At 40.8% G+C, this 222368-nt stretch overlaps 9 protein-coding genes, 1 non-coding gene and 1 pseudogene across 39 annotated transcripts; 2 read left to right on the top strand and 9 right to left on the bottom strand.

The window, feature by feature from the left end:
- Window positions 1-445: 445 nt before the first annotated feature.
- Window positions 446-534, bottom strand: trnay-gua (transfer RNA tyrosine (anticodon GUA)). The gene is given in 2 exon segments: window positions 446-481; window positions 498-534. It is a non-coding gene; the product is annotated as a tRNA-Tyr (tRNA).
- Window positions 535-1130: 596 nt separating this feature from the next.
- tmem214 (transmembrane protein 214) lies at window positions 1131-14347 on the bottom strand. The gene is made up of 17 exons (XM_019266513.2): window positions 14038-14347; window positions 8523-8716; window positions 8028-8178; window positions 7779-7913; window positions 6946-7028; window positions 6739-6844; window positions 5929-6010; window positions 5718-5819; window positions 4913-5054; window positions 4330-4421; window positions 4163-4211; window positions 3961-4068; window positions 3736-3853; window positions 3511-3607; window positions 2972-3140; window positions 2716-2867; window positions 1131-2342 (listed from the first exon to the last, which is right to left on the bottom strand). The coding sequence occupies exons 1-17, from the start codon at window positions 14198-14200 to the stop codon at window positions 2216-2218; spliced, it is 2070 nt and encodes a 689-aa protein (XP_019122058.1). The 5' UTR covers window positions 14201-14347; the 3' UTR covers window positions 1131-2215.
- Window positions 14348-17197: 2850 nt separating this feature from the next.
- On the bottom strand, window positions 17198-24529 carry LOC104926132 (microtubule-associated protein RP/EB family member 3). 6 transcript variants are annotated; one of them, XM_019266519.2, is made up of 10 exons: window positions 24402-24529; window positions 21195-21262; window positions 20976-21103; window positions 20706-20851; window positions 19778-19937; window positions 19614-19655; window positions 18359-18492; window positions 17851-18003; window positions 17401-17470; window positions 17198-17286 (listed from the first exon to the last, which is right to left on the bottom strand). In XM_019266519.2, exons 3-9 carry the CDS (start codon window positions 21094-21096, stop codon window positions 17414-17416), a joined length of 813 nt encoding a protein of 270 aa, XP_019122064.1. In that variant the 5' UTR covers window positions 21097-21103; window positions 21195-21262; window positions 24402-24529; the 3' UTR covers window positions 17198-17286; window positions 17401-17413. The 6 variants fall into 6 exon arrangements, with proteins under 6 accessions (XP_019122064.1, XP_019122063.2, XP_019122062.2 ...); XM_019266518.2 differs by lacking the exon at window positions 17401-17470 and adding an exon at window positions 22449-22491 and having other exon boundaries at window positions 20976-21100; window positions 24402-24512; XM_019266517.2 differs by lacking the exon at window positions 17401-17470 and adding an exon at window positions 22449-22491 and having other exon boundaries at window positions 24402-24511.
- A 1815-nt stretch (window positions 24530-26344) lies between these two features.
- LOC104926134 (dihydropyrimidinase-related protein 5) lies at window positions 26345-55323 on the bottom strand. Of its 2 annotated transcripts, none has more exons than XR_003463171.1 (16): window positions 51182-55323; window positions 48492-48781; window positions 39655-39769; window positions 38197-38346; window positions 33438-33596; window positions 31895-32074; window positions 31658-31726; window positions 31401-31445; window positions 31233-31308; window positions 30973-31129; window positions 30731-30872; window positions 30280-30422; window positions 29966-30173; window positions 28793-28976; window positions 27511-28715; window positions 26345-26666 (listed from the first exon to the last, which is right to left on the bottom strand). XR_003463171.1 is itself a non-coding variant. In XM_027284031.1 (16 exons), exons 3-16 carry the CDS (start codon window positions 39763-39765, stop codon window positions 26663-26665), a joined length of 1710 nt encoding a protein of 569 aa, XP_027139832.1. In that variant the 5' UTR covers window positions 39766-39769; window positions 48492-48781; window positions 51182-55323; the 3' UTR covers window positions 26345-26662. The 2 variants fall into 2 exon arrangements, 1 of the variants encoding a protein (XP_027139832.1); XM_027284031.1 differs by having other exon boundaries at window positions 28634-28715.
- Window positions 55324-55900: 577 nt separating this feature from the next.
- Window positions 55901-110290, bottom strand: LOC104926135 (DNA (cytosine-5)-methyltransferase 3A). Of its 15 annotated transcripts, none has more exons than XM_027283966.1 (24): window positions 109971-110290; window positions 104242-104487; window positions 96419-96526; window positions 87443-87569; window positions 87130-87167; window positions 86863-86994; window positions 70562-70765; window positions 69816-69974; window positions 69692-69739; window positions 69113-69220; window positions 67685-67832; window positions 66205-66348; window positions 65448-65492; window positions 64556-64635; window positions 63349-63461; window positions 61977-62160; window positions 61386-61470; window positions 60989-61134; window positions 60778-60868; window positions 60489-60637; window positions 59455-59540; window positions 59288-59369; window positions 58787-58905; window positions 55901-58196 (listed from the first exon to the last, which is right to left on the bottom strand). In XM_027283966.1, exons 2-24 carry the CDS (start codon window positions 104308-104310, stop codon window positions 58055-58057), a joined length of 2607 nt encoding a protein of 868 aa, XP_027139767.1. In that variant the 5' UTR covers window positions 104311-104487; window positions 109971-110290; the 3' UTR covers window positions 55901-58054. The 15 variants fall into 15 exon arrangements, with proteins under 15 accessions (XP_027139767.1, XP_027139775.1, XP_027139776.1 ...); XM_027283974.1 differs by having other exon boundaries at window positions 58787-58857; XM_027283975.1 differs by having other exon boundaries at window positions 58787-58860; window positions 59300-59369.
- Window positions 110291-116507: 6217 nt separating this feature from the next.
- On the bottom strand, window positions 116508-148318 carry LOC104926136 (dystrobrevin beta). Of its 7 annotated transcripts, none has more exons than XM_027284000.1 (24): window positions 147866-148318; window positions 141732-141863; window positions 138968-139018; window positions 133977-134068; window positions 133778-133858; window positions 133492-133705; window positions 133258-133343; window positions 132571-132725; window positions 132324-132423; window positions 132037-132203; window positions 131010-131134; window positions 129871-129942; window positions 128926-129003; window positions 128490-128565; window positions 128252-128331; window positions 127677-127790; window positions 124836-124932; window positions 124566-124586; window positions 124142-124295; window positions 122890-122979; window positions 122256-122303; window positions 119908-119950; window positions 119666-119695; window positions 116508-118789 (listed from the first exon to the last, which is right to left on the bottom strand). In XM_027284000.1, exons 4-24 carry the CDS (start codon window positions 134065-134067, stop codon window positions 118711-118713), a joined length of 2001 nt encoding a protein of 666 aa, XP_027139801.1. In that variant the 5' UTR covers window position 134068; window positions 138968-139018; window positions 141732-141863; window positions 147866-148318; the 3' UTR covers window positions 116508-118710. The 7 variants fall into 7 exon arrangements, with proteins under 7 accessions (XP_027139801.1, XP_027139802.1, XP_027139805.1 ...); XM_027284001.1 differs by lacking the exon at window positions 147866-148318 and adding an exon at window positions 147578-147723; XM_027284004.1 differs by lacking the exon at window positions 141732-141863 and having other exon boundaries at window positions 119907-119950.
- A 2825-nt stretch (window positions 148319-151143) lies between these two features.
- LOC104926138 (toll-like receptor 5) lies at window positions 151144-154275 on the top strand. Its single transcript, XM_010739929.3, has 2 exons — window positions 151144-151298; window positions 152135-154275. The coding sequence occupies exons 1-2, from the start codon at window positions 151251-151253 to the stop codon at window positions 154010-154012; spliced, it is 1926 nt and encodes a 641-aa protein (XP_010738231.3). The 5' UTR covers window positions 151144-151250; the 3' UTR covers window positions 154013-154275.
- Window positions 154276-156194: 1919 nt separating this feature from the next.
- On the bottom strand, window positions 156195-179662 carry kif3ca (kinesin family member 3Ca). Of its 2 annotated transcripts, XM_019266523.2 has the most exons (9): window positions 177682-179662; window positions 165081-165182; window positions 164646-164768; window positions 164465-164473; window positions 162073-162191; window positions 160734-160850; window positions 160415-160523; window positions 159544-159677; window positions 156195-159202 (listed from the first exon to the last, which is right to left on the bottom strand). In XM_019266523.2, the coding sequence occupies exons 1-9, from the start codon at window positions 179095-179097 to the stop codon at window positions 159115-159117; spliced, it is 2217 nt and encodes a 738-aa protein (XP_019122068.1). In that variant the 5' UTR covers window positions 179098-179662; the 3' UTR covers window positions 156195-159114. The 2 variants fall into 2 exon arrangements, with proteins under 2 accessions (XP_019122068.1, XP_010738232.2); XM_010739930.3 differs by lacking the exon at window positions 164465-164473 and having other exon boundaries at window positions 159070-159202.
- Window positions 179663-185404: 5742 nt separating this feature from the next.
- rab10 (RAB10, member RAS oncogene family) lies at window positions 185405-203305 on the top strand. Its single transcript, XM_019266503.2, has 6 exons — window positions 185405-186230; window positions 192646-192706; window positions 194858-194996; window positions 198515-198604; window positions 201009-201110; window positions 202065-203305. Exons 1-6 carry the CDS (start codon window positions 186104-186106, stop codon window positions 202149-202151), a joined length of 606 nt encoding a protein of 201 aa, XP_019122048.1. The 5' UTR covers window positions 185405-186103; the 3' UTR covers window positions 202152-203305.
- A 3058-nt stretch (window positions 203306-206363) lies between these two features.
- On the bottom strand, window positions 206364-214760 carry lats1 (large tumor suppressor kinase 1). Of its 3 annotated transcripts, none has more exons than XM_019266514.2 (8): window positions 214545-214760; window positions 213565-214020; window positions 212603-212714; window positions 210408-211870; window positions 209336-209918; window positions 208642-208824; window positions 208437-208543; window positions 206364-208353 (listed from the first exon to the last, which is right to left on the bottom strand). In XM_019266514.2, the coding sequence occupies exons 2-8, from the start codon at window positions 213910-213912 to the stop codon at window positions 207841-207843; spliced, it is 3309 nt and encodes a 1102-aa protein (XP_019122059.1). In that variant the 5' UTR covers window positions 213913-214020; window positions 214545-214760; the 3' UTR covers window positions 206364-207840. The 3 variants fall into 3 exon arrangements, 2 of the variants coding, with proteins under 2 accessions (XP_019122059.1, XP_010738233.2); XM_010739931.3 differs by having other exon boundaries at window positions 213565-214017; XR_003463178.1 differs by lacking the exons at window positions 206364-208353; window positions 208437-208543; window positions 208642-208824 and adding an exon at window positions 210189-210255 and having other exon boundaries at window positions 209857-209918; window positions 213565-214017.
- A 576-nt stretch (window positions 214761-215336) lies between these two features.
- Window positions 215337-219918, bottom strand: LOC113746870 (serine/threonine-protein kinase LATS1-like; annotated as a pseudogene).
- Window positions 219919-222368: the final 2450 nt, after the last annotated feature.

Raw genomic sequence — 222368 nt, 5'->3', positions numbered from 1 at the left:
CATCGTGATTGGCTGACAGCAAAGATGAAATGGTGGGCTGCGATTGGTCCGTCCCAGCAATTTTGGAGAAGGAAACTACTTCACAGGACTGTAAATGTGTTTTCATGTTTGGAAAAAGAGAGAAGACAAAAGCACTGGACAGCGCCCGTGGTTCGATCCCGGGGAGGGATAGAGAGCAGTATCTAGACAGGATAGAATTTGTTCGAAGTAACCACTGAGCTAAACCAGTGCGACAGGAAAGTGGACAAACTACTTTATAAAGGTGAAACTGGGAGTGTCTGTCATGTACAGACAGAGAAATGACGCTGGCGCTGCTATGCTACGTTACGTCCACGCCGCCTTTGTGGCGTATTATCGCGTTAAAATCACACTAATACTGAGATCAAGCCTAAACATTTGGTAAAGTGCATGTTTATTTGTATTAGAGATGAAGAGAAAAGTTTCCTCCTTCGAGCCGGATTTGAACCAGCGACCTAAGGATGTCTCATGTTTGAACTCTACAGTCCTCCGCTCTACCAACTGAGCTATCGAAGGGGCTGAAAACTGACCGCTCGCCTGAGCGTCTGATAGTTACACTACAAACTAACACCTCAGGTTCATGTCAGGCGGTGCAGCTGTCTACACTGTACAGGTACATACACCCGCACTATACAATTACTGTTAATACTGTACGTCTTATACACCTATAATTACTGTTGCAAGCTGTATATATTTTAGTGTGTTCATTTCACTCTGCTCATACTGTTAGTACTGTGTATATCTCCACTGTTATTGTTATATACCTATACATATTTACAATTCTGGTTAGATGCCAATATGCATTTCATTGTCTTAGTTTTGTCCCAGTTTTAACACTGACATGATGAAATTTACATGCTGTATTTTTTTTAAGTTTCAACAACATCCTAAACGAAATCTGTAATTAATGCTTTGTTAATAAAATGTTAAGGAGAGGTAATAAAGGGAACATAAAAATAAAGATGCGTTTTAGGAAAAACACTAAGCACACAGTGCATTTAGGGGCTGTTCTGATCATACCACATGTTCTTCATCAGCAGTTAGAGTTTCGGGAGTTGTCATGGGCCTTCTGACATGAGAGAAACAAAATACAACCAGTTAAAAGCAGTGACTGGGGTTGAAGTCTTTATTATAAATCATTTACATTAAAAAGTAAGACATAGTTGTTGCCATATCCACCCAAACATCGTGTTTACATAGAGGGGTTCATAAATCAGCTGGTCAGAAGTGTTTGGCTTGCCCAGAGAGTTTATTCTTTGTCATGTTTCGGCCTACAGGAGGATGTTGGCACGGGGGGGAGGAGGGGGTTTAATCATGATCCCATTATTGAGAATAAGCTTGTTGATCCACATGCACGCACGCACACACCAAAAAAAAAAAAAAAAAAAAAAAATATATATATATAATCAGCCTTCAAGTATGAGCACACGACCACTCAGGTGTTGCGCTATGAACGAAAAACCACGAGGAACAGCGGTCAGACGATGAAGCATCCAAGACGAGACGAGGAGATGTGCAGGACAGACGAGACGGCAGGTGGGCTTCTTTTTTCTGGACTGTTCATTTTGTGACGATTTAGGCGTATGCAGTCCATTTTAAATCCTCTGAAGGAGTCAATCCACCGGCAGATGTGACCCCTTAACACGCTGAAGGCTCCCACTGGATGACACAAACATACTGCATCTGATTGGACCAGGTGTGGGACATGAAAGCGGCCCCTCTAAAGTGGCGTGGAGAAGTCTGGAATATCATTTTGCGTTTTTTCCCTGGCCTTTACCAAGTTTTCATATAACACTTTTTTTTTAATCTTTAAATAAAAATGGTTTATAAATCATCTACAAACCTACATTTTTTTTTATAAATTACACACTGTTCAACCCAACAGTTGAAATTTGCAGTAGAAAACTCAGGGATAGAGAGAGAGATGCGACCTCTGCATCTAGCAAGTGACAAAAAGTTTAAAGTTGGTAGAAAAAAAAAAACATCTATACAACAGCAAACTGATTTAAAAATTTAGCCAAAACAAGAGATCGAAGGGTCCATTTTTTTGTTGTTGTGAGTGAGAGTTTGTCTGACCCCACAGTGTCCAATCACAGCTCTGAAAGGCAGCCACAGATTGGGTCAGTGTGTGCGTGTGTTTATATAACTTCATGTGTGTATATACTGTGTGTAAATTAGTCAGCATCTGTGATGTTTATCACGCTCGTGTCAGCAGATCCTGAGCCCACGTCTTGATGGCCGAGGTCGTGTGTTGGAGCAGCTGCCACGTCGAGTTGGTGAAGGACAAAGCGTGGCCCTGCAGACACGATACTGACACCTCGCCGCTGCAGGAAAAACAGAGGAAAGCACATTTTTTTTTTAAGTGTTCGCTCATAAAAAACTGGTCCTATACACTTAGTAACCACTACCTAGTTTCAAACTTTTCTTTAATTAAATTAAAACTTGAAAAATGGATTTGTTAGTAATCAAAATGACTTCAGTAATCTGTAAACTGGGAAACAAGAAGTCACTGTAGCCTCACAAGCTGTGACAAAAACAGCTTTAGGGGACAAACATATATTACCTAAAAGAACCAGTATGTAGGATTTAGTTTCAGCTAATGGTGTAGTTGATTTAGTTTCAGCTAATGGTGTAGTTGCCAATTGCAACCCGGCTTCTGACAAAGGAAATATTAAAGCCAGGTGAAAAGGTACTGACTTGCAGGATTCCTGTAGGTTGGTCCATGCTCGTTGTAGCAGTTCGGATATGTACGCCAGCGCTGGCAGGATGTAGTTGTGATGGAGGGAGAGGAGGACCTCCTTTGAATATGCCAACACCTGGAACACACTGTCTGGAGTGTTGGTGTTCACCTGGGCAGAAGATACACAGAGGTGAGACACGAGTCAACAATATAACTCATGGTTGTTAGATCACTTTTATTCAAGAGAAAGCACCGATTCAGTCACAGCCTTACCCATTCTATGGCCTGTGGAGTCTTTTCTTTGACCCAGAGGATAAACTGCGTGGTGTTTTCAGAGATGAAGACGGCTGCTGTTTTTGCCTTTTCCAGACCTTGTTCCATCAGTGGCCCCACGACACGAACACACTCAGAGTAATAATGAGGAGTGTTTGTCTCCAGCCAACTACACACAACACAAAGACAAAAGTTAAATTTGAACAAACAGTAAAGAAACATCTGGTGAGTTTAAAGATTCGTCATGGTCCATGAAGTTAAAATTTATTTAGTGCTCCAACACAAGTTAGATTTTTTAGCTGTATTATACACACAAATGTACAAAGTCATGCAAATGAATATAACTTCATCAATCTTTAAGAAGCTCGTGACACTGTCTGGAGTGTGCTGACAGTATCTGACACACAGTGGATGATAATTTGCTTCATTTGTCCCGGTGGGAGATAGCAACATACTGTATGGTGTATTGGTCAAAGGCTTTCTTCACATACACATATGTTAGGAGTTAAGCATAGATGTTTGAGGGTGATGTTTTGTACCTGAAGCCCTGTTTGGTGTAGACTGTTATTTTTCCCCAGGCCTGCTGAGATGCGGCTGTGACCCCTGAGTTGCGCAGATGCCTGGCTGTGGTGGAATCTGAAACACACAACACACACACCGTAAACAACCCCTCCCAAAAAGAGTTAATGGGAACAGCCTTGTAAAGTCCTGTCATAAAGATGAAGATTAGTGATTGTGCTGAGTAAAACAGGACTCGGACTGACCTGCGAAGGAGCCGTGGGATCTGATGTCGTGAATGATGAAGCCTGCGGCAAACACGAGCACAACCATGAGCAGTTTGGACCAGGGGAACCCACGACCACGCATCTTTACCTGCAGGTTCTGGAGACAGGAGAGGAAATACGGAGCAAAAGTCCAAGCATTAAAAATACCATTAAAAAAATTGTTTTGTGGCTTAATTCAGGTTTTACAGCGACTGTCCGTCTCACCTGGCACAGGTTATTGCAATCCTGAAGCTCCTGAGATTCAACAGAGTCTCTCATCTCCTCATTGGTCACTTTAAAAGACTGGATTGTTTCTTCAAGGTTCTTTCGGAGCTGAAAATGGAAAATAAAGCAACACAAGGTAATTAAAGATATGGAAAAGGAGAGGTGGGTGAGTTTGGATTAAACCTCATATCAGGAGTTGTACCTTTGGTGGCAGGATATTCCAGGATTTCAGTAGGTGGTTCAACAGCAGACTGAAGAAGAAAAGAGACACAAGTCAGCTATATCTATCACTTTATAAACAGATGAAATCCAGAAACATTTTAAAAGACATATCACTTGATATATGTTTTTGTCACATGTATAACCCACCTGGACTGGGGTAAGTGTTTGGTGTAGAGCTGCCTCCACACTCCTAGACTCTGCACATCTACACACAAACACTCTGTCATGCTGCTGAGCAGCTGCAAAAAGAAACAGAGACACAAAGACGATCAACTCAAGACCACATCCTACTCAAAAATACTTGTCCTGTAGCTGTATTACATAAATACTGGGACTACTGCTGATGAAGACAATGGTGTGTGATTGGCTTGTAACTGTCAAACATCAGTGCAAAATGGCCTCGACAGAAGAATTTGTGGTTTAAATCCTGAGGGGCATTTTCTGTTGACATTTTTTACAATTAAATTCCACTGAAGCAGACGAGGAAATTGAATTAGGTTGCTGCCTGGTGGTTATAAACACTGTTAGTATCTGAGAGAGCACTTTCCCTTTAAGCTTAGCCATTTGCAGAGATGCTTTGTTGATTGTTTAAGACGCCAGTCAGCATAATGAGGCTATAATAATATACTGTATGATAGGTCACTTATCAATATGATTTCTGCTACACTCAGACTTCTGTTGCAGCAGTATTATGTAGAAAAGATCAGTTTTAAATGTGTGTGGGTCTTACCTCTCTCTTCATGTCATCTGGACAGTGTGGTGTGGCTCTGGACAGAAATGATGGCAGGTATGTGTGTAACGTGCTCTCAGGTTTGGCTCCAAATGCGAGGGTCTTCAGTCGAGGGTACAGACGCCTCAGCTGCTCCTGCAGACTGAACACAAACAGAAATGTCTTTAGTACTGTTAACAGAGGCGTTTGTAGTATTTTGTTCATTGTTTCTAAATGTATTTATTTAATTAAAATATATATTTCAGAGGTTCCTGCGCGTAACACTCAAGGAAGCTTGCATAGCACCAGTGGTGCGTGTACCATAGTAACATAGAACACAGAAACATTTATTGTTTGCTCTAAAATGTCAGAAAAATGCCCATCCCAGTTTCTCAGACTACAAAGTCTTTTGTCAGTCAAAACCCCAAAGTTCAGTTCAGTTTTATATGACAGGGAAAAGCAACAAATCCCCAGATTTGAGTGGAGAAGAGCCATTTTTGTATGAAAATGACAAAATCAGAGCTCTTGATGTAACAATAATATATCTTCTAACTGTGCAAGTGACCAGAGGATGAAAAACCAATTCCTTCACATTCAAAATGTTCCATACAACATAAGCCAAGGGCTTCTGTGCACACAGTGACTCTGCTCTTCTCTCCTCAAAGTCACATCTTGTGGTTGTTTGATTACATATAATTTAGGGTTAAGCATCTGGGCTAAATTCTCAATTCTCCATACTCACTTACTCCAACAACGTTTGGTCATGCTGTGCACATGGGATTACTCAACTGACTGTGTAGCAGTGTTAGTGTTAGGTTAAATGTACCTTGATGACAGGGCGTTCTTGGGCATGAAGGCGAAATCCAGTAAAGGAAAGAACTCTTTAGGACCCATGATGCCGAATCCCTTTGTCAAGTTTGCATGAACTCTGGAAACAGAAGAACATCAAGCACAAATTTCAGAGTCCAGGTATAGTTTGATTGTGAAAAAATATGTACATTAAAAAAACAAGTCACATATTTCTCAGAGGGACTTACAAGAGAAGTCTCTCCAGATAGGCAATGGCATAAGACGACAAGGACTTCACCCCCAGCACAGGAAGCATGATACCGAGCCACACTGAAACACAAATAAAAGAACTTCTTTAATCACATGGGGACTTTCAGTTCGGGCTTTAAATGTGTCAACAGTTGGCCCACAGCAGTTGGAGCAAAACATGGCTTTTGTTTCAAGCTTAATTATATAAATAGCACAGAAACAGAACGTTAAGTCAGCTAATGGCATAAAAACTAAATCAGCATAAAGGACGAATTAGCTCCTCTGTCACAGGTCAAGCCTTGTACATTTGCCACGTCATATCAAAGTCTGAGGCTCAGACAGAAAATCTTTTACATTTTGGAGGTTTTATTCTGATTTCAACATCAAGATGGAAATATTGCATGCATAGCTTCATAAACTGTAAACAGTATCCTCCCTCGCCTTGGGTGAGCCGGATGGTTGTTATGTAACTCCCCAAGAATATTCGTCCTCCCACGGCCACATACTGACACCCACTTTAAAGCCTCACCAAATACCAGGCAGAGACCTGGAGGAGCAGCTGAGTTTTTGAAGTTACCATGTGTTTAGCTCACAGTCGGCCATCAGTGGATGTGCTACTGCTCTTAATGTGCCCTGTTGCTTCATTAACCCCCCACCCAGAATGTCTGTCATCACATATTGTTGAGAAAGTGGGAGAAAGGGGAAGACTAACACTGAACAGAGGATGATAAAATACTGTGTCTACATATCTAAAAAGAGTGTAGTGGTTCGTAGTTATGTGAGAGTGTGTAAGTTTGATTGTGTGTTACCTCTGAGTCCCTGGCTGAGGTCATAAAATCCAGCTTGTCCAAGAGCCCACATGATGGTCAGACACTTCACTGGACGATTCTGGACTGATCGCAATAACTCCAAATACTAGAAAGGAAGAGAAATTATGCATTCAGAGCATAAAAAGGCAGTGAAGCAGTAATCCGCCTCCAGTTATCTAAAGGACACAAGGACACACACTCACTCACCTCAGGCAGGTTTTGGGTTGCTATTCTGGGTTTGTCCTGTAGGATTGCCTGAATGCAAACTCTGTAGCCATGCAGAGGTTCTCCTGGAAACAGAGAGAGTTTCAAAGTTTGTTTTTTGTCTGTGCTTTAGTCGGATGACCACAATAAATCAAGATCAAATATATATTTGATGTGGTGTTGGGGACCCAAACAATGTACCCTGGTTCAAGTCCAGCTGGACCTTTGTTGCATGTTATACCTTCTTTTTTTTACCCTCACTAGGGAGAGGAATTGATACCAATGCCACTTTCAATGCTGCTAATCAAAAAGGGCAGGCATGTTGACTCTAAATGATTATGACATTGGATATTTAACCTTGGAAACAGACGTGCTGCTCAGTTGGGAAGCAGTAGCACTCAAGTGTCAAATATATGACATTCCTGGAAATTCAATCCTTGTTGTGGACAAAGATGTTTCAGCAATAAATCAGACATTTTTTTAGCACTGTTTCCATTTCTCTTAGTAACTTCAAACTCATGTCTACGCGGCTGGAAACTTTCAACAAAAAAGGAGTCACGGAGGAGAGGAAGAAACGGCCAAAAGTGTGGCTTCATTTCAGTTTCACGATGCAGAAAGAATGCAGGCATTGATAAAAAGAAACTGATGAGCTCTGAGGCATACGATTGGAATAGATCAGACAATTTGGAACTAGTTTTCAACTGGAACCAGTTAAAATACTTATTCTTTTTCTTAGTGTTTATCTCAGGGTCACTTAAGGTCATTACTGCATCACCTGTGTCTTAGTCGACCAGCACAAACCACTTCCGACCCTCCATGTGAGCTCTAACACATACCTGACTGTCTGTCCAGCTCCCTGAGCATAGTATAAACACAGTGGTCGAAGAAATCTGGCAGAAAGTCACCGCAGCGTCCGATCAGGCCTTTGATCACACCCTTCAGCTCTTTTCCTGTAAGGCAGTACGGGTAATCTGGGGACAAGAGACAGGAAAATCAGACATCAAATAAAATACAGCATCAGTGTCCTGTACAGACTAATATCAGACAGTGTTTTAAAAACAAAATAAAGTCAGAGTTCGACTGACCGTGAGTATAGCTGCTGAGTGTGGGCTCAGATTCTGGCGCAGTCAGATTGAGGTTGAGGTATCCTGCCAGGTCTTTGACCCACACTGATGGGTTTTCTGGAAACAGGGTCTGACTGCGAGCCAGCTGCTGCTTCAGGTCGGCAACGTCCAACTAAAAAGAGAAAGAGGCATTAAGGCTGTATACTCAGAAACAACACGTCCATTATGCAAAGATGAGACTGCAGTTCAGCATGTGATGGTTTGCTTTGAATATGCCACAACGCAGCGTTTGTATGAAGATGTTAATGACTTTTAAAGTTTTACAAAGATTTTTACATTTATTTTAATTTCAGACAAATTCTTGCACCATTTACTGAGGGCGTTTCAAATTAACATTTTAGCAACAAACAAGGTCTTTTAAAGAAACAGACAGAAAGCACACACAGGATCTTCAAAATAATTCAATAATAAAACCTTAGACTGTAAAATAAATGGAGAGGTATGTGCATTACTCACAGCTTTGAAGGCCTCCTCGAGGGACTTATGAGTTGCAGGGGCGACTGTATTGGTGGAGTGTGATTTCTTGGATTGTTTACTCGATGAGGGTTTCTTGTTTTCAGGCTCTGCTGGTGGTGGGACCTGCTCCTTGTTCTGTTTCTTTCCCATTTTCTCAAAGCCATCGTACAGAGTCTCTGACATCTTCAGGGGCGCTGAAGAAAAGAAAGAAGGCAGCAGTGCTTAGACTCTCAGACACGCCTCTGTCCAACAGTTTCTTGCAAATCGCCCTGTGTCCTGAAAATTAAGTTAATCTACCAAACTGTGACATTCCCCTCCCCTCACACGGAGTGCTCCCACCCTGCCTCGATGGCTTGCGTAATGGGCTGTTGCGGCAGACAATATTCATGTAACCCTTATTACAACTCACAAAGGAACAGAGTTAAGCGGCAGCAGCATGCAGAGTATTCTCCTGTGTGGTACTCAGGACCCCATTTGTAAACAAACTTAAACCACTTATATGAGTTCATGAGAGCTTGACCAGTTTTAAGGTTCAAAGACCAACATCAAGATACCGATACCTTTATACTGTATACTCAAATTTAATATCTAAACAATCCTTTTTTTTGTTTTAAGTGTTCAGTATTCCCCATAACTTTTTTTTTTAATCCCAGGATGTAAAACCATCTGAAAAAGATAAGGCTGGCGTCATTCTACATTTTATTTATGCCAACAAATTCATTCGCTGTCTGCAGCTCTCAATCTTTCCTCAGAAGACATACATTTTTAAAAATGAAGAAAAAAACCCACCTACAATAAAACCTATTTTTTTTTTGTTTTTTTTTTAATGTAGTAATTTTCTTAACACAGCTCGGACTATGTCTGAAGCAAGCCATCAAACATTTGAAACACTATGATGCAAACTTCATGTTGGCGCTGGAGTCATCAGGTTTCATCCCTCTGGTGTATTTGTCCATAAGAGTTTTTAAAGATACTGTAGTCTGGACTAAAGCTAAAATCATGCTGGTGGCATGGCTTAAAGTACAAATAAAGTCATTTAAATAAGTGGATTATAAAACAAGAACATTGTTCGATGACTGGACTAGGGGTCGGCACAAACTAATATTTTGTATTAAAGATGAGACACACTGCAGAAGCGTTGATTCTTGTACGTAAACGTGAAGTATTCGTAGTCACTAGTCGAGTTGCCACTCTTGTTGTTGCTCTTACTGTATTTCAGTGCAGCAGATGTCTTGTCATGTCAGGCTGCTGGAAGTTACCGACTTCCTGATACTTACGGATGTTTGTTTTGTATTAATATACTGTATGTGAACACCTGGTCATGTTACCGCGTTCATCTTCAAAGTACTTTCCTCACTGTTCAGGTACAAAGCTGAGATATTCAGCAGGTGACAACTGGCTTCAGTAGGAGGAAGAAAGACTCAGTCGGCCTGGACTTATTTTAGTTTAAGGAAGTGAGGAATGAGCCTGACTCATCAACATTTGAATAGGGAAGTTACAGTGCGACGAAACAAATCCGTTCTTTGCATCATGGCCCTGTGTTGTGCCGACACACATGCACAGACCCGATATAGATTCAGGTTTGTCAGCTGAATGATCGCCGAACAACTGGTGACCCCTGTCAACGCATACTGAAACCTGTGGGTGGGTGTGAGCGAACTTGCATTCCCATGAAAGTATATCTAAGAGCCCTACATAAAATTAGGAACTGTACCAAATCCATCACTGTACGAGGTACAGTTTCATTTGTTTACTATGGTACGTGTTCGGTCATGAAGTACTACGCCTGTAGTAATTAAATAGGATATAGTGAGCGACTTCCTAGTATATCTGCCAAGGCAGAGTTTCCAAGAATCACGAGCCGACGTTGGTAAATTAAAGAGAAGAATCGTGTCACTCCCACAAAACACTTGGAGATTTGCCACCAGTCAGTTAATGTTAAACACCCCAAGACAAAAAGAAGAGAGTTTTCTCATGGGAGCATGTTGGAGTTTGTTCAAGAAGGTAAACAAGCAGGAGGAGGAGGAGGAGTATGCAAATGAAAAACATAACAATTAACTATGTGGAGGACCAACTCTCGCCTACAGAACGGTTCATAGAAGATAGATTGGCCTAATTATTTTGACTGGATTATGATGCAGCTTTCAAACTAAACATGTTTAAACTAAACATTTAACATGTTAACTTTGCTACTGTTTCGGTGACTGCTGACATCAAAATGTGTGAATGTTAAACTTAAGAATGTTAGTCTGCATACTGAGCGTGCAATTTCTTGGGAACCTACAAGTCGTGGCACTGCTGTCTAACACTGTAGAATGTTTTCCTGTCTTGTTATGTCTTGTTAGTGTTTTGATAAATCTCTATTGATGAACAGCTATTGATATTAACTTGTCATGATGACGTGTGGACCTAAACTTGCGAAACTCGTGGCCCTTCGGGACATTTTTAAGAAACCAAGTTTCGGTAGAGTGCAACCTGTGTTGGTATCACCATAAATGTTGGCATACACGCCACAGCTTAGTACTGCACACAGCCAGTTTTTAATCACACAAGTTGATCAAAGGTTTTAGTTGATTGTACTTACTCCCTAAATACCATGTGCACAATAATTACAGTCATAACAATGACTGAAAGGTTCCCACAATGGAACCAAAGTATGACAATGATCCATCGGTGTCTGAGATCTCATATAGGGAGTAGGGAATGAATGACTATGGGAGTAATTTTGGACACTGTCAGCAGAGGGTCTTGGTGTTGTGTTGGGGTGTAATCGGAGTGGACGTACCCAACATGGTCTTTACAGTGGGTGGACTTTTAGATTCTCACACTAGCAGAAGAAAAGCTGACAGGGATGCTTCACATATAGATACAGAGCAAACCACACAGTGCTCATACACTTCTCAATAACACAGAACAGACTGCAGCAGAGCACGTCTTGGTTACCTGATCACGTTTCTTTCTCTGTGTATAATACTCTCTTGGTTCAAATTTGCGATCATCGGGATGGAAACACAACTAATGTCAGTGGGATTTCCAACTTTGAGGTACCTTCAAATGTGGCATGTAAATCAACCAACTAACATGTTGGACCCGACATATTAACTTAATAAGATAACTTGATTAAAATAAAAATGGACGCAGTCTCTGTGCGGTCACAGATTTCATAAACACTGACATCATGAACTAGATTTAAGGCTCCTTTTTTATCCGATTAAGCGATTTGGGAAGATGTTGGCTCACTTATAAAGATAAAGTCTAGTCACCGCTTTTAAAAACTGTTCAAGCTAAAATCAGACATTACATAAGAAACATTTCTTCTTTCTGGTGTTGCCTTGTGAAGACACTCAACCCACAAAGCCTGCACAAACAGATACAAAAGCCTCAAGCTGAACTCAAAGCTGGAGGATTTGAATCTTTTGAATATGCCAAAACCACAAAGATCAACAGTAACGGTCTCATGATTTATAAAAGTATAAAAGCCAGAGGTTCTGTTGTCTAAATCACAGTGTAGGTGAAATACTTCACATATTTCAGTGGTTAGAGAGTTTATATACAAAAAAAGATAAAACCGATTCATCACTGACAGTCACTGTGACCAGTCAGACAGACTTTGGACGAGCTGGTTCGCTGATAAAACTGGAGCATAAACAAACAGCAGTGGCAGAGCAAGATCTAATCTTCTCTGTCACAGCCATACCTGTGGAGAGGGTGTGGTAGCTGCTGCTGTGGTTACTGAATGTAAAATATACTGAAAATAAAGCCACACAATACATCCCAGGTCTGTAATTTTGTTCTACTAGGTTGGGCATGTAAAGAGTCCTCACAGAGTAAACAGTCAGACTAGTTACTGTGATGTTTTGCATGTGCAGATTAACCTGCTGCAGTTTGATGAAGAAAATACACATTTAGTGTAGTGGAAACTTCATAAATAAGCGAGGGCCCTACTGGTTTGGTCCCTCGATCAACGAAATACATGTAGCACAGAGTTGCTAATCAAGCAATCGAGTGATAGAAACAACTCCCTCCCCCTTGCTGTTCATGCCGTGATCTTGTGACATGCCATGTGTCCTGACTTTTGTTTGTTAGACTTCAGGTCGTAATGCAAATTCCTCTTTGTTACCTACCTACAGTACCTTCCCCCACCTTTGTCACCTACCTGTTTACATATTGTTTGATTACGGCTGTTTTACTGTATAAAAGTACTTCAACTTACTCAGCTCGAATGATTTCTCTGACAGGTTCTTAGGGCACTGGTTCTCAAACTATGGTGCAATTACCATTAGTGGCACGCTAACTTTCTAAGGGTGGTACGTGGAGGAATCTCTGAATACATTTTTTTAAATTAAATAAATTAACGTAAAAACACATACTGCCAAAATACGACGCAGTTAACATGGGTTTTGCATGTCTTATAATATTTGGTTTCAATATCAGTGGTCATACATGTAGCAGGCATAGATTCATGATTAATTATGAGGTGAAGTGCGACAGCAAAAACAATGAAATTGTGGCTCTGATGGAGAAATATTAGAAGTGCGGATCAGGAGAATAAGTCACAAACATAGACTTTAATATTTAAAAAAAAAAACAGCTGGGGATTGGTGTTACTCAAATAAGAAAATAGTTTGAGGAGTACTAATCTTTTCTTTCTCTTTATGAGTCTAGTAAATGTCTCATGTTGTAGCATAATGAAGCAAAACATCATCCAGTGCCACAGTATGTTTTTTATTAGTGTTTGGATGACAGTGGAGGAATAAATTATATCAGGCTGTCTTTACACAGACAATAAGTTGTTTGTTAGTATGGATAATTAAATGTTCGGTCTGTTCTTTTCATTAGAAAATACTAAATATTGTCTTTGAATAAAAACACAGAACATGTATTTAAGTCAGAACAGTGACAGCTGTCTGTGTGTAGTGGAAATAATAAGCACATGGCTGATTAATTAGCCTTACATTTAACATTATAGGGTCCCGCTACAGTGTAATAATGATGCATTTAAAAAGAAATGTGACAGCGGAACAAAGACAAAGGTCATAAAAGCTGTTAGCACATGCTTCAGCTCCTCAGTGATGACGTTGACTGTGTTGACACACTGCTAAGCATGCTAACTGACTAGCAACTGCCCAGAAAAAAAAAAAAAGAAAGAAGCTAGTCATCAGTTAAAAGCTGTTGTTTTAAAAACAGCACGCATCGAGCAGATAAGGTGGAGTATAGGAGAGTATGTGAGAGTATAGCCGTGAACTGACAACAGCAAAATAACACAGCGTATGTAGTAGGAAGTAGCTCGGTGCTAACGTATGCTACAGTTGACAGTTAGGAGCCGTCGTCATTTCCAGTTCAGCCGTTAAAGACGCACAAAACGTGAAAATGTTAAATAAGATAAGTTTAGTTCGTAAAAAATAAATAAATAAAAAAGCAGCCGGCGGTAGCTCCATCCCTTTGCTTTCATTTGAACTTTAGCGCTGAGGTAAGTGGGTCACGGAGCAGTTTAAACAGGGCCATGTTCACTCACGTCTGGACGGTTGGTTGGATTCGCCCAGGGCTTTCCGCCCCCCGCCGCCGCCGCCGGGCTTCTTGTCCGCCGGGTTCTTCCCTCCTCCGGTGCCGTTGCTATTATTCTTCTTCCCCTTTTTCACTACCTCCCACTTGCCGACTGATCCGTTATTTGAAGCCATGTCTCTTTTTTAGTCCGGATGGGTATGTGTGTCTACGTCCTCCCAGCTGAATGAAACTGAACGACGGGACGCTCGCTCAACTGCTCTCGAGCATTTAACCGTCCGCGTGCCACGTCTCTTTGCCGGCATGACGTCACGAGTGACGCGTTCAGACCGTTAGTTAGTTTGACTAATGTGCGCGAGCTGCGACAAGTCCGTACAAGTTTTTAATTAAAAAAAAAAATCTAAAATGTTACTGTATATTTTGGTACCGATACCAAGTAAATACGGGCCAGTATCGCCGATACCGATATCGATACTTTTAAATAAATGAGGTGGATGCGTCATTGAATTGCTAAATCTCAATTAATTTTCATGACCTTAAGTGTTTTTTATGATGTTGATGCTTTTTTTATTATTAAATAGTTAAAAACCAGGACAGAATTAGGACAAAGTTTATAATTAAATAGAACATGCTTTATTATCATTTTCTTTAAAAAAAAAAGTACTTGCAAACCAGTAAAACAAACAAGTACTGTTTAGAAACTATATTTCCCCTTTTGATCCTCACTATACTATCATGTAACTATGCTGGTGCTATGTTACTATTGTACAATGTGAACTAGTATGACTGAATTCTTTATTTGTTTGTTTGTTCTTTCAATAAAGTTTGAAAATATATATATAGCTGACTTAAAGTAATTATAATGAATGTAAGTTTCATCTGTGTTAATATTTAACATGTATATGCTTATACAGAGCACAGTGACGTGAAATATGAATCAGTTTTGTCCAAAAGTACACTTAAAAATGGCGGTTGCTTTGCATTTTATTTGAACTGTGGTCAGTTTAACCAACATTTATCAGTAAAGTCAAAACGTAACATATCTTCACAGCCAAATCTATTAGGCTGAAAACTTTAGTTGATTAATTTATTATCCGATTGACCAAAAAAAGTCTGAATTATCATCATTGTTAAGTAATTTTTTTAAAAATCCCCAAATATATTACTGCTGACAGTCCAATTGGCGTAGTCGCCTCACCCACTACTTGCTAGTGTGAAAGGAGAAACTACAATGGCCACGAAATGACTAATCTGGAGATGGGTTTTAGCGGTAACCTCCTTGGCTGTGAAGTGAAGTTACTTTAAAACACTTGCACTACAAATCGTCTCATCCCTGTAAGCTCTCCCTGACAAGTGCCAGGTCCTGTTAAACCTCGGGCCTGCTGCAGTTTTATGTCTGGCTGCCGTCGGTGGAACAGACGGTGAGTTTTGGCTGCAGTGTCTCCCGAAAGAGACACTTAGTGTCGCTCAAATGAGTCACTTAGCTTTTGGCACAAACCTCCTGGATCTCTCTCAAGACCTTGTTCATTTGATCTAAGTGGAAGCTTAACCACAGCGGACGTCCTACTGGGTCCATTGTAATTGTGTGTCTTAAGTAACAGACCTCTCTCTTTGTCTCAAAATAGTTTTTCAAATGATTTCTTGCCAACACGATGGCAAGACTTAACATCAGACAGTTTGCCTGGGGAATAAGATACCACACAAAGACAAGGTTTGTTACTTTTCTTGAACCTCAGAGCTTTATTTCATTCCAGCAGTAACTCCAAATGATGTAAGTTTATCACACGGCCGTCGTGATAACAAATGGGGAGAGAGGGTTTAATGTTTCTGTTCTCTCGGACTGATCTAACTACTGTCAATCACACTCAGCCTGGCTGTCGATCACAATAAACCACACCCATAGTGCCTTGGCAGCCACTGTGGCGTTTTAACGCTTTGCAACAAAACTCAAGTTAAATAGCAACAGAAAAGTAACGATAGCAGCTACAATGTTTAACTCAATTAAAACAGTCAAACATTAGTATTTAGTAGTGCCTGTCTGTTTTTGTTTTTTAAACATTTGTTCATTCATAGAATTCTGACATCTGTCTGATAAATAACTTTTACACTGACACCCCTGACTTGGCCACTGAGGAAATTCAATGCAAAAAAAAAAAAAACCTCTATAAAATAAATCTACAAAATATAAAATAGCATCTTCCTGTATCTCTCTGGCTACAGCCAGTCACTGCATGTTGGCATTTTGGATCATTAAAGTCCGTTTTGTTTCGCTACATTTAGTGCAAAGACCTTCAATTTTCTCAAATCCAAAACACATTTAGTTTTTTTCAGAAACTGTATAGAGCAGATAAAAAAAAAAGGTCAATAAATAAAAACATAAATATAATGCTGTCTCATAAAGAAGCGGGTTAAACAGTTTCATGAGCAAACCCTCTCTGGTGGGACAACTTGACGAATAAGAGCGTACTCTTGGAATGATGACTTTTTTATGCATGTACAAGTCTGTGATATGTCTGCGGGCTAAATGTACGTTCACATGTGTCATCATATGTTCAAAATATATGTGCAGGCCTCTCTCCAAATGAGCTTAAAGCCATTTATAATCTCACTTTGTAAAATTTACAGCCAATATAAGCTAAAACTGGTCACATTGTGTGGAAAACATTGCATGTTTTTTTTTTTATATATAAAGTAGAAAGCGTGAACCCTGACGCATATGTGTGTGTTCACCAATCAAAGTGCACGGTGAGAGAAAAAAGACCTGCCTCTGAAGACAGATAGATTGATAGCAGTGTTGGCTCTGGACTGTCAGTGCTGGATTCCTATAATCTCAATGCTATTAACCTTAAACCTTCGACAGACTAGCTCTGCGGTGCAGCTGTCCTCTCTGGTAACAGGTTAGAATAAGTCGAGTAAGCCAAGTCAGGCTGCCGGGGCCTCGACCCAGACAGGTCTGGATTAAGTGTCCTTTACTAGTACGAGTTTGGGAAGCTAGCCTGTGCAACAAAGTCGTCATGAATATGAACAGACACAGACAGGTTGGGAGAAGTGAAGTGGGAAAATAAATTAAAAAGGGGGAAAAAGAGGGGGATTATGACGGGGGTGGGGGGTTCTGGGGAAAAAGAGGGGGATTATGACGATGATCAGGGAGGTTAAAGAGTGTGAGTTGGGGGTTAGGGGTTGAAGAAGGAGTTCAGAACTCGTCCTGGTCTCCCCGTGCCCCTTCGTCAATCTCGTCATCATCTGGTGGTGCAAATCCCTCCTGGAAAAAGAGGCTGAGGTCAGAAACGCTGCAAAATGTTGTGATAGATCAAGAATAAAAGTCATGCAAACAGGAAGCCAGGCTTCAATAGTCAGAGGCGTGTATTTGAGAAACCTGATTTCCCCGACTAGATTTCTCCTGAAGAAAGCAGATTTCTTTGCCATGTGACCCCCTCTACCGGTACCTGTAGGTTATATTGCCTTTTAAATGATGTCGAGCAGCACAAGCCTTCCAGGTGATTTCTTATTGTGGTTGGATTGGTGTATGAGTGTTGTATTATGATGATTAAAGAGGCTGCTTTCAGTCACTTTAAATGTTTCTGACTTTCTGAGCTGCTCTATATGGAAAGCATTATGAGAGAACCTCTGTTACGATTTGACTGGAGGGATTATTAGACGTAATATAAAATGTATTCTATTCAATTTTATTTATTATATAGGGCCAAATCATGACAAAAATGATCTTACGACACTAGGTGATGTCATTAATTAGACTAAGTGTGAAGTTTACAGACACACACTCATATATGTGTGCTGCTATTAAAGGCATGTTAACTGTATTTACCTCTGTGGCGTACAGTGTATCCATAATTTTGCTGAGGGCTGGGTTGTTATCATTTTCATTTTCCTGGCAGATGAGCTCGATGTCTCTCAGCTTTCCGAAGTAGAAGTCCCTCTCCTTCTCCAGTCCCTCTACAGTCAGCTTCAGATCCAGCAGCTACGAGCAAACACAGTACAAAAAGTGAATTAATATACCTACAATAGAAACTATGGAGAGTACAGTATGAATAAATGTAGGAACATCTGAAAAAAGAGTCAACTTGTCAGGCAAAGTGACCTTCTTGCATTATGAGAGAGCAGTGTTGGGCCGTCCAGGACTCATTTGATATTCTCACTACTTGTGCCAAAACACAGGCCCACAGTGCAATGTTGAGAATCTTCCAAACCACCAACACTTTCACGAACATTGAAGGGTGCCTTTAATGGTGCCATTTAATGTGAGACCTGCACAGGGACGGGGGTACCCTGGTGGGTTTGGGCTCTGAGAAACAACAGCGTCACTGCAGCAGTACCTGCTGGTTGAGCTCGATGAGCTCAGCGTCTCCTCCATTGCGGGTCATTTGAGCGCTCCTGCGGGTTGCTGTTGTGATCTGCCTCTGGGGAGTGGGAACAGTCTTCGGCACTGTGGGAGAAGTTCTCATGGGGCCTGGAAGACAGAAACACACGTTTATACATCTACACACGGTTTGGTGGACGCAGTGTTGTTTTCATCATTTGTTTTTTACCTGTGTGAGACCAAATCAGCTGTCTACACTGGGCTTGTAATAACTCGTGCTTTTCTCTCTTTTTATTCCTTTAGTGTGTAAATACATGTTTGAATATTTAGCTGTGAGTACTGTCAGAAGTATGGTGGCTGAACAGATACAATGTAGATACAGATGAAGGAGCTATTGCTGTATGCTTTATGTTTGGGCATAGAGCCGCTGTAGGTGGGGGATGGATGACCATGAGGAAAATATGAGTGATACTAAGTTAAACAAATATGACTTTTGTTTATGAAATAAACAAACTAGTTTGTTTTAAATCATATGTTCAAAAATTCTACTCCCTTTTAATAAATGGCTTCAACAAGCAGCAAGCAAACTTTTTTTTTTAGCTTTTATTGACAAGTTGGTCAAAAAAAAGAGAACCACGCTAAACTGACTTCTAGACCTAAAGTCTTAAAGTCCTAACCATCAATGAGCACCTTCAAGAGAAGACTGCCTCTCGTGTTTCCTCAGTCTGTTTTTTAAAGATGGAAGTACAAGAGAAAACACACACATGCACAAACACACACACAGATTCATCCTCAGTAGGATGTCTTTGCAGTGTGCTTTCATTTAATAAATAGAACAATTCTAGCGTTTTTGCAGGTTTTAGCTCATTTACTGCAAAACTTCCCATCACTGCTAGCAGCGTTTGTGTAGTGTACTGTTACAAACACCACAGTTTGAAACAAAAACCTCGACAGTGACACTGCACTTCTGCTTGAGAGAGCTGATGATAGTTTTTGTTGCCCATTTTCTTTTTTTGCCACACTTAGATACAGCAAATCCACATTTTTATCGACTGACTCTGACCAGCAACATATAACAAAAAGCAGGATATCTTATAAAGTGTGCCAGAACGCTTTTGGATAGTCGATGTCCAGAAGATAAAATGAGAGCCTGTGACGCCGCCCACAACCAGCCAGAAGAGACCAATCCATAAACCAAGCAGCTCACAGTTTAATGAAGGTGAGACACGCTGAAAGCATTGACAAGCACACACACATGCTGAGGATGTTACCTGGGCGAGTGGGTCTTTTAGGTTTGTGGAGAATGGGTTCACCTGAGTTAGAGGTGGGGATGTGGTTGCATGAAGAGGTGAGAGCAATGAAATGAAGCTTCCGAGTTCACACACAGCTGATTGTGTCAGAAACACAAACACACAAGTGGAAGTGAGTATTGTACCTGGGTTGGGTGGAGGCGGCGTTCCCTCCTGGCCCTGCCGTATCAGTACAGGGTCGTATTCTTTGCCGTCGTAGTTGGCGTCAAAAAACTTCTTAAACCACTGGAGGAACTCAAAGTTGTCCTGGAATTTCCCCTTCACCAGCCTCTCCACAGGGATGATCTGAGAGAGACAGAAGGAGACAGAGAGAGAAAGATAAAGAGGTGAAGGATTTTAACAGAACCGCTGTGGTCTGTATAACAGGAGAGACAACCCCTGTGTAGGGATCTAAAACAATTGCTAATCCCTGAAATGCCAGAAAAAACAGTTCAACATGGCGTGAGATCAAAGGATCTCTGTATGAAATTTAAGAATAACATGAGTATTACAAACTTTATTTTGGGGCATCCCAGTGGCCAACTTTTAGATGCTGACCATGTAATTACAACATATTTTTTTACTAAACACATAAAATGACAAAAATACATCAAGTCCTCTCTGAACACTGTCATAGGTAGGATAGGACTTTTCGTGAAACTTAAATCTGAGTAACATGCAGCATTGACACATTGAAATAATTACATTAACACAAAGAAAACAAGAGGTTATTAGAGTTCTGCTACTGTCTGTAAATGATGACCATCTGTCAGTAAACTGTTTTAATCTGTAATCTCCATGATAAAGATATTTTTACCCCGTCTCTCCATCCTGTTGTGCTTTGGGGCTGTGGCTTCAACCAGGAAGCTGTCATTGTTTTCTTTGCTATTAAAAGCAGATTCTCAGTAAAGAAATTAGATTCTCTCAACTGTACTTCTGTTAGCTCTGTTAGAGGTGTCTCTGAGCGGAGAGCATTTTTTGTCTTTGGATAGTAATTCTAATCTTCTAGTGAAGAGTTTTGTATTAAGTCTAGTCAGAATGTGTGTGTGTGTGTGTGTGAGTGAGTGCTCTCACCTTGTCCACATTCATCCTCTTGAATGCAGCCTGTAAGACCTTGAAATTGTGTATGTATTCGTGCTCCAGTTTAGCATTAAACTTCACTTTCTTCAACAATATGCAGCCTGGAAACAGCATGTCCATGAACTGACAGTAAGCAGCACCTAAGGAAACATTCACATATTTATATTGTCTTTTCCAGCTTCAGAAACATTTTGATTTTTTTTTTTAAATGCGTGTGTGTGTGTGTGTGTGTGTGTGTGTGTGTGTGTGTGTGTGTGTGTTTACCTGAGCCGAGCTGCTCGATCTTTGTGTAGGTGAGCTGTAGAGAGTCGTTTACCCATGCCAACATGTCATGACGACTCAGGTTCTCTATGGTCATAGAGGTGGAGTAGACATTCACCGCCATCCTCCTGCTTCACAAACACACACACAGATGCAACAGTTGAACATACATATCATATATACCTACAAGAAATAGTATAAAAACACAGACACTTAACTCACCTGTGCTGGGTGTGAGTTGGGTGTGAACTGTTCAAATGTGGTTGTGGTGGACCACCTTACAGAAAGACCTGGAGACAGAGACCAGAATCACACATCTGAGTAACTTTACTGGTCATTAATGACATCTGTATCAAACATAACTCCCTCCAAACCTGTGTTTCTATTGGATAGTTACAGAATGGTTCGATGTCCTGCTCAAGAGCGCCTCCACAAGGTTACAAAGAGAAACACCATAGATAAACTAGCAGCCAGTCACTAGTAAACCTGCTAGGCCATTAATCTCTCCTCCGGTTAATCCTTTTAGCCCAGGTCTGACATGCTGCGACCCACCACGGTCCACAAAGGCAGCTGAGATCACCAGCAGGTGTATATAACAGCTGTGATTCATCACAACGACCGATAAGGAAACATCCAACATGAACAAGAGGTAACACTGTCCACCAGGCAAATGCTGCTCATTTGGTTATGGCTGATAAAGGTACCGGTCCTGCCGGTCTTCTGGTGGTTGAATAACACACAGCGTCCTTTAAACCCACAAATCTACTCTGAGTAATCTGTACGTTAAAACTGAAAAATCAAAGTCAATGAAGGACTGTTGGACTGCCTACAGACAACACCTGCCTGGCTTGGCTTAAACACCTACAGCTGACTCGCAGTTTGTCTGTAACGACAGTTATTATTTCTACAGACCACGAGTTTGGTGTCAGTGATTTATAACAAAATGTATGATTAGACTTGAATGTAAGAGTGTAACTCTAAACCTGGACTTTCCCAACAGACAGACACTATTTCCAGAACATTCCCCAGCACATCTGTTTCCTTATTATAGTACAAGTTGTTATAATAAATGTTGTAATAATAAAATGTTGTAATAATAAATTGTAAAAGTAAAAAATAAAATGTCATGTTCATTTATTTTTTGATATCTTATGGACCAAACAATTAATCGTGGAAATAATAAGAATAATCGTTTGTTGTAACTCTAAATGTGTTGAACAGTTTTAATAACAGTTGCTATCACAAGAAAGTATGTGATAAAATATCAGCAACAGCAAAACACTTTCTTTTCTTTGCACCATAACCTTCATCTTACTCTGATAATGTTTTTATTCTGTACAATAAAGCTAAACCTTGAACCTTGTTAAGGCCACACTGCTTCTACACTACAGTACTAACAGATGGCAGAAACATCTGTGCACATGAAGAACAGCTCCACTTTATTGTGTTTTTCAACCATGTCCATGGTGTACCCACCTCTCAATCAGATGGGACTGGACTGGGACTGTCACCTGCAACCCTGATGAGGACAGTAAATGAACACAGTGGGCACAAGAACCAAACCTCTAACTACCTGTTACCAACCGGCCACTTCATTAGGTAGACTTGCACAAACAATGTGATCCAATACAACAACTCTGACATAAATTAAACTTTTATCAAGCTCATAATGTTTCAGATCTTGTTGACACTTTAATTTAACTATGATCTTGATTATTGAGGTTGTAGTCGGTGCTGTGCGTTATACTGAGATATAATGATAATAATATTATGACCCTCTCATGTATGTAAATGGGGTGGCCAGAATATTATCACCCACTATGACTTCCATAATGAACATAATAGTTAAATTAATACCTCTGATAGCTTCATAAAAGCTGGATTTATGTCAGAGTTGCCTAATGAAGTGGCTGGTCGGTGTATGATGACGTAAAGCACGATATACTCATAGATAAGTTGTGGGAGTCGGAATATTATTTTAAGCTACTTCATACTTCTACTCCTCTAGATTACAGAGGGAAATAAACATTTTATTGACAGTTTTGGTTACTACCTACTTTGCAGATTAGTATAAGTAATACAAAATGTAATAATATTATATTATTGATAAATAAAGCATGATATACTTATAGAGATAACTGAACACTCACATGGATAAGTTGTAAGAGTCCGAATGGGAATACATGGCATCTTTGTATATGTACATACATGTACATATACATTCACACACACAGTTGACAGTGATGCAACAACAAAAAGTTAAAAATATATATATATTAAGAGAATATTATCATTAAAAAAAATTTAATTAATACATTTCTCACCTTATAGCCCAAAAATGTCAGTGATTCATTATTGATTAATTGGAGGAGGGAAATTTAAAATGAGTTACTTAATTTATGATTGTGATTGTTCTCTAACAGAGTCAAAAATGACCAGCAGTGAAAAAACATGTTTAATACTGATCCTATTACAGATCTGAAGAAATATCTTACTGGTTATAAATGACGTCACCTTACACTGATTTTAACTTGTCTACTCTAAATCATATTTTTATAGACTTACATAAAAATGTGATGTTGTCTTGTACTGTATCTTTACCTTATTTATTCAGTGATGCTGCTTTATATTGTTATGTTTATTTTTAAAAGGGCTATTTCCATTACCATGTTCTTAAATCTTATTTTTTTATCTTGCTTTTGTTTGGTCGTCTATCATAACACTTTATAAACTGTTTTAAAATCTATTATAAATGAAGCTAATGTTATTATAATCATTGTAATAACTGATGAAAGCTGTGCAGTATTTTTTTAAGTGAGCCTCCTTTACTTTATTGGTCACAGAGACTGTTTTTACTGTGTTTCATCTGACCACCAGTTAACTGTTTTATGTTGACAGTTAGAGAAAACAACAGTCTGTGTCAGCAGATATAATAACATCAGAGGTGTGCTCGTTGTAAAGTATAAGTTATAAGACGCATAAAAACCTGCTGAGTGTTTTTATGCGTCTAAACTTCACAGGCTGGCGGTGCCAGACAATTTCACGGGTCATCCTCGGTGTTTTGACAGTTGACGTTACAGCCGCGGCCGTTAGCTCCAGGCTAACTACTTACACCGCAAAACGCTGGGTTACAAATGTCTCCTGTCGTTGGATTTAAACACTTTCCACCTGGTTTTATCTCACCTGAGCCCTATCAGCGAGCTCAGAAAACAGTGACTGGAAGCCAGACTTTCTTTATAGCCGCTGACGTTAACGTTACGTTACCCCCCTCTGAAGGCCTGCTCGATAATACACACGCACATTACCGCTGACTGAATAACTGCCACCAACGGCAGTTTATATGAGGCGTGAATTAAACTAGCGGTTAAATGAACTGATTTCACGCGCAGAGAAACACATTTCAAGTTAAGTTGAGTTGTTAATACTCACTGAAGTGCGCAGCGTCTCTCTCACAGCCGTCCCGTTGTGTCTTAATGACGGGCTTTCCCGTTGCTATAACCCCGACTGTTGCCTCAGCAAGCTGCGCGAGACTGCGCTTCGAACGCTAAGCTGTTGGAAGAGCGCATGCGCGACCCAGTTGCAGCGTTTTCAGATTAGTTTTAGTGAAACTGGTGTCCCAGGAGCAGCCATGACGGAGCAGCCATGACGGAGCACAGGGTGTGAATGCAGCCACTGTGTTGTGATTATAATGACCCGTGGTGCTTCTCCCTCCTTCTCGGTTTCACTCATTTTGATAAATACTATACTATACTATACTGTACTATACTATAGTATACTATACTATACTCTATGTAATTGCTTAATTTGTCTATAACTTATTTTATTTATTTACTTTTTCCTTCTACTGTATTTTATTTGGTTTTGATGTTGTGCAGCACTTTGGGCAATGTCTTGTTGTATTTAAATGTGCTATATACTATATATGATTTTAGCATATGTTTAATTTTATTTATTTTAGTACATTTTAATGTCTCGGGTATTTTTATTCTTATTTATTCTAGCTATTTTAACACTCACTAGTCACTTTAATGCTAGGATTTTATTGCACTGACTAGAAGCACTTTCAATCTCGTTGTACCTGTGACAATGACAATAAAGATCTATTCTATTCTATTCTATTCTATAGTATACTATAGTATACTATAGTACTATATATATATATATATATATATATACTACTATATACTGTCAATTAAATGTACATTTCCCTCTGTAGAGGGGAGTGGAAGTATGAAGTAGCTTAAAATAAAATATATATAAATATTTTTTAAACAGGTGGGTTTTGAGTGCAGACTTGAATTGTGAGAGTGAGTTGATGTCACAATTCAAGTCTGCACTCAAAACCCACCTGTTTAAAACTGCCTTTTCCATCTGACTGATTCAATTGCATTGTCCTATTCTAACCTGTTTTTAATGTTGTATTCTTGTAATTTGGTACACTTGTTTTTGTTATTTGCTGTCGATTCTATTTATTGTAAGGTATCCTTGGGTGACAGAAAGGCGCCTATGAAATAAAATGTATTATTATTACTCTTAATATGAATTTATAGCAATGTATCATGATTTAATAATTGATTTACATTTTTAATTAATAATCTTAAGACATTTTGTATTAATACTTTTAATGGACAGAGTAAGTAGTAATTGAAACTTTTAAGAAAATATAGTGGAGTAACAAATAAATGTGCATCTGAAAGTAGAAGTATAAAATAGCATAAAATAAAAAATACTCAAAGTAAAATTATAATACAGTATTTGTGTAAATGTACACAGCTGGTTGTCAGTGTACATTTAATCTTTGCTTGACATTAAGGACAAGAAATCACTTATTATTATTATCATTTATTTTATTGAATTTTGTATTTACTGAGTTAGAAATTTCAGCTCTCTTGGCCAAAAACTCTGACAATGAATAATATTGATACAGTGGCAGAGCAAAACAACTCATCATGTGCTTAAAAACTAAAAACAGGGCCTCAATCTGTGATTGGAGGAGCTTTTAACATTTACAACTCTGAAGTGAAGTTGTGGTGTTGGAGGCTGTGAAGGGTTTAAAAGATGATAAGGATGATGTGGAGGTGATCCAAACCTGCTTTAACTTTATTGGCAGGTCAACCAGGATAAATAGGTTACTTCACATAAAATAGAGATACCATGCAGCTAGCCTTGAGCCGCACACACATGGTAATAGAGATACCATGCAGCTAGCCTTGAGCCGCACACACATGGTTTTCCCCCTGGATTAAGAATTTTCTGATCTTGCTGTGTTTTTCTTTCTATCATATCTGTTAATTAATCAATTACTTCATTAATCCTTGGATAAATTGTTTAATGTTGCCATATTAGAAATATCACATGACACATAAAAAGAATTGAGATATTATTTTTCTCACTTTATTCTCTTGTGGTAAGAAACAAGCAGCCACTTACAGATTCAACAGGTTCACTGTCCAACACAACAAAGATCTACAAACACACACAGCCACTGAGCAGTCACAGTGCCTTCAAAACAACGAACCCAGCCAACAATAAAATAACGCCGTCGTAGGTAATTGTAAAAAAACAGCACCAGTTGTCGTTGCGAGCCTGCGGCGTTCAGGAGACGTTTCAATCCTCTGTCTCCATGTGGTGCTCTTCATGCATGGGTGTAGGTGTGGCACGGGGTGATTCACATTGGCACATTTATTCTTTCAACTAAAAAAACAAAACAAAAACATCCTAAATATATAGTTCACAGACAAGAAGACGTGGTCGTGTATAAATATATAATACTGCTAGGCAGGAATGAGATCGTCAGGAGGTGAGAGGGTCAGTGGTTTTCTTCAGCCTGTGCAGCTCAATCTTCCTGCTCTGTGGAGACAAACCTCTCTAACAACAATCCCACTTTATTTTCCTACAATCAGGAAGTCTGCTTTCAAAATGTGCTCCATGAGAGGCTACTGAAACTCAACAACTATTTATTTTGTTGGACAACCTGGGGCCTCATTTATCAACTGTGTGTATGAACAGTTTTGTAGTTTTTTGCGTGTGTTTAGATTTCTTCGCGGGTGTGCAAACTTTTAAAACCAGTAATTCTGAATCTTATTTACAAGTGTCTTAACCTCACTGTATCTGATTTTTGTCTACATTTTCCTATTAAATCATTTTGGCCATGTTTGGGGCAGAACTACAGCCTGTTTTAGTTCAATATTCTCTCCTCTCCCCTCTAACACTGTTCTGGTCTCCACCAACTCCGGTGTTAAAAGTATCTTTAGCTGGTAAATGCTCCATTTTCTTTACTGACTTAGCACCTAACACTGTGTTTATCAGAGCTTTATTGTCAGAAACAGGGCTGTTAAGAGCAGGGAAAACCAAAACAGTAAAGTTGTGGGTTGTGGAACCAGAACAATGAGCTTCATAGAGCTTTGATTTATAACACTAATACTAGTGTTTTCATTACATAAATGTAGCATGCTCATGGTAATTTTAACTGAATTAAATCTTTCTTTTCCCTTGGGCAGCTCTTTTCGCACACATTTCAAGCTTGTTTAACACATACTTAGATAAATGAGACCTTCTGGTGTTTTCAGCAGTCCAACAACAGCTCCTGTTTTTACTCAGAAGGCTCTCAGTGATCTCTCTGGTGAATGAGAAGGCACAGCATTCAACTTTATAGATGGAAATTACATCAAGCATTACGCTTTATGTTGTGTATTATCAGTAGCAAAGTCGCAGAAAGCTTCTCCTTCGATATCCACACTGCGATGTTTAAATCTGTTCATCTTTCCTTTATTTAGAAACTTTCACAAGGTCTATGGCTACTACGTTTCCATGGCAGACAAGCCTACATTTAGGTGTTGTGGGATCAGTACTCAGCCCACAGGTTCTATACTTCCATCTATAGACCCTGCTACATTGCAGGTGAGGCAGGAATGTTTCTGGGATATGTGAGTGTTGTTTAAGTCAGAGGCAGTGAAAATATGAGGATGGATAAGGTCGAGTCTGACTCCGTTTAGAGAGTTTAGCTGTAAGATCACACGGTGTTTAAAGCAGTTGGATGTCACCACTACACAGCACAGTTCATCCAGTGGAAACAAAAACAGTTAGAGGAACCCACAGTGCTGCAGGAAGCCGAGCACAGCGGGCGTTTAATCACAAACAGAATCCACACACATCTTCATATGAGTCTAAAGCTATGGTGTCTACAGTGTACCGTATGTTTGTGTATGTGTGTGTGAGTGGCGGGGGTATAATAGATAATTCACTGAATCCAGTTCTACTATTTTTAAATAATTCAGTCGACATCACTTTAGTTCAAACCATCAAAAACTGTACTGGTTTTGATCTTTCACAGTTTGTTTAGTTTAGCGGGACACAAGCAGGGTGGTGATGAGCAGACTTTGTCAATGTTGGTGTGATCAGCTTGAATTTGGCAAAACGTTTTAAATTCATAGATAGCCCTTCACTCTCGTCGCAATTAATCAGGTCAGTCACTCCAATTAAGACACAAATTAGAAGTTGTAAAAGTCACTTTGGCAGATCACCGATCACAGACACATGCTTGAATTTATATTTCCCTTCTTGACTGTGATTGAAAATCAGTGCAGTTTTCCTGGTTGCTCAGATTTATACAAAACAAGGAGGGTCGGACGGTTGAGGCTCCACTCTGCATCAGTGATTACCAAATACCACTGGAGCGACCGCCGGGAGGGGCCAGGATCCGAGCCGAGGACCTCTTGGGGATGTGGTCGTCGACCTGAGACCCTGAGAGAAAAAACAGGGTGTTTAGTTTGAGCACATAGAAATCACCAAAACTACAGTTACGTTTTGTTCCAGCCTACCTGAGAGGCTAAAGGACGACTCATGGAGGTCTCGGACTCCCTGGTGCACCCGAGCACCAGGGGGCCCTTTGTCGGCATTGTCACCATCAATGGGGCCCAAACCGAGTTCCTTCTTCATGGCATTTGCCACCTTGGCCACGTCACCGGAGTACGGATCCCTAGCAACCCCTTTATAAGCCTGACTCTGAAACAGGTGACAGGTAGAGAATAAATACAGAGCACACACAGAGCTCATAGAGGCATCAACTCTGCTCTTCTTTATTTGTCTCCTTCATGAAGAACATGCATTTTATGATCTGGTCTTCTTTGCTTGAGGGAGTATTAACAGATAAGATAATAATAGCTCTGTCGATAACACTCATCATAAATTGCAAATGAGGATGACAGCGATTTATTTGAGTTGACAGTTATAGTTCTTAACTTAAGGAACATCCTCAACAGTAGACTAAAGCTCAGTACAGATTCAGACTAAAATTAACCATATGACCCAGATATTCTGCCTGTGTACGCCCCAAATATTTTTACATTTCTGTGGTAAAATCTCAAGACTCTCTACTTTCTAAAAATTTGAATGCCACTATTATAAACAGCAATAAAGTCTTTATAAAGAATAAGGACAAACAACCCTTTCACATTTATACAGTGTATAGTACACTCTTGCAGGACTTTATGACTTTTTCTATATATTCATAGTGCGAGTGACAAGTGAATTTCGCTCTGGGATCATTAAAGTCTATCAATCTTATCTTATTCTATTTTGTTATTTTTAGCACTGCTAGTACTCTCAATGCTGAGCTGACCTGTTCTTCTCTCATCGAACATATTTTATTGTATTGTTGACCCTGTGTTAACCTAAATACAACAAATAAAAAATAGAAAAGTATTTCCCACAAGTTAGCAGTATAAACCATCCAGTGTGTCTAAAACAGAGCAGAACAAACTGTGCAGACGCTGCACGAAGGAGTTTTTTGCAGACAGCAGCAGCAGAAAAACAGTGTCAGCGCACAGAGAGAGAGTAGAGTATTAAATCCTTTATATAAACTGTCAAATCGGTGCAGTTAGACTCAGTATGATGGCTGTGTTTGCGGGAGGTTCACTGTCGGCTGACACTGCACAGCCCAGCATGAGCATCCACTGTTCTGACTCAACTTTAATGAATGATAGTGAACACACCTTTTCTCTCTGCACCATCTTCTTGTAGAGGTAGTCAGGGAAGGTGCGCTGTGGGTAGAACTTTCCAGAGCCCTCAGCGCACATGAACACACCGTTCTCACACACCAGACGTCCTCGGCTGATGGTGACCAGGGGAACGCCGTGGCAGCGCATCCCCTCGTACAGGTTGAAGTCTCCGCCCTGCACCTGAGTGCTCACAGAGATCGTCCTGCGCAGACACAACAGCCATTTAACGCCAGAGTTGTTTGTTCAGGCAATAATGGCGAGTGTGTGTTTGTGAGCCACGTCTTCATGTCGGAAATGTAACCGCGTACCTTGTTGCATCTGGATCCCAGACCACCACGTCAGCGTCAGCCCCGGGGATGATGCGACCCTTGCGTGGGTACAGGTTGTAGATCTTTGCAGCGTTGGAGCTCGTCACTGCCACAAAACGATTCTCATCCATCTTTCCTGTAACCTGCAAATATTAATGCATTTAATTTAATATTATTATAGAGCAGGGGGGTCAAACTAATTTTAGTTTTGACCTCAAGTGTGCCGGACCAGTTTTAGTCATAATAACAAATGTACTGTTTATTGTTAACTGTCAACTTGTCGAGATCCAGGCATTCTTAAAATTTTCTATACACTTCTATTCCTGTTTTGCACAATGTTTAATATCTTTAAATACATTTGCTATATGTTGTGTTCTACTACAAAAAACATGTTCAGAAAGGTGAAAGGTGTTTGTGTGTGTGTGTGTGTGTACTGGATGTGTGTACGTACCACTCCCCTCTCCCAGATGACGCTCATCCTGTCCTGGACTCCAGCCACACCGTGAGGGATCTTTGTGAAGTCCTCTTTCCCCAAAGCTCTCTGCTTGATTCCGAATGGACGGTGCTCCGATGCCACAACGCTCAGAGTGTCACTAGAAACAGGATATACATGCTTTACCGACCATACAGATCTAATTTATCACTAATTAATGAACTGTATGATAAAACATAATGTCAGGACTGTTTACATACTTTCCCAGCAGGCCCATGAGGAAGCTGGGGGTGTTAGGGTCGAGGCGGAGGGGAGGGACGATGACGTGGGCAGCAGCGTGTGCCCAGTCCTGGTGGTAATACTGCATCCCGTTCAGCACCGCGTGAGCTACTGTGGTCTCTGCGTGGACCACCTTACCTGCACAGACAGAACAGACATAAAACAGGAGAGGAAGGTGGCTGTTAGAAGAAGATCGTCTCCATCTACTTTATATCATCATCATCAGGGTCAAATCTCTCACCTTGCATCTTAGCAGCAGCAATCATGTCTCCAGCAGGCATACTGGATACATTCACCAGGTAGATTGGGCAGCGAGCCTGCAATCAAGAGCATTCATTCATTTATCAATAACATACAGACAGTTGCACACAGACAGGATGTTAACATCTGTATATTTGTGTCTGTTTACCCTGTTGGCGATGGTGACAGCTCTGTGAGTAGCCTCAGACTCCAGCTGTAGAAAATAAGATGAAGAAGTTTAATATGTACATTTATATATAAGGTCTTTATCATGAACTGTGTGGACGTGGTCAGCTTGTTTATGGAAATAGACCAGTTAGTGAGGAAAGTTGGATGTTTGTTGATGACATGTATCAACTCCATGTCCAAAATACAATCGATGCATGTGTAGGGCTTAATATAACTAAGTAATAAGAAATAACGTACCTCTTCTGGTCGACTGATCTCGATACCCTCTGGTCCACTGATGCCCAAATCCAGAGCCTCTTTGGCACTCTAACAACACACAAACACACACACATGTAAAAAAAAAAACCCTGCACACATATAGATGGTCAAAGCATCTTAAATGTTACTAGTTAAGTGAAAACTAATAATTGTGCTCAACATCTTTATTAAAAGGTAAAATGGCAGTAAGTGAAGTGTGTTTTGTTGGATGAGCACCTCTGCCACCAGCTCTCCGTTCTCAGCGTGGACACGTGCGATGGCCCCGATGTCTTTACAGGTCTGCAGCGTCTGGTAGAGCTCAGAGTCCCTCAGCATCATCATGTCTTTGTAGGCCATGAACATCTGGAACGAGTTCACTCCGTGCTCCCTCACCAGGGTCTCCATCTCATTACGCACCTGAGCGCAGGACACAAAGGTCAGAGGTCAGGGATCAGAAGTGATGCTTGTAGCCAATCAGCTCCGAGGACTGAGAAGGTTTTGGTTTGAGTTGGCAAAGGCTGACAGTGAAGAGCGTTAGACAGTGTAAATGTGGGCATAGAGTGTGTGTGTGTTATATGGGGCATGAAATGAGCTTGGAGAGCAGCCAGAATGAGATCATGTTACATTCACATTGGTGAATATCACAGTCCCACAAAAACATTCACCACTCAGAAAATCAATTTAATTCACTCAAAAACGCAGCAAACAGGAACCTTCTGATGTTTAATGAGGAAATATTCTAATAATACTGCAGTAAGAGGGTCATCAAACATCAAATGAAGGATAATACTTTGTCCATAAGAAAGAAGCAGTCTCTTCCTCTATTTAAAGGGCCATTGTACTTTGAAACTGACTTGACTAACTGAAGAAGCTTCAGGCGTAGATTTCAGGTTTCTGAGTATTGTAAATTTCTATAAATCATAAATTAGGGTATACGCAGGCAGAATCTGGTGTTGCAGTGTAATTCAAAACACACTACCCCCACTCTAATTCATGGAAAAACACACGTTTTTCCATGAATTACAGTGGGGGTAGTGTGTTTTGGCTGTGGCGGTGTGGGCAGCAGGGAGTGTCCAACTTGATAAAGCCGATAAATCAGTGAAAAAAAACGTTATTTCCTATTTACTAACCCCTCTGACCCTCCTCACACACACACACCACCACACAACAATACAGCGATTCACGGCAGCACCTGATCCTGTCTGAATGTATGCTAACTCAGGCTTAATATAATGTTAAACATTAAATTACAATTAAAAAATGAAGATAATGATTACTTCAAAGAGAATCATGGGAATCATGAAACTTTTGGACTGTTGGTTGGTACTTGGGCTCTGACATTTTAAAGTATTTTACATTTAATAGACTGAATGATTGATCAATTAATCAATAACAACTGCCAGATTAATTGATAATTCTTAGTTGCAGCCTCTTATATCATGATATTACAAGGATGTTAATAGCTACTATATAATAATACGATGTGGCAGATGCACAGAGTCAGCAGATGATGCAGCGCAGACATTAATGCCAAAGGCTGAATGAGGCATGTTGACTCATAAACTCTGCCTGATGTGCCCAGTGAGCATGTGTGTTAACCCAGTTCATATAAGGTTTAATGTAGGTCATGACACATTTCACCCACATATGAATATGTGCTGCTTCATTACTCAGTCAGGGAGGCTTGAAGAGCGAAACAACAAATAATAATGCAATGTAGTGATAATGTGTTTGTAAATGATTTCAGTGTAAGTGTGTCCATGTCCTCTCCGGCTCTCACCTTCGGTCCCCACCAAGTCACCCCGACGTGTAGAGCATAGTCGCAGCACGCCTTGGCGTCAGCCAGAGCTCGGCAGTTCTCGTAGGCGTCCAGCAGAGAGCAGTGTTGTTCAGGCAGGACCAGAGCCATCACCATGGTGGTGCCACCCATCAGAGCCGCCTGGGTGAGGAGAGGGGGGTGAGGAGAGGTGAATTAGGGAGGAAGTAAGGAAGGAAGGAGGGAGACAGAGGAAGAGAAAAGAGAGACTGATTAGAGACGAGAACAATGATTTCACTGTAAAGCACATAGACTCTGTTTGTCCTGGTGACAATGAGCAATAGTGTTTCTTTATGAACTGTTCCCTCATCATAGTATCGCTGACTTGTTACCAGTTGTACAAACACTAAATTTATCCATTTACATCCAGAACAAGTTCGCTCCCTATCAGTTTACAGCTATAAAGCTTGTAGCATTTCTTTTCTTCCTGCTGTTATTCTGTGTACAAGATATCAGTTTGTTTTGCATGTTACCAGGAGATGTCTAGTTATATCAGTGTTCATGATTGATGCATAACAGTTTGTTGTAATAGAGGAGGATGTGAGAGGAAATGACTGGCAAAGAAAGGGAGAATATGGACAAAGTTAGAGAGGAGAAAAAGAGGATGATGGGCTGAAAAATCGATGATGTGAAGGGAGTGGTTTGCTGTGACTTCGTCTCAGCTGGCTGAACGGTAAGTGCACTTTTGTGTAGCCATGACAACAGATACTGCTCAGCCATGCCTGTCGCATGTCCACACCCTCTTCCTCCAACTCATCCTCATTCTCCTCATCTCTTCATCAAAAACAGTCACAGATTCAATATCCTCTAACAGAGTCATACAGAGATATTGCACTGATGGGAAAACGGGCAATAATCATTTATAACAGGAAATCAACAGAGAGAAATTAAAACATGTAACATGACTCCTCTGCACATTCTTGATCATTTCTACATTCTAGCCTGAATAAAATGTGACAAAAACAGCTCTGATTTATGGGTCAGCGTGGAGTCCTTCCTCCAGACTCCAGATGCGTCGCAGACAGAGGCGGGGTCACCTGCTTTTAATTGACAACACCACCAGCCAACAAGCTACCAGTTTTTCCCATTACCATAGTAACCAGTGTGAATCATCTGCAGCGTCAGCAAGTAACGTCCCTGCATACGTGTGTGCATGAAGAGTGTCGTGTCATTGATCACTGTCAGAGGACGTGAACTCAGCCGGGGATTGTGGGATTTGCACTGTCTGTCGGCACAGTCTTAATTAAAATTTACTGCCAGTACACGTCTCCAGAAGAGCAGAGAAAGAAACTGAATGAAGGAGCTAAAGGGAGAGATGTGTCTGTTTACTGAACGTTATAATTTTCTTCAGTGTGAGGGATTCAGAGGCCGGTCCCTGACTTTTCTCTGCCAAAGATCTTTCATCCTGCCTTGTTTCCTCTTTTTAGGCTCCATGTGTAACTACAATCACCAAATAAGCATCTAATTTTAGATCAGTGACAGGCAGCTATTGTTCACAATACATCACCAGTCTGCTGTGCTGCAGTGATGAAACAGTTTGTAATTTGTGTTGCTGAGCAGAATAAAACCGTCATTCCAACACAGTGTAGAGATCAGACAGACCAGGCAGTTTTTAGACATTTCACTTTTAAAAACAGTTTTGCAGTCAAATCCATCATTACACATGCGAGCAGACAAGTTCATGCCCAGCTGAAAAAAACAAAACAACCATGAAGACATCCAGGGATTGGATTGTTATCAAAGCTAACATCCATCATGAACAACTCCTCTCACCTCCTGTGGAGGCCTTAAACAGCTCCTTCACCATGTAAGAAGGAGCTCTACCACAGGTCCTTCATTCCAACAGCCATCAAACTCTTTAACACCAGCATGACTTCATGACTTTATTCCATATATTTATTATTTATGAGTCATTTCTTATCAGCCTTGTGTATATGAGCTGCAGCAATAAGTGAATTTCCCCACTGTGGGATCATTACAGTTACCTTATTTATATGACATCTCTTAAAGGATCTTTACATGTTTTCTTGCAGCTGCAGTTATGGTTAAGTGAGCATGTGGTAGGGATGAACAATCCTGAGCTAAGGTGTCCACAATCTACTTTCCAGGTTTATTTAATGTGGTCTTACGGCTCTGCTGATTGGACGTATGTGGGTCTTCCTGGGTGACATACTGTAAACAATGCGAGTGATTTGACGCTTTGCTGTCGTTGTTGTTAGACAGTATTTCCCTTATGTTGTAACAGCTCTCTTGACAGGTCCCAGTACAGCCCACATACTGTCTCTCCCCTCGGGTTCTTTAAACATATTACTGCCCCTTGACAGCACGGCTAAAGTGGCTGGTGATTTGTAAACCCCAAACAGTGTTTGACATGAATACCCCGCACTGTTTAAGACCCCCAACCCCTGCTGTGACGATAATCCAATGATGAGAAAGTGAAACTGACAGAGAGGGGGAGAGGAAATGTGCATCTTTCAGTGTGTGGTGTTAGTCCATCGAAAGGAAATTAACATCTACTGCTGGCAGCTATGCTGATAATCGATTTAGCACTGATTCCAACCTTTTAAATGTGAGTATTTGCTGGTCTAAAATAAAAAAAAGACATTTTCTGTATGTGTGAGAGAGGAGGAGACTCTGAGAGTGAGTCTGACATGACTGATCTGAGAGGATCTCTGTAGGCTTGACTCTGGGAGAAGCTATCAGTGTCAGACAGATTACCACTGCAGCTCTGATCAGCCTCTATCAGAACCTCTCAATACATCACATTACAGCTCAACACCTCATCTTCTTTCATCCTCCTCCTCCTCCTCATCTCCCTCTCCTGCCTGCAGAGACATTAAAAAGATCTCTGCAGTGCCTGCTGGGAGAGATAAAGAGCTGGACTGCTAATATTCTAGCTGAGTATTTGGAAAACATCTGATGCGATCCAGTTCAGTCAATCTGAAATAAAAATTTTATGGATATGGTTGATCAATACAGCAGTAGATAGTGAGAGGGGTTCAAACTTAAGTACGGTGTTAGTACAGGATAGTGTATTTGGTTTGTAGTTAATAGTACAAATGTTGTAGAGTAGGTTTGGGTTTAGGTTTAGATGATTTCAACCCCTGTAAAGCAAGATAAGAGTTCCTCAAACGTACTCTTGGGGCTGGCTATAGAAGTGAGTCAGACTCCATAGGTCCCCATGTTGAAATGTCAATATCTGGACACACAAATGTATAAACACATCTACGCTGCGTGTTTCACATTTCTACAGTTGACCGTGTTATATAAATCTCTCGTCCGGCTGTCAGTCATGTTGAGTTTGTCCCAGAGGGCAGCAGTGGGTGAGACAGAAGAGGGTGAAGCAGAGGAAACAGTCGAGAGGAAGAAAGGAACGAAGGAAGAGAGAGAGAGGAAGCAGCAGACTGTTACAAAACGATGGGTGGGAGGGAAGAGGATGCATTGGGAGGGAAATAGTTTTGGGGGGTTTATCACAATTGCACATGAGTCGTTGCCGCGGCAACGCAGTCACCATGGAGACCACACAATACTACCACGGCCATGCGTGCGCACACGTTTGCTTCCTCTCGCTTCCACACCGAGAGCTGGGCTTGGTTGCCACGGCAGCGAGGTCAATGGGTAGGGGTTGGCAATTGGGGGGTTGCCGGGTAAAGCTGGCATATGGACGATTCAATCCTGCCTCAAATTCCTCTCACCGCTCTTCAGTTGGCATTCCTTCAGACTCACACCACTGAGATACAGCGCCTGCAGCATTTACCACAAAATCCTCCAAACACACACAGCAATGTTTAGAAGAAGTGCATATAGAGACATATACATACTGTATGTAACCCTGTTAGATAAACTAATTTCTAATGTTTATTAAGGAACACCCCAGAAATGTCCAATGATATTTCGCTTTTAATAGTTACCATGCGACTTAGCCAAAATAAAAATATAAAGATAAATATGCTGCTTTATGTCAAATACAGCACATGCATAATACTTTACACAGTATAAGCAAAATCTATTTTTATACATAAATCTTTTAATATTATTAGAGATACTTTCCTCACTATATTAGAAAAGGAAGTAAAGCAACTTCATATTTTATCTCATTATCTATGTAATTTATTTGATCTTTGTCCCAGTTTACATTATCGATAATCACTGCCACACACTTGTACACCCAGTTACTGACTTGAACCCCCCAGTGATAAAAATCAGGCAACAACAACAAAATCAACCAACAACATCCTCCAACACAAACCACTGCAGGCAACAATTACACTCCTTGTTTTGAATTTTTAAGTCTCCTAATTATTAATTCATCCTCTCTGCTCGGAGACTCAGGAGATCAACGGAAAACACGCAGAGCATCCGAAGGAATTTAACTAATAAACCCGAGTATGAAGGCAGAGCGAACAGCTGTGTGTAAAGAGAGAAGTCTTTGCTTTCGACCAGAAACTTTCTGACAGCTGTTTGGGTTTACTTCCTACACAACCAGTGTGATGAACACATGGTGGTCATTTTTTCCTGATGAACATATGAAGCTGAAAACAGGCTGAAGATTTGAGTATAGAAAAAGAGAGAGTGAGAGAGAGACAGACAAAGAGAGAGAGAGACAGAGAGAGAGAGAATGTGTATGACAGCTGTCTCTACTTTCTAAATGTGTTTAATCACAGGCATGCTGACGAGCCTAGTCATAACACAGTCCTGTGTGTGTGTGTGTGTGTGTGTGTACCTTGGTCCCGCTGTAGAAGTCATCCTGAATGCTGGCGTTCATGAAAGTCTCCTGCAGATGCACGCTGGTGTCTATTCCGCCCGGCAACACCAGCTTTCCAGAGGCGTCAATCACCTTGGCGCCGCCTGGTATCATCAGTTCCTTTCCAACCTGCCACGGAGAACACAAACACACAAATTACACAACTTCATTAATATGCGGTCTGTCCCGATAACATGCATCTTAACCAATGAATGTATAAAGACGATAAAGGGCTGTGAAGGACACTGGCGTTTGGGTCAATGGAGCTTTAATGTAGTCCATTAAATTGAGCTGGCATATTAAAAGAGAGTCCATCAAAGGTTCTTTGGATAAGAGAGACGTTTGGCACATTGTACCACAATGAACCTGATGCAGATTTTTATGTTTGGTCTGAAATAGCTCAACAATTATTGGATGAATTGATCAAATACCTGCAAAACTAAAGATTCCCATCAGGCTCAGCTGTACTTTGTGTCTGCTGCTAAATAACAAATGTTAGCAGTCTCATCTATGCTGCATGATTGTCGTCAATCAATTCAGACGCCACTCATCTTTCACTGACGGTGCCTTTGCACGATGGTCTAGTCTCAGTATTATGCCATAGTTGATCATTTATGAGCTTCCCAACAGAAGCACAGTTTGACACTTCCCACCAAAATGTATATTTCTGTATTTATTTGTTTACTTGTATTTATTGTATCTCTTTTATTTTTATAGCTAGTATACTACTATTATAACTACTATTGTGATTATCATCATACCTGCTAAACATCAGCATATTAGCGTTGTAACTGTGCATGTAAGCATGCTGACAGTAGCTTGCAGTACAGCTGTGTTTAAGTACAGCCTCACAGAGCAGCTAACATGACTGTTAATAAGATACGGCCATCCTTGAACGTTGACAAAGACAGTGCCAACACTTTGCAGCTGAGTGGGAGTATGATGGAGCCAGAAGAGAAATACCACTCTGCTTTGCGTTACAGTGTTCGTAGCCTTCACTTTTTAGCCATTATTTTTTTTTACATCTGCACACTTTGTTGTGCATTATCACCTACATAATGCACTGAAAGATTAAAAGAAACACTGTTAAAGACAAACTGTTTAAGCTCGCGTGCTGCCGTTGCTGTGGAGAGATTTAGCGGTCGTACAGCTTTCCAGGTTTCTGAGTCAAACGCATCCTCTTCACATAAACCGATGCTTATTTCCATGACGACGCTCTGCAAGCTAATTATAGTGTTCACTATCATCTTGAAAGGCTCACAGAGTTCACTGCATGGTTCATGCTCTCTTGTACTGTGTTATTGTGAAATGAGTCACGCTAACAGCTGGACAGTGTGTGTGTGGGGTGTGTGCATGACCGAGTAATAAGTCAGGATGCAGCATATGTTTTAATGTGTGTATGCATGTGTACAGTATGTGCGTCTAAATGCGGTCTACCTGCTGAATGATGCCGTTCTCAATGTAGACATCCGCTTCCTGGGTGAAGTCATCATTGACCACCTTCCCTCCCTTGATGAGGATACGCATCGACCCCATGTTGGCAGCCATAATCCTGCCAGAGGAACAAAAAAGACATTTAACATCAAGGTCACATTAACACAGAGCTCGAGTTCGATACAAGCAGCTTCTTGTGGGGAAAAAACTGGGAAATAACCAAGAAAATGCTGCTGCGTCACTCATTTGGCATGTTTGAGTGGAAGTCCAACAGGAAACACTTGTTCCACTCGACTGTGCTCAGATGCATTTCACCACAAAGTAAATGAAGTTTATTCATGAAGATTGTAAAAGAAAGGTGTTTGAATGGAGACAAAGAGGTGGACAGGATCAAGAAGAGTTAACAAAAATAGTCTAGACAGAGAGGAAGCACAGGGAAATGTTTACGTCTCTATGATGAGCTATGAGCCTCACAACCCTGGAGAAATAGTTTCAATTCAGTATTTAATGTGTTCAATATTTCAAAAACTACAATTAAACCTGGCCTTGCACCTGTCTAGTCAGTTGTAGGAAGCTGGACTATCTATAGATCCTTTGCTTAGTCCTCCCACAACTAATCTAAAACAACCGCCAACATGAATTTTGCCAAATAACAACATCCTGTAGTATCGTGTACTCACATGTGGCTTGTGGCAGTGAATGTGTTTCACAGTCTTTGTTACAGAAGTTATGTAGATATATTATCTCAGTAAAAAAACAGATTGGTACAATGCTGCATCCGTTTTCCAAAACATGAGGGGACAATCGTCTATAATTACACCAACTCTGCTCATATTCAGGCAGAAAACTTCCTCCAAGCTTTTAGCGTGTCAGCTCAGCCTATGAAATATTAAGAGGCGAGCTGAGGATCTATAATTTACAAATCTATTGTAGGTTCTGTGGGAATGTTACAGATTCTCAGAGTACAGCCAGGAGGAAGAAAGAATAAATGAGAAATATTCACTGATTTGAAATTTCCAGACTCAAGGACTGATGATGAGTAATCAAATTTTAAATCAAATATAACTTCTGTTTTTAGCTTAAATGAATGCAGCTGTGATTGATGAGCGAGACTTTCCAGGCCAAATTCTTACAAATTCAAGGACCCTAACACAGCATAGTTTGATACATACAGATTGTGTTTTGTGTTTTACCCTCAAATTCACAAACTTTCAAGGATTTCAATGACCCATGGTGAAAATAATTGTTGTTTACAGCTGTACTTATGAACATATAAAACATATAAAGCAATGCAATGATTTTATAGGAAACATGGATCTAATTAACCTAATTTCAGGCATTTCTGTTGCATGTTGCACACTGTGCACTTTTAAAAATGAACGCCCGGTGGTATTCGTGCCCCCTCCTTTAGAAAAGATAATTAGAACTTCTGGCGATGGTAATTTCAGGTTAGTTACAGTGCATGTCACAGTCTGTTTATGTGCTGGTGAATTTTTCATGAACTCAATGCAGGTTTAAAAGGTTTGCATTTTATAATTACAGACTTAAAAGGATTTTACAGTAGTGTCAGCTTGTTTAGAGCACCTGAACCTAATAAGAGAGAATTTTACTCGCAAAGGCTAAGAATGATACACAGTACAGGTATGTGGCTTCACCTTCAAATTCCAACACCAAATAAAATATATTCTGAATGAATGTGACGTATAGTAAATGTATGGATTAGTACAATTTTTGCTGTGAATGTCTAAATAAGTATCCTGTAAATGAAAATTGTATTTTGCCATGTGTTTTTTTTTTAATCCAATATGTGATACTTTCAGATCGAGCAAGCATCTAATGGGATCAACAAACTGAGAGCAAACATCCCTCTGTGTGTGTGATTGTGTGTGTGTGTGTGTGTGTGTATTCTGCATGGATGCCTGTATGCAATGTGTTTGATGGTGGGACACAATGGCCTCCCAGTCACACAGAATCAGCTCAAAAGAGAGGAAGAATAGAGCGAGGAAGGAGAGCAGAGAGGAGGGCAGCGACGGGAGAAGAAAGAGAATAGTGAACAGAATAATGAGGAGAGAAAAACATCCAGAGCCACAAATTTAAACCCAGAACTGATGACACTAAAATGGGTCCAGTGATGTGGAGAAAGAAAGGCAGAAAGTCTCACTCAGAGGAATGCATTAGGTTTATGTTTGCATGTTGGTCAAGTCACTTTTATGTGATAAAAACATACAAGAGATACCAAAATATTCCACATATGCCTGGTAGATCTACCAGGCTGATGATATTTACTGGTCTGAATATAAATGTGTAGGTCAGAGTGACCTGCTCTGAGGCATATCGTAAGACGATTGCTTCAGATCTAACCTGAAATCATTCAGCTCTGGGTCAGACCCAGAGAAAATTGACAGGGGAAAGGCACGATGGCGAACGAGGCAGAGGAATAAGAATCCAGTGATGAAGAGGAGAAGGGGATGATTGTGTCGAGATGAAAGATAAAGTGATGGTGGTAAACATCGTGGTGATGGGGGGTGGTGCAGTATGGAAAGCCCTAAAGGCCTGGCAGCTCGAATAAAAGACTCTGGTTTCCCAGGGGATGAGAACTGGAGTGCTTTCAGTGGAAAAGCCTCACACACACACACACACACACACACACACACACACACACACACACAATTGGCATGTCATGGTATGGTGATGCATACTAAAACATTGAGACTGATTTACCAATTCACTTGCTGTTGAATTAATATATGAATATGACAAAACTATTTTCCTTCTGTAGTCTGTCTGATCGAAGCTCAACCTGTTTGACCTTCGGGCCTTTAACTGTAGCGCCCCCATCAGGTCAGTCATTGTAATATAAATATTTTCTTTGTTGTTCTTTCGGCCAATTGTCATGGACTGATTGATTACATTTTGATTATATATTTAAAACACGGCAAGTTTTAGTTTTACATGATATCCAATGTTCAATCAACCCTCTAAATAAATGTTATTTTATTCCAATGTGCAATGTGTTTATAATCAGAGCTGCCACATAGATGACCACACAGACTAAACCCAAGGCGTCATGGGATTGCCAGTGGATGGCTGATAACCGTGCTAACAACAACAACAACAACAACAACAACAACTACAGTTTACAACACTGAAAATGATCTTTAATAATCTGACCCAACACTGTCTGTGGGTTATATAAAAGAATATATTATTATATTTAAATGCTGCATTCATGTTTAAAGTTCGCCATGTCCACAAAACAGCGTATTTCTTTAGACAAATATTTCAGGAGATACAAAACTGTGAAATATTTTTTTTTGGAAAAATAAAAAGTTGAAAAGCAGAATATAAAACAGAAGTAAGTTTGTTTTTCTACAAGCAGATCTGTGACGACTCATACACTGTATGTCACTCCTGTATGTAGGTGATACTGACTGAACTAGACCTCTACCACTTATACAGAGAGCGACCTGCCGCTGTCCAGTAAATCCAGTAGAAACTGATACCATACTGGGACGGTTGGCCTGATGCCAAATCAAATGACTGATTGAGTTCTGCTGGTTATATAGCTTCTGATATTAAATTGTGCTAACACATAACAAATACAGAGTGTTGTTGGCATTAAATCCTGATGTTATGGCCTGATAAAAACAGAAATGGGATGAAACAGATGAATCACTTATATTTATTGGACATGTAACATGCAGTGTTTGTTCTGTTTTTATTTGGTTTTGTCCTGGATGCCGTCACGTTCAAACGTGTCAGTGTTTCATCTTGTGCAGGATTAAAGAGACGAGGGCAGACGAGTGAAGTGAGTGTGTGTGAAACAGTGAGGTTGACAGAGTGATGTCTACATGACTCTATTACTGATGTTTAAAGGCTGAAGCTGCTGCTGTCACTATTTTCCAGTCAGCTCCATCCAAACCCACACAGCTGACTGACTGTGTGGGTGGGACTGTGAACGCTGACTAAACAGACCTCGATCAGACACTGGGAGCTTTGTGTGTCTGTCAAGACTGTAAGCCAGAGGAAATTAAAGTCAACTTAGATTTGACATTCTGGACAGTGACACCTTTAACACTCCTTTTTAATTACTGCCCTCTGTCTGCTCACAAGAAGGGAGCACAACAATCAGAGTGCTCACTGTATGACTCCTAAGCTATAGTGGCGTCTGTTGTTTTAGTAGTTTTCGTGCCATTATGTAACTTTTCTCTCATAAACTAACAGAGTTTAAAATATGTTGACGATACACTGACTTGTAATCAGGCGAATGGTGTCTCTGTCATTTGTACGTCTGTTCTCACACTACGTAACTTTGTGCTCCGAGTCATTAGAGAGAAGTACGTAACGCTTTACGGCACTATGTTTACAGAATTTCCTGATGGACACTAAACTGTAGCTGCTGATAGCTATTGTTAAGTCAGTTTGTTAGCCGGGCTGCCCGGACTGTGAGCTCAGAGCACCGGGGGAGTGTTAGTGTTTGTACCACAGCCGTTTTTTGGACCACCGGAAAGTGGAGGTTATAGGGGAATGCTGACAGGGAGCAGAGCCGGTGTCGTGCCAGACCCGGAGCTGGACAAGTGGATAATATAACCGGTGTCACTGCAAAGTTTAACGAGTGAACTGAGATTTACAATTAATAAATAAATAAAGTTTTCAATCTGGCTTCATTCATTATATCGCCCACCGTATTGATAATCTACCACTGATTTTTCTTCTACGAAAAGACATTTTGTTCGTCCTTACATAACATTTTTTGGATTAGAAACACAGACTGGGCTCAAGAAGTGGGCCAACTTGAAGTGATATGAGTCGACGTGAGGCGAGATGTGACTGAGGAGACGTTATAGGACATGAGGCAACGTGAGGTGTTGCGACGGGACGTTACGTGAGGCGACATGAAGTGCTGTGAGCAGTGGACTGCTGGTTGTCAGGGCTACTTCCTCGGGTCAGGTTGGTGTCTCAGAATGTGAGCCACTTCCAAAGACCAACATGCAGATCTATGTCAGACTTGTGCAGGTCTACAATGTGTGTGATCACTTTCTGCTGTGTCATAGCAGGTATTACAGACAGACTGACTGACTGACCGGGACACACCAGGCAGCGTTTCTCACTTGCCCTGTGACCAGCTGGTTCAGCATACACACACACACACACACACACACACACACACACACACACACACCACACACACACACACACACACACACACATATGTACTATAGATGTACACACAGTCCTGTCCTCTCTGTGCAGACAGATTGTTTTAATGGGGGTGTTAATTAATAATGAATGAGGAGCAGCAGGCAGATTTAGTCCAGACTCAGACACACATTTTTTCACATCAACATGGTCATACCAGACACACAGCCATCTCGCAGCTTCCTGTCAGTCTGTTTCTGCATCAGAGACAACACTGTACAAGAAAAGACCCTCTGATTCTTTCATTGAGGATTCAAACTATTTCTGTTGTGTAACTGTCATAACGCATGTGAGCTCCATCCATCCATTATCTGTAAGCACTTATCCTCATCTGAGTTGCGGGGTGCTGGAGCCTAATCCAGGCGTGGTACACCCTGAACAATTCACCAGCCTATTATCATTTGGTGCTGTTTACCATGAACTGGTCAAGTTTTCTAACCCTAACCTTTAATTTTATGGTTGTTTCAATACTGACACCAGTATCAGAAACGGCTCCAATAATAACACATCCATTCTTTTTACTGTCAGTGATCATGACCCACCCTACTGGCTTACCCTAACCCCTAACCCTAACCCTAAGGCAGAGTGGACGGGTCAGGTGTCCTGTGCTCCCATTGGGAACAGGCAACTAACTGTTTTAGAGCAGAGCTGTTTATGCTAGAGACTGACTGTCGAACTAGATAATAAAAGAAAGTGAGGTGACAATCATTCTCTGTATGTATTTGTTTATGTTTAATGTTGTTGCTTGGTATCATCTGATAAAGAAGAAATTTCTATTCAATTAAATGCTTAAACTAACGTAACCTAAAAGTCATTATTTTAGTAACATAGTAAAAACTAAGAGAGGTCAAAGCACCTTGGGAAGTATATAAACTAAAATAAACAAGCAAAACATGTTATTAATAAAGAAATGAATTGTCAGCACGTCTAAATCTATCATGCGATCAGAAACAAATAAAAAAGCAGCATAAAGATTACAGCCTCCAGTTTGTGATGCATCTATTTTCAGACAACAAAGCGTGCACGTTTAGAAACAGTTTGAATGTGACTTAAGAGCTGCTGACGTCCTCAGATGTCGGTGTCTGGGCAAGTGCAGGCTACATGTGTGGTATGGAAATATGTGTGTGTGACGCTGTAAGTGAGAAGAACGGAGTGGACAGCTGCTGCCCGACTCCTGCTTGATCTGGAGACTAATCGCCACAGGGAGGGACGGTGTACAGTGTGTGTGTGTGTGTGTGTGTGTGTGTGTGTGTGTGAACAGTAGGGCTATTTAAAAAGGCTGAACAAACGTGCATCAGGCAACTTTACAACCAATCGGAGATAAAAATAGAGCTTGCACACAGGATGAGGTCTGGAGAGCTGTGGGTGCTGCTGGAGGTTCATGGATGAATGAGCCATTAGTGAATCACACACAGATAAACAGACAATCACAGCCGTCACATAACTAACTAGGACATCACTCAGAGGATTACTCTGTCTGTCTCTGCATGCACGCTCATCGCGCTGTATATTTTATATTTTTGTGATAAACGTCCATCCATTGTTGTGTCTTATTACCCTTCGCTCCAGCTGTCTCGGGTTAGTCGAAAAATCTCATGCAGCACGTTTATGCTCCTCACAGGACGACCCTGCAATATCCAGCATCAAAAGAGTCAGCATGCTTCTGATCTCTACAAACAGATATCTGAATATAAATGCAGGATCTGCAGGCAATGGACCAAGATGTTGCCATGGGAAGTGTTCTGGCATTTCTCTTTTAGTCTGAGTAATATTGACAAATCAAGCTTGCAACAGTGGAGAGCAAGAGAGGTGTCGATTTAGTAGAGTTCTTTGCATTTATATGCAAATATCTGTCTCTCTTTCTAGTTATTCTTGCATGTCAAGTTGCTAATCTGACTGCAGGGGACGTCGTGTCTGTTTTCCAGGCTACACTGAAGCCCCAAAATATTGGCTGTTGGCCCCAGAGGTTAAATCGTTGACAACAGCTGATGAATTCCCAGATCGGGTGGTCAAGCGGCATCTGAAACACCTTCTCCTGCCTCTCCAGAATCAGGACATCTGACAGTTACTGTAATGTCAACAAACAATCTGACAATCATGCACATTCCACGCAGTGATTGACCACGTGTGTGTGTTTGCTTTATTGATGGAGAGTGAATGGCATGCAGCAAACGGCCTCTGGCTGGACTTGAACCCGTGCTGCTGCAGTAAGGACTCGACACGTGGTATGTGCTCTCCCGGCTGTGTTACCCGGCGTCCTAATCAATCACTTTTCACGAGTGCAGCACCACACGTGCCTTTTGAGGAGAGGCTGTGTGAAAGTGTGCACCCTTAATAACCATTTCCATGATTCATCGGGTCTCGCCCTCGTCTATGACGGCAGACTTTTTCCCACCGTCTTCGAGAGAGCTTGTCGTTCAGATCAGCTAATAACACTTCTGCCTGCTGACGTGGCCAATCGACACCCAGGCCTTAAAACTTAAGACACTTCCTTGAAAGGGTTCGTGAAATTGACCACGTAGAGCCACACACAAAACATGTGTGTGCTCACAGTAACATATATATACGACTGGAATATTGCTAAAACAATTACTTGACTCGATGATTAGACAGAAGGCATATATTATTATTCAAATATCCATTCATCTTTCATCTAAATCAGTCATCCTTTTCAGGGTCACAGGTACAAACTGCCCATTTATCTTCGTCTAATTACAACCTCTCCAACATGACATTTCATTGAAAATCTGTGAAGATAATGCAAAAAAAACAGTAATTATATATGATAATAACAGAATAGATGCAACCATGATGTAGCCTACCATGTGATGGCAAACAGGTTACATCATCTAATCAGGCTGCTTTCTAATTTATTCAATTCACTGTGCTGCACAGAGCCAAATGATGAAGGCCTCAACACCAACTGATCCAGGTCTGCATGAAAATCTCTCCATACAGAGTCCAACAAAGGTAAAACAGGAGATCACCTGTTCAGCACACACACACACACACACACACCTAACAGACATTAGCAGGCTCGTTTGTATGCATGACGACTCCGGACCTTCCTCTTCATCATCACTGTGACTCGATATATTTGTGGTAGAATAACCTATAAACGAGTAAGAGACTTACATAACACCAACACACACTCATGCACACACACACAGCCGTATTGCACTGATGGCACGCCAAACACACACACACACACACACACACACACACACACACACACACACACACACACACATTTCGTCGCCTAAAGGCAGACGATGCTTGGCTGCAACATACGGACCAATCTTCCGTTTTTTTTTTTTTTCTTTCAGGTTTATATGTGAAATTAACACAATTTCATTCAGCATATAATTCAGGATCACGTTAATTAACGTGTAAACGAAGAATCACATCATTTCGTGACTGGGAATTTAAAAAGAGACACAGAAATTAACCGTTGTTAACCGTTAACGTACCAAAGTGGAAAATTAACGTATATTAACGTTTGAACGCTGCGGTTATTAACGTCAGACGACATGTAACAACGGTTTTTAACGCTCTAAATAAGAATATTGACCATTAATTCTTGTCAAGCTGTAAAATTAACGTTAAATTCTTAATTTTTTTACACATTTTTAGCTTCTTACCCGTTAATTTTCTCCAGATTCACAGATCCTCCTTCTAGCACGCGCCTCTCTCTCTCTCTCTCGCTCTCCGTTGCCCAGCACCAGCAGAGTGCGCGAGGACAGCTGGCACAGCGCGAGCCGCAGATGCTTCAATGCCGACGGTCCGGCTGCAGCCAATCAGAAGGCGTTCGAACCTGAGCAACGGAAAAGCGGACCAATAGGAGACGAGATGTGTCCGGCGATGGGGTCTCCTCTTCTCAGTAGACAGGGGCGTGTCTCCTGACTCCAGAGACGTGTGCTGCCTTCAAGTGCTGTGGGAAATTTGGCGGTTAGTGGCTCAAGAACTGACAGGTAAACTATTCTGATTACATTTTTAATTATTAAATCAGTGAGGCACATATATGAACATAAAAATATGAATCTAAATAAATAAATAATAATAAATAGTAGCTCTATGTTAGTTAGAAATAATTGTTCTAACTCCAGAATATCTTTATATAATTGAGACAAATATATTGGGATTGAAAGTGTAGTCTTAATTTTGGCTGTTTTGGAGCATTTGATCCACTAAACAGACATGGGTGCTCAGTATAAAATTATTAATATACAATCATTCAGAACAGCCACTAATAAAGCTTGTGTTGACACTGTTTTAAGTGTAAATATATTGTTTTTTACGTTAGTAAGACAAAGTTGCTCTATTACCTCAATAATAATTACACTACTTTGACTTTCAGCACCTTCATTTATTTAGTTTAAGGTGTAGTCATGTATATAGCTTTTTAATTTGATGCCATGTTTCTTTCTTTCTTTTCATATCTTTTGGGCTCTTTTGGATTAAAAACACATTTATTCACGCTTGCGTTGGGGAGTTGATAAGTTTCAATTCTGTTATTGTCTACAGTATCTATGACTATTTATTGCTCTAAGTAATTGCTTAATTTGTCTTTAACTTGTTTTATTTATTTACTTTTTTTTCTTCCTTCCTTCTAATGTATTTTTGTTTTTGTCTTGACATTGTTCAGCACTTTGGGCAATGTCTTGTTGTATTTAAATGTGCTATATAAATAAATTGACTTATGACATATATTTTATTTTACTCACTTCCTTCAAATATTTAAATCTGTCATTAAAATGTAATTTAAATATGTTTTTCTTACTTCTTAGTTTGTGTCTTATAATTAAATGAATAGTATTTTGTAGTCCGACAATACGTGTCAGTACACATCAGTACTGCTACCACTGCCCAAACTCTCACCAAAGCAAATCTATATAATTTTGAGAGGATTGACAACAATTTATACCGTAAGGTACATAAAATAAATATGAACCTTTCTCACTCAGTGGTTAAAAATGATTTTATGCCAACCTAGATTAATGCACCCTTCACTAAGCTTGCATAAAACAGTAGAACATTGAATTTCCCGCTCATATTTCATTATCAAAGCTGTAAACTGATGAAAACATCATTCAGCCTCCAGCCCCGATAAGAAAAAAGCTACATTTTCCCATTTTCTTCTGCACTGACTGAACTCTAAGAAATCCTCTTAAGCCACCCTCTCCACTTTGGTATTAATTTCTGACCCGCAGTACTTGAATGCCACGCTTCCACTCCAAAGAGCTTACAAGGAGCACTTGAAGGCAGCAATATGGGGCTGAAGGGCCACAGTGTGGAGACCAGGGGCTCCTCTTTGGCAGCATGACTGACTGGTGCTGTGGTGGGAATTAAGGAGGTGGGAGCAGTGTAAACAGAGGACGGTTACAGGTGTGAACTAATGGTTTATTTACTACCTGTCTGTGTACAGATGTAGAGTCAAAGCATTTCTGGAGCGACATTAGAGCAAAGCATCATGACTTATTGAATATTATCTGAGTATGATGAATAATTTGTGGTGGAAGGGAACATTGGAGGGCATTCAATTCACAATTTATAACCAAAACAACACTCTTTAATGCCAGCATGACATCTTGTATTTCTTATTTATGAGTAATTTCTTTTCCACCTTGAATATACAAGCAGAGAACTGGAGTTTTTAAATATCATAATTTCCTGCTCCAAAAATGTCAATGAAAGGGCCCTGCACTTATTAACAACACCGTTCTGAATATTATCCATGTATAATAAATAATTTGTGTCCAGATTAGCAAACTAGCAGCTTGGAGGGAACATTGGAGGACATTTAATTCACATTTTAAGACCAATTTGAGGCGTAAATATCATGACTTCATCTATTTTAAAGCTGTTAGGGCTCTTTGATGCTTAGGAGCACAACATTTCAGTCGTCAGCACCCTGGTAGCTCAGTAAAATATGGTGTTTATGGTTGTTTTGTGACAGCTGGAGCTTTAAAACTTCATAATTTTCTGAAACAGACAAACATATTGTCAGTAAAAGAGCACCGCAGTAAGTAAATATTATCTGAGTAGATTAGTAAACAGCTTGGAGGGAACATTGCAGGGCATTTAATTCAAAATTTAAGGCCAATTCGGAGCATTTATACCATGATTTAATGTATCATAAAGCCTCACTGAGACCTACCAGCCTAGCTTAGTAAAATATGGTGTGTGTATAGTTGCATGGTGAGACTTGGAGCCTTTAAGCTTCATAATTTCCCGCTCAACAAAGCAAAAAAAAAAGAAGGGGTTAAACAATGTTGTGAATATTATCTGAAAACATCAGTTTAGAGAGAACACTGGAGGGCATTGAACTCACATTTTAAGGCCAATTTGGAGCGTTTATACCATGACTTCATCTATTATGAGGCTGGTAGAAGACACAACTTCTGTCTTCAGCACCCTGGTAGCTCAGCTCAACTTCATAATTTCCCGCACAACAAGGCCCCTGAAAAAGCTCCAAAAAGAAGTTAAACGGACAGACTTTCCGTCTATAAAGGCTGCTTAAATTTGCCTTGTCTTTTAGGATGTGGTGTAGATTATAACATTTCTAAGTCATGTAGATACATTTACCTTCTCTGAACATGCATCATAACCTTAAAACACATAGACACACACTGACATTAGGGGTGTAACAATTTTCACTTCTTAATCAATGTTTTATTTGGGTAATCAGGTTTTTAGCTGTCCTCCGAAAAACTCTCAGAAGTCGACAAACTGCCACTTGCAAGAGTTTTGCGAGTGTTACTGTGTCAGCAAACTTTCAACGCAGAGGGAACTGACGGTTAAATGAGCTGAAACTCAAATTGAATTTTTGAATTGGAGCTGAGTCGTTACACCCATAACTGACATAAAGGTAGATAACACCGAGCCTTCAGGCTAAATCACAAGAAACAGTCTTTTTTTTTATTCACGTTTCATTTCTTACATTGTTCAAGTACAAAGTTAAAATGCCTTTTTAATTAGTTCATATTCATACAAGAGTAAAATAATAATAGTGCCTTTTCATTACTACGACAAACTTAAATACAGTCATTGTAAAGACAAACTTGATTTATACTCCTAACAATATATTTTTCTTATTTTCAGATAAAATTTTAGCACCTTTTGAAACACCACTAGGTCCTCTTTTTTCCTAAAAGCTCATCTTTCATTAAGTCCATGAGATGAGTGTCTGAATGCGCCACAGCATTGTATTTGTAGGTGTTGTGCATGTATCTCTGCGTCTGAGCGTCGTTCGCTCTGTGTGTTAATAACAGTGTTTTGTGTGTATGTGTTAATAAGTGTATCAGTGTTGAAAAACAACGCGTCACTCAGCCTGAAAGCTGTCAATAGGCGAACAGAAACATCATCACCGTGTTACCCATCATTTATAGATATCAACGCCGTTCCTCTCGCTTTAGTCCGACTGCACTCTAAAACAGACACAGGTTGAAATAACACCAAATGAGATGAACATCTGCCCACGACATGTATATGTTAACAAACTATGATCCATTTACAACACACTCACAGCTGCTATGTGAGGAAACTCTTCATAAAATGCACGATAGTAATGTTTTCAGTCATCCTCCCAAACATCTTTTAAGTCTTAAATCTCTCTTAGCTTACGCCTTGATTTGTTTATTATCTCTCGACAGTGGTTCTTAAGCATTTGGCCTTGTGACATCTTAAAATGAAGCAATGCCTTCATGTAAATGCAGTTCAACCAGAGTGATTTTTAGCTGGTTGAGGCCATGATGAGGTCAGAGTATATCCCCAAACAAAACAAAGCAACTAAACTTTTTTTTAAATCATCTGGTGACACCCTCAGAGTTGTGTTAGGACCCCATGACGAGGTTTTGAGCCATTGTACTTAGTTTGATTTTAAAGGTCCAGTGTGTAGCATTTAGGGGGCTCTATTTACAAAATATAACATGAATAACAATGTTACGAGTCCACCATGTTGAACCACCATATTTCTACAGTATTACAGAACGGACAAACTAGGCACACACTAGCTCTAGATACAGTATTTTGCGCTTTTCGCACCTTTCGTCGTCACCGTAGTTTCTCCACCATACTAGGAAGAAGAGGATGAGGCTTGCAATCAGCAACTACACCACTAGATGCCACTAAATCCTACACACTGCTCCTTTAACGTGAACTCGAAGGTTCTCAATCGTCCAGGTTATCTTTCTTAGAAAATCTGGACCAACTGGACTTGGTTGTAGATCCATGAACTTGTCGCAGATATTCACAGATTTACAACCAAGATTTTCTCAATTTGTGTCATCTGTGTGGAGGGGCTTAATTGATCAGTTGATTAATTGGTTTGTTGATCTGACAGAAAATTTATCTGCAACAACAATTTAGAAAAACATCCTACACTGTATTCGGTGTTATTTCAACTGGCTCTGGTTTGGGGGCGTCCTTTACCTCTCCGGTTTAACAATTTTTTCTGGCATCCTTGGGTACAATAGAACAAGTCACTATACTAACTGTAATATATGCTTTCTCTAGCCTCTCTCTCTCTCCCCTCTAGGCTGAGAGTGAACTGAACTGAGCACCAACCTTGAACAGTACACACACACAATAACAGATTATTATTGTAATTATTATTACCATTATTATTATGATCATTACTCCCTAATCTAACATGGAATCAGATATTACACTGACTGACTGACATGCAGCACCTTGGGGTTGGGGGAGTGGGTGCGTTGGGTTGGGTGAGGAAGGGAGCACCAAGCCCTGCGGGGTGATGATGATGACACCCAACAGCACCGTGGGAAGCCTGATGTCAACAGGCGGCCGGCAAAAACACAGTGCGTATGCATGTGTGTGTGTGCGTGTGTGTGAGTGTGTGCGTTGATGCTAAAAGGAGGAGCACTGTGTTTCCAGCAAATGTATGTATGTGTCTGTGACCTGCTAGAGCACTGTAAAAAAGAGTTTAAAAAGCACCTGAAGGTTGGTTGGTTGTATATAAACGGAGAGTAAACGTGATGGAAAAAACTTTGAACCTGCTGGTTTATTGTTGGTTTTTGTTGCAGTTTGTGTGTGTGTGTGTGGGTGTGGGTGTGTGTGTGTGTGTGAGCATAGACTGCATGTGTCCAGTTGTAAGCTGGTTTCTGAGGAACGTCAGAGGATCGGAAGGCTTCCCGGAAAAAAGATGGTCACCTGAGGACCAAAAGCACCAGACTGAAGAGATGTTTTCCCAAAAAGACAGCCCTGTCTAAATAAAAACATCAGTTTGGATTTTACACATAACGTCTATGTGTGTAAGAGTCTTGGAAACATTTTATTTGATTACAAGTCATTTTTTGTTTTACTTGCTTATTCCTATTCAAGTTGCAGGTTTATCCCAGCATGCATTGGGCAAAAGGCAGAAGAAAACACCCAAGATAGGTGGCACAGGTGTGTCTATCTGATATAAGGGAGTACCTGTTATTTATACAGGGCTATCTGTTTCAGTCGCAGGAAGTAGAAAACCAGCATAGTGTCTATAGATTAAAGGTCTGGTTTCACTAGATATCGCTGTGATTATTGGAGGACATTTTGGATCCCTATGAAGCAAAGTAGGAGAATAAAACTGCAAGGACAGGCGGGCGGTGACTACCGATCCATTTATCTCCAGACAAAAGATGGCAACACTGAGACAGAGACACAAGAGAAGCTGTGTAGTAACTGGAAGCGTTCAGATTAAATCCCCTCTTGACTGTCCTGTCAGTGTCATTGTAAATCCATTTGGGTTTTAATTCACGTTTTTTACAGAGGCAGTGCTGCTCTGGAAGCAGAAATAATCTCATCAGATGAAGTAGTTACTGTAGTTACAGATGTGGATGTGCATGGGTGTTCCACAGGGCTCTGAGCTCAGCCCACTTCTTTTTTACTATTACTTACTATTATTTTTATAACTAATTTGAGTCAAAGAATGAAAAATGCTGATTTTCATTTGTATGCTGATCATACAGTTATTTGATGACCATTGTGGAGTGCTTATAAACCTTGTCTCACCTGAAACTTGTTCTAAATGCTGACAAAACCAAGTGCATGTTGTTTTCTAATTCTATTTCAGAAAGAAGTTATGAGACTTCTTGCTGCTACGTCTTTACCTATATTGGATTATGGGGATCTTTAGTACATGCATGTCCCTGTTCAGGAATTGCATATTATCTTTACAGCTTCCTTACCCAGAAACAGTGCTGTAGTCAAGACCGCCTAAACCAAGACCAAGGCATGACCAAGACCAGAATGTATCGACACAGAGACAAGACCAAGAATTTAAGGGGGTTAAGATGAAGTCAAGACAAGACAGTATATAGCCTACTTAGGTAGATCTGAGACCGAGATGAGACAGAGACTTTTCTATCCTTAGGTTACACCAGGTCACATGTGGGCCTTGAGGTCTTCAGCAGTATTAGTTGTTTGGCTTTGGTTGAGAACAGTAGGTGCCAGTCTATCTCAACACTGTGGTGGCCAGGGTCGAAGAGACCTATTGCTGCCTTCCTAGACATAAATAGATAGCTTGCCGTTGACGTTACAATCTGCGTAAACAGACATCTGTGTCTCCAGACTAGAATATGTTGACAATAACACCTCCATGGGTAAAAACATTCTCTTTAATTCTGGGCGTATAGACCGACTCAGGCACTTCTGACGTACTTTGAGAGTGTCTCTCATTCTCCTTGGCCAAGCATCAATAAATAATACAGCATGACATCAGAGGCTCCTGAACACTTTCTTCCTTCCTGACCGCACCATTGACTTCAGAAATTTCTCCAATTCTACCAATCTCGAATATTACAACACTGCCCAGATATCTATAGAGACTGTGCATAATGTGTCACACATGAAAAAAGCCACTCTCATGATGGGTAAAAACAAACTGGGCCACACTGAAGTTAACCAGGCTACATAGAAAGACTACTGTATATTGTAATTTCACAGTGTAACTGCTTTTTCTTTTTGGACTTCTTCTTTAAAGATTATTTGAACATAAAGCACATCAACATAACGACCACTGTAGGCTTAATATAGTGTCCTTTTCACTGCCAACATAATGAAATTATCCCATTAAAGATGGCCATGGTCGTTACAGTATTATGACATTTATCAGGCAAGTGGCTTAATTACTAAAGTGCAATTTTTTTTTTGCACCAATAATAATGAACATCACAGTCATTTGAGCAACAGCAATCAATGCAATACAAGAGCACTTTTTTACGAATGCTGCATGAGGAAATAAAGCCATTTCTAAAATGCTACGAGTGTACAGTATATCACAGCATATTCACCAAAGCATTAATGTACAATCACTGCCTGAAATATTGCAAAAAAAACACCAAAAATAATAAAACAGCATATATGTTTTTAAAGAGCACACAAGCGCTTGTTGTACGGAAACCTAATAGTGGACAGACATGCAGCTATATTCTATATTTTTATACATGAGGATGGCCAGTATGAAGTATTGAACCTCATTCTGTCTTTTCCTAATCCAGTGACTGCTAACACGAACTCAGTGGAACACAAAGGTTTGTTTTGACCTAGCATGAGTGTTTCCATGTTATGCTTCTCTCTTCATAAAGATCTGTCTGACCACCAGAGGCCGCTCTACACACAGGAGACAGTTAGGAGACTTTGCATAAGGATCTTGAAGGCACAAATCAGCTTTTTGTTCTTAGATTATGCACCAAATTAATCGTGTTTGACAGGCCCAGTGTGTCAGATTGAGGCAGCTCGATTTATAGAAAATGGCAGAAATGAAATATACTGTGAATAACTATATTTTGATTAGTGCATAGTCACAGGGGGAAACGGGTTATTTGTCTGTTTTTGTGACCCTAGAATGAACCTTTTATATCTACAGATGTTGGAGGACCTCTTGCAGTCCGCCATGACCCAACACACTGTAGTCCCTAGGAAGGAGAGGGTGAGGCGAGGGCTTACTATCAGAAACTGGACCGCTAGATACCACTAAATCTTACAAACCTTTTTTTAACCAATTATTTTATTTTCCTGTTGTTAATTTTTCTTATCTGTCAATGTCTAGATTTTGTCTATGACCCCAGGAACACTAGCTGTTTTATTAGTGGAAGTAAATTTGGATTTTTTTTTTAAGCAATTAAAGCAGATACACGGTTGCAAACATCAAGGAAAAGATCCCCAGAAAGTGTTTTTTATTTCAGTTTTTCATATAGCAGACATCACTGATGACAGCCCAACATGGTCAAGGGGAAGATAAAGACCTTTTTTTTTTTTTTTGGGTGTTAAAGTGTTTTTTGGCTCGGCCCACTGAACTGTTAAAATCATTTTTACCTCCAGAGCAGCTTTTACCACCTGATTTAGTCGTAGTCACGTTTAAAAAAAGGCTTCACATGAATCTATCTGAACACAGTTGCCTTGTTTTCTCTCCTTTTACACACTCTCAAATAAATAGATGTTAAAAGTCACCTCTCTTGCCTTATGTTGCCCCCACCTACGTTTGTTTTAACTCAATTAAGGGACACAGTAGCGAATGGAACAACCAGAGACAGATCAGTCTCCTCAAGAGCACCAAAAACTTTTTGTAATAAAGTGGCACCATTTGGACTCTATCGCTGCCTGACCAGCACCACGAGCGTTAACTGGTGTGTGTTTGTGTGCGTGTATGTATGCGTGTGTTTGTATGTTTGTGTTCATTGCACTGTAATACACCAGCAGCACTGTCACTACGCATGAATACAGTAAGATAAGTGTTAGAGGGATTCATTGGTGTTTTGATGTTGTTAGAAACAGAAAAATCGGGGCATCTTTGTCCCACCTTGAGTTTTTTAACTCCAACTCCGAGGACACAGTAAAGCCAGAAGACACCATTTTCAAGGTTGGACAGGAAGTTGCGTGTGAACAAATACAGTACAGAGATCCTGCACCAGTGTGTGTGTGTGTGTGTGTGTATCAGCAAGGTAGCACCAGGGGACTAAGGTCAGCCAGTGGTCTACATGGGATCTACGGAAGCAGTCCTTTACAATGTGTGTGTGTATATGTGTGTATGTCTGGTGATCTGTGTCATCCCGCGTCAGCCAACCTTCATGTACTAGCTCTATACTGTGTGTAGTTATCTGTCCGTGTCTGTCATTACATACTCTTTATGTATATATGTGTGTGTGTGTGTGTGTGTGTGTGTGTCTGTGTGTGTGTATGCGACAGAGAGAGAGTTGTTGGTGTGTGGCTAGTTGCAGGCGAAATACTCCTTGAGCGGGGCGAAGAGGTGCCTGATGACGGGGACGCTCCAGGAACGTCCCAGCAGCCTTTGCCTGGCCAGACGACTCATGTTGGACACGTCGGTGTAGTGGACGGGGAAACCGAACACCCTGAGAACACACACAACGTTTAGTTATTTATTTTTAGTTGGAACAGCTGAGACAATTAGTCAGTTAATCAACAGGTGATTGACAAGAGAGTTTTTCAAGAAACATTTTCACAAATCTGAGGAGTGAATCTTTGAGTGATTTTTCATATTGTTGTGAATTTTAATATTTTTGGGTTTTGACATCTGTCACTATTCAGTAAAACACCTGTAACCCTGGATTATGAATTATTTATAGCCTCTGACAGATGATTATTTTTCAGTGTTTTAACAGAAACTCTCCAAATGCTGCACAAAAAGACAAGACTACGGTTTGTATGACTGAATTTGGCCACCATGATGATTTGAAAACTGTATCAGTTGGTTGATAAAGGTTTATAGAGAGGTAACAGACACAGAGCTAAAACACACGGAACAAAAATGACATTTAATAAACTCGTCAATAACGTACTACAATGCCATGCAACCACAGTAGCTGTGGTAGATTAGAAATACAAACGTAATCCACATGAACGTCACAACATCATCCAGAAATACACTCAATAATTAAATTAGAGAGACACACACACACACGACAAACACACACCACTGTACCTTTCCATCTCGGTACACCAGAGGATGTCCTCCTTGTTGTCCATGAAGACGGGGAAATGCTCGTCTTTCCCCTGCTTCACAGAGTTGGAGCGTGTCGTTATCGTACGCAACTTCTCAAACTGGAATTAACATCCAGAACCAAACACACACAAACACACACAAACAGACAGACAGACACACACACGCAAATCCTTATTTAATCCTACAGCTATCCTCCTTTTGTACAGAAGTATGTATGTAAGACTAAAGTCATCTTCAACAAACCGTTATTTGATAAAGAACTAACTGTTGCTCAACAGTAGCAGCAGTAAAAATGAACATTTTTGTCTTATTTTTCAATTTCCATACATCCCAGACATTAACCTTTGGATGCTGCAAACTCATCAGTTCATTAAAAACTTTCCACATTCAAAACTTTTACCAAACCCTCAATCCTGCTCACTGCTAGTCAGAAAGTTCTACATACAATAAGCGCAGACACACACACATACATACACTCACAGGTGGGGATACCTTGGCTGTACGTCCGTGCTCGAGGCACTCCTGTAGGTCCAGCTTGTCATTCGTCATGGGTGTCAGAGGTCTGAGGGTGAAGAACAAAGTGTTAAAACATGTATCAGCTTTGATGGGAGTGATCTGATCATAACGGTGAAGAGTGTTTGTATCACCTGGACATGCCTGGCAGGTTTCCCCAGAAGTAGCGAGCGCGATGGGCAGCAGAGACCTCCTTGGCGTCGATCATCACTGGGTTACACTGCAGAGGAACAGAAAGGTTACTTCCCGTTTCACTTAAGACTCTCACTAAACTGTAGATCAGTATATTATCATACTGGTAAAAACAAAACACCACAAGTTTATCATAAATTAGCAGTTTTTAAATCATGTTGATGATACACTGACCAACTATTACGGATTTTGATGGAACTGGATCATATGTTATGGAGAAAATGTTTTCTGCTTTTAGTGTTTGTATGATACAAGTTTTGGACCACCGGTAAGAGGAGCTTTTCAGGCCAGCGGTGCCACGCCATGAAAAAAACAGAGCTAGGCAAGTGGACAATGTAACCTGGTTCAACATGTACATAATGGCAGAGGAGAAGAGAGCGAAGAGGACGATGACGGAGGAAGCTAAGAAGAGAAAGGGAGAGAGTGAACAAGCAACAAGTCACCAGACAAGAGTAAATCTGGGACTGATTTTTAGTCGTTGGCGAGAGCTTGGTGAAATAAAAGGCTGAAAGACAGACGCCGAGCTGGGCTGACTGCTGTTAGACGAGTAAGTAATATTAGCTGGCTGCTATGTCTTGTGTTGTTGACCTTGCTTGATGATTAGCTGTTAAACTGCTTAGATTTTGATCATAAGTAATGTAATCATAACAAATACACGAGTACAGCTGTCCATATTTACGTGATATCGTACTCTGAACTGGGGCTGCTAAATACCAATTACAGCTGGTGTGAAACAAACCTAAAAATCATGCTTAAGTTCTCTTGTGTTATCTGTGTATTTTGCTTGCTGCAGTTATTTTCTGGACTGCTATAAAAAGCATCTTGAAGTATCTAAAAATAACCTTGTATAGTCTTTCCTGACAGAGCAGTGTAAATCTTTACATTCTTCTCTCTCCTGCTTCAGTCACCGCTCACTGAAATCTGTATTTATATGCATGTATTTCATAACTGTGTTTAGCTGCCGTGTTCATGCTACCTCTAAAAAGCGGGAGATGTCCCGTTTGTCGCTAACTCCCATAGCGACCACGTTCTCAAAGAGCCAAAAGAAAGGCCGCTCATCGCCCGGCTTTGGTCGAGCCTCGTGCAGCAGACGGTAAAACTCGAAAAACAACCGTCCGGTTCCCTCTGCAGGTGGAGAGAGAAAGTTCAGCCTCCATATTATAACATAAGACAATCGTCAGCGCCTCTGAGCAGTTATACTTCAGGTAATTTATTTTATTTATTCATAGTTTTGAACGCAGCAGACTACATTAACAGCTTCTTACCGTAAAGGCCTTTTCTTGCAGGGTTGACTATAGAGAGGTCGTTGCAGGGGCTTCCTCCGATCACCAGGTCGAATGGTCCCCACTCTTCGATCTAATAAAAGGAGTTAACAACAGCATGTCAGAAGAGATGAGAGTTTCTCTATCAATTCAGGTATGAATCTCTGGTGTGTTACAGATAATAAATGATTCTGTGAGGAGGAATTTCACTTACATGTTTGTGTGTTACGTTGCGTACGTCACCCACGTACATGATGCGACCGTGATGTCGAACCATGCCGACAGTGATGGAGTCTTCACACACCTCAGACGCCACGTACTTGTCAACTTGGATGCCCAAATCCTTCAGCACCAACAGACCTGAGTTCACACACACACACACATTTTCATTTGTCATTTCAGTAATGACCTGAAGGTTAGAGAAGTCTTTCGATCAAAGCAAACAAACATGATTGGTCAAAGTTGTAGAATTTTACTCAGAACTACAAATTTGAACCTCATGGTGGCGCTAGAGGAAAAGTCAAGGCCCAAGTGATCACCAAAGTCAAGCTCTGTGCAGACCTTCACACCCATCTATTGTCTATTAATAATAAAAAATATACATTATGTACCTGTTGCAATGCCGTCAAACAGCGAGAGAACTCTGATCGGTTTCCTCTTCTCTGCTGCGACTGGAGGATACAACTTAGCTGGCTCCTAAAAAAAAAAAAACGATTGATGAGAACAAAGATGAGATAGACACTAAAGTTTACAGTCTGTGGAGAGAGCTGCACACAACAGTAGGTTTATTTATGACCATCATCTGCTGAAAAGCATCAATAATTGAACGTGAACACGATTTGTTTTGATGTGTATTAGACTTCATGGATAATTTAAATGAGACAAGCCCTGGGGCAGAAGCCTTGCTGATCTCTGGATATTAATGTTTATCGTTTAACGGTGATGAATGCTGCCTGATTTTTCTGGAAATTTATGTTTGGGGATGAGCGTTGTTGTAATAGTCGTAGAAGGAATAGGGGATCAGGAATCAGGAATCAGAAATATAATATATTGGTCCTTCTGAATCATGAGCACTTTTAATTTTAATACTCTACACCGTCAAATAAAAAATACAAATTTACTTCATAGTTACTCTACGGACACACTACATACTGCATATTTAATGTATGATGAAGGTCAGGAGTGGAAGCTGTCACACTTACGAATTCCTGTTCATGGTTGTTGGCAAAGAAGTGCTGTAGTCTGCAGGGCCAGTCGTCCCGTCGTCGCAGTAACCCGTAGGTGCTCCGGGCGCCGCACATGTAGCAGTTCCACGGGTCTTCTTTGATGGCCGCTGCCGCAGAGCCGGTTCCTACCAACAGATCCACACACTCCACACAGAAACACCTGCGCACACACACACACACACACACACACACACACACACACACACACACACACACACACACACAACATGTTTTGTGTGTTTAATATGGTCTAATTAATTTTGTGTGTAGCTTCTGTATATCAGGTGGACTTGGACTGTGTTTACACCTTCTGTAATTTAACCTTCTCTGTTGCAGTTTTGGGATTCCAGTGGTGGAAAGTAACTAAGTACATTCACTCAAGTACAAAATATAAACTACTACTTGAGTATTTCCATTTTATACTTCCCCACTACATTTATAAAGTGCTTTAAATCAGCCCCACATCTATCAGCTGCAACGTTAATGATGCTGTGTCACATTCAAATACAGTCATCCTGCAGAATAAGTACTTTTAGTTTTTTGGTACTTTTTAAATATATTCTGATGCTTTTGTACTTTTTGAATTCCTGTTAGAAACTTCTCCAGTCTCTTGTGTTGCTACTGTCCGAACAAATTCAAAATGGGCATATCATTTTCAGAATTCAAACTGAAACATTATGAGCTTCATAAAAGTTGAATTTATGTCAGAGTTGTTGCATTGGATTGTACACGTGTACCAAATAAAGTGGTTGCTCTGTGTTTCTATGTCAAATAAGTATATTTTGATGCTTTTGTACTTTTACTTGCATATGAGTTTGAACTGAATATATTTGGGTAAAGATCTGAAGATGTCACTTCAGGCTTGGTGAAGTTATGTTTCCCATTTCATAGACATAACAAATAATCCATTAATTACAAAAAATAACAATAATAAAATGGTCATTAGTTCCAGTAAGAAAATATTTCTAATATTGATGTATTATATATGTATTAAGTATATTTTGAAGCTTTTGTACTTGAACATAAGTAAGACTTTTAATGTTTTACTTGTAGCAGAGTATATTTACACTGTGGTATTGTGGTATTTCGTCCACCACTACAGTATCTGAGTAAGTTTGCAGTGATGAGGTCAGTTTTGAGATGCCAAAATAAACTGTATATACATAGAAATAAATCTGGTTGGCTGACTTAGTCACCAATAAAGGGAGTCATAAATCACTTATGACATTTCTGGGTAAATTGTTTCTGTTGATGTGAAATCTAAAACCTTATTCCCGGCCACAAAAAGAAGCGACGGCTGCTTGCCAGTCACCAAACCTCAACAGTGTATACACAGTATTGTACTGACCTACAGCAGTTGTTGTTGCCACACATAAGCACTTCCCTGCCTCCACAGCAGATGGTGCAGTAGGACTGGTAGCCGTCGTCGTCATACTGGTAGGCACACTCCAGGAACGAGTTCTGCCAGAATAAGGAGGGCAAAGAGGGTCTTTGTTGTGTTTTTCATGTGTCCCAGACATAACCAACATTCAACCAATGTTCAAGATCAATATTTTCAGAGTGAAATGGAGGATTTGGCCCACCGAGGAAATGTAACTTCCGTGGTTATTTGTTGGTGTAAAGTAATTCATCAAGCGAAACCGTCAAACATTTTTTTGTTTCCAGCTTCTAAAATGTGAAGATTTGAGGATTTTCTCTGTTTTATAACTTTGTGAAACAATCTGAAGTTACACATATTCATATTTTACAGACAAAACAAACAGAAAATAATGATGAAACGATCATTAGTTGTTGTATGCAGACATGTTTGGTACGTGTTCTTACATTCAGTCACATGCTGCCTGAGTCTATAAGTATATATATTCATTCAATATTCATGCATTATATACAGTATACACTGTACATTAGGTACAACATGAAAGCATGGATCTATACTGCCTTGTATGAACAGTTCAGGCTGGTGGTGGTGGTGTAAAGGTGTGGGGGATATTTTCTTGGCACACTTTGGGCCCTTTAGTACCAATTGACCATCGTTTAAACACCTCAGCCTACATGAGTATTGTTCTGGGCCATGTCTGTCCCTTTATGACAAGTGAACACATCTTCTGATGGCTACTTCCAGCAGGATAATGTGCCATGTCACATCACTCCGGTCATCTCAAACTGGACTCTTAAACATCACAATGAGTTCATGTGCAACCGACAAATCTGCAGCAACAAGTTTGATGCTATCACGTCAACGTGGACCAAAACTTCTGAGCAATGTCTCCAGGACCTTGTTGAAGGCAGAACAGGGTACAAGCTGGTACTAGTAAGGTGTACCTAACAAAGTGGCCGCTGAGTGTATATTTCACTATATCAAGGCTGATGTTTGATGCAATTAACTTCCGTTTTCCTTGTTATCCATTACACACCAGACTTCTCAAATGCATTGGAAAAATACTTCAGAATTTTGTCAAATGGCCTCACAATGTGATCACATCATCATTACACGATTACATAATAAAAACATTAAATTAGCGACCGAAAGTGACCTTCTCTGGAAGGTTTCTTACTTTGCAGCCCTGGCACATCGCTCCTCCGAAGAGAGGATGCTCCAGAGAGACGTTGAGGCTCCCACAGGAGATGCAGATATCTGAACAAACACACACGATGTTATATTTAACACTTTGTTCAACATTTTGATTAAACTAATGCGAGACTTTTACTCCCACAATAAAAAAACACAATGTGCTCACGATCAATAACAAAGACTGAATAATTACTTGGCAAGGTGATTTATAAGTTTAAATTAACTTCCCAGCTCATAAGCTCATGGTGAATTATTACTGTAGCGTAGGTCTTAAATAAAATAAATCAGCTAAAAGCCGAAAATTTAAACAGGGACAAGAACTGGATTTTCCCTCTGAGCTACAGAAACACTGTACACAGACTGAACCTTTAATTTAATTTAAGATTCAAGTAATTTAATTTAGGCGTATCATTCACCCTGATTGACCTTACTGACCTTGTTTCTGTATTAAACAGGAACGAAACCACTGATAATGTAATAACAGCCTATTAAACAGTGTAATGACACTTCAGGTTACACCCTGTGTTGGTTGAGAATGGAAAAAAAAAACGTCTGATAATATAATAATTTAATTTTGCGTCAGAGGGTTCATACTTTCTTAAATAATGATGCAGGTCTTATATTTAATAGCTTGTGACCTTTCCAACTAATTTAGAGCGATACGTTGGATAAATTGTGATTGTTAACGCTGTTCAGCAGTGACTGAAGTATGACTCACTACAAGGGTAGGCGATAAAAATGAGCTTTTATTCATCTCTATAACCGGGGTTGAGTAAACTGTATAAACCATCGTCTGTAAGCCAAAGGCTTAAAGACGATGTAAGTAATACATCACTTCTTTATTTCAAGTCTACATTTAAATGTGAAACTTTTACCATCAATGTTCCTGGTCTTCTTTTTGATCTCATGTATGAGTCTCTCTGAAACACAAAATACACACACCAACACATTTTTCACATAGATACACGCAGCTACAAAAATAAACATTCATAGAGCACATTTTCCACCCATATAGCTCTCAGCACATGACGGTGTTTTGTTAAGAGACGCTGTAGTAGAAGGGACAAAACTCCTGCCATAGCGCGCTCGCTTACAAGCCAGAGACCTGTATCTGTGACCAGATGGGAGCAGTGTGAAGGATGAGTTGAGGGGGTGGCTGGAGTCATGCGCTCTACTGTGTGCTCTGGGTGTAATGACTTTACGGTTACAGGTCTGAGAGGTTGGAGGTGGAGAGACCGGTGATTTTGGAGGCGAGGTGTGTGATGTGTGTGAGTTTGTTCATGTTAAATGCAGTTATTCATAAATTTATCTTATTTGTTTTTTTGTATTTTTTCTGACATAATATTCTGGGTCTTACTCTGTATGAAAACTGTACAAAAACATGTATAATTGACCTGAATAAAAGCAGTCAGTAAGATATTCAGGTGCTGGTCAAGCGCAGGCAATATAAGAAGAAACAATGAGCAAAAACCTCTTATTAAACTTAAAAGTCCTTGGTATTCTTTCAAACATTTTGTCTCTGAGCGAAACAGCTCAGTCACATTTTTCAGTAAACATCCCGAGAAGTCGTAGGTTTGTTTGTTTTTTAAAAAATGACTAGCTCCAGCTGAAAATGAATGTTTGCATGTTTACCTCTGGTCCCTTCGTCGATCACCTCTCTGATCTTTGCTTTCTCAGCTGCGTTCTTGCGCGGTTTCTTGGCAGGTGGAGGCGTGTACGCCGCCTCGGGCTCTGCCCACATCTCCGGGTACACTTCCTTATATGGATTCTGCTCGCCTGTGGGAATAATTAACATAGAGGTTTTTAATATCATGTCACATCCAGAGTGAGTTCATGTTTCAAAGACTTTGGAGGAATAATACACTGGAAGTGGTTTAAAGCTTTTGTAGACTTTCAAACAAAGCAGAACAAACATCTCTGATCACTTTTTATGCAAATGAAAACATCTCACGCTCTCTCTTTATCATGTTTGACCATTTAAAAAAGCTATAAACACTTCTGCCTTTGGATTATATGTATGAACTAATTAGTTTCAAGGATACACCAGTCTGTACTGTTGATACACCAGAGTGCTTAATATGTTTTACAGGAACAAAACAAAGGATCCAAACAGAAAATGTGTCATGTCATTCTAACATCTGAGCTGTCATCTCAAGATGATGAACGGGAAAACAAATGTAAAATTTTCTTGGTTTTATTCTTACGTTAGATCGTGTTAATTCGACAGGTGCTTCTGTCCAAAGTGACTTATGATAAATGCATTTATTTGAAATTATCACGACACCAGGGCTTCTTATAGTCCTCGAAATGTAGCATAAATGTAGCAACTTCAGTACAATACAACAAGTAGTTCCTACCCGAGCAATCTGATTGGTCTGCTAGACATTTACCTCGTTAATTCAGGTGTGTGTAATTTGTTTAAAACACATTGGAGTTTAAACAGTTTAGTGAGCGCAGAGGAAAATGTTTTTGAAGAACTAAAGGTCGACTAATCTGGACTGAAGCTGAATATTTCATTAGATAAAAACATGTTGTTCGTTTTGGAAATGAATACATCAACGTTTTTTCAATACATTTAGACTTTTGGACTGGAAAAAATGATTTTTTTCAGCAGATATCTTAGTCACTACAAGACTGAACTAGCAGTTTATATCTGTGCTATTTATTCAGTTTGGGAAACAACTTGCTAGGTCGTCACTAAGGCTCAGGCTACTTGCTGGAGTAGCAAACTGGGTATAAGAATCAACCGTCATGACTGATTGTTTTACAGGTATTAGTCAGACCCCGTGTATTTCAATGGATATTGGAATAGAAAAGAGCGAGCTAAAATATTTTTATTTTAAGGGGCAAATTTTGTTTATTTATCTTATTTAAGTTGGTAATTGTTGTTTAATCACAATATTACAGTCAAGGGCGAACTTATTACTGACACTTCACTGACAGACATCATCACTGTCGTGCCAATGACATTAAAGCACACCCTCTGATGTAATGTTGCTTAATTTACACAGCAACATCATCACGTATGTGACCAAAACATGGTGTGCAGTGTGTTTTAGATAATAACTCTTGTACAGTAAATGATATATATATTTAATATGCGTGTGTTTACCCTCTGGAGGGTCCAGTGATTGTGGGCCGCTGGGTAGGAAGCCGGTCATGGCCCACTCGATCATCTCTCTGGTTTGAATCTCTACCCCGTCTGCATCATCGCTCGGATCACAGGAAGGAACTGGCCTCCCCGCCCTTACACTGGCCACCTACACACAATAAACACACACACACACACACACAGTTAGTATAAAGTCGTGGTACACAAGCACTAAAAATATATCAAATAAGAAAGATATTTGCAGTGTTCAAATCTTTTGCTGCTTGTTTATAATTTTCTGGAAGTTTGAATGAGCGAGCGTGACGCCGCAGAAACATTACAGGACCATGTGTTCTGTATTACTTAAAAGAAAAAAACAAAGTATCGCTGGATTGGAAATAACCCACAAAAATTGAAACAAATGAACCCACATGTTGCCACTTATAAATTGTGGGCAGAGCTAGATGAGAACGACACCTCCACAAATGCAAAATAGCAGCCAGTGCAAATGCAAATGTGCAGATCTTGTTACATAAGAAAGGAATGAGTAACATATGACCTTTAGTCTTGTACATTTATATTTTAGATGTTGGATTTCATCCAGAGAGAAATACAACAGAAATACAAATCAGCCATCAAACATGACACGAGTTTAAAATAAGATTAGATAGACTTTATTCATCCCACACCGGGGAAATTAATCACTGGTTACATTACTTTTTTATATAAAGTTTAATAACTATGTTCAGGAACAAAGACCACACCTCACCACTCCCCTTTGACTCAGTTTTCACATCTCTAACTGCCCAAAGAGGCAGTTCTCCTAAGTGGCAACCTCTGTGCCTGTGAAGTGCCAAAAACTGCAGTTCCTCAAACGTCCTCTTGAGGCTGGCTCCAGAAATGAGACAGTCTTCATAAGTCCCCATGTTAAAATGTCCAACTTCACAGCAGAAATAAACATGTTTACAGCCTGGTACAAAAAACAGTTTTGGTCTCTATAGCTAATTTCCCTGTTCATGACAACTGTACTGAGGGTGAATTTATATACAACTAACCTGTTCGAATCATATTAAGGCTTAAAGTTATGCTTAATTAACAGGTAGGTGTTGTTACAGATGGCTGGTTTGAGCAACCACGTGTCATTCAGCCCGCTTCAGGTCAGCTAATGATTGAAACCTGTGGGTGACGTCATGCATACATCGCCCGTTCTTTATACTGTCAGTGGTTTCTTCCCGCCACCGACCGCCACCGGCCACCACCGGCCCATCTTCGAACACTGATTTCTCCTCTCATACCTTTAAATCTAAATTTCTATTGACTTATATAAGAATACATTTATTGTTTTTCATTTTTCTTTTTGCTCTTTGTCTGTATTGTTTCATTGTTGCCATGTGAAGCGCTTTGGGCGGCATGTTTGTCAGAAAGGTGCCATATAAATAAAGTTGTTACCTGCAGAGCCTCGAAGATGGCTTTCCGGTACATGGACTGTTTGTTGTAGGTGGGCTGGTGGAAGGCAGCTGAGAAAGAGCTCAGAGGCATCAGCTTCTCCACACAAACCTGCAAAACAAAGAATTTATAATTAATGTCATCAGGATTAATAGGGAAAATGGGTGAACATCAAAAAGGGCCTTGAAATCCTAAATTATAGTGATATTGTGTGCCAGTGTGAGTCAGTACATACTGATTATTTTTAGGAAAGATGGCTCAAAAGGCAATGGGGGCTTTGGTGCAGGATATCAAGGTCATCTTGCAACAAACCAAAGCAAAATCATCTTATCCACTTATTATAGTTTCTGCTGAGAACAAATTAACTGTTGAATTATAGTGACAAACCTGTGGAGCTGATATTTTATTTGAAAAGGTATGAATGTCATCACTGGTCTTCTGTATTCTTTTCTGTCTATAAAAGCATTAAATATGAATATTGGAACGTTAAATACTTATGGTGTTAAAGACATTGAACTACCGCCTTCAAGCCAAATCACTTCCCTAAAAACTGCAGCCAGACATTCTCTCTTTCTCTCTTACTCTTTGCAGAAGGACTTTGGGTCCCCTTTCTGAGCCTCTGATGTGACTCTGCAGGGCATTAAACACACATTATACCCTTATTTGATTCATTTATTTCAGAGGATTCCTTAATAGAACTACTCACCACGGAGAATTTGCCGTCTCCAAACCACATCACCCAGCGAGTCCCGTCTGCGGCTCGACTCCGGCCGCTCATCCACCAGGAAACAATCCGTCCGGGCCACCAAGAGAAACCTCTGAGCTTTCCAAACACCAGCGTGCCGATGCCAAAACCCCTGCCATCCTGTTGGTATACAGAAAGACAAGTCCACGCAAATGTAAAGACAAGTAATGTAAATACTAATTAAACACATCTTCAAACTAAAACATTTTACACTCAATATTAGTGTCTAAAACGTTTGGTTTAGTGAAGGAAAATCACATTCTCAAGGCCACAAATGGAAAAGTCACAATAGTACAAAGGCGTGACATTTCAGTCAGCGTTTCAGCCTTGCAACCTTCATGATGAAGGTCACCAGACTGAAAGTTCCTGCGTTTGTACTTTGAAAAATGAGAAAGTGTTGTACTTTTAATTTATTGCATCAGCCATTTGTCTTTGGACCTCTACCAAACGTCGCTTTAAGCACAAGATTTATTGGTTCAGCCTCTGAAAATTCATTAATATTTGAGTTTGCAGAAAGTAAAGCAATGAGTAGAAGACGATTTCTCCCATTATTCCCATTACATGTGCTACTTTTATTGTTTTATTAGTTACTTTAAACAATGCAGATGACTTTCAGAGACCCATTTTTCATCCTCACTGGAGGACACTTCTTCTACAGAAGTCACTAATTCATAAAAAGTCTTATAAAGACTCATTAGTAAATTTACCTGGTACTCTACCTCGCTGGGTGTGGCTTGTTCTCCCCTGGCGACCGGCTCCGGTGTCACGGCGACTGTCGGAGAGGCGGGGTCTGTGTGTTGTTGTGAAGGGGGAGGAGCTGGGCTGGCTGGTTCCTCATCTTTGTGAAAGTCGCCCTCTGATAGGTCGTCCATCATGTTTATCTCCGCCTCTCTGTACGCCCGTCGCTCTGCCTGTAAAGAGAAGTTTTCTGTGTCATGTACATGTCTAAAACAGCTGCTATGTCCTGTGGTGTGCCTCAGGGTTCTGTCTTGGGTCCTTTATAACTATAACAACATTTATGTACTTCCATTAGGTCATATCGTTAGCTAATTTAAAAGATTCTCCTATCACTGTATGCTGATGATATTCAACTGTATGTGTCTGATAAGTTGCCTGTCTGCCATTAAGGCCTGGTTGGAAAACAACTTTTTACAGTTAAACACAGACAACACTGAGGTCCTCATCAATGCATCCGATGGCTCCAAAGGTTGCTCAGTGCACTGGATCTCTTTCTCCAGCTGAAAAGTCTTCTCTTAGAAATCTCAGTGTTATTTCAGTCTATGCACTTCAGACAACATGTAAAACCACTCAACCGTTCCTATTTCTTCCACCTTAGAAACTTTGCCAAAGTTAGGACTGTTAAATCACAACCTGAACTTCAGATAATAATTCACACTTTTATATCTCCTCCCCGAGATTCTTGTAACTCCCTTGTCAGTTGCTCCTCAGTAAGGCGTGCCTGGCTCCAACACTGTGGAGGACTCTTCTTGTGTCTGTTGTAGCCTTTAAAAAGCAGCTCAAAACCCATTTATTCAAAGCCTGCAGTATGTCTTCATGTTCTGTCATTGCTCATGTTTCATTGTTGTCTAATCATTTTATTTTATTTGCATTGCTCCTGTGAAGCACTTGCTCTGTGAAATGTTCTATACTAAATAAACTTATCATGAAATATATTTAAGAACATTTTAAAACGCATCTGTTGTCTGTTTATTATGTAAGTGTGTTCTCTGAACTATTTGACTTTACGTGAAGTTCAAGTTAACTACAGCGTTAAACAATAAAAGGCTAGACAAGCAGGGCTACCATGGGACTAGAACTTAAATTTAACAGGCAATAATTCTTCATTAATTCATGATAAGCTAATTGAAAATTTACACACACACACACAAAGCCCTGAATAAATGAAGCACACTAAGTAGACTTTAAATACTGTTGTGCTGCAATTTGAAGTAATAAATATTTATTCCGCACTGTGGAAATTATTTCTTAAATAAACTCTTGATGTGAGAACAGTCCTTCTGCATTCTTGAAATTCTCTGTAGATAAATTAAATGCCAAATATATTTTACCAACAGCACTAGCACCAGGTCTACAGATTTCACCATTTATGGTTGACTTTTTGTCAGATTTTCCTTTGGGGCCTCCTCCACTACTTCTCATACGATTAGATAACAGATTACTCATTCAAGTCTTTCATCAAGTAAAAATACAACAGCTTCTCACGAGCATCACAAATACCATTTTAGTTAGAGAAAAAGGCAATTGGAATACGTTAAATTATACTTTTGACGAGCACATAACATTTAAGTCTGTTAACTTAAAAGGAACAATAGATTATTAACTGCAGGGATAAATCACCAGTGCTACATAAATAGATGTACACTTCCCTGAATTCAGTCAAGGTGCAATATAAAATAATTTGAATTAATATATCTAACCTTAAAAGGAACATTTGGTAAATTACTTTTTTAAAAAAGTAATTCAGTTAAGTTTTTTATTACTATGTATAATTAGAACAATATATAACAATATAATCACATTACTAATTGCTCTCGCTAAAAAGTCCTTGTAGAATATCAACCTCTACCATTAGAAATCACAGTCACCACAACAATAATTTCTATACAGATCTGCAAGTTAGTCAATAGGTTTGGCTTATAACAGTCATTAGTAAAAGCCATGTGCACTTCAGGTTCACAAAGAGGCTGTTCAAAGGTGTTCAAACTGTTTGTTTTTATCAAAACCAGGTCACATTGCTGCAACTTAAAGAACTTCAAAGAGCCTTTAAAAGGAAAAAAAAAAGATAATTGCACACAATTCTGTAAAACATCGTCATTAAAGAAAATGAATCATACTTCTGTGTTTCTATTGTGACTGAAAGAACTCTTAAACAACAAATAAAGGTTCTTGAGGATAAAAAGGTTCGCTGTAGCACTTGGGAAGAACCAGTTTTTCTCAGAGTTTACTTGAACTACTACTACATCATACATCGTTCATTTGTTCTACAAACTATATCGCCTTTTGTAGAGGATGGCGCAGTCAAAGTGCTTTACAGATGGTAATAAAACAATGCAAATGTTGACAGTGCTGGGACGAAAGCAATAAAGCAATAAAACCAATATGAGTGATAACAAATAAAAATATAGATAAGAGCGAGTAAAACATTTTAGAATAAATACAATAAAACATTGTAACCAAACACCAGGATAAAGAGATGGATCCTTCTATGGTTGAAATTCATTTAATAAAATGAACAACAACTTTGTTACTATCTGGTTATATTTAAATTGTTGGGTGTGACAATGAAGTTTAATCTAACTGAATCAAATTTATGTGAACAATAAAACTGCACCATAACCATCATTTTCTAAGCAGGAGGAGAAAGAGTTGCATGCAACACTGAGCGGTTCTTCTGTCAGCTACAGTCTGTCCTCACACTGCACATTATTGTCATTGATCACTGATCCTGTGCGTTTCATCAAAAGCTGCTCATCTACCATAACCATTATGTTTTTTTTGTTGGTCAACATGAAAACTCTGTCCTTCAAGGAGGTCCTATAATTGATGTTTTATATGTAGGTCTTTCTTCTTTTTCTTTTTTTTTTTTTTTTTTTTTTTGCTGATGTAGTGACTGCTCTAGATCAAGGCCTTAGTGCCCCAGGCCGTAGGAACAATCCTTTAATTGTTCCTCTAAACAGGAAGTGAGTGGGGAGAAAGGGTGCGGTGGGGAGGCAGTTCAACGGGTTCAGCACAGCAAGGAGAGAGAGAGAGGCAGAGAGAGAGAGAGAGAGAGAGAGCGTAAATAGGATTATATTATGAAACGGAGGAATATAATACAGACAGAGAGAAAGTGGAGCATGGTGAACAGAAGACAGAGAGATGATACAGTACAGACGGTTTTCAAGTTAAAGCTCTCTATTAAAGTTAAAGGTCCGGTGTGTGTAGCGATTAATGCAAGTACAAAAGTGTTCACAAGTGAATGAAGTTGAAGGAATAGTTCGAGAAACACACTGTCTCTTAAGAGGAGCTTAACATAAAGACCGCATCTGTCAAATGATACCAGCACGTCTACAGTTGGCTAATAGGTTATAATAATGTCTTGTTTGTTTGATGTAAAGGGGAAGTGTAAAGCGCTTGTCTGAGGTGTTTACCTGAGGGACTATTTCTTGGCTGGGAACAGTGATTTCAACTCAACAACCCAGCATGAAACCACAACCTGACTTTTTACACTCTTGTATGGATTAAACGAACAAGACATAACGTGTTAATGCGGTCATAGTTTTGACAGCTTTGAAGAAAAATGCACAGCCATGACGGGTAAGTTTTATGCTGGTCATAACAAACAACTTCTTTTGGCATAACGTGATGAAACTAGACCTGATGAGACACTTCACGATACGGTCAACGGAAAATATTTAAGCCTAGCTCACCCTCTTTGTCTGAATCTCACCACCAAGTAACAAATAAAGTAAGGTGAAACCATACAACCTGTGCCAATTACAGGAATTATAGCCAGAGAACGTGTGCGATCAAAACAAATAAACAACTCAAGCTATATACACGTTATATATGTACAGTATGTAGTACAGTACTTCAGTAAACTCTGATAGCCACCAGACCAAACAAAACCAACATTAAAGCTAAAAGTCAGAGCACTACTGACATTATTTGACTGACTTATCTTGGAAATAATCACGACCTCATTGGTTACTAAACTCTAAGACTCTCACTGGCCCAGATGTAAAATCCCACGACTCCTCCAGAGCATTTCCATGACCTAAAAACATTTTCCCTCTTTGGTTTTTCAACACTGGAGAGAGCAATTTGGTTTCCAGTGTAGTAAATGTGTGAAACAATTTGGTGGGAACACGTCTGGCTAAATTCCACATGGGGAGAAGGAGGAGGGACGATGGCATAAATTCAAGTGGAAGAGACAGTAAAAGTGAGAGTGTTAGGTCGTGACAGATCTCTCCTCCGTTTGCCCCCCGAGGTCACGCTTCCCCGCTCCTGTTGACCTTTAACCTCATAAAATCCTAATCAGCCTGTTACACGGATCATAGACCATAGACCACACATACAAACACAATGACCCAAAACACACACACACACACACACACACACATATACGTGCACTGTAAGGCACACACACACACACACACACACACATATACGTGCACTGTAAGGGAAACTCCATATGTTGTTACTCGTTTCTAAAACATCTGGATTTTTAAGTATTGGTAAATCCCTTTTGCAGTACACACAAACTGTAAGCAGGTTTTGATGTACTGCAAAAGAGACATTAAGTCTTCTCAAACTCAACACATCACATATTAAATATGAGCTGTCGATGGACGGACACAGAGCAATTCACAAAGGAAATGAGGGAGCTGCGTACAGCTGGGACAAATTTAGATTGGTGGTGAGAAACATCTTGAAAAACTCAAACTAAGTATTAAATCCTGAAGGAGTCATGTGTCATCAGTTTGTTTAGTTTAACTGGCAGCGACATCCGAAAGACTGATTGACATTTGATGTCACACTCTCACACAGCTCTGTGGCTGTGAAGGGAAGCCTATGTAGTGTCAAAAACTGCAGTTTCTCAAACGTCCACTCGAAGCTGGCTACATAACGAGTCAGTCTCCATAAGTCCCTATGTTAAAACGTTCAACTTCACAGCAGGAATAAACATGTTTACAGCCTGGTACAAACACAGTTTTGGTCTCTATAGTTAATTTCCCCGTTCATGACAACTGTACTGAGGGTGAATTTTTATAGAACTCACCTGTTCAAATTATATTAAGGCTTAAAGTTATGCATAATTAACAGAGTGGCTGCTTTGACTGACAGGTTAGTGTCGTTACAGGCGGCTTGTTTGAGCACCCAGGTGTTACTCAGCTCGACCAATTTGCCAATTTTTAGATTAGCGAGGAGGCGGAAGAGGAAGGACTGCCAAGATGCCGACAGTCAGAGCCAGAGATTTTGTTCAGAAAACCTACGGGTGACATCACGCATACGATGTCCACTCTTTATAAGTCAGTGTGTCATTGCCTGTTGGTATAAAAAAGTACACTGTGATAGATCAGTATACAATCAGTATGTTTGTGTACATTATGCTTTGAAATCTATACGCTGTTACAAACATATCACAGTGAAAACGAAACCACAATTAACCTGATGTGTATAAATAGGAATAAAAAGAGGAACATTAACAGTGTAGATACTTTATGATAATTTCTATGCATGTGTTGTTGGAGCTCTCTGAAGTTGCCAATGTTTGATTAATATTGAGTTTATAATTAATTTAAGCTCTATAGAAATCAGCATTTGTCATTTTATACTAATCGTGTTCATCATCTTTTAATCTTTACATTTCTTTCTTTCATAGTAACTGTTGAAAATGTTGCTTGTGTTCATTCAAGAGCTGCTTTTGTACAGGTTCTTTATGTTGCATGTTTTTCAGATATTCATATGTATTAATGTATTTATTACTACTTCTTTCATTTGTTATTTGCGTTTTTTGTTTGACCTTGGTGGTAATCTTTTGCTTAAAATGCATCTGAATGAATAAAGTTGTATTAAATTCAACAGGATTAATCAATCTCATACTTTAATGGATGTATTGGTAAATATCATTGTTCTCCACATCATGCACCTGCTTAAATGATTTCTACACTTTGCTGTTGTCACTGTGAAAAAAACTCGATAATTTCTCTCAGCATCTGGGTCGAATCATCTCATTAGAAGACTTGGACTCGACTCGTTTTTGCTACGAGGTTATCAGCCAAAATCCTGCTTACTGGATGAATCTGTGTTTGTTGCCTGGCAACATTAGCTGATTGAGCACCCCGTCAGGAAGCATCACTGCTTTCGAGGATGCAGATGACTCACTGATGACAGACGAATCTGTATTCATCTGCTCAGGTTTGAGAGCAGCGTTGCGTTGGGAATAAACTAAAGAATCCGCTTCATGAGACTGAAGAGGGGTCTCAAACAACAAAACAAAACAAAAGCACGGTGCTCTGCTTGATTATTTCTGTCTGAAGTGGCTTTAACTGAACTAAAATCCAGACAATAAAGAAGGTGGCTCTTCTTATTAAAAACGTTTGTTATGAGACTAAAACCTCAGAGTCTGTTTCCCTGAATATTCTGCACACTAAGCTGGAGAATGGAGCAAAAGTACTTCAACAAGTGAGATTTTAAAGCACCTACTAACCCATAAAAAGTACAGTAATTAGGCCAGTTGACAGCATAGTAACTGGGAGGCTTCCACTCTGCAGGGCCTCATTCAAAGCTTTAATGGTGCGCAACATTTTCTGGATTGGAACATTGCGCCTGCTCCCAAAGACAGACACACTACTGCAGGGCTAAATTCAAGTTAGTGTTCTTGATACTTGACATACTGTAACATGAAGATCAGAGGTATTAGCATCAACTTAACCTCAAGTGTTTTTTATTTTAAAAAAAAGACAAAGATAAATCATTGATTTGACTCAGGAGCCAGTCAGAGCGCTCGTTTTTTACACCCTGTGAATGTCTGTTTGATGAAGACTGACTGGTGCACAGTGCCAAAACTACGGGCAACAATTCTCATCCAATGTACATATATCTTAGTACTAAGCTAAAAACACATCCCCTACCTGCATTTGAGATATTACAACCACTTTGTGTATGTTTAATGGCGCTTTGGTCTCACATCAGTGTTCATTTTAGTAGCTATGTTAGATTTTTGTCTTAAAATTTGTTATTTTTATCTTTATAGTTTTTTTTTAAAGATATTTTTGGGGGGCATTTTATACTTTAATAGATTGTGACAGCTGGAGAGATAGACCGCAGCAAAGGACCTATTGTAAGCTTCTAGGACACCCTATCCTTTATACTTTTAGTCACTGAAAAGTCAGTATATTACATTTTAGTCAACTTTCTCTCAACAGAAAGAGAGATATGTCTTTCATGAAGGGTTACTTGTTTTGCTGCTATCAAATAATGAAGATAAAAAATAAATAGTGCAATTGGAACAATCTGTTAATTTAACTTAAATCTAGACAAGCTGCTCCCATCAGCAGGATCAGCCCCGTGGATCAACGCTCAGTCCTAATGATTGTCGTACTATACTGCTCCAAGGTGGAGATCTGTGGTTCAGGTCTGAATAAACCCTGACTCGTGCATCACTACACCTCAATATTCTCCACTAATATTTTAATCTCAAAACATTCAGTTGTCATAGTTTTTGTTACCAAACATCTATTTTTATCCGATCATCACCTCGTCTTTGTCAAATATCACCGATGAACATTTTTAGTCATAGTTTTTGTGGTGCACTTCAGAAGCTTCTGTATTTCAGAATTTCAACTCACATAATAAATACATCTTTAATTAAACATTATTAAGAAGACGGCAGACTTAATAGCAAGAAAACTTGAGGATTAGTTTCAAAGCCATGACTGATATTTGCTTTTTAACTTGCAAGATAACGTAAACAGTGAGTTAAAATTATAAAGATCCTTTATTTTTTCTTATTGGCTACATATGTTTAAGATTTGTCCCGATAGGAACAATGTAAAGTTTAAAGCACACTTTCACTGTACCTCAACATACTATAACGCATCCTTTTCATTGCTGTACGAGAATATTTCGTTTCTTGTTGGCCAACATATGTGAAAATATGCAATCATCTCAAATCAGTCATGCTTCAACTTGTACCATTCCACCAGTAAAATGCAAAAGTCTTGCACATGAAACATACATTGTGCAGCAGTTATGTAATGACTGTCGTTGCCATGCTGGACTAAAAATGACCTTCTTGGTATTGTAACAGAAAACTGAAGCGTGCACAAAAAAGCAGCATGCATGTGTGCTGCTCATGTGAGGGGGCATAAAGGCAGCGAGAGGTTGTAACTTTGTTGAGTTACGACTTTGAACTCTGACGAACCCCGTGGCCTGGTCAGTGTTTTCACTCTTAGCGCCGCCCCCTTCTTGACCTCCCGACCTGTCACCCCGTGACCTCGCCAATGAGCCATTTCTTAAACCACGCCCCCTTTATGAGCGTGACTGACCCTGACCTCGAGATGAACCCGACATTGCTCAACAAACACACAGAGCACAATTAAGAGAGCAGTTAAGACCCTCTCTCACATTGTCAATAGGCAGCACACCAAGCGACGGCTCTTTCATTAGCATCGATCGCAGCCGTGGGACATGTTAAAGGAAACAATCAGAGGTTTTCCATGAAGCTCTCCTCAGACGTCAACAACCAAACGACATCTGTACTGCAACGTGTGACCTGATTGTAGAGTGATAATTTGGTGGCTTTGTGTTTTTAACATCAATTTCCTCTGCCACTGCAGTGAAATGTTGTGACAAAATTGATCAAACTGCGTGTCTGAAACCTGACCGTTGGGGATTTCTTGACGTTTTCCAATCATTAACACGTTACACAACAACTTTTACAGTGAGTGGAAAAAGTTTTTAATTCAGGAAAAACAACAAAAATGACAAACAGATGAAACAATGAGCCAACTCTGATAAGCAGAAATCTGGTGTATATCTGGTGTATTGCTGATGTTTTATATTTTTAACATGTTGGATGACTGCTCCTCTGGTGAGTAATGAAATGAAAAATCCCACAAATTCCCTGTTTGCTCTGGCAGCACCACCAGTGTACCAAACCTAATGTTAACCAGGCAGCATAATACTTTAGTGTTTGGCATTGTTTCCACTGGACAGTACCAGTAGCACTAGAAGAGAGAAGTTTGGTATTCGGTTAATGGTTAACGCTTCCAAAAGGGGTCACTTTTCTAACTTCGGCTGAATCTTTGCATTTTCTTGCATAATTGACTGTTTTAACTTCTTTGTGACTCTGAACTATGGAGAAAAAAATAACTCTTTGATTATAGAGGTCACAATTGGCAGGCGGCCAATGATGACAGGTCACAAGTAGAGGTCGGAAAAGCCAAAAAGATTGGGAACCACTGTCCAGATGACGGTGACCATGCGACATCCAGAGAAAATTCAAATGAACCAGCTTCTTTTATTAGCTAAATATTATTGAGTGTCAGGTGTTAGACTGTTAACATATTAAGGATTCATTTGCATGTCTTTGTTACCAGTGGAAACATGGGAAATACTCTCAAACAAACAAACAAGCAAACTCTGTTCAGTCTAATCAAACCCACTTTCAGATGTTTACTACTCAGATCTTCCATACGTTCAAACACTTGGCATAAAGCCACCCTGAAAAAACTGAATTAAAACACTCAGCTAACAAAAAGGAAACCCTGCCAAGCAGACATAAAAACAAACCTACCATGAAATAACTTCTCGTAACAGCTTGTAACACTTTTTGTTTTAAAAGAAAACCCTAACAGACTTCACACACTTGCATACTCTGCAGCACGTGCACACGTGGAAAAGACAAGAAAAAAAAAATTAAATCACTTACAGACTGGACATGGCAGCTTTGTAACTGCAACCCTTCCTCCCTCGCTCTCTTTCGCTCTGTCATTTTCTGCATCTGTCCCTCTCACCTCCTCCTCTTTCTCCTACACTTTCCCCTCTGTGTGTCTCCTCAGACACCCTCAAGTTGTCTCTACCCTCGTCCCTCTCTGCTGATTGGCCAGCTGTGAAGTGTGTGATTTACTGGCTCCTTCACCTAACAGATGTTTAGGTGAACTTCAACAACACACACACACACACACGGTGAGCGGTGGTGTAGAGTTATGTCTGGTATCCCCAGGGCTTTAAAGGTGATGACGACACACAAAGCCAAGCTAGTGTTTACATATGTGTGTGTATACGAGATGTGTGCGTGTACTGAGGTCAAAGGTTAGGTAAGCCTCAGAGTTGACAAGGCAGTCGGATGTGTTAGGGTCGAGACCTCACATATATACACACAGGCACAAAAAAAAAGCACACATGACTGTGAAATGCAGTTACACAGCGAGTCACATGAGACAGTTTAGAGTTACAGAAAGGAAAACAGAGTGAAGTGATGTCTTTATACTGAATGTACGACATGGGAGGACACTTTTCAGTTAATACTTAAAAATAATTTACATTAAATAATTTATTTTGTCCACTAGAGGGCAGAAAACTAAGATGACAAACACAAAATGTTGACATTTAAAAGTCGTGCTAGCAAACAGTTCCCTATTTACAAATCCAGTGGTCACATGGCATCATTACCATTAATTAAAGAGTTGTATATCTGTCTATGTGAGGCCTGAAACAACTCCTGGGGAAAATATGTGTCTCTGTAGCTGCTAAATGTTCGACTTTCTTCAGCATCTAGTTGCTAACTTTGCCTGTTTTCTGTCTGGAGCTGGGCTGGTGACGTACACTGAGCTTATCAGAGTTTTATTGAGTTTGAAAAATGAAGTAAAACCAAAACTATCGATTTATCAATCAACACATGAAAATGAAAATAACAAAAGTGGCAACAAAAAAAACCTGCAGTTCTTCAAATGTCCACTTGAGACTGGCTCCAGAAGTGAGTCAGTCAACGTATTTGCCGATCTTTTGATTAGCCGGATGGCGGCGGGCGGAGCCACAGATTTTGAGCTTCAAAACAGCTCTTCAGAAACGGATATCCATTCTTTATACTATCAGTGATTGCAGCTCTATAAGCAAGCCTTAAAACACTTAATAGGTGGTGGGAGTAACAAGCACCCAGAGAAAGGTTGAAAAGAAGAGGACTGTTAAACAAATCAAGTTTTAAAATATTTAAAACAATCACATTTGTTAGGTGAGAAACACTGAACAACTGTTTTTGTCTTTTAATATGCCTGTTTGTAATTATTTCATTCATACATTTATTATGACATATGTCAATCCTCATCAGATCTTGTTTTTATGTGTCTGACTACAGAAATGAGGTTAAGGCAGTATTATATATAGTGCACCCTCTAACATATACTATATGTTATCCCCCCCTCACTCAATATTTATTTTCTTGGCTGTAACTTTAGACATGAAGTGAAAAGATGCCAGATTTATTTTTTTTTCTTCAGCTCAAAATGGAAAATACTTACAGGTTTTCCTTCGGACAGCAGTGTGGTGGGATACTGATAGGGGTGTTAACAGCTGGCTGCAGTTCAGCTGGCTGACAGAGCAAACACACACACACACACACACACACACACACACACACACAGAGGCAGAAACCTGGAACTGGTTAACCTCTGTCTCCGCCGCTGATTTCACCCTCTTCACCCCCTTCACCCTCTTCACACACACACACACACTCACGTACACACACACACTTTCTCTCGGGTTTTTCTTTCACTCCGTCACTTTGTCAATACTTTGTCTCTTTCATGGCTTTATATCTCAGTTAAGCCTCTTACCTACCTACCTATCTTTTTTCTCTATACACCTTTCCTCCTTCCATTCTTTGTTTCTTCCCTCTATGCTGCAGTATTTCTGCTCTCCTTTTCAGTCCTTCTTTATTTATATATCTTCCTTTATTTTGCTTGTCCAGTTTCCCTCCTCTGTTTATGGAAAATAGGTAAGCTCATTTTACAAGTATTACAGGGAATTTCTATTTTACGGTACTTCCACTCCACCTTATTCAGGAAATATTCTAATTTTGACCTCACTACATTTACTTGACAGCTGCTGATTATTTTGAGGATTAAGATTGAAGATTGAAGAAAACACACTGTTAAAGATCTTACAAAAAAAAAAGTGTCTTGTTCAAGCTCCTTTCTGATGTTTATGACTTGTTAGTATCTGTACCAAAGCAACTTCTCAGATGATTTGACCTAAATGTTGGTGGCCAATAGAGGTGAAAAAAGAAGCAAAGATTAGAGAATGGTCCAAAAAAAAAAAAAACACTTTTGGACTTTGCTGTCCCACTTATCATCTCATAACCCCTCAGACTTGTCTTTAGACCCTTTACAGGGGCCAGATCTTGGGTTAGGCGCTCCCAGCTGTCAGAAGTCCTGGACTACAGATACAGATGCAGCTAGAGTTAAGCTAAAGCAGCTGACCGCTAGCAACAAGTCAAACAAACAAAGCAACAAAGCCATCAGGAAACAGCAGAGCAGCCAGGGGACTTCACAGAGAAGACCAGTAAATCTTTTCTACTTAAAATAAAAGACAGTTCTATCAAACGCAAAAGGCAAATTCATCAAAATCACTGTTGCTATTGTCCAAGTTACCGAAGCTGCCGAGCCGTCAAGCATCAAGATGATAGCTGACGAATTGATGAGATTTTAAGGAGAGGACTTATTTCAGACCAAGAATGAACTGAAGAGGACGCATGAAGGGCCAGTATAAGATAAATCAGGATGTTTTTTTGAAGAGTGAATCGTGCAAAGATACTTCAGTGGAGTCTCAGACTGAGAGTTATGAGAAGAGCCTATTGATTAGTTCTCCTTTCTTTCATCACTCATGGCTTGAGATCAGTGAATGAGTCAGTAAGTGACATGACATTGCTTACAGGAAATAACACATGCTCTACCTCCTTCCGCAGTATGTCTTTCTCTTTGTTCAGCTGTCACATGCAACAGTCTGAAGACAATCTGGTATCAGTTTGACCAACGAAACTCTGGGTGTGTTTACATGTGGTTCCATTATGAATGAAAGACTTGTGTGTGTTTTTTAAAACCATCGTCTTCATTGTTGGCCTGTCAGCCTTGCTCCCTCTTCCTCTCACACACACACACTCGATGTCTGCTTCACACACTCGCACATCCTTGAATGTTTCTGTGAATAAACCTGAATGACTTTCTATCTGCTTCTCATTACCACATCCTGTCTGTCTTTGACTTTTTATGTTTTCATGCATAAACACACATCCACAGACATTAACTCACACACACACTCACTCTCTAAGTCACAGCATAGCAGCACATTTTCTTCTTGAGTGTCTTGTCTATACAGTCGTGCCAGATATTGATGATTTTACACTTCAGATCATACACCAATATAATTATTAATAGCTGATTATTTTCGCCACATTGGTGGCAAACTCTGCCACTGTGTGCTGTTTGTTGCTTGCAGATAGCACAGAGTGGGTTTTTAGACATTTTCACTGAAAACGATATTAATGAGAGTGGTGAGAGTGTTGTGGGTTAAAACAAAACAATGGGTTAATAAATATTATAAATATTTGTGGAGCTGAGTGGGACTGCAGAGTTGGCAGTTAACTCTCTGAGGGTTTTTGACTACAAGTCTTTCTCATAAAAGATGGCATGTTGAATTAAAAATATTGATTATAGTTCCTTTAAATACTAGTTAAAAACAGTGTTGTGGTGCTGTGGTTAACCTACTTTGGTTAATGTTTGAAACGACGTCTCGTTAAATAATTTTGAGTCCAAATTCCTTCAGAAGAGCCCCACGCATAAAAGACATTTTTGTCCATCCAGCAAACTGTAAATCATCGAAGTATTTAGAAATAAATCACAGTGGGGCGTCGATTAGCTCAGTCGGTAGAGCATCCGCCCCATTTCACTCTCCACATTCTTGTCACTCTTCAGCTGTCTCTGTCAAAAAAAAAAGCTTGAAAAAGGCCAAAAAAAATCTTTAAAAAAAGAAAAAAAGAAATATATCACAGTTGTTTTTGTCATTTAACTAAATGTTGTTTCAAATCTTTCTCTATGTAATTCACTAAATATTTAAAATCTACTGAATTTATGGCCTAATTCTCACAAACAACAGAAGTCTTTTAAAATGTGTAGTATATGAAGGTGAACTTCATTCTCAGAAATATTTATTAGGCCGTGATCTCGTTGGCCTCAATGCTAGCTATCGCCTTTGGTTAGCAAACAAGCAATAAAGTTAGAAATATTTAGATAAAAGTAATGAGGCAAATGGCCTCCAAGCCTGCACAGTGAAACCTTTTCAGATGATCCAGAACGTGGTGGCATGCCTGGTCTTCAACCACCTACTTGAATGTCCTCATACAGACATATGTTACCTCCTCCAATGGAGGCCTGGCTCTGCCAGCTGTACGCTCAGGGCAATCCAAACTTTTCTCATCTGTTGTTCCCTGTTGGTGGAACATCCTACCAGTATCAGATCAGGGACGTCCAACGCTACCTTCAAAAACCTCCTGAAGACCTCCAGCTCTTCAAAGACAACCTTCTCTCCAACAATACCAACAACTCGACATGATAAATCTATCCCCTCTACAACTGGACCTTGATTCTATGTGAGCACTGTCACACTGTACCTTGAGTGTTTTTTTCTTTTTGTAAGTCACTTTGGATAAAAGCGTCAGCTTAATGAATAAATGTAAATTAAATCTTCTGCCATGTGGGAGCAATACAAATGCAAAGTTGACCACCTAAATGAAAACAGAACAAAGAGACCAAGACTAAACATCAACAATTTCTGGATCACTATGAATCGATCTGACAGGCCTGTTTTATATCAACGTTAAAGTGATAAAGTGTACCACTTCTGCACTTCAGGGCACAACATGTCAAAAATAAACCAAAGTTCCTCAAAAACGACAAATGGTGCATGACAGCCAAGGACTATTTTCACTTTGAATGGTTCATCACTTTGTTAAGTGTTGAGTAAGTGAATGAAAATGGAAAACCACAGTTCCTCTTTCACTGGCTCACTGTGGGTCTGTCACAAGGGAAGTCTACTCCCTTCCAGTGTAAACAAATACACAGCACAGAGTCTTAATGAAGGGTGGGAAGACTGTAAGACAAGAGTGTGTGATTAAAGCTGGAAAAAATGTCTACGCAGAGTGTAAATTCAGAAAAGCTGATGATAAAAATATCTGTGAAAACGTGTGTGTGTGTTTTCAGTGGTTTGTTTTTGTTTCGTCAAAGTACCTACAGGTTGATTCAAACATTATATGTTTTAAATATGAAGAGAGTAAAGTGTCTCTGTTATGTTAGTAGTTACATGTAATGATCTAGTTATTGTTTAACTAAGAATATTTCATTATGCAAGGTTTCTTCAGGCATAAGTTAAGACCTTTTAAAGACCTTGTTGAAACCATATAATGCAATTTAATAATATAATTAACCAAGATAAATGGTGTAACATTGATGGGTGGAGTAAGAAAATAAAAATTTACTAAAACAGACACTCTTGTCTAATTATTAGTTGATTATTTGAGCAGCGGTGGTGGCAGCAGTAGCAGCAAATGAAAGCAGAGCTCTAAGGCTGCATTCAGACAGGATCAGGCGCTGTGTTGTACTGAATGTGACTGTGAAACAATCAGGAAATAACTTTTTATTTTGTTGATTAACCAACTTTATTGATGCCGGCGCTTGCTCACTCTCATTCACTGTCTGCGTCTCTCAACCAACCTTGCTCAAACCAAACTTCTTTTTGCCTCAACTAATGTAAACTAGGAGCCAGACTCAGATTTAGAAGCTGGTAGATGAAATAAACAAAGCCAGAACGCAACAGGTAGAGTATTTAGAGTTTAAATAGTCTCGGTTTCATTCAGACATTTCAGGCTGACTGTGGAGGTTTGACCACTTTGATCGTATTCGCGCCAAAACATACGACCCTCACTCAAATGAATGAACACCCTGCGTTTTCACCACAGTTTTTGCCGGATCCTGCCTGAATGCGGCCTGAGGTGAGCGGCGCAGCATGCAGCAAAAGAGTGAACATAAACACACGGCCATGTTGCATAAATGTGTGTATTGGATATATGCCACGTGAGCATAACTGAACTAACTTCTTTTAATAGTACAAATAATCTTCAATAGCTTTATGACTGCTCTCTTATTTTATTAGAGTTAAAAGAACATTTGACAAAAGAACAGCAGGTTAATATCCCTAACACATGAAACTGTTAATCATGTTAACATTTTAGCATTACTGCCACACTGAGCCAAGTGTTGTGTAGGTTGATTTCATTTCACAAGGGGACTTCCCTTTTAAATGACAACTCATTACTACACAGAGCAAACCAATTTGCACATACGTCAGCCACGTAAACTTTTACAGCAGCGTTTACGTGAAAAATGGCTCCAAACAATAACAAAAAAAAGCTTCCATGTTACTGTAGCTATAATTTCACACAGACAGAGACCTGTTTCTCTCCCACCTCCATCTTCCAGCGGCTGAGCCATTCTTCTCTCTGTCTCCTGCTGATGTAGTACGGATCTCCAGCCTGGAAAGTCACTCTGGGTACCGGCCTCCTCCGCAGCCTCCCAGTCTCACCCTGAATATACATTTTTAGAAAAAAGTTGTTACATGCTTGCTCTTAAATCTGCTTGTACTATGAGATTTTTTTTTTCTTGGATGTTAAAAAAAACACACAAAAAAACAGAAGCTGGGTAGCAACTGGGTTTCTCACCTCTCTGGGGGAGTCGCAGTTTCTGTCGTCTGGCTCGTCTGCAGGAGAAGAAAAGGTACAGGAAATGGCCCATTTGTACAGATTTAACAAGAGCTTTAATGAGGAGGTAAAGTCATGGTTTTCATCACTTTGCCCTGGCATCCATATTTGAAGCTGAAATGCCTTCTGCAATCTGGAAGTTATTTGACTTTAAATTAAAATTTCAGACTTATCAGACTTGAAGCATCTAAAATGCACAAAAAAGCTGTTGTTTACAGATCTTAATAACTTTATATATGAGCAAGAATTATACGGCTTTGTATTAAATCTATACCCTTATTCTTCTCTTCTCTTTGCTCTAGTTTCCGCCGCCCACGCTTCTTGCGAGGGGAGGGGGAGGGCTCAGGCTCCTCAGGCGGGGTTGGCGGGGCGTTTGCACAGGGGTCAGAGGTCGCCATCTCCTGGGAAACAGACGGAGAACAGTCTAGGTCTGAGAAAACTGCTGCTGGCCCTTGTCTAGACTCATCAAAGGACTCCACAGACATTATAACGATACACACACCCGTACAGGCCTTATACACAAACACACACACACACACAATCAAAGAGCTACTGCAATACACGCACATACCTATTAGTCTGCCCTTGTTAGTACAATGCAGAGCAGGTAGTGTGTCTGCGTAGGATCAGTATAATAAACACCCACAGCTCCCATTAACACACACACACACTTATGAGATGAGAAGGGGAGCTGATGTCGTTAACAGTGCTAATGATTAATGAGCATGTGTGTGTGTTAAATGTTGCTAAAATTACATATAATCTACCTAAAAAAAAATATTGTTGGTGACAGTACGTTGTTTGTTTACTCCTGTGTCTATAATCCAGTCTCTGATTCAATGGCTTATCCGTTAGCTCAGCAGAATTAATGCTAAACTCTGATCATGTGTCCCCTCTAAAACGCCAGCAGGGTTTTTATGTGTGTGTCGCTAACAGCTGAACAAGTTTTATAGATTGGTAGTTGGAAAGAGGAGAGCAGGGGTGAATGTCAAGCTCAAAGGCTAGCTACCGTTAGCTGGGGCTAACAAGCCCACAAAGGCTGTAATGAGCAGGTGAGAAGGTCTGTAAAAAAACCTGAGAACACAAAAGGTGACTAAAAAGGCCTCAGGGGCAAACTTAACTATACACCAGCACACACTTTTAACACTTGGTACTTAAACAGGAACAAGGTTTTTGAAACATAGGTGGTGTTGGGTGTCTCAAAGGCTTTTAGTGCCCAAAACTTTCCCACCTACACACAAACATTTAGATTTTGTGTTAATGTGCGCTTGGTGAGAGTGTGCATGTACAGTTTAAGGCCATTTATTTACCACTGCATCAACCTAGTTAAAGTCAAGCTCTAAAGGAAGTAGGATTTTTATGTCTCCAAGCTGCATTACGGTAAAACCCACCCAGGCACGTCTGTCATTGGACTTTTTTTGCCAACCGGACTTTGTTAACTTGCTCAAATTTGGTAATTTTTCTGGTTCATGTGCTTCTAAGAGTTAAATAGTTTCCCTTTTGGCTGTTTTTTTACGATCATAAGTTTGCACAGGGTGTTTTATTTTGAAATTACACTGGATTCTCGATGTGGTTTATGTGTCTGACTTCTCGCCAGCTCAAACTGCTCTGTGCAGATTGATGCGGAGACCACTGACAGTATAAAGAATGGACAGACACCAAGCTCGCCATGTTAGCTTCACTGCTTCTTCCACCTCTGGCCTAATCTAGAAATCAGCAAAGACGTGAATCATCAGTGGAGCTGAAGCGGGCTGAACGACGACTGGGTGCTCAAACAAGCCATCTGTTACAGCACCTACCTGTCAATCAAAGCGGCCATGCTGTTTATTCTGCATAACCTTAAGCCTTAATATAATTTGAACAGGTGAGTTCTATAAAAATTCAGCCTCAGTACAGTTGCTTTTTTTTTTGTACCAGGCTGTAAACATGTTTATTTCTGCTGTGAAGTTGGACATTTTAACATGAGGGCCTATGGAGACTGACTCGTTCTGTAGCCAGCTTCAAGTGGACGTTTGAGGTACTGCAGTTTTTTGGAACTTCTGTATAGGCTTCACTTCACAGACATGAAGGTTGGCGCTTGGTAGAGACTCACTTAAGGGACGCTTCTGAAACAGACCCCGGCATTACTGGTGGAGTTTGAAAAAGTGACTAGAATGGCCACGATTAGCTCCGGCAGAACACGTCACATCTGTGCTCGGAGGAATTTAAATGGCCTTCAGGTGACAGTACATCCCTTCAGCTCTAAATTTAATTTCTGTTGTTGTTTGTTTTTGTTTTTTTTACTTACATTACTGCACTATGATACAGCTGGCAGCAGATAACCAATTACATCTCATCAGCTTTCACTAAAAGTGTGTAAAAATGTAGAAATTATTAGCAGAGAAGCTGTGTGTGTGTGAAAAGCAACAGGACAAACACTGGGAAATGAACTGCTGAAACAAAAAGTGACTTGACTGTAAAAAAAACAACATATTTGTGTTTATAGCATTTCATAGACTCCATAAATTGCAGGAAGCGTAAAAAAAAAAAGCACAACACATTCAAACTAAATAACTCAAAGCAGTCAACTAAATTCAACCACTTAAGTCAAGTGGTTGAAATCAGTGTAAAACTTAAAGCTACATAAAAAATAAACCAGGGTTTGCTTTGTTATAAATTAGCTGTGCGCACAAAAACAATCAAAATCATGAAAAGCATGAATTAACCGAGATGAAAGTTTCTTTAAAATTAAAAATTAAAATGAGTGCACCAGCGTCTATCGTGTGCACATGCAATGCCATCACGTGCCCTCGATGTGAACACGTGGCCTTAGCTTTTCTTGTTTTTTAACCCCAAGCTGAACTTTCAAGCTGCATTAAGCAATTTTTTAACATTAGAAAAGACTACAGCTCCTACGGCTAACTTTTAAGCAAACAACTGACTACTTACACATTCAGCAGAAACAGAGGAATCTGGACTTGCAGTCATCTTTTTGGTCACATGTCGAATGTAAATCAGCCCTGGTTTGGTCCACCAACTCCTGAGAAAAATATCTGGATGTCTTTGGATTGCTATATGATTCGACGTTTCTTCAGCCACAACGCCTCTCCGCCATTTTGCGCTTAAAACAGGAAGTGTACAATCGGCTTGTGTGTGAGCTGACTGTACACTTCCTTTTATGAGAGCAGGTGCATTTGTTGGGTTTCATTTAGGCCGGTGAACCAAAACTATGACCTCAATGCGGCGGCTGCAGACTACAATGTTGATTCACAAGAGATTCACTGGATTCAGTATGACTGTCAAAGAATTACTTAATGCAGCTTTAAAGTTGTACTGAGAGAGTTTATCTTGTATTTTAAGACATTTTCAGGCTGCCTTTAACAGCAGTCATGATTAAGTTTAAACCCACACACATACACACACAGTACCTCCTGCATGTAAACTGGTGGTTTACGTTGTCTTACGTTGTCACCTTTTCAAACAACTCCTCGCTGACCTGCACTTCCTCTTCTAACCTCGATCTTGAATGACAGAGAGTGTGGAAAGTACCTGACTTCACTGGCTCTAACCTAAGCTGTGTAGCACAATATAGTGATCCAGCGATGGGCGGTTTTTAAGGTTTGGATGAAACTTTGATGATACCCAAGGGAAGGTTGAAGAGAGAACAGGATGTAGCAAACAATAAAACAATAGTGCACCAAAAATAATAAAAAATAAGCAATCACAACAAGCTAATGGAGCAAATACATATAGATCAGCCAATATGTATTGTAGGTGTTTCCAATATCAGACGGAGGTAAGACAAATGTGCACAGCAGGCACTTTTTATTTCACTTATTACTCGTGGTTCACATCGCTGTAGTCGTGAATCTCCTCCAGATTACGCCTTGAAGAGTATGTCTCAGCTTTGCATCATAGCCCGTCTGAAAAAAAATAAATAAATAACACCCTCTAGAGGAAGAGCTACTTTATTATCTTTCCTTTGTTTGCCTCAGGTTTGCGAGCTAACTACATATAGCTACTGTGGCCGTGTTGGTCAAAGTAGCTATCTGTAGTTGCTTTTCTAACAAAGTTTAATAAGACAAAGGTAATCTAACAGTGGTGGAAAATCACAAACAAGATGATTCCTGAAGCATTTACTCAAAGATTGTTGTCTCTAATGATTATTCTGCAGTCTACCGAGGTGTGATTATCCTCAAAGATAGCAACTCTACAACTACACTGCAGTTTATTAGGTTCATTGCAACAGTTCTGCATTAAATCACCACAAAGGTTATAATGTTGAAACTGTTTTATAAGAGGTGTTCATTGAACTGTGTAGTCATTTTGGAGGCTGAAGTTTGTGATGATGTTGAATTGTACAATATTCTATAAAGGCTGCGGCTAATTATTTTCACTATCGAATAACCTTGATTAATCATTTCAACGTTCAAGGGCCTTTTATAATGTCCTACAAGCCCAAGGTACAGTCTTCAAAAGCATTTTTTTGTCTCACCACCAGCCCAAAACATGATGATATTCAGTTTAATATCATGTATCACAAAGAAAAGGAAAGAAATCCCACATTTAATAAGATGGAACCATTAAATATTTGTCCTTTTTTGCCAAGGAAATGTCTGTTATGTCCAATGAAAACATGAAAAACTCCTCTTTGTATAACCTCAATAAAATCCAGTAACACTAAACTACACAAATGGATTATACATGAAAATCTATGCTGACACACTCACACACAGAAAAACAGTCGAGCAGATTTTCTTTAGCTTAAAAACCACTAAGATTAAATCTTATTTAACTACTTTAATAGTAGATTTCTCAGTTAAGTGACTCTGAATAGCCAGATTAAGGAAATTATTCAACTAATCTGACTTCCTCCACCACCTGAGGTTAGAAAGCTCTGTGTGGTTTGCAGAAGATGTTTAAGTTAATTAATACAGGACCTCAACACAACACAAGCTCGGTTACAGTTTCTTAAGGTTGATTCATTTTTGGCTCAAAAGAAGCTAGTTTTTTTTTTTATCTTTCAGCCGCAAGTCATGACACTTCTTGTCAAACACTGCAAACACAACCACAGTTGTTCCACAATGTTTCTGTGACCTTTTGCGGTTTGGGCACAAAAACACCAGAAGAAACCAAACGAAGCTGCATACATGCCGAGATCAAACGGTTATCAAGTCATGCTTAGTCCAAGTTAAGATCTTTTTCCAGTTCCAGTAAGTAGTTTAGTTATTAGTGTGCATGAAAAGTTTCATTATTTAGATCACATTTTACTGTGGTTGTGAGGGGACTTTCATGCAAAAGTATTGTATAAATGTCAGGGGGAAGGTGCCAATAATAAAAAACATTATTCCGACTGTACTACTTTAAAATCTTTAAGTAAAAAGTCACGAGTGCAACACACATGCATAAAAAAACCACCAGCTGCTCCGCACATGGGAGCGAAACGAGGGAGTGAGGAAAGAAAGAGGAAGAGACCGACACCTATCCGACAACGTGCAGCCTTGTGAACACACAAAAATAAATAAATAGCAGCTAGAATAAATAAGAAACCATGAGATGGAGGCTTGAAATAGTTAAGGACCGTTGAGCTTTCCGTGAAACTGTCACCATTACTGTTATAATGTGTCTGTGTGTGTGTATTTAGTGCAGTGTGTTTGTGTAAATTGTGTGTTGTCTGTAATGGAGTTGGTGTCTGCTCCACCCTGAGCTCCACACAATGCCTCTATTCCTGGATGCACTCTGCTGTGTGTGTGTGTGTGTGTGTGTGTGTGTGGTAATGGATAACATACGGTTGGCTGGGTAAAGATGCTTCTGGCTATACTAGTACTATCATTGATTACTAAGACAACTTCTCAGACAATTACTGCTGCTGCTACTAACTACTTTTACTGACACTCGTGCTGCTGTGTACTTCTTTAACCTCTGCTACTAGTACGATACTTTGACTATTATTCAACAGCCACTATCGATACTAATGCTTATATTTTCATGTTTAAAAAGCAGCAACCTCTGTGGCTATGAACTGCAGTTCCTCAAACATCCACTTGAGGCTGGCTACAGAATGAGTCAGTCTCCATAAGTCCCCATGTTCAAATGTCCAACTTCACAGCAGAAATAAACATGTTTACAGCCTGGTACAAAAACCAGTTTTGGTCTCTGTTGCTAATTTCCCCGTTCATGACAACTGTACTGAGTCTAAATTTTTATAGAACTCACCTGTTCAAATAATATTAAGGCTTAAAGTTATGCCACTTTGATTGACAGGGAGGTGCTGTTACAGATGGCTTATTTAAAAGGAACCATTCAACCTGCCTCAGGTTTGCAGATGATCACGATTTATAGATTAGTCGAGAAGCTGCCACACAGAGCCACCACACACTAGGCTTACTGCTCTTCAGAAACCTGTGGGCGACGTCACAGGTACGCTGCCCATTCTTTATACTCTCAGTGCTCAAGACCTATGTTTATTATTATAATTATTATTATTATTAATGCCATGATTCCAAATGCTGCTAATACTATTATTAAAACTATTACACCGTTACCATTACTTATGATTACAATTACTCCTACTATTACTACTAACTTCTAAAGACTTTACAGCATGATACACAAAATTAATTATAGTTATTTCTAATGGTTAGAAACAAAAAAGTATTGATATAAAAGGATTGTATTGAGTCTTAGGGAGAAATGAGCCTACTTCTCTGTTGATTCATGACCTCAGTAAACAGTTTCTTCATGAGTTTATGGTCTCAAGCTCTAGTTTCAAGTCTTCTCACATACAGCATGATGTTTAAATTTGTAAATTATGGATCTTGTGATTGACAGCTCAACAAAACTGAGATCAAACTGGGCACTGCTGATCAAATATGAACCAAGATCACTGCACTGCCTCATTATTTTAGTTGTTTGGCTGTAATATGAGAATGTTTATGACCACACAGGATGTCATTGTTTTCCTGCCCTGAAAAACAACCGCAACTCACCCACCAGTGACACACTCTCATCCAAATATTACCACTACAGGTAGCTACTGCAACTACAATAGCACCAATACTACTGCTACTCCAGCAACTACAGTAAATATTACTATCTTTACAACTACTGCTCTCATTTTATCTTTTAATAATAGCGTTACAAATACTACTAGTGCTACTATCTCTACTACTGCCATTACCAGTGCCTAAATAAGTCTAATACTACTGTTTCTCCTGCAGAACTGTTGTAACAGCCACTGACACGCAGACCTTTTGTTTCATGTCACACGTATGTTTTGACTCCAGACATGTGTTTGTTATACGTGCACATTTGTGTGTGTGTGTGTGTGTACTTGACAGGACTCACATTAATCCTGCCTCCCTTGTCAGAGCTCAGACATCAAAGCATGATCAGACCTGCTATACTGCACACACGAATGCACACACTCTCTCTCACAGTAGTTCACTCAGTCCTCCTCTCTGTCTGGGGTTGTTTGATCAGCTATATTGACTTGCTGATTTGACCACAGAGTTCAGTGAGCACAAAGACAGACACACACACACACACACACACAGAGGTGAGCGATAAGAGGATGAATGAAGGGAGAATTATGGAGGAGAGGAGCTGCCAAAGACCTCAAGAAGAAATATACAGTATGGTGTCCTTACAGTAATAATACAGCTCTGTAACAGCACTCACATCTTTCTACTGCTGGATTAAAGGTGATTGGAAGGTTGCCAGTTCAAACCTCCAGTCGAACTCACGCAGAGGGAGTAAAGTAACACGTTCACCTTGTGTAAAATTAACGGTTTCCAACTCACTCGGCACAAGTGGGCACTGACTACATTACAGAAACACCGCTGAAAGCTGCTAACATTTACTCATAAACATGCACAAAGTAAAAATCCAGCAACCTGTGCAGGTATCTTCAAGTTTTTATCCTCACTGACCAACTTAATCTACGTAATCAACCTTTCTTTCCGTCAGTCCTAGTTGAGTTTCTTTTGTGTTTTTATTCTTTTCGTGTCAATGTAAAGGTTCCAGTGATAAACAGCTATATAAATACAGAGCTGTGTGTCTGTAGTGATAGTGAAGGTGTAGTTTATATGTCATTTGTTCTGAAGCCGGGCTCACGTAACGGTTCTTGACACATGATGAAACTCAGCTAATTAAACTTGTGGCGACAAGATCAAAACAAACTCTAGACAGAATTTAAAAAATGTGCTTTTTTTTTTTCCATAGCTCCTGGCCATTATTTCCATCCGTTATGATAACATTACTCACCGGTACTCACCAGAGTAATTGCAGAGATCTAAGGACACGTCAACATCACTGAAAAATAAGTCTGAAGGTTGAAATCGAGCCAGTAGTTTTGTCAGATTAGCCACCACGTTGCTAATTATCCCTCATTGTACAGGAAAACCACAACGGTGAAAAACTATACGGTAGCATGTATGGTCGATCAAATGTAGGAGTGATTATTACTTTTTTAGATCGCACACGTTCTCTGGATCACTATAATTCCTGGTAACTAGCACAAGGGGTGTGGTTCTCTTTACTCGTTCACTTAGTGGTGGGATTGAGACAAAGAGAGTGAGTTAGACTTCTTCTGTCTTGTCTAGTTTCGTCTCTTTATGCCAAGTTAAGTTGTTTGTTATTCCTTTGTTAAGAACAAAACTGACGAGACTGTAAATCGAGTCAGTTAAAAGCCTGCCGGACTTTGATCCTTTCTAACTTTTAACGCGCTGACAACTTAGCCGTTACTTTGGTGAGTACAATGTTAGAGCAATTTACTATCTGGACTTTTATTAAATTTGCTCTAATAAATCACAACTTTTCTCTTCTAAGCAAGTTGGTAAAAATGTTGTGGATGGAGCCAAACTGCAATAAATTATGAAGAAATGAAGCTAGCATTTCAGAGCGGACTGTTGTGTCGGGGGAATCCCTGCTCTCAGACAAAAAAATAAGAAGTCTCAATGTAACACATGAAAAGCAGAAGAAAGGCAACCACCAAAGGAAGCTGCTGTGAGGAGCTTTGCCACATCTATCAAACACATTCAAATGTGACAATTAATTAATGCAATCAAGTGTGTGTCTGCTTTAGCAGCGGCGGCAGCTAGCGGGTGTGAATGCATAAATGTGAAGCAGCTCCTGGAAGCAGTGCACGCATGTTTAACATATCTTATCAGGCTCACAGGGGAATGTTGCATAGGTGGAAAAGATAATCAATCACCCCGCTTGCAGTTTCCAGTATAAAAGGCAGACGACAGCCTGTAATTACAGTACTCACAGGAAGCAGCTGTTTGCGTTTCCTGCCAGGACGACCCACTCTGCGCTTGTTGCGGGGACTCGCTGGCGTCCCCTCCTCTGGACTGTCCTGGTCTGCTCCATCTTCACTCTGTCCAATTATAGAGAGAGGCCACATTAAACACTGAGTCAATCGAATGACCGTATGAGGTTATAATTGATGACAGCAGTGAGGCCGCATTAAAGCATCAATGATTCCAGAAGATGCAGTTAAGAAACACTCAACGGGATAAAATGAATAAAGGGTGTCACACTCGGAAGAAGAAAAAAAGAAGCCAAATTTAAAATTTAAAACTTTAAAAGCAAATATCTCAAACTCAAGTTCTTATTGAACAAAGCCAAACTATAAATAGAGGAAATATGAAAGACAAAACCAGAAAATTATACGCTTGCAGACATAAAAACCAGCCGCCTTTAGTAAAGCAAACATGTTGTAGTACTTGTAGACCTGCTGTGGATTGATCAAAGCACAAAAAAAACGTTAAAGTCTTTTAGAGACCAGCGGCGACCTTGATGAGATTTGTATACGGATCCCCTCAGTGAAGATTTGAACCTAAATCAATTCACCTCAGCAGTTTGTTCCCCTGCTCAGCTCACAGCACAGACAAAGTGGTACAGCAGAGTTGTAGAATAGCAGCGGTGTAATTTTAGAGTGATATACTGTATAAAATAAAAATAGCACGCTGCACCTGTGCATCGGCCAGACAGAGAGCGTGTTGGGTCAAAAGCAAAGCTAAAGCTTTGAAACCAGACGGATGAGACCTCTCTTTCTATCTTCACTTTTAATTTGTTAGAAAATTAAATATGTAAAGCTACAGTTTTTAGACGCTTTATGATGTTCTTAATGTTTAGGTAGCTCACTGGTTTACAAGCCTTTTTGCAGGCGTGTGAAGTCTTACACTGATTTCAGTGAAGTATTTAGATATTCCATTACAAGTAGAAGTCCTGCATCTAAAGTCCTACTACACTAAAAGTACATGTTTTGTAAGATTTATAAGATCTATGTAAGATTTATATAATTAATTATGTAAAGTGTCATGAGATAACTTCTGTTATGATTTGGTGGTATATAAATAAAATCATAGAAGTAGAAATGTAAAGTTGTGTAACATGAAAGTTGTACACTACAGTAAATGTATTTAGTTACTTTCTACCACTGTATGACTTGGACTTTAGTCTGGGCCATGAACATGAGGACTCAATAACAACCTGTGACTTCAGAGTGACCTCATATCATCCCTAAACCCACAGATTAAATAAAAGCCCTCAGATTATATGAAAAGCCTGAAGCAGATTGACCCTTTAGATACACTCTGCAGCCAATCATGTTACCTGTGCTGGAGTGGGAATGTTCATATTGCAACCACCGAACAAAAGATTAAACTTCAGGTTAAGATCCACACATGCTCTGATCAGTCACGAAACAAACAAACATGGCAAACGTGTGTCATAGAAACATACTGACGCACATCTGACCGATTAGCATTTTAAAATGTTATAAACTGGATGTTTACTTTAAAGCGGGCGTGCACCTCTCTGACCTTTTCTCTCCACGTACTAACTGAGTTTAGCCACACAAAACTGAGTGGCTAAACTCTGAGTATCTGATCCCAAACACAGATCCAGTATCTGGAATATATTGATGAATAATTAAATACGAGGGACTGCTGTGGTGCTGTAACTCCATTTGGCTGCCTGTTATGACTGAATGCATGTAGTTGGTAGCACAAAGATGAATTTTATGATGACACTAATGAAGAAACTGTAATTAATGTGGAACAATTCATTTTAAAAGGGACTTACTTTGTCCCACATCTGCCTTTTTTATTTGCCCACTCCCCTATCATATTATAAAGTACCAAAATATACACTCATTCACAACCAGAGCAGTCTGTGGATCTGCCCTCTCCCACACAGCAGTGATCTTTATAAATGTACTGTACATGTATATATAGATACACGCAGCCCTCCCCACAGCAATAATTTCAGGGTCTAACCAAACGTGAGTCAGGTCCTCACTTTCTATTTTTACATCGGCTCTGGGCCAGATTTGAGTTGCAGAGAGTCTCAGGTCTATGCGATATATTTATTGGGCCCTAGAGGATATGTGAAAGAGAAATAAAATAAGCAACACCTGCTGCCTCTTTAGTTAATCAGTCCACACTTGAATGTGGCTTCATTGTGTGAGAAACGCCTCTCACTTTAAGAGTATCATGTTTTATCCAGAAGGCAGGAATTTGCCACCAGCAGCGATTTTTTATTCCAGGCATTTTATGTTCATATTTGAGATCTCTCTATGTGCATCGCTGCCTCGGGCGGAAATTAAATAAATGTCACTGTTACAAGGCAGAACCATTAGACACTTGTAGTGCTGAAGTGAACAAGGCGGCTCTGAATGTATCAGTTAGGAGGAATATTGTTTTTAATGAGAGGTTTGCCCGACTTCGAAGCCTGGTTAAGACTAAAAGATCTATGTAGCAGAGTGTCAGATGTATTTAACTACAGGGTTAAAGAGTTTTCTTTTTGTTCACCTCAGACTACAGCTATGACTGTAGCTGAAAACATTATTGCAATATAATTTAAGATATAACGGTGAAATATATATGAAAAATATTATAGCATCACTTTAGACAAGAGGTAGACCATATAGATAAAATCCTTTCTCCCTGAGATATGTGTAATTTCTCTATATCACCATATCGATATGGTTTATATGGTGATATATGATAAAAAATAAAAAGACAGGAATGTTTGTTTTTGGAAAGTCCAGCCAATTACAAAGAGAGAGATCTTTTCATCATGTAAAAATCCAATAAGTCCTTCATATTGATGGTCTGCTTTATTCAGAGATACTTAAAGGAGCAGTGTGGAGGATTTGCTGGTATTACAACCCCCACTCTTTTCACCCATTCTTTCCTTAGTGCAAAATACACGAAAGATGCAAAACGCTCGATTTACAGCCAGCATTTAGTTTGGCTGTTCTGGGCTACTGTAGAAACATGGCGCATCAACATAGTGGACTATGTGGAAGAGGACCTGTGGTGTCTGTATATATATAAAAGCCTCATTTAGGCAGTAACCTCCGTGACTGTGAAGTGAAGCCAGTGCCAAAAACTCTGCAGTTACTCAAACGTCCACTAAAAAAAAACTTCACAGCAGAAATAAACATGTTTACAGCCTGGTACAGAAAACAGTTTTGGTCTCTGTAGCTAATTTCCCCGTTCACGACAACTGTACTGAGGGTGAATTTATATACAACTCACCTGTTCAGATTATATTAAGGCTTAAAGATATGCAGGATTAACAGTGTGGACGCTTTGATTGACAGGTGGGTGACATTACAGATGGCTTATTTGAGCAACCAGGCCTCATTCATTCAGCCCGCCTTATGATCCACGTCTTTGCCGATTTTTAGATTAGGTGGGAGATGGAGGAGGCAGGACCGCCAACATCAGATTTTGAGCTTCAAATCGGCTCTTTAAAAAACTTACTGGTGACGTTACAAATACACTGTCCATCCTTTAAACTGTCAGCGATCGAGTATATAACGGATACAGCCGTATCTGACTGACTTTACATCGTCTCATAGTATATCTGTTGTCCTCTCGTCCAACTCTACTTCAGACTGTCAACATTAAAACTGAGAACTTACACTTCTACATCACACATTTGTGCTCTTGTGTGGTCTTTTGTTGTGTTCCTGTACAAGAGATGAAAATGTATGGGCTCACTTTTTTGTGTCACCCTGAAACTTTAGTTAAGTTAATAATATCTGCTCTGTCTCCAGACTCCTGCTATAATCAGTCCGACCTGACTCTGTACGCTGTCTGCTGTCAGCCTTGTGTTTCCATTAACGTCCCTCTCTCTCTCTCTCTCTCTCCCTGCTGGACCCTCTGTTGCGGTGACAGTGGAGTGGTTGCTAAGGTGCAGAAACTGCTTAGCAACTGTCTCCGACGGGGCTGCCGTGCTGACTAAACATTCTGATGTCACTTCCCTGACGATCAGCATAGCAACCAGCTAGAACGGGGTAATGGCCCTGCGCCTGTCTGCCTGGTGTGTCGTCCATATGCCTGCTTCACGACGCGCAATTGCAGACACACACACACACACACACACACACACACACACATTTTAAACAATACAAGTGTACTCAAAGTAACCAAAAAAAAAAAAAAAAGTAAACTAAGTCAAACATGAAGACACAGAGCTAGAAAACTCAACCTAATCCTTTTAAGAGTATGTCAACACACACACACACACACACACACACACAGGCCAATCTGTCCATTTATCTTTGGTCTATTTCTGTCTCCCGGTAGGTTATTTTAGGCCACCACAGTTGCTAAGCAACCAGACTGCAAACCAGGCGGGCAGAGGAGGATCCCATCAGCAGCAGACAGCTTGTCCTCTTTCTTTCTACCCCATCCCCACGTCCGCCTCTCTTTATAAGGTCCCCTGTATCTCCCCTCTCTTCTGCTTTCGTTCAGTATTTCGCTTTGAATCGACTCCTCGCCGAATCACGAGCCGGTGAAGCCGCCGACAGAACAAAATACTAGACTTTAATTTACCTAGATTGAACCTCTGTACGGATTTAGAATATTTATACACGTCAGACGTGAAGCAGATGTCACTTTTACGCAATCCTATTGTTAAAATAATTAATATTTATATTTACAAATGTGATGTTGTAATGTTACTGTGGCTGTATGTCAACAATATGGTGCCGTCTATGCCTGCTTGTGCTTTAGAGATGGAATAAACAACACAGAGTCTGAACACACAGTATTCCTTTTACAGATCCTGAAGCACGTCTTTATACTATCTTCAAAGTGTCTTTGTAGTTTGTTGTATATGCCGTGTACAAGGACACTTGGCAGCAAAACACATTAAGGCCCCACATGCTTAAAATAAAGTGTTTGAAACTACATTCAGGGAGCTGCTCCAAATTTTTTTTACAGTGATTGGTGAGGTATGGGTAGTGTGGTTTTAATTTTTCTCTCAGGTTTACTTCTCAGTTTAACTAATTCCAAGTGTAAAATCTAGTGAAACACTATATATTATCTTCAAAGAGAGAGAGACTCATTGCGTCAATATTACGACTCAAAGGGAGATCAGGACGGTGGCTTGATGAGGCTCGGGGGACGCTTTGATGTCGGGATTTTGTCCCGCCTTGAACAGTCAGAACAGGTAGAAAGATCTAGTTTGTTTTAGGTGTACTCTAGCATTAAAGGATCAGTGTGTAGGATTTAGGTGGCATCTAGCAGATTGCAATCCTGTCACTTCACCCTCTCCTTCCTAGTGTGAAAAAGAAACTACACCGGCTGTGAAACGTCCCCAAGAAATGCAAAAGTGTTTAGTTTGTCGGTTCTGGGCTACGTGGTGGTTCAAGATGGTGGACTTAAGCATCTATAGGTGAAAAAAGATTTATTCTAGGTGTTGTTTAGCTCAGTCTGTAGAGCATCCACCCCATGTCCTTGCTGCAGTGGCCCAGGGTTTGAATCCCACCTGTGGCTCGTTCCCCATTTCTCTCTCCCCACATTCCTGTCACTTTTCAAGCTGTCTCTGTCAAATAAAGCTCAAAAAGGCCAAAAAAAAAGATTTATTCTAATGTAACAAAAACATCATTCATAATTTCAGGTCATTATACACTTCTACACTACATTCCTGTCATGTTCTGTAAATAGAGTCTCCTAAATGTGACACACTGACACAAAAGACAGGATTAAACAACAGGAGGATGTGACATATCCTCGAGGCAAACTGTCTTTGTAGTTTGTAACATATACGGAAATGTGAGCGGTCAAAGAACGAGCGGAGAGAGTTCTCAGAGACTGCACTTAGCTGTGATTGGTGCATTAAAGTAAAAAAGGGCAATTCTTTGAGATCACTCAATTTGACAAGACATGAAAGGTGTTGAAAATGTATGGGCTCAAATAAGGGTCAGTAAAAGTTTGAGCCAAGCCGAGGGGCAAACACTGCAGTTCCTCAAACGTCCACCTGAGGACCAAGTAAGTCCCCATGTTCAAACGTCCAACTTCACAGCAGGAATAAACATGTTTACAGCCTGGTACAAAAAACAGTTTTGGTCTCTATAGCTAATTGCATAACTTTGCTGATTTTTAGATTAGTTGTGAGGCAGAAACATTCAGAAACCTCTGGGTGACGTCGTGCCTACACTGTCCATTCGTTATACTGTCAGCAGTTTGAGTTAGTGTAGTGTTAAAATAATTTATACACATGCATTAAGGTTTAAGAATCAATTTTGCACCTGATTTTACAGCTGAAAATTAGTCTTTGTGTAACCTCCCCACTGATATGATCTTTAAATCTTTCTGCACATTCACAAACTCAAATTTTAGTTTCTTTACAGCTTTACGAAGGGTGATATACAACCACAGGCGCTGACATTTCTCCTGAACGTCATTTTTAGTTAATTTAATTTTAAAGTTAAAAAACACGAGTGCACAGAAATGTCTTTCTATCTCCAACATTTGAACAGTAACTTCTGTCATGTGTGGATTCAAACTTCGCACAGCTCTTTTCTATCACGCACAGTGACTGGCCATGTCTTCCTCTCTACCCTCAGACTCCGTGACTCACTGGAGATTTCTCTCCTCTCTCCTAACTCTTTGACAGTCTCGGGAAGTTTAAGAAAACACAACAAACTCTATAAGGGAAACTATATAAATGTTGGCTCTATGCCACCGTGTGAATGTGGAAGTGAGTGAGTGAGACGGCTCTTTATGTAGCCGCGCTATAGAACGAACTTCAAACTTCTCACGGATTTACGAGGGCTGCCCCGGGCTCTGGGGGTGCAAATGAAAGGAGCCATTTTTCACCTTGTGTACGTCTGTCTGCGTGTTAATGTGTGTTAATGTGCGTGTGCATGCTCATTTGTGTAAAAAGAAAAAAGACTGTTTGTGCTAGTTTCACCTGCATGTGGTCGGGTGAGTGCGTGGAATGCATGAGAGGCCTGAAGTGAACGTAAATAAATAACTGCAAGTTTAATTATTACAGACACACACACAGTCTTACTTGCCAAATTTTCTGTGTGCATTGGCTAAAAAAAGCTCTCGACTGCGAGCTCAGAAGCCAAAGTAGTAGTGGTAATGATAGCTGTAGTAAAAGTGGTGGTGGTTGTAATAATATCTGTGGCTGCAAACATAACTGTAGTAGTAATTTAATATTTATAATAATAGGAGCAGCAATAGTAATAGGAGCAAAAATACACTAGAAGTAGTGATAGTCAAGAGTGCGTTTGATTTAAATACAATATTTTACTAGTAGTAGTATTTCTATTTGTTTACACATGCTGTACTTTGCTTATATTCTCATTTAATTTATCTTTTACTCTCTCTCTTTATCTTCATTTCCTCGTGTTGCCATAACACCTGAATTTCTCCTCTGGGGATCAATAAAAGCGTGTCTTATCTTTATCGTCATTTCCATTTACGACTCTATTTAAAGAGGGGACTATTGTATGTCTGCATATACATTTATCTGGTGGCTGATGGCTGTGGTAACCGCATGCAAAACAGCTAAAGCAGTGCCATGATTTTAATTACACAACAATATATTAATTAGTTTGTGCCACCTGCATTTCGTGTACACCACTGAAACCCTGCTGATACTTTAATGGCACACTCCTGACTCAATATGTTATGTGTTATTCTTCTACTTCATAAAAATTTTGATTTTTTTGGGGTACTCTCTCCATTGTGATAAAACTAATTTCGCTCACTCAAGCAAGATTTTGCACACACGTAAAAAACAAACTTCATATAAACGATAATCGATCTCTCTCACCACGTCATTGGCGGTGTCGTTCTCAAGTGTCTTGGGCGGTTCGGCGGCAGCAGGGCTGTTGGACGGCATGGCAGGAAGCGGCTCGGTTAAACCAAGTTTAGAAAGTTTAAAAAAAAAAAAGAATAATAAAGCAAATCAAAACATGGGAATGGCCCTCAGAAGCACCAGGTGCAGCGTCATTCAATCTGTCTGTGGGTCGCTCTGTCGGTTGGTTGTTCGGACGATAGCTCAGTCCTCCCCCCTCTCCTGGATGAAGAAAGAGAAAACACACACAGCGTGACATGAGTGGATTTACAGTAGGAGTGAGTTTTGAGTGAAAAATCATTCTCACGATGTGGCTGACATCTTGATTTGCTCTTTTCTTTCTCGTCCTCAGTCTATACACATCATGCTCACGCTTTCACCTCGAGGTCAAGGCTGTGCAACAGGTGTGTGTTTCTGTGAAGTGTAAGTGATGGATGGCACCTCAGACAATATTCTCTTTCAGAGCAGTAACAGGTTAACACGCACATACACAGGTGGCCTCAAAGGAATCCGCCAGAGTCACGGTAGCTTAACACCACGGCTGTCACAGTGTGTGATTGATGTGGCCGGATAAATCTGTCCCACTTAATTAGACAAAATGACTACAGGTAAAATAAATAAATAAATAAAATTTCCCCCCTCAAACGTGACACAGATCTGTTTTGTCATGACAGTATAAACACACGAGAAGTCGCTGGCTGCCTCCATGTTTGCAGTCCTGCCTCTTCTGTTTCCCGGCCTAATCTAAAAACCTGCAAAGACGTGGATCATCAGCAGACCCGAGGCCTGAGTACTCAAAGCCACCTGTAACTTCACCCACCTGCCAAAGCGTCCATGCTGTTAATTCTGCATAACTTCAAGCCTTAATATAATTTGAACAGGTAAGTTCTATAAAAATTCCCCCTCAGTACAGTTCGGGGATGATCGGGGAAATTAGCTATAGAGATCAAAACTGTTTTTTGTACCAGGCTGTAAACATGTTTATTTCTGCTGTGAAGTTGGACTTTTTAACATGGGGACTTATGGAGATTGACTCGTCCTGTAGCCAGCCTCAAGTGGACGTTTGAGGAACTGCAATTTTGGGAACTTTAGCATTGCACTAAACACTAAAAAAGTCCCACCGGTGCTGAATGGTTGGACGACTTTCATTTGTAATCACACTGCATCTGATCTACTTATCTACATTATTGATTATATATCCATCTTATATTTCTTCTTCTTGTTGGTTTTGCCTTTTTCTTTAGAGCATGTAGCAGAGTAGAAAGTGAACAGAGATGACATACAACAAAAGGTCCCTAGGTGTGTTTTAAGGCTGTCAACATCCATCCATCCATTTTCTGTAACCACTTATCCTCACCAGTGTCATGAGGGGCTGACTTTGGGTGAGGTACACCCTGGACAAGTTGCCAGTTTGCTACCAAGATCGACCGATCTTTAACTGTTTTTTAATGTATTCATCATTAAATGAAACCAGATGTCACCTCTGAACAGTCCAACACCCACTGAGATTAAATCTACAATGACATAAACCAGCAGAAATCTGAGACTTAAGAGAAGTCATAATGGGCAATGATTTTGTCTTTTTTTTTTTACGCTATAAATATCACCTCAATTCTGTAAACATTTTTCATGATTCCTAGCAACGGAGCATACATAACACATGTAGGAAGTGCAGAGGAAATGGAGGGCTCAGTGGAGATCCAGCCATGTGTGACCTCTTAAGTACTTCTTGGCTCTCTTTTGTCTCATCAGCCTCATTACCATTAATCTGTTACATGAAGTAACTGACAAACACATTGAGCGAGCACAAGAGAAATGCAGTCTGTAATTAATTGTTTTTTGAGCATCGGCGCAGGGACAGATTTGTAAATGCTTTGAGTGTAAAACCCTGATTTGCTGAACATTCAGTGAGATTTGCTTTCTCAGTTTTTTTTACAGCGGTTTTGGCAGATTGTAAGCTCTCGAGACTTTTAAGGGGCGTTTACCAACAACAGACCTCAACAAAATGTGCCCGTATCTGAGTGTGAGGCTCGAGTCTGTTCACAGTTTACGTCTTTCAGACAAGCGAAGGAGCTGAGCAGCACACACCGGGCACCGTCGAATGTTGCTTAGACGGTGGAGTCTAACAAGATGATGCTTCACTTCTTGGTCCAATTCAGCAAACTCTGTGTCTGACTCAGTAAAGAGAGGACTACAGCTCACTCAAATCCAGATACGAAACTCTTCTTGGCTTGCACTCATATTTCTGCTCTTGCTACACCATATTCTGTAACCCATCAGATTGCCTTATTGATTAACCTTTGACATCGATTTTGTACTCACTGCTTTTGTACTCATAAAAATAAGCTTACAGAAATCTACAGCTTGTGAGAAGCAAGGAAAAAGTACACAATGAGTTATTTTCTATATCAGGAGACCACAACATCATTTATAAAATGCAAACACGGTCACTGCTGTCCAAACGCTAACTCAGAGTTTCTTTGTAGTCTCTTTATTGAGCGTTGCTGTCTGGTAATGAAGCATCAAGCAGGAGTGCTACAGCTGTGTGGCTCTGTTGGCACCAAGCAACAACCTCTGTGGCTGTGAAGTGAAGTCAATACTGAAGCGCGTCCTAAGTTATGCAGAATTAACAGCGTGGCCGCTTTGATTAACAGGTAGGTGCCGTTACAGACTGGCTTGTTTGAGCAACCGGCCGTCATTCAGCCCGCCTCAGGTCTGCCTGTTGATCCACGTTTTTTGAAACCTGTGGACGACATCACAGATACGCCGTCCATTCTTTATACTGTCAGTGGCTGACACCAGTTCGTCTCATTCTCTTTGCATTGTGTCAGTATCGTGTTACCTCTAAGTATCCATTAGGTACAGAACACACCGCAGACTACACATGGCAGCTGCACTATAGACACCAAACAGTGTCCCTATTGTGAACCAGTAATTTAAGAATATGCACCATGTAAGCGTAGTAAAGCTAATATTGGCTCCGCTTTGAGGGACTCTATATTGTGCTTTGGTTTTGCATATTTCCAAACAAAATTGTAATCAAGTAATCAGATTACCACTAACTGCCATACAGTGATTCTCTTTAATACACCACATGCACTGATTCAGATCAGTGGTTAAACCGTAGACCACCAGATCTTTCTTTCTTTTGTATGCTGTGATTTAGCTTGACTTATTTTCCATGGTTGTAACTCACTGGAATATAAATTACACCATACATGAAGCCTCCCATTTCATTGACTTACTTCTGCATGAGCACGTCGGGTGTCGAGTTTTTGTGACTGTACTCTTTTTTTTGTTTTTTTTTCTGTGAGTCACTTCAGGATTTGTTCAGACTGGTGTCAGATACTGATCACAATCTGAACACAAAAGCAGCCTTAAAGAAATACTATGTTTGCATGTGCCTAAAAAGAATTCTGGATCTCAGGAGTTGGACTTGAGCACGAGTGCGAGTGAAGCCAATATGTCTGGCTTTCCTCAAGATGCATTGTACAGTATGTCACTCCTTACGCTGTGGACTTACATCACCTACTGTGAAGACAACAGGCAGCTGGCCAGGGTTACCAGTGGAAAGAAGGGTGGAAACTTTGCAGAAATGGGTGTACAGTATCCACCCCACACCCCCGGGGGCTCCCTGCACAAGAACCAGGCTTCGGGCCAATCAAGTGCTCCAAGTTCTGCACGTATTTAGGTCACCCACACACTTCACACTCCAAAAGCAAGTATATGTACACTTATTTAAATTGTTTAAGTGCTCATGCAGCAGTGGTTTAAATTAGATCATAGTCAAAGGCCCAAGTAGAAGCCTGTACTAGTGGGAGGAGAAATGGTTGCGCAGAGAAAAAGCTTTAGAGGTACGTCAAGATACTGAGACTTAGGCCTTGATGAAACAGGGAAGTAGATGACCTGTCTTCACAATAAAAGCAGAAAACATGTCATTTTGTCTTATTTACCCAAATTATCTGATTCCTTTCAGGTATGCAACCTCATCTTTCAACTGACATGTCAAACTTTTAACACCTTTCAATCTAGCCATCTGTAAAAAACACAAGCAGGGCAGGATTCATAAATAGTATAAGGTCATCCGAGGTCATGAGTCCACAATACATCACGTCCTAAACAATACCCTTAACTACACGCCTAGAATTAAGTCTCTAAAATGTTTTTTTATAATACATATTTATTTATTTAGTTATACATCTGGAGGTTTTATGTCCTAAAGACAATCAAAAATCTTCTCCACACTGTCCACGATGAAAGTCTTACAGGGGAAATGATGAATGCTTTACTCATTTTATCGTTGGTCTAAAAGTAGTGGGATTTAAGTCTAAAAATATTAAGATCAGGAAAAGAAAAATACCCGTCATGTGCCTGTTGTGCTGAATATAAGATAGAGATAAGATATAAGATATAAACTCCACTCAAGTTGCTAAACTCCCCAAATCACACAAACAACACAGCGTACATGACATCAGTGTCTTAAATGCTAGATCCAAGCAGTGGTATATTTAACACCCAAACTAGACCCTAACATTAGAGCTGAAACAATTAATAAAAAGAAACATTATTTGATGAACAGGATACAAAAAAGCAACTATTTGGACATCGATTCATTGTTCAAGCTGTAATTCATAATTCATTTCTAAGGTGATTAGTTTTCTGTAAAAGCAAGTTGAACACCTCAGGGTTTAGTATTTGTCATCAAATGAAATAAGAAAAAATAAGATTTTATAGACCAACAAGTTATTTGATTAATCAACAATACAATGACAATAAAGTATAATAGCTAAAATAAAAGGCTAAAATACATTTAAATCTAATACAATATTAATTAAAATTAAGGGCTTACATCCTGAAAATTATTTATTTAATATCTGTAGTCAGAGTGTTAAAATCTGACAGAACAGGCAAACACGTTTTATTTTGTTTTTTTTAAACGTTAGTCAACGATGCTTTTATTGTTTAAGTCTACACCGGAAGTGTCGTGCGCGCGCGTCCCCGCTAGCTTCACGCTCAGCTTTATGACAATTAATATTGGAGGCGACCTCACGTGGCCTTTACCGGACGGCCTCTCATAAACGGTGTATAATCCCGGTGGGGTGTGTGTGTGGGGCGGGTAGCCGGTGACAGACACGTGTCTGAGTGTATACCGACGATAAGCTTTACTGGGTCAGGTAAAAAACACACACGGGGGCGCGTTCGAGACCGAATGCACTCGGTAACCTCGGCAGGCGCGCGCTCCCCGCGGAGGCGACGGTCCCGCGCGCTGATGTGTCTGTCTGCATCTGGTGGGTGAAGAGGACAGTGCGCTCCGGTTTAACGTTACCTGCTGGTTGTCGGGGACGGGTGGGTGAGAGGGGGTGAGCCGGGGGAAGGGTGTACGACACACCGGACAACGTTTAACACACGTTCGTCACATAACGGTTGTCCGGTTGATTTTTCCTCCCACCGTTTACAAAAGAACTCACCAAGTTCACTGGCTCCCCCCGTGCACGTTAAAAAAAACGAACGGCTCCGTCTTCACGCGCACATCATCTGCCTGAAACGGAACCAACGGTTTTTTTTTTTTTTTTTTTTTTTTTTTGGCTTCCCGGAGAGAGCGCGCGAGCGATGACTTCAGGAGATGAACTGTAGCTAACTTAACGGCTGACTTAACGGCTGCCGGTGTCTGCGTTCACGAGCCAAAATGTAATGTTTATATTTACCGTGTCGTCCGTCCCTCAGGCACACGGACCCTGATGGTCGTCGCTCTCTCTCTCCTCTCGTTCACTCTCTCTCTCTCTCTCTCACTCTCTCACTCACTCTCTCTCCCTCCTCGCGCTCTACCGGGTCTTCTCTCTCCGTCGCTGGCTCGCGCTCCCCCGCCTGCCTCCTCTCTCTCTCTCTCTCTCTCACTCTCTCTCTCTCTCACTCTCTCTCACCAGCCGGCCTGCTCACTCTCTCACGAGCCGCAGAGGCTGCCGCAACCGGAGAGAAAGTTTCCGCGGGGTCCTAAAGTCCACGAAACAACACGCACACACACGCGCGCGCACAGACACACACGCACACATACATTACTGTACGTACATTCGCGCGCGCGCACACGACGCCGTTGGAGACAGGTGTAGAAGTGAACAAACTAACAGCGGCAGCCCTGTCCGTGAAGTAAACACCAGTTAATCCAACTTTAGACAGAGATCAGCTGACAGAGACGATTTAAACATGTCAGAGCGGCTCCACTCACTCTGTCAACTCATCCTGCTTAAAGGAACATCACGTAGAAATTCAGATTTTTGTGATTTAGTGTCCCCCCAGTTTTTAGAGTGTAAACCCAGTGTGAGCTAACAGGTGAGTAGGTGGGGACATCAACAAGGTCAACAGCACAAGACACAGCAGCCGGCTTTACTTACTCGTCCAACAGCAGTCAGTCCAGCTCGGCGTCCGTCTCCCTTTTTCTTCACCAAGCTCTCACCAACGACTTAAAGTCAGTCCTAGATTTACACTTGTCTTCTTACTCGCTCACCCTCTCCTTTTCTCTTCTCAGCTTCCTCTCTCAACGTCCTCTTTGGTCTTTTCACCTCTGTCGTTAAGCCCACAGAGTGACTGCTGAGCCCGGTTACATTGCCCCCTTGCCCAGCTCCAGTTCTGGCACGACACCAGCTCAGCATTCCCCTGTAAACCTCCTCTTCTTCTTCCCGGTGGTCCAAAACACCTGTGGTACGAACACTAACACTACCCCCAGTGCGCTGAGCTCACTCTCCTGGCTAACAAACTGAGCTCATATTAGCTAACAGCATCTACAGTTTACTGTCCATCAGCTCCACTCAACCAAATATCGTCCGAGATGTGTGACGTCAAGCCGGTGTTTAGTTTGTCCAATCTGGGCTACTGTATAAACATGACGGTGCAACCTGGGGGATGTAGTCTGTAGATATAAAAGTTTCATTCTAAGGTAACAAAAACAAAACAAATATTATTTTTAGGTGATTACACACTAATGAAAACATAGATGTGGATATTATATTCCATTTCTGTCATATTCTGTCAACAGAGCCCACTAAAGCTGACACCCTGGACCTTTTTGTAGCCTAGACTGTTTAAAGTGTGTCTTTTAGCGTTAGTCAGCCTTAAAAGTGTTGAGAAAGCATCACAGACAGTTCATGTAACGTGTTTCGCTGCCACAGGGGGAATAAATTAAACGTCTTTACTGCAGAAACAAACCTGAGACAGAGTCATCTGTCAAGCAGACAAGAACCGATGGTGTCACAGATGATGAGGAGCTCGAAAAGAAGAGTCTGAAAACGCTAACTGCCAGAGAAAATCATTTCCCTCCTCCTTTATGAGCCTGACAGGAGATTGTGTGAGCATATGACTGATAGATAAGTGGGATTTAATGCTTTAATGGAAGTATTTCATGTTTTGCTTTCACTAAAATTTCAAGTTAGATTTATTCTCCGTGCAGTTACTCACTCTATAAACACCAGCGAGTTAGAATCTAGTTTTAAAGACTTGTTTCTGTGTGTTGTGTACTTACATGACAGAGTAAATAAATCATGTGCTCAATCAAGTTACCACAAACTAATTAGTAACTAACATAAAGAATACACACAGAGCTGGAGACAGCTCATTTATTCCTCAGGGCAAGTCATAAGAATAGAGGAATAGTTTCATCTTCATGGTCTTAAAATCTAAAGTATTCATAAATGTTATAAATAATATCCATATGATAATAGAGAAGTGCCAAAATTGCAGTTCCTCAAACGTCCACTTGAGGTTGGCTACAGAATGAGTCAGTCTCCATAAGTCCCCATGTTCAAATGACTTCACAGCAGAAATAAACATGTTTACAGCCTGGTACAAAAAACTGTTTTGGTCTCTGTAGCTAATTTCCCCGTTCATGACAACTGTACTGAGGGTGAATTTATATGGAACTCACCTGTTCAAATTATATTAAGGCTTAAAGTTATGAGAATTAACAGTGTGGCTGCTTGACTAACAGGATGATCTTGCCTTCATAGAGCTGTGATTATTTATTCTGATGTTATTCATAGATGGCATACAGTATATTTATACGTTTTCAGGCTGTTATAGGTAAAGTTTTCTTGCTTTCTATGAGTTCATGGCAGCCTGAGTATAGTTGAAGTTAGGATGAGATTGTGGTTATAGTTATTATAAGCAGCGATGCTGGGCTGAGTTATAACAGTGAAACCTGGGGCTGTAATATTCCAGCATGTATTTTACAATGCAGACAGAGTGGGAGGAACGGGGAGCTCTGTAAGAGGCCCAGCTGCTCATTTGTGGCCCAGGTTAATGTCTGCCCTTGCTCATAATCATTGGAAAGGGGTAATACAGGCTTTCTTGAAACAATATGCAGTATGTTTGATGTCGGTGTGTTACAGCCTGAAGGCAAACTGTCATATCAGCTGCTTTTGTTTTACGGGTCAGGGTCCAGACCAGGCTTTAGATTTAATGCCAAGAGAGCAAATACTGCTTAAAACGCTGTTCACTTTAGCTACTATAGGACAAGAAGAGAGGCAAACCTTCAGATGTATCAGGTTGGGAACCACTATGTGTGTTTTCTCTAGGTTACCTGTCTCCACCTACACCCCACAAGTTAAGGCAACACATTTACCCGTTTTCTCGTCTGGCGGGTTAGTTTTGTCTAACCTAGCTTTTTTTCTCCTCAGGTCCCTCAACAGCTGGAGTCGAAACCTGCTGCGGCAAGTTGAAACCTGCTCTCCAACTGCTGTGGACACAGTATTCAGGGACAGAGAAGGGAAAGCAGTAAATGTTAGTGATGGGAAGTTTGGTTCTTTTTAGTGAGTCAGATCATTTGACTCAGCTCACCAAGAAGAGCTGGTTCTTTCGGCTCCCAAATGGCTCTTCATTTCACCACTTTATACCTTTAATAATTCAGCCAGATTTAGCACTGTTTTGACTTTTGATGTGTGTACATATATCACTTAAATTATTCAATACATCCTTTGTACTTAAAAAGTATTCAAAAGTAAAAATTACATTTTGGAATATCAATAAATTGCTGTAGCCAATAGGTCTATACATTATAGGTCTATAATGTAAATGCTTGGTGGTATGATCCGTCTCGTTCGCGACCGACGCATCACTAGTAAATGTAGTGTGAGGAGATTAAGAACTAACTCCGGGTTTGAACGTTGTAGTCTTCACAACTGGATAAGATGATGCATGAGTGGTATTTCCCTTTAGCTCGGACTAAAGTGTGGATTCAGTGTAAAATGTAGAAATATGTATGATCTTTATTTGTTCCCCAACATCTGGAGACAGAAAGATGGACGAAACTGTGAAGTCGTTCTTCAAACGGCTACAACTTATTTCTTTGATCCTCAAACCACAATCAAAGCAGCCTCGCTGTTACTTCACGCCTTGACATAATTGGAACAGGTGAAGGAATACAGTACAACTTTTTCTAATATTACAGTAAAAGGATAGCTCTGTTGATTTCATGGTTAAGGTTGGTGTTTTATTTCATATTTCACACTGTACACAACAGTTGTGTAAAAAAAAAAAAAAAACCTGGCACCTGTGGTTGCCAGAAATTTGCGGTAATAAATGTGGTCTGACTTTTTCTGCCATGATGGTAAAAGGATATTAGTACTGTTGATTTTAAGTTTAAGGTTGCTTATTCGTTTCATATTTTACTGTATCATCAAAACCATATAATTGAAATGAAAATACCATATGAATGCGGTATAAAAATAAAGGTTTTGCCATGTTGTTTTTACTTTTTTAATATTTGGAGAAATAACTTTAAGGTTTGGTTTAGGGTTATAACAATTAGTTTCAATCATCTAACCTATAAATTAATTCAGCATCAACTGTTACTTCAGCTGTCAATCAGATCAGATTGATTTCAATGCATTGTGATGAGATGATTTTAGCTCTTAGAACAGAAGGTTAAACTCAGTTCGACCTCTGAGGAGAAGAAAGTGTTTAGATCCACACTAAACAGGGTCATAACTGCACTGGGTGTTGTGAGTATAGGAGGTTTTGGCTGGGTGGGGGTTGTTATTTATAGCGGTCATGGAGGTCACCAACAACAGACAAACCTCAATGAGCTTTATTCAGTCTATAATTTACACCCCCACCTCTCACAAACGTATATATACAACACACACACACAGTCGTGACCTCTGAGGGAAGCTCATGGGAAAAGTGAGAACTGCTCATCCATACTAATGAGGACACTAAATCAGAGAGGAAGTTAAAAAAAAAACAAAAAAAAACATGCAGGCGAGAAAATTGGGAGTATTTTTGGAGAGTCCGTGCTGAGAGTGTTATATTTATAGAAACTGGATTATTACCAAAAACACTCTCTCATAGTAAGATGTGTGTGTGTGTGTGTGTCAGATCACTGTGATCAGTTTGGATGAAAATCAATGATTTCTGCTTCAGGCTACTTCTTTCACTACCTTCATGTAATACCTTTACTTAAGTACTGTGCTTAGATCCAACTTTTAGGCATCCTGTCATGTCAAGAATAAATATTGTGCTTAAGATCACAATTTTATTTGTATAATACATGTTCAGTTGTTAAAATATGATACAGTATAGATTAAACTATTAAATACTAAAGAAATACTAATACATAAATAGTATATAAAGTGTTTTAAGTTATAATAAAATAATAATAAAATGCTGTTTACACATGTAATATTCCACTACAGCACATACATTACAATACACTTTAATGAGGTACTTTTACTTGAAGCAACATTGTGTAACCATTCTACAATAAAACACCATAAACAGATTTTAGATCATGTTGATGTTCCACTGACTTTTAATCAGTCGAATAGTGTTTCTGTCATTCATACGTCTGCTCTCACACTATGTAACTTTGGGCTCCAGGTTTGATCACACATCATCAACTATTTCACTGATTTTTGTGAAACTGGATTATATTTTACAAATGAATGTTTTCTGGTTTTCCCTCTGATGTTGTCCGGCTGCTCTTAGCCTAGACTCTTGAACAGTAAACACAAATTATAGCTTGAGGCATTTTAGACCCCTGGGAAAAGGAGTTTTTCAGGAGCCAGTGTCGTGCCAGAACCGGAGCAAGAGGGCAATGTAACTGGACTCAGCAGCCTCTATGGACACAGGAAACATTAGGGGACACCGAGCTGGGCTTCTTGCTGTTGGACTAGTAAGTAATATTTAGCTGGCTGCTATGTCTTGTGTTGTTGACCTTGCTTAATGTTTGGCTGTTAGCAAAGTTGTGGACTCACTAGTTTTTGATCATAAGTAATATAATCATAACAAATGCACGTGTACAGCAGTCTATATTAATCACGGTGGGATTGTACTCTGAAACTGGCGTGCTAAATCATAAAAAATACTTTTAGAGATCCAATGTGCAAGATTAATACGTCTCTATTTACAGAATGTAATAGAATATCTATAACTCTGTTTTCATTAGTGTATAATCACCTGAAAATAAGAATCGTATGTTTTTGTTACCTTAAAATGAGTCTTTGAGATCGGCTGTCACTGCGGGTCCTCTTCCATAGAATCTGCCAGAATGCACCGTCATGTTTCTACAGTAGCCCAGAATGGACAAAACAAAAACTGGATCTAGACAAGTCCTTTCAGGAGTTTTGTGGCACCAGCTCGCTTTAAAAAAAAAGAGAGTGAGGCAAGCAGTAGTTAGTCAGTAATCTGTAACTTTACCACTAGATGCCACTAAATCGTACAAACCGGACCTTTAATCTAATAATGTAATATACACCAGTGTAACACTGATATACTTTTACTCACAGTTTCAGTGGAGTATTTTTACATTATAGTGTTGCTACTTTTACTTAAGTAAAGGCTATAAATCATTGAAACCACAGTCTTTATTAAGTCATGCTCTTATTTTGTTAGATTTCTCTTGCCTCTGAATAATCTTTCCACAGTGCTTACACTAGTTTTGAAGCTGCTGCAATATCTAAGCTGTATTCCAGCCGAGAGAAGCGAAGGAATTTTACAAATGGGTCACTTTCCAGGAATATAGCGGTGTGGTTTCCAGCTCGTTTCATAGATTTATTACATTACATATTGTTTTGCCAAACTGTAGTGCAAAGCAGACTTTTAAGGAACAGGAATATGAAAAAACCAAGAGGAAAAAAAACGTTGGAGCTCATGAGGTCATGGTGGAGTTGTGACATAGCCGTGGAAAAGTTACTTAGTTATACATTGCTGTATGTTTTTATGTTGCTGCGTAGACAGACAGACGAAGCTCAGAGTTTGACGTTACATATTATTTATTGAAGATGTAACACAGATCAACACTTTTCACTCACGCCGTCAGCTCCGGCAGGTTCAGAGCTGAAGGTTTGTTTTTTTTACAGTTTCATGCCAGAACACGTCTGTCCTGTCAGTCTTGATTTCTCTCTCGCTCTCTCTTTACCACACACACACTGAAACTCATTCATCTATTAAACCACTCGTACAGTCAATCACTCAGCGGGCTGAAAATGTGATCATCTCAGCCGCAGTCAGTCAGTCAATAAATGTGGAGGGCTGGTGAAGTCTGAGACAAAACAATGTACAACAGTAAAATGCAGCTTCCTATGAGCGAACACCCTGAAATGCTACAAAAAAAAAAAAAAAAAAAAACACATTCTTGATAAAATTCTCTGTTACATGAAAATAAATGACCAGACACAAGCTCAGTAAGTCGCTTTGGCTTATATCTTATTTGCATACATATATCAGTCTGAAGATTTTATGGGGTGCTAGGTGTAATTCGACATCTACAGAGATGTTTAAACACCCAGAATCCACTGCGTTTCGCAGGAAGCTTGAAAGGCAACAACAAGTAGCAAAGTGTGAGGAGTTGTTGTGGGCAGGCAGTGTTTAAAAAAATAAAAGTCATGTTCACTTTTTGCATAGATAATGTTCAGTAACAAGCAGTTGAATCCAAAGTTCAAAAGATACATGTTTAGGGAGGAACTACACCTCCCAAGGAGCCCTGCAGTAAGATAACCTCCAATCACAGAGCTTAAAATTCCTTAAAACTTCCTGTTGGATGAGTTCAGCAACAGCGCTTCTTTGTTTTGAAATCTTTATTTCACAATAAAATATTTTAGATTTTCTACAGCTGTGCTTCGTGGCACTGGCTGCCTTTTTATCCACAGCAGTAGCCGCAGAGGGTTCATGGGTATTGTAGTATTCAGAGAAAATATGAAAAACATCCCAACATGATGTTTGAATTAAATTATTCATGAGACAAAGCTTAAAAATTAAATGTAAAAATATATATATTCATATTCTGATGTGTCCATATCGAGGAGCATCATTAAAAAGGAGAAGTTCACCTAAACCGTAAAACATGAGCCGTGAAGAAAAGCTGCTCGGCATTGATAGAGTTGATTATAGTTAGTGCTGGCTCAGGTGACTCCTCAAACATGCCTTAGTCATGCTGCTATATGCCTGTTAAAGGAGGTGTTTGCTCATGGTGGGGAGTACAGTCTAGACCGGCTCTGTATTGTATTGTTTGTATTATTATCATCATCAGAATCATGCGTCTCCTCAGATTTATAATGTGGGTGAACTGAACTTCTAAAGAATCCTTTTATAACGGGGATACATACCACCACAGCCTACTCCTCCACCCACTTTGCCACTCTGTTACACTGACCCTGTTGAAGCGAATGGTTTTATATTCTCTCTCTCTCTTACACACACTCTCACACATACACACACAGTAATCAGATATCTCCTCTTTGATTCGAGTCCCTATGCAGTACCGAGATACACAGAGAGGCCTGGACAACCTGAGCTGCTATCATACCAGCACCTATGGTACTAATCTGGTCCAGTTTCAGGGACACCTGGACCAGGACCAGGACTTCAACTTTCTGCATCGCCACAGCCAAACGGATGGGGAGGGGTAGAGGGAGGAAAGGCTGGGTTTGATACAGCAGGAAACGTCCCGTTAAAGCTTATCGTCTCAGCAGGGCCTGACCACACTCATGTACGCATGAACGCTCAAACTGAATTGAATAAATGTCAAAAAATCAAATCAAAGCAATAAATACTGAGCACACAGTGCCGAAACTTTAAACGTTACAACTCACTTCTCATCTTTTTTTAAACTTTCTTTTGTTTCTCCTCCTGTTTTTACATCCTGAAACTTTTCCTGTCCTTCACAAATGTCCTTAACACACCTTTATCTGTCTCTTCGCGTGTCCTTCTCACTTACTCGTCCCTCTCGCGCCTCCAAAATGCAGAGCGCACACACACAAACGCACACAGGCTACAGTACAAATCAGTAGGTTTCAGATTCCTCGTTTTAGCTACGCATGATCAAATCAAAACAAAAAAAGTAAAACCACAGTGACAAGACACACAGAATCACAGCTATACATCAGTAGGGACCCAGCGGTCATTTGGTGTCCAGCATCGTGATTGGTTGATTGGCAGTGGAGCTCTAATCCCCAATAGCTAACGATGAATATGAGAAGATATATTTGAAATCCCAGCAGGGTCGGTCTTCTTTGGACGCGATGAAGCATCACTCTGCCTGAGGAGAGACAGACAGGGAACAGTCTCATCAGAAGTTACGTACATTTATTCACCTTCTTGTCGAGAGTTAGATAAGAAGATCAACCCTACTCTCGTGTCATTACAGTAAAAATCAAGCCAGTTTAGCATAAAGATTGAAAACAGACTCTGACAGCACCTCTGAACCTCATTTATTAACAAACTATATGTTGTTGTCTCAATCATGACGACAAGACTAAAGCAAGTTACCACCGACTGCAAAGAAACTGTCCGTGGCTGCTGACTGTGGTTTCATATTTACCTTACAGACACGAAAATAGTGTCAATCTTCTTATTGGAAACTCCTCGGAAGAAGGCGAATAAGCATCTTTCCTACTTCAGTTTTCACAAGATAAACACCATCGTATCATTTCAAAGTTCATAAATACTTTCATATCAAGACGTTTAAGATTTTTTTTCCCCGATTAGACAATTATGATACAAAGATATCTCTTATAATTAAGAAAATTAGGCTTTCGTTTCAACACAGTATGAAGCGTTGAAGTAGTAGAATTTAAAGCTTTGCACAGTTCGTCTGTGCTAACAAGTTCAAACCCATAAATGAGTCGCTGCTTTGAGTCATCAAACAGTTTTTGTCCCATAAAACATGAACGCACTCTTTTTGTTTCTGAAACAAAAATGTTTCCAAGATGTTTGCCTTTCTAATAAAAACCTCTTCTGACTGATTTAATGAAAAGGTGCGTGGTACTTTTATATTGTGTGTGCGTGTTTGATATCTTTGAGTTCAGAGCGAGTTTATACTATTTTTGTATCGTCATGATTGACTCAAACTAAACAAAGTTGTTCAGGGTTTTTTTATATCGTGATTAAAAGGCGGCAACATGGAATCACTTACTGTTTTAATTTGTCCTGCGGTCGTTTTAACCTGCTGAAGAGAGAAACAAAGTTTAGTTAGCAGTTAGCAGAGGACAGTCTGAAGCTTATGCTACAGGTTTCTGCCAGAAGCTGTAATAAGAACCAGACCAGGTCTTTGCATAGAAACATAAAACACTTGGCAGGTGCCACATAAATTGACTAACTCTTTACTACTGTAAACATTTTAACACAGTATTTTATCTTTAAACTTTAAGACTTAACTGTGTTGGGGCTGAACCGCGGCCTCCTGTCTCTGTCTGTCTGTCTGTTCAGGGGGTGGTGGGTTAGTACTGCAGGTTAGTATTCTGATAATGGTTTAGTCTGAAGCCAGACCAGGAAGCAGTTTGACCACTTCATCTCAGCAGGCAGTCCTCTTGTAAGGAGGAGGGGCTCCATAAAGCGTGGCTAATGAGACGGCACGTTAATGAAGCTTGTTGCAGCGCAGACGAGAGAGCACCTGGAGAATAATTGGAGCTGTACAGAGGCGGTGCACCGGACACAGGATGCAGGAAAAGACGCAAGCGGCACATGCATTTACAGATAATATATGATGATAATGATGATTATGTGTGCAAAAGAAAAATAAAACACTGTGATGGGACACATTTAGAATTAAAATCTGTGTTCACACAGTCATCGGTGAACTGTTTAATGGATTTATGTGGATTGTGAGCCTCAACTCCTGTTTATCTTTAAACTATCAATAGTAAAGGCTTCATGTCTGCTAATCAAAGTTATTTTACTATTTTAGATTGAAAAGAATCCAGGTTAATGACCACCTGAGTCTCACAGAGCTCGTCGTCTGTCCTTGAATCAAAATGTAATTTTCCTTCTCCCTATCCGACACAAATGATGTAACTAAAAATCTTTTCATTGGTCAATAAGTATCTAAATGCTGAACATAGACAGACGAGAATATATTTCATATATAGGAAAAAGTTTCAATCATCATGTGTTCATCCACCTATAATAGTGTGATACTTCTCCAATACTTGTATGAACTTGACACAACCTTGTTGTGTATAGAACACAGATTTTTAATATTCCATTTTATTTTATTTTATGATTTATCAGGTTTTTTAGATTTTTTTTAATCTAAAATGTTATTGTTTTGTATTTTCCTTCTTCTTTGAGTGGTTGCTAAAAGCTAAGATAATGTCATACAGCTTTGAAATGATTCCTCTGCGAATAGCGAAACAGATGAGTAACAGGGAGGTCATAGCGAGATGGCAAATTGGCAAAACTATCAAAGATAACATATAAATATCTGAATTGTAATACAATACCCTTGACATCCCACACTGAAAATGTCGAGTCCGAAAGTGATGGAGGAAATAAATAGTTGTTATATAAAAAGGAATGCAGCTACAAATTTAAAGTGCCGTCTAAATTGATACCAGATTTTGAGTGTGTTTTGATTATCAGTATATCGAGAGGGTTTTGTAGGTAAAGAGGAATAAAGTAGAGCGTTTACAGGATGATAGTTCCAATTTACACCGAGAGGATCCAGCAGATTTTAACCAGTAGCAAAGTTTATGGAAGTGAGCAGCCCAATGGTAAGTTAGAAAATTAGGTAATGCAAGTCCTCCACTAAGTCTGCACCTCTGCAGTAAAGTTTTACAACCCCAAATAAAAAGAACAAATGATCTTATCCAGAGAGTCAAACAAAATGTTTTTGCAGAAAAAGAGGAATTGACGTGAATAAAAATAGAGGTTACTCCATCTTTGAATATTGGATGTAATCTTTGAAATAAGGGGAGTGAAATTAGCAGATAAAGAACGAGTCACATTAATTTAATTATTTAAACCCAGATGGACTAAATCGAAAAGGTAAATCTGACTGTTGAATATGCCATGCTGCAGTATTAATGGGAAAACACTGACTTTTCCCCAAATTTAATTTATAACCTGAAAAGGTGCTCCAGAATACAGCTGTATTTTTCTTCTTATCTCATTTTTAGCCTTTATGTCTTGTGCTGTTACACGTCTAGTGATGCTGAGCTGACCGCTTCTTCTCGTCCAACACATTTCATTGCGCCGCTGACCGTGCGTAAACCTGAAAACTGACACTGAACTATAAAACATGATGCACTATCATAGATGCACACCCACACAGTTGTTTTCAGTTATGCGGTTGCTTTGATCTGCTCAGGTTGTGATAAATTTGCAACACAAGAAAAAAGAAATCTATTTGTTTTATGAGATAATAATCTGCGTGCACAAAATCTCTTTCAGGCCCTTATAGGCACATAAACACAATTTTAGTGAAGTAGAATTTTGATTCACGACCTTTACTTCTAACACAGTAGTTTTACATCGTGGCGTTACACAAGTAAAGGATCTAGGATCTTTTTTATTTCGTATTTATTCTATTCATTTATGTTATTTTATAGTTTGTTCTGCATGATTTAAGACACTGATTACTAACATCTCACTCTAAAATGTGTTCTTCTTTCAGAAACACTGAAATCAATCGAGCATCCCATGTCAGTGCAAAGGTTAAGCATCGTATTGACCATGTTAGTGTGAAGATTTGTGGGCAAGCAGAGAGGGTGAAGACATGAAGTTACCTCTGTCCTTCCCGTTCAGCAACCTCTCCTCTTCCTCCCGAACATCGTCTGGTCAGAAAAGAGAATTAAATTACATACATAAATACACAGAAAACATATTCCTGCTACACAAAATGAGGTCTATTTTTATTTTAAGACTTCACTCTGATCTTTCCTCATCTCTACAAACTAGGCATATGCACATGTGACGAGGAGAAGTACCTACACACTCGTGAACAAACACTCCTAACAATGAATTCTCTATCTGAAGCCTAACGATAAATCTTTAACATTTCTGACTGACACAAAGAGCAAACACAATGTTTGTCTTCTTTTCAAAGCTTAAATTTAAACTTTGCCTGGGAATCAATCACAGTTTCACTCTGTCTTGTATTGAACAAAGAGGATTTTATTTCAAGACCAATCAAAACCACAACTGTGAAGAAACCCTGTCTAAAAAAAGAAAACACACTAGTGTGTAAATGAGTGAGATGGCTGGGACCACGCCTCACCCAAAGAGATTTAGAAAAACATCGGCTACATGTTAACTTTGTCTGGTCTTAGACTCGACTTCATCTCCACCCCTCAAAGTCTTGGTCTCGTCTCGGTCTCAATACACTCTAGTCTATATAGATGTGTGTGTGTGTGTGTTTACCAGAGTGAAGCTCTTTGACCAGTGAGGACACGGTGTTGGTGATGGAGTCGGCTGCTACCAGGAGGTCGTTCCTCAGGTTCCTCCTCGGGCCTGAAGAAAACATCACAGTACAGTATTAGTAGATTTACCCTGATTGGACAGTTTTGTAGTAACTAATGACTCTAAAATGTTAATGTGATGTAGAATTATTCATTTTATCTCTGTCTTTCTAACTGGCCTCTTATCCTCTTTCTTACACATTTTTGTCAAGAGTACGTCTCGAGCAGAATTCACTGAACAAACATGCCGAGCAGCCGGAGCATCTTTTAGAGCCTCTGAGGCTGTTGTGATTTTGGGCTGTATGAATAGAACTGGACTTTATTTGACTTAATGTTCACAATAACCTGATGATGTGGAGATTGTGCTCTTGTTAAACAACATTTTATTGTGACATAGCATTCCCTTGACAAATGGGCTACTTCATGAACTATTTATTCCTGTCAAGTGATTTATATTACAGGCAGAAGGTTTTACAGTGCGCTGTGAACTGTTAATGAGGTGAGACTTATCTGAAACTCTCTGCTGGAAACTACTGCGTGACTGTGTTTGTAGCTGAGCAGAGATTCAATAAATACACGTGGTAAACACAGATTTTATCTGCAGACATGACACAGTTTGATTTGAATTCATTACTTGTAAGTCATTTTCCAAACTCATGTGATGTCCCACACAAAGCCTCAACAGGGAAACTGCTGAGCTGCTCAGAAAGGTAGTGGGACAACATGTAGAAATTATTAGATGCTATGAAACATCTATCCATCCACTTTAAGCGCGTTCCCAGGCTAGATGAGCTATACTGTTTAGTCCCTCCAGTGGATTCTGGGTCTGCACCGAGCTCTCCTCCAAGCTGGATGTGCCCAGAGCACAGGGGAACCAGCATCCAGGAAGCATCCTATGTAGATGCCCATCACAGCTGCTTTTGACATGAAGGAGCAGCGGCTCTTTAAGGAGGACGAACGACTCCAGAACGAGTCAGTGTCCATAAGCCCCCATGTTAAAACATCGGAGCAGAAACAGCTGTGAGCTTCTCAGAAGAGCAGCAACATGTAAATCTTGTTCGATCCCATTAGAAACATTTCTCCCGTGTGTCCGTGTGAGGTTAAATGCCAGAAACTGTCACTGTAAATTCATCACTCGCTGAACTTTTTCTCAGAGCGATAACTAAACCAAAGCTATGAGATCTGTATCTTTGTGTGCAACATGAGCTTCTCACCTTGGGCGAATGCTTCTTGTACGTCACCACCCACCCCGGCGAGTGAATCCTGAGGAGGATACATGTGAGCCTGGGGAGACGCGGCGCCGACAGAGCGGACTGTTGAAGGACTCGGCCGGGAAGGAGAGGCGTGAGAAGAGCCAGCCGCCTGGGCCTAAGATGGATTTATGAGGATACGGATGATGATCATAATTTACGACTCTCGGAAACATCTAACTTGTCATTTTTTTGTCACAGCTGACATCATCTGTGCAATGTAGTGAAAGTTCTGCTGGAAAAAGCCGAGCTGTTATTTAAAAATGGAAAAATTAAGCAGTTCCCACATTGCTTGTAAAGTTGACATTTAAAGTTTCTGCATGAATTTAGGGCCTGAAACTGAAACACTTACACCACCCTGAGTCCAACATAAAGGCGATAAACTTACTGCCTGTCGCTGTTCCTCATCCTACAGGGCCACAACACGGACAGTCGGAAAACAAACGGGGAGGAAAAAGGACGGAGAAGAAGAAGAAGAGGTCAGAAACAGGTCAGAGTTGGAAAAAGTTAAATTATTAAAGGAGGAAACAGCAAGAGGGAGAAGTGAGGCAAGGACAGACTTGAGGAGGTGTGAAGAAACAAGTGAAACTTTGCCCTCCCATGTGCGACAATACACCATGCTGGAAAACAATAGGCAGTCTGTGTGTGAGTGTGTCACCTTGAGCAGCTTCATCAGTCCCTCCAGCTGTACCATCAGCTCCCTCCTGCTCTCCTGCAGGGACGACATCCTCTGCTCCAGCTCATCTTTCCTTTGTCTGCAACACACAACAACAGCAGCCCTCCATTACTGCCACATAACAGACTGTCAGGAGGCAGCAACAAAAGACCCCGGAGGACTCGCAGGAGGCAGGAGACAGTGAGAGTTTGAGGTTACAGAATGTACGAGCATTCAGACAAAACTCTGAGAGCATGGAGTTTAATCTCCGCGTTTGATTTAGCACTTGTTCATTTGTGCTACGCCACATAAACTCGATCTCCATTAGCCAGATCAATAATCTGGTATTCATGTGCAGGGGCGTGAATATAAAGTTACCTTGTGCGAATGCTAACACGCTCCAGTCCAGCTGTGTGATGAGGTTTATGAGTGAATAAAACACAGCTGGGAAACTGCCAAAACTCCTCTCTCTCTCTCTCTCTTGCCTACACCTCAGCAGACAGTTGTCAGGTCCTCCTGGTGAGCGAAATAAGAGACTCGATGGTACTCAAGGAGGCTTTTGAGCACAAGATAATCAATGAACGACTCCCAGGAGATAGCTGGAAGAAGCCAGGTGAGGACATCGGCAGAGAAAACGCAAATCGTGGAAGAATCAGACGAAAAAGAACACAGGGTCAGAAATCCTTGACGTTTTCCTGTCAGAGGCTGGAAGATGAGATGTGAGAGAGCTCGCTGACGGGAACATGAGAGCATCACGAGCATCTGCGACGGGCCACGAAACCTTGAAATCAAACTTTTAAAAACCTCGAAAACACAAATCAGGACTGATGTGTGCTGGTTCATGCATCATGCAGACCACCACAAGGCCTTCGAAGTATTTGATGAAGCACAATTTTGATCTAAACTGCATTCAAATTCTTATTATTTACAGTGAGCTGGCAGCCCCAGGAGGCCAATTTTAAGTGACTAACATCATTACAGAGTAACAAACATATAGAGGTGTTTACAGTTGTTCTTTCCAAACAGTATGTGGTCTGGATGGGACATTAAACAGCTCCTCTCTTTCCTGCTTGGCTCCACTTCACATGGTAGGATAAATGAGTAAATAAACAAGTAAAACAAGAGTGTGAGTCATGCAGTAACTCCAGATTTAAGTCGTTATGATCCCAAAGTAAAGCTTCAACAGTGGGAGTGTCAGAAAGGTCCAAATAATAATTTCATTTGGAGTCATATTTAACGGATTTTCTTTGAGGTTTTCTTCAATAAAAATCCCTGAATTTAAGTTTGAATAGCTACAGTGTGTGCTGCTGAGATGTTAGGAAGGATGGCGCAGTTGGTTGCAGCGTTGTTACCTTGAAATATGGGTATTAGCTAACGTGTGTCATTAAGGTTGTTTTCAGTTTTTCACTCCACATGCATTTATTTTAAATTAGAAAATAGAAGAGCTGTCAGAAAAACTCTAAATGCACCACAGCATGTTTTGAATATTCTTGTCAGCATCATTTACAAAGAACTAAACAGGGCATATTGTGTTTTGCACCATCTGGAAATGTGGCTTGAAAGAGTCTAAATGCATATACAGGATGATAATCAAGGTCGAGAGTCCACAGAAATCTGAGTGGAAACAAACATCCATAACGATTACAGAAGAAGTTTGAAAACTTTTTCGTTTTCAGTGTTTTCGGATCGTTTCTCAGGACTCTGGTGGCGTGATCAGGTTTTGATTGACAGCTGCCTCAGGCACAGGAGATAAGAAATGTACAGCTGTGGACGGGAGGCAGCAGCGAAATGTACCGAAAAGACTCGAATAGCTTAACGCCATATTCGGAATATTTTCACTGACAGTCCTTCAGTCTTTTCCGACGGGGAACTGAAGCAGCACCCATTTGACGATTTTTAGATTAGCCAGGAGCTGAAAGAGGTGTGGGTGATGTCACCTGTCCATTCTTTGTACTGTCAGTGGCTCAGACTGAAAGAGACAGATTGACTGAGTGATTGGTTCGCAGAATTTCCTTTCCTTTATACTATGTGTAGAACATCCATCCATTTTCTGTAACCCCTACTCCAGCTGACTTTGGGTGTAAGGCTGCCAGTCACCAGTTCATCACAGGGCACATAGAGACAAATAACCATTCACATTAGAGTCACTAATTAACCTGCATGTCTTTGGACTGTGGGAAGAAGCCAGAGTACCCAGAGAAAGCTGACACAGACACGGGGAGAACATGCAAAGGCCCCAGCCGAGTTTCGAACCGGGAACCTTCTTGTATGTGTAGAAGATGAAAACTTGAATTTGGCGCCCTCGAGTGGCTTGAACCAAACGGACACTGACTGAGAAAAGTTCAAACAAACAAAAACTAGAAGCGTCAAAGTAAGGTCAAAGATACTATACTGATATTAAAATGTATCCACCAGTATCCTCACACTGTCGCTACAGCAACTCCCCCATGGGCAGAATATTCATATCGAGTCTCCCTTGGGAGTTTTTGTTTTTACCAAAAAAAGCATGAATATGTTAGAAGTTAGAAGATTTTTTATATTGGCTTTTCACAGAATCCACCATCTGTCCCCGCCATCTGCCATAAAGCACTCTCCCTCTGTGCTGCAAAGCAACACGGCACATTTCCCGCCAAATCTGACACTGTGGCGCACAACGCAGGACACGCGTGGTACGGGCTGACAAACTTTGTTTTTAAAAAATGATATTTGGGCATGGTTTCAGTAGGTATGACACACAGGAATGGCGTCCAAACAAGAACAAACGGTGGTCGTCGTATGTATACGTGAATCAGCAGAACAGACTACCCAGCTTAAGTCTTGCTCTATGGTGGATTCTTTGTTTACCTGAGCAGACGAAGCTCAGCCAGCAGAGTTGGGTTGGTGCTGCCCTTCTCCGGGCTGGCCTGGCACGCCGCGTCATGCTCCACACGGAGACGTTTGATCTCTGCCAAGATCTCTCTGGGAAATGAAAAACATATTCGTCAGCTGAGGCCGGGGGAGCGTTACATGACTGAACAGACTGTCAAAAGACAACAATGTTCACATGCTTCTGCAGGAGGAAAGTACAATGTACAATGTTTAATATATACTTTAATAAAGACATTAAACCTCTGCTGTCCTAGCAATTGTCCATGATTGCAAAAGCAATTGATAATGCATTGATGGGACCGCAGAGGGTTGAGCTCGTACAGTAGATACATTTCTCCATTTGTCTTTTCATAATAAAAGCAGTGTTCTCTGAGTTTAAGGGTAAAACTGTGCAGGGACACCAGTGTACCAACCAGAAAGAAACACCCCTGAAACCCTAATGTATATACAGATATAGACATATATTCACATTCTTGTGTACAAGAGCATGAGTCGAACTAAAAGGGAAATAATTTAAATGACTATCTCATCTATAATTCACACATTTCTACCTGTTTTTGCACTCCAGCTGAGCGATGAGCTCCCGCTTCTGTTTGTTCACATCAAAGTTGATGCTCCGGTTAGGTATCACCTGAAACACACACACACACATGTACTGAAGCTTGTTTGAGAGAGATTGACCACCCAATGAGTGTCACGCTCTGTGTACATGTTACACGAACGTACCTGAGTGTGTATTTATGTGTTTGCCGTTTACTGTGTGTGAGAAAAAAGGCGTTATTGACTCACTGATGTGCCGTCGGTCTCTGCCAGTCTGGAGGTGTAGCGGGCGATCAGTTTGTGCTCCTCATCTTGCCTGTTGGGACTGTACACACCATTGACACAAAGAAAAACAAACAAGGAACTTAATGACAGCAAAAGAAACTAATAATTTATATTTTCTGTCATTCCCACTCTGCCACCTGTACGTCTGTTCTCACACTATGTAACTTTGTACTCTGTAAGATCGGCCAGCCTTAAAGTTCATCAGGTATAAACATGATTTACAATTTTTTTTTTTTGTTGTTTTTGCTCTTCAGGCTAACGATAATTAGACAGGATCAAATTTGAAACCAGTCTGACTGAGTTATGGCCCAACTGTACTGCACCATGGCACCTTGCTCTCTTCTTCACACCCTCCCTGATTCCATTATGTAACTACCCCCTGCTGGGTCACCTCGCTCACCATGGACTGCTCTGGAGGCGATTCACATACGCAGCAATCAGAGCGTGTTCCTCGTTCATGCGCCGAGCGGCTGCCAAACTGAATGAGAGGAAAACAAGACAGGATATAAACCTATCTGCAAACAATAAACTGCTTATTTTTAATTATTTTCATTCAGTGTTTTGTCTCATACTGCTGTTACAAAGTAAAAGGTATCATATAAAACCACATAATGTAGATCTTTAATGTACACATTTTCAGATGCTATCTGTTTAATTCACTTCTGTGTTCACGTTTTTTTATTAATCATTAATGATTTGGTCCGGAAAATGTCTCGATGTGCTGCACTTGAAGAAAAGAAACTGACATATGTGTTTTGTTCTTTCAGACGCCTTAGTTAGGAGAAGGTTTTTCTTTGGGTGAATTTATAATATGCTGGAAACGTTCAAGTGAATTTCATGTTTGACTTTTTAATTAGTACTGGGTGACCTACTGGGTGAATACTTGTTATATTTGACATGGTATTGATACTTGAAAAGTTCATTCTGTGTGTCACTGGAAGAAAACCTAACACGATTCAAAAGCTAAAACTTGGAAATGTGAAAATTTAGTTTAGTAAAATTCAAACTGACTATAAAAACTGCTGTTGATTCGTTTTCTGATTGCCTGGTTGATCAATCAATCAATCGGCACAGCAGTGATTTAGCTCTATTTTCTTAAACTCATCTTGTAACTAATTCCTGCATAAGACAGCCAAATGTATTTTTCATCCAATCTAACCAGCGAAATTAAATTCTTAATTGGTGAAAAGTTTGTGTGGAGGAAATAGTCATTTACAAAGAATTAGGGAATGAAGGATGCTATTTAAAAAAAAAACTCATTTATGTTGAATCAAGCTGTTCATTACCAAAGTACGGCAACATGTTTTAAGTTTCTAATAAGTCGACAAACTGTGTCAGTCTTTACCTCTTGGAGGACTCGGGCGCTGATGAGGACAGCAACATGGCCTCACTGCTGTTCCTGATCGAGCGAGCGGGGCTATGCGCACACACACACACACACACACACACACACACACAGAATCAAATACAACACAAGGCATCAGACCTATAGTATCAACAGCATAAACAGAGTGATGATAACAACATTAAAACATTAAAACACAAAGCCCTGACTATCAGAAAACACACATTCTTTCACTCCTGCTCACACACTAACACACTCTCACGTGCCTTTGGGTGCAATCATGCAACAGTGAGCTGAACTAGTCTGAGCAAACACAGACAGGGCAAAGATCACCGGAGGGGGAGAAAACAGAAGGAGAGAGAGACGGAGAGTGAACGCAGATCGAAGAGAAAAAACAAAGACAGATATTCACAAACATTCGGGAGAGAAGTAAACCTGATGCGTCGTTGTTATGAGCGTACTCACGTCTATCTGTGCTAGGTGCAGCCTGTGTGCTTGCCTGAATATGTGCCCAGTGCCTTGAGGTCTGTAATGACCCAATCTGCTGCAGTTTGGGAAATCAAACCGTGTGGATGCACCACGAGGGGCGGAGCAGCCAAAGTGGTTGGTGATAGAGGAGGGACTTTTGAGGTCGAATGTTATCTGAACTTTTTGTGTACAGTCTGCTACTCAGTGTTAACATTCCCATTAGAGCTCCCACGAAGCTCAACTGTTGCCCGATTGAACATTAACTAGAGTTTCATGCTGCATTAACACTCCATATAATATATACAAACAGAGGGGGTGTGTATGATACTGACTGGAACAGGCGATGCAACCTCTTCCTTTTGTTTCACCATGTTTACTGTTCTACACAGAAGAACGCTCTGTACTCTTACTGGAACATGTCAGGATTTCATCGTAGAGGGTAAAAAAATTACAACATGCTACAGTCTTTTAGTTGAAACGTCAAGAGGTGTCCACAAGACAGAGATAAAACATGCTCGATGACCATTGTTGTTCCACACAGATCAGACTACATCTGCCAGACTGGGCTGACATTGTGCAGTCTGACCCCAACACTTCATAAGCATATTTCTAAGCCCTGCTTTCCAAACCGTGTGAGATTGTTTTTGACATTCCGTGTTGTGAGGTCTTACACGATGTTGGAGAGGTTGAGGGTCCTCTCAGGTTCTTCTGGGTAAATGGGATGAGGGGGCTCTCTGGACGACACACAGCCCAGAGTCCTGCTCAGGGCTCGACCAAGTTTCATCGCCGGCGACTTCTATAAACACACACACACACACACACACAGACATATACAGTATATATGAATATATACACACAGACATAAATGTGAGGCCAACATTCATAAACTGACAGACATTTGTAGAAGACATTTCTTGAAGAAATTCAAGAGTAATCTTTGCTGATAAAGCTGTAACTTTGTGAAGTTTGGGGTTATCGCTGATCTGGGTGAGGTTTGCCGTGTCCCGTCTTCTCTTCTGTGTCAGGTCTGCTACAGTTCTGCTTTTTTTTTTCTGACTGCTTTGACTCACTATGATCTACGTACAGTACGTTTTCTCTCACTAAGAAATCCTTTCAGATGTGTGGGTGACAAATTGCTGTGAAAACACAGGAAATACATCAAATATTTGAACTTGGAAGACATTTTCTGTCGTTGTAACACTGGAATGAAGCAGATAAACTGAGAATAAACAGACTAAAATTTGTTGAAATGAGATGTAAAGTCTGCTGAGGATTATTAGGATGAGTTGCCTGTGATGGGAAAAGGAGCTACACTTGTGATGGGATTTGTCCCTGAAACTGAAACATTAATAAGTCAAATTATGCCAAGCCTGGCTGATGAATAATTCAATAACTATGTTTCCATCTATTAATTCATAAATTCTTCAGTGAAAACATTTTCCTCCTCAGGCGAGTGCAACTTTTTAGGAATTTCTGGAAGATTTTTTTAAAATAAATACATCATAATTACCTAAAATGTAACAATATTTGAATGGAAATACACTTTTTCTCCCTGTCTGGATTTATCAAGGGATATTCACAGGTTTTGGATCAAACCTGCACACACACACACACACACACACACACACACACACACACACACAAACACACGGAGTGCCCCCTGGTGCGATGAATGAGTAATCACACGGTGTGACTCACCCAGGACGAGTGCTCCTTCATCTGATGCTGGTTGCTATGAGAGCCGCTGGCGTTGCCACGCCAGAAGCAGTTCTGGCAGAGCTGGTAACCGCGGCAACGGAGGCAGCGATAGCGGAAGCCTGTCATGCCATTGCCACGACAGTAGGAGCATGTGACGGGATGATAGACTGAGAGAGCGGGAGAGAAAGAAGATGGTTTCTCACAGGTGGAGAAAGAGAGAACACAACTGAACACACTATGTGCGTGTGTGTGTGTGTGTGTGTGTGTGTGTGTGTGTGTGTGTGTACCATGCTCCACGTTGGCTAGGCGGTGCATGAGAGGCAGCCAGACAAGACACTGAGGAGGGTCAGCTGTGATATCCAGGAACATGTTGAGCATCACCCTCTTCTACATCAACGACAAAAGAACACAGAAAAAGTCACAATTAAACAAAAATGAAGCACTCGAATCAGACTTATAATCCAGGAATAGCAGGTATATTACTATAAAATAAACATATAATAAAGGACAGATGGATGAGGTGTGTGAGCGTACCTGTTGTGGGAAGCATGAGCGTGCAATGTTGTTTGTGTAGCCAAAGGACGGTCCTTCGTGCACAGTGGTGGGCAGCTTGAGAGCCTCCCTCAGAAAAGCATCAAACTTGGACTGAAGCAACACACCGCTGGAGTCAGACACCTGAGAAAACACATCTACACACACACACACAAATTATGTTCACTTCCATCCGTAACTTTAGCCACACTACATGCCTAGGTTCAAGAACTGAACCTAAATCTTAAGTTTTTTGTCCCCAGGTGGGAGGTGAGTCTGTAATGCGTTGTGTCCTCACAACATCAATAATAATTAATAAAAGAGCGGGTAAATTAACAGGAGCGACAGCAGCAGTGACCTACATTTTCCACAAGGTGGCACACATACAAATGAAATTCACACTGAAAGATTGAATTATTAGATATAATAAAGTGGAAATATATTCAAATATTTTTATCGTCCTCTGAAATGATGCTAAAAAGCAACACACAACAACGATTTAGCAATATCGCACGTTAAAAAAAAAAAAAAAGTTAATTCAAGTGCACTGTCTATACTGCATTAACATACAAAAAACACACACGTTACGATTTGTGTTTACACCCAAAGCCTACATGTGGAATCAGTGAGTTCATGTCCGTGTGTGAGATCAGTGTAAGACCAGTCCTGATGGTTTCAGCTGGTACTCACAGCGGAGTTTATCTATCAGTTTCCCTCCACACAGCATGGCCAGCATCGCTTTCACGGAGAGCACCGTCAGACGGCTGTCTGGCTCACTGAAACAAAAAACGCACAAACAAACACATGTGACACTGTAGAGCAGTATAATGTCGCCGTCACACATGTAGATGTTTCATATTTGAATAACTGGATGTCAACATGCAAAAAATACACAGTTTCCTCCTCAGACTTCTCTGTATGTACCTGTCAACGGCGGCCAGTAAGAATTCGACTAACAGGGCGGTGCTCTCTCGAGGGTTGATGGTGTGTGTGGTGGGCAGGCGCTTGCTGAGCTGGTTGAACAGGGAGGACACCAAGTTCTCCAGTCTGGTCACGGAGATACCGGCATTTAACTCCACAGCGTTCAGACCAGCATCCCGCACCGCCTCAATCACATTGTAAATGTCGATCAGATGCACTGGAGTGAGAGAAGTTAAGTCAGCGACTTCACACGTACTGATTTCAAAAAGTATATTTTAGACTGACTTACAGTTGCATCTCTTCTGTATGAATCTGAGCTTGCACGCTGTTCGATATGTAGAGAGACAAATGGCATCAAAGTTCTGCTCCGCTGTGATGAAAAGAAGAAAACTTTCATCAGCTCTGCCAGGTCAAAGGAGGGAAGGTAATGTATGCATGTAAAGTATGAAACATGCCTGGAGTTACACTGGGGGTCAAAGGTCACTCACCAAGCTCCACAAAGATCTGTCTCCCCTCTGGTCCTGCTGTCGCTGGAGTCCCCCTCCCTCTGTCTCTCTGCCCCCCCTCCTCCATCACCATCCTGAAACACAGGTCTGAGATTGATCCCAAACTCTGAACACTGTCCTGCAATGATCGATCCGATGATGGTTCCTGAGTTTTTATTATTTGATTTGATTTATTTGTAAGAAATCATCTAAAATGTTTGTGTGTTGAACCAGTTAGTTTAAACCTCCAATTCAGTATCCGACTCGTTTCTCCCATGTACGTTGTGAATGTGAATGTGAATGAACATTGTTTGGTGTTAATTCAATGCATTTCCATATTTAGTCTTTGGCAGGAAATACAGTCGACAACAAGTTCAAAGACTGACAGCAATCAATTCTTAAAATGTTCTAGATGACATGATTTATTTGAAAAGTGAAATTCAGATTAACTTTACAACAATGACACTAACAAACCAGGCAGTAAGTACCAGAGTAACTGTAACTTTTATTTATAGACACCGTCTACTGTACGCATACCAACGCACACACACACGCACACGCACACGCACACACACACACACTAAAGAGAGTCAAATTCAGGGCCACCAGAGGATGAGCTGAGTGCTCAGTAAATAAACACATTAATGAGAACAGCTGATGAAATCTGACCTGAAGGCTGGCATTTAACAAGGGTACAAAGAGAGGGAGGGAGGGACTGTGAAAGAAAGAAAGAAAGAAAGAAAGAAAGAAAGAAAGAAAGAAAGAAAGAAAGAAAGAAAGAAAGAAAGAAAGAAAGGTGTAAAGGAAAAAAGAAAAGAAGAAGGAAGGGAGGAAGAGAGAAAAGAAGAAGGGAGGAAGAAAGAAAGAAAGAAAGAAGCTGTCAAACTGCTGTCAGGAGACACAGAAAACACCAGAGGATATTGGTCGCCATGGGAACAGTTACACTACACCCAAAACTGAAACTCTCACACACACACACGCACGCACACAAATATTTGCATTCCTTGTATAAATGCAGTGACAAGCCGAGACCCAACACACACACATTTTCTTAGTAACATACACACACACATTTTCTTAGTAACACACGCACACACGCACACACGCACACACACACACACACACACACACACACACACATTCCAGAGGGGATTTAAAAGCCTCCCAGGAGACTTCACGCTTCATGGAGACAAAAGAAGGATTCCTCCTTTCACTCACACTCACACACTCAGACACACACACACTCTCTCTCACACAGCTGATCCTCTGCCTCTGTCTCTACAGTAAGTCAAGTGTGACTGTCTTTCTTAAAAAGCTCACAGACTCATCATCACAGACTCTCTGACTGAGACGATGACACTTGACTCCACGTCAAATCTTCTCATGCTGCAAAAATGTGGATGAAAAACTGGAATGTGCAGATATTTCAGGAGCTTTAGACAGATATTTGGATAAGTATGTAGGTCATGTCTTCCTCCAACTGAATCTGTAGTTCTGAGCTGATATTTCACAGCTCCGATTGGACAGTTTCACATTGCACTACAGTAGTAGAGAGCAGGCTTCATTATATCCTCTAATGGTGCCTGACAAATAAGCTTATTTCCAACTTGCTTTTAAGTTTTGTAGATAGCATCTTTAGCGCGGCAGCTAATGTTTATTTTTCTGTTTGATTCCATCTTTAGGGTCATTTCTTGATTAATCACAGAGCCTGTGAAATGTCAGGAAAGAGTGAAAAATGTCTGTGGAGATGTCATTAAGTTTGTTTTGTATCCAACCAAAGATATTCAGTAGAAAGTCCTCATGTTTAAGAAGCTATCACCATGAAACGTTTGGTATATTTTGCTTCAATTCTTAAACCAGTTGCACCTTCTTAGAAATATATTTAGTTTCCATCATCTAATGTTACAGAGACAATACTGTTGCCAAAGATTGGTTGACTGACTGGCACTGCGGCTCAGGCTCTGCTCTGGAACTGGAGCTGGTCTTGGCTGGTCGCGGCACAGTTCAGTGTGAGAGCATCCAAACCAGCTAATTCCTGCTTATTTCAAATATGTTACTGATTCCCGTTCACATGAAACCAAGAACATTTGAATAAAAAAAAATCAACAATTCTGGGTCTCTGAACTTGCTGACACCGTCATGTGACCATATATTGACACAGACTGGCGTCCTGCCTCTTTAAGGTATGCATACAAACTGTGACACACTGATCCTCCCATAGCAGTGAGGACAACATTCACCGACCCTGACGCTGCTATGTTGCCGATCTTCAGAGTATTTGTCTTCCTGCCAACACTGTCAAGAGGTCCTTGAATATGAGCAGATAAACATTTAAGTGTTACAGCAATATTATTTTATTATTCTGGTTATTTGGTTTTTACAAAGAGCTCCTTTTCTTGCTGCGCTGTTTGTACTGATTAAATTAATGAACTTTATTGTGTTAATCACTGAGCTTTACAGCGAAACCCCACCAGGCATCCATCACGTTGCAGCCGCAACACTGTTTTGGTCCATTCAAACCAACTTCAAACCCCACTGGTAACATTTCAGAAATGTTTTTTCCCCCAGGTTTTGTTAACTTGCCCAGATTTGGTGGTCTTTCCTGGTTTATGCACTTCTAAATATGTATATATGCTAAGTAGTTGCAATTGTTTCTTTGTTTTCACAAGTTTGAACAGGGTGTTTTCTTTTGAAAACGCGTGCCTGTGTGACTGCCGGAGCTATTTGCGGTCATTCTAGTCAATGTTTCAAAGCTCCGCTGTTTCAGAATCGTCCCAGAAGCGGCTCTCCAAGTCAGCTCTACAAAGAATACAGCACACAAACAGACTTTCTAAATAAAAACACCATGTGCAAACTTCAGATCATGAAAACAACTAAAACAATTTAACTACGTAGCCTATTTACTCATGGAAGCGTAGAAGCAACACCAGAAAAAAAAAAGACCTAATCTAAGCAAGTTATCAATGTCCAGCGAGAAAAACGCTCCGCTTCTTAAACTCTCCTGGTGGGATATGAAGCCGCGTTGAGACCAAAATCGTGTAGCAGCCACAGCATCACAGAGGGTAAGCATGGTTTCCAAAATGCTGGACAGCTCCATTAAAGGAAAGCCAGCGATAAAGAAAGGCAGCTGAACAGGTGGGTGCGTGTGAAAGTCAATGAAAGTGTGCAACTGAAAGGTTTTATGGATGCTAATTATGACTTTACTGAAGAGCTGTCAAGTTATGACCGTGTCCAAAAGTCTCACCAGTTACCCCACTGGACTCCCATGGTGAGTAGATTGTTATTTCCAGCCTGGCCTCAGTGATAACTACACCCTGTCTGTCTGTCTGCCTGCCTGTCTGTCTGTGCATAGCTGACATGGAGGAACATTTGGTCTGTGAGGTTTGCTTCCTAATTTAACTCTGAAAGCTTCAAACCATCATAGATATAATTACCCTCCCCGCAATTACTCCCAACTATGTCAGAGGGCCGGGAACAGCTTGGCTGTCGTTTTCCCAATCGTCGGGTCGAGTACAAAGGCTGGTCACAGGAAATTTTTTCAGAGAGAGACGTCTGATTCAGACTTAGTTTAGACTCTTTTCAAGCAGGAATAGTCACAAGTGTTCCTGTATTACAACTAAACACGACATTTTAAAAACCTGTTTCTGAAAAAATTGAAATCAGTGCAGTAATCTTGACTCATATTTGATCAGCACTGCCTATTTTGACAGTTTGATCTAAGCGTCGTGAGCCTGGTGTGTTGAGCTGGACAGACTCACTGAGAAGGACTTGTCAATCACAAGGCAGCCACCCTGCTTTATCACTTATTTAACACTAAACAGGATCATCATTTATAAAATAAACATCATGCTATATGAGAGAAGACTTGAAACTAGTGACTGAGACCATGAACTCGTAAGGAAACTAGTACAGCTATTTTCTAATGAGACATGCGTCACATTGATGGCAGCTAGTTACAGGATCTCTAAACTCTTCTGTGTTTTTATGTTTTTTGTATGTTTTCATGTTTTTTTCTCGACAGTCTTTATGGAGACTGGCGATCCATGCTGAAGTGAGGAGAAGTGGGAAGTGCAAAAGACGGTACAGACCGCCCAAGCTGTCTGTTAGGATGGGGAAAATAAAATCTCTCCACAATAAGATGGAGAACCTAACAGCGCTAAAGCGTAGAATCACAGAGACGTGGCTGAATGAACTCACTTCGGACTTGATGGTAACTCTAGACAGATTTCACAGTATTTTTCTTCAACCTTGTATATTATGAGCCGTTGTAACAAGTGAATCTTCTCGGTGTGGTATCAATAAAGTCTATCTTATCTTATCTTATCTTATCTTATCTTATCTTATCTGCCCCCTAGTGGCCATTAGAAATATGACAGGTTTAAACACTTCCAGTACTGTTAGTTCTTAAAAGACAAATATAGTTTCTGCTAACACAAAGTCATTACACTACTTGGGGGGGCAGAAAAGTAATTTCATTAATAACGCACAGCTTACAAAATGATTGCTGTCTTGGGGGTAAAACTCAAAATGTAATATATGTTGTGGTTATATTGATTTAAAGAGCTTTGTTCACAAAGTATAACCCTGAAACATGAGCTGGGAACAGACATACACAATCAATAGAGATTCTTCAGTGACTGATGACTGCACAGATACTTCTCTTTAAGATCTCAGCTGTAGAAAGTGAAATACAGAAAGGGGAGAAAAGGGTACGGATGTGGAGAGGTATATACAGCTGACTGCATGTGTGTTGTTTTGCGTGGGTGGTGATGCACATTGCTATTGCACCATGGTGTTTTATTGTGGTTGACATTTGCTGAGGTTTACAGAAACAAACACACTTCCTGCTCTGAGTACGCACACTCTGAACCAGATGATACAGTCAGTCTTCTGGGTTTAAGATAAACATTATTGAATGCTTCAGTCTTAGTAAAAGCAAAGTGTCTCTGCATCCCTATACAGAGGGTGTGTCGTATGAGTGTGTGTGGTCATACCTCTCTGTGTCAGGGGGTCACACAGGACAGAGGAGCCTCAATAAAGGACGTCTAGCAGGGAGACACAGAGAGAAGAGAAAGGCAGTTTGAAAAGTCTTTTCAGTCCATGGACAATAATGTCAAAGGCTCTTTGGGGACACACACTAATAGAGACACACACTGAACACAACTAGCGGAGTACACACTCTCATACACTCTTTAGACATGTGCATGTTTGTTTGACATCAAAAGCAATTTTTATCATCTGATGAAATCATTCTGATCAGTGTAATCTGATGAAAGATGAACCGTAAACAGCTGAATATCCTTTAATATTTTATTTTTATCTGTTATGTTTTATTAATTCATCATTTTCACTTTCAGTTATGGCAGGTTTCTTTGATTTAAAGCAACATTGTTCAACTTTTCTACCATAAACTAACAGATTTTAAATCATGTGGATGCTACACTGACTTGTAATCAGGTGAATGGTGTCTCTGCCATTCGAACATCTATTCTCACACTTTAAGGCACTAAGTCTCACACCACCAACTATTTCACTGATTTTGATGAAACTGGATCATATTTCATGGAGAAAGTGTTTTCTGGTTTTCCCTCTGATGCTCCACATCAACTATAGCTGCGGTTAGCTAATATTAGCTCAGTCTGTCAACCAGGCTGCCCAGACTGTGAGGGAGTGTTAGTGTTTGTACCACTGGCATTTTAGACCACCGGGAAGAAGAGGAGGTTTACATGTCCGGGGCGCAGGCAAATCGGAGCCAGTGTTGTGCCAGAACCGGAGCTGGGCAAGCAGGCAATGTAACCAGGCTCAGACAGCCAATTTTTTGTCGTTGGTGAGAGCTTGGTGAAATAAAAGTCTGAAAGACAGACGCTGAGCTGGACTTCTTGCTGTTGGACTAATAAGTAATATTAGCTGGCTGCCATGTCCTGTGTTGTTGACCTTGCTGATGTTTGGCTGTTAGCAAAGTTGTCATTTTGCTTGTTACAATCATAACAGATACACATATAAAATTGTCCATATTTACCACAGTACCCCTGAAACAGGGAACACTAAAATTTCTACACAGTGTTGCTTAAAAACCTTTAACGGTTATTTTCTATGACTGAAAATTAGACCCTCAGATTGCAGACTACAGTCATGCTTGTCAATTGACATCGCTGCTTTACACATGTGGATCAAATTGTTAAGTCAATCAACACCATGTTCTTCTTGATATATGAACTAAATATATTCTTTCAAAGCTGGAAACAAGTTACGACCATTTGTAATTATTGCCATCCTTTCCTTTGTTTAACGCGTTTCTGTACCGTCATTCGCTGTTGCTGAAAAATATTAGTAGAGACAGCAAATGCCAAACAGCTGCCAAGTGTCAACAAAATCTTCCCCAAACAAAATCTAACAGATATAATGGTTTCACACACTGACATGTCATTAGGCTCTGTTTAACAAGCAGAGTCAGCAATCCTCCCACAACAAAGCATCAAAATGTTGTCCGACAAATACGCTCTGACTCGAGCGTCACAGAAACAATGAACACAAAACATCTGCTTGATTAAGAAAGTGGGCTTCACACAGACAGCTTTAACAAGTGGGCTGAAAACCTAAAGGGAGCTACCTAAAGCCTGAATATCAAACTGCAAGAGGCAGACAGTTACATCCTGTCAGCGGGTGTCACAAACAAGACAACTGATTCGTGCGTGCTGCAAATGTTTCATTATCTTATATGAATTGAAATGTCACAGTAGCAACAAGCATACGAAGCGGTGACACGATGCTACAACATGCCAAAATGTGAAATCAAAATGTACTTTTTGCTGGCACATTATCACCAGACGTGTTGACATATCAGTTGCAAGGATATGATCTTCCTGTTCCTGTCAAATGCCACAGATGATCTTAATCATCACACTGAAATCTGTCAACCTGCCCCTGAAAGACTTTCTGCACAGCACTGACCAAAATGTGTCCACCTTCATTTAAAGGATTAATTCAAACTTGATCAGTTTAACAGTTTATACAGGTATATTCTGCTGAATGAATTTAAAAAGTGAAGATATCAAACAATGTCAAATTAATGCTGGTATCCAAAAAACTGTATTGATGATGACAAAGCTGACTGTGTATGGAGCTCTCATGCAAACGCAGGGCTGAATCAATTAGTCAATTAGTTGACAGAAAATTAATCACTACTTGATCAATTAGTTTGTTTATGAAGCACAACTGCTTCCAATTATTGTAAATGTGAAATCAATGACAAAAGGTAACGCCTGCACACTTAGTTCATGCCACAAAAGTTTAATAAAGACAACGTTTGGATCTTCATCAGGTCAGAATGTTTGAAAGAACTGTGAACCACATCCATCCAATTTGGTGCCACTTGCACCTACTACTAGTACTTTGGCTCTAGGAAATGATAACATGGGATTTGTCACTATTATCTTCCATTTACTAATAGAAATAATGAATCGATTACTCCCAAAAATAGAATGAAAACACCTTGACAATTATTAGCTGCAGACCTGTACATAAGTACTGCACATTAGGGCCGGACAATCTAGCCAAAAAATATTATCTCGATCGATTTAATCACAATCACGATGAATATTGGTTTGTTCATGTCGTGCAGATTCATTTAATGAGGCTATGTGTTTAAGTAAGAGGACATTAAACATTGCAATCTCCCATCATAGGGATCTGACCCTCACTAAAAGGTAGCCAAAACTGGGGGTCATGAAGCCTTCTTGTGCACAGTTCAAACCCCACCTGGAAATCCCACGGTCTGGTTCAGAAGCGTCCCAGAGGCGGGTCTCTGCTCTGCTCTGCCCAGAATACACGAATGTTCTATTTTTGATGGACGCCACGAGCAGCCTTGAGCAGCACACCCTGTGCAAACGTCTAATTGTGAAAACAGACACAAGGGAAACAATTTAACGACAAAGCATATTTACATAATTTCAAGCACATAAACCAGAAAAAAAAGACAAAATCTGAGCAAGTAAAAAAAAAAAGGTCTGGCGGGAAAAACACTTCTGAAACGTTCCTGGTGAGGTTTAAAGTCGCATGAAGAGCAGACCAAAACAGACGTGCCTGTTGTGTTTTTGGCTTATGGGAAGCAAAATTTCATAAAACTCTCTACAAAATTTTTAATAAAAAATATCAAGAAGTAATCTGCTCTAAATGTATCCACTTCTTTCAGCCATTGTTTCACTGTTCTGGTAAATTGTAGTTTATCATCAGCTGTTCTGTTGTTGTCATGCATTAAATATCCATGAAGCATGTCACTGTGTCAGTTTACTCGATGATAGAAAAGATGTAATCATGCATGACTGCATGATGTAAATATGTTCAGTGAGTCTCATCAAGTGAGTTACATCTCTCTGCTCATTACAGCATGTGTGTGTGTGTGTGAGGGGGTGGAGGGCAGACCACCCAACCAGTGCACCTGTGCTTTAACACCCCACACACACACACACACACACACACACACACACACACACACACACACACACACACACACACACACACACACACAGTATCTAATCAGAACAGTGGTTGTGTTTATGCAGGTCCAAACACCTGAAATAGACAAATGGTCCAGAAAACAAACACACACACTATCCACAAACTGTACTCTCTCTCTTACACTCACACACACCTGTTCTTAGTAATCAGCTGCTCTCGGTCGAAACCATGCAAACACACAGTAATGCCCACGCTCAACTCACCGCTGTGAATCCACAAACTAGAGTTTTGTGGGACAGATGAAGCAAATCAGCGCTGACACTAATACAGCAACGGGCGTCAGGCAGGCGAGGTGGTACTAAAGAGGGGTAAGAGGGTGTTTACCACCCTCTGCACACCACACACACACACACCACACATGCCACATTACCATTTGCAGCTGCTTGCTATTCTCACTGTCTGCCCTGACAGGACCTGACCAGTGTGTGTGTGTGTTATACATGATATATATACAGTAAGCTGCAACTTTAGACACTGACGTTTCTGAAATACCTACGAGCTTCATTTATCCTTTACTGTAACACACAAAACAGATGAGGATTCGTGACCGGACCCCAAAATCCCCCCTGAAAGCTCTGCAGCAAACTTTCTAAATGAATGTTTAAAAAAAAAGTTAAAGTTTCAGGAAATGAAGTTTAGAAGTTTGCACATTTCACAGAGCTGGCTGGTGGTTTGCCTCGGTCTCGAATGTCCTGAAACGTTTTAAACATAATGGAGACCAAATAAACTGTCACTAGATATTAAATAAAAAGGACATTTTGGCTGAGGTCTCTACAGGGTTAGGAATGCAGTTAGAAACATGGATTTGGTCCAGTCACGTAATCCAGGATTGGTATGATAATTGTTTGACTGACTACAGAGTGACTGACACTTCAGTGGCTGACTATTGAACTGATTCCAACACGCTGCTGCAAGTATGCCTGATTAATTATTCATCATAAATTGTGTTTCAGCTGCTGGCAACCTCCGTGTCTGTGAAGTGAAGCCAGTGCAGAAGTGGCAAAAACTGCAGTTCCTCAAACGTCCACTTGAGGCTGGCTACAGAACGAGTCAACCTCCATAAGTCTCTATGTTAAGATGTCCAACTTCACAGCAGTAATAAACATAGGTCCACCAATGACCCACAGCTTTGCTGATTTTGCCAGCATCACAGACTCTGAGCTTCAAAACCAAGTGGCAATCTCCGTGCCTGGGAAATGAAGCCAATGCTGAAGTGGTTTTACCACAGAAATATCTGAAGGTCTGAATTAGAGAAACACCTCAACAAGAACATAGTTATGGTAAAACCTTAAATCATTGTAGATTAGAGGGAGTTAAATTGCTCAGCCCTGTAACGCACCATCACCAGCAGGTTGATATAAAAGCAAAAGTCTCTCCCTGCTTCTCCAATCTCTCACTCCTGACCTTTGACCCCTGTCCTGCCATAGAGACAACCTGACTGACCCGGCATGACTCCGGCAGGTAAAAACAGAAGCAACACGTCTCTGGTTACATGTTTAAGATAGACAACTGGTCCACAAGTTATAGCGTGTTCTGAGGAGACATGTCTGTTGTTGACGTGTTCACAGGTCCAAATAGTTGTACCAAAAACCCCAAAGCATATAATCCCAATTCATCCAAACCCCAGTTAGACTCTTTCGTGTTTAAAATAAAACATCATACCAAGAATATTAGCATAAAATGACTCAATTCTGATGAACATTGACTGGGATGAAACTCATTTTTCCACATTCAAGCCGCCCATGAAGACATCCATTTCAATGCGAAATTAACAAGCGTTGACACAGCGGGCATATGTGCCAAGTTACACACTGGGCTTTGGCAAAAAAGATGCATGGACATCCGGCAAAAATGCTGCCTGGCTCAAGTTTTGCCTTAACGCAATGCAGTGTGACTATACAAGACGTTGTATTGGCCATGGAACACTTACAAAAACACATTTCTACTGTTTAACTGTCGATTTTCACAAAAAACTGAAACAATTATTGCTGAAATCTTAGATTTGTAATATCCTGTCATGTATTAAAATACTTTGAATTAATTTGCCTTTTGAAAAGCTTTTAAACTTGAGGTTCTATTACTGAAACCAGCCGTCCTGGATTGTATTTCATTGTCTCACCAGTACCTGAAGCAACACGCCCCTGCCAGCACAGACCTTTGCATTGTTTTACAGAAAAACAGTGCTGTTCAGTATGAACTGCTGGTGCGGTGTAGTAAAACTGTAAGGGGGTCATTGCCAATTGGAGAGACGCAGACAGATATAAAGACGAACTAAGAAGTCGGAAGCAAGTAAAGAACGACAAACAGAGATGGAAAAAGAGACAGGAAGGGACTGCAAGAGACGCATCGAAAAAAAGATAGGAAGTGAAAGTTGTGTTTACCGTCCTGAAGAAAACAAGCACATGAGAGAGAAGAAATGTTTGATTGGTCGACATTAAACTCGCTAGACCCTAAATTCAGCTTAACTTTTCCCAAACAATTAGCCTTTATCTACGTCTTTTCCCTTGAACAAGTCATTTTAAAACAGTACTGTTCTTGCAAAGTAGCAGCAGTAGCAGCAATAATCCAAGGTTTTGTGCGTTCCCATGGACTTAGTCACCAAGCTCTGCAGCAGATCTATGAACAGATACTAGACTGAAGAGCATGTAGTATAGTATGAGCAACTGTTGCAGGAATTCAAAAGAAGCTGTCAGACCACTGACAGTATAAAGAATGGACAGTGCATCCGTGACGTCACCCACAAGTTTCTGAAGAGCTGTTTTGCTCAAAATCTGACACTGGTTGCTGCCTTGTTGGCAGTCCTGCCTCTACATTTAAAAAAGGCAAAGTTGTGGATCATTGCCAGACCTGAGGTGGGCTGAATGTAGCCTGGTTGCTCAAACAAGCCATCTGTAACAGCACCTACATGTCAATAAAAGCAGCCACACTGTTAATTCTGCATAACTTTAGGCCTTAATATAATCTCAATCGGTGAGTTGTATAAAAATTCACCCTCAGTACATTTGTCATGAACGGGGAAATTAGTTATAGAGACCAAAACTGTTTTTGTACCAGGCTGTAAACATGTTTATTTCTGCTGTGAAGTTGGATATTTTAACATGGGGGCTTATGGAGACTGACTCGCTCTGTAGCCAGCCTCAAGTGGACGTTTGAGGAACTGCAGTTTATGGCACAGAGTTTGCAGCTTGATACAAACTTACAATGAATTAATGACAAAAAAAAGTTTAGGGTTTAAGTTTAGTTTAGTTTATTTTAGTTTAAAGAAAGCTTAACTAGCCTGTCCTTACGCTGTATCTTACTGCTTAACTCGGAGGCATCAAACATACCAACAGTAAATGAGCAGAGAGCTCAGAGGTCCTCGGGAGTACTGGGGAGAACAGCTCCAAACGTGCAAAAAGAAAAATACTTCAATTTCACTATAATTTCTCTCCAGAAATTATATAAAGTAGAGGCTGGATATGAACGACTGCTCTTCTAATCATAGGTTTCACCCTCACCGCTATTATCTCCCCACCCACAGTGGAGACAGTAACACAATCAGCACTATCGTAAATCAAAAACTAAAATCTTTCCATCTGGAGACACTGAGATGAAATGTTATGAAGTAGAGGCTGGTGTGAGGAAACCACAAAGATTTCTCTGCAGGTAAATCAGATGAAATACCGAGCTTGTCAGAAAGTCGAGATACGTACATTTTTCTTTATATCTGGTTATCATGCGCAGGGTGGTGAGTGCCGGGAAAAGTGGGAGGCTTAATTCTCGTTTTGCTCTCTCATTTGGCCCTTTTAAAGACGTAAACAAATCACCCACTGCCCAATCAAAGCACACCAAATGCCTCTACCGGGGAGAAGTAAAGACCCTCAGGACAGTTTTGTACACAGATAAGTTAGTGCGGTCTCTCTCTTTCTGTCATCCTTCTCTTTTTAGTTTCCTGCACAGGGAGCAACAGTTTGGAAAAGTCTGCAACTTCACTGAACACACTTAAAAACACTCCAATTCTTTAGTATTTGGTCTCAGAAATAGATTTTTAAGCTACCATGTTTCTCTCAGAGCCTTTAACTGTAGTGTTGGTTAATGAACTTGACCATTATGTGACTGTTTCACTGTCTTTAGCTACTGACAAAAGAGTATTTTTAATTGTAATACAAAGAGCGTAATACAATATGAAATATATACCTTTGGTTTATAGTCACAAAACCAAACTATAATTTTGAGTACTCAAGTTTAAGAACTCAAATATTCAATGTGAGGGGAAATATGCAAGTAGAAAAAATGGACAGCGTATTGGTGACGTCACCCACAGGTCTGAAGCTTAAAATCTGTGGCTCTGGTCACCACCATGTTGGCAGTCCTGCCTCTTCCACCTCCCGGCTAATCTAAAAAAAAAATTAGCAAAGACGTGGATCATCAGCAGATCTGAGGCAGGCTAAATGAAACCATCATTTCCTCTACTGTCATACTGATGCAGGAAGTACAGGCACGCGGATATGCATATATTCCTACATAAACTGTTTGGTTTTTACTTTGGCACTTTATATATATACACATTTATGGGTGCAGCAGTGGATATTGGTGCTGTCATACTCACACAAAAACCCATAGGCTGTCTCTGATAACACCTTTAGGCAGGCTGGGGTTAGATAAATCCTTTCAGCAGACCCACAGCAGTGATTCAATAGATTACTGGTGATTCATTAAAGCTAATTACGTTTAATTAAACCGTTTCATCTCAACCAACTGGTGAGATCAAATGATTCACTGTCATCCTTAACTTGCATCTGTTTCCATTCAGCTTGCCTAACTTTAACTGTGCACGTACATTATGCCGAATTTCACAGTGGGCACTGATGATTTTTTTAAAAGTATTAAGTTGTGTTACACAGAGTCTGTATGTTTGGCAATAAGCCAGCAAACGTTAAACCGGCATATTTGTGAATGGAGTAACGTCCCTCCCATAGAAATGAACGGCTCTGCTATACACAGGTCAAACAGCAGCAGTAGTTTCTGATTTGAAAAGTGGGCATGACTCACAGCAGACGAACGCGTATCAGACGTCTTATTAAACACAGTATATAAACGGTGTTTACCGGACACTTTGAGCTGAGTTTCTCAGAGTCACAGCTCACTCCACTCCTGCCTTTACTTCTTCTTGAGGGGGAAAAAAGCCTGTGTGACATCTGAGCGGCCATGTTGCAGAAAAGTTTAACTCCCTGTTCACCTTGTTCTCCCGAATGAATGTGTTTTGTTTTTTTAAACTCTCTAAACTCGGATGAAATTTCACATTTAAACTGAAAACTTATAAAGTTTTTTTTTATCGTTGTAACTATGTCACATATCCTTTTTAAAAAAGACTACATAAGACGAGGTTTACTCACCGGGGACTATTTTCGGCAGGTATTCGTGGCCAAATACCAACATCAACACTGAAACGTGTGGCACTGACTTTTAGCTTTACTCTCTCGTCCGGTTCCTCTTTTCACCGTGTTTTGTCGCCTCCTCTTTTTCTGGTTTCAATCATATAATATAGTCCCGGTCCCGTTATTTATTTCCGTAGTGAGCCATGTTTCACACCCTCCATACCCGCCCGCTGGTGCTGCTGTACCGGTTGCTGCTGTGATGAAGTGTAGCGTTACTATTTTTGAAAGAAAGTCACTCCTCTCTCTTCGGGTCCCGGTCCAGCCCCCTCTGTGACAGAGAGCGGTGTCACGAAACCAACTCACTTGACAGTAAATAATATATATTTTTAAATTTTACCGTAATTTAACGTGTTTTTAACGTGTTTCATGCTTAAAAATAGACGTTGTTTAAGTCAAACAGGGAGCATACGCAGTTCGGTTTGTCAGTTGGTTTAACCGTTACAATTCAAACGGCCCAACGTTCCATGTTCAAACGGTCATAATCTATGAGCATCGAGAAGTTTTATGATATTTTATAATAACTTAACACACATAAAGAACATAAAGATAAATGAGTATTTCAACTGCTGTTTAAACCTGAAAGTATTAAAGTACATTTAAACCACTCTACTTTTATAGCCTAAATTGTGGATGCTTTACTACAGTATGTAGTAGGTGGTGGGAAGTAGGCTAATACAGTTTTGACTGTACTTTTAAACTGTACTAATATTTAAATTTTGTGGTACTTAATATCTCATCCAGACAATATTTCAATAAATATTATACTTTACTTAACTCAAGGTTCAAGGTTCAGCTTTATTATGTCATTAAATAACACAATACAGGATTGCACAATTGAATGTTTTGCAGTCTTTTTTCTTGGGTTATACTATAATGTTTGATTTGTTTTGTATGAAAGGCCATAGAAGTGGTCATACATTTTATTTTCTTGTGGTAACCAGTTCATTTCATTTGTTTTCTCAAGTTATTGAGATGTCAAAATAACAAATGTGGTTATAACAAAAGGGTGGTCTTGTATATTAAATCATTGCATTTGCAATATTCTCTCTGTTATTATCTCAGGATAACAGCATTGGTTATTTCGACATAATGACATAAATAAACCCCCGATCTTGAGAAAACAAGTTAAATTGACTTGTTATCACAAGGGGAAAAAAGGAAATAATATGTATAAACGTATGACAACATATCAAGAAATATTGTAAATATGTATAAACGTATGACAACATATCAAGAAATATTGTACTTTTTATATAAAATTCAGCTTTATTGTCATTATATAACCTAATACAAGATTGCACAATTGAATGTCTTTGTTTTATTTGTTTTTGTGTGTGGCAGGGGGTTTGTTACACTTGTGACATACACCTGTTGGGGTGCCAATGAGGTAACTATAGCCTTAGGTCAGGGGCAGATATTATCAGGTGGTGCACAACCACAATCAGTGTTTCAGCCTTCAGCCACAACACTCTCCAGCTGGTGGGCTGGCAGTGGTGGTCAGGTCACTGCCCATCCGCTCCTGATGTCCAGCTTTCCTAATTTGATTTGGTAGTTGCTTAAAGACCACTTTCTTGTCTGAGCACATAACTCTAAATAAAGCGGTTCTCTATAAAGACAGTACAACACAATTAGCTAATATTTAGGGCGTGCTTTAGTGATTATATTACCAAAAAACAAAGACATGCAGTAAAAAATGGGCCTTTTAGTGCTCCTGGGCAGTAAGTTAGTAATCCAGCCTGGCTTCTTTTGACCTCTCCAATTACTATTGCATATTCAGATTTTATTTTTCTCATGCATCATACAGTGGAGCAATAAGTACTTAAAGTGAAGTAAAAAGTACAATATTTGCCTTTGAATTGAAGTAATATAACATGTAAATACTCACGTTACACCACATACATGAGGATTTCGATATGTAAGTAGAGTTAGAGTAAGTCTGTACTCTTGCCTCTATGTCAGTCAACCTCTCTGTCTCTGTGTCTCTCTGAATTGTATTTGACAATCCTTCATTCTCCAGAGGTTGTGAAATTCATCAGGCCTGTGTGATTAAACTACACGTACGCACCACACACACCCCTGTACTCTGCAGTGTTTTAGGCAGATTACATTGAAAATTAGACATTTTTGAAAGTTAAGTGGAACAGATGACAAGCGTGAACCTATAACAACTAAAAAAAATTAGATATAAACCACACTTGCCTATTGTAGCTGCAGTGGTGGAAGTACTCTTTACTCTTTATATCTTCTACTGAAGTATAAGTGGCAATATCGCTCTATAAAAATAGTCTGTTTAGAAAAAATAAATATGAAGAACATAAAGTATAAGAACAAAATATTATCAGCAAAAATGTACTTAAAGTATCAAAAGTAAAAGTCATTCATTGGACAGAGAAACCTCTTTGAAAGTGTTATATTGTTATAGCATTTAATTGGAATATTATTTCTTTTATTATCACATCTGATTAAAGATTATACACTGTTGTATCATAATCTCCAAAGTAAACAGTAAATTCAGTTTTCAGAATAAAACATAAAATATGTCTGTCTGACATATACTGGAGCTAGAAGTATAAAGTTGCAAGAAATGGAAATACTCAAGGAAAGTACCTCAAATCACTATGTAGTATGTAGTATCTACAACAAAAAGAGAGAATTATTCAACAGTGAGGAACCTTTTGGGGGGAAATTGTGAAAAAAAAGCAATCCTTGACGTAATCTGCTGATTAGTTGCACATTAAGCAAAATCTGACCAAATGATTTCCAACATATCCTGTGACTAAAACAGTTTCCCCTCAAATCCACCTGTGTACAAATATGTTGAATTACACATATCTTTACACATGTATTGATTAACAGATCAATATAAGTTAAACATTTTCATGACAAACCATCACATCCTTTCAATATTTCCTGTAAAATTACACTCTTGAAAGAAAGAAAACTATCTGATACATTACTGGATATCAGAACTCTCCACATGCTTCACATTTTAAAGAATCTGTTCCACAATATTGCAAACAACAACAAGATCAGCTTTTTTTTTTTTTGAAAAACAGCCAACTGTACAAAAAACAATGTACCATCATAACCCCAAAACACAACAACAGTGCATAGCAAGGACAAGTGTACTTCCCATACTCATGTAAACCTGGAAAAACAAAAGGGAAGTCCCACTCAGCGTCATGTTTACGCTGCAGGGTCAATGCAACGTTTCACATGAGTGGCGCAAACACTCCGAGATAAAAACGCTGGCAGCTGAAATCTCTGCAGAACACAGCTCTGACTTTTACAAAGCAAAAACTGGATCATTATTTTATCTGGATTCCTTTAAGGAGCGTTAAAGATGTGGACGCTGAGTCTTCAGGCGGTTGTCGTCTGTGTTTTCCTACAGGTAAAAACATCTTCTTGAAAACAAACTTTACAATGTTTGGTAAAGCAGGTGTGTTTTGGCAGAGAAATACTGTATATATTTTTATATTCTATCCTTCTAACAAACTCCTGTAAAGAAAAGGCATTTTATATTAACAGGGAAACGTGATATATCTGAAAAAGCATGGTGACCATTTAATGCTTTTGTGAATTGTAGGGACTTGATCTATAACCAAGGAGTTAAAGAATGATAGAACTATATAGATAGAAATGTTTTACACAGTTTTGTATCTGAGAAGCAACTCGTCCTTTTCAAGTTTAATTTTTCAAAATATATAGTTTATATAAAAGACCAGTGTTGAGGATTTAGTGGTATCTAGCAGTGTAGTTGCAGATTGCAAACACCTTGCCTCACCCTCTCCTTCTCAGTGTGAAGAAAAAACGGAAAATGCAAAAGGCCCTATCTGGAGCCAGTGTTTAGCTTGTCCCTTCTGGGCTACTGTAGAAACAAGACGGTTTCATTCTAATGTGACAAAACATTTCTATTTTCAGGTGGTTATGAAAACATACTTTTTTATATTATATTCCATTTCTGACGTATTCGGTAAAAAGAGACCCCTAAATCTGACACAAGGGACATTTACGAAGCTCTTTAAAGATATTTCCTTTGTTCATTTTTTAGTGTTATCTGATTATAGCAGTTCCAGAGTGTACAGTGAAGTGTGCTGCGCTTATTTTATTCTGAAAGTTATTTAACTTTGCAAACATTACATTGAGCTAATATGCAACACATAAATATATAAATAATGTGGCAATTAAATGTAAGTATTAAATGGCTATATTTTTAAACACTTGCAGGTGCCAGGGTGTTTTCCATCATGCATCATAACGGGCTCTATAGCCAACTGTGCCTACCAAAACCTCCGCTGGATTCCTCCTCTCCCTCCCAACATCACCCACCTGTACCTGGAGATGAACCACATTGGTGAGATCAACTCCAGCTCTCTGTCAGGACTGGAGGAGCTCCAGGTGCTGGACCTCGGAGCCCAGAAAGTACCGCTTGTAATCAGGAACAACACGTTCAACGGTCAAAGACGTCTGAAGAGGCTGGTGCTGAACGCCAACGTTGGCCTTCGTCTAGAGCCAAAGGCTTTTGTGGGATTGTCTGGTTTGCAGAATCTCCACCTGGGTTACTGTTCACTTACGGAGTCCATCCTGAAGGAGAACTATCTAGAGCCTCTGTCCTCCTTAGAGGCTCTTGACCTGTTTGGTAACAACATAAACAAACTGCAGCCTTCAATGTTCTTTGTGAACATGACTAATTTGAAAGTTTTGAATCTCAAGTTGAACACAATTGACAAAATATGTGAGTCTGATCTTGTTGGTTTCCAGGGAAAACACTTTGAGAAACTGAGCTTGAACTCTGTTCGCTTCAGGGATATGTCTAATGAATTTTTTGACTGGCAGAAATGTGGGAACCCTTTTAGAGGAATATCCTTTCAGTCACTTGACCTGTCCAACAATGGGTTAAGTTTGGGTAAATCAAAACAGTTTTTTAGAGCCATCAAGGGGACTAAGATCTCCCATCTTAAAATGTCAGGACACATTGGTAAAGGATTTTCATTCAACAATCTACCTGATCCAGACCGCAGCACATTTGAAGGCCTGACGAACAGTTCGATCCTCACTTTGGATCTGTCTAAAAACAGGATATTTGCATTGCAACAGGGGGTTTTTAGTCAGCTAAAAGATGTAGCAATCATTGACGTTTCCCAAAACCAGGTTAATCAGATACACAGAAATGCCTTTGAAGGTCTTCAGGGACATTTGAAAATGCTCAACCTGTCACACAACCTGCTGGGGGAAATCTATTCTCACACTTTTGCTTCTCTGACAAACCTGAAAGTGTTAGACCTGTCTTACAATCACATTGGGATACTCGGTTATGACTCATTTAATGGACTTCCTAACTTGAAAGCATTATATCTAACAGGAAACTCTTTGAAAGATCTCGGCTTCCCTGCATCTCTACCTAGCTTAGGTTATCTCATGTTGAATGACAATAAGTTAACCTCGTCGGTGGGTCTCTCATCGTTCGCCCATAATGTTATCTATCTGAACATCCAGGACAACAGATTAACATACCTGGACGATGTTTATACCTTTCTGAATGGAATGAAACGCCTTCAGTCTCTCTTCTTTGGGGGAAACACCATCAGGTGGTGCAAGCTCAATCGGCGAGTTTCAGTTGGTTTGAATAATGTCCGAGTCCTTGATCTTCATAGCAGCTCCCTGCAATCTGTTTGGTCTCAGGGTCAATGCCTGAATCTGTTTGACAATCTTGGACATGTGATAGGTCTCAACTTGAGCTCCAACGCACTACAGTCTCTTCCTCAGGGCATTTTCAAGGGTCTCACCGCCATAGTGCAGATGGACCTCTCATCCAACGCCTTGACTTATCTCCAGCCTGATGCACTACCCAAAAGTCTCAAAATACTCAACCTCTCTAACAACTTCATAGCCTCCCCTGACCCCGCTACTTTCCGTTCTCTCAGCTACCTCAACCTAAATACCAACCGATTTCACTGCAATCACAACCTGAATGGCTTCCTGACTTGGCTGAACAAGACCAACGTAACCTTCCTGAGTCCCATCGGGGAGCTCAGATGTGAATATCCTTCTGATTTCTATCATGTGTCCCTGCTAGATTACTCTGCTCAGGTCACAAAGCAGTAAAAGCAAGGTGGTCAGATACAGATCCACGGATTCTCTGATCTATGACCAAGTTAGACGACCTGGACGACTGAGAACCTTCACAGAGAGAGAGGATTTATAGAAGTAAATCTACTCTGGTGTTGTGCTGAAACAATGATATCAATTAATGTTCATATGTTTGTAAATGTTTGTAATCACATCATCACTGTTCTTGTATTTTAATGTGAGCATCAAAAACTCTCTCAGGATCATAAAGATAAGAAAACAATGACATTGAGTCAAAACGTGTGTCTGCTTCTGAACTTTCTTCAGCATCTTTGAAGTTACTTTTTTACTTTTATACTACTTGTTGATGTTACGTTTAGATATGGGTTCTCTCCGGGTTTCCTCCCACAGTCCAAACACATGCATTTAACAGGTTAATTGGTGAGTATGTGAGTGTGAATGATTGTTTGTCTCTATGTACCCTGCGAATAACTGGCTATTTGTCCAGGGTGTACCCCTCCTCTTGCCCAAAATCAGCTGGGATAGGCTCCAGCTCCCTATGAACCTGATGAGAATAAGCGGTTACAGAAAATGGATGGATGAAGTAGAGATCACTTTGTGTGTATGTCTGCAATTATACCAGCAGGGGGAGCTGCAGAACAATTCATTAATTACTACATTACTACACCTAAACTGTTACATTTCACTCAATATTATGACCCTATTTTTACAAGCTGTACTTGTATTATTAGTCAAATTGATAGACAAGTGCACTGGCTGCATATGTTTGCAGATGTGAATAGTGTTTTCACTCTATGTGTCCTAAATCAATTTCTTCTGCCCCAGTTAATGTCAGACATGAGTTAATATTAAACCTGTGCAACAAAGGGAGCAAATAAGGGCAAATGTGAACAAGTTAACAGATTAGTTATCAGGTACAACCTGTATTAAATAATGTGTCGATTGTTTCACAAATCCACATAAATCTGTACAACTAGAGGAAACACTGGAACATATGAAAGGATTGCAGTGATTTATTTATTCAACGTTAATTTATACGAACATCTTACTGATACATCTGTCCAGTGTGGTGTCAGTAAATTTGGATTATAAACACATAAAATCTGGAAATTTAAAAGCAGATTGAGTTTATTTAAGTTACAGAGGTAAAGCTTATTTTCATCCACTGGAGCTCAAAGGATTATTTTCTTATGGTAAACACATCACTACCAGTAAAGATGTTGTCTATTACAGCTGAAAATAAGCAGTATGCCATATGAGCTGGTACAGAAGATCCATAATCCTCATCTCGCAGCAGAGGGCAGCATCAGTCCAGTTAGTAACCACTAAGCGTTGGCCTGCATGCTGCTTTTCAAATGTATGGTTACCTCTAAAAAAAACCCACACATTTTTACCTGCACAGCCTCTTTTAAATTAGTCAAAAACAAGGGAACCTATAATCTTAATAATCTATGAATTCATTAACCCGACCCCCCCAAAAAAACAGGTTTAAATATCATAAAGATGGATGGTTTGGTAAACTGGGTAAATAGGTCTGATCAGTGCTGAGGGGAGTTAAATAGGGAACAAGGTCAACGATACTAACAGTGTCCTCTTCAATGTCAGTGGGTTTTTTGGCCAATAATAACACACACATCTTCAAATTTTATTCTTGCAGGATTCTGTATAGAGATTAATTCTATTATTTCATAGGTGCAGTAATACGTTTGAACAGAGCTCAATCTAGGTTTAATTTGTTTATCATTTGATGTTGATTTTGGAGTGTGGCTGAATTAAAAATGTACTCCCACTCCTAATAAAGCTGCTCCCTGGTCATAAAATATTAAACATCGACAGGCAAGGGGTGAAGAGGAGACTCTGTTATGCCTGTAAATCGACTCAGATGGCATGAGTGAATGTGTCATTAACCAGACCTGATAGTGTGATATATTCTACACCACCATGTTCATCATCTTACCATATAAGCATACTAACGTTTGATAATAAGCAAAGTGCACGGTTAGGTGACACGTGAACCATCTTAGTTTAGCATGTTATGAAGTGATTGCATTGCATTTAATGTGGACCACAGCAACAACAGTTTCTGTTCCATTGAAGCTAATAGGATCGCACACATGCATAGATTGAGTACACACACATAAACACACACAATAACCTGAAACAAACGTGGCTGATCGACCAGTCAGTGTCTGTGACGGTCTCTTTATTTGATTTATTAATTTTTATTTAATTTTTTTTGTCAGCCAGACATGAGCTCAGCCCGTCTGGTTACATACATTACATACATACATATAGATACACAGAAAAGAAACCCCATCCCCATTCCAATACCCTTTACTGGCAGGTTACCATGGAAACAGGCTCAGTAACCACCTCCTCCTCCTCCACAATCGTTCCTCACTTCCTGATTGTCTTTGGAAACCCTGCATCTGTCCGTCTACCATCCTCCCTCTCATCCTCCCTCCATCCCCCACAACCCCCACAGCCATCACACACACACACACACACGCACACACACACACAAATACACATTCACAATGTTATATACAGCCCTGACACAGATGGGAGACGTACATGAACGATTTTACAGACTAAAATGTTTATAAATGAGAAACATTAAGAGGCAAGACTGGTGCTAACTGGTTGTTTTTCCATAGTTCCTAAATTATTTAACCCAATCACGTTCATCCTTGCATCACTGTCTGCCCTATTTTTAGACCCATAATTCATGGATATTTTGAGGCCACTGATGCTGCGTTACCCAGATAACATTTAAAGGAGCTGTTTTTGGAATAGTTTCGTAAAAATCAATATTTAAACGTCTTGATCTGACGAATGGCGCCCTGAAATGTGGCCTGGTAGACTATCTCATGCTTAGAAACATTTCAAAATAAATGTACAACAGATTTTCATAGACATGTTTCTAAAGACTCGGTTTGAAACTCAAAAACTGTGACGCTGAGCCACAACCTCTGTGGCTGGTTGCCACTTACAGATACTCAACCCAACTTACAGTTATACACTTCCATTTGGTGGTAACTTAATTAAAGGTATTGTTGCATGAATTCTAACCTTCGTTAAACAGCACAAACATGAACATTTTCCATTAATGCCACGAAGCATTTAATGTCACGTTTAAAAAAAAAAATAAACTTGGATACCAGAGGTTACACATAAAATCCTCATGTGTGCATCTGTAAATTGTTAAGACAGTGGAGGAGGTAGGTTGACACAGATTTATAACAACTATATATAACTATTTATAACTGAAAACAGCATTTTCGCCATTTTATCCCTCTGATATTTTTAATGACAGATCATTTTAGTAGCCTACACTCTATTGCTGAGTGTGAACAGAGCCTCAATGCCAAACATTTTCTGGTTTCAGCTTCTCAAATATGAGGATTTGCTCTGTTTCGTCTCTGTTTAATATCACTATAAACTGAAATTCTTTGGATTTTGGACCATTGGTTAAACAAACCAAGCAATTTTTATTCTATTCAATTCAATTTTCTACCTAAAAGGGGGCAATATAATGTATCAAGTATTGTAAAAATGGTTAAAAACATCCATATTTGCATCGACATTGGTAATAAATGTTGTTTCTATACACTTGTAAAGGTATACCTATCAGTGGGGTTCATCTGTAACTGGATCTCTGGCATCAATAATACAGTGATAATTAGGCAGCCCGACCCCCACCGTCTGCTCCTCTTAACCTCTAGCAGGTAAAGAACCCTGTGACACTAAACTGTACACACCTGACTACAGACTGCTGTCTAAACAAGGTACACTTCAGCTTCGACTTTGACAGTGAACCTGTGAACAGGTGTAATAATGTAAATTTTACTGTACATAGGCCAACAGTATGTTAAACAACTACTGTGCTGTATGTCCAACCTGAATGTTTAAATGCTGTGGAAATTAAGCTTTTGTCATCATCATCATCATCATCATATAAGGTAGATAAGGGACCAAGGATACCAACCAGTTTTGTATCATCATTCAGACAAAAATGGACCCCCCAAATCTGTGGCATGACAAAATGTCTTGATATATGAAAGGTCGAGGTAAAGCAGAGAGTCGCCTTCTCCAATGAGTCCATTATTTTTAAAGATTTGATTAAGTGGCCCTACATGCAAAAGGTCAAAAGTTGTTTCCGTTTAAATCATAATATTTTGTTCAGGTCAGTTGACATAGTTTCACCAGTAAGTTAACTGGTAGCGTTGGGAGTTGGTTAATTCAGTAACTGTAGCTCTGGTTTCCAGCTTTTTCTGAGCTAGTAAGATAGCTAGTACGTAGACTTTGAGTTTCAAGTTTCCGTAAGTAAACTCACTTAGTACTGTACTGTTGTTACTATGGTTACTAATTGTTTAATTAACCTTAGACATTGATCTAAAGGAGTTACATTGATTTTTGGAAATGTGACATGCCACACTATTTACATTTTAATGAGATTATTTTAAGGCATTGCTTTTAATTTCAGACACTGTGGCAGAACAGATGAATAATGCGAGACAACAGATTTGATAAAAGGTCATCATTCAGGTTTGAGAGTACCTCGTCTGACCAACATCATTATTTTCCACTGTGCTCAATTACAACAGCCAACAGGAACATAAACTCTCATCTCTCTCTAAGCCTGTCTCTACCTTTTTACACAGAAAACGTGCCCCGAAAAACCCCAAATACAGGAAATATTTACACTGATATCTTACACGCAATTCAAGCAGTTTGTGAGCCTTCGGATCTGTATTGTTCACAGTCATACAGCCCTGTATATACAGATAACACACACACACAGTCCAGCACTGCAGCCAGTGGTTTAAAAGGATGATCCGAGGCAAACATGCAAGGAAGAAGAGGTTCTGGTGGATCCTTACATCCGTACACCAGGAGGAACTGATGTTTTATAGTGTTTGAGAGGTTCACCTTCCTGTCACGAGATCGCTTCCTTAACTGCTCTTGAATGTAGCCAGCATAGATGATGATGGTGTTGTGTTTGTGTCCCAGCTGTATAGGCCTCATTGAGTAGAGGTTCACTGGCCAAAAAGAGGAAGAGTAAAAGAAGAAGAGGAAGTGTAAGAGTAAAATTAATAATGAAAAAAAAAAAAGCTTTACTGTGCTGCCATGGGTGTGGCAGTGTGACAGGCGGCCAAGGAAACGTTAGAAGAAGAGGAAGTGAGGGATTTTGGAGTCTGACACCTGCAAAACAAACAAAGAAGAAGTAGCAGAGATTAAAATCAAAGTATGGATAATGTATAATCTCCAGCTTCACATACAACTTAGACACAGGTTAATAAGATCATCTAGCAACACTGAGATTACAGGCTTCTGAGCAAATGTGAGATAAACCATCAGATTAGGCCCGCCTAAAGAGGGCGTGGCTAATCCTGAATAATCCCATTTAGAGATGCATTGACTCTAAACCATTTACACAAGACAGACAGACACAACAGGTTTCCTACATACAAAGTAAAGCCACCACTCCAGGTAAAGTTGTACACTGGAAGCCTAATACCAGAAAAAATATTGATCAGGCTCACCAGGATCGAGATTTACGGACGCCTCTGTCCTTGTTGGGCGAGTTGTCCAGAGAGTGACTTTGGTTTGGCTCTGCCTCCAGTGTGGCGGTGTTCGGAGGAGTCATGTCGAGCTCCAGAAACATGATGTTCTCAGCCTGCATACACACAGATATTTTATTGAAATTAGGTAAGCCACAATTATATGGCTTTACCGTATTTATTACAGAAAAATTCTGGCTTTGTTTTGTTTTTACCACAAAAACAACAAAGTTAGCAACTAATTGGTGAGCACAGTGGAGCATTTAGCAGCTAAAAAGCCAGATATTTCCCTCAGTAGCCAGTGGAGACCAAAACCGAGCCACAAGAGAATTCATCTGGTGGACAGAAACATGGATGTGTATATGATCGACTTTATAAGGTTGTTGTGTTTTATGGGGAGGCTGTGGCTTGTAGGTAGAGCGGGTCGTCCACTAATCAGATGATCGGCGGTTCAGTCCCCTCCAGTCTGTCTTTGGGCAAGATACTGAACCTCAAATTGCTCCCGAAGGCTGTGCCATCGGTGTGTAAATGTGTTTGAATGGTTAGCTCCTCAAACTGATGAGCTCTTGGCACCTTGCATGGCAACCAATGCCATCAGTGTATGAATGTGTGTGAATGGGTGAATGAGATATGTCCTGTAAAGCGCTTTGAGTGGTCGGAAGACTAGAAAGGCGCCATATAAGTACAGTCCATTTACAGATTGCTGCATTGCCCCCATGTGGGGGAGTCTTTTGGTGGACTGTTCCTTTAACTAAACTCTGGACAAAGGTGTTAAGCCTTTAAAGTGGCTTCTCGACTTCCCATTTAACAGACATCTTCTTGTAAAACCACACACACACAAACACACACTTACCCTGTATCTGGAGTGAGCTCCCATCGCTATGGCAACCCTGGCGTACTGGCTGATTGGCCGTTTGTAACCAACTGCAGATGTCGGTCTTTTCTTCATCTGGGAGGATTTCCTGAATAGACGGAGGGAGGAGGGATCAACCCCCCAAAAAATCAATTAGAATAACCAATGTTCTTGAAGCTTAAGAGAAGATATGTAGCAGTGAAGGATGACAGGACAGAGACAAGAGAAGAAAAGCGACTGACGCAGTGAGTGTTGGAGGTCAAAACATCATGAACCCTGACTCAATGGATGGCCAGAGCAGGAACATCCTAACACTAACCTTTCAGCAGGAACGAGAGGCTGAAACTTCCACTGATCCTCCTCAGGATCAAAGGTCAGTCTGTTCATGATCTTATTCTTCTCCTCTGGAGGGATGAAGTTCTCTATGATCAGATACCTGCACGAACGCAACACACAGCATTGCAAAGGCTTAGTTTGAAGTCACTTCAGGTCTCTATCCTGCAGAAACCTAAGAGAATGAACCATCAGGTTGTTCAGTCGTGCTTTCTGCAACGTCGTAATATCTTTAAAATCAGACCTGTAAACTTTCAATTCAATCAATTCCTCAATTTCTCTCAATCAATACAACCTGTCCAAACATAAACTCATTAAAAAATTAACATTTGCTCATTGGACTTTTGTCCAAAAAGATACAAATGAGGTACAATGAGCCGCAGTAGATCAGTTAATAGACCTTTTTCACAGCAGCTATTTTGACATGAAATATTGGGGTCAATGCAGGTCAATGCTAATTAAGGTTCTGACCCATTTATGGCAACAGAACATTTCCAGTGAGCCAACGTGCACCACAGCAGCTGAACCTGAATTAGTGTCATCGGTAGCACCTGTGTTTACTGTCAAGATGGCTGCTATGAAAAAGGTCTATTGTTGGACTGGAGCCTTTTGTTAAGTCAAAAGAAAGAGAAGAAGAGAAATGTGTGTTCCAGTTAGCAGAGTAAAAATGTTTACTACGTGATGGACTAACTTTTGACAGTGTAGATTAAGGTGTTAAGACAGACAACAACCCTATGTGAACAAAATGGTGGTGCCATATCGTTTTTTTAAATCTCTATTTGTAGTTTTATTTCTTATTTCTTTATATAGTTTTCTATTTGTAAAGATCTTGGCATGTTTAATTTCTTTGCACAGGTTTAATTAAAATCCAGATTTATGTTATGGGTTAATTTAAATGTATGTTTACTGAGTCTCATGCTGCAATGTCAAAATATGAATATGTCTCTCGAGTTTACCTGTGTCTTCACTGTCTAAAATGTCAATTTGGGAAAAAAGATTCTTCATTTGCACAAAAACAATGAACGAGAAAACGTGAAAACAAACATGCAGATCATGTTTTTGGTTATTTAAATAAAATTCTAGTTGGCATATACGTATATGAAGTATTGTAGAGTAGTTAAATAAACGTTGCAAGAATTCAGTTTTGTATCTGACAGTCAGGTTCCCACTGACAGATTTTATCGATTATCTTAACATCTCTTATCTCGGATAATAATTAAATCCCTACAAAGCATCTGATGTGAGTGCGCTCTGTGTTTGCTGAAGCGTCCCAGCATATCTGCTGACTCTGCCGTCTCTCTCCTCTGGACGTTTGCTCGACTCACTTGAACTTGAGCTCTCTGGTGAGCTCGTTCTGAGTTTGTTCCAGCTCCTGTCGGCTCCTCACGTGCTCGTCGTTCACGTCCTTGATCTCCGCTTTGATGCACTGGAGCTTGGCATACAGCTACGAGGAGAGGAGAGAGAGAGGGAGAAACAGAGAGACGGTTAGGAGGGAGAGACGGTCGCTGATGAACTCTCCGACTCACCCCAGCTTGGTTGCCCATAGCAACAGCACTGGAGGCACTGGTGTCTGGAGAAATGGGCAGCCAGTATAGGAGCATGGCAACATGGCAGCCCTCCCTCTCTTCAGCTCATTCCTCCTCTTTCCTCCCGAGCTTTCGCACTGTTCATTCTTTTACTGCATGGGCTTTAAACAAGTAGGCTAATCCTGACTTTAGCTGTGGTGTAGTGGTGTAGTAGCCTGAAAGATGACACTGCAGTTTGCAAACTCTGTGCACAAACACAGCATTTTAAACTACGTACGGCAGTGTGGCAAAAACTTCATATGCATGAACATGATGCTGCATTTACTCAAGGAAACTCCTCTGAGGGGTTCAAAAATATCTGTCCTTGCATTCACACTGTAAGCAACTTATTTATTCAGAGTTTACTATCAACTAAAAAACATCAGAGCCACTGAATTTATACTTGAAGCAAAGGGTTCAGTTTCAGGATTTCATCTGTGAAATTGCTGCCGTAAAACTAGATCAGGTAGTCACTGCACTTTCTTTCATTCACTTTGTAAAACAGAGCTCTGATTAGAAAGTTCTGTCATGGTTTTGGGTTTCTGGTTTAGTATTTCCTGTTTTATGTTGAAAGAGTCTTTCCTCTGGTGTCTCAGGTATTACTTTCCTTCCTGTCTTTGTCTTTTTCCTGCCTGTTTTCTGTACCACCTGTTAAATTAGTTCATTAGTTCTCCTGTATTCAGTGTACGGGTGCAGTTGAATTGTCTTTTTGTGCTTCCTTTCGTTCCTCTCCTTACACCGGACCATCCTTTGCGAAAGGAAAGGAGGTAATGCCGCCACACGTTAGAACAAAAAAGTGACGCATCGTTCAGTCACTCACAACCAGACAGGTCAAGGAAAAATGTTTAGGAAAGGACATAGGAGGTCATTTTAATATGACTATGTGTTTTCTTTCTTTCAGTTGTTGGGTCGTCTGCATCTGTTCTCCAGTCCGGCGTTTTTTTTTACCTTTTCTTTCATTGCACCATTCCATTTGCATTTAAGTTGGCTTTTTTTAACTAAACCATGACAATCCCTTGTTTTTCGACAGACTTGGAGGCTATTTCTGTACAATTGTTGCTTTTTATGGTCTTTAATTCATTGTCATCGAGAGCAGCAATCATGGTGAGCAGCAGGTTTGCAGCAGTGGTGGTTACGGCTGTGTTATTGAAGCCTTTTCTTCAAATTGTTTAAAGCTGTCCTGTGGAGTTTTCTTATAAACAAACACATCTCTGTTCGGGATCAGTTTGTTGAATTATGTGCATCCTTGAAGTCCAGCAAATGTGTTGTATTTATAAGTATAAGTAAGTATTTCTTTCTTCATGAAACATTCACAAAGCTTTTCAAACCTGCATTGTTTACATCCCTGTTTACTAGCTGGAAGTCTTTTTATTCATCTGCCTTTGCTGGTACGTTACGGCCACCTACACATCAGTGGATCGTGTTCATAGAAAAATTGCTTCTGGCACTATTATTGGTAAAACGACTCCACAGGACGCCTTTAATGTTGTTTCGCTATCAACAATCTCCTCCAGCACTGCAGACCAATCACAGTTCATGGTATATTTGCAGCCCTGGTGTGGAGGATAGGATGCATAGCCTGCAGAGGCTACATACGTAAGCTCTGTTGCTAACTATACATCCGACTTTACAAATGCTCCCTGACGATTATGAACTGCTCTGTTCCAACTGCAAAAAGTTCTGCAGAAACCAGTGTTGACTGTTGACTTAAAGGTTTGTCTGAGCTTCAGAGGCTCTGAGATCACAGTGTGAAAAACTTCCAATCTTAATCCTCCTTCATTTCCTTAGGGAGACGGCACCATGCAGTGAGAAAAGGGAATATGGCACGAGTGCATGTATCAGCACGGGATCATTAATCACACGGTCATCTGCACTCACACAATGGGTTTGTTTGGGGTTAGTCCTGCTGGCCGTGCAAACGGATCGGGAAGCAAGAGGAGCAGGGAGGTTGTTTGCAAGACTCAGAGTTGCTGTTTCAGGGTTTGCACTGGGGGGGTTTAGGAGTGAGTTACTGGGAGATCCTGAGCGATTTGACGAGGAAGGGAAAACAGATTGTGATGGTTAGCGGGGCAAGCGTTAAGAGGCCCAAGATAAAAGGTGATGGACGGAGAGAGGGAGGTCCAAGAAAGAGGAGGGGGACGGCAGGACAAACCTTGAGGTACTGAGATTTACGGAGCATGTGTCCGAGGCAGGGGGTCATTAGGATCCAGGTCAGGGGTCAAAGGGGTAAAGAGGGATATACTGACATTAGGAACAAAAAGAAAGGTGTGTATATATGTGTGCATGTAGAAATATGTCTTTATTCTATTTATGAAAGATGTGCATTTGTTTACCTTCTTGAGTTTCTTGGTCTTGGCCTCCACTTCCTGTTGCAGAGACGTGAAAGTCTCTCTCAGCTCCAGCGTCTCATCATCCTGGACCAGCATCTGCTGCTGAATCTCTCTCTCGTTACGAGACTGAAGGTAAAGATTAAAATGTCACCAGACGATTGTTGACTCGATACCACAGTAATGACAGTTCAGAGTTTCCTCTTCTTTATAACTAACAGCTGTTCAGAATTTATGGTTAGAAAACTGCATCTAAACTTTAGTTGAAGAAAAACTGTCTAACTTCCAACACAAACAAACAATGTATATATTTTCTCAATTTCTCAATATTAATCTCAGTATTTAAGGACCAGGAGCAACAACAAACAAATATCCTAAGTAAATGCAGTTTACTGTGCTTTATATCTCTATAAACACACACTGAGACACACACAGGTTTACCTGCTCAGCAATCTCCTGTCTTTTCATCTCCAGCATCTTCTGCTGCTCATTGGTGTGATCGATGATGTTCTTTCCACCAACCAGCAGCTTGCTCTCCATCGCCTGAGACAAAAACAAAAGAAGATTTTAGTCAATCGAGCATTAGATTACAGTGCATTCCTGTGTTTTTCTTACAAAGCTTTTAGATCACAGTAGCTTTGCGTAGACCGATCAAAGGCTCATCATCATTCAAATTGTATCTAAAATTATGATCCGGTAACACAGATATACTGTGGCTCTGAGAGATTGTGTCTAAACGTTTGCCTCAATGACAAGGATTGAGTTTCTTGAGGTCAAACTAAGTCCGTCTGGACATCTAACAGTTAAATCTTTGTGTGTGTTGGAGCTGCAGTCAGTGCAGACATTGTGCTGATGAAGCAGATGGCGCTGGAAGTGGGCAGCTCAGCCTCCCCATGATGACACCATGCCACAACAAGCTGAGCTCTGCTAAAACGATGCAGTGCTTCAGATTTCAGCCTGAATCACATTCAAAAGTCGATCAGCAAGAGATGACACAGTGCGCTTTTATAAAGTAGAATATGGTATTAACCTTCTTGTTGAATGACGTCCGATTACCACAGTAACTCATTTATTGGATTGTTATGACATTTTGTACAGACGTTTATGTTCCCATTAGGATAAAGTTTCATGACTTTGGCATTCTCTTAACCTCATTATATGGTCACAATTTCATCTTATCCAATACTCTACAGCCTCGTGCTAATCAGCAAATGTAAGCATGCTGACACGCTAAACTAAGACGGTGAACATGTTTAAGGTCACAGCTGCTGAACACAGCACTGTTGTGCCACAGCCTCACAGAGCCACTGGCATAGCTGTAGACTCTTGACAGTATCTGGCACGTGTATTCAGATTAATAAAGTCTGTATTCAAAGTTTTCCATGATTTAAAATAAGTATGAAGAATTGTTTTGACTTTGCAGGCTTTTTAGTGCCTTTATACTTTCGAGGAGCTGCAGATTTGTTTTAAATATGCGTGTTAACTGATGAAGAGTCATTATCATTTCATGCCTTTGGTTTGCGTAGCTTCGATAAAGGCCCGGGAAGCCTCAGGAATTTAAAATGAACACAGAGAATCAGAAAGAGAGAGAGAGCGACAAGAGACAGGATAGGAGAGAAGGAAATGTAAAAAACATGAGAGTGAAAAAAGGGGCCCAAGAAGGGCGGGCAGGGGCCACGGCCATTTTGTATTGGCCACATTCCAACCTCAGGACTTTATACAAAAAGACAGTGTGTGTGTGTGTGTGTGTGTCAACTGTGTGTAGCCTATACATTCTTTATTACAGCACAAAACACACACTCAAACTCATGCAGGGAGTACAGTGGAGTCCTTCAGAGAGGATGCGTCTGCAGCAGGTCTTTACAGAAAGCCTCTTTGTTTTGAGCTGTCTTTGTGTTATATGTGTGTGTGTGTGTGTGTGTGTGTGTGTGTGTGTGTGTGTGTGTGTGTGTGTGTGTGTGTGTGTGTGTGTGTGTGTGTGTGACTGCCTGGTTTGCTGCTCTTTGTGTTTTGTCATATTCTTTCAGCTTCATTAAAGGCCTGATTCATGTCAGGGTTTTCTCCTCTCTCATGCGTCCCATCGCTCTTCCCTCTGATAGAGCTGGTTAGATGGATTAAAGTGCTTTACAGTCCAGCTTTTATAATAATGCAGACTTTTCAATTGACTTAAATGGAAAACTTGACACTTTAACTCAGTGTTTCAGTGTTTCTCCACCAGGCACACATTGTGTTATTATCAGGGGCGGACTGGGGTAAAAAAGCGGCCCGGGAATTTAGTACCTGACTGGGATGCTGTCACTATTGGCTAATGCCACTAAGCGCTGTCTGGCCTTAGTCCATACACAATACTGATGTTTTTACAGCCAAACTAGCCTAAATGCTTTAAGCTAGACAAATAATTTTGTCACATTACAGCCACCCACCTGACAAGCATCCCCCTCCCGGTCACACAGACCCAGCTCTCTCACTTAAACAGACCATACTTGAGAACTAAAGACCTGTAGGGACTAAAAATGTGATTTTAACACATAAATGAGGTATTCTAGTGTACTCTGAAGAGAAAATAGAGGGAAAAGACAACATTGCTTCAGATTTAAAAAGCAGATTTAGTACTGACTGAGGTTCCTGTCATTGTAATGACAAGAATGGCTGGAGTGTATGAAACTGGTCTAGTGGAGAGCAAAAGCAAAACTAATTTTTTTAAATCTTTTGGCTTGGACCAGCCTTTCAAGGGCCGTTTCCGCTTCACCATGGGCCTCTTAGGTCACGCTTTCTTCTTCTACCACTTCTGCCCCATTCTAATCTGTATCTTGATAGTTGTACTGTTGCTCACTGATCCACCGGGGAAACTCCCGTTCTGTGATTCTCCAGATCACACAGATAGCCAGTCCGCCCCTGGTTATTATCTAGTCAAGAAAACGCCCACGCCCCCTATTTACCCAATTACACCAATCTACAAATGTAGCAACATCCAATTAACTAACTGCAATGTTTATTCCCCTTAAAGTTCATCAGGATACTTTGTCAGCGATCTCCCACTCCTTGCTGAAATCATGTGAAATCACACTGTCAATAATGAAATGTCGTTGTAATCAAGTTTATAACACATGTTTAAAAGGTCCAGTGTGTAGCATCTAGTGGTCAACTGAATAACCCTTCCCTCACCCTCAGCTTCCAAATGTGTAGGAGAATACTGACGGGGAGAGGAGACGGTGTTGTGCTAGAACCAGAGCAGGGCAAGCGGTGAATGTGACCGTTTCCAAAATGTTTAGAATTTAAAATATGGAGTATAGTCTGCAGAATAACTACTACATGAACCTTGTGGTGGTGTTTCCAAATACTGTGCTGAAACCAACGTGGAGGAGAAGTCCGTTGAGTGCTAAGAAATATTTATATTTCCATAACTGGGTGAATTCCTCCTGCTGAGGAAGATCATGTAATATGATTGAAAGCTTTAGAACAGCTACTGACTAACTACTAAATGTAACAAGGTCAAAAGTGAACGTTCTATCTCAAACCTAATCCTTTACTTTAACGTTTCAGTTCACTGTCAATCCTGAAATGAAATTATCCTGAAATTTACCACCGTCATGGTGTCATGAGTTCCCGTGGCAGCTTCCCAAGAGCATCACGTTTTAAATGTTCATGTCAAACTGTTTCACATCTGAGCTGATGTAACAAGATGAAAGGAAGACATGAGAGGAGGAGGAGGAGGAGGAAGAAGAGCAGGAGGGGAGTGATGAGTCAGTAACGAGTCCAAATGACCTTCAGTCACATGAGAGACGATTTGCTTGTCATTCGATTCATCATTCTGTTTCCAGGCATGGGAAGGTCTCTCTAATACACACACACACACACACACACAAAGATGCAGTCAGTATGTCTGACGTTCTCTCTGAAGGTCGCAGTGAAGCTTCAGCATCTTCATCATGTCATTATAAACCCTCCTGCATCTAAAGCAGACTCAATACGTTACAATGTGTGTGTGTGCCACAACATTTATTGTGTTCATATCTCGACCATGCAGGAGTTGCCATTTCTCTTCGACACTATAGTGGGTGCTGTGGACAAACCTAGAAGAAGATTGTTAGGGTGTTTAGGCGCTGTGCGGTTTGAGCACGATTTTAACCCTGAACCGGTCGCCCCGACTGATTTTAGAGTCTGAATCAATTGTCGTTGATGTACAGTTTGACCCATGACTTACCGCCTGAACGATCAACTACTGGATTGGATGGTAGGATTTGTGGCGGTCAGACATTTTGGTTGGCTTGTCTTGTCGTTTGAGCAGTTCCATGTGAAGCTAGGTGTGTGGTCACATTGGTCCCAGCTAAATGAGGTGTAGCCACCTGCGTCATCTCTTCTGGTGACATGGAGACAATCCGCGGGATCCAATTTGAAGAAATCAACGTTACTTAAGATGGAATCACCTGACGGTCGGTGCAGCTTGTTTTGCACCTTTGTATTACACTTGTGAATTAATTGTAAGTGTTAACGCGCTATCTGGGGACCAGGCTAGATCTAGTTTATTTTACTGACTTGCACATACAGAGGGAGATGCACTGAGACGTTAGAAGCACTTGGATTAAGGATGCTGTTTATTCAATACTAGTTAGATAGTGAGGTTTCATTTAAATTTCATTTAGTTATTTAATTTGTTGGTTTGCATTGACTCACCCTCACTCCCTTTGCAGTCTACCTCCATTCTTTTTGCTTATTAATTCATATTCCAAGAAATAAATAACTTTGTTTTACCAGCTGTTTTTATGTTACTTCTTCTCCCCACATGAGCTGGGACGTAAACAGGAACATGCAAGTTTAGACCCTCCATTGTTGTATGTACAGTACAGTGTGTTTGCCTGGTGTTATGGTTTGTGGTGTATGTTGTAAGACCACAGTGGAAAGTAGCCATCAAGATGTTTTCTCTTGTTCAGGCAGTCATCATGGCAGTGCACTTTAACCATCAGTGCTCTTGTATATAATATACTCGCATATCAGTACAGATATAGTGGGATGATACATATTTATGCATTAAAAATGTATGAGTGTGCAGGATGGCCGCTAAAAACAGCAAAAAATAAATAAAAATACTCCACTGAATCATCTCTGAAATCACATTTTCCTGGAGCTGAATGTGTGTACCAGCCTGTGCATATGTATAATCTGCCCATGACTACATGCTCAAATTGTTTTGGCTGTGACTGATGTGATTTCCTGATGGGAAAGTGAAGAGAATGCTAAATGTTGCCTATTGTGCTGGCACATCTGCATCAGCCAGCCAATCACAGCGAGGCCGAGGGCCTGCTGGGAGCGACCGGGTTATAAATACAATGTGACGACAGCGGCTCTTGTGTTTTCATGCGGAGAGACAGAAATCTTTGCTGGGAAGAGACAGAAGAAGTAAAAAGACAGAGCATTAATGATAAACAGAGGTCAGAGAATCGCTGAGATTCTGGTTCACATCAGTCCTGGTCGATGTTTAAACCACTTAAGGAGCCAATCTTATTACCATTCACTCACTGTCAGTCATCTGCTAAACACATGAGAGATCCAATAAGTGACACACACATGGGTGCAGATCCCGGAGGAGACATGTCCCCCCCAATTTCTGAAAAACATGAATTGTCCCCCCCAATAAAAAATACCCTGAATCAGACTTCACATTCTTCACATTTTAGATCTAAAAATAAATGATTGAAATGGTGGAACAAATGTTTGACAAATATATTTCTGACTCCACATTCCATCTCTGGCCTCTTCCACTACACTGCAAATGAATGGGTAGTTTCTTACACACACGCTGATGACATCAGCAGGCCTTAAAAAAAACGACTCAGCCAGCAGATCACAACATAAAACCAGAAACCCCAGATTAAACTGAAAACCATCCCTTTAATCCTGCCAGAATGACACAGAATACGGCTTCATATGACTTATTTTGTTGGTTGTGGCATTGTGGGTAATGTAGGCGTCAACATGATTTAAAATCTGTTAATTTAAGAGAGAAAAGTTACACAATGCTGGCTTTAAAATGATTCAATTAATTATTCAAATGTTAATTCTTTGTATATTTTATGAATCTACAGTGGTTACATTAGTAAAATATATAATGCCGTATAAGACAAACATATTTAATATTTTATTTTTTACCTGCAGACATTTATCTGTCTGTTTGTCTCCTACTTGTGTGAGAGACAGAGAAGTGTGTGGTGTTTAAGAAGTGACTTTACTTTCTCCACGACTCAATACCCATGAACACACACACACACACACACACACACACACACACACACACACACACACACACACACACACACACAAACACACACAAACACATACACACGGACATCAATATTTCAGTGATGCAGCCTTCCATGCTGAAAGATGGAAAGCAGCGATGAGCCTCTCTCTGTTCATTAGCCTGCACACACATGCACACACACGGACACGAATACACAGACACGGACACACACACAGGCCTCCCTCTCTCTGTTCAGACCTTTTCCTCCTCTAATTAGACAGGAAGGCAGCTATATAAACAGGAAACAGTCTTTCTATCCATAATGCTATGCATGTATGTGTGTGTATGTGTGTCTAAAATAGACCCCTAATGGATGTCTTCTGTATGAAGCCAACATGTAAGCACAGTGTGTGTACAGTGTGAGCATGTATGTCGTTTTTTGTGCTACGCTGACGATATTTTTCCCATGAGGCAGCGGGGCATTGTTGTTGACCACTCGTTCCGACGGGCTAAACTTCATCTGGCAGGATGTCGGAAAGACCATAATGGACAACAAAGACTCCAAAGATGCATTCATGGTTTAAAAAAAAAAAGAGAGTATGTATTTGTTTTTCATCTGAAAGATTCATTTATAATCCTGCTCCAGGACAAGTTACCCTCCTCTGTTTGCTCTAAAGCCCCACAATACAACATCTATGTTTGGCTTCATACAAAAGAAGTCGAAAGATCAAAAGAAAAGCAGAGGAACAGCTCAGTATTTTCCCACACAGACTTCACACACACACAGTTTTTTTATTTATAGTTCTTTTAGACTTTATTAGTCACGCACTCCAGAGCTGTTTGTGCTCGACATAATTTTCTTGTTACCGTAAATAAAAACTTACAACTTGATCTAGCGATGACTTTTAACGTATGAAGCATCAAATTGCCCGTGCTGTTTTTCAGGGAATTGCGCAAAATGACTAAAGCATTGTTCTTTAAATAACTTGTGTTTTAAACGGGAACACCTGCTGCTACTTTAAGATAGAGACAGGCATGTGACGTGCAGTACAGAGAGACAGTAAGAAGAAGGGAGATGTTACAGTTGTGACCCAGAAAAGTGGATCTAATTATAGTTCACTGGAGGGACGGACACAGCAGCCTCCTTATGAGGACCTGCTGCTCAGCGTGAAGCTCTCCACAGTGACTGTACTGATACCTGTTTCATAACAACACAAGCTGTGTGACTCCAGAGACATGTTATGAAGCTGCTGGATGTTACTGAGCTCTCCTTTGGGTATTCTTAACTCATGCACACCAATTTATGCTGTGATAGCATGTTAATAACTCATTCCAAACAGGAAATATTTACATGATACTGTAAGTTTTTAAAAATACTAATATTTATAGGAGTATGACACCTTATCAGGTCACATCTTAACGTATTATTTGAAATTATTATTGCTGCTACAAGACGCTAAGAAACAGGATGTGTCGCAGTCACTGACGGTATAAAGAACGGACATCGTATCTATGACAGAGTGTGGTGGCTCTTGCTGCCGCCATGTTGGCAGTCCTGATATTGTCCCTTGGCTGCACTACAATTTGAATTCAAAGACAGACAACAAAGCAGAGAGAGAGGAGACAACACACAGCAAAGGACAATAGTCCAGTCATGAGCACTATCTCCTTACAGCAAGGAGTTTCCCAGTTCAAACCTCCCAGCCGGCTGTTTTCAGCTTCCTCCTACAGTCCAAAGACATGCAGGTTAAGAGGTAAAACTCTAAATTGTCTGTAGGCGGTTGTTTGTCTCCATGTCAGCCCTGTGATGAGCTGGCAACTTGTTCAGGATGTACTGTGCCTCATGCCTAATGTCAGCTGTCCAGCCCCAGCGCGACCCTGATGAGGACAAGCGGTTACAGATAACGGGATGGATGGACCTGCAGTATTTTTACAGTGCGGTATTGTTACTTTGCCTGTGAATACTCCACAGTTACAGTTGTGTGCAATCATGTAAATCAAAGCCGGTGGCACTTCCAGCAGCTTAAATAACAGTCACACCGACATTACAGCACAATCCACAGATGGACTGCCACACCTTGGAGGCCAGTTAGCTGACAGCCCCCTGCAGAAACACCAGCTGACCCAACATACTTTCACAAGGCCGGTCCCTGACCTACTTACATTTGTTGTGTGTGTGTGTATGAAGAGAGGAAGAGGGAGGAAGAGACCCAACTGCACTTTAATCTGATTTTATCTATAATTGGTTATTTCTGAGCTTGTCTCCACCATATTTCCACGTCTCTCTCTCTCTCTCTCCGTCTCTCTCTGTCTTTCTCCAAGTCTCTCCCTGCCTAGCAACCTCTCTCCCACTGGTTATCAGAGCAGAGAGAAAAATGGAACCTGTAGGTCACATTCTGTGATTGGTTGGTTAATATCTGTCCCGGCCAATCAGAGGAAAGCTGGGTTTCAATTGATCAGACTGCAAATGTTACATGATCTAGAGTGATGTCATGGGAACAAAAAAAAGCCAGATAAATTATTGATTATTGTTTTTCATCATCATGAAAAACAAGCTGTGGAAATTGCTGAATTATTACTTTACTGATTCAATAACATAAATACTTCTTAAACACGAATGTTTTGCTGTGAAATTATATGCAGTGTTGAGGAAGTTCTACTGATTTGTCATCAATCAAAATTATTAACAATATTTACAGGGATGAAACCAACAATTTCTGTTATTATGGATGAATTGTTTGATCTATTGAACCTTGTGAGTGAAAAATAACAATCACAATTTTCCTGAGCCGACTAAAAGCCAAAGATTTTCGATATACTGGCAAATACTAAGACTACAAAGCAGCAAATCGTCACAATTGGAAAAGCTTGAATCAGCAAAAGTTTGACATTTTTAGTTGCAAATTGATTTAAAAATATTTGAAATGAAAATCTTCCCTGATCAATGCCATCAAAGTGTCAAAGTGTTGAGTTACTGCTTTAGTTATGATCTTTCCATCAGCTTATTTCTTCATCTGCTCTTCTGTGTTTCTGCTAATGTGGTCTGGCTGTACTGCATTCTCATTTTTGAGGCTTCAGGAGAATTTTAACTCAGTCTAGTTTTACTCTTTTTATATAGGAAATAGCTTGACATGACGTAATGTCAACATTGGGCCAATTCTCTGTGGAAATAAAAACAAAAAAATCAACCAGAGTTCCTCCTAAACCAAGAAAAGACCCAGAATCCAATATTTGAAAACTGTTTAAGAGAATTAACAGACAACAGCACTGACCTGAAGATTTCAAACAGACATAAAGGGACCCTTTTACACGTCTTAATCATATAAAAATGACTTGTCTGCCTGACTTGTCTAATTAACACTATCTTGCATGACAAACATTTTGTAGCTTCAGTCTGATGCATCAGAGGCAGGAAATACTTCTTGTAGCTAATCATCTTCCTCCTCTCAAACACATACACACACAAACAGTGGCAAAGACCCTCTGACTGTGCTGCTGTGATCACAGATTTCATACGTTAGCACAAAACAGTATTAGCCCCACGGTGCTTTGAAGGTGATGAGGAGAAATATGAGATGCTTCACAAGGAAACGCTCATGGAAGCAGGATTTACATTAGCTCAGCCTCATGGGACTTTCCCAGACCTTTTGTGCAGAAAGAAAAAGTGCCACTAAAGATGAGGCAAGAAGTAGAGAGTGCTTACACCACTCTTATAAATGAGTTGACTCTACAGTGGCACAAGTATTTCTGCCAATTTAAGATTTTTAGAATTTTTTTTTTTGACACAGTGTACAAATTAAATAGTATACAACCCAGGCTAGGTGGAGTAATGTAATGTGTCATTTTATTAAAAAGGAGCTATACCACGTTATCTTAATCTGTTCCAAACCAAATGAATCCTTCACATTAATCAACTTTACAAATATTGACTGACTGAACAGAGAATTGCCTGTCAAACAGCACAGATAATGTGCTAAATGGTGACAATATGATGTCACATAGGGAAAATGGAAGTGCACCTAATGTATAGAAGAGTTTTTAAATGCTTTCCAAAGTAAAAATGTCATTTAAAATGAGTTTTTTCTCTATCAAAAGGAAAATGTTGCATACATTTATCGTCACAATGTCAAATAATATCAGTATTATGATTATTCTTTTTATTTTTTTGGACTGATCTCAAACGTTCTGCCCTACCTGGAAGAGATCCAAGAGAGCAAACAGATCAATTTGTTCACTAACAACAGCTTTGATAGCCACACTGCATGTCGTGTTTTGAGACATGAGTATAACTGTAACTGGAAAATCTATTATTACACCTCTCCTGTTGCTATCCACCTACACAGACTCCATATTACCCTCAGCTGAATGCATCACACCTCTGCTCTGGGAGTTGTTAAAGGGCCTCTGGAGGGAAAAATACACCGAACATTACCAACTGACAACAGGAAAAACACAAAACTAACTGGGATATTTTCTTTTAAGGACAACCTCAACATTCCTTCCTATTGTTCCTGTACACGGGACACTGAAAATATCTTTTTCCTCCTCTCATTTCCTCACATTAGGGCCTCAGGCTCAGTAAGCTGATCCAGCACCGTCTCCTGTTTGATGGTCCCATCTATAGCTTCAGTATTATAGAGTGCAATCATTCAGTCATTCCGCATGGGTGACTTATTGACTAGATATGCCCATGAATCAGAGCAAGTAATTAATACAGCTCTGACTCAGTCTTTGATTGATGCCTGTGTGTGTTGGTGTGTGAAGCGTATAGGGCAAAGAGAGAACTGACATTTTAAGCTGCAATGGTCACCAGTTCCTGTCTCGACATGTGACACCCGACCGGACTATGGAGAACAAAACATGCCAGTCGTCGGAACCACCAGTGCTGGAAATATAATATGTATATAAAAGTGTTTACTGGTGATATTCACCGTCACATGACTAGAGTCATTTGTTGCAGACAAATTTACAATTTCAGTGTAAAACCCTGAGAGTTTTGCTCCCGTCATTTTGATGGCTTGGTGGTCATAAAACACTGCATCTGTCTCAAGTTTTCTGTTTTTCTATTTATTGTATATACTTTTCTTAAATTTAAATTTGCCTTTACTTTTTATATTTTATGTTCTATATATATATATGTATATATATATTTTATTTTATATTTGATATTGGGCTGCTCCAGGACCAGGGGAAACCAATTTCGTTCCATCCCATGTTTACATGTGTTGCAATGACAAATAAAACTCCTTGAATCCTTGAATCCTTGAATCCTTGAAGTGAAGCCAATGCTGAAGTGCCAAAAACTGCAGTTCCTCAAACGTCCACTTGAGGCTGGCTACAGAATAAGTCAGTCCCCATAAGCCCTCATGTTAAAATGTCCAAATTCACAGCAGAAATAAACAGCCTGGTCTCTATACGTCGCACATACAAACAGTGACTTTGAATCATGTGAACAGAATATATATTGCTTTTGATTATCTGTCACTCTTTTGTCCATGTCAGGATCATGTAGGAACGATGACCACTTTTTGGCCCAAAGTGTAACTGCTGAACTGACCTAACTGACAACACTAATACATGACCCATTTAGACTGAAAAAGAGATTATGTGGAATATGATCAAGACATCTGACCTGACCTGTGCTGTTTAATAACGATGAAAACTGTGAAGATTTTAAACTACATTTCACAAATTGACACTTTATTGTGTCTAGATTTGTGAAGGTCTTGTGATATTTGTCTTTTTTTCCTGAACCTAACCAAGCAGTTAAATCTAATGACCTATGACTGAAAACTAATAAGTCAACATAGTCTAAAAATAAAAAAGCCAACATCAGCTATTGGTTTCACACAGGACACAAACCCCAGTCTTTTGGGTGAAAGTCCTGCATATGATCCATTCATCTAATTATAGTACGCCACCTGACTCCTTAAAGGCTTTATCAGGCTGATTTTCTCCTCATATGACTGTAGATGAGCTTCAAACTTGGTGAGATAACAATATCTTGAAGTGGAAATCTGAGTTTCTAAGAATTTATTGTTACCATTTAGACATGACCCACAAATAAAACAATTTAGTCAAACATTGGTAATCCTAACCTAGCAGGTTGCCTGAATACAACCAACTCAACACCCATTCCTTTATGTATAAACAAAAAGGCCCAAAATACAACCACCAAAGGTTGTATGAATTTATAGTGGCGTCCTGGAGGCAGCTGGGGGTTCAGTACCTCGCTTGAAGGCACCTCAGCAGTGCCCTAGAGGTAAGCTGGCACCTCTCCAGCTACCTGTACACACTCCATACTGTGCTCCATGACTAGACAGGACTAACCAGATAATTTTGCAGTTCAGAGACCTGACATACAAATATTTGGTGCCGGGGTCCATTGTTTCACGAGCAGATTCACTGGGACACCTTTGGATCAGAAATGGGAAAACCCATTTTGAACCATCGACTTCTGACTTGCAGTGGAACACATCACTATTGAGACACTCTTGGCATTATGGGAAATGTAGTCATATAGTACATTACTCAATTGCTCGAGGGTCCTTTTATCCTTTTCATTAATCTCTGATATCAACAGTCACACACTTAAGGTCATGGTTTGTTTGTAATGATACACACATGCACTCACGCACACATTGAGATGTAATTAGATATGAGGCTCCCATTGTTACTGTCCGTAATGTCCTTTACTAACAGATCATCAGATTATCACACATGATAATCCCACGGACCGCATGTCCTTAATCTGACTTCTTGGATTGTGTGGACTGTTTATGAATGAATCAACTGGATTCTCACCTTGTACTTGGCGGTCAGCTGTGCTGTAGCTTCCTGCTCCTTCCTCAGATCTCCCATCATCCTCTCCTTCTCTCCCAGGAGCCTTTGCTTCTCCTCGGCCAACATGAATTGATCTCCTTTGATGGCCTCCTTCTCCATCTCCAACCGTTGCTCCTCCAGCTTCACATACTCCTCCGCATCCTTCTCCACGACCTCCTCCTCCTCCTCCTCACCCTCTGACTCTTCATCTTCGTCTCTCTCCCAGGCCTCGCCGTCCACCTGCTCCTTCTTTTGTTTGCTCCTCCACTTCCTGTGGTTTAGCTGAGCCCTGAGGCGAGCGATCTCCATCTGGAACTCACGCAGCAGAGCATCCTTGGGATCCTCGTTGACTCTGGGCTGGTTCTGGATGTTCTTGGCTCGGTTGGCGTAGCGGAGGGTGGTGAGGGTCTCGTCGTAGTGCAGGGAAGAGGGGCCTAAGGTGGCCACCATGACAGTCTTTGCATTCCCTCCCAAAGAGTCCTGCAACAGCCGGGTCAGCTTGGAGTCCCGGTACGGCACATGGCTGCTACGTCCGTCGGCCAGCGCTGAGATCACATTCCCCAACGCTGACAATGAAAGGTTGATCTTGGCAGCCTCTTTCAGGCGCTCTCCCTGGACGCCTGTCTTGGCTTGGCGCTCACTGCCAGCCAGATCCACCAGGTTGAGGCGGCCGACCCGGATGTGTTTCCTCCCATCTGGTCCAGGTTGACTGCACTCAACCGTGATCAAAAACAGGGCATGGGACCGAGACGAGTGTTCGTTCATGTCTGTCGCCCCAACCGCCCTTGCCTGGTTGCCCATGTTCATCACCTCCTCAATCTCCTTGATGCTCTTGCAGACACATGACGTAAGGTCACGCACATACACTCCAGATTCTGGACTCTCCCGGAGCTCCAGGGCTCTGGCACTGCCGTGTTTGGGATCGAGGAGATCCCTAACCTCCTCCAGGTAGATCTCAAGGTACGACGCCCGCACGAGGTACTGCTTATCAGACTGTGAGCGGGAGATGTGCGTGAAGATGTGGTCAAAGGCGTTGGGGATCACACCCCGTTTCTCTGGATCCATCCATGCCCCTTGCATGGTGTATGTCTTCCCAGTCCCAGTCTGCCCGTATGCGAATATGGTGCCATTGAACCCTGCGAGCACTGAGTCTATCAGCGGCCGCACACTTTCATCGTAGAGGTCTCGTTGTTTGGAGCTTGCATCATAAACTGCATCAAATGTGAACGTCTTCTGAGGATCACTGGCTGGTGCTCGAGGGTTTCTGAGGATTACCTGCCCGAGCCGGAGATCCATCTGGACGATGCCCCCTGCAGGCCCATTGGACTCCTCTTTCCGGTTCAAAGGGCGGCATCGAACTACCACCTTCACTGACTCACTGCTCTTATTCTTTGACATGACTGCCTTCTCTTATAATAATATAACAAATAATTTATATAATCTAAATAAAACCAAGCTGGGACCCTTTATGATGCCTCAGTCTCCTGTCTGCCTATGAATTGTGTAACCATTGATTTTTCTTTACCATTAATAACAAATTCAGTATGGCTTCTTGATCATATTCAAGGAAAATAGACTAATAACACCGACTCCTGTAATAACCAGCACAAATGATGAGATGCCACTGTGTCTAATGGCTAATTTCCTTCGCTTATTGTCTCTAATATGAGCTTACAAATAGACGGTCAGCAGATCTCACGCGTTGGATCGACGCTCCATTGCAGTCTCGATACACGTCCAGAAAAAAAAATCCAACAATGCCGACAATACAAGCATTCAGATATCTCATGTACACTCATGTAGTCCTGCTTTTACACGCCCCGGTAGATCCGCCACAGACCGCTGCTGTCCGCATCTTCCCGTCCTCCGCTCATTGATGCTCCGAAGTGGATTTGCGGCTGTCGGTGTGTGTGTGTGTGTGTGTAGAGACAGAGCACCCCTCCGGTACGCAACACACACACACACACACTCACACTCACACACATATATGCACACACACATACACACACACAGTCATTCTACCACCACACCCCACATCACTGCGGAGCGGAACAAAGCACCATGGGAGTTGGAGTTTCATCTCAGTGCCACCAACTCCTCAACTGGGCGCATTTTGTTCAGCTGATGAATAAACTGGAATATTTTATGTATTTTTAAACTGTTGGTGTCCACACTGTTAGAGGTATTTAATCATAGTTATACACCAACTACCAACTTCATGTATATAAAGTAATCAACAGCCATTTCCACATGAAATAGTACGCAGATGTTAATTAGTATCATTGGACACACCTGAGTTGACCTTACTATTTCATGCCAAAATGGCTCTTACTCAAAATACTAGATGTTTACAATATACAGAAACACTTGACATGTATAAAGACTGTTTTCAGTGGAGGAAGCATGTATTGTATCATGTATTGCTGATGCATTAATGTGTACATCACTTTAATGATGAACTTAATGAGTAATAATAATATATCATAATTTATTAGGTGATTCGATTCATATTTTGATGTCTTTTATTATTTATCAAATAAATGCAATATAGGAGTAAAGTAAATACAATATTGTCTTTCAATCCATCCATTCATATGTGTAAACTCTATGACATGGTGACCTTACAATTACATGCATTTAATTTAGATGTAATATCTATAATATTACAATATCTTAATATTTAAATATCTACAATCTCCTGACAGCTTGAATTTAATTACAATAACTTTGCTATATAATAACGACCTGTCAATCTGGTTGTAATTCCCTGATGCTTTTCTAGTTGTTATATTATAGGCTATATATTTATATTTGTAATTTTTCACTTTTCCATTCAGGGTAATAGCTTTGTATCGGCTCTGGTGTTTCCTGTTATTACTATAGGTTGAGTATAACTGACCCAGAGTCAGTGATAATCAAAAATAAACCCATTATATAATCATTAATTACTATAGGATTGTACTGAGAGAGACTAACCTTACATGATTTACATCAGTTTCCTCACACATTTGATCTTTAGAGGGTGACTTTCTGTATTCTGCATGTGAAGGAAAATAATGATTTATTCCTGATTCATACTTGGACACGGTGAATTTGTTTTTTCTTTCCAACCAGCTCTTGTAAACTGGGCTCCCAGAGTGGCACAAATTGAGGACAAGAAGGCCAAATGTAAAATGAATAATTGTGTTTTGTGACCATTTAACCATGAAGCAACAGCACCACCATCTGGTGACACATACATGTGGAACATACTTTGACCTGCAGAGAGTCAATGTCACCAAAGGAGGTCAGCAGATCCGTGTAAGCAAACATGACTTTCAGGAAGTGGTGGAGGAAGTATTCACATCGTACACTAAAAGTACAAATACTACACTGTAAAGTTACTTAGTTACTGCAAGTATTAAATGTACTCAATGTAGAAAAATTGCGCCCTGTAACTGTTTTATTATTATATATTCATCAGGATTTAAAACTAGGGCTATATTTTGAACTATTTAACAATATACTAGTGATGCAACTAACTCAAATCCTTACATGACAAATTACTTAAATGACCAAAATAGTTGCCAAATTAATTTTCTGTTTAATCAGATTAATCAGCTAATTGATTAATTTATCCTACACTCTAAGAAAAATTGGTTCATGTTAAGTGTTCTGGTTCTTTGGAGAAAGCACCTGAATGAACTCAGGGATAAAAACTATTTACGCTAAGTTCTGGTAATAACTTATCTAATAATAAAAGGTTCTTTGGAGAAACAATAAGAGAATTTAAAAAATGAAGAACCATTTTAGCTTTTAACTCGAACCCTTATTCAGCTTGTAATTAATAACAAATCATATTTTATGAACTCCTCACATTTTTTGTATTTGTAAAGTGAAGTTGAAGTTGGCTGGCTTCAGGGTGTAATGTAGGAGGTGATCTTGGATCTCTGGGTGATTCCCATTAAAACTCCAAACAGTTCCCTAAAACCTCTTCCTATTTCAAACACGATTGCTTCAGTGTTGTGTATTAATGCTGACATAAGCTCGACTGACGAAAAAAGGGAAAGACTTGAGGGGAATTCAGCACGTCACATTATTCCCCTTGAAGCTGGAAAACACTTTACACCTTTAATATGTCACCACCTCTTCAAACATGTTTGATCTGAGTGTAGGTACAACGTACAACAACAAATGACAAATAACTGACAGTGACATTAAGCTGCGTTTTTTTTTTTCAGTTTCACAGAGCAAAACTGGGAACTCCCATAAACCCAAACAGTATGAACTTAAAATCCCCCGGCATGAGTCATACTAAGGGAAGTGCACATCATAGTTCAAGGTAGACTTCCTGTGTGGCCATGTGATTTGAAAATAGGATGCTAGAGGGAAAGTGCCCAACAAAAAGAAACTAATGTCATTATAAAAAAGAAAGATAAATTCAGATGTCTTTCTACAGAAAGGAAGTTGGTATTGTATTTGTACTGTTAGTTGTTTTACTGTGAATAAACACATTTGGCAAAATTTGTAAGTGTAAATATACACACATTGCTAATGATAACATGCATTATGTATTAAACTGATAATCTTTATTAATTAATTAATTAATCATTTGGCCGATATATTATCAGTAAAATAGCTAAAATAACATCCCATTATAATTTTATGAAGCTCAAACTGTCATCAACAGATTGAGATTGAAACCTTGCTGACCTCGTAGTGCATAACAAAACTATCTCACCAAAATTTATAACGAGGTTCAGGAACAAAGACCACGCCTTGAACTCGTTGCATTTCCACATCTCAAGCACTTAAGCACACCTCATCCCTCGACCCTCATCCCTTCAACCCTCTACCATCCCTTCATCCCTAGCTCCTCATCCTTCGACCCTCATCTCTTCATCCCTTACCTCCTTCATTCTTTCATCCCTACATCCCTTGCACCTCATCCTTCCTCTCTCTATCCCTCTACCCTCGAGCCTCCATCCCATCCCTCTACCCTTATCCCTTCATTCCTCTACCATCATCCTTCCTCCCTTCATCCTTCCACCTTCACCCCTCTACCCTTATCCATCTATTTTCATCCCTCTACCCTTGACCCTGCTCCCTCTCACAGTCCATCATCTCAGTTGTGTCTAAATTTAAATCCATATTAGTTCATGAAGTAGCTGTTTTTTGGAGCATTTTAGGGACTTCTCATCAATGTTATCAATGATATTTATTTATCTGTTTAACTAACAATGGCCATACAGATACTTCTTTTAGCTCTAGTAGAGAATAAACTGTGTTTTAACTGTTAGGGAAGCAGCACATTCTTCAAGCTAAACACATGTTTGGGACATCCTGGTGATCAACATGCATACCAGATACTGTACTGTTGCCCAGTTCCCAGTAACATGTTACCCCCTCCCCTCCTCTGTCTTCCCTTGTTTCCTGTCACCTTACAACCTTCCATTGTTGATTCAAATGCCCCAAATAAAAAAACTTTAAAATCCCATAAGAACATCTGGTTTGCTTGTCAAACATGTGGAGACAGACTTCCTCCTTAAATGTTCAGCAGAGAAGTTTGAGTGGTGACTGTTTGTGCGTGAGAGTGTGAGATGAACCCTCGGGGGGCCCCATGCAGCAAAATACAGGAATGCACCCTGATCTGGGAGGATTTTTGTGTTAAGACATGATTTACTGGCTTAACAAAGCAGACTCCTTAACTGTTGAAGAGACAGAGTGGAGAGGTTTGCTAAAATAAAAATAAAAAAAACAAATAAGGTGGTCTGTATTTAGACAGTGACACCTTCAAGTGCTGCTTCAAGAAACTATGTGAGCTCCATGAAAACTTCTGCCCTATATCACCTTTTTAACCTCTGTACCATCTGTTTGAGGCTTTGCACGAGCTGGTTTACATGGCTTTTCTTTTTCTCCTTTTGGTGATGCTGTCGTGTGGTTCTAAACTTTCATCAACAACTGAATGGATTGTCTTGAAATACAGACATTCGTGGTCCCGAGAGAATACATAAGCTGGCTTAGTAAGCCTTTTATATCTACAGTTTCTGCCAGAGTCCGCTATGTTGAAGCTACAGTAGCCACAGAACTCACAAACTAAACATTGACTCAAGACAGGGCCTTTCTGTTTGGTGGCCATAGTAATTTCTCCAGGAAGCAGAAGATGAGCCAAGGGGATTGCAATCAGCAGCTACACTGCTAGATGCAACTAAATCCCACGCACTAGTCCATCCATACATCCATTTTTTGTAACCACTCTTTTATCAGAGTTATCAAGAGACACCCTGGATACCCTGAACAGCCCAACACATAAAGAAAACAACTATTCACACCCTCATATAAACATCTTCAGGGAATAATAAAGTCGCAAATTAACCTATAAAATGCATGTCTTTGGATTGTGGGAGCAAGCCGGAGTACCCAGAGAAAACCCACACATGCACGGGTAGAACATACGGGAACAAGAGTGATGTCACCCACAGGTTTCTGAAAAGCTTTTGAAGCTCAGAGTGTGGCGGCTGATCTAAAAATTGACAAAGAAGTGGATCATCGGCAGACCTCAGCTGGGCTGAATGATGGTTGCTCTAATAAGCCTATCTGTAACGACGCCTACCTGTCAATCAAAGCGGCCACACTGTTAATTCTGCATAACTTTAAGCCTTAATATAACTTGAACAGGTGAGTTCTATAAAAATTCAACCTCAGTACAGTTGTCATGAATGAGGAAATTAACTATAGAGACCAAAACAGTTTTTTGTACCAGGCTGTAAACATGGACAAGGACATTTTAACATGGGTACTTATGGAGAGTCACTTCTGAAACCAGCTTCAAGCGGAAGGAAGTGCAGTTTTTGGCACTGGCTTCACTTCACCTACAGAGGATGCATGACATTAACTTACTCATACACTGTTGTATTACTATTTAACTTAGATCTGAGTACTTGTTCCACCTCATTATGATGCAATATTTAAACTTTTATCTGCTACTGTTTCATCTAGTGCCACTGCAAAATGAACATTACACGTTAGTATTGTCCATTCTTTCCTTTTTCTCTGACTTATATCTCTTCCCTTCCTTCCTTCTTACTTTGTGGCAAGTCTGTACTCGGCAGTAGAAAGCAGGGCATACTCAACATTCCTAGGAGTGTCTGAGAGTCAAACTACTCTGACAGGCGGAAGAAGGAAAGACTAACACACACACACACACACACACACACACACTGAGAAAGTCTAAAGCACCTACAGTAATGATGTGTACATGCACATACTCCCTCATTGTGTACAGTTATTAAAAGACTTTAAACAGGATAAATGTCCCTGTAGTTCACAGGGCAGAGGATGTGGGAAACGCCCGTAAGTACTTATATATGACATCACTTTGCCTGACTCACAGCTGGGATAGTCACCGCATCAAATGCCAAGCTTGCCATTAAAAAACTGAAAACACACCCCAGCCCTAAGAGAAGCTCCGCAAGAAACTGGGCCGCCATGTTGGCTCATTAGAAACACTCGCCTCGCTGTAAGTCAAAGGGCGCTTTGAGCCAAAATGTCCGACTCACTTACGCAGTAACGTCACTCGAAGTCACGCCCTCTTTTTTTTTTGGCCTTATAGCCAATCACAATGGGGTGCTCAATGACATGACAGCGACTTTAGCCAATCAGACGCGTTGCTTTTGACAGAAAGGGCGGGAGTGGAGGCGTATCTGTGGGCTAAGGGTGTCGCCGTGGTGGCTCCCATTCGAAGGCGACGGCGGTCGTCTGTATATTTCGGTTTAATCTCTCCAGAAAGAAAAAAAAAACAGAGCGATATAAACTCCGAGCTTCACACTTTTCTTTTTTTTTTAAAAAAAACGAAAAAAAAGATTTGTTTTTTTTTCCTCCCCTTCCTCTCCTCTTCCTCTCAGCTTCTTCTCCGGTCGAGCTTGTGTGACAGAGCACTGGAATGACGGGGTGTGCCGAGAATTTGAATTAGCTTTGCCGTTAGTTTGAAGAAAGAGTGAGAGAGAGAGAGAGTGAGTGAGGGAGTGAGAGAGAGAGAGAGAGAGAGAAGCCATTTTGTCCCGACTGTGTGGGAGAAAAGAAAGAGTGGAAAAGAGGAATCACACGGGAGGAAGATCCTATTTTTTTTGCTTTCTGTTCTCATGCTGTAGAGAGGCTGAAACTAGTCCGGCTTCGGGGATTTAAAACTTCTCGGACATTGTCGGTTTTGGTATTTTAGCCAACTAGCTCGCCGAGCTAATCAACAAATCCCCAGATTGTTAAGAAGAAGAAGAAGAAGAAGAAGAAGGGGGTCGGCTTGGCTTGAAGGGAGCTGGCTTTAGACTTCTTCTTCTACATTAGACGTGCTTTAGGTTATTAGCTTTTTTTTTGTTTGTTTTGTTTTTGTTTTTTTTGTATCTCGGAACACACGCTTTGTTTTTTCCCAATGGCGAAGAAGACGTACGACTTGCTGTTCAAGCTGCTTCTGATCGGAGACTCGGGCGTGGGGAAGACCTGTGTGCTGTTCCGCTTCTCTGACGACGCCTTCAACACAACCTTCATCTCCACCATAGGTAAGAAGCTCTGCAGATATTCAGACACAGATGTTGTTTTTTTTTTTGTAGTTTGACAGCTGGGTGACTCTCTCATATTCGGTTAGCCTGTGTGCTATCAGGCCTGCTGCACTAGCCGTGCAAAGCTTTTTCCCGAGCACTCAGCCTGAACCTTGTTTCAAACGACTTGCGACTTTAATAACAAAACACGGTTTTTATTACGCTTTAACCTGCCGGTGTTGGCCAGTATAACCGGTTTAGGTGCCAGAGGAATTGCTGTCATGTCACTTGACCCAGTGGCTAGTGAGCTAACGAGGCTAAGGGTAGCAGTACAGCAGGGCCGTGCTGCTGCTGTTATAGAAAAAGGCAATAAACTGCCTCCATAGGCGTTTGCATTTAAATATATAACACACATCAGTGCAAGACTTTGTCCTTGTTATGAATTCCAGCTTTAAAGGTTCACAGATATTTAGATGTTTGCTCAAAATGACAGATGACACACAAGTAAAGTGCATTAAAAGCAGTGTTGGAGGACATGTTAAGATACTTTCTCACTGCTGTAACATAAAAATACTTCCATTACTAGTGAATTTCCTGTCTTCAAATGTGAGTAAAGGTACAGGAGCACTGTCAGTAATATGTGCTTTTATTGTGAAAGGAAAATGTTTCACACTTTTATGGTTTATGTAAAGTTTCTGATCTTATTACTACTGCTGTACTAATGTGTAAGCTATTATAATATAATATCTTTTCCATGTACTGTCAAATAATTATAGTGGAGTCAAAGGTACAATATTTCCCCTCTGAAATGCACTGAAGCAAGTATTTGTATTCAAGTAAATGTGCTTAGTTACTTTCCATGACTGCTCCATAGAGAACCATAAACAATTCATCATGGTGGCATCATCGTTTTTTTTTTTTTCCCTCTTCCCCCCTCTGACCCTTCACGCATGCGTCCCAACATCACGCTCACATGAGTCAAGTGTCAAACTATGTCAAATCCCTGCACGGCCCATGTGAAAGGCTCCGTTTACTCCTGTTGCTTAAGATCAGTGCTGAGTAATAACGTAACTTTAGACCAGTGTTTTGCTGAACCACATGAAACTGCGCAGGCATTATATCCTTGATCTCCTTGATTGAGCTTTAATTTCAAGCCCAGATTTTCGCAACTTTTGAAGTGTTGTCGACGACGACTCCCTTCGGCTGTATTGCCCAAGAACACATGGCCATAATGGGTGACAGTGTTCGCAGTGGCATCCAGCTTAGATTAGATTTGATGAGGTACAGCGATGCACAATGCGCTCTGTTGCAAAACTCGCCGTCGTATGTGTGTTTAAGTGTTTGTTTACGGCTTATGTCTTTGCTGTTTGTGTTGTATTACACTCTGCCTTGTTTCTCCCAAGTGTAGTCCTAGTCTGTGCTGTCAAATTAGAAACAAAACTACGGAGATTATGTTGCCTTATTTGACTTAAAAACCACCATATCAGATCTTTGCCAGTTCTAACAGAGGCTGTGTGACGATGGGCAGATGCAGACCGACCGCTCCTTCACCAGTCAAAGACCAGTAGTGACCTTTGCTCCTTGCGGATGTGTTTTCCCTGCCAAGTTGGTTAGTGCGTCAAGTACCTCACCGTTTGCAGCTGTTACCTTAAGAAAAATATAACGTATTCAACATACTAAGCTCCAAAAGAACCTGTTTCACATGAAGGAGTATATACCTGATCCTGCTAAAGCAAGTATGTGGGTATCTATGTTGTAAACAAGCTCTGTTTTTTTGTCTAATCTTTCCCAAAACACGTGTAAACACAGAGCTAACTTTTGATGTCAGTTAACAAGTGATTTAAAGTATGAATACCAGAAACAGTGATGATTATAGTGCTTGAACATGAGTTCAGGAGGCGTTCGCTCGTGGTGGTCCCACCTCAGTTTGTTTAAAATGTGGTTAGAGATACCGTCATGACACACACTTCAGGAATGACAAACCAACATCATTTTACTCATGTCAGGATGTTTCACCGGTTTTCCCTTCGAGAGCCGTCGCCTTTAAAACTGCATCACTGTTTTCGTCCAGTCACGAGCTTCTGTCTCAGCTCGTCTCTGTTGTTCATCTGTATTCAAAACAAAGCAGCATGGAACATGATAAACTGAAAAACAAAGATGGACAACATAATCTGTCAGCACATCACATATGCCAGACTTCTAGTCGTCACGGAGCTCGCTCTTCTTTTTAACAACACGCAGTAAACATGTGAAATAATTGTGATATTGATGTTTTAGATTCTGGGAAAAGGCCTTTCAGAATATTTGTCCTGCCTTGTCAAAGGATGTTCGATCATATTACTTTGCGGTAAAAACACAGGATAGGATAACATCATTGATTGTTCTGCTTATTATTTTCTAGATTCATCTTTTGGAATATAAAATGTCAGACAATCATGATGACACGTTCAGATTACTTGTTTTGTTCAATCAATATTATTGGTATTATAGTAGATAAAGAAAAGCAGCAATTACTGTATCGAGGTAATGTCTGGCCTTTGTGCTCAGCAATAATTAGTTTTCTGTGGATCAGTTAATTGTTTTGCCTGAAGATATTTGATTATGATGCACTTACGAAAATATAAACGTCTTAATGTGCGATAATCGTTTGTTGCCATATGATTTAGAGGTTTCGTCGTTTTGTATTTTGTTGGCTATGATTGTTGCTAATGTTTTGTGTGAAGTGGAAACCTCACTGTGTCTGTGAAGTGAAGCCTGTGTGTCGGTGCCCAAAACTGCAGTTCCTCGAACCTCCACTTAAGGCTGGTCACAGAACGAGACCGTCTCCATAAGTCCCCATGTTTAAAAAATGTGTAAAAACATGTTTACAGCCTGGTACAAAAAACTGTTTTGGTCTCTTGTAGCTCATTCCCCCGTTCATGACAACTGTACTGAGGGTGAGGACACTTTGATTGACAGATGGGTGGTTTGGGCAACCGGGTGTCATTCAGTCCGCCTCAGGTCCTCGATGATCCACGTCTTTGCCGATTTTATTTTATTTTTTTAGATTAGCACACAGATTTTGAGCTTTGCGACATTTCTTCTGTCTATTCTTTATATTGTCGGTGATATTGGCGTACACGAAGTTTAAAGGCATCATACTTTTAGAAAAAGCCCTACGCATGAACCCGGAAAGTCCAGCAACTTTGTGGCGAAACAGCAGAACCCAGTACACGTGAGACAGGAGTGTGTTCTTCCTCTGACACAGTGCTCATACCTTTCGGAGACACAGACGCGCAGCTGCTTCTCAAAATACCCCCACTGGAAAACCCCCCTCTCTAATCAGTCACTCATCCTCATTTCCAGTCTCTCTCTCTCTCTCTCTGTGCCCTTCCTCCATGTATACTTGTTATGCATATGAGGAGTGATGAATATGCATGATGTTGCGATCCGAAATCGTTTTCTACAACACATCATGAATTTAGGCATGGAAACTGGCGACGGCAACAGTGGAATTCATACTTGTGGAAGGAACGGTTCCTCTGGGATTGAAACGAAAACGCCGGCCATAAACCATCTCCGTTTTAAGATGTCCGATTCAGCATTTGGATGTCATTGAAAGTGTCATTCTCCGCTGAAGTCTGCCCTTTTTTTTCTTTTTTCTTTTTTTTTTTTGTCCAGTGATTGCACAATGCACATTTTTCCTTGACAATCCGCCAGTGCACCTCACCAGGAAAGAAAACACAGATTCACTCAGTGTTTTTACTCCTCGCCAGGAACACACAAATATGAAGTCATCCCCGCTGAGCTTGATTTTTTTTTATTTTTTTTTGAGAACTTTTAGCAGTTCTTATCAAGGATTGTGTTAAGCCCAACACTTAACCTGCACGTCGTCGCTCCTGTTGAGCGTTTAAGATGATCGATGCAGGTATACTATCATCTGCAGAATCTGAATCTTGTTTCTATCTAACCATATATTTCTGTGCCTCCCTCCCTTTCTCCGGGGAGTCCATAATATTTAGTGAGTCACACCTTGGCAGCCAGTTCCTTCATTATTCTATGGTCCTGCCCCACCTAGTGCACAGCTGTTTCTTGTGACTTTTGAAACCAACCACAACTTCTGACCAGAGCCGAACTGACAGCTCACTCTCTAAGTGGAAAACACGACTTCTTCGCCAAAAAGTTTCAGTCATGAGTCACTCCTTTTTTAAAAAAGTGGCCTCCTCTAGGGTTTCATGATTATGACAGGTGATTATTATGGTTACCCTACAAAATAGTGTCAACATAAAAATCCATTAGGATTTGATTGTCTGTATTTCATTTTGTGCATGTTGTGGTTTTTACTTTTAGCCTCAAATGGAAGCGGGTAAAAGTAACTGTCAGACTTTCGAGGGTTTGTCGAATAGAAAATCAGTTACTTGCCAAATGTCAAACATTTGTTGGATTCGGCCGCTGACAGTATACAGAATGGACAGCGTATGTGTGATGTTTTGAAGTTCAAAATCTGCCGCTCTGGCTTATGCCATGTTGGTACGTCTTCCGCCTCCCAGCTAATCTAAAAAGCGGGAAAGACGTGGATCATCGGCTGACCTGAAGCGGGCTGAATGACGTCAAACAACCTATCTGTAACAGCACCTACCTGTCAGTCAAAGTGTCCGCACTGTTAATTATGCATAACTTCTAAGTCTTAATATAATTTGCAGGTGAGTTTAAAAAAAAATCGGACTCAGTACGGTTGTGATAAACGGGGAAATTAGCTACAGAGACCAGTGATGCGTGGGTCCATGTTTGATCGACCCGCACCGACCGACGCTTTAAACTAACCCGCCTGAACTCGGACCGCAGCAGATAATTGTGAAATATTATACCCAACCCGCTTCCTGACCCGCATTTTAAAAAGTAGTCTATACTCTTGATTAACTTGTAGCGTCATCAGGCTACATAAAACTACCATTACTGAGTTATTATATTCATTTAAGATGCGGTTTAATGGCATTGCTCAGTGTTGGGAAAATCTGGCTTTTTGTCCCACATCAAAACTTTACTCGGCAACGACCCGACCGACCGCGAACCGAATATCATTAAAAATATTGTTTGGTGACTCGTGACGGGCACCCGCTCAATTTGGATCAACCCGCGCATCACTGACAGGGACCAAAACTCGTTTCTGTAGCCAGCCTCAAGTGGACGTTTGAGGAACTGCAGTTTTTGGCACTTCCACATTGGCTTCACTTCACAGCCATGGAGGATGCAGCTTCTTAAATGAGATCGAGATCTGAAAGAGTTTTCCTGTCCTACATGATGATAAATATTCTGTCAGAAAAATATATGAAAGAAATAATTGACACAATTATCAATGAAAGTTTTTTTGTAGTATGTGAAATGTTCAAAAATCTGTGATAAATGCACATCACAACCTCGTCTACATATTTCTTGTTCTGCTCTCTAACACGCACACACACACACACACACATGTATTCAGCCTGTGTTGACATAAAACTGTTAAAAGCCACAAGTGCTGCAGTCAGAGAGCGTTTGACAGTTGCGGATGATAAAAGAGAAAAACAATGAATTGATTTTTAAAATTGTGGTTGGCACGGCTAATTGATTATTTTGTTTCAGCCTCGTAATGTTTCTAAATGCTTTACAATCACATTACCTTGTTTGGTGGTAAATCATAGTTTTGCAATAGCAGAAATCTCGTCTCATCCAGCGTGACTCAGTTTGCCTCCAGGGCGGCCACAGCACTGTTGATTTATTGGACTCAGAGCTTGAAAGGAACAGATTTAAAAAAGATAGAAAGTAGGACAGATTATGAGACAAGAGGGCCAAGAAATATTTGATAGTAGTTAACCTCCTGGAAGAAAAACATGGTGTTGTTGTTGCATCAAAAATAATTAAATTCAACTAAAATGGAAACAAGTTTGTTTCCACATTAGAAAACATGCACACGTAGGAAAAAGTCTCCCACCACAGCCTGTGTCGTCTCACTGCAGTCCAAGCGCTCCAACCAAAACCAGTAAGAGAAAAAAAAAGCCTCAAGGCTTCAGCATCACTAACACGCTTCAAATATCATGTTTCTAAACCAGCTGTGTCCACGCACAGGTTTTAACTGTAACAAGGTTATCGCAGTGCGTGTAAACACATTCTCAGTTTTCCTGCTTTAACCCGGTTCTTGTTCGCGTTTGTGTGCCCATTGTTCGCCAGCTGCTGATCCTCCAGCTGTCCGCTGATAGGCTCAAGGTCTGGGCATGACACTGCAGAATCAGGAAGAGATAATGTTATTGTCTCGCTGATGGAAACACTTGTCTCTGACCGTCCATTTCCCTCCCCTCTTTAAACATATTTCTGTGTCTGGTTCTGATGTTTCTCCTTGTCACTGTCAGCACATCACACGCCGCTCATTCATATATTATTAGCAGATATGTATGCTGATGTGTTTTCTGTCTTTTTACAGGAATAGACTTCAAGATCAAAACAGTTGAATTACAAGGAAAGAAGATCAAACTACAGATCTGGTGAGTGCTTCGGCTTTTTAATTTGTCTACCCATGTCAAGGTTTTGTGTTTAAGAGAAGTGCAAGGCTTGGTTAGTCTCGTCTTTCGGTTCAGCCTCTCGTTACATCATAGTGAAACATCTGTTTGACATGCATCCCTCAAGCCCAGAAATATGTGAGAACAGGAAATTGTCATCTGTCCGTCAGGAGGTCTGCTGCAGGGTTGTAATTATTGTTCACAGCAGCTGATTTTTCCTCAACTTTCAGGTGAGAATTGGTCAGATATGCATCTGCATCTGATAATCATTTATTATCTACGAATGTCCCAAATATTTAGTGAGGCATTATTTGGTATAAACAGTTATGAAAGTACAAAGATTTACTCTCATTGAAGAGGCTGGAAACACTGTTTGGGTTGTTTGCTTGATAAATAACGTCAAATTGTTTATTATCCACTTATTCTTGAAGAAACCAAGATAAAGTCAAAGACACAGCACAGAGACTCGAGCACCTCTGCCTTTTTAATAGCTCCTATCTGTGAAGAAGTACTGTAGATACTTGCGTTGTAGTTTGACAAAATCATCTGTCAAGACCAAGAGATTATTTTATCAAAGTGTTTGTTAGCACACAAAACTCGTGCTTCATATGCCGCCCTTTTCCCGATAAGGTGAATCTCTCCGGAGCAGACAAAAGTCTATTCATTCAAGGCCAATTGTTCAGTGGACACCTGAACATCCACACCCACTGTTATGTGAGGTTCTCTTACAGTGCTTAGAGAGTCTGATTATGTGACTTTTTAACAAGATAAGCGCTCGTGTTTACTGGCCTGCTCATCCTATCTGTTGATAGTGGACAAGGAGAGCACCAGAGGATGAAGGATCTGTAGTTATATTTATCCTCTGTGACTTTATAAGATTCTGTAGTGTGTAACAAAGCCTGCAAAATAAGATAAAATAATTATCCAGCTCATGGGAAACTCCATCCAGTCATGGTTTCGATAATTGCCTCTGGCCTGATACTGTCCATTCTTTGGCTGTATCACATTTTCTCCTCTTCCCGTTCGAACACATTATGTCTGGATTTAATCTTCACCGTATAGCCTGAGCACAGAGGGATGTGGTCATCGCCACATTCAGTAAAATTTAACCGTTGCACAGCCAGCTGCTATTTCGATGATCATAGTGAAGCAGCTTTTGTGAGCGTAGGTTTGATTTTTGCTCATGCGAGTGTCCAGGCGTCTTCTCGTTTCCTCTATCAGCAGTGATAGATGGATGTTGGCAGGGCTCCTCCAGATAGGAAAATGTCACAGTTAAGATGCATGCTAGTGCTGACGTGTGAGGGACGTGGTTAGCCTGCAGTGGATTTCATTGTGTGTGTGTGTGTGTGTGTTTGTGTGTGTTTAGCAGATTAAAAGTGACTTGTAAGGTTTGTAAGTATTGTTTTTCTGCTTAATGTGCTTAAGGGTACGTTCAGACAGGATCTGGTGCTGTGCTGAAAACGCAGGTTTTTCCCATTCATTTGAGCGGGGTAGTTTGTTTTGGCTGTGGCGGTGCGGGCTGCAGGGATGTCTATCAAAAAACATCAACGACCTGAAGCGGAGATGTTGAGCCAGATCCAAATTCTGTTAAAACTCAGCCTGACGTCACGCTACATCCGATAATCAGACTAGTCAAAACCTCTACAGTCAGCCTGAAATGTCTCTCAAACTGAGAACATCCAGGTGGATTCATGGACTAAACTCCGATGTTCTACCTGTTAAAGGTTCTGACTTTATTTATTTCATGCACCCAGCTTTTAAATCTGAGTCTGACTCACAATTTACGCAGCAAAATAATGACACAAAGAAGTTTTAATTTGGTTTGTGTCCGATGGTTTGCACGCAGTGGGTTGCGTGACATAGAAAGTAAATGAGAGCGAGGGAGCGCTGGCATCGATAAAGCCGGTTAATCAGTGAAATAAAAAGTTCTAATGAGATAAAAAATGGTAAATATCATATCCTGACACTGTCTTCTGGCTCAAACAAAACAGTTGTTGCTCATGTGTCGTAATTTTCAGTCATGGAAAGTGAGAAATCTCAGCGTCATGAAGTAATCGAGTCATTGGAGACAAAACACAATACAACGGTGAACACAAACGAGTCTCATCTGTGTTTTTGTGTGTTTGTGTTTTGTAGGGACACAGCGGGCCAGGAACGGTTCCACACCATCACCACCTCCTACTACAGAGGAGCCATGGGCATCATGCTGGTCTACGACATCACCAACGCCAAGAGCTTCGAAAACATCAGCAAATGGCTGCGCAACATTGATGAGGTAAAACACTCACACATGCACAAACTCCCAGCCAATGTCATCATGTGGGTTTGTGTTGCTGGGTAATATCTTATCAGTATTTTTGGAGAGTTGAGTGTTGGCACTCCTTTCTCTATTGTTGTATCTTTGGCTTGCTGACAAAGTGGCTTAAATGCTCTGAAATGCAGCCAACGGTGCTAACTAGCTGGCCGTGTGTGCAGTCAGCTGTGCAGCAGGGGTCTGTGACTAAATGACATCAGATGAGCCAGATGTCTGACTCCTCGGCAAGTTTTTCTGTTTTACCTCTTGAATATTTGTAGTTTAATTCCAGGCGGTGACAGGAAAACATCTGCTTTTGCAAACTTTCATCAGGAAGAGGTAGACTACACTCCATAGGTATGACGGCTGACTGACCAGTGTCGGTAATTATGTTGATGCCGTTACAGGCCTCGTTTAAACACTCACAATATTTATGTAAACAGTCTTACAGCTTCATGATGTTTACCAGGAACACTGATTATCTGCTACACAATTCAAACTGTTTATTGTCCACAAATGATTTGACTTTTTGAGGAACTGTGTCCAGCTTTAGTCCAGCTCCTTAGAAAGTTTCACAACACCATCTCTAGATTTAACATTAGAGCCTGACTGATGTATCGATTGGCCAGAATTGAGATAAGATAGACTTTAATGATCCAACAGCGAGGAAAGAAAGATAAGACGTGGCTCATAAATGAGAATTATATAGAAATAAATAATGAAGTCATGCTAGAGTCTTGCTACTGGTCCACAGCAAGACATATCAGCATCAGCATACATGATATAAAAGTTTTTCCAGTATAAAATGCAGAAAGAAATACTAAAATTGAGAGAACAGTGATTTACAAAACAAAGCACCTCTCAGCAATGTCAACTAGACCGACAATGTATATGTTAAATTATTCTAACTGAAATATTCTTTAATGAAGTGTTTTGGTCAATAAAAGCAGCAAGTGCCTTTTTCCACATAAAAAAACATCTCTATTCATTCTAGTGAAATAATTCACCTCAGTTCAGATCATCTTTCTTTGAGAACTGGACTTGGCTATAGATCCGTAGAACCTCCCCGTCTGATCTTCTTCAGTTCTGACTGACTGATGGGGAACAATCCCACCAAGGCTAAAGAGACTGGACAGTGTATCTGTGACGTCACCCACAGATTTCTGAAGATCAGTGTTGAAGCTCAGACTAGTGGTGGCTCTGGCTGCTGCCATGTTTGTAGTTCTGCCTCTTTCGCCTCTCGGCTAATTTATAAATCAGCAGAGATGTGGCTCGTTGTCAAACAAGCCGTCTGTAACAGCAGCTACATGTCAATCAAAGCGGCCACACTGTTAATTATACATAACTTAAAGCCTTAATCTCATTTGAACGGGTGAGTTAAAAACTCAGTACTGTTGTCATGAACGGGGAAATTATCTATAGAGACCAAAACTGTTTTTTGTACCAGGCTGTAAACATGTTTATTTCTGCTGTGAAGTTGGACATTTTAACATGGGGACTTATGGAGACTGACTCGTTCTGTAGCCAGCCTCAAGTGGACGTTTCAGGAACTGCAGCCTCTTTAATAATAGGTCTTCATTGATCTAGTTGCTCCTTTTCAAAGTCTCAAAGGAATCTTTCTACTCTAAAATTGGTCTCAAAAACGTCATACAAAAATCAGATCACCTGCTCTCAGAATTACAGTGTCAGTCTTTATTAACAGGTTTGCATATTATGTTCGAAAAAGGTTACACAGCACAGTACGAGATCCTGAGACGTCTGTTTGCATTACGGGCTGCTGAGAGTGTTTACCAGGATCTGGGAGGATCGCTGTTTCTATTGTTGTTTCGGCCTAACGGATATAAAGCTATAAGGGCAAGGCAGCGTGGTCTAATGTGCATTTCAACATTTAGTGACATCAGCCTCCAACAGGCCTGATATTTCCAAATGATAATAAGACAAGCTGTCTGTAACATATGGCCTGGCCTGCTGCTGAGCTCACCCCGGTTAGAGGTAGAACCATCTTCCATCTGTTTATTGTTTTTCTGTCGGTGCATCTCTGCCTTTGCACTTCGCATTGTGTTTTTTTACACCATCTTATTATTTATCTGACATAATTACGTGAGTAATCTTTGGGATCCTTGCCAGATAAAACGCATCAGATTAATTACTGTAACGTATCTTTATGATACCTCGGTGCAGCAATATGCTCTGATATTACGACACGTGATTAGTTTGAAGGTGCTGCGTGTTAAATGAAGCGGATTGGGTGAGACCGCCAGGCGTTTCTCGTCATTTTTCTCACCCTTGCTGTTAAAGAGCTTCGAGTCCGGTCAAGGAAAGGAAACACAATGCATTTCCTGCTAACTAAGAACTCGTGTTGCACTTCTGTGAAAGCTTGTTGTTGACTGCAGAGAGGGTTAAAGATTTCTGCTATTTGCAGAGTGATATGAATACAGACCAGACCAGTGGTTACAAGCCTGTTTTGGGTTGTGATCCTTTTAGAACAAAGCAATATCTACTACATGCGTATGCCTTAACAGGCATATGACCAGCGACATAATCTTTTCCTTGTTCCGGCTTCTTAGATGTGTGAAGACCTTCAGGCATTTCTCGTCATTTTTCTCACCCTTTCTAAGTCCGGTCAGGGAAAGAAACACAATGCACTTCCTGTTAACTAACAGCTCATGTTGCACTTCTGTGAAAGCTCGTCGTTGACTCCAAAGCAGGTTAACTGAATGCTACTTGGAGAGGAATATGAACACAGTCCAGATCAGTAGTTCTGATCTTCTGATCTTGTTTTGGGTTGTAACAAATAATACAGTGGTCTGTCTGCTCCTGCTGCTTCTCGTCGTAAAAGCCTAAACAACTCTGACTCCTTTTGCTATGTTTGTGGTAGTTTCACCATTCCAAGTCAAACATCAGTGCATTTGTCAAACAAGCATATTTTGCATATTTTAAAGTAAAAATCGGTGATCAAGTCAAGCCATGGGCCCCTCACAAAGTGTGCAAACAGTGTGTAGAGAGTTTACGGATGTGGACCAAAGGAACATGTGAAAAGTTGGCATTTGGTATCCCCATGGTTTGGCGAGAGCAAAAAGATCATTGCACAGACTGTTACTTTTGTTTCAGTGAAAACAAGCACATATCTGTTACAGTATTTTTATTATATTTTTTAAGAAAACAGGGATCCTATAGTTCAAAAACTTGACGTGATGGAGAAAAACTGAGATCAGTTTTGGATTCCGCACCCAAAAATTAGTCAGACCTAACTCAACAAAAACTGTGTTCCCCAGTGTGAGGTTGAAAGTGTAAGAATATAAATCTAAAGTCTTGTGTAACAAAAATCTGTTTTTATTGTGTTTTGCTGAGCTTTGAGTCAAACCCTGTAGTTTGGTTTTTAATCAGTCATTTCTAAGATAAATGATCGTTGGCTTGTGCGATCTTGTCGGATGTTGCCATTGCGGTAATATGAAAACGTAATCTAATCTAATCTACTCTTTCTTCTTTATCTTTTTCAGCATGCAAATGAGGACGTCGAGAGGATGCTGCTAGGCAACAAGTGTGACATGGAGGACAAGAGGGTCGTACCAAAAGCCAAGGGGGAGCAGGTGAGACGACGCAGCGCACCGCTGCTATAAACAGACGTTTAAGTGCGACACAACATTTACACGACAGCTCGTTCAACACTAAAGGTCAGAAAAACACAAGATGATGCAGGGAAACGGCAGGATGGCAAAAAAAGACGATATAGAAATGTCTGTTTGATCCATAATGCATGGAGGATGGGTTTAAACTGAGGTGTTAGAACCGGTAAAAACAGCTTGGAAACATTTGAGTGCTCTGGTACTGCCCCATAGTGCAGGTAAAGTTTTATACATTCAAAGTTTCTCTCTAAAACAAAGCATGGTGTGAAAGGTTGGAGAAGAACTGGACTTTGTTGACGAGCTCAGAGGAACAGGAACAACAACAGCAGATGCCTGTTGGCTGCGAGACATTAAAGTTTGAATTAAAAATGTTGGTTATGTTACTGTAAATGTTTGTTTACTTAGAGATTAAAAGACTTGCATTATATTCCAGACAAACTCCAGTGTTCACCCTCACTGTAAACTGTGTAGGAACTGCTGACAACACAGACAATATAGGTCAAATGTTATATGTTCTCTCAGGGGTTTTAACCTTTGTGCGTTCACGCTCAAACAAAATACTGCATTGTTTATGCGCAGCTGATAAATTAGTGTAACCGATGACACTGAAATAGTGTGGTGGTATTTATGGCTCAAATGAAAGAGTTCGCTTTATTTTCAGGACACAATCTTCACAGACCTACAGGCGCAATTCAAACTGTATCTAGGCTGTAAAACTCAGTATGAATTGTGCTGAATGGGACCGCTTGTGCAGCAACAGTTGTAAGAAGGACAATAAAACAGCTGCACCACTTTCAGGGCTGCTTACACAGCATAGCGGCTGGCCTGATCCGAGACTTTTACTAAACCACAACATGTCCATATCACTGGGGAGATATGATTTCCTTTTATATAAACAATCCTGTCAGCGTCGCTCGCTTCAAACTGTCTCTGACGAAAGACAGCTAGTGGAAATATGAAGGCTGAGTGTGGGTTGTAACTCCGCTTGAGCTTCTACACATCAACAATAGTTCATAGTATTTACAAGATAGTCACCAGACATCAAAATATAGAGATAAACGTAGCTTCATGACACATTTGTAACTCGTTCTGACACTAAACGAAGCCTCATTTATCATTAAAATCACAAACAGAGGAAGGATTCAAGCTGCTGCAAGTCACTAGAAAGTGTCTAAATCCAGAACCACCTACATTGGAAGATTGTTCAGAAATAACTTTGGAAATATTCAAAATGGAAAAGCTGACTTATTCTTTCGAGGCCAAATTTGGAATAAATGGATCAAATGTATAACCCTGGAACGAGCAGACTTTGTGCGACTGCACTGATGCTGCTTTCCTCTTTCTGGTGTGAATAATAGAAATATAACTTTTTATTATATAATTACTTTTTTAATACTGAAACTTACTTCATTTATATGTCACCTTTCATGCAGACATGCAGCCCAAAGTGCTTCACAGAGTGAATAAAGAACAGAAATAGACAACGGTAAATTTAACGCAGCAAAACAGATAAATGCATAATAAAATCCAGCTGTACAATTAATTAATAATTAACCTGTTTTTAATAAATAAAAGCCAATAAGAAGAGGACCAATTCAGCAAGACACTGTTATAAAAAGTTAAATTAAAACCCATTAGGTGAATAAACGCGGACCCCAATGTGTCGATCTGCAGGACCACTCAACGATGTAAAGACTAATAAGAGAATCTTAAATTCATTTCAGGCAACCAGTGCAGACTTTAAAATTATTATTAGTTATTTGTATATAATAAACAATCAACATGTAGGGTGCAAACGTGTGGGTGTGCAGGTGAGATTAGATGTGTGCAGAGGAGTACACAGGCACGTGAAGTGAAGATGGAGGACTGAGTTGCAGCCCTCAAGATCTATAGCCTTCGAAACCTTTCTCTGCATGCATATGTAAAGTTATAAATAAGTTATAAGCTCAATATGGAGTCACAGTGTATAAGGTACAAGTAACTGTGGCCTCAGTGACGTCTCTTTCTGTACATGTCTTTGATTAGTACGTGGGGTTTGGGCACTTGATTGAATCTCTGGTATATAGAGCCTAATGAGCCAGTGACAACATCTGCGTGGGCGTACAGCGTCTTTAAGTGCCCGGCTTCATTGTACTAAAGCAGACTAGCAGTGACTAGTCTGTCTGCAGATTTAGCAACATCAGATACAGATCTGCTTACTCATACACACACCTAACCCGACTAGAGTAGAAGTGTCTGAGTGTGTGTATGCTTGAGTTGGTATCAGCAGTGATACCTGATCTACGTCCGCACAGAGGATCGGCCACTTTTTATTTTTGGACCCGAGCTGCTTTTTTCTGTGTGCTAACTCAGGCTCTCTCCTCCACAGATCGCGAGGGAGCACGGCATTAGGTTTTTTGAGACGAGTGCTAAGGCCAACATCAACATCGAGAAGGCTTTCCTCACGTTAGCAGAAGACATCCTGAGAAAGGTTTGTGTGCACTTCAGCAGCATTTGTGGGGAAACTTATATAACTACAGATGTGTGAGTGTATATACAGAGCCGACATGAATGCTTTTAAACAGTATTAATTCATTTTTGTCTTATATGTACTACTATTATTCTTAGTAGTATTTGTATTATTAGCAGTAATGATATATTTCTTAGTACACAACAAAAAATCTGAGGTAAAAGATCATAGACACAAAAGGTATATTTTTCTTTTTTCGTGTTATGCATTATTCACTCAAGTGGATTCAAATCATTTTCAAATATTCAAAGCAACACATTTTTAGGATTTGGCACCCATGGTCTACAATACCACAGTGGTAAATATGGACAGTTAATTCCATTACTTATGATCAGAAAACTAGTGAGTCGACTACTTCAAGGTCAACAACACAAGACACAGCAGCCGGATAATATTACTTAGTAGTCCAACAGCAGTCAGCCCAGCTCGGCGTCTGTCTTTCAGATTTTTATTTGGTTAACGTCTTAAAGTCAGTCCCAGATTTACTCTTGCTCACTCTGCTTAGATTCCTCTGTCAACATCCTCATCAGAGTTTTCACCTCTGCCACTATGTCCGTAGAGGCTTATTTGTGCCCCGGACCTGTAAACCTCCTCTTCTTTTCCAGTGGTGCAAACACTTACTGGCGTATCATTAGCTAACGGCAGCTACAGTTTACTGTCCGTCAGGAAACTCTGTGAATCACAGAGAGTTGGAGCGGAGCAGCCGGAGGACATCAGAGGGAAAACATTTTCTCCATAAAATATGATCCAGTTTGACCAAAATCAGTGAAATAGTTGGTGGTGTGCGACTTAAAAGCAGGACGGACAGAATCACATTCACCTGATTAAATCATTTTTTTATGCCACGTTGACTCATAATGTCTTTTTATTTCATGATCTGTGTGTTTTTGTGTTGTTTTTTTTTTCCTGTGACAGACGCCTGTAAAAGAGCCCAACAGTGAAAACGTCGACATCAGCAGTGGAAGTGGAGTCACAGGCTGGAAGAGCAAGTGCTGCAGTTGAACAACTCCTCTGTCTCACTCACACTAACGCACACAAACACAGACAAACACACACAAACACACACACACACACACACACACACACACATTCTGTCTGTCTCTCTCTCTAACTGCTAACTCTGTCTCGCTCTCTAACCTGTCTCATGAGTTTTCTTGCACACTGACACTCTGTCTCTTTATCAGAATAAAAAAAAACAAAAAACAATAAACCACTTCACTTGTCTAATACCCCCCCTCCACCCCCCACCTCCATCCCACCCAACCCCACCTCCTCCTCCTCCCTCAACACCACCGTATTCTTCCACGCTCCATCTGATGATAATTTTTATTTCTGATAAAAAGAGAAATCCAGTCACGTTTCTTGTCATTTGTTTTAAAAGTTGTAAAAAAAAAAAGAGAGAAAAAAAAAGAAGAAGAAAAAAAAATGTGAAAAGACAAGCTCATATTTTTAATATTTCCTTTGCCTGAGCTCACCTGGTTGGACACCCTCACCCACCCTTAACTCTCCCCACCCACCCACCTACCTGTTCACAGCACTCACCTTCAGTCAGAGGAAATCGAAATAAAAGAAAATCACAACAAAAAAAAAAGTCAAATGTAGGATTAACATTTTGTACACTTAGTGGGGTTTTCTGTTGTCTAACCGTATTTGGTCATTTACAATTTGTTACCAAGTGACAGAGGTGTGGCTAGCTCCTTTTGTATGTGGGGGTTTATTTTGTCCTGTGCCTTATATGGAAGACAGGGGGGCGGGGCTGTGTGGTGGGCGGAGCCACATCCAACCAATGAAATTACAGATTAATATTCTGTCGGTTGCGGCTCCGGACAGGAGGACGCGGCGTCGAAGCAGAAGCGTTTGAATTTCTCCTCCAGCCAAGAGAACGGCATTATACAGTATGTCCTGTTTATTGATGTTTTTGTTTTTATCTGTATGATTTATTTTACTTTTTTTTTTTTTTTCTTTTTCCCTTTTTTGGGTTGAATTTTTTTTTTTTTGTTCCTGCATGCAGATATTTCTTTGGGTTGGAAGCGTTTCTGTAACGTTGTGTAACGTTTGCCACTCGGTAACTGTGGGCGGGAGGTACAGAAGTTCTCTTCTTTGGAAATTCAAACAGTTTTTTGCAGATCCATTAAAAATAAGCTTGTTTAAGTTAACTTGTTTGTCCTCAATGATGTGCAAGTGTCTAGTTTTTATGTGTCCCACTCACAGCTTCATATTTAATAGTTTTCTTAAAGTTTGTGGCTGTGGGCCTCATTACACATTTTTAACTGTTTGTCCCATCTAAAATTTCAAAGAACGGAAAAATCTTCTCTTTTACAAAAGGCTGTTGAATCTTAACTCCTCGTAACTTATGAAGCCAAAGCTAGGAGGTTTGATCATTTAGGGGAAAAGAAATTGTAACTTTTACTAAATGCAGTTAGGAAACATGTTTCTGTAAAACCAAAACTGTCCTCCTGAACTGAAGTGAGAACTTTCTGTAGAGAAGTGTCCATAGTCGAGAAAAGCTAGTTTAACTCTTTCTTCTACATGACTGTTTCAGAGCAGGAGGAGCCTCTTTATTTATTTCAGATTAGTCTTCTGAGTCTGGAAGGGAAATCTTAAGAGTTCGTCACATTTGGAGATATTTGCTCAGTCTCTCATTTACTGACATCACGACCCATTTAACTGATGAATTAAAGAATGTGTGTCAAATGCTCCTGCAGGTTTCCAGGTCAGAGTTCACACGCTTGCTGATCTTTGTCCAGTGAAGGGAAGAGGCTTTTTTTTTTCACATCAGCAGTTTTAGGTTAAAAGAAAAGAAGCACATATATAATCAATAACACTAATGATGGGTCCATTTAAGTGCGCAGCGGCCGCACACTGAACTGACGCGTACAAAACTAGGCCGACAAGTGGAGCCATGCATCCAGTATTAATGTCATTAATCATTAATTATGACTGTGCTTGTCGAGCCCGATAATCGGACTGAATTGCCATTTTGTTTAGTTACATAAGGCCGGCTGCTAGTGCAGAAAAAAAAATGGAATAAATAATTAAAACAAATATCTATTGTTAGCCTTGATTAGACTCAGTAAAGACATATTAGTTACAATAACACTTTCATCACGAGAGACATTATTTCTGGTCTTTGAGTTCACAAGTGTCACAGCATGTGAGCAAAACTCTAGTATCTCTAGTACAGATGAAGTTTCAAACCTATTTAAATGTTATATTTTAAAAAAATCTTTGCTCTTATTTAGGTTCAAATTGACTGATACACCTTTTAAAAATAAAAGATTCAAGTTAGAAGTGGTTCTGCATTTTTTTTGTTTGTTCTGTAAGGACCCTTTTACGGATTAATCCTTCAAAGAATCATTTATGATCAAAATTGAGTGTAAGTAGTGTTTGTCCACGAGTTCATTTGAGTATATATTTAATTTTAAATGCAACATTGGGTTAAAAAGGTGTCAGGTCCACAAAAATAAAGTGTTCAAACTGTCCTTTTGTTGGTTTTTAATCAAAGTCAGATTGTAAAGAACCAGTAAACAGTAAAAATATATAAAAAGGTTATTCAAAGCATAAAAAAGCTTTAACTGTGACTTAAATAACTTCAAACAGTTCCCCAAAGAACCTTAAACAATAATAAAGTGTCCAAGAACCAGTTTTTCTTAGTAAAAGTTACCATATAATAAATAAATAGAATTATTCAGTGTTGTAGTAAAGACAACAAAACTGTGCAAATTCCCTTCACGGACAGTCTAGACAAAAATCAATACATTCAGCCTGAGGAAAATGTCGTATACACATTAAAACGATCATTGCAGACACTGCAGTTCTGTATTCTGTGTTTGTTTTGGCATTGTGTTTTAACAATAGAGAGATGTCAAATGAATTACACAAAAGTCCCAACATGCAGATGGAAACACCACATTATTTATATTGTGGTGTTGGATACTTTAGTTCCATTGTTGCATTTTATGAGAGAAATAAAGGAAGTACTCAGGCGAGTGGAAATGAAAAAAACATGTAGAGAGTGGGATGACGAGTCTGTGGAAAATAAATGTCTGCTTGATATTTGTTTGAAAAAATAAACAAGTCAAAATAGTTTAGTGTTGGATGCATGAGAGAGTAGATGCACCTTTACTGGTCTCTACTGTCAGTATCACTGTGTGGAGCCCTCTGCTGGCTGCAGTGTCGAACTCTTCACAACACACCGCCTCTGTGTTGTAGTCAAGACCACCTAAACCGAGACAAGACTGAGACCTGAGTGTATCGAGACTAAGACAAGACCAAGACTTTGAGGGGTTGAGATCAAGTCACATGGAAGATCCATAAACTTTGAATCAGATTTATTAAGTGAAAATGTGCCGCCCCCCCCTTTTTTTTAAAGGCACATTTAAAAGTTAACTAAGTCCTGAAACTCTGCGTGTAAGATAATTTAAATATGCTGACATGTCAGCAAACTTTGTGGAGTAATAGACCTTTTTTTCACAGCAGCCATTCTGACATCAAATAGCAGGTAAACACAGGTGTTACCAATGATACTAATTAAGTCTCTGCTGCAGTTAATGGAGCTGAACCTTAATTAGTATCATTGGAAACACCTGACCCTGGGATGGAGCCTTTCTCTATGGAGTTTACATGTTCTCCTCGTGTCTGTGTGGATTCTCTCCGGCTGCATCCAAAGATGCTCTTAACAGGTTAATTAGTGACTCTAAGTTGGCTGTAGGTGTGAATGTGAGTGTGAATGTTTGTCTCCCTGTGATGAGCTGGTGACTTGTCCAGGCTGTACCCCGCCGTCTCTCGCCCTAAATCAGCTGGGATTCATTCCAGCCGTCACCGTGATCATGATAAGGATGAGCAGTTACAGATTACATTAATGATTTACATCACTGGTTCTCAAAGATATATTTTTAATTAAATAAATGAATTTAGTAACATTTAATACTATAATGTTTGTTGTGAATGAAAATACTTCTATAGAAAACTGAGATTGCAGGAATTTATTGTAAGTTTTGCATTTTCTGTTATATTTTGTTTAAATGTCACATCATGTTCATGCAGGTAAATAAGAAATCCTTATTGTGAATAAACCTGCCTCCTGCATCAACTCATTGTAGCTGCTAATATAATAATGTATATATAATGAAATATATAATGCTTGCTGTGTTCTCTCGTCTTTAGAGTAAACTCTAAAAGTCTGACAACACGACACAGTTTGCGTTTTGTTGGTTTTGTTCTTTACATTCTTTATTTATCACCCTCTTCCCTGTACCAAACCTCCCGGAGCAATAAATGTACACAAAAATAAAATTCTCTCACTTTAACAATGAAAACACAAAAACCAGTGCAGAATGCCAGTGGTCACCATTAAAACAAGTCCAGAACTACATTCAGAGATCTTTTCCTAAAACACTAAGAAAAGTACAGCGGGTTACAAAAAATCATCATGATGTGATGGAGGGCACGTCGCTTTCTCTCCACCGTCAGTCCATTGATACATAGTTTTTTTGTTTTTGTTTTTTTAATCACTACAGAGGCACGTGACAGTCAGCTGTAGCGTTTCCTCAAAGACAGGAAGGAAGAACTTTATTTTGAAGGAGCTGGTATGAAGTGGTTAGGCGCCTAAAAGCAAGGCATTGATAGTGTAGTAACGAAGCCACGAAAGCTAATTTCGTGGTTTTGTGAGTGTTATTTTCTTGCGACATAAAACCACCTATTTAGTGCTTTGGTTGAGAGACGCGCATGAAGAAGAGGAAAGACGTTCTCTCTACTCAGAGTCCTGCGAATTAGTGAAACAAAAACACGACGTGTGAAGGCAGCAGCAGCGGACACTGACGAGGGCCTGCCCTAAGAAACAAAACAAAAAAAATCAGCTGACAGGGAAGAGAAAAATATTTACATCGACTGTATACAACTTAATTTATAAATACATTTTTAGGTATAAATTAGAAAAATAAAACAACAAACTCCTACTGTAGTTCAATCAGCTACTGCTACTCTCATTTTAAAATGCCAGTCTGATTATTAACCCTCTTTATATTTGGTGAAAGATAAAAAAAAAAAAGGCACAGCAATGAATAATTAGAGCAATTTATCCCTGCAAATTTCTATGAGTCACAACACTAAATCCCCATTGCAACAGACATTAAAATATAAATTAAGACGATTTCTTTTTTAAACCAATAAATGTAATATTCCAACAACACAAACTCCCACACTCAAACAGCATCTACACTATCGTCACCAGGTACAGTTTTCTGAAATAAATTAAGGCTTTAAAGGAGGGAGGCTCGTCACACAGAGCACCCTGATTATTTCCTCTGCAGGTTTTCAGGCAGCGCACGTCCAACACTGACAGACCTCTGACACGTTAAAGGAAGTTCAACATTTTGAGGAACGAAGCGAACAAAACGTGAAAGTGATACCGCTCTCTGTACAGTTCATATGAAAGCTTAGCACAAAGACTGGAAACAGTCTGGCTTCATATTTGTGTACAAACACACGAGTGGCGTCTTCTCTGACTCTTCCTTTAACCTGTAGTGTGAACTCTGAAGTCTGTTGATGTGACCGCGTGCTGCTCCTAAAAAACGCACTTTCCTATGTTCAAGGATTTCGATGCTGTACCGTTGCACTCCGCTCTCACACACGCACACAAACACCCTCCACAAATGCGCTATGTACAAGCAAGCCCAGCTGGCCTCGGACGCTACACGTAGACCAGGTCTCGGCCCTGAGTCGCTGAGTTGTCGGCTGCCTCCTGCACCGGGCCCTCTGAGTCCGCCTCGTCCCCGTTGTAACCCTCGTACTCGATGGGTTTGGGGCAGCTGTACGGGTGGCCGTTGTCGTCGAAGAAGCGGCGAAAGGTGAACTCGTAGAAGGCGTGTTCGGGGTGTTTGCCGTTGCGGAACCAGCAGTTGAGGGTGTCGTTGAGGTTGTCCTCCCCGTCGCTGTCACTGCTCCACAGTTTATCCGGGTCCACGGGGTCGAAGTTGGAGGTGTCCGTGGAGTGGGCGATGGTGGGGATGTACGGCGCCACCTGCTGCCGCTGGTCACTGGAGAAGTCGATGGTCTTGAAGAAAGGATGAGCTTTGATTTCGTCGGCGCCGTTCTTGCCTAGGCGGTCCTCGGGACCGCGGCACAATTTAACGATGAGGTCCGACGCCTCTGGGCTGAGCTTGGCTGGCAGGGGAATGTGCAGCATGCTCTTCCAGTTTATCACCTGGTTTTTAAACAGCAGAGACAACATTAAGAAACAATGAGGTGTGCGGATGCACAACATTTCACTGCAGGTGCTTCACATACCTTCAGCTGTGTCTCCAGGGGTGTGGTCGCCAAGAACGGAGGCTGTCCGACAACCATCTCATACAAGATCACGCCGACACTCCACCAATCACAGAGCTGGGTGTATCCTGGAGGAGATTAAAGGCATCACTCACACTGCAGAAACATCTCTCAGCTTCAGTGCAGCTAATTCAACAGTCCACCGTGACGCTGTGGTCCACTGTACCTGTTCGGAGCAGAACTTCTGGAGCGATGTAGTTGGGCGTCCCCACCAGTGAATGAGCCAAACAGCGCTGATGCTGCCGGGCCTTTCTCCTCTCCAGAGGCTTCAGGCGGTCCGTACAGCGGCAGTTGGCTGGATCTTCCCATTCCTTGCTGAAGTCCATGCTGTCCTGCCTCACATGGTCACCTGGAAACAGACAAACACACCTATTATACTGATCAGCTGTGGATTCCTGCCACCTGAATGACAACATTCTTCTCACTGTGTCTGAAGAGTTCAAGAATCTAGAAAATGTCTGAGTGTTATTTTTGGACTATATCAAATAACTAACCATTTTCATTCAGAGAGACGAGCAGCAGAAACATTTATTCTCCCTCCACATTTAAAAAGACGGCAGTATTTTCTCTCATGGACAAACTCAGACCATGGACAAGTCATCAGTCCATTTAACTGTATTTTCTAATGACTGATCAGTTTTCTTTGTCTTTCAAGGTAGTAAATTCAATATTTTCTTGGGGCGAAACATGTAACCTGAAGTTGTGACCTTGTTAGTTGCATTATATTTTTTTGACCTAGTGAAAATTATAATGTGGAGAATGTACATTTTGCTTAATTTACCACAGGGTATGTACTGTAAGTTATAGGATGAATTGAATATCTTGGATGAACTGTTGGTTATTAAAAAATTGAGACCCACCACTCTGGTAATACTTGGAGTCGTGGGTCCAGCGGAAGCCGGTGCAAAGGCCGAAGTCGGTGAGCTTTATGTGTCCGTCTCGGTCTATGAGGATGTTGTCAGGCTTGATGTCTCGGTGGATGAAGCCCATCTTGTGGACGCTCTCCACAGCGCAGGTGAGCTCTGCGATGTAAAACTGGGCCAGCTCTTCTTTGAAGACGCCGAGCCGGATGAGAAGGCTCATCATGTCGCCTCCGGGGATGTACTCCATGACAAAGTACAGGTTGTCCTTGTCTTGGAAAGAGTAGTAGAGACGAACCACCCACTCGTTGTCGGCCTCAGCTAAGATGTCCCTCTCCGCCTTGACGTGGGCCACCTGGTTTCTCAGTAGCACATCCTTCTTACGGAGTGTTTTCATGGCGTACAGCGCTCCCGTGTCCTCTTTTCTGGCCAGGCACACCTCGCCGAAGGCTCCGATGCCGAGGGTCTTGATCCGTTTGAACATGGATTTGTCCATCTTGGCCCGTTTTAGCCGGATGTAGTTGGACTCTTTCTGGCAGAGCATCATGCGCATCTGCTCCTGAGCTTCTGAAGACAAACCCACCTGAGCAAAGGGGAGATTTGAAAAGTGATTTTGGGGCTCACGCAATCTCAAAATATCTCAGAAAAGTTGCATAAAAAACACACATGTAGTCCTGGTTAGACATATATAAACACACTGTTTCCCTCATGCGTTAATCATCACTTTAGTCCAAGACAAAAATGCTCGAGCAGTGACATGATCAGTGTGATGGAGATCACGGAGTGGCATGCATTTCCTTCAGCCACAGCATGCTGCATGGAGTACATTTAAAATACAACAACACAAGCTTACTTGAAGAACTGATGTGTGTGGACTAACTCTGGACAGCAGAGAAACCTTTTACCTTTTTTTAGATCAGCTGTTAGTGACAGCGAGGAGAGAAAGGAAGAGAAAGAGCAGCATGAAAAAAGACATCAGATATACGGTGATGACAAGATAGGAGGGAAAAAGGTTGGAAAGAGCGACAGGTATTCCTTTAAATTATGTGACTGTGGCTGTCGATGTTCTCACCCTTTGCATCTCACTTTCCAGCTGCTTCCTCCTCCGAATCCTCTGTTGGTGGTTCTTCAGGATGTTCTCCACGTGTTGCTCCATGAAGAACTTGAAGGCCTGTGGTGAATACAGTGCGACTCTTCCCGACTCTCCCCTCCGCTCTCCGTCTCTCTTGTTGCGGCGTACAGGAACAGGCGATGTCGTGATCTGCTTCTTCTCCTTCTCTGTTGCTGCGGCGCTTTCGGGAGTTTCTGTCGTCTTGTCTCGGGAGCTGTCGCCGCCACCGCCGCTCTCGTCTTCGGCAGCCTCCTCTCTGCCTGTGCCAAGCCTATTGGCCCCCGGATCATAGGCAGGAGGGCTGGGTGCAGCCTGCTGCTGGAGGAGATGTTTAGGATAGGGTGGAGGAGGCCCCTGGTAGCTGGGGACTTCTGCTACGACAGGGATCTGAGGTACGGGGGCTGAGGGTTCTTGGTAAGCGGGCGCAGCTGGAGGTGGCGGAGCTTGCTGCATCCATGGAGGGTGTGTGGGAGCGACAGCCGTGTGTAACTCAGGTTTCTGGACACGAATGCTTTTGACTGGCTGCAGGATGGGAGCCTGAGTGATGGCAGTGACCGTGGTGGCAGAGGGCTGGGAGCTGGCGGGGTGGGTCGCTCTGCCGTTCAGCTGCTGGTTGTTGAAGGAATTAGAGCGGCCTGGTATGTTGCCGTGCCATGACGGGGACAGATCCTGGTTACTGCTGTTTCCAGGGGAGGACTGTGGCTGGTTGGAGGACAGAGGAGCCTGGGACCAGGACTGAGGAGGACCTATGTTGTACATGTCAAGGTTGTGACTGTTCCGGTTGGGAACCATCATGGACTGTGGCATGTTTCCACCGTTGATGTAAGAGGGAGACGAGGCAGGTCCTCCTGTCTGCATCTGCTGGTCAGTGGGACTGTGCCGGCTGCCCTGGTTGACCGGGTACGGGGGAGGAGGCTGTCTGCTGCCCCCTGACATGTAGTCCGGTTGAGGTGAGCCACTCTGGGACCAGACGGATGGGAAGGTGAACTTATTCCCCCCCTGATTCTGCATTATGATGGGCTGGTGGCTCATAGGCACCGGGCTGATCCCACGCTGATTCTGAGGTGCTGCAGCTTGGTACCCATCGGGCCAGGCCCCCTGTGGTACCGGAGAGATGCGGGGCACAAGGTAATCCATGTTGCCTGAGTACCGCTTGGTTGACGGGTTGCTGTCCCAGGATGCCGCAGGAGGCATGGCGCCACGGTTTGGTGGAGGTGTGACGCTGCGCATCTGAGGGGGAAGTGGAGGGTTGACTCTCTGGCTGTTAGCAGGGTGACCCTGTGGGAAGGCAGGAGGTGGTCCGGGGCTGTCCGAACGGTACATCATCCCGTCCACCATGAGAGGGACGTGTCGAGGAGCCAAAGACTCTTTAGATCCTTTCCAGCTTGGTCTCCTCAGCACAGGCTGCTGGATATGAGAAGCTCCTGTAGGTGCAAAAGTACAAACAAGATGAAGTGATGAAAATAAAGTTATAATCTTAACTTGTATCGCTGTGTCCTTGTAGCCAAAATAACGAAAACCAAAGTGCTGGATGGCAGCCAGTACAGTAGCTCTGAACACTTCTGTGATTTTAGTATTCTTAGTACTTTTTAGTGTTTTTTTTCTACATCAATCTCCATCTGTCTGTGTGCAAATGTGGACTTAGAACTATGGAGATTCGTGATTTGCCATTTTCTGTTCAGACTACATCATGATACATCGATAGCCACAGGTCTCTTTTTTTACTCTCGAGATCCCAGAGCAGACTGGAGATCCCTGCTGAAGTGAGAAGAAGAAGACAGGGATGTCGAGCTGGATCTAAGTGCCGGGAGAGGAAAAGATGGTACAGATTACGTGTACTGTCTGTTATAATTGGGAAAATGAGACCTCTCAGATTTAAATCAAGGCCCAGACGAGTTGTTAACACTCAGAAAATACCTGGCGATACCAACAACGGTTGCCAATATATTGTAATCCACGTCATTACTTGAATGAAGAACCTAATTTTCATTCAGCTTCTTCCATCATGTGATGATGCAGTGACTCACTCTCTTTTTGTCAGCATGTATTATCATTTCTTTAAGCAAATGTCCCAAATCCTGCAAACAATATCGACACGCCTTGACAGAAAATAAAAGAGGACACACAGCATTTAGTCCCAGCGGACAGTTACATACCCGGGGCTTTCAGACCTGTCGTGTTGGGGTTGGCAACAGCCATCTGTTCCCTTATTGACTCCTGGTAGCTCACTTTACCCAAGTAGTCTGCCCCCACGCCGCGACTGTTGCTCTGTTCGAAACACAGAAACAGGAAGCTTTAGAGTGTGTCAGGAAATAAGGTGCGAATCAATTCAATATAGGATTAAGTGTTCTCTCATGTAAAACGGGCAAGAAAGGTGCAGCTAACAATCATTTTCATAAGCGATTGATGAGGTGAAACTTTACGATCTGGTTCTTGAACTGATTTCATTTGAGAATTAACAACAGTTAACAATAAACAATCTTCTAATAAACATGCCTCCTGTAGCTGAACAGGGTTGGCCCACACTGCTGTCAAAACAGTGGTACTTAGAGTGTTCAAAGTTTTGAGGTGGTTTAACACTGATTTAGTCTATAAGATGTCAGAAAACGGTGAAACAAAATTTCCCAGATCACAAGGTGACATCTTTGAATGTCTTATTCTGTCCAACAAACAAGTTTAAAATGACAGAAAACAGAAAAAGCAGCAAATCCTCACGTTGTGGCTGGAGGCAGAGACTGTTTGATGGTTCTGTTTAAAGAAAATAACCTGCACGATCAATTTCTCTCGATCAGCTGATCGATTATTGGCTGTTATGTTTTTCTTTCCCCCATCCCTTTCAAATTCTGCAACTACTTTTTACAACCGAACATTACAGCGATGCATGCTGTCCTGCTTCATACCTGCATCGCACTTGCCCAAAACAAGTGGCGGCTGCCAGGCGTGAAGCTGCTTTTGTATTGTCACCTGTACGAGCTCGTCATTCCACTTTGCATGCTTTTCATTTTTCAAATAATTCACCCGATAAACAAAGCGCGGCGAGTTATTATTCTCTATCACAGAGTTATGTTTCGAATGAAATTCCTCCGCAACAACCGGGAAAAAACCCATCTCATCTCACCTCCTCGAACCCAACAAACGGAGGCTTCAGGGGCATGTGTTTGTTCGCCTCGGCGCCTGAAGTACCGGGCTCGTTGGCGAAAGGCATGAGGGATCTGCGGATCTCCTGCAAGGCCTTGTGGTGGTTATTTTTGGGGTTGCTGCAGCGCCCCTGTTGCCTCGGGTCCTCGGAGAGAATCTTTCCACCTCCGCCGATGTCCACTTTAGGTGGGTCGGAGGGTTTGGACAAATTGCGCAGGCTGTTCCGTATTTCCTGCAACATTTGCTGGCTGTTGCCGCTGTAGTTGCTGGTGGGAAACGTTTTGGGTCTCATCTGTCTGTATCCTTCGGGTTTCTCCCCTCTCTTCATGTAAGAGCATGTATGACGACGATAAAAGGGGATGAAGAAGATGTCACTCAGTCCAGGGTTGCGGCAGCAGATGACAGCTCTGTGGTCTCACTTCACATCTGCATGCTGCTGACAGAAACACACACACATGTCATGTTACCCAACAGGTTGGGCAAAAGATACATAATTAGCAGGTACTAACAGACAAACATGAGCTATATGGAGACAGAGACTTAGTTTGGGGAGTAATTAGAACCCTGTAAGCTTTAACATTTCACTTTAAGCTAAACTCGTTGTAAAAAGATAAAGATAAACTTCCAGCTAGCGTCGTTAGCAGCTCGGGCTAACACAGCGCTACTTTGACGCTAACTCTCCGGAGCTAACTGCGGCTAAGTTAGAGCCGTTTGCGACATTAGATATAAATAAATATATTTAAAAAAACGTCGATTCATGAGCTGCGAATTAAAGTTTCACAACTCCTCCTCTGCACAGAGACTTAACCAGCGCAGCAGCTCCTCTCTGGCCGTGGCCTGCTGTGTGTTTAAAGGCATCCATTTGCTCGCTGAGGCTAATTCAACAACAGGTTAGCAGCTACGTTAGCTCGCGAGCACAACAGTTAGCCGTTAGTTAGCCGTTAGTCTCTGACAACTCACCCCAACTGTCAGTAACCGCCGAGTTACTCCAAACTTTTTTATTTTTTTAACTTATGTTCTGACAACAAGCGATGTTTCCTTTTCGGCGTTTTTCTTTCAACTTAAAACGTCCTTGTTGTGCCGAGCTGGCTCGTTCTCAGCCGTAGTTGAATTCCTGGGATGTCTGAATGACAAGCACAACAGCAACAAGTCAGGACACACACTTCCGGCTGATGAACGTTTCAAAATAAAAGTCCTCTATCCTCTGAGAGGAGCTATAAAATACTTTGTATTTAAAATAAATTTTAACATTTTAACTAGTCATACAAATTAAAATTGTAATACTTATATTCACATAAAATATAAATATTCACAATACTAATATTAAATAATAACAACAACAACAACAACAATAATAATACATTTTATTTAAAAGCGCTTTTCAATCAGAATCAGAATCAGAATCAGAAATACTTTATTAATGGGAAATTGTTTTTGTTACAGTGTCGTGTATTGACTCAAAAATATACCACAAAAGCAGCTCCTAAAGGTAAGTGAGATAGTAAGTGATTGCAAGCTTAGCACAAAGACTGGAAACAGTCTGGCTTCATATTTGTGTACAAACACACGAGCGGCGCTTCTCTGACTCTTCCTTAACCTGTAGTGTGAACTTTGTGACCGCGCTGCTCCTGAAAAACGCACGTTCTATGTTCAAGGATTTCGATGCTGTACCGTTGCACCCGCTCTCACACACGCACACAAACACCCTCCACAAATGCGCTATGTACAAGCAAGCCCAGCTGGCCTCGGACGCTACACGTAGACCAGGTCTCGGCCCTGGTCGCTGAGTTGTCGGCTGCCTCCTGCACCGGGCCTCTGAGTCCCCTCGTCCCCGTTGTAACCCTCGTACTCGATGGGTTTGGGGCAGCTGTACGGGTGGCCGTTGTCGTCGAAGAAGCGGCGAAAGGTGAACTCGTAGGAAGGCGTGTTCGGGGTGTTTGCCGTTGCGGAACCAGCAGTTGAGGGTGTCGTTGAGGTTGTCCTCCCCGTCGCTGTCACTGCTCCACAGTTTATCCGGGTCCACGGGGTCGAAGTTGGAGGTGTCCGTGGAGTGGGCGATGGTGGGATGTACGGCGCCACCTGCTGCCGCTGGTCGCTGGAGAAGTCGATGGTCTTGAAGAAAGGATGAGCTTTGATTTTCGGCGCCGTTCTTTGCCTAGGCGGTCCTCGGACGCGCGGCACAATTAACGATGAGGTCCGACGCCTGGGCTGAGCTTGGCTGGCAGGGGAATGTGCAGCATGCTCTTCCAGTTTATCACCTGGTTTTTAAACAGCAGAGGCAACATTAAGAAACAATGAGGTGTGCGGATGCACAACATTTCACTGCAGGTGCTTCACATACCTTCAGCTGTGTCTCCAGGGGTGTGGGCCCAAGAACGGAGGCTGTCCGACAACCATCTCATACAAGATCACGCCGACACTCCACCATCACAGAGCTGGGTGTATCTGGAGGAGATTAAAGGCATCAATCACACTGCAGAAAACATCTCTCAGCTTCAGTGCAGCTAATTCAACAGTCCACCGTGAGCTGTGGTCCACTGTACCTGTTCGGAGCAGAACTTCTGGAGCGATGTAGGGGGGCGTCCCCCCAGTGAATGAGCCAAACAGCGCTGATGCTGCCGGGCCTTTCTCCTCTCCAGAGGCTTCAGCGGTCCGTACCAGCGGCAGTTGGCTGGATCTTCCCATTCCTTGCTGAAGTCCTGCTGTCCTGCCTCACATGGTCACCTGGAAACAGACAAACACACTTAATACTGATCAGCTGTGGATTCCTGCCACCTAATGACAACATTCTTCTCACGGTGTCTGAAGAGTTCAAGAATCTAGAAAATGTCTGAGTTGTTATTTTTGGACTATATACAAATAACTAACCATTTTCATTCAGAGAGACGAGCAGCAGAAAACATTATCTCCCTCCACATTTAAAAGACGCAGTATTTTCTCTCATGGACAAACTCAGACCATGGAAAAGTCATCAGTCCTAATTGTATTTCTAATGACTCATCAGCCCTCAATTGTGAGTAGTTGCTGGTTTTCTTTGTCTTCATGGTAGTAAATTTAATATTCTTGGGTTTTAGGTGAAACTGTAACCTGAGTGTGGACCTTGTTAGTTGGATTATTTTTTTTGACCTAGTGAAAATTATAAGTGGAGAATGTACATTTTGCTTAATTTACCACAGGGTATGTACTGTAAGTTATAGGATGAATTGAATATCTTGGATGAACTGTTGGTTATTAAAAAATTGAGACCCACCACTCTGGTAATTGGAGTCGTGGGTCCAGCGGAAGCCGGGCAAAGGCCGAAGTCGGTGAGCTTTATGTGTCCGTCTCGGTCTATGAGGATGTTGTCAGGCTTGATGTCTCGGTGGATGAAGCCCATCTTGTGGACGCTCTCACAGCGCAGGTGAGCTCTGCGATGTAAAATGGGCCAGCTCTTCTTTGAAGACGCCGAGCCGGATGAAAGGCTCATCATGTCGCCTCCGGGATGTACTCCATGACAAGTAAGGTTGTCCTTGTCTGGAAAGAGTAGTAAGACAACAACCACCCACTCGTTGTCGGCCTCAGCTAAGATGTCCTCTCCGCCTTGACGTGGGCCACCTGGTTTCTCAGTAGCACATCCTTCTTACGGAGTGTTTTCATGGCGTACAGCGCTCCCGTGTCCTCTTTTCGGCCAGGCACACTCGCCGAAGCTCCGATGCCGAGGGTCTTGATCCGTTGAACATGGATTTGTCCATCTGGCCCGTTTTAGCCGGATGTAGTTGGACTCTTTCTGGCAGAGCACATGCGCATCTGCTCCGGAGCTTCTGAAGACAAACCCACCTGAGCAAAGGCGAGATTTGAAAAGTGATTTCGGGGCTCACGCAATCTCAAAATATCTCAGAAAAGTTGCATAAAAACACACATGTAGTCCTGGTTAGACATATATAAACACACTTTCCCTCATGCGTTATCATCACCTTTAGTCCAAAACAAATGCTCGAGCAGGGACATGATCAGTTGGATGGAGATCACGGAGTGGCATGCATTCCTTCAGCCACAGCATGCTGCATGGAGTACATTTAAAATACAACAAACAAAGCTTACTTGAAGAACTGATGTGTGTGGACTAACTCTGGACAGCAGAGAAACCTTTTACCTTTTTTTAGATCAGCTGTTAGTGACAGCGAGGAGAGAGGAAGAGAAGAGCACATGAAAAAAGACATCAGATATACGGTGATGACAAGATAGGAGGAAAAGGTTGGAAAGAGCGACAGGTATCCTTTAAATTATGTGACTGTGGCTGTCGATTTCTCACCCTTTGCACTACTTCCAGCTGCTTCCTCCTCCAATCCTCTGTTGGTGGTTCTCAGGATTTTCTCCACGTGTTGCTCCATGAAGAACTGAAGGCCTGTGGTGGAATACAGTGCGACCTTCCCGACTCTCCCCTCCGCTCTCCGTCTCTCTGTTGCGACGTAAAGGAACAGGCGATGTCGTGATCTGCTTCTTCTCCTTCTCTGTTGCTGCGGCGCTTTCGGGAGTTTCTGTCGTCTTGTCTCGGGAGCTGTCGCCGCCGCGCCGCCCACCGCCCTCTGTCTTCGGCAGCCCCTCTCTGCCTTGCCAAGCCTATTGGCCCCCGGATCATAGGCAGGAGGGCTGGTGTGGCAGCCTGCTGGAGGAGATGTTTAGGATAGGGCGGAGGAGGCCCCTGGTAGCTGGGGACTTCTGCTACGACAGGGATCTGAGGTACGGGGGCTGAGGGTTCTTGGTAAGCGGGCGCAGCTGGAGGTGTGGAGCTTGCTGCACCATGGAGGGTGTGTGGGAGCGACACCGTGTGTAACTCAGGTTTCTGGACACGAATGCTTTTGACTGGCTGCAGGATGGGAGCCTGAGTGATGGCAGTGACCGTGGTGGCAGAGGGCTGGGAGCTGGCGGGGTGGGCCGCTCTGCCGTTCAGCTGCGGTTGTTGAAGGAATTAGACGCCTGGTAGTTGCCGTGCCATGACGGGGACAGATCCTGGTTACGTGCTGTTCCAGGGGAGGACTGTGGCTGGTTGGAGGACAGAGGAGCCTGGACCAGACTGAGGAGGACCTATTTGTACATGTCAAGGTTGTGACTGTTCCGGTTGGGAACCATCATGGACTGTGGCATGTTTCTCCACCGTTGATGTAAGAGGGAGACGAGGCAGGTCCTCCTGTCTGCATCTGCTGGTCAGTGGGACTGTGCCGGCTGCCCTGGTTGACCGGTACGGGGAGGAGGCTGTCTGCTGCCCCTGACATGTAGTCCGGTTAGGTGAGCCACTCTGGGACCAGACGGATGGGAAGGTGACTTATCCCCCCCTGATTCTGCATTATGATGGGCTGGTGGCTCATAGGCACCGGCTGATCCCGCGCTGATTCTGAGGTGCTGCAGCTTGGTACCATCGGGCCAGGCCCCCTGTGGTACGAGAGATGGCGGGCACAAGGTAATCCATGTTGCCAGAGTACCGCTTGGTTGATGGGTTGCTGTCCCAGGATGCCGCAGGAGGCATGGCGCCGCGTTTGGTGGAGGTGTGACGCTGCGCATCGTAGGGGGAAGTGGAGGGTTGACTCTCTGGCTGTTAGCAGGGTGACCCTGTGGAAGGCAGGAGGTGGTCCGGGGCTGTCGAACGGTACATCATCCCGTCACCCATGAGAGGGACGTGTCGAGGAGCCAGACGCTTTAGATCCTTTCCAGCTGGTCTCCTCAGCAGGGCTGCTGGATAGGGAAGTCCTTAGATGCAAAAGTACAAACAAGTGATGAAGTGATGAAAATAAAGTAATAATCTTAACTTGATACGCTGTGTTGTAGCCAAAATAACGAAAACCAAGTCTGGATGGCAGCCAGTACAGTAGCTTGAACACTTCTCTGTTTAGTATCTAGTACTTTTAGTGTTTTTTTCTACATCAATCTCCATCTGTCTGTGTGCAAATGTGGACTTAGAATATGGAGATTCGTGATTTGCCATTTTCTGTTCAGACTACATCATGATACATCGATAGCCACAAGGCCGCCTCTTTTTACTCTCGAGACCCAGAGAAGACTGGAGATCCCTGCTGAAGTGAGAAGAAGAAGACGGGATGTCGAGCTGGATCAAGTGCCGGAGAGGAAAAGATGGTACAGATTACGTGTACCGTCTGTTATAATTGGGAAAATGAGACCTCTCAATTTAAATCAAGGCCCAGACCAGTTGTTAACACTCAGAAAATACCTGGTGACACCAACAACGGTTGCCAATATTGTAATCCACGTCATTACGAATGAAGAACCTAATTTTCATTCAGCTTCTTCCATCATGTGATGAGCAGTGACTCACTCTCTTTTTGTCAGCATGTATTATCATTTCTTAAGCAAATGTCCCAAATCCTGCAAACATATCGACACGCCTTGACAGAAAATAAAAGAGGACACACAGCATTAGTCCCAGCGGACGTTACATACCCGGGGCTTTCAGACCTGTCGGTTGGGGTTGGCAAACAGCCATCTGTTCCCTTATTGACTCCTGGTAGCTCACTTTACCCAAGTAGTCTGCCCCCACCCGCGACTGTTGCTCTGTTGAAACACAGAAACAGGAAGCTTTAGAGTGTGCAGGAAATAAGGTGTGAAATCAATCCAATATAGGATTAATGTTCTCTCATGTGAACGGCGACAAAGGTGCAGCTAACAATCATTTCATAAGCGATTGATGAGGGTGAACTTTACGATCTGGTTCTTGAACTGATTTCATTTGAGAATTAACAACAGTTAACAAGCAATCTTCTAAAACATGCCTCCTGTAGCTGAACAGGGTTGGCCCACACTGCTGTCAAAACAGTGGTACTAGAGTGACAATGTTTTGAGGTGGTTTAACACTGATTTAGTCTATAAGATGTCAGAAAACGGTGAAACAAAATTTCCCAGTCACAAGGTGACATCTTTGAATGTCTTATTCTGTACCAAACAAGTTTAAAATGACAGAAAACAGAAAAAAGCAGCAAATCCTCACGTTGTGGCTGGAGGCAGAGACTGTTTGGAGGTTCTGTTTAAAGAAAATAACCTGCACGATATTTTCTCTATCAGCTGATCGATTATTGGCTGTTATGTTTTCTTTCCCCCATCCCTTCAAATTTTGAACACTTTTTACACACCAACATTACAGCGAGTCATGCTGTCCTGCTTCATACCTCAGCACGCTTGCCCAAAACAAGTGGCGGCTGCCAGGCGTGGAAGCTGCTTTTGTATTGTCACCTGTACGAGCTCGTCATTCCACTTTGCATGCTTTTCATTTTTCAAATAATTCCCCGATAAACAAAGCGCGGCGAGTTATTATTCTCTATCACAGAGTTATGTTTCGAATGAAATTCCTCCGCAACACCTGCCTTCCGGGGAAAAACCCTCATCTCACCTCCTCGAACCCAACAAACGGAGGCTTCAGGGGCATGTGTTTGTTCGCTCGGCGCCTGAAGTACGGGCTCGTTGGCGAAAGGCATGAGGGATCTGCGGATCTCCTGCAAGCCTTGTGGTTGGTTATTTTTGGGGTTGCTGCAGCGCCCTGTTGCCTCGGGTCCTCGGAGAGAATCTTCCCACCTCCGCCGATGTCCACTTTAGGCGGGTCGAGGGTTTGGACAAATTGCGCAGGCTGTTCCGTATTTCCTGCAACATTTGCTGGCTGTTGCCGCTGTAGTTGCTGGTGGGAAACGTTTTGGGTCTCATCTGTCTGTATCCTTCGGGTTTCTCCCCTCTCTTCATGTAAGAGCATATGACGACGAAAAAGGGGATGAAGAAGATGTCACTCAGTCCAGGGTTGCGGAGCAGATACAGCTCTGTGGTCTCACTTCACATCTGCATGCTGCTGACAGAAACACACACACATGTCATGTTACCTAACAGGTTGGGCAAAAGAGACATAATTAGCAGGTACTAACAGACAAACATGAGCTAATGGAGACAGAGACTTAGTTTTGAGTAATAAGAACCCGTAAGCTTTAACATTTCACTTTAAGCTAACTCGTTGTAAAAAGATAAAGATAAACTTCCAGCTAGCGTCGTTAGCAGCTCGGGCTAACACAGCGCTACTTTGACGCTAACTCTCCGGAGCTAACTGCGGCCTAAGTTAGAGCGTTACGACATTATATATAAATAAATATATTAAAAAAACGTCGATTCATGAGCTGCGAAAAAGTTTCACAACTCCTCCTTGCACAGAGACTTAACAGCGCAGCAGCTCCTCTCTGGCCGTGGCCCCTGTGTGTTTAAAGGCATCCATTTCTCCGCGAGGCTAATTCAACAACAGGTTAGCAGCTACGTTAGCTCGCGAGCACAACAGTTAGCCGTTAGTTAGCCGTTAGTCTCTGACACTCCCCCAACTGTCAGTAACCGCCGAGTTCTCCAAACTTTTTATTTTTTTTTAACTTATGTTCTGACACAAGCGATGTTTCCTTTTCGGCGTTTTTTCTTTAACTTAAAACGTCTTGTTGTGCCGAGCTGGCTCTGTCTGCCGTAGTTGAATTCCTGGATGTCTGAATGACAAGCACAACAGCAACAAGTCAGGACACACACTTCCGGTTGATAACGTTTCACAATAAAAGTCCTCTATCCTCTGAGAGGAGCTATAAAATACTTTGTATTTAAAATAAATTTTAATATTTTAACAGTCATACAAATTAAAATGGTAATACTTATATTCACATAAAATTAAATATTCACAATGCTAATATAAATAATAATAATAATAATAAAAATAATATATATATAATATAATTTTAATTTTTATTTATTATTAAAAAACACATGTTTATTGTTTTTTTATGTTTA

The sequence above is a fragment of the Larimichthys crocea genome, chromosome XI (genome assembly GCF_000972845.2).
Source record: "Larimichthys crocea isolate SSNF chromosome XI, L_crocea_2.0, whole genome shotgun sequence".
NCBI lineage: Eukaryota > Metazoa > Chordata > Actinopteri > Sciaenidae > Larimichthys > Larimichthys crocea.
Note: the sequence above shows the minus strand (reverse complement) of the source record. Positions and strands in the feature narration are given on the sequence as shown.

Excerpts from the sequence above, each read along its gene's own strand:
- tmem214 (XM_019266513.2), bottom strand. The coding sequence starts at position 14,200 with ATGGCTTCAAATAACGGATCAGTCGGCAAGTGGGAGGTAGTGAAAAAG. Across the intron at positions 6,845-6,945 it reads CAACCCAAAACCTGCCTGAG|TATTTGGAGTTATTGCGATC; the intron begins GTGAGTGAGTGT and ends CTTCCTTTCTAG. Across the intron at positions 4,422-4,912 it reads CAGATGACATGAAGAGAGAG|CTGCTCAGCAGCATGACAGA; the intron begins GTAAGACCCACA and ends TTCTTTTTGCAG.
- LOC104926132 (XM_019266515.2), bottom strand. The coding sequence starts at position 21,096 with ATGGCGGTGAATGTCTACTCCACCTCTATGACCATAGAGAACCTGAGT. Across the intron at positions 19,938-20,705 it reads AGAGGATGAATGTGGACAAG|ATCATCCCTGTGGAGAGGCT; the intron begins GTGAGAGCACTC and ends TGTCTCTCTCAG. Across the intron at positions 18,493-19,613 it reads TAAAAGACCCACTCGCCCAG|GCCCCATGAGAACTTCTCCC; the intron begins GTAACATCCTCA and ends TCTGTCTTCCAG.
- LOC104926134 (XM_027284031.1), bottom strand. The coding sequence starts at position 39,765 with ATGGCTGCCAACATGGGGTCGATGCGTATCCTCATCAAGGGAGGGAAG. Across the intron at positions 33,597-38,196 it reads ACTTCTACAGCGGGACCAAG|GCGGCTCTGATGGGTGGCAC; the intron begins GTACACACACAC and ends CTCCTCACCCAG. Across the intron at positions 31,309-31,400 it reads CTGTCACCATCGCCAACAGG|GCTCGCTGCCCAATCTACCT; the intron begins GTAAACAGACAC and ends TCTTGATTGCAG.
- LOC104926135 (XM_027283966.1), bottom strand. The coding sequence starts at position 104,310 with ATGCCGTCCAACAGCCCTGCTGCCGCCGAACCGCCCAAGACACTTGAG. Across the intron at positions 70,766-86,862 it reads TGGAGGTGGGAGAGAAACAG|GCAGAGCGACGGGCGTACAG; the intron begins GTCTCTGTCTGT and ends TTCTCTTTACAG. Across the intron at positions 61,135-61,385 it reads GTTTGACGGCATTGCAACAG|GTCTGTTGGTGCTGAAGGAT; the intron begins GTACATAATGTA and ends GTGTGAACTCAG.
- LOC104926136 (XM_027284000.1), bottom strand. The coding sequence starts at position 134,067 with ATGGTGATGGAGGAGGGGGGGCAGAGAGACAGAGGGAGGGGGACTCCA. Across the intron at positions 132,204-132,323 it reads CCTAGCCAACGTGGAGCATG|TCTATCATCCCGTCACATGC; the intron begins GTACACACACAC and ends CCGCTCTCTCAG. Across the intron at positions 122,980-124,141 it reads ACAAGAAGCATTCGCCCAAG|GCCCGAGGAGGAACCTGAGG; the intron begins GTGAGAAGCTCA and ends TGTTTTCTTCAG.
- LOC104926138 (XM_010739929.3), top strand. The coding sequence starts at position 151,251 with ATGTGGACGCTGAGTCTTCAGGCGGTTGTCGTCTGTGTTTTCCTACAG. Across the intron at positions 151,299-152,134 it reads TCGTCTGTGTTTTCCTACAG|GTGCCAGGGTGTTTTCCATC; the intron begins GTAAAAACATCT and ends AAACACTTGCAG.
- kif3ca (XM_019266523.2), bottom strand. The coding sequence starts at position 179,097 with ATGTCAAAGAATAAGAGCAGTGAGTCAGTGAAGGTGGTAGTTCGATGC. Across the intron at positions 160,851-162,072 it reads ACCAGAGAGCTCAAGTTCAA|GTATCTGATCATAGAGAACT; the intron begins GTGAGTCGAGCA and ends GCGTTCGTGCAG. Across the intron at positions 159,203-159,543 it reads GTCCGTAAATCTCGATCCTG|GTGTCAGACTCCAAAATCCC; the intron begins GTGAGCCTGATC and ends TTTGTTTTGCAG.
- rab10 (XM_019266503.2), top strand. The coding sequence starts at position 186,104 with ATGGCGAAGAAGACGTACGACTTGCTGTTCAAGCTGCTTCTGATCGGA. Across the intron at positions 186,231-192,645 it reads AACCTTCATCTCCACCATAG|GAATAGACTTCAAGATCAAA; the intron begins GTAAGAAGCTCT and ends GTCTTTTTACAG. Across the intron at positions 192,707-194,857 it reads AAGATCAAACTACAGATCTG|GGACACAGCGGGCCAGGAAC; the intron begins GTGAGTGCTTCG and ends TGTGTTTTGTAG.
- lats1 (XM_019266514.2), bottom strand. The coding sequence starts at position 213,912 with ATGAAGAGAGGGGAGAAACCCGAAGGATACAGACAGATGAGACCCAAA. Across the intron at positions 208,825-209,335 it reads CTCCAAGTATTACCAGAGTG|GTGACCATGTGAGGCAGGAC; the intron begins GTGGGTCTCAAT and ends GTCTGTTTCCAG. Across the intron at positions 208,354-208,436 it reads CCCTGGAGACACAGCTGAAG|GTGATAAACTGGAAGAGCAT; the intron begins GTATGTGAAGCA and ends TTTAAAAACCAG.